Here is a 288,358-nt window from a genome sequence, read left to right on the forward strand (position 1 = left end):
TAATTATGACTTTCAAATAAATAGATAAATCTTTAAAAAAAACAGTGCCTTAAGGGCTGATTATGAGGCCAGAGTGCTGTTAGGACATTTGCCATTCTATGGGTCTGCTGTGTATCTCACTTCCCATGTTGGATCGTTCTCTCCCTTTTTTATTCTATCAGCTAGTATTTGCAGACACTATTCTTGTTTATGTGATCCCTTTGGTTCTTAGTCCGATCATTACGATCAATTGTGAACATAAATTGATCACTGGGACTAGTGAGATGGCATTAGTACATGCCACCTCGATGGGATTGAATTGGAATCCCCTGGTATGTTTCTAACTCTACCGTTTGAGGTAAGTCTGCTTGAGCATGTCCCGAATTGCACATCTCTTCCCTCTCTTATTCCCACTCTTACATTTAACAGTGATCACTTTTCAGTTAAGTTTCAGCAATTAAGAAGAATTGTGTATTAATTACAGTATTCAACCACAAGTATTAAGTAGAACAAACAAAAAAAATACTAAGAGGGATAACATATTAAGCGGATCCGGCTGAAATGCCCATGAGAGTATTTCAGGCATGGAAAGCCAAGACACTCTGGGGGGGGGAACCTAAATGAAAGATCTCCACGAGTGAGATCCCAGTGGAAAGAATGGGTCATCAAAGAAGGAGGTACCTTTCTCTGAAGGGAGGAGAGAACTTCCACTTTGACCATGGCCTTGTCTAAATATGATCAGAGTCAGTGAACTCAGGGGGCTTCCATAGCCTTGGCAGCTCATGACAAGAGCCTAGGGTGATTACTGATGCCATAAACAAGAGTGTCAATTTGTTAAGTCAACAACAGGAGTCACTGTGCACTTACTCCTCATGTAGGATCTTTGTCTTTAGTGTGCTGTACATTGAGATTTAATGCTATAACTAGTACTCAAACAGTATTTTTCACTTTATGTTTCTGTGTGGGAGCAAACTGTTGAAATCTTTACTTAATGTATGCTAAACTGATCTTCTGTATATAAAGAGAATCAAAAATGAATCTTGATGTGAATGGAAGGGGAGAGGGAGTGGGAAAGGGGAGGGTTGCAGGTGGGAGGGACGTTATCGGGGAAGCCATTGTAATCCATAAGCTGTACTTTGGAAATTTATATTCATTAAATAAAAGTTAAAAAAAAAACATAGTGGTCCAAGATAGTGGGGGTGATGGCATGAGGTCTATCTGAACCCTAGATGGCATAATTACTGGGTTAATCTCCAGCATGTTTATAGGTTAGATGAATAAACATATCCTTTCATTGAACTTTTACAAACTAGAAATTTGACTGAAAATACCACATTCCAGTCTTCCTTGGCAATCCCAATGACCACTTTTGCCAGAGGAGAATATGAAGGGAAGCCTGACATTGGCATGTGTCGTTGTCGTCGTCGTCTTCTTTTTTTAATTTTATTTATTTATTTGAGAGGCAGAGTGACAGATAGAAGGAGGTAGAGTCAGAGAGAAGGGTCTTTCATCTGCTGGTTCACTCCCCAAATGGATGCAATGGCGTGAAATGGGCTGATCCAAAAATGGAGCCGGGAGCTTTCTCTGGGTCTCCCACATGGGTGCAGGGGCCCAAGCACTTCCGCCGTCTTCCAGCAGAGAGCTGGATCAGAAGAGGAGAAGCCGGGACATACACCAGTGTTCTCATGGGATGCAGTTGCCACAGGCAGAGCCTTAGCCCACTACACACAGCATTGGCCTCGTGCGTCTTCCTTAACAGCATCACATTTGGTTATCTTTGTTGAGTTTGGATTAAACAAAACCATGTGATGCATGAAGCTTCCTCTGATGATGAGGGCATGATGAGGAGTGAAGCAGTGTACAAGACAACCCCACTGAACAGCCCAAGTTAAATCACAGTAGAGCAGTGTGAGGGACTCGCAGGCCTGAGCTTCCTCGGGCTTCTTTAGTATGGCTTGTGCTACAGGAATCAGCTTACAGAAACACTTTTTGACTTACCGTAATACTGAGATCTTCATACTGAAAATCAATGTGTATTTTGTTTCATTACAGAGAATCCCCACAACCATAGCTTTAAACACACTTTAACATGCTCGTTATGCGGCTCAGAGTGAGCACCCCCACCCCAACAGATCTCAGATTTCCTATAATTCAGTAGAGGACGTTCTGGAGCCATCCTGGCCCAAGTCACCAGGGAAACATTGGTAAGATCTTTAGGTTCAAGTGATGTTTTTATTTCAAATTTTATTGCTGGGCTTCCCAGCTTTTCCCAGTCTTCTTTGTGAAACTGAACTCATTTGCAAGTGTAGTTTGCATGCCACCTTGAACTATTTGGTTTCCTTTTCTTGTCTAACTTTGCTTAATGCTCAATATATTTATTGGCTTCTTTTGCCTGGGGCTTTGGTTTACTAGCGATTTCAAAGCCCTCACACAATTGTTCTCTGACGGGATAGAATCCCAAGGAAGAGAACTCTCCCCAGTCTGAAAACCTGCGTCATAGGCCCCACATGGTTACTTTCTGTTTGTGGGCTTGGTTTTCAACTCTAAGTAGGGAAAACCAATAAATAGGGAAAAAATCATGCTAACAAGGTTGAAATGGATTCTCTAGTCCACCATTAAAAAATCAAAAACCAATGAGGCTATTACAGAAGCCAGCAAATTCTTAGACAGCCAGGGTTATTTACTAATATTTTAATCACTCAATTTAGCATAAAGATGAACTGGAGACAATGCTGACCACGTAGTCCCCCACATGATGTTTTATTGGCTTGGCTGATTTATGAATCATCTATCCGTGCGATAATTGGCAACTCACTCCTTCATACGGTGTATTATGCAATCAGTGTGGGCAAAAGATTCACTGAAGCTCATCTGAATAGAAATCTTTACTTTCGACCTATAAGATAAAACGTAAAGAATACAAAAGTGTAATCAAATGTCAATGTTTTGTAAAGCAACATATAAATGTGAATCCATAGTGTCAGTATTATCAATATTGATCTATTATCTATCTATCTCTATCTCTATCTATCTATCTATCCATGTCTAGCTAACATTCCAAATCTGAGGACTGTGGTAATTGTTAAAATAATCATGGGGCCTCTGCTGTAGCACATTAGGCTAAGCTTCCATCTGTGGTGCCAGCATCTCATATGGGTGCTGGGTCAAGTCTCAGCTGCTCCATTTCCAATCCAGCTCTCTGCTATGGCCTGGGAAAGCAGTAGAAGATGGCCCAAGTCCTTGGGCCCCTGCACCCCAGTGGGAGACCCAGAAGAAGTTCCTGGCTCCTGGCTTCAGATCTGCCCAGCTCTAGTCATTGCAGCCATTTAGGGAGTGAACCAGCAGAAGGAAGACCTTTCTCTCTGTCTCTCCTTCTCACTGTCTGTAACTCTACCTCTCAAATAAATAAATAAATAAAATCTTTTTAAAAATCAGCGATATGACCCCCCTCCCCACACACACTTTTTTTTTCCTCCAAATAACCTTTAGAACTTCATAATGGAGTTTAACTTCAGTTTGAAAGACTGTGATTTGGGTTTTTTCAATGAGTAATGTTCTCACCCATCCTTTATGTTGATGCTGGATCTTATAGATAAGTGACTACTGTTAATCAATTGGAAGAGTAAATAAAGTTAACTTCGCAAATACATCAAAGATTAATTTTGCTGGCTGGAAAGAACTGTAAAAGGTGATGTGTGTGTGTGTGTGTGTGTACATGTGCTATGTCATAAATTGCTCTGCATGATGATATAGCTGTTGTTATTTGCAGAAAATTTTATATTTTTGTTAGGTCAAGAAGCCTGTAATTCTTCAGGTGATCCCTGAAACCTTATTTAATGCAGCAAACCACAGAAGGAGCTGGGTTGAACTTTGGTGTCTGTAAGTTGGAAAGTAATAACTTTCCCCATCTCTTCTGTAAGTGACTTGTGCCATGTGATGAATGCAGCCCTTCCCTCACAAGGTTTCCTGATATTATACACTTGTAGCAAATAAGGTTAGCACCTTTAAAATATAGCATTTAGTAATGTGCTGGAAATAGCTTCTTCTCGATTCCTTTAAAGGTCATCGCATTTGCTTTCCAGGCGTCATGTTAGCTCAAGCCTCTACCGAATGGAACTGAGAACATGCTTGCCTTTGTGCCTTCTATTTTTCTGAGCTTGAGAGTAAAATGGCAGGGTCTTTCACATAAAGTAAGCAGTGTGTGTGTGTGTGTGTGTGTGTGTGTATGCCTTCTTGTGAGTTTAGATGCATAAATTCATTGTCAACATAATCTTGATATTGATTACATTTATGCATACTGCTTTTTCAATTGGACGTAAGGCTCAACTTAAAGTATCATTAGTCAAGAAGCCAAGTTTATGGTGCAACAGCAACTAAAAGAAAATTGGTGCAACAGCAGCTCACAAGTTCTAGAGAGCATTTGATTATTTGTGCTTTGTTTTCACACTCCATGGACTACCCTTCACCAAGCCAAAGGATATTAAAAAGTCTCTAGTCAGATGAAATTAACAGCAGATCACAGCTTTGCTGCTGTCTCACTGAATAAATTAATTCATTAAGTCATTGACATAAAGCAAGAAAAAACACTCAACCACAGCATTCTTATCAAAATTAGCATTGGAATGATTAGACTAAAACAAAAGAATATTTCATTCCAAGTGATACAAATCAAGGCCAGGCTGGTAATAAAAACAGTAACTTATTTTTCAAAGCATATTCCATTGTTGCTAGCATTGTCACTGTAGTTTGTCAACCCACCAATATCCCCCTTCCTCACATCACCATCGTTAGCACCATTGTTGACATCATCTTGATCATATTTATAGACTCTGGTTGTGTGTATCTTTTTGGAAGCACACTGCAGTGAACTGAGTGTTTATGTTCTGCAAAATGTATATGTTGAAATTCTCACCCCTGAGGTGATTGTAATAGGAGGTGGGACTTTGGGGAGGTAATTGGATCACAAGGGTGGAGCTCTCATGAATGAGCCTTTGGAAAAAGACCACAGAGAGCTTGTTGGCCCCTTCTGCCCTGTGAGAACATAGCAAAAATGACATCTTCAAGACAGAAAGAGACCCTCACCAGACTCGGAATCTGTCAGTGCTTCTCCGAAACCAGAACCATGAAAAGTAAATTTCTGTTGTATATAAGCCACCTAGTTTAAGGTATTTTTGTGGTAGCAGCCCAGATTGACTAAGACATCTACTAAACATTAAACTTGGTCCACATTTGCTAACTGTGTGCATTCTATGCTCATATCCTGGCTAATTGTGATCTTAGCTAATTCTGATCCCCTCTCCAATCATTAAAACTATTGGCCGGCGCTGCGGCTCACTAGGCTAATCCTCCGCCTTGCGGCGCCAGCACACCGGGTTATAGTCCCAGTCAGGGTGCCAGATTCTGTCCCGGTTGCCCCTCTTCCAGGCCAGCTCTCTGCTGTGGCCCGGGAGTGCAGTGGAGGATGGCCCAAGTGCTTGGGCCCTACCTCCATGGGAGACCAGGAGAAGTACCTGGCTCCTGCCATCGGATCAGCGTGGTGCACCGGCTGCAGCGCGCCGGCTGCGGCGGCCATTGGAGGGTGAACCAACGGAAAAGGAAGACCTTTCTCTCTGTCTCTCTCTCTCACTGTCCACTCTGCCTGTCAAAAAGAAAAAAGAAAAGAAAAGAAAAGAAAAGAAAAGAAAAGAAAAGAAAAGAAAAGAAAAGAAAAGAAAAGAAAAGAAAAGAAAAGACAAAACAAAACTCTATCTAGGCCGGCGCTGCGGCTCAATAGGCTAATCCTCCGCCTGCAGTGCTAGCACCCCGGGTTTTAGTCGGATTCTGTCCCAGTTGCTCCTCTTCCAGTCCAGCTCTCGGCTGTGGCCCGGGAGTGCAGTGGAGGATGGCCCAAGTGCTTGGGCCCTGCACCTGCATGGGAGACCAGGAGGAAGCACCTGGCTCCTGGCTTCGGATCAGTGCAGTGTGCCAGCCGCAGCGTGCTGGCTGCAGCAGCCATTGTGGGGTGAACCAACGGAAAAGGAAGACCTTTCTCTCTGTCTCTCTCTCTCACTGTCCACTCTGCCTGTCCAAAAAAGAAAAACCCTCTATCTAGAACTCTCACACTAAGGGCTAAATTCTTTTCCTCTGTCCATGACTTCCCTTCTTCTGAATTTCCTGTAGTAGCTACTGCTGGACTATTAAAAACTTTTTATTTGCGATTGTTTTTTGTTGCTTTCCATCTTCCCAAATGTGTGTATTTTGTATATTATATGTTTAAACAAACATATAATGGTCTTAAGTACTATATAATTTAGAGTATTGTCATATATATGGTATTATGTAGCATTTCAGATTTCAACAAATATTTATCAGTAGATTTGCAGCTTTCCAGGAAAGCCGAGGACTTTTTTTCACAGTAAAAATGTTCCTATAAGTGGTGTTAATTTAGCCCGATAATCTATGTGGAGATCACACTGCATGTACTTGTGACAGGTACCATGGTAAGTACTTGGTAGAGGGCAGGAGGGCAGTCGAGAAAGCTGAAGCTTGTGGAGCAGTGGAATAGATTTTTCAGAACAAAAGAGGGCTTGGTCTAGTTTGCAACATGTTCTGTGCATGCGACATGTAGGTTAAGCAAAGTCTGGTAAGAAGGTTGGAGCAAATACTGTAAAAGGATGTAAAAGTGAAATCAGTAACACAGAGTGAGTGAGATTTGTGTGGGAGAGATGACTGGGTGAATGATGAGCACTGTGAAGTGAGGTCAGGAGTTTGCAGTTGGATGGACAGGTGACAGTTGTCCTTAGAAGATGTGGAATCACGGACGTGTGCCCCCCACGTAAGCACATGTAAAGAATCGTCCTAGTGGTTGTAAGAAGTGATCAAGATCAAGGAGAGGAAGTTACCGTAAGTCATATATAGAAAAATCTAGATCTGAGCCAGGGCTTGAATGAAGAAAGGAGAGAAACAAATGGTGTGCAATAGGAACTGCTTAGATCAGAAACTGTAGGAAAGGCAAGGAATAAGAGCGTGATGACCTTGTCACTTATATTGGAGCCTCATGGGGAAAGAAAGTTGTTGCATTTGCCCCATTTCAAGTTCAGAAGACAGAGCAGTAATCCTAGTAGCAATGGGAGTATTGAATATGGAATACCATCTGCTGCCCAATTCCAGAAACATCTTTACTTAGGCTCCAAGTTACAGATGACAGTAGGAAGAATTAAAGTTATATAGATTTGAGGATGGTCAGTTGGGATATCTTAAACCTTTCAGTAGAGAGATGTGCAGAAAGCTACTGATTAGAAATCAGAAATACTGGGTTTTAGAATTGATCATGGCTTTTTAATGGAAAATTACTAAGCCTTCTGAACTTCTGAAAAATGAGAGGAACTTATTAAATGCTTTCTCAGCAAGTTTTCATTTTCTGATTTCTCCTCTGGATTGTTGGCACATTGTTGCCTGAGGTTTGTCAGCATAGCATTGTTATAACTCCCATGGATTCAGCCCAGATACAGAAACAGAACTCTGACAGAGGCCAGTTTTTTTCTATATCTGTATTTGGTAATATATATTGTTTGGATCAACTTTTGTTCAACAAATGTTTCTTCCAAGATGGTTTGTAGTTGAGTTTGCTTCAAGGGAGCTATGCTGCTCATGAAAAGGTGAGAATATTAGAAGGCAGGGAATGAAGAAAACAGAGAGCTTTGAAGAAGAACCACATTTTAGCCTGCTTCATTCATGTGGACCTTCTGGAGTGTAGGATACACATGGTGACCAATGAAATATCCAGAAATGTGATTACAGTCATTACAAATAAGAGAACAGTGTCTGTACTTGTTTAGAACCACCTCCTGCTGTTTATTTTCTATGACTTGGAAATGTGAACTTGTGTGAATTTCAGAATAACACTGTGCCATGTGAACTCACTTTATCTGAGTTATTTATTTGTTGTAAATGAAATGGTACTTCATTGAGCTTGGAATTTTGCAGGCACTTATGGTCATATATATCTAAGATGTGGGAACATACATAATACATTTCCTTAAGTAATGGTTTAAAATGTCATTCATACCTGAATCTGGTGAAGTTTGTCGATTCAGCCACCAATGTATAGAAGAGAAAGGAGGAAGATGTTAAACTGCACAATGGGGAATATAATCAGCAGCATCTAGACCGTGAGGAAGTCTACAAAGCATATTACTAGGCTTCTTCAAGAAAAACCTTATAAAAAACAAAAAAAAAGAGAGATAAGATGGAAACTATAGATCCAAAAGACTTCAAGAATTATAAATAAATTGCAACATGTAGATGTCATTTGTATTCTAATTTGTTTTTTTTTAACTTTTATTTAATGAATATAAATTTCCAAAGTACAGCTTATGGATTACAATGGCTTCCCCCCCATAACGTCCCTCCCACCTGCAGCCCTCCCCTTTCCTACTCCCTCTCCCCTTCCATTCACATCAAGATTCATTTTCGATTCTCTTTATATACAGAAGATCGGTTTAGCATACATTTTGTATTCTAATTTGAACAAAAAACAAATTTGAAGATTATGAATTTTATGAGATAACTATAAATGTGAATCCTGATAGATACTTGATTATTTATGAAGTAGTATTAATTTTTAAGTTATGATAATCATATTGTGTTTTTTGACATTCATTATCCTTTTTTTAAAGATTTATTTAGGTATTTGAAAGTCAGAGTTACACACAGAGAGAAGGAGGGGTAGAGAGAGAGGTCTTCCATCTGCTGGTTCACTCCCCAAATGGCTGCAATGGCCAGAGCAGCACTGATCCAAAGCTAGGAGCCAAGAGCTTCCTTCGGGTCTCCCATGTGGGTGCAGGGACCCAAGGACCCGGACCATCTTTTACTGCTTTCCCAGGTCATAGAAGAGAGCTGGATTGGAAGTGGAGCCACCAGGACCTGAACTGGCACTCACATGTGACGCCAACACTATAGGGGCCAGCTCTACCAGCTGTGCCACAGCGCTAGCCCCTCATTATCCTTTTGATACATGAGATACCCACTGAAATATTTACAGATGAAATTTTATGATATGTGATTTGCTTTAAAATAATCTGGTATTATTGAAAAAAAAATTGCCCAGCAGTTAAGAGGCCAGCGTCCCTTATTAAATTGCCTGGGTTCAATTCTGGGTGCTGGTTCCTAACTCCAGATACCTGCTAAACCAGACTTTGAAAGGTAGCATGATGTAATTGAGTAAGCAGTAATTGAGTTCCTGCTACCCTTGTGAAAGACCTGGATTGAGTGCCTGGCTCCCACTTCAATTCCAACCCAGTCCTGGCCATTGTAGGCATTTGGTAGTGAACTGGCAGATGGCAGCTCTTTTGTCTCTTAAAATAAAGAAATAAAATTAAAATAATAAAATAAAATAATATTGGAGGAAGGAGTTGCTGAAACCAGAATTGGTTGTGAGTTGATTGTTTAATCTGGGTGATGGGTATGGCAGTGTATTGTACATTCTGTGCTTAATTCTTCACAACAAGAAAACATTTTAAAAATATCATCAGTTTGCATTGAGCAGTTTTTTTGTCATCTGAGCTTTATAAGAAGTTACTGGAGTGACAAGTTAGAGTACACCTAAAAGAATGAAATATAGTCATTATTGCTCTTTCAGCAGAACATGTTACTAATACTAAAATATGGGAACAATTGCTAAAAAATGAAGCAGTGTAATTTTTATTATGTTAATAAACAATCCAACAATTGCTCCCCCCCTAGGTTTTCAAATTGGAATCAGCAGAAAAAAATAATTTTCCTGACATAATTGTTTCTATCAGACAATCCTTTTGGCCTTTTTATCTAGGAAAGTTCCTAGCTGGACTCCTGTGCACTGATAAGTCACAGCATTTAGATTAAAATTTAATTCTTCTGGATGTAATTTGATTTCCAAGGAATACGTATGCTTTAGTCAGCCTTAGGGTCTTAGGGATACAAACCCTACAGATATACCTATGGCTTCTCTACCTTCCAATTTCTGAGTGCATGGAAAATTTGAGTGAGCTGTGCTCTTCAGCATTCACAACCCTCCATTAGCAGTATTTGTAGTGGACATTTGTGAGCCTTAGGGTGGCCTGACTTTTATTGTTGGATTCTTTTCTCTTTTTCTCCATTCTGCCAATTGACTTTAGAGTAAGCTGACCCCACTCCTAACTCTAGGGGTGTCAACTCATCAGTATATTCCGTTGGTTAAGGGGAGGAAATATGTCCCAGATCAGTCCAGTCAATATTTGAGGTTGCTTCAAAGGGTTCAAGAAAAAAATGGAATTAAAGGATAAGTTTATTTGTGTGCAAGAAAATTTTGGAATCCACTCACAGTTTTTCCATAATACATATTTTCCCATGAACTTTTGGAAGACTCCTTGTATATCTCAGTACTGTTGTAATACAATTGATCTTTAAAACATTTGGGAGAAAAATTGCATTATCTTTTAATTCCATTTTCCACAAACTTTTTAAAGTATCCTGTACTGGAGCAAAAGGAATCTCTCCTACTGGACTTGAAAGGTTATTTCTATCCCTGATTTTGTCAGTTATCCTACTACCATTATGAAAGCAAGCATTAGGATAGAGTTCATATTGAGGGTTACTGAGCAGAAAAATGTAAAAATCTGGGGTCATAGATCAGTCAACCATGAAGCTGCCTTTCCTTGAGACCATTCAGTTCTGAGGGTCAATAAATCTACATTTTTGTTAAAACTAAATGACTGTCTTTTATTTCATTTCTAACTAAAAGCACCTTAGCACAAGTAGAACATTCTTAGCTATCAACATAGAAGGGTTGAAAGATATAATCTTCCAATGAAGAGTCCAAGGATGAAAATTCTTGCATCTTGAGATCACTTTGCAACTTGAATTAGTCAACACCCCATATCAGGTGTGTTAGGGCAAGATTGAGAAGACCTAGCTGGAAACACCAGATAAATAGACACTGTAGGTGATTAGATAAACCTAAAGGCCTGCTTTTTAGTCTGTCTGCTGGACTTAGCAAATTCTGAATGTTAAGAAGTATAAGAGCTTGGGAATGATCAAGGTCTACAGAGTAACTTTGTGATGTTACTAGACATTGACAGAGTTAGTTGGAGAACTAGGAACAGAAGGAAAACTGGAAGTAGCATCATTTGTTTTTGTTCAGTTTTGGAACCATTCATGTCGGCAGTATAGGTCAGCATGTATGCTCCCAAATGGCATTAAATTGCCCCATGAGGATGGAGCACATTTGCCTTATTGCCTTTTTATTTATTAATTATATTGATTGAATGCCATCTATATGTCAAGCAACATTTTAGGCACTGAGAAGTAGTCTATTAAGGGGATTACACAGAGAGGAAATAGACAAACACATATGATGTCTCTATAGCGAAAGTAGAGTAAAACAGGTTAGCAATGTTACAGAGGTAGGATCTACTATATGATGACCTAGAAAATGACATGTGAACAGATATCTGAAAGTCATGAAAGAGAGAGTAAAAAAAGCATCTGAGGGAAGAACATTCCATGAAGAGGAACCAGTCAAAGCTGCAAAGGGACTGTGGTAGGAGCAAGCTTAGCATTTTGGAAGAATGTCAAGGTGGACCATGTAGCTAGAAATTTGTAGATGGGGGGTGGGGTGGGAAAGAGCCATGGGGGATAAGGACATAGAGGTAATGAGGGTCCAGAATATGGAAGGGATTGGAGACCAATCTAAGGACTTCGAATTATTAATTATATGGCATGCTAGCAGAACAAGTTACATTTGGGTTTCAATCAAATGTTACATACTTTTTAATTTGAAAAGGTAATTCCATGCAAATTGTACCTTTTAAAAAAATAAGCCAAATTACACAGACATGGACAAAGGAGAAGCCAACAATCTCATCGCTTTCATGCCTATTTTCCATTCACTCTACCCAGTACCAACCACCCTACTCCTTGAAACAGATGTCAACAATTTGTTGGGTGGTCAATTATACCTTTTTTTTTTTTTTCCCAAAAGCTTATCCAAACTTATATCACCACAAGCAAACATATAAAATAAGCATGTATGTTCATAATACTACTTCTTATAAAAACTTCTTTTATTAAGTTCTGCAACTTGTTTTATTTGTGTGGCAATATTTCTTGTACCATGTCAGTACATAGACAGCTAATACAATTTTATCTATCTTATCATTTTGCTATTCCTTATATTCTTCAATTTGTCCTGCTGGATGATGAATAAGACCTAAGATCTAAGTGACTACTACCAAAGTTCTATAATATAATATTCCAGATAATAGAAATCAGTGGAAATAATTAAAAAGTTATTTCCCACAAGGATAGAAGAGCTTACAGTTTGTGCTGATTTAGAACAATATGTGTATCTACCTATCATCTATCTATCATTGATCTATCTATAAGTGCACAAATTCCATACCATTTTTCCTTGATATTTGGGGCAAAAGTTACAAAAAGTTGAGTAATAGAGGGTACAATGGAATTTTAGAATTGAAAGGTACTTCAGATACCACCTAATCCAACTCTTGTGTTATTAATTCAGTAAACATAGACTGAGCGCCTAGGATCAGTAGACACCATGGCAGATGTGGCTTGAGAAAAAGTTGTCTCAGACACAACTGCAGGCTTTATCTTAATAGAAGGGTGAATGGAATCCCAGAGAGATTAAGAGGTTTTTTGGAGACACAATAGGGAAGTGACAGCTGGGATTTGAATGCAGACCACCTGACTCTGAACATGGGGCCCTTTTCATTGTGTCTCCTGGTCTATGGCAGTTCTAACAGTAAGTAACTAAAAAGGCCAGGCCTGAGTGCTTTCATTTGCAAAAAGTTTGGCTGTTAGAGGTCCATGCAGTGAGTGAAATACTAGTTAAGACAGTTCTCATCTACTGGGAGCTGGTAATTTGCTCTGAAATATCTTAGTGTAAAAATCTAATTTCAACCCATTTTCTCAGAGGGTAAATTTTATTCCATTTCCTTTTCTCAGGGCTCTGTCATTAGCATATTAGACTCATGAGTGAATCAATTATTTAAAACTGGCAATATTTTTTATTATGTCTAATTAAGTGTTTAATCAGGACATTCTGGTCTTTAATCCTTTGAAAAAACAGCATTTACCAGAGGATGAATGAAATAGCTGGGTGGAACTTTACTAACAACCTCTTGTACTCAGAGGACTAGGGAGGAAGCTGGAGCCCTACAGGGAAAGGTGGATGAGAACATGTCATAGAAGAGATAAAAACTGGTAAGCCTAACCAGTACCAAGAAAATATGATGACTATGTGTTTCTGGATAGACTCTTGGCCACGAGGAAGGGTAAGAATCACCCCAGCTTGGAGACAGGGTTCCTGGAATCTGTTGCACAATGAAATTGAGATTTAGGGCAATCAAACACTCCTTGATTTTCTCCAGTCACTTATAATATATTTGATCAAATCATCTAAGTGTTAGTTAACCAATTGACTCAATATTCAGAAAATAATTCAAAGACCATCTGAAAATTATTTCTCCAATGACTTACTACAAATCAGGGCAAGTTGTTGATTTCAAAAGTAAATATTAATTAAGCATGTGTTTACTTACATAATAGTTACTAAATTTATTATATTTCCTACTATGCCATCATATCACCTGAAAACCAAATTATCCTAAAACTAATAGTCAATCTTTTAAATACAACCCCAGAAAATATCCAGGAATCAAACAAAGGAAGGTAAGGCAGAAGAAAGATAAGGCAGGTTTAAGAAAGAATTTAACTATTGTATGCATTCAATAACTCAATGAATATTTGTTCAATACTTCTTAGGTATCAGAAATCACTTTGTTGATTCATGGGAGATACAATGAATACCAAGGCACTCTTGATTCTTTCTCCCTCCAAACTTACAACATGCTATGGAAATAGACGATGTAGAAACTGCAGTGCCATGTAGTAGATACTAAGATGAGGGTATGAGCTGAATGCTATGGAACAAGCAGGAAAGGGTAGTCAGGGAAGTTTTGGAGAGGAAATTGTTTATAAACCAATACCAGCAGAACCGGTAGAAGGGAACTACCATTTCCAGCAAAAAAGTGGATAAAATATCTAATGGACCCAGTTGACAATGGAAACAAAAATGTTGAATAGGCTATTTAAAAATGTCCAAGTGTTTTTACATGTGTCAGTGAGCAAACAGGAATTTAACCCCAAGTAGGTGAAAACAGGGACTCAAGTAAGTAGAGCATTAAAGCTGGTGTTTGCCTTATGTGTATTTGTCCAAAAGGGAGAACTTAAGTTTCCATTTGAATGGACCCACAGTGTACAGGGAACAGATGACATTCCAGTGTAGATTTCTGTAAGTTAGAGAGCTCTATATTTCAATCACAAAGCATGGCTCCCAAAGATCTATACCCACCTTGTGAAGGTGAACTGAAAATAAACGTAACTCACCTCTTGTGTCTTTCTTCTGGGAGATGGCAGCTAAAGTTGCTGTTTTGAATTTTGACTCTAAGAGGAAAAAAAAAACCCTTTGATCAATAACAATCTCAGTCCATCCTTCAAAATCTTACAATCCTGAATTCTCACATCTTAGATGATTTTAAGCAAAACAAAACAAAACCTAAATCTGAAATGTTAGCTTAAAGTGGTTTCAAGTTGATAGTGCTCTCAGATTCCCAGCAGGAGCAAACACACATTCACTCTGGAGGAATTCACCACTAAATCACAATATAAAATTAACGATAAACGAGGAAAACAAGATACCATGAATGAAAGCCAGCAAAAACAAAAGGTAGTTAATCAGACCCCCAACACTTCATGTATTGGAATTGTTTAAAACAACAATGAACACTAGCTTCCAAAAAGAAGAACAAGACTGAAAATATGTTTTGTATATAGAAACTATAAAAAGTGACCCTAGATATTTGAACAGGTACCAAATGATATTTATAGCAAATGCAAATAGAGCAATTAAAATTCTTTAACAGCAGATTAGACTCAGCTGAAGACAGAATTAATGAAATAGAGGATACATCTTAGGAAAACATTAGAAAATAGCCAGAGAAAGAGATAATATCACGGGGAATAAGAGCTACCAACAAAAATGGAGGAAAGTGAAATGATAGCGCATATCATTTCATACATGCAGTGTATGCAGAAGAGAAAGACAATGATGTGTCAGAAGCTGCCAACCAATCAATGAAATCCAGACTCTATTAACTGGGCACTTATACTATATTTCCCAGCCATACTTGCTATTAGGGTGACCATGTGTCTGGATTACAGCCAATGGACACAAAAATTGCATTTGCCTCTGTAGGCCCAGTTCTGAAACATAAGTGTTCCTCCATATTTATGTCTCTTTATGAATGACTAGATGGTGATGCCTTTGGAAAGCCACGTGTTGAAAAGGCAGAGTTCCATCAGCTATTTCCTGAGTGACTGTATGTATGAAATTAGCTCTGCCATACTAAGCATGTACTCATGGCTGTTATAGAAGAAAATAATAAAATTCTTACTGAGGCATTACATGTTTGGGTACATTTCTTTTTTTTTTTTTTTTTTTTTTTTTTTTTTTTTTTTTTTTGACAGGCAGAGTGGACAGTGAGAGAGAGAGACAGGGAGAAAAGTCTTACTTTGCCGTTGGTTCACCCTCCAATGGCCGCCGTGGCTGGTGCGCTGTGGCCGGCGCACCGCGCTGATCCGATGGCAGGAGCCAGGAGCCAGGTGCTTTTCCTGGTCTCCCGTGGGGTGCAGGGCCCAAGCACCTGGGCCATCCTCCACTGCACTCCCTGGCCACAGCAGAGAGCTGGCCTGGAAGAGGGGCAACCAGGACAGAATCCGGTGGCCCAACCGGGACTAGAACCCGGTGTGCTGGCGCCGCTAGGCGGAGGATTAGCCTAGTGAGCCGCAGCACCGGCCTGGGTACATTTCTTATCTACTCACAAGACATATGAAAAACAACATTTTAGGGGCCACTTGGTTAATCCTCCACCTGTGGTGCCGGCATCCCATATGGGCACCGGGTACTAGTCCCTGTTGCTCCTCTTCCAATCCAGCTCTGCTGTGGCCTGGGAGGGCAGTGGAGGATGGCCCAGGTGCTTGGGCCTCTGCACCCACATGGGAGACCAGGAGGAAGCACCTGGATTCTGGCTTCAGATTGGCATAGTTCCAGCTGTAGCAGCCATTTGGGGGGTGAACCAATGGAAGGAAGATCTTTCTCTCTTTCTGTCTCTCTCACTGTCTAACTCTATCCATCAAATAAAAAATTTTTTTTAAATAAAATTTAATATAATTTTCTAGAATGAATGAGGATATTCTAGAATTCTTTTTAAAACTTCTAATGGCAAGTGTTGAAAAAGAAATCTTCAAGAGGCATCATAGAGAAAATGTAGAATACTAAAGACAAGAAGACTTTAAAAGTAACTAAAGAAAAATGGCAGTTTATCTTCTAAGGAGTGATAGCTCAGTTGCATGCTTCTCAACATTAACAAACCCCAAAAGATAGTGAAATAATATCTTAGATAATTAAAGAAACAGTTAATATCATCTTATAATTATATGCCTATAAATCCATTTGAAGAATAAGGTCAATATAAAATCTTTTTTATGTACTTGTTTGTTTATTTAAAAACACCATTTGGATTTTTAAAAATTATTTATTTATTTATTTATATGATTATTTATTTGAAAACAAAGATTTCTCATCTACTTGTCACTCCCAGAATGTCTGAAACAGCCTTGGCTGGGCCAGGAACTCAACCCAGTTGGCCCATGTGAGTGGCAGGGACTCAACTACATGAGCCATCACCTACTTCTTCCCATGGTGTGCACTAGAAGGAAGTTGGAAGGGATAGCAGAACCAGGATTTGAACACAAACACTCCCATATGGAATTAGGCATCCTAAGCAGTGATTTAAATAATTGTACCAAATGATGCCCAATAAAAACATTTTAGATAACTGTAAAGCATTTATCACCAAAAGAATCTCTCAAAGGACATACTACTAGATATCCATACTTGAAGCAGAGGGTATATAATCCCAGTTGGAAGATCTGAGAAAGAGTTCTGAGGACAAAAATCTAAATAAGGCAAACTTTAATAAAATAGCTCAGAAACAGACTTACAAAAATAGGACCAACTGACCTTTTACAAATGTGTAAAGGTAACATAATGAAGCCAGGACAGTTTTCAACAAATGATGCTGAAACAATTGGACATACACATGCAAAAAAATGGATCTTTAGATCTACTTTACCCTATTCACAAAAATTAGCTCACAATGATCACGGACATCAATGTAAAATGTAAGGCTATAAAATTCCTAGAACATAACATAGGAGAAAATCAAGATGAAGTTGAGTTTTTAGATAGAGCAAAAAGGCCTGATCCATGATAAGCTGGACTTCATTAAAATTTAAAGTTTTTATTTTTTGAAAGACACTGACAAGAGGATGGAAAGACAAGATACAACTTAGAAGAAAATATTTTCAAAAGACATTAGGTAAAAAACTTTTATCCCAAATAAAGAACTCCTCAAACTCAACAAGAAACCAAACAACATGATTAAAAATTAGGCCAAAGACCTCAATAGACACCCCACTGAAAAAGAAATACAAATGGTAAATAAGCCTATTAAAAGGTGATCCACATCATGGTTCATCATAGATTTCAAATAAAAATGATGAAATACCACTATATACATAATTGAATGGCCAAAACCTAGAACACTGACACAAAGTGCTGGTGAGGGCAACATCAAGTTCCGGCAATGGAAATTCTCATTCATTGCTGGTGGGAATGCAAAATGAGATAGCTACTTAGAAAAGCAGTTGGTAGTTTCTTAAAAAGCCTAACATACTCTTACCAATTAATGTGCTTCTTGGTTTTTACCCAGAGGAGTTAAAAACATATGTCCATACAAAAACAGCACACAGATGTTCATAGCAGCTTTTTCATAATTATCAAAACTTGGAATCAACCAAGGTGTCCTTTAGTACGTGGACACATTACAAACTATGGTACACAGAGACAATGAAATGTTATTCAGTGCTAACAAGAAATGAACTATTAAACCATGGAAAGACATGGTGGAAATCTAAGAGTGAAGGAAGTCATCCTGAAAAAGCTACATAATGTATGATTACAACAATGTGATGTTAGGGAAAGGGCCGAACTATGTAGACAATAGAAAAACCAGTAGTTGCCATGGGGGTAGGGAGGAAGGAAATAATAGGGGGAGCACTGAAAATTTTTAGGGCGGTGAACTTACCTTGTATGGTTGAACAATGGTGGCTAATGGTGGCTATGTTTTATGCATTGATCCAAACCCACTGAATAAATAGCATCACGTGTAAATCCTAATGTAGACTTTCAATTCTTCAAGGTGTCAATGTAGGTTCATCATTTATAGCAAACTACAAATAGATTAATTGAACAAGATGGAGATCTCAGCTTGTGGGGGTTACTGGTAATGGGGAAGGCATGAGAATGAAGAACCTCATTTGAAGATTCAACTACATTAAAATGAAGAAAGAAGCAATGCAGTCACCATCTAGAACTCTCTTGTGAAAGCAAAAGGGTGTGTACGTGGAGCTTTGTGATCTTTTGAACTTAGAAACAAATGGAGTATGAACTTTCCTGAACGTATCTGCTTGTAAGTACAAGTTACTGCCTACATGTATTTCAGTTCAGTGGTAGTCTATAACCTGACTACAGAAAATAGTATCTCACAGGCTAAACACAGGCAGCAAGACAAAATTTCTAGTTAACACCCACGTGGCATTTATCCAGGACTGATTGGTTCTTCTATTACGTACAGCTGACTCGGCTGATTCATTCTTAACAACAGGACGGTCCTTTACAATACTCTGATGGACCATTTATAAAGGGGTACATTTTGTTAAACTAATGTGTCCTGAACCACGATGGCCTCTGTCTAATGAGCTCACAGGTATGGGCTGGCTTGGTAATTTCAGACTCAACTTTTATCGCTTTGAGCTGATATGTATTGCTAATAATATTGCTACTAGCATATCCATCACCAGAACATATTTGACTGTCATAATGTTTTTAGAAAAGAACATGCATGTCCCAATGAGAAGACAGTCTTCACGTGCTTCTGTCAAAACTCTTTGGCTTTCCAGAACTGAGGCTCTGTGGAAAACACTGCACTTACGTGAATACGCCAGTTGGCATGCTGGCTTGAAATGTAATTGAAGACACATTTCTCCATGGATTGAAGGGTTTTGTTTAGAAATTCATTTCCCATTATATTTCTTGCACATTTTTTTCCAGAAATCACTTCTTTCATGGTTTCTTTCTTTTTTTAAAAAAATATTTAATAGTGTGAGACACGGTCTGTTGTGGTTTAGTGTGGCTAAACCAGTTGTGGCTCTTCAAATATTCATGTACCGGAATAATCAGATCCTCTTTTACTGGAAACGATTCAGTTTTTCTCACAAAAACTCACGAAAGTTTGCTTCTTCCATTTTCCCTAAATCTGGGTCAACTGGGAGTATAAATCTCCATCAGAGTCTTGGCTTCCACTCACTGGGAACAAAATGGCTTCAGATTTTTGAAGAGTCTCACTCCAGGAGTCCAGCATTTTGTGAACTGGGGCTCCTGTGCTACCTCCTCTTCTCATCCCCTTCTTCCAGGACAGCCACTAAAATGGTAGGGAAAGGCAAGGATGGAATGTGTCCTGGAGGAGAGCAGCTCTGTCAGGGAGTGCCTCATTCCATTGTTCAGCCCTACTCTGGTCAACAGGGCTTTGTGTTGCTGGTGGAAATTCAAGCGTAAAGCCAATTTTTATGCTCTAGATGGCAAAAAAATGCAGCTAATTCTGAAAGGTTTCTTCTTCTTCCCCTGGCAGCTGGTGTGTTTACATAGTGGGGATGAAAGGCTTGACATCTGTGTTTACATTTCTACGTTGCAAGGTCCCCCAAACCCACAGTTAGGACTCATTTATATCCAAGCACCTCTGCCCCAGAATTACAACAGCAAAGTCTTTCAACTTCTCTCTGGCAAGGGGCTTTGATCTCTCTGTGCAGAATGCTCTCTGATGAGTTGTGATTGGAAAAGGAGGGCTGGGAAGGGTTCCTATGTTGACAGCTTCCTCTTCTCTCTCCACCCCAACCATATAGAAACTTACCCAGAAAGACATGTAAAGTACTGATGCCTCTTACTATAGATTTCACTGAGTCAACAAAATAAAGTTAAAATAGACTGTGGCATGATCAAAACAGTGGGCCTCAAAAAAATTTGATTTTTAATAAGTATATTAGTTTTATTTCTGATTCCAGGATTAGAATTATTTTGACTGGTTATTAGATGTGAAAATTACAGACTCCTATGAAAATGCACTGAATATGAATCACTAGATATAGGTAGAAGAATTTATATGTTTTTCACATCTTGAGATGTGCTTGACATTGTTTTGTAAAAATCTTCATTTACTTGAAAGTGAGAGAGAGATCTTCTATCTGTTAGTTCACCCCCCAGATGGCCACCACTGCCAGAGCTGGCTGATTTTTTAAAAAATATTTTATTTATTTATTTGAGAGGTAGAGCTACAGGCAGTGAGAGGCAGAGACAGAGAGAGAGGTCTTCCATCTGCTGGTTCACTCCCCAAATGGCTGCAATGACCAGAGCTGGGCCAATTAGAAGCCAGGAGCCAGGAGCTTCATCTGGGTCTCCCATGTTGGTGCAGGGGCCCAAGCACTCGGGCCATTTTAAGCTGCTTTCTCAGGCCATTAACAGGGAGCTGGATCAGAAGTGGAGCAGCTGGGCGGTGCTGTGGTGTAGCAGGTAAAGCTGCCACCTGCAGTGCCAGCGTCCCATATGGGTGCCGGTTTGAGATCTTGATGCTCCACTTCTGATCCAGCTCTCTGCTGTGGCCTGGGAAAGCAGTGGAGGATGGTCCAAGTCCTTGGGCCCCCACACCCACATGGGCGACCCAGAAGAGGCTCCTGGCTCCTGGCTCCTGGCTTCGGATCAGTCCAGCTCTGGCCATTGCGGCCAACTGGGGAGTGAACCAGTAGATGGAAGACCTCTCTCTCTGCTTCTCTCTCTGTGTAACTCTGATTTCAAATAAATAAATAAATCTTTAAAAAAAAAAAAAAAGGTGGAGCAGCTACATAACCATTCTCCTTTGGAAGGGGATAAAAGGGCTGGAACACAGTGGGCCCCTCCCTCTGTTGCCCTTGTTGCCCTGCACCTTCCAGGCTCGTGGCCTTCAGGCCACCTGCTCTTTGATCTCCTGCCTGCATGCTTGTTCCATGTGGCACCTGGCCTGCTTTCTGCTTGGTACGGACCCAACTTAGCTTCTAGACTTCGCTTTCTTCCCTAAATAAAGCCCTCATTCTCCTGCATAATTCTCTCACTGAGTAAAATCCTTAAAACTTTAAAAAAAAAATTGGAGCAGCTGAGACTCAAATTTGTGCCCACATGGGATGCCAGTGTCAGAGCTGACCCTGAATAACACTGTTTAAGAACTGTTAGATTGGCCAGTGCCGCGGCTCAATAGGCTAATCCTCTGCCTGCGGCGCCGGCACCCCGGGTTCTAGTCCTGATCAGAGCGCCGGATTCTGTCCCGGTCGCTCCTCTGTCCAGCTCTCTGCTATGGCCCGGGAGTGCAGTGGAGGGTGGCCCAAGTGCTTGGGCCCTGCACCCCCATGGGAGACCAGGAGAAGCACCTGGCTCCTGGCTTCGGATCAGCTGCGGTACACTGGCTGCAGCAGCCATTGGGGCGTGAACCAATGGAAAAGGAAGACCTTTCTCTTTCTCTCTGTCTCTCTCACTGTCCACTCTGGCTGTAAAAAAGAAAAAAAAAAAGAACTGTTAGGCTGGGCACAGGTGAGGGGCTTTTTTTTTTTTTTTTTTTGAGAGTCAGGGTGTATAGTATTTGTTGCAAAAACACTGTCTCATTTTCTCACTCTTTCAATGAAATGGAATGGTTTCCCCAAGTTAGACTCTATACACATTGATGAAAGAAACTTGTGTTCCTTGAGTGTTTGAATTGTAAAAATTCTCCTGATATATTTTACTACTTTCTATTTTAAATTTTTTGACTTGAATGTTGAGGCAAAGTAGCTTAAAGACTAAGAACTATTTGTGGAACAAAACCTTCTAGGGCCCAGTGCTGTGGCATAGTGGGTTAAGCCTCTGCCTGCAGTGCTGGCATCCTGTATGGGGACTGATTTGGTTCCTGGCTGCTGTGCTTCTGATAGGTCCCTGCTAATGCACCCGGGAAAGCAGCAGAAGATGGCCCAAGTGCTTGGACCCCTGCACACACATGGGAGATCCAGGTGAAACTCCTGGTTCCTGACTTCGGCCTAGTCCAGCCCTGGCCATTTCTGCCATTTGGGGAGTGAACCAGCAGATGGAGGATCTCTGTCTCTGTCTCTCTCTCTCTCTCTCTCTCTATCTCTCTCATCCTCTTACTCTGCATTTCAAATAATATAAGGTAAATCTTTAAAAAAAAAAAGGAAAAAAAACCTTTGGAAACTTGATCTTGGTCCTCACCTAAGTTTTTTTGCTTAGTTGATGCTATACCTTTTCATACGCAATGGAACCCAGAAGCCTTTTTATGAAAATTTTTATTGAGATAATTATAGATTCACAGCAGTAGTAATTTGTATCCTTTCTTCTACTTAAAAGGCCGAGCCACAAGAAACAGAGATGCTTTGTACCCTTTATCCAGTTTCCATTAGGGGTAACAAATTCACAACCAGTATACTAACACTGATACAGTCCACATTATCTTTGTCAGATTTTCCAGTTTTACTTGTACTCCAGTGTGGATTTGCACATATTGAATTCCATACCCACCATCACAGTTAAAATATTAGCCAGTTCCATCACGGCAAAGATCCTTGGGTTGCCATTGTCTAACCATACCATCTCTCTCCTGCACTTCTCCATACCCATCTTCTCCTGCCCCTCTCCAAACACCTGCAACCACTAATATGACAGCTTTTTCTAAATTTTTGTCATTTCAAGAATGTTAATATAAATGGAATCATGCAGTATGACTGGGAGATTCATTCATGTTGATGCATGTACCAATAGTTCCTTTATTTTTATTTTTAAATAGTATTTCATTGTGTGAACACACAACACGTTAATCATTCACTCGTTGAAGAACTTCTAAGCCATTTGCAGTTTTTAGAAAATATGAATAAAGCTTCAACAATCATTCATGTATAGGTTTTTGTAAACTATAACCACCTGCTTTTTGATGGGCTTCCTCAATTGTAAATTTTGAAGGGGCCATACAAAAACTTTATCATATCCATAAAGTGTTCCTGGTGAACTTCAGTTACCTCAAACTATCCTTCTTTTGGGTGCCAAACACTTGATTGCATCAAGCATTTTAGAATTTGCCTATATCCAAATTGCTTCTTGTTGTTTTGCTTGCCATCTCAGTGAGATTGGGAGCTGTTTGAAGGCAGAGATTATAGGCTGCAGTGCCTACTACAAGTTTAGATGAGATATCAAATGGACCAACCAAATAAGCAATATTTTTTACTTTATTTTTTTGAATTATTTAAAACCTTTATTAACTGGTGCTTGCAGTTTGTTGGCTTTTTGAAAAAAATCAAGTTATAAACTTGTATTACAGATTAAAAATGAAGTTCTTAAACATCACAACTTGATCAAATATGAAACAATTTAAAAACCTTTAAAGGTGTGTTGAGAAAATCCAGGCTTTTTTAAAAAAACAACTTTATCGGCTGGCGCCGTGGCTTAATAGGCTAATCCTCCGCCTTGCGGCACCGGCACACCGGGTTCTAATCCCGGTCGGGGTACCAGATTCTGTCCAGGTTGCCCCTCTTCCAGGCCAGATCTCTGCTGTGGCCAGGGAGTGCAGTGGAGGATGGCCCAAGTGCTTGGGCCCTGCACCCGCATGGGAGACCAGGAGAAGCACCTGGCTCCTGCCTTCGGATCAGCGCAGTGTGCCGGCCGCGGCAGCCATTGGAGGGTGAACCAACGGCAAAGGAAGACCTTTCTCTCTCTCTCTCTCACTGTCCACTCAGCCTGTCAAAAAAAAAAAAAAAATACAAGTTTATCATTACCAAAAGGAGACATCTTTAGGTAAAAATAATAAAAACCCTAAGCTGCATAGGTAATGCAGACAGTTCTGGTAATCTGGTCAAAGGTGTGGTGGGGCTGCTCAGGGTTCTCTGGGGTCCACTCTCCGCTCCCACTACTGCTCGAACTTATTTTTTACCTTACTTTGATTGATTGCCTTGCCTCTGTGACCAGAGGCTGAATATCGGATGGATTCAAGACTGCAGAAAGAACCAAGGGACCGCTCTTCAATGGATCTACAGTTCAGTGTAAAGCCAAGACTAATGGACATGTTTAGAGAACAATAGACCAGACGGAAAGAGAATAGAGAGATCTGTGTGGACTTGTGAAATTGACCAAGTCTTCACAGGGAGGTAGATTTTAAGACAATTCTGTAAAAAGAAGAGGAATTACATAAAAAATACATGGAAAAGGAAAAGATTCTAAACACAAAGCACCTCCAAAGTAGTGGCACGGGAATGCTGTGTGGTGAATCACTGAAGGAAGGAGCTTGCAGTGAGTACATGTAGAGGAGATGTGGTGGCCAGAATATAACTGATTATTATGGACTGGATGTATGTGTTTGCCTAGAATTCACATGTTGAAATCTTCAACACCACGGTGGGTATTTGGCCTAGTGGTTGAGATGTCTGCATCCCTGGGGCCAGTTATGTGGCTCAGTACCTTTCGAAAAAAAAATAAATCTCAAAAAAAAAAAGAAATCTGCATTCCATATTGGAGTACCTGGCTTTAATTTCTGGCCCTGGCTTCAGACTCCAGCTTCCTGTTAATGAAGACCCCAGGAGCAGTGTTTATGGCTCAAGTTATTGGGTTCCTGCCACCCACATGGGAGACTTGGATTGTGATCCCAGCTCCCAGCTTTGACCTGGCTCAGTCCTGGCCATTATAGGCATTTGTAGAGTAAATAGTAGATCTCTCTTTCTTTCTTACTCTCTCTCCCCTTCTCTCTCTCCCTCTCTCCCTCTGCCTTTCAAGTCAAAACAAAGAAGGAAATCTTCACCAACAATATGTTGGAATTAGGAGGTGAAGCCTTTGTGGGGGTAATTAGGTCATGACTCGTGGCAGGAAACCTCATAAATGAAATTAGTGTGCTTATAAAGGAAACCCCAGAGAGCTCTCTCACCCTTGCTCTACCGTGTGAGTATATAAAGAGGAACTAGCAGTCTGTGAGAGAAGTCACAACATCTCCACAATTCTTCTGTAAGGAACTTGTGCAAAAGCCAATCACCAGAAGAGAGTCCTTACCAGAACTTGCCTATGCCTGTATTCCTCTCTCAGACTTCTAGCCCCCCAATCTGAGAAATAAATTTGTTGCTTAAAGCTGTCCCCTCTATAATACTTTGTTGTAGAGGCCCAAACTTACTAAAACATATGTCTTGAGAAGTAAAAATTACATATGTGTGCTGGCTGCATCTTCTGGAATGTGGATTTGGTAACATAATCAACCAGAACCAAACCTGTTGAGGTGGGTCAATGTGACTGTAAGAATGAATTGCAGCTCCATCCCAACTCCAACGCAAACCCCAGTTCCAACCCCAACCCAACCGCAAGCCTAATTCTAAGTTTAAATTTAAGTCTAAGTCTAAGTCTAAGCCTAAGTCTAACTCTACCTCTACCTCTAGCTCTACCTCTACCCTCTAACATCTACCTCTACCTCTAAACCTAACCCTAGCCCTAGCCCTAGCCCTAACCCTAACCCTAACCCTGCTTACTTCCAGATATTCTGGGAGTTTCTGAATTTTTGAGAATTTCTTCAGAGCACTGAGGTTTTTGCACTGACTGATTCCTTGACTTGCATGGGGCCAGTAGTACCTGTTAGAAAGTTTTTGAATTGGGTCTACAAATTTCTCTGATGCTCTCACAGTAGCTAAAAGGATCTGGCTAGGAGATAAAGCCTTAGAGCATTCGTTCCACCAAAGGAAAGCACAGGGTGCTGAAAGAGTCAATGGCATTAGCATAAACTGGTGAAAGAGGGAACAAGGTTCTAGACTTAGGGTGGAGCTCTACCTCACCAGTCTCTACCATCTCCTTCCCTTATGCCCTCCTCACAACAGCTCCACAATTCTTCTGTAAGAAACTTGTGCAAAAGAAAATCACAAGAGCCAAAGGAGTTTTCTATATGGGTAGAGGGGAAGACATTCCCCAGAGGTCAGAGGTCCAAGCTTCCCATCCCTGGTCCACAAAAAGGTCACAAGAGCAGCGAGAATCAGAACAAAGCTGCAGCCATCACTACTACACCGTATCAGGAACCACAAAATAAATCATTGGAAGAAGACCCTCCCTGGGGCTCAGAGAAACACGTTGTATAAGGGTGTCTGCTGGATGGTGAGGCCTAGGAGAGCATGTGCTCTGATATTCTGAAGAAGACTGAAGAGTGAATGTCAATGCCAACCACACTCTAGGAACCAGTTGTGCTAATTTGAAACCAGCTGCAGAAGAGACTTATATGTAACAACAGCAAAGAGACATTAACACACACAGGGTTTTGTTGAAGATTCTGTTTCATTTCCATTTTCAACTGTGAAGATGAGGCATTTGTTAATATACCTAAAGAGGTCTGGTTGTAATTTTGCATGTCTACAATAGGGAAATACTTATAGCCTGAGGGTCTTAAAATATAGAGCAAACTGAGTGTAATTCCTAAATTCATATGGAATTTCAGCCACAAGTTCACTTAGAGTATTAATGATTTAATGAAAGGCATTCTACCCTAAAATCAACAAGTCGCTAGACTTGGAGTAAAAGTATAAGCAACGCCCTAATTAATATACTTGTGGATTATTTTCCTTGATAAAGACATTGGCTTCTAAGGGTTCCTCAAAGATGAACTAAACAGCAAAAAAGGCATCCCGCAAGTGACTTAAGATCATTTAATGAAAAAAAGTATGTTCTTCATACTTTCTCCCATCAGAATAACATCAATTATTATTATTTATTTTTGTGTTGTCATTTGATCTAGTTTTGTTTACCTGAATGAAACCAAATTTTCCAGGGTGTAGACATAGCCTTAATGTACTCTAAAATAAACTGCATGAAGTGAAAGGTCACATATTAGAAATGTAATTTCTGGTTTCAGTTGTGCCTGAATAAACCTCTTTGGGTTGAATTTCTTCTCTCCTCAGGACCTTCTTTCTTTACTGTTTCTAGAGCATGGAGGAGAGGGTGGCTGCCTTGCTTTTGCTGTGAAGGGAGTTGGGCTCTACTACAACTGCTTTATGAATGAGGTGTTTATACAAGTTAGGTAGGATCTCAGAGCCAGCAAATGGTGGAAACTAAGTACAAAGGTTCAAAAAGTTCATGGGAAATGGAATTAAAAGATAGGTTTGTTTTGGTGTGAAAACTTCTGAAATCTACACAAAGTTTTTTTATGGAATGCCTTTCCCATGAAAATTTTGGAGACCCCTCAAAAATGCATGCATTTCAAAATGTTTTGCTCCAAAATATACTTATATTTTAATTACATTTTTGAGAAACTTTAGAAGTACCCTTATATGTATGACTCCAAAAATTCCCATTATTTTTCCTGTGCCATGCCCATGACAGATAATCCGAATATGAGTCATTAGCCTTAGCCCTCTCCACCAAGCATTTTCTGTATTATGAGAGTGACTCTTTCCCTTGAGAAATAAATAGTAAGTAAGTAGGCAAATTCCTTGAGGAACACAAAATACTTAATTGCTATTCATCACTTCTCTTACTCAGGATGAGATTAATTAACTCTGATCTTTTCATTTGCACGGGCCTAATGTGGATAGCCCAATAATTGCTCTTAAAAATGAATCTCTTCTGAGAATATACCATATGAATAAATCTGAACTCTCTTTACTCTTTTCTGCTGCCTGAACTTGTTTTGGACAAAAGAAGCCTATGATTTAAAAAATACACACAAACATTTTAAATTTGATGGTGAAACCCTTTTCATCATGCTCAGATACCATCAAAGTCTAAGAAATACTGCGGTCTATTAAGATGTATATGTTCAAGCTTGACGTAAATGACAGAGTCTCAGACTAGAGTGTGACTCCAGGCCAAATCTAGAGACAGTTCTCAAATTACTTGACATCACACCCAGGAAGAAGCACTACACACACGGTGTTGATTTGTCAAAAACTTAATTCTCCATGACAACTTCCATTGAAGACCTAAAAAAGTCAATAATCTGGAGTTTATATCATCTTGGACAGCAGCTAGAAGATGTTACATTAGAAAAAAAAACCATAGCCATGATAAGGAGTGATTTACCAATTAGATGAGCAAAACAAAGAATTGTTAAAATGACAGAACTATCAGTCAGGAAGGGTTGGCTTAATTAAATAATAGCCCAGTGCAAGCCAGATGTTTATGATCTACCAGTTGCACAATGCAGGTTTCTCAAAATAATAGAAACTGACATATGCCGTACATACAGCCTCTCTTTAGCTGCTTCTTACTGCATTTATTTAGAGGTCACCTAGGGAAATATGCCTCTAAGCTGAACTAGTCTCTGTATTCTTTCTGGTACAACCCAGTCCCAGAGGAGCAGTTATGACCTTGTCCTGCCTGCTGGACAGAGTGGTGACTTTAGTATGACTGTGGGCTGCCTTTGTGTATTTTGCTTGGCCCATTCATGTTCTCCATCAGTATTGTATTGTGAATATTTGTGGCAAAACATCCAGAGCAGTAGGCCTCCAAGTGTTGTTTTTCAAGGCCCTTTGAAAGGATGTGAATTGGGTGAGGTCTCTGCATGTCATATGGACCTATGACCGTAAGATCCTTCACCACGTCACTTGATGCACTGTTAGAGAACAGCAGTTTCATGCTATGGTATACTTTCCTTTTATAACAGCCTCTGTGCTCAACTTCTTCTGCCTCCCTAGTCCTGTAACTCTCCAAACCCTGAGGCCACATGGAGTTCAGTGCATTGAGACTGCTAGCAATACAACCTGAATATCCACCATTTGAAGACCTCATTGTATTTTTAACCCCAATTTATTATTATCTTGATTGGTTAAAAATAATTTTCATGCCAGTTTCATCCTTAGCAGCTGTGCTATCCCTGAAGTTAGTATTTTTTTTTAAGATTTATTTATTAATTTGAGAGGCAGAGTTACAGATAGAGGGAGACACAGAGAGGGAGGTCTTCCATCCGCTAGTTTACTCTCCAAATGGCCACAATGGCCGAAGTTGGGCCAATCCAAAGCCAGCAGCCAGGAGCTTCTTCCTGTCTTCCATGGGGGTGTGGGGGCCCAAGCACTTGGGCCTTCTTCCACTGCTTTCCCAGGTCATTAGCAGAGCGTTGCTTTGGAAGAGGAGCAGCTAGAACACGAACTGGCACCCTTATGGGATACCAGAGCCACAAGTATAGGCTTAACCTACTATGCCACCAGCACCAGTCCCAGACATCAGTGCTTTTATCCATCTTTCTCACCAACCAGCTTCCTTCCAACCTATGTTCTCCTTGATCTCACAAATGTGAAGCAGTGGTTCATTTAAATCATTCAAGCTGTTGGCATGCCTTTGGGAAGACTGCTGCCTCTGGGTGTTCAGCTTAATGACCTGAAATATGATTGTGGTACTGAATTCAAGCCCCATCTGAAAATTCACACCCCACTAACACAGATCGTGTTCTTCCCTTGGCTGTTGCTTCAAGACCTGTATGAGGTGTGGGACCAAACAGTATCTCTTGTGTTGTATGTTCTATTGCAAGTTTTGTAGAATATGTTGTCCACTGGGATTAAGTTTCCATTTACACCATGGCATTGTTTTCTCATTAGGTGAAAGACATCCAATTTTCCATTTTTCCTTCTTTGATTATGTCTGTGCATGTAAGTGATTAGATTGATTTAATTGGTCATGAAAACCCAGATAGTAAATGATTAAGGTAAATGCAGCCAGTTGGTTTAGACATAGCCTTAATAACTGCTTTCCAGAGACTTCTTTTAAATGCCACTTTGTTCATTTGAGTTGTGAGATTGAGCTCCTTCTCTCAATCTTTAACTCCCCTTTCTTGTCCTGACCTTATTGGGGTTTATATTGATTCCTTTTTTTAATTACAAAAAACACAAAGTGTCAAAATTTTAGTACAGAAAAAAAGATTCACTAGAATAATTTATTAAACATGTCTATTTATACACCAGACATCATACTAGGCACGTGATATATTGTGGTAAACAAAGCACCCTTCTCTCTTAGTGTGTAAAATCTACTGAGTAAGATATGTGGGTTCCATTTACTATGGAACCCAAGACTCAATAACTAAAAACTATTAGTCTTGTAGGGGATTATTATTGCATAATAATTACATAATATTATTATGTGTTATGCCATTAATTATATAATCATTTTACAAGATAATGGGTGTTCTAGTTTTCTGCTGCTTTCCCAGGCACATTGGTAGGGAGCTGGATCAGAAGCAGAGCAGCTAGAACACGAACCATTGCTCGGATGGCATGTCAGCCTCGTGGGCAGTGGCTTAACCCTCTGTACCACAAAACCAACCACTGTAGCTCTCTTTACTCTAGCCAAGTGGTCTAAAAATATAAACTCTAAAAGTACAAGCATCATCCTTTTATAATAAGATACCAGCTATTCAACTGTAATATATTTACATTTTTTAAAGCATGTTTTTTCAGTTTAGATCCCTGTGTGAGGTAGCTAAGTAAGTGGTGCTGCCCCCATTCTGCTGGGAATTGGGATGGAGGAATTTTCACTTGTTTCACATTCCAGCTATACAGCAAACCTAAGAAAGTTTGCTTCCTCTGAGTCCCCAAGTGCTTTCCTTAATTTTGTCCAGCTTGTGACTGGGCTTCGACCAGTTATGTACACTGGTCTGTGGCATAGCTTAATGGGCAGAGCAGCACAATGGCACCCAAGTTTTATGATATCCAGCTGTGGAATGTATCACAGTGCCTCTGAGGCCTCGCTTAGTGAAATCATTGTTCAGTTTTGATGTGCCATCTGTTGTCCGGATCTTCCTAAGTAGTTTTCTGGGCTGGCTTCCTTTTCACTGGGAGTGGAAGAAGTTGTCAAAAGCTCAGTGCATTCTTTGCTGCACTGTAAAACCATCAGGACTTAATTAGGGGAAAATTCTTCAGCAACAATTGATTTGTTGAACTATCATTCATTTTCAAGTACTTTCTTTTTATTAAAAATTACTTGAAAGTTGTTGGATGCCCAGCTTTGGGTTTTTTGAGCATGTGCCCTATCTATTTACATCCTGTTCTTAGAGTTTTGTATAATTAGATTGTAGTTTATAAACTACTCTGGCTGGAACTTGTTAGAAACTCTCATTTATATCTGTAGATTTACTAACTAAGCTAGAAAATAGAGAAGTAGAGCTTATTAAACATGACATCTTTGAGTTTTCAGAAAGTGTTTTAGACCATTATCTAGGCCTTTGGAAAATCTTCATGTTTGTCTCTGGCTCTACCCCTGAAATTTTAGGCCCTTTTGGATTTTCAGAGAAGTTGCAACTATATGCTTCAGATTCATTTGTAATTACCTTATTTAAAATTAGCTCAGGAAGCTATTGTTTTGTAAGAACATGGTCTTTGAGGTTAATGTGATCCATTTTATGTCCTTTTTCATCTTTAAGCAGGGAAAAATTCTTTGTGAAATTTCACCTGATGCCAGCGCCGCGGCTCAATAGGCTAATCCTCCGCCTTGCGGCGCCAGCACACCGGGTTCTAGTCCCAGTCGGGGCGCCGGATTCTGTCCCGGTTGCCCCTCTTCCAGGCCAGCTCTCTGCTGTGGCCCGGGAGTGCAGTAGAGGATGGCCCAAGTATTTGGGCCTTGCACCCGCATGGGAGACCAGGATAAGTACCTGGCTCCTGCCATCGGATCAGCACGGTGCGCCAGCCGCAGCAGCCATTGGAGGGTGAACCAACAGAAAAGGAAGATCTTTCTCTCCGTCTCTCTCTCTCTCACTGTCCACTCTGCCTGTCAACAAAAAAATTTCACCTGAAAATCAAAAATTGGCTTATTTTGTAATGCTGGAGTTGCTGACAGTACTAATGCAACTCAGTGGGTTGCACCACATTCCATGTTGGTTTTAGAAGCAGAATAGATACAGATTTATGAATGTGCCATTGGGTCACTGGGCAGCACTTGGCCAGTTTGCAGTTGAGGTTTTTCTCGGAACTAAGGAAGATTCACCTCCATTGTTATGTATAGGTAATGATTGGGTCTATTCTCTGGGTAATTCATAGTAGGCTTTTAAGAGGTTTGGGAATACAGTATAAATTAGGGTTGAATCTCTCATTATTGAAAATGTTTAGAAATGGAGAGAAAAGCTCTGCACAGAAAGCCAACCACCTTTATTAACCCAAAAATGAAACAGCAGTTATGGACCGAAAATTCAGGTCAAAATATAAAGGAAATGAAAAAAGAAACATGGCTAAATGAAACTACTTGAAGAAATCCATAGAGAAATGGGAAGGGTGAAGAGATGAATTGCTATTATAATAGTGACACTAACCAGTCATGTGAATGGGAACTTGCTTCACAAACACAGATTCCTTGGCCTTGGAATGAGTTAGTATGGGCATCTGTGTTTTTAAAAGCTCCTCAAATAATTCTGATGATCAACCTAGATTTGGAACCACATAGTTATGGGAAATAAATTGTGGACTCTTCACACACGCACACACACACACACACACATACACACGTGAATGTACTCTTATCAAGAGGAAATTGAAGTCCAATCTGGACCATAACATTCTGTCTTCAGCCCCTGAAATTTGACCCTGCCCTTTTTCAAACTTCGGGAAAAAATTCAAGTAAATCAGCAATTGTCTTTCCACATTGTTCTCCACAGTTCAGAGTACTTCCTCCACCAGCTCTCAAACCAGGGCCTGAAGCAGATGAGGAGAACAAAGCAAAATATTAACATCTATAATTGTGGAGAAGTACTTACTTGGCATTTCTTTAGTCCCTTCCTTCCAGCCCACAACTTTACTATATACTTCATGATGAAAATACAGTGTCATCACTGGTGTAATGACAGATGCTTATATCCTTCAAACCACTATTATATTACAGATTTTATTGCTCTTTGGAAACTTGTCAATATCTTCAATGGAATTTCTCAATTGCCCAAATGGAGTTGAGTAGACAGGTTGTTGAGCACAACAAGCCTTGTTGAGTTAGGCAGAGCCCTAAGATGGTAAATTTATAACAGATTGCCCATCCAGCAAGGGCAGTGCCTTTCCCACATCTGACTTGAGAAACACCCAGTACCAGGATTGATTGTTTGCTTAAAGACAATGTTTGGGAATATGTCCCACTTGATTTCAACAATTAAGTGCAACAGGTGAAAGCTCTTCTTATTTTATTGGACTAGCATTTTCAACAGCTATTAATGAGCCAAACACTGTGCAACTTCATAAATGAGGGGATTTAGCTATCATCATGTATAAATCCTCCCCCAATTTACCTGCTCTACTCTGAAGGCAGGATCTGAAAAAGGAAACAATAATGTTTTGGAAAATGATGACATTCTGTAAATAAAATCTGGCAGCAAAAGTTCTTGGCAGAAATAACACTCGAGTCAACATGTCTCAATTTATTGCTATGTGAATCAGAAATTAATTCTTCTTCCATCATTTCTGTACTTCTGAAACATGACATCATTAACAGAACCTGAAGACTCTATGAGTACCTAGACTCTTAATGTAATAAGCCAAGTAAATAAATAGTTGAAAAGTAAATTTGTTATCTTGAAGTTTTCTGGGGGAATTGAGTTTACAGTGACTGTAATATATGGAGCTGCCAAAAAGTGTACAGAGGATGGGAGCTGTGGAATTATTATGACTTGGGTGTCCTTTGGGGCATTTGTATCCTCTGGGTGATAAGAAAACCCAAATACTCAATGTCTATATTGATTAGAGAAATTCTTGCTGGAATTATTTTTAATTCAGCATCTTTGAGTACTTTCTTCATCTGCAAGGAATGACATAAGCTCTGAATCTGCTTTTGGAGTCCTTCCTAGTCTGTTCCTCCTCTTGCCTTCTAATTTTCCATCCAAGTATCATGGTGGTATGAAAATATCTGGGTGTAGTGCTTAGGAAAATTTAATTGCTCTTGATATTGCTTGGTAAAACACTTTGACAGAGTATTTTGGCTGTGAAAAGTTCAGCCCCAAGTCAAGATCTAGAGGGATGAGGTCAAATGGGGGTACTTGATTGCCTTCATATGCGAAGAGTAGAAAACTTTTATGTAGAAACTTTATATGTGAGCAAACAGAGATAGAGAAGATCCAGGAAACCTGGAAACATGGAGCTCCAAGAAGATCAAGGGACAATGAATGGCATGGCAACATGGTGCCTGATGTGGATGGTGGAAGCATGAGCAAGGGACATTTTATAATAGCAATGCTTAATATTAGGTTTTAAATAGTGTGCTGCACTGTTCTGGGCTGGAAAATAAACCTTCTGAGACACAGGTAGAGTCCGTCCTGGGTGCCTTCTTGTGTTGATGATCACTCTGCAGAGGAATTAAACAGATACGGAACTGCATTCCACAATGGGGTCAGGCTAAGGTGGTGCGAATATTGTCACAGACAGAGACACTGGGAGAGTCAGAATTCAGGCAAAGCAGCCGGTGGGAGCAGGAGGACATTAAGAGACAAATAAGAGCCTGAAACTTCACCCTTGTCTGAGTTGCCATCACATCTCATAGGCACAACTGTGATCGCATCTCACTGGTCTTTCTTTCTCTCTCTTGCCTGTAGCCCATTCTCTACAACAGCAACCAAGGTGAACTTTTAAAAATAGAAGTCTTATCATCCCTTTTGGAATAAAACCTATGTTCTTTGCCTTGATCAACAATGCAGGTCCTGGCTGCCACTCTGCCCTTTTCTCCACATGCACCTCACTTCCCTGGTTTCTCCACACTGGTCTCCTTACCATTTCTCCTGCAGACCAGGATCCTGGTCACAGAGTTTTGTACTTTGTGTCACTTCTTCCAGTGTGCGCTTTGCCCAGATTCTGGCATAGCTGGCTCCCAGACATCATTCAGATCCTAACTTAAAAGTCACCTTGCGGATCCAGCGCCGTGGCTCACTTGGTTAATCCTCTGTCTGTGGTGCCGGCATCCGACATGGGCGCTGCATTCTAGTCCTGGTTGCTCCTCTTCCAGTCCAGCTCTCTGCTGTGGCCCGGGAGTGCAGTGAAGGAGGGCCCAAGTGCTTGGGCCCCTGCACTTGCATCGGAGACCAGGAGGAAGTATGTGGCTCCTGGCTTCGGATCAGCATAGCTCCGGCCATGGAGGCCATTTGGGGGGTGAACCAATGGAAGGAAGACCTTTCTCTCTGTCTCTCACTGTCTAACTCTATCTGTCAAAAAAAAAAAAGTCACCTTTGCAAAGAAACCTTCCCAGACAATTCTGTTTATAACACTGTCCCTCAATTTATGTTTTATTCTTCATCTCACTTCATTTTTCTTTGGAGTACTTACCATTATCTTTGACTTTTCTTTTTTTTTTCTTTTTCTTTTTATTTATTTGACGGAGCTATAGACAGTGACGGAGATACAGAGACAGAGAGAAAGGTCTTCCTTCCATTGGTTCACTCCCCAAATGGCCGCCACGGCTGGCGTTGCACCAATCCGAAGCCAGGAGCCAGGTGCTTCTCCCTGGTCTCCCATGCAGGTGCAGGGCCCAAGCACTTGGACCATCCTCCATTGCCCTCCCGGGCCACAGCAGAGAGCTGGACTGGAAGAAGAGCAACTGAGACTAGAACTCAGTGCCCATATGGGATGCTGGCACCGCAGGCGGAGGATTAACCAAGTGAGCCAGGCTCCGGCCCCCATTATCTTTGACTTTTACTTAGCTGTGTATTTCCTGTCTGTTTCTCTGTGGCAGGCTCTAGAATGGCCCCTGATCATCCTTGTCTTCTGGTATTTATGTTCTTGTGCTAACCCTTTTCACCTACAGTGTGGGTTGGGCCCTGTAACTTCTTTCTTTTGAATAGTATTCAGTTACAGGACAAGTGTGACTTGGTTCTTGTCCTCTTTATCTCTGTCACCCTCTCCCTGGGAGTCCTTGCTCTGGGAGCAGCAAGCTGCCATGTGGTGAATACTTTCAGAGAGGTCCATGTGGCGAGAAACTCGCATCTCTGGCTAACGAGGACCCAGGCCTGTATCAGCCCTTTGATTTTGGAAGCATATGTTCTCTTAGATGGGCTTTGAGATGACCACAGCCCTAGCTGACACTTTATACCCTTATGATCCTGAGTCAGAGGTCCCAACTACCCAACATCCAGATTCCTCACTCACAGAAAATATCAGGCAAGAAAAGTTCCTTGTTATAAGTTGATAAGCTGTGGGATAATTTGTTTTGCAGCAATAGATAGCAAACATGCTCCTCCACTGAGCATAAGCTCTACTAGACTGTCTCTGACTTGTTTCATGCTGTTTCCCAAGAAGATAGACTAATGCTTGGCACCCACAAGGCACTCAATAAATACTGAGTTTAAATGAGTGAATGAGTATTAGGGTGGGGTGGAAGACAGTGGGTCTCTTAAAATTTGTGGGATGACATTGATATTTAAAGCTAAGACTGTTCTTAAAATTCAAAGAGGCTCCAGAAGTCTTGAGAGTCCTCACCCAACAGACGTTCAGGCTCATGATCCTAATCTCTTGATCTTGATAATTGACGCTGGTCTTTGTTGCTCAGCACACCTTCACTGACAAGTCCAAGCTCAAGGTGGGGTAAATGCTCCACTGTCACTGTGTGCATCTGGAGAAATGAGTCAGACCTCCCATCCTTTCCGCACCTGTAAAGACCTCACAGGACTGTTGGAAATACATGGAATAGAATACGTAATGGGCTGCGGTTTGTTCTCAATGCATGGTGGTCTCCTCCACTTCTGGGAGCTTATTATCTAATGAGGAGACAAAGTGTGTACCTATGAAAGGTAATTCACAACTCTCCACATGGGGCGTGATGCTATGTTCAGCACCAGATGTTTTTGAGGCAGGAATTATAATGGAATAATTAATTATTTTTTAGTTCTTCCTTTCTGCAGGAGAGGATGTTAGATACACATTTTTTTTTCACCTGGAAGTACTACTGGTGAACCTCATAATTTTTCCTCAACAAATGTTGAAAATGATAAAGTAATCCAAGCTCCAACTGTGAAAATCTGGAAATACAGTAGGGAAACATGACAAGAGTATACGACGTTTACTCTGACACACGTGGCAGGCGGCATGCAGGCAACATCGGCAGCCCCTAAATGGGGAAAGTAGGCAATGCAGGACCAGGGAAGCACACAGAAAGGCAGGCTCTGCAGGGGACGGAGGCAAATCCAAGGGTGGAGGCAAGATGAATGAGGAGACCTCCAGAGACTCTGAGAGCAGGAGCCCAGCTCCCAGGAGAACAGAGGAAGAGGAGCCAGAGGAGACCGCCAGGAGAAGCTGTGCATGACCTAATTACTTTGAGCAGCTCAGGCAGCAAGAGGAGGAGAAGGCCAATGCCCATGCCTTTGAGGAGGAGCAGGTGGTAGGGCACCTGAAGAACGATGTGCTTGAGCAGAGGGGCAGGCTGTGGAAATCGTTGGCAAAGGAGGTTCAGGCCCCAGCCCCATTAACATTTAAGGTTTTACAGGGGCTATCAGCTTTCCATCACATGCTTGGCCATCACCCTTGGGTGCCTTGGTCATCGTCCCCACTGCCAAAGACTGCACCATTGTTAAGTGGAGCATGGGGAGTGGTTGGGAGTTGCATGTGATTCCTCACGCCAAGAAGGGCGGAGAGGAGAAGCTCCCTGGCCACAGCAGCCAAACCCCTTGCATAGCCATCTCATCCCAATGGCAATTACCTGGTCTCAGGCAACAGAAGCAAGCTCATTCTTTTCTGAAAGACCCAGAGCTGACGACACCTATACAACTGCATGGGACATTGGGACATCATGTCGGGGCTGCCACGCCACAGAGGCACCCACCAGCTCCACTGCACCTCCTAAGATTGCTCTATGAAGATGCAGAATGTGGTGGGGAACTACAACGTGGAGACCTGGACGACCTGCTAGGAGTGCTGTGTGATGGCTGGGGGCCAGGACAGGACTGTGTGTGTGTGTGTGTGTGTGTGTGTGTGTCTGAGTGTAGAAGACTCCCAAGGAGTCCCAGCTTGACTTCTCCAGCCACCAGAGCTCCAATGACTGCATCCACCTCATCAATGAGGAGCCCATGGTTTTGGGGGCAGACCATGGCTCCATGGCTCTGTGGGGCCTCCCCAAGAAGCAGCCCTTTGTTGTGCAGCATGATGCAATAGGCTATGCAGACAATGGAGCCTGGAGCAGCCCTTCTGGGAGTCATCCATGGCAGCCCTGATCTGGTTGCCACAGGCTCCTTTGGCTCCTGTGTGAGGCTTTGGCAGTGTGGGGAGGGCTTCCGGCAGCTGAGTCTTTGATCACCCGCCTGGTGGGTTTCATCAGCACCCTCGAGTTCTTCATCATGAGGAACTTTCTGGTGGCCAGGATGGGGCAGGAGCACATGCTTGGTGGATGGTGGCAGATCAAAGAGGCTGGCAACTCCCTGTGCATCATCCTGCTCCAAAGGGTCTGGGGGTCCACAGCTTCAGGCTCCAGATTCTCTCATTCTCCTCGTTTAAGTCCTTCCCAGGCCATGCCCCGATCCCTGCCCTTCTGTGCATTAAATCCTCCTCTTTTGGAAAAAAAAAGAGAAATGACATTTGTTCCCACCCCTGATTTTGTCACAGTGAATGTTTCATGCAGTTTAAGGAGAATTCACTCTTGCTAAAGCCCGAGCATCCGTTTCTAGGAGAGTTGACAGAGTCTCTCAATGCATACACTAGAAGAAAATATCATTCTGGAAAGAATTATTCCCCCATGGCTTACTGTAAATTATATGAAGAATTTCTTGGGATTCTAAAGAAAAAATAATATTTTTTTTCTTTTGTCATACGCTAATATTCAGATTCTGGGCACTTATAAGGAGAATGAATGGATGTGAAATATTTCAGAAATTTCCAGCTTTCTGAAAGAAATTTTACCTTTGAAGGAAAATAATGGCCTAATATAAACCACATTGGAATCGGCACATCTAATCCTATGGAGAAAAAGTGACCATGGCTGTCTACACATATAGGCAGGTCATTCAAGCTGGTTCAAAAATCCCACTTTCATCGGTGGTCTGTATGTGTCCACGTAGTGACAAATTGCCCCAGCAGGGCTCTTGAGGTGTTGGCGCCATCAGTGAGTGCCAGATGGAAAGTGGTGAAAGTTCTGATTTGTACCTTTCAGACCAGAGGCACTTGCCAAAATGGATGGGTCCTTCTGGCCACCTTTTCCAAGTACAGCCACAGGTATTCGGTTGAAGCCTGTGGGTGAGAAAGACATAAACAGGTGCTATAAATTAGTCAGACCAGAAATCCACAGGCCATTTAGTAACTGGTAAACTCAATGGCCCAAAAGAACAAAGGAGGTCTCTTTTCATCAGAATGATTAGGTTCATTCAACGAATATTTATTGGGCACACACTTTCTGAAGTCAGAAGAGCCACTGACAAGGTCTCTTATTTAAAGAGTGCCTAAAGTGAGGAGCAAAACCCCAAACCACCTGGGACGGTCTGGATCTAACTACGGATGGCAGCCCAATGGAAAGAAAGAGCCACTGTCTCAAGGGCAGAAGGGACAACCTGGATGTTGTGACACCCATCCTGTCCACACTTTTCATGGCGTGAATTTTCTGCCTTGGCTTTCCCAGGCCGAGACTTCACATTTTGGAAGAAGTACAGTTTTGCTATAGTATTTCCCAAACCAGTCAATTAACTAGTGAGAGTGAAAGAGCATTGTTTCTCAACCAAATTTTAAATCTCATCTCCCAGAGTTTGCATCTTTGGGTAGCAACTGTTGAATCCTAAAGCTAAAAGGGAAAAAGTTGAAAAAAGAGTTTTCTCCATGGTCCTGGCTTCTACTATTCTTGAAGGATGGAAAATGGCCATTGCATCTTCTGGTAATGTTTTATCATATTTATAGTTCATTATTTTTATCATATCTAACTTAAGTTGCTCAAGCAGCATTTTTTTGTGTCTTATAATATTTTGCTTCTGGATAGTTGAGGAGTAACTGATCACAAGCCTCTTATGACAATGGTTATCAAATTCTTACCTGAGTGTTTTTCAGATCCAATTCCTGCTAATTCTTTCTGGGCAACGCACAAAAAGCCTGCTAAATGGGATACCAAATACAATGACATTGAGTTTTTCCTATTTTCTGGACATTGAACCAAGTGTTTTATCCAGATTATCTCAATCATTCCCCACAACAAGCCTACTGAAGTTGGGTCAATCATTTCCTTTCTTTTAGGAGTGGGAAAACTGAAGTTTAAAGAAAGATGGAAACATTATAATCAATCCCAGATGAGAAGTTGTGGAGCTGGGATGTGCGTGACAGTGCCCAAGTATACAACTATAGAAACAAGATTGTCTTGTCTTTTGTGCTAACAGAGCCAAATATTGAATTGAGTGACTATTTTTTAATATTTATTTTATGAAAGGCAGAGTTAAAGAGAGAAGGTGTGATAGAGATTTTCAATCTGCTGCTTCACTCCCCAAATAGCTACAAAAGCTGGGGCTGGGTCAGTAGCTAGGAGCTTCATCTAGGTCTTCCATATGGGTACAGGGGCCCAAGGATTTGGTCCATCATTTAATGCTTTCCCTGGCAAATTATCCAGGATCTGGATTGTAAGTGGAGCAGCCAGGACTCGAACCGGCACCATACGGGATATTGGTGTTTCAGGTGGCAGCTTAGCTCATCAAACCACAATCCCAGCCCCTGAGTGACCATTAACTAATCAACATACCACTTTTTAAAAGTGTGTTCATGTTCTTGTTGATGGCTGTTTGTCACTCAAGTGTTTACAAAATCAAGGGATAATTTTTTTTCTAGACTCTAACCTTCTGTCCAAGCACACTCTTAAGCCTTTGTTTAATCTTCAAATCTAAAAACATGCTAGTTGGTGATATATATAATACCTTTGGCTATTCTCTTTGGGGATATGAGTCTTCTTGTTTATCTCTTTAAACCAATAGCTCTCAACTGTGACTGTTAGAATCACAAACAGAAGCTTTTAAAGCTCCTGATGTCCAGTCACACCCATGATCAATTAAATTAGAATCTCTGGATGATACCCGGTGATTACAATGAGTATCCAAGGTTGAAACTACTGCTTTAAGTAATTCTTCCTTGGACTTTATCCTTCTTTGTTTAAGACTTATTTTATTTATTTGAAAGTCAGAGTTATAGGGAGAGGGAGAGGGAGGGAAAGAAAGAGTAAGAGAGAGACACACACAAAGAGAGAGAGACAGAGACAGAGACAGAGAAATATCTTCCATCTGCTTGTTCACTATCCAAATGTCCACAACAACTAGGGCAAGGTCAGGCTGAAGTCAGGAGCCTACAATATCACCCAGGTCACCAACGTGGGTGGTAGGGGCCCAAGTAGTTAGACCATATTCTCCTGCTTTCCCAGGAGTATTACCAAGGAGCTAAATGGGAAGTGGAGCAGCCAGGACCCAAACCGGCACTCATAAGGGATGCTGACATCCCAGGCCACAGCCTAGCCTGCTGTGCCACAATGCCAGCCCTTGGACTTTATCCTTCTCCATCTATTTTACCTTGTCTGCTTTGGCTTTGGCTCTGGCTCATCTTGCCAACGCTATGATTTGGTCAATTCAATGTCCACTCTCAAATGCTATGTAATTACCTGCCTCTATTCCGGAGGCTGAAGAAACTAAATATTCCCTCTCTCGACTTCCTTGGAGCTGGAGGTGCACACAATACAGTAATGTCCAAAGACAAGAAAATGAATGCCTGCTAAGGGCCCCTGAAATGTCTACACATCCAGGTGTTTCCAATAATATGTTAGTCAGCTCAGGATTTTTCACTTTTCATCTGAATGTTTACATTTGTCTGGATGTTTCCATAGACGTAGACTGAGCATGTGACTCAAGTCACAGGTAATTTGAGTAAAAATTCAAGGGAGGATTTTATCACTTTTTATTGAAGATTTATTCTCTTTCCGTTTTCTCAGAGACTACAGAGTCCATGTCAAAAGTGTCCTACAGAGAAAATAAAGGCTAAAGAACTTGAGAACCCTAAGATCTTTGGAATTCTGTTGGGATTATTGTGAAATGATCACCTATGAAGTGCTTGTTGGACATAATTTCCATTATCATACATGTGATACATGTAGGGGGAAATCTGAGGGATTAGAGCTGATATAGTACAGAGTTAGAAGACAGAAAACACTGATTCTGAGCCCATATATGTATAATGTGTGTGTGATTGGTTTGCCAATTTTTTAACTTTTTATGAAAGTATAATGTAGAAAAAAGTGTGCTTTCATAAAATAGAACTCAAAGAATTTCTAACAATTCATCTTTGTACCCCGTATGCAGGTCAAGAAACAGAACATTACCAAGAGCCTAAAAACCCTTGCTGTCATGTTCAGTGACTACTTTCTTAACCACGGATAACCACATCGCTGCTGTTCTCTACTTTCTATAAAACAAACCAATGAGTAGAAGAGCAAGGTCACCTCTTGTCTTGTTTTACGTGCTGTCTATTGAGATGGAGAAGTCAAACCTGTACCATGGCACATTTAATTATGGGAAAATGAAAAGAAAGAAATAAAATCCAAACCAACAAAGCAAAGATTTAAGTTGGCATCACTTTGAATATAATTGTGATGCTGGCAGACACTCAATAAACATATCAGCATTGTTAAAATGATTTATCAGCCAAATAGTTGAATGTAAAATATTATCAATACAGGTGTCATCATTGATCTTTCTTGGGTCTCACTGCTGAAGAATGGGGCTGTAAGATGATTTCAACAAACAATCCTTGACAGGAAACCAAAGGCAACAAGACACAGGGACAGACAGCTGACAAATGCAGTATGGGGCCATTAAAGCATGTGATGAATTTGCTAGGAAAGTATATATTTGTGCAAGAGGTGAGCTCATATCTCCCATAAATTTGTCAGCCGTGACACAGTGTTCTCCAGCTTGGCATGAGTAATGCCTTGCTATTTGCTGCCTTTGTCTGGCAAAAGCTCTATCAGTCACTCCAGGGTTATTTACAAAGAAACGTGTCTATCTGTTACAAGGACATGACTTTGCTGCTAAAAGATAACAAAAGAGGAAATCAGGCAGTGGCCTCTCAGCGAGGGATGCGTCTTTTCCAGACAAGCTCTGGACTGGAATGAATCAGATGGACGGCAATTGGCCGGGCTGGCCCAGTGCCTGGCATGACCAGCCTTAGTGCATTTATCCACACTGATTAGATTAGAAATTATTAATAGGGGGCTACGGAGTAGAGCAAAAGGTCATTTAGAGTTTAATTCTGTTCTCAGATAACTTCATTTCGGCTGATGGGATTGTTATTGTAGGGGTTTTATATGTTTATAGGAAACAATATACTCAATAATGAAGTCCTGCCTCCTTCTGCAAGGTCAGGAAAGCTATTGTGTAGCTAGATTGAAGTCTTCACAATTGTGTTAATTAAGTAACAGTGATTGGACTTGGTCTCCTCTTGAAATGCATTTAAGAGTCTAAAAGCTGCTGAGAATGTATTCTTTCAATATAAATATATACTAAAGCAAGTGAGACCAGAAAGCAGCCTATGATTGAGTAAACAGAAGAGCTGACACAAAGCTTTTACTTAAGGAAGACAAGAGCCTGGTTGGCAGATGTAACTTCTTGCCACATAAATACAAACGTCTTGTAAGCTCAGGATTGAATGTAACAGGTCCTGTTTTCTTTACTCAATTCTTGATGAATTTAAATGATGAAGTTATAGAATCTGATGTTGATGGGACATTATGTCTCATCAGGTCCTTTATTCCCACCCAGGCCTTCCTGTTTGAGGTAGATGATCAATGTACTACAGCAAGATGCATTTCCTTCTTAGATAAATGGTAATTTTCTCGGTTTTGCCTGATGGGTCAGGGCTTTAGAGACAGGGAGCTTAGCTCTATCTCTAGTAAGGCCTCTTTTTGGGAGAGTTTATAACTCAGGCAATTAAATGTGCCAAAGATGGTGATAATTTTGCTTGTTTCAAAATATAAGATCCCTTAAACAGCTCAACAAGCTTTGAGAACTTTGAACAAAAAGTGGGCTCATGGAAAGCAGTCTCTTGTCATATGACCCTCAAAGACTATAGAAAACTTCTATTTAAAGTGCTCTATTTAAATAAATCCCCTTCCATATAGCACTGATGCAGTGATATTCCATTAAGAGGTGCTTGGAGATAAAACTTGCTAACTGGTAATTGAGTTTTAGCTTTTCAACTTTCCCTCAACTTTTCCCACAAAAATGAATTACCATCCAGAGACAGAATGTGATTTTCCTGATAGGAGGAGAATTGGATATAAACGATTTCTTCCTGAATATAGATTTTTCAAAAATAACCTCCACACCAGTGTTGCAGTGCAGTGGGTTAAGCCTTGACTTGCCACAACAGCATCGCATGTGGAATGCCCGTTCGAGTCCCAGATGCTCCACTTGCAATTCAGCTTCCTGCTAATGTGCCTGGGAAGGCAGCAGATGATGGCCCAAATCCTTGGGTCTTTTTTTTTTTTTTTTTTTGACAGGCAGAGTGGACAGTGAGAGAGACAGAGAGAAAGGTCTTCCTTTTGTCATTGGTTCACCCTCCAATGGCCGCCTCAGCTGGCGTGCTGTGGCCGGTGCACCGCGCTGATCCAATGGCAGGAGCCAGGAGCCAGGTGCTTTTCCTGGTCTCCCATGGGGTGCAGGGCCCAAGCACTTGGGCCATCCTCCACTGCACTCCCTGGCCACAGCAGAGAGCTGGCCTGGAAGAAGGGCAACCGGGACAGAATCCAGCACCCCGACCGGGACTAGAACCTGGTGTGCCGGTGCCGGTCCTTGGGTCTTTTTCCACACATGTGGGAGACCTGGATGGAATTCTGGTCTCCTGACTTCAGCCTGGGCCAAACCCCAACTGTTGTAGCCATTTGGGGAGTGAATGAGTAGATGGAAGCCTTGTCTCTCTCTCTCTTCTCCTTTATCCCTCTCTTTGTTGCTCTGCCTTTCAAATAAATAAATAAATATATCTTTTAAAAATTAAAATAATATTTAAGGCAATAATTTTTGTTCCCCAATGGATATTTGGCATTGCCTGGAGATACTGGTTATATCACCTGTTGGTGGGTGCTGCTAGCATCAAGCGGGTAGAGGCCAGGTATGCTGCTGAACAACGTACAGTGCACAAGATGGCTCCCACAGCAAAGATTCATGCAGTTCAAAAGGCAATAGTGTGAAAGTTGAGGAAGCATACTCTAAGAAACCTTTGTGACCAATGAAGAATGTGGAGTTCAGATAAATTACTCTGTGTAGCAACTGAAGACTTGGAACACTGTGTGTGTGTGTTTATAATGACATTATGAATAATTATGTTAGAATTTAAAAAATATATTTTTTATAAAGCCACTCATTTCAATGAAAACTTGTAGATAGAAAACATTTGTTTTTTTTTTTTCCTATTAGAAGATGAACTGCATGATTTTAGAGCTATTGTGGTATGGCAAAATGTCAAGACTCAAAAGTGTTGTAAGAAATATGCATGAGGTAGTACAATGTGCTGGACAAAAGGCTGGGCTGAGATCCCAAATATCTAAATGCAACTTTCTCATTAACTAAACATGAGCTTGATCAAGTCCTTTAATCCATCAGAGCCTTGGTTGCTGCTTCTGGCCAAACACTAAGATGGAGAAGCTTGACTCACATTATTCCATGGCTATTCCTACTCCTCAGCCACAGTAATAGCCAAGACAAGGATTTCACCTTATTGAGGGTCACAGTCATCCTTTCCTTTACATTTCCACTGGCTTGACTCTAGTTTGGATCCTTGTGACCTCATATCTGTGCAGTCTCCTAGCTGATGTGTTACTCTTGGGCATACACTATACAATGCTGCCATCTTGTTTGTTTAAGCCATTACTTTGTTCATGTCTTTCCTCTCAAATTCTTCAATGACTTCCTTTTGCCTCTAAATGTCACCCTTGGTGTTACAACCCAGCCACTCTTTGATCCACTCAAAAATCCTTTTCTGTACTTGGCCAGCGCTTTCCCTGCTTGGCTGTTTGCTGTCTCCATGTATTACTGTATTCCTATCTTCTTCACAATGGTACACTCTAGACTGACAGTCTTGCTGCTAAACTTTGGTTCAGAAGAAGCTTCTCTCTTCGTTGTTATTTCTCTGCCATCGTTCATATATGAATTCTCAGAAAGTTTACTAAAGTTTCCAGTGATATCTTTGACTGCTAAGGTTATATGAGTATGCATATATGATCTGCGAAATGTATATAGTATTTACAATTTTTGCCCTTGTCTATATATAAAATTTTCTTCTTCCTTCAGTGCCATCATTCACCCCCTCTCAACCATCTAAGGAAAAAAAGATGCGTAGCGTCACACTGAGCAGGCTTTACATGGACTAATAGGCAGTTTGACGGAAGAGGTAAAGAAATACTTTGAGCCATTCTGTGTCTCCCATACTATTCAAAATGGGTTAAAACTAAGACATTCTGGGAGAAAAGGATAAAAAAATTTTCAAACATATTAATAAAAATATACTCATAAGTCACATGTTCTGATCTCTTATGTCTGAGCTTTGGCAAAGAAGATATTAAAAGAAGTTGATTTTGTTTTGAACATGTTTTTCTTGTTAAAATTTCCAGGGTAATAAAAATAGTGTCCAGGATTGGGAGACTTTCTTGTTAATCTACAGAAAGTATTTTTATTGTTAAAAACTTTTCTTAACAATATCCTTTTACTAAAAAAAAATCTCTATGTAAATGTATATATTGTAGTCCCAAAACTAGTTTTTTTGAGTATCAGTTGACTCTTTTAACATAGTCTAAGGACAATAGATTTCTCTAGACTTCTAAGTATAAATGAAATTATTAAATTTTGACGTGGATTTGGAGAAAAATATCAATGCTGCTTAGTGTCGTTGTGCATGTTTATGTATGTGTGTTTGGTAGGCAGGCTGGGACACAGATATAGGGTGTGGTTTTTAAGGCCATACACAAATCAGCATATTCTTTTCATTGTTTTCCTTTTGACTTAAGCATAGTGAGAGTTAATGTGTGCCAGCACTTTTAATGTTATAGCCATTTGCCTTGCCTCTGTTGTAAAAATTTTTTGCTCTCACTTTGTTTTTAAGTCTTGCAAATTTTATCCTTTTGAGGGTGGGGAACCTTTTTTCTGTCATTTGGATATTCATAGCATCACTCACAGACCATACAAAATTGTCAACTTAAAAATTGAACTGCTATAGATTGATTGAATTTTGAGTCCTCCCTGTGGTTGCCTTGGCAGGGCCAGGCCAAATGGTTTTACAGGCCTTATACGGCTGGAGAGGACTGGACATTCCCCACCATTGCAAAGGATGCATCTCTGCTGTACACTGCAATATTCACTCCAGCATTGCATAGTCTGGGCTGTGACTTCTTTTTCAGCTTAGTCACCAACATGATTGCTGCAGTTACATTCAATTTTTCATTATTAGACTTTGTTTCTTTATTCTGTGCATTTGCAGATGTTATTCCCTTTAACTAGAAAACTCACTTGTTAAAAGGGCAATGTATCTTAATGTACTGTTTCTCAGAATGTGGTCCCTGGACTATGAGCATCCATATCACATGACTACTTGTTAGAGAGGAAATTTCCTGAGTCTCACATCCTGAATCAGGAGCTCTGAAGCTGAACAAGCAGTTTGGGTTTGACCAGCCTTCCAGAGGATTCTGTTGTAAGAATGAGTGTGAAAACCACTGAATTTATTAACACTGTGGCCTCTGAGGCAGACTGCCTGAATTCAAATATTTAACCTTCATATCATTTAGCCTTCCTGTGCCTCAATTTCCATCTATGAACAGGATTATAATAGCATCATCCATCTAGATTTAGAGTGAAATTAAATTGAGAAAATGCATGAAAAACATTTGGCAAAAACCAGAGCCTCATAAGTACTTCAAAGTTTCAGCTACTAGTATCCAAATTTTGCCCATTCTCGAGGTTTAGAACCTTTTCCTCTTGGTCACCTTTCCAGTGCTTCCTAGTTTGGCTCCCCACTCAAATTCCCTCTTTTGAACATCCCTTCCACCTCTCTTCACCTTTTCCAGTGTTGCCAAATTAGAGGGAAGGGGGCCAGCGCCGTGGCTCAATAGGCTAACCCTCACCTGCAGCACCAGCACACCGGGTTCTAGTCCTGGTTGGGGTGCCGGATTCTGTCCTGGTTGCTCCTCTTCCAGTCCAGCTCTCTACTGTGGCCTGGGAGTGCAGTGGAGGATGGCCCAAGTGCTTGGGCCCTGCACCCCATGGGAGACCAGGGAGAAGCACCTGGCTCCTGGCTTTGGATCAGCACAGTGCACCAGCTGCAGTACGCCTGCCGCAGTGGCCATTGCAGGGTGAACCAACGGAAAAAGGAAGACCTTTCTCTCTTTCTCTCTCACTGTCCACTCTGCCTGTCCAAAAAAAAAAAAAATTGGAGGGAAGGATGCATATTTTTTTGGTAGTCAAATACTAAGTTTTCACCTCACAAACTTATTTTGTTCTTGGAAAAGGAAACCTAATGATGAGCAAATATAGAGGCACACAGACACATATTAATTTTTTCCCTAGATCTGGTTTCTATTTTAATGATAATTAATTTGTTTAAAGCCCATATGATTTTTGTCTGGACCGTGAGAATGTGAGCCCGTGTGCATCTTCCTGGTTTGGGTAACTGATGTGAGGATGGATGCTGGTGTGTTTTCCCTGTCTGCAGTGATGCATCACTCTTGTTTGTTCTAGATGCTTCTGGACTTGTGATCCTGTGTCATTTCTAACTGGTGCCAGTTTTTGATAAATGATAGTCGCAAGGCGTGGTTTACTACCTTAGGTTCCCATTTTCCCTGAGTGTTTGAATGTAATGATTTTAGAGACAGCCAAATGGCTAATGAGTCTTGCCCTCAGGAGCTCAGCACAAAGGGAGCCCTCACCAGCCTATCGGATGCCTCCTTGGAAAATGGTGGAAGTGTGAGAGCACAAGATGAATGGACATTTGTGTATCATATTCTTTGAGAATTGAATAGAGGATTTATGGTGTTCCCTGACTTGACACACTTCACACTTGTCATGTTGGCACATTACATTATACTCTGCTGCCCATGGGGCTTCTGATGATGTTTCAGAAACAGGTAATAGATGTCTCTGTGCCGTATCCATATGTTTGCAGAGAAAGACCCAATATTAAAAAACAAAGGCACAATAGAAACCATCTCTATCTACCAAACACAAAAGCCAGCCCCCTGCTCTCTGTTGTCCCATTAGTCCCAGTTCCTTAGGTAGCTGTGTGTAGCACTTCTTTCACTAGAGATGCTCCACCTGAAATCACAATGGATTAAAAAATCAGCAAAGCATCTATATGCTCATTTTAACATTTGGACTTGTAACAACTGAAGACCACTATTCTGGCAACCACAGTCAGTAGAAAGAACAGTGCATTAAGTACTCCAAACCCTTCATCTTAACCATGGCTTGGTTGTGGACCTGCTGCATGTGAGCTCAGATGACTCTCTTTAGCAGCATCCTAATTGCCTTATCTTTCACACGGGCACAAGACCATTTGTGTCTCTTGTCCATTCCCCTCCCAGGAGGAATACAAGAGGACTGGTCTTGAAAAACTGTACTTTCTGTAGTTTTTCAATTTGGAAAGTGAGAGAAAACCACCTAGTTGACTATTCATGAGGCAGTTGGAATGCAAATATATTTACCCTCAGCTTTATAGAAAGAGAAACAGGGTGTCTACAAAGGTGAGTGAGTGTTTCCAAGGAATACTAGAGGTGATGGACAGAGAAGGTCTGGACTCCTGCCTTCTGCTCCTTAGTGGAGGTGCCCTGAGACTCTCATGTCTGTCTTATCCCAGCATTCCATGCCCGGAGGACCCCTGCTGCCTGGGCAGCAACATTTGCACTGCACTCAAGGTTAGAGGTCTTTGTCCATCTTTTGGGTGTGATTCTGCAACAGTCCTTCAGAAAGGTCCTAATAATGGCTCTTACCAAATTTTTCAGTAGCCAGGCAAAAAGAGGCTGTCGCTCCCCGTCTTCATGGAGGAACGACACAGGACCCTGCGCTGTTCTTTTGTCTGCTCGGCCCTCCCCGGGTTTGCTGCTGGTTCTTCCCGGGTTGGCTACTGTCCCTTCCACCTCCGTGGAAGGGCGGTTCCCCCTGCCACTTTCCCCACTTCCGCGGGGGAGCGGCACACCGCCGGCCGGCTTTCTCAGGGGCTGCTCAGGTGTTCCTTCAGATAGATGTTCCCTGGTGCACGTTGTCTCTCTCCTCCTTTATAGTCCTCTTCCACCAATCCCAACTCTGCTACCCACACGCCGAGTACGCTGCTCTCCTCCAATCAGGAGCAGGTCCTACAGTTTATTGGTTGAACTGGAGGCAGCTGTGTAGAAGCTGTTTCCTCCTCTCCCAGTGCCATATTGTGGGAGAGCAGATGCATAAAACAAGTCTTAATTCGAGTAACAGTCTAGTCCCAGTTGCTCCCCACAAGAGGCCACAGAGGAGTTTGTAATAAGGAAAAGTTTTAAATGGGAGTTTTTGGTACAACTGAGTTTACATACTGAAAGTCTTCCCAGTTGCAGGTGAAATTAAGACTGTCTGGTATTTTTAGCTCTTGTTCATATATATTTGCTGTCTTTACAAACAGAAAGACACTTAATGCAGAAACTTTGATTGTTTTACTTCTTTATCATCTTCCCAGATCCCCTGGATTAGTGTCCATTAAATATAGACTTGTCAACTTAGAGTGAAGACAGGTTGAAACCATTTGGAATAAGAAGAGAAAATCTCTGAGCAACAGTGCCTCATTTCACTTCCCAAATAAGTAAAGATCCCTTAAAAATGTTGTCAAAATATTCCCTAGATTCATTATTCCTGCTCCTATTTAAGGAATTTGAGGGGCTACTTAAAGTTCCTGTGGACCCTGTTTAATCCCATGGTGTTGGAGTTGCTGAAAACTCTTTGTGTGATAAGGTGTAGGCAAACAGTCTAGCAACTTATCTTGCCTATTCATGCACAGCAGTAATACTAACTTCCTCTGTGTCTTGCTCAGAGGATCTTGAATCAAGGTGAAAAGTCTCAGAAACATACAAGGGTCCATCCCAGGGAGTGGTAGCAGTGAAGAGACAACAGTGAATGTCTAAAAAATACCAGTATATCTCAAGCATGTATGCCCCCTACTTGAATTAATGCTATTGAGTTCATGAGAAGGGTAATGTTAAGTATAACAGCACAACATTGGTCTATGTACCTAAATCATGATTATTTGATTTTTGCATACACTGACATTAGCCTTCGTATTATTTACCTATTGCTGTGCAACAAATAACACCAAAATTAGCAGCTTAAAATGATGCACATTTATTATCTCAGTTTCTGTGGTTCAGGGGTTGAGGCACCCCTTAGCTGAGTCTTTTGTTTCATACTTTCCCACGTGGTACAATCAAGGTTTTGGTGTAGGGGCTGCATTCTCATCTGATGCCTGAGTTTAGGAAGATCTGCTTCCAAAGCCACTCACACAATTTGTGGTAGGACCTCGTTCCTCTTAATCCTCTTAGAGCATTTTCTGAAGGCTTCAGTTCCCTGCTAGCCATTGGCTGAAGGCCATGCTCAGAATTTTACCATTTGGGCCTAACATGGTAGATCATCCAAACAAGCAAACCCAGGAGGCTGCTAAAGACTGTTTACATCTTCCCAGAATTCATAAGTTTTTTTTTTGACAGGCAGAGTTAGACAGTGAGAGAGAGACAGAGAGAAAGGTCTTCCTTTTGTTGGTTCACTCCCCTAATGGCCGCTACGGCTGGCGTGCTGTGCCGATCCGAAGCCAGGAGCCAGGTGCTTCCTCCTGGTCTCCCATGCAGGTGCAGGGCCCAAGCACTTGGGCCATCTTCCACTGCCTTCCTGGGCCACAGCAGAGGGCTGGACTGGAAGAGGAACAACCGGGACAGAATCCGGCGCCCTGATTGGGACTAGAACCCGGGGTGTCAGCACCACAGGTGGAGGATTAGCCTAGTGAGCCGCAGTGCCAGCCCAGAATTCATATGTTTTAAACCCAATCCCTGATGTGATGGTAATGGGAGGTGACTAGATAATGAAGGCAGAGCCTCACGAATGGGAATGGTGTCCTTTTATAAGGGGCCTCCGAGAGCTGCCTCTTTCCTTTTGCCATGTGAAGACACAGGGAAAAGATGGTTGTCCATGGGCCATGAAGTGTTTATCACCAGGCTCCGAATGTGTAGCCTCCTAGGCTTCCTCTTAGGCTCGGAGTTCCCAGAAGTGTGAGAAATAAATTCCTGTTGTTTATAAGCTACCCATTCTCAGGTATTCTGTACTAGCTGCCAGAATTGACTACAGAAAGGAAATCAAGAGAATCTGCCAGCAAGGTGGAAGTCACAATTTTTGTTACCGAATCACAGAATAGATATCCTATAACTTTTGCCGTATTCTGTTTATTAGAAGCAAGTGAGTAGGTCCAACCTATCTCCAGGGGAAGGGGGGGGGGGGATTCCACAAAGTCATGAACACCAGAACAATCGAAGAAGAGGGAATCCTCCCAAATTCTTTCTATGAAGCCAGCATCACCTTAGTTCCTAAGCCGGAAAAAGATGCAGCACTGAAAGAGAATTACAGACCAATATCCCTGATGAACATAGATGCAAAAATCCTCAATAAAATTCTCGCCAATAGAATGCAACAACACATCAGAAAGATCATCCACCCAGACCAAGTGGGATTTATCCCTGGTATGCAGGGATGGTTTAATGTGCGCAAGACAATCAATGTGATACACCACATTAACAGACTGCAGAAGAAAAACCGTATGATTATCTCAATAGATGCCGAGAAAGCATTTGATAAAATACAACACCTGTTCATGAGGAAAACTCTAAGCAAACTGGGTTTGGAAGGAACATTCCTCAATACAATCAAAGCAATCTATGAAAAACCCACAGCCAACATCCTATTGAATGGGGAAAAGTTGGAAGCATTTCCACTGAGATCTGGTACCAGACAGGGATGTCCACTCTCACCACTGCTATTCAATATAGTTCTGGAGGTTCTAGCCAGAGCTATTAGGTAAGAAAAAGAAATTAAAGGGATACAAATTGGGAAGGAAGAACTCAAACTATCCCTCTTTGCAGATGACATGATTCTGTATTTAGGGGACCCAAAGAACTCTACTAAGAGACTATTGGAACTCATAGAAGAGTTTGGCAAAGTAGCAGGGTATAAAATCAATGCACAAAAATCAACAGCCTTTGTATACACAGACAATGCCATGGCTGAGGAAGAACTTCTAAGATCAATCCCATTCACAATAGCTACAAAAACAATCAAATACCTTGGAATAAACTTAACCAAGGACGTTAAAGATCTCTACGATGAAAATTACAAAACCTTAAAGAAAGAAATAGAAGAGGATACCAAGAAATGGAAAAATCTTCCATGCTCATGGATTGGAAGAATCAATATCATCAAAATGTCCATTCTCCCAAAAGGAATTTATAGATTCAATGCAATACCAATCAAGATACCGAAGACCTTCTTCTCAGATCTGGAAAAAATGGTGCTGAAATTCATATGGAGGCACAAGAGACCTCGAATAGCTAAAGCAATCTTGTACAACAAAAACAAAGCCGGAGGCATCACAATACCAGATTTCAGGACATACTACAGGGCAGTTGTAATCAAAACAGCATGGTACTGGTACAGAAACAGATGGATAGACCAATGGAACAGAATTGAAACACCAGAAATCAACCCAAACATCTTTAGCCAACTTATATTTGATCAAGGATCTAAAATTAATTCCTGGAGCAAGGACAGTCTATTCAATAAATGGTGCTGGGAAAATTGGATTTCCACGTGCAGAAGCATAAAGCAAGACCCCTACCTTACACCTTACACAAAAATCCACTCAACATGGATTAAAGACCTAAATCTATGACCTGACACCATCAAGTTACTAGAGAACATTGGAGAAACCCTTCAAGATATTGGCACAGGCAAAGAATTTCTGGAAAAGACCCAGGAGGCACAGGCAGTCAAAGCCAAAATCAACTATTGGGATTGCATCAAATTGAGAAGTTTCTGTACTGCAAAAGAAACAGTCAGGAGAGTGAAGAGACAACCGACAGAATGGGAAAAAATATTTGCAAACTATGCTACAGATAAAGGGTTAATAACCAGAATCTACAAAGAGATCAAGAAACTCCACAAAAACAAAATCAACAACCCAATTAAGAGATGAGCCAAGGACCTCAATAGACATTTTTCAAAAGAGGAAATCCAAATGGCCAACAGGCACATGAAAAAATGTTCAAGGTCATTAGCAATCAGGGAAATGCAAATCAAAAGCACAATGAGGTTTCACCTCACCCCGGTTAGAATGGCTCACATACAGAAATCTACCAACAACAGATGCTGGCAAGGATGTGGGGAAAAAGGGACACTAACCCACTGTTGGTGGGAATGCAAACTGGTCAAGCCACTATGGAAGTCAGTCTGGAGATTCCTCAGAAACCTGAAGATAACCCTACCATTCGACCCAGCCATCCCACTCCTTGGAATTTACCCAAAGGAATTTAAATTGGCAAACAAAAAAGCAGTCTGCAGCCTAATGTTTATTGCAGCTCAATTCACAATAGCTAAGACCTGGAACCAACCTAAATGCCCATCAACGATAGACTGGATAAAGAAATTATGGGATATGTACTCTTTAGAATACTATACCGCAGTAAGAAACAACGAAATCCAGTCATTTGCAACAAAATGGAGGAATCTGGAACACATCATGCTGAGTGAAATAAGCCAGTCCCAAAGGGACAAATACCATATGTTCTCCCTGATCGGTGACAACTGACTGAACACCAAAAAGGAAACCTGTTGAAGTGAAATGGACACTATGGGAAACGGTGACTTGATCAGCATAGCCCTGACTGTTAATGAACAACTTAATACATTATCCCTCTTAGTAGTTTTTTTATCTGTTCTACTTAATATGACTGGTTTAATTCTGTAATTAACACACAGTTATTCTTAAGTGTTGAAAATTAACTGAAATGTGATCCCTGTTAAACATAAGAGTGGGAATAAGAGAGGGAAGAGATGTATAATTTGGGACATGCTCAAGCTGACTTGCCCCAAATGGTAGAGTTAGAAATATACCAGGGGATTCCAATTCAATCCCACCAAGGTGGCATGTACCAATGCCATCCCACTATTCCAAGTGATCAATTTCAGTTCACAATTGATCATAATGAAAGGACTAAGAGTCAAAGGGAGCACATAAACAAGTATAATACCTGCTAACACTAACCGATAGAATAAATAAAGGGGAGAGTGATCCAACATGGGAAGTGAGATACTCAGCAGACTCATAGAATGGCAGATGTCCTAAATAGCACTCTGGCCTCAGAATCAGCCCTAAAGGCATTCGGATGCGGCTGAAAAGCCCATGAGAGTATTTCAGGCATGGAAAGCCAAGACACTCTGGCAAAAGATCTCTGTGAGTGAGATCCCAGTGGAAAGAACAGGTCTTCAAAGAAGGAGGTACCTTTCTCTGAAGGGAGGAGAGAACCTCCACTTTGACTATGACCATGTCTAAACAAGATAAGAGTCGGAGAACTCAGAGGGCTTCCATAGCCTTGGAAACTCATGACTGGAGCATAGGGAGATTACTGATGCCATAGACAGGAGTGTCAATTGGTAAAGTCAACAACAGGAGTCACTGTGCACTTACTCCTCATGTAGGATCTCTGTCCTTAATGTGCTGTGCATTGAGATTTAATGCTATAACGAGTACTCAAACAATATATTTCACTTTGTGTTTCTATGGGGGTGCAAACTGTTGAAATCTTTACTTAATGCATACTAAACTCATCTTCTGTAAAAAAAAAAGAAATTATCAATTCCCAACTTGACTCTCACTGGGATTAAACATGACAATAGGTCTGATCTGATTTCATCATCATTTAAAAAAATCACCTATTATTTTTCACTTTATGTTTCTGTGTGGGAGCAAACTGTTGAAATCCTTACTTAATGTATACTAAGCTGATCTTCTGTATATTAAGATAATCGAAAATGAAGCCTCATGTGAATGGAAGGGGAGAGGGAGTGGGAAAGGGGAGGGTTGTGGGTGGGAGGGACGGTATGGGGGGGAAGCCATTGTAATCCATAAGTCGTACTTTGGAAATTTATATTCATTAAATAAAAGTTAAAAAAAAAAGTCATGAACACCAGGAGATGGAAATTGCTGGGGACCATCTGGGAAGACTGCCTACCCAAACCTTCCATGTCCACCTCTGACAAAAGGAATCCATCATAGTTATTGCAGGTGCTGTGAGCGCTGGGTGTGGATGGCCTTAGGAAGCATCAAGGTAATTGTCCAGAGAACCTTTAAGCTGCAGAGTCTGCCTTGTGTCTAATTTCCTTTCTTCCTTCCGAAAAATATTTATTTGAAATGTTTCTAACTTAATAATACTTTGTTTTACCACAAGGTCTCTAAAGGATTTATAAGTGTCAGAACAACAACAAAATAACAGAATCTTCTATTTTCCAAGAACTCATGGAACACTGATTTACTTTTCCTATACAGGTGAAGGTTTCCCATTTACTGTGCTGGTTGGGACCATCAAATGGTCGAACATTAGGATACCCAGAATCAGCATTTCCTAAGGTTACTTCTCTATGTACATTGTCTCTTCCCTTTACAAACTATAAGCTGAAATACCTTTTCTCAGGTGGCCACAATGAAATTTAGGGATAAAGGGATTGTGGTTGAAAGTGCATGGAGGCCGCTGCCGTGGCTCAATAGGCTAATCCTCCGCCTTGCAGCGCTGGCACACCAGGTTGTAGTCCCAGTTGCCCCTCTTCCAGGCCAGCTCTCTGCTGTGGCCTGGGAGTGCAGTGGAGGATGGCCCAAGTACTTGGGCCCTGCACCCCATGGGAGACCAGGAAGAAGCACCTGGCTCCTGCCTTCAGATCAGCGCGGTGCACCGGCCATAGCGTGGCGGCCGCAGCGGCCACTGGAGGGTGAACCAACAGCAAAGGAAGACCTTTCTCTCTGTCTCTCTCTCTCACTGTCTACTCTGCCTGTCAAAAAAAAAAAAAAAAGTGCATGGAGCTCTTTAGAAGAAATGCACTAAATACAAATTATAGGGTTATTGTTTGATTAAATTAGCTAGCCTTACAGTCTTCATTTTCCCCACAATATTGTCACTGCCATATATATACCTGTCTGTATTACTTTTTTTTTTTAAAGAATTATTTTATTTATTTGAAAGACAGAGTTACAGAGAGAGGTAGAGACAGAGAGAGAGGTCTTCCATCCGCTGGTTCACTCTCCAGATGGCTGCAACGGCCGGAGCTGTGCCAATCCAAAGCCAGGGGTCAGGAGCTTCTTCCCGGTCTCCCACATGGGTACAGGAGCCCAAGGACCTGGGCCATCTTCTACTGCTTTCCCAGGCCATAGCAGACAGCTGGATCTGAAGAGGAGCAGCCGGGACTAGAACTGGAACCCATATGGGATGCCGACGCTTCAGGCCAGGGCTTTAACCCGCTGTGCCACAGTGCCGGCCCCACCATCTTACTTTTCTAGTTATGATTCTACAATAACACGCACAATGCAGGGCTACATTAATTGCTTTAGTATTTTTCATTCCTTACATCAATAAAGAATATTTCCTAAAGGACATTCCATAAAGTTTTATCAGTGATTTCCATGGCTTAGAGAAGGAGTGGAGAGAGACTTTCTTTTTAATTGAAAATCTTTAGTACTCTTGAATTCTGCATCTTTTGACTATATGACTTAATTCTAAAAACAAAACGAAATTTTCCATTGGCCCCTGAACACCTTTAGAAACAGTGCAGGGGCCGGCGCCATGGCTCACTTGGTTAATCTTCCACCTGTGGCATCGGCATCCCATATGGGCATCGGGTTCTAGTTGCTCCTCTTCCAGTCCAGCTCTCTGCTGTGGCCCGGGAGGGCAGTGGAGGATGGCCCAAGTGCTTGGGCCTTGTACCTGCATGGGAGACCCGGAGGAAGCACCTGGCTCCTGGCTTCGGATCGGCTTAGTTTGGCCGTAGTGGCCATTTGGGGGGGGGGAGGTGAAGCAGCGGAAGGAAGACCTTTCTCTCTGTCTCTCTCTCTCTCACTATCTAACTCTATCTGTCAAATAAATGAAGAGAAGAGAAGAGAAGAGAAGAGAAGAGAAGAGAAGAGAAGAGAAGAGAAGAGAAGAGAAGAGAAGAGGAGAGAAGAGAAGAGAAGAGAAGAGTGCAAATGCGTAACTTCAAAGACCCTTATGATTGGTCCTTTTGCCCAAGCTGCATCATCTTCTGTATATTCCTCTTATGATTCAAGTACCATCACCCTGTAAAGTATGCTTTTCTGCTTCCATAGACAACTCTGCAGCAGACCTACTAAGATTAGTGTAGACTCCTACACTTGGTGACTTCTGCATGTCTCTGCACTCCTCTCTTTACTGTCCTTTCTCTTTGGCATGACTTCCAAGCACTCTCCACCCAGACAACTTGCTCATGCTCCAGGAGACGTTTGTGATTTCCCCACAGAGGATCAGGTGCCACTTCATGGTGCACATGGTTGTAGTATTTACTGCATGATATTTGTAGCAGCTACCAAAAACTTGGGATGCAAGAATTATACAGTTTCTTTATCTGTAACTAAGCTTAATTTCTAGGACTGACTTATGTCAGTTTCTCCAGAAGTAGAACCTGAGGCCAGGATTTGTGTGCAAGCATTTTGTTAAGGAAGTGCTCCCAGGAGAAAGCAAGGAGGGGGAGGGGAGTCAAGAGAGAAAGGCAAAGACATTAAACAAGGCTGCATTTTCAGGGAAAGTCCAGGGAGGCCGATTTCAGCCTGATCATATAGAGAAACATACTATACAATCAATTCACAAGTCTGGCTCAGTATTCATTGTCTGCATCCCCTAACAATATATAAGCTCTAAGGGGACACGAAACAGTTTTCTCATTCATGAATATATTCCAAGCAATTATAACTATGCCTGCAAATACTAGTCACTCACTATATCTTTGTTGAATATGTTAACTTCAATTTTTCCATTAAACAAATTATGGGCACTTATTTTGTCCCAGGCACTATTCTAGGCCCTAGGAATAAAATAGTGAACAAAGTAGTTAATACCCATTCTGACAGAGTTTTTCATTGGAAATCTGAGGGACATTTGACTTCTCCCTATAATACTCTTGGTGCTAAGAAAATCTGCTAGGATATCCAGGTGGCATCATCATAGACATTTCTTTTCCTCCTCTACAGAATCCATCCTAACATGGGTGTGAAGGAGGTCTACCATCTCCTCTGGTGTTTCCTTGGTGATTTCCTCCAGCCTCATGCTTTTAACACTGGCTACATGCTATTGATGCCAAATTCATCTTTCCTACTTAGAATTCTCTCACAAAGGACAACTGTCCAAGAAAGAGGTGCAGAATCTTTGGCTCTTGTATCTTTCCAAAACACCTGTCACAGGTACCCATCTCAGGAGCTCACACCAGCCTCCAGCTCTTTGGGTTCTCTCATTTTCCCCTCTGCCAATGTTCATCTCATTGAGGAGTTGTGGTTGGGGTGGGTGGGAGGAAGACTGAGCTGGATGTGACATCATCCTGAATTCTTCCACATCTACTGCTTATGACCTACCTTTTATAACTTGGGTCCTATAAACACTGGGTCTTTCTCTCCAGAAAGCATTTCTTCTACTCTTCTGTTTTAACTATCTTGATATTTCATTTGGTTCAGAGAAGGGCTACTGAGAAAAAAGGAATTACAGAGAATAAAAAGGAAATAAGCTAACATATCTAAACATTATCCCACATTACACTGAAATTAGCTGTTGAAGGATCTTTCCACTTACCATGGTTGGAGCACCTTGGGACTGGGAACTATGCTTTTTTCATCATTCTAACATCAGCACATAGGACAATACCTGCTCCACAACAGATGCACTGGTTGAACTGAAGTGACAATGCTTGAAAACTGCACACCTTTGTGTCTTTTTATTTCTAGCAACCACAGACAGCATAGGATAGTAGTTAAGAACATGGACTCTAAATGCTGTCTGGGTTAAGAATCTGGGTATGCCCCTCATTAGCATTTTGAATTTGATGAAATTGCTTTTCTCCTACCCTACTTTCCTTGTCTGTAAAATAGGGATGTAGATTATATTACTTCTCCAATGTAATAATTTTATTGTGTGTGTGTGTGAATTTTCAAAGCCCATGCTTTTTTTAGAAAGCTTTTATTTAATGAATATAAATTTCATAGGTACAGCTTTTAGATTATAGCAGTTCTTCCTCCCAAACCTGCCCAACTCCTATCTCACCTCCTACTTCCTCCCCCATCCTATTCTTCATTAAGATTCATTTTTAATTATCTTTATATACAGAATATCAACTCTATACTAAAGTCAAAATTTCAACAGTTTGCACCCACACAGACACACAAAGTATAAAGCACTGTTTGAAGACAAGCTTTGCCGTTAATTCTCATAGTACAACTAATTAAGGACAGAGGTCCTACATGGGGAGCAAGTGCATAGTGACTCCTGTTGTTGATTTAAAAATTGATACTCTTATTTATGACAACAGTGAAAATGTGAAAATTTTAAAGCTAATGAATTAAGATTAGTGTTGTACTCAGAGCAATTCTTGGTACAAACTGTATATAAAGGTTAGCTATAATTACTGCCTGTCAACTTGGTTAACTCAGCATTCCTATATGTTTCAAGTCTCCTTTAGAAAGAATTGTTATGCTCTGTCCCCCGAAAGAATCCCTTTTTCAAGGTTGAGTTAGGCATTGCTCCTTTATGCTCCCTCTCAACTGCATGTTCATCTGCCTTTGTAATGTTTGTCCCACTGTTCAGAAATGGGATGATTCTACACTCCCTTCACACTGACCTATACCCCTGTCACTTATCATTCTGCTGGCACATTGATATCAAACAAATTCTGTAAAAGATCCAATGAAGATGCATCTGATCTTATTACTGCTCTCAAAATGAGTGTGGAGACAAAGCCTTGCTTCTGCCCAATGACTTCATTTTCCGTACCTGATATCAGTCTTGCCCACCATAAATGGGATTGTTGTTTCCTTCAATAAACTCAAAGGCTGCGGCTCACCGAGGGCAGAGTGCTTCTGAAGGAGATACCTGTTCCAGTCCCATCTTTGAACTGTGTTATTGGATGATTCATCTTCCATGAACCACATAACCTCAAATCAGAGCTCTCTTCCACCCTCATCTTTCATTCCTTCTTCCATTGCCCATTTTTTTCTCCCCTTTTCCAGTTTCATCCATCTCACCTCCTGCCACATCTGTGCAGGTACAAGGACACACACACACACACACACCTTTGATCCCAATGACAGCAATGGCACTAAGGAAAGAAGTTCAATACGTCCACTGGTGTCAAAATAGAGTCATAACACTCCTTCAAAATGACAATCATGGGCAGCCTTGGGGTATACAGGGCACTTCTGCTTTGTGCTTTGTATAGTCGTTAGTGCTTTTCTTTGGTGTTTAAAAGCACAGGTAATTGTAGCTTGTTCTACCTGAGAGATGATAGTAAGCAGGCATTCAATACACAGACGGTTATGGCACTCCTGTGGTGAGGAACAGGCGGAGTAGGGGCTTGTTTTGTGCCCTGTCTCGCGGATTTCAGCAGAGCACGCTCTCCCATTTGCAAGCAGTTACTCAGCTGCATTCGTGTTTGTTATTGTATCGACAAGGAAAAAGGTGCCATTTCTGGCAGCATCTCTTAGCTTCCTGAGCTGCCTCCAGCACCTAGATAATGCAGAGGCACATACTGGCATGGTTTCCACGTGACACCTCTTCTGTTTACCTGAGCCCACAGTACCCACCAGGAGTCCACAAGCAGTATCCTAACTAGGCAGCTGTTCATTGGAACTCCCTGTATCGTGTTGAAGCTTCTGCCGTTCCCTTTCTGCCAAGCATAACCTCACGTCCAGGGGCAAAGAAAACAAATGTCCTTCCGACTCCCTGGGCAAGTTGTGTCCACCTTCCCTAATGCAGAATCAAGGCAGGTACTGTCGATGTTGGGGTCCCACCCTCCCCACCCCCCCACCCCCCGCCCAGACTTTTCTCTTCTTTTCTGTCAGCAGAAGCAATGAAAGTTTGGAACCTGAAAATCAAACTCCACCTTGAGCTGCAGTCGGCTGGAATGTCCTAACTTTGATTCAAAATCTAATGTGTTAATGGCAGTCAAAATGTAGCTCTCTGTTGAGAAAATGTGGTTAACAGAATCACAAAGCAGCTTATGGGGCTGATGCTGTGGTGAAGCCTGCAGTGCCAGCATCCCACATGGGTGCCGGTTCTAATCCTGCCTGCTCCAGCTCTCAGCTGTGGCCTGGGAAAGCAGTAGAAGATGGCCCAAGTCCTTGGGCCCCTGCACCCATGTGGGAGACCCGGAAGAAGCTCCTGGCTCCTGGCTCCTGGCTTCAGATCAGCACAGCTCCATCTGTTGTGGCCATCTGGGGAGTAAGCCAGTGGATTGAAGACCTCGCTCTCTCTCTCTCTCTCTCTGCCTCCTTTTCTCTCTCTGTGTAACTCTGCCTTTCAAATAAATAAATAAATCTTAAAAAAAAGTATATATTTCTTGGTGATCTACCAGCTCTGCTAAGTCAACATTTAATGATTTATAAATGAACGAAACACATACAGATTAGCTTTTCTTCTGAATACATACTGGATGAACAACATTTACAAAATAATCTTGATGTAGTGCTGCCTAAGGCACTTGAAACACAGATTACCAGATCTGAATATGGGGAGATATGTTGCCATGTAGCCTGGTGTAATTGTGTTGAATGACATTTTGATGGGTTGTGGGAGTGATGCGACTTTCTACATTTTTAAATCACATTTCCCAATATGAGCCTTTGACCATTTTCTGTTCTAGTAGCCAGAGAGAGAGAAAAAAGTGAGAAACATGAACTTAGAGGCTGTAAAAGTCAGTCCCTCAAGGTCACAGTAAGGGACCTATGCTTTTTGGCCACAACCGTTTCTTGGGACCATCGAAAGGAAGCCGCTGAGTTTGAATATGCAAGGAAGTTAAGCAACTCTCAAGCAAATGGGGAGAAGATCAGTGAGAAGCTGCCCAGGTTCTGTCTGTGCAGGCCCAATTCTGAACTGAGCTGTGCTCAGTGCTGCCGAGGGCGCCCAGCAGAACTGTATGGACCTCAGTTGCCTACAGTGGTCACTTCTCTTCTCTAGTCTCTACCTCACCCCCAAACTTTGGGGATCACCTCTGAATTGTACTTCCTGTCCTCAAGTCCTTCTTTTGGTCACTGCTTTTGGAGAAATCCCAAGTATGACATCCAGTAAGGTCTCATTTGTGTGCAGTTCATAAATAGGCAAAATTAAAGTTTGCACTGGGAAATCTACATGTGAGATAAAACTATGAAGGAAAGCACGAAAAACAGTTACTTTAAGATTTATATAGAATGTTCATTCTGGGGAGAAGGGAGATAGCTATACAGAGTGGTTTCCAAGAGGCTAGTCTTGTTTTATTCTTTACAGCTCTGTTACAGACATAGCACCCATTTTATTATCATTACAATGATCAGTTCTCAATGTATTAGTCTCAAGACCCCCGCACACTTTTCAAAATTATTTGAGTCTAAGCTCCTATTTAGAGTAGTTAAATCGAATGATATTAAATCAAGATTTAAACTGTATGACTTTTTAAATATTTGTATTTATGTGAAAATTACAGTAATAAACTAATTGCATAATATAATTTCTCATTAGGAAAACATCTGTCTTCAAAAACAAAATGAAACAAAGTAAAACAAAGTTGAACGAGAAGAGTTACATAATTTTTCAAATCTTTCTGATGTCTGCATAATAAAAGACAGCTAGATTCTTGTACCTGCTCTACGCTTGTATTCAGCCTGTAGTCATTGTGCCATTTGATTGAAGAATGGAAAGGAAATTATCTTTAGACAGCCATGAAATTGGAAAATTGGGGATTATTTTACTTTATTTTTAAAGTTGATTGTATACAACTTTATTTCAAATCTTTTTTTCAGTTTTACCTAAATTTGTACAGTATAAAATCATGAAGAAATGACACTTAGATACTTTTAGTCAGGAAAAATAAAAATAGATGATAAAATAACAGCTAATATTTATTCTATACTAGACAATATTAAAAGCTCTCTTTGTGAATATTCTTTGATACTACACTTAAAGTTGACGAGTGCTAATTTCTTAAAGGCTAGTTGCAACGTGGCACCAAAACTATCCTAATGAACTTTCAATACTCTGTTCCTTTAAAGTCCTTTAATCTTGCATTTTGAATGGCTGTTTTACCATGCATGATATCGTGACATTGGAAAATAGTGGCTCACTGAGTTAGGCAGATCTGCCAATGCTGACAGATTTCATACTACAACATCAAAAATTCACATTAGTAAATATGCCCACTGATGTAATCACAAAATCTTTAAATCCTGTGAACTGTCAGCCTCATGGTGGTAAATACACATTTTCCAAAATCTTACTTATTTGCTTGAAAGCACAACTTGCACAATGAGCAGCAAATGTTGTCGGTTGTTTTTCTTACAGTGTCAAACTCACTTCAGTTTTGGAACAATATCTGCCAGATGCCTGAATCTGAATAATGTTAATTTGTCCGTGGTCATTCTTCCATGTACATATCATGTTCCATGGACAAAGAAGCTAGCTGAGCGCTGAGCCTAAGCAATGTGCGTGTCACCCTGAGGATATCATTGAACTTCTGTGTACAGCTTTACACATTTGTCCCATTGTACTTTATGTAATTGAGTCAAGATTTAATAAGATCAGTAATTTCTACAGCTTCATCGAGAATACTTGGAAGCGAGCTGGCACTCTTATCTGCAAGTACGTAGGGATGAGGAATACATTGACTGTCAGCACAGTTTGGTGCCATTGCCTTGGTTAGCACTCTAACATTTTTACCCAACATTGGTTTTGGTGCAAATGTCAATGTGGTGAAAAAAAGCACATGTTTTAAGGTTGCTATGAAAATAGTTTTGGCCTTGTAGAACCTCTACAAGAGTGTCTCAGGGAACTACATATCATTCTCTGAGAATTTTAAGTTGTATATACATTATATGCATCTTTAAAATTTTTTTTAAATTTATTTTAATTATTTGAAAGGCAGATAGTCAGAGAGAAAGGGATTTCTCAGTTGCTGGTTCACTCCCCAAGCACATCCAACAGCCAGGGCTGGGCCAGTCTGAAGCCAAGAGTTGGGAACTCAATGTGAGTCTCCTAGGTGAGAGGCAGGAACCCAACCGCGTGAGCCATCACATGCCGCCTCCCAGGATGTGCACTACCAGGAAGCTGGCTTGGAGAGTTGAGCCAGGACTTGATCCAAGGTACTCTGATGTGGGATGTGTGCATTCCGAGTGCAGTTTAGCTGCTATACCAAATGCCTATATATTTATAAAAAGAGTGATTTATTTACTTGAATGCCAGATTTAGAGTGAGAGAGAGCAAGAGAGCACGTGAGCGCATACTCTTCCGTCTGCTGGCTCACAAGTACCTGTGCCATCTTTTACTGCTTTTGCCAGAGCAGAGGGCTGGATCAGAAGTAGAGCATGAAGCAGCACCCATATAGGATGCCACCATCGCAGGCAGTGCTGGCCCCTCTATATCTTTTAAATATATATTTTCCAATAATTGAAAAGGAAAAATTTCTGCTAAATGGAGATTTTCATAAGTCTTTTCATTTGCTTTGTGAATAAAAGAAACAAACTGCTTGTTGAATGGAATTACTCTCTTATTTTGGCTACACTATCTTCATCTCCCAATCATGCAAACTTGAACGTTTTTAAATTTAATTTTTAAAGGAAGTTTCTTAGGTTTACAGCAATAGTGAATGGGAGATACAGAAAACTCTCTTATACCCTCTTTCCCATCCTATGTATAGCTTCCCTCATTATCAGCATTCCCCACTACAGCAGTACATTTGCTGCAATCAGTGAACTTATGTTGAGATGTCATTGTCACCAAAAGCCCATAGCTTATATTAGGGTTCACTCTTGATGTTGAACATTCTGCTGGCTTTGGACAAATGTGTAATGACAGGAAGTCACCTTTGAAGCATCCCACAGTTTCACTGCCCTAACAATCCTCTATGTGCCACCCATTTATCTTTCTCTTCCCCTTAATCCCTGGCAATCCTTGATCCTTTTACTTTCTCTAGTTTTGCCTCTTGCAGAATGTCACATAGCTGGAATCATACACTGTATAGCTTTTTCAACTTAGTTTTTCTAAGTAATATGCACTCAGATTTCCTCCCTGTCTTTTCATGGCTTGATAGCCAATATTTGTATTGAATAATAAGCTATTGTCTGTGTATACCATAGTTTGTTTATCCATTCACCTACTAACTGACATCTCAATTACTTCCATATTTAAGCAATTATAAATAAAGTTCCTATACACATGTGTGTCAAAGTTTTTGTTTAAACATAAATTTTCAGTTCATTTGAGTAACTACTAAGGAGTTTGATTAATGGATTGTATAGTAAGAGTAGGTTGGATTTCATAGGGAATTGCCACATTGTCTTCTAAAGATGGCTATGCCACCTTGTATTCTCATTAGCAAGAAGGAGAGTTCTTGTTGTCAGAATTTAGTGCTGTATTTGCCAGTATAATTGGCATTTTCAAAGTTCTGGATTATGGCCTTTCTAATGGGTGTGTAGTGGTATGTTATTGTTTTAATTACAATTCCCTTATATGATGTTGACCCATCTTTTCATGTGTTTACTTACCATCTGTGTATCCTTGGTGAGGTAACCATGTCTTTTGCCCATTTTAAAAATATGTTGTTCATTTTCTTATTGTTGAGCTACAAGAGTTCTTTGTACTTTTGGATAACAGCCCTTTATCAAATCAGTCTTTTGCAAATATTTCCTCCCAGTCTGTGATTTGTTTCTCATTTTCTTGACAGTATCTCTCACAGAGCACAGGTTTTTAATTTTAATGCAGACCAAGCTTGTCAGTTATTCCTTTTATGGTTGTGGGTTGTATCTTCTGTGTTGCAACTAGAAGGTCATTGCCATAGCCAAAGTCAGTTAGGTTTCCTCCTGTGTTATCTTCAAGGAGCATTATAGTTTATGAATTTTATATATTATGACTGTTTTATATTTATGACTGCATTTTGAAATAATTTTTGTAAATCATATGAGGTCTGTGTCCAGACTGATTTTCTTTTGCATGTGGATGTCCAGTTGTTAGAGCATCATTTTTTTAAGTTTTTATTTAATGAATACAAATTTCATATGTACAGCTTTTAGGGATATAGTGTTTCTTCCCCTATTCCCGGCCTCCTACCCCTACTCCCATCCCACCATCCCATCCTACTCTTTCTCCCATTCCATTTTCCAATAAGATTCATATTTAACTGACTTTATATAGAGAAGGCCAACTCTGTACTAACTAGAGATTTCAACTATTTGCACCCACACAAAGTTTAAAGTACAGTTTGAAGGCAAAATTTACTGTTAATGCTGATAGTACACCTCATTAAAGACAGAGGTCCAATATGGGGAGCAAGTAAACAGTGACTCCTGTTGTTGATTTAACAACTGACATTCTTATTTATGATGTCAGTGATGACCCGAGGCTCTTGACATGAGCTGCCAAGGCTATGGGAGCCATCAGAGTCCACAAACTCTGTTGGTTTTTATACAAGGCCATATGCAAAGAGGAAGTTCTCTCCTCCTTTCAAAGAAGAGCACATCTACAGCATCATTTGTTAAAAAAGAATATCTTTGCTCCATTGTATTGTCTTTTCTCTTCAGTTAAAGATCAGTTGATTCTATCTGTATTTGTCTTTTTCTAGCATTTCTATTCTGCCCCATTTATTTATTTGTCTATTGTTTCACCAAAATCACCTTACCTTTATTACTTAAGTTTTTTACTTGCATAAGTTTTGAAGCTAAGTAGTGTCACTCCTCCAATTTTTATCTTCTCTTTCAATATTGTGATGGCTAGTCTCAGTCTTTTGCTTCTCCATATACATTTTAGAATCAAGGGTGGGCATTTAGCATAGCAGTTCAAACACCACTTAGGACACTGACATCCTGTCAGAGTGCCCAGGTTCAAGTTCTGACTCTAAGTATGATTTCATCTTTATGCTTGTGTATACCCTCGGAGGCAGTAAGTGATGCGTCATTCTCATGGGAGATCAGGATTGAGCTCCCAGCTCCTGATTTCAGAATGGCTCAGTTCCCACTGCTGCAGGCCTTCGGGGGAGTGAACCAACAGATGGGAAATCTCTATCTGTTTCCCTGACTTCCAAATAAATAAATTTCAGAATCAATAACAATAATTTTTTATTTTGATTCAAATTGCATTGAATTTATAGACCAGGTTGAGAAGAAGTGATATCACTTCAGGAGTGTGCAATATCATCATTCCATTTATATACTTCTATGATATCTTTCATCAGAGTTTTGTAGTTTTCTTCACATATAGATCTTTTGCGAATTTTTAAGGTAGCATTTGGCTTTCACACTCCTAAAATGTTTATAATATTTTGACACTGAAATTTTGTTTTGGAAACACTTAAAATCCAGATATTTAAACTTTAGAGTTTCAGATTACTACACAAAGGTTTTAGCAGCTACCTTTATATGTTTACCAAGAAACTATCAAAAACTATGGAGAGCTGTCCTAGAGATGGACTAAGGAATAAGATGACAATCTGAGATGTCTATTGAGGACATAATTATTTTAGCTTAACCAGTAAAATGTGTTGGCAGCTACATGGTCCATGTCAAAAGAACTACGTCAAGATATCCTATTTGGGTAATTATTGCTATGAAAATGCAAGTTGGCAGCTGGTATCTTGTCTGAGGGAAAAGCCAGTGTAGCTCAAGTGTTCCAGTTGGTAAACCCCAAAGCATATAAATATGATTCTTGGATTCCCTGACTATGAGGACTTCATTTCATTTTACGCCATAAGCCAGATGCTGTAGTTATTTCTACCCTTGCTGCTTTTCTCTCTGGTGTTGCCTGACTCTCAAATATTTGTGGCACTATTTATGCTCTTCCAGTTCATGCATTTCATATCTCCCATTTGTTTCTAGAGTGAATATTTCATGTGGGTTTCCAGTATCATTTTTAGTGATTCATAATCACATTCTACAAGCCAGCATCCTTCATGCTTGGTTTCAGGCCCCAGTGTAATATTTTTGGAGTGCTTATTCGATTGGTTTTGGCTTTTCATGAAGCTAAAACATAATCCAACAACCCACAAACAAAATACAATAATAAATTGGTGGGTAGATGCTATGATTTAACCATGTGTTTTGTTCTCACTGAGAAAATCTCCTGGGTAATTTTGGAAAACAAATTAAAAAGTAATGAATTTCTAAATGATTAAGGATTGCATTTATATATGCAACTATTCTTTTTACCATAATATTTACAGCATATTTAGACATTTGGTCTTAATTTTTAAAATCCAAATCTCCCAGCATTATTTGTAATAGGAATTTATACATATAAATCTCTTTCTATGACCACAGTATTTTAAACACATGGGGTTAGATTTTTAGCTCAAAATATTTGTTGCAGAAAATTGGGCATGACTGGCCTTTAGTGTTGCAGGTTTTAAGTTGCAGAGCTGTGGGTTAATACATCTATTTTCTTTATTATTGTTTTTGTTTAGAGGTTGTACTGATCTTTTGTGGCACCTCCTTCCATTTTTACAGTTACCTCTCACTATTGGAGAAAATATTCTTGCAAACCTAAAAAGAAATTCCCTATTAATGGTTATTCACTACTCATGACTTGTTTCCATGGGTTCTGCAATGATGCTGTGGTTTAACACTGACTGGCAAATAGCCCTCAGAATATTCTGATTCTACAGGAATCCTGCAAAGTGATCAAGGCTCCTTTTCTATGATGTTTTGACACTTGCCAAAGAATACACAAGCATTTTTTCCAGAGAAATATTTTACCTCTCCAATTGTAGTTTTGCTGAATTAGAATTCTTGAACAATAATCATTTCACATTATCAAACTTTATGACAATAACTAAAGCCTAAAGATGAGTAAATTTTGTGTTTCTCATAATGCTTTTTTTAAAACCAAGAGTTTTACAACATTGAAACGTAACAAAGTCTACTGGTAGGGACCTTGGTTTTAAACCAGAAACTCTAACTCTGAATTCCATTTCTGCAACATAACAGCTCTCTGACCATGAGCAAGTTATCTAACCTAAGTTTCTGTTTCTATTAAGTGGGGTTCCTTGACTTACATGGCTTTTGTAAAGATCAAACATGAGTTTATGAGTGCGAATGGGTCTGGCCCTAATCTTGGAACAATAGTGGCTCTCTGAAAGTTTCCCAAGAGCAGACAGAACACATCTTCTGGTGCTCCAGGTGTAAGATAAAACGCTTCCTGAATTTAACTGAGGCAAATTCCTGAAGAGAAAGGCCTCCAGGAGGAGACACTGTGAGTTATGGCTTCTTGTGACTGTGCAGCCACCAATTTTGAATGTGCTAACGTATTGCTCAAGATCTCTTACTCACTGCCCCTGAAAGAACATTGAGTCAGTTGGTGAGCAGTCCTGACTATTTCTTACACTGAAACCCCTGGAAGCTGAAAGAGCTTCCTTTGGAAATCTCCAGCGAGGCTGCTTCCTTGCTGTGGAAGTGGAAAGAGCTGTTTCAAAGGAAGTGCATCAGTGAACCTTCTAGATTTTTACTTCTGGCAGGAAATATCAGTGTCCAGATGTGACGGTTCTCCAGTTTTGTTTACAATCGCTGAAGTCTGCCCCTCCTTGCCAAATTAAAGAAATGACCTGGCTGTTCTCCTTCCACTTCAGCTGTAGCCTCCTTGCGGCCAGGGACGGAGCTCACCTCTGACCCTGTGTGACTTCCCTTATTAGTTCTCAGGAAAGTGATTGAATTACAAATCAAATCCTCTTTTCTGTTAAACTCAGACTCTTACTTGATCTTGCTTGTTGCAAGTTTACATTGGGAAGATGGCAAACATTCAATACCAAGTTCTTTATCCTTTGTGTTGAAATTCTGGCTACTGCTTATTTATTTCAGTCTGATCATACTCAGCATGTTCATGTTTTAATCATTTATTTTTTGAATAAAGATTGATTTATTTATTTGAAAATTAGAGTTACAGAGAGAGAAGAGACAGAGACAGAGAGAGAGAGAATCTTCCATTCACTGTTTCACTCCCCAGATGGATGAACAGCCAGAACCTGGACAGGCCAAAGCCAGCAACCACAAGTTTCTTTCCATGTGGGTGCAGGGGCCCAGGAACTTGGGCCATCCTCCACTGCTTTCCCCAGGCCATTAGCAGGGAGCTCACAGGGACACACACTGGCGCAATATGGAACACCAGGGTCACGGGCAGCAGCTTTACCTGCTATACCACAATGCTGGCTCCTGTGACTTCTCCTTTTAAAAACTACCCACGCATCCCTTTCTGCCAAGTTTCTGAATAGGGTATACACATAAAGGAGAACAGAAACAACGTGAGAAGTGTCCACACCAACTGGATTTCAACCTCTCATATTTCTCTACCTCTCTACCCATACCTTAGACTCTGGACATATACCAGGGTTACTTCTTCCTTCAGAGAAACTTAATAAGATGTTCAAATATAAGATTGAAGACCAGTTACCCCAGACGTAGCTGGTTGATGACTGACCCCTCCAGCTCAGCATTCATTAATACATGCTAACTGGGTAGTGACAGTGTCCCAGACGCTATGAGAAGCATCTCCCTCCTCTTTTCAGTGTCCTGGACTTACTTCACTGTATCACAAGCTCCTCCTCTTTCTCCCAGGTTCCCACTAAAGTAACATCTTAGGTTGTGCTGTTTATGTTCAGAATTAACCTTTTTGATTCTGGAGTAGACACAAGAAGGGCTGTCACACTTGCAAGTTTTCTAAGAGAAAAGCAGTTAATGTTATAAATGGGTAGTGGGGGCTTAGCCTTGACACTTGGCTGCCTGCAAAGGAGTGGGTTGGAATGGCATGGTCTGGCTGCAGTGGCTGACGTGGTTAGAGAATGTCCAGGAGTCATGACTTCGGTTCTCCAACCCGATAAACCAAGACGTCCCCACTCTCTTACTCGGAGCTTCCCCGTTGTAAGCCCAGTGTCCACAGCAGTGGGAAAGCAGTGTGCTTTCCGGGTCCCTGCAGGGACCTGGCTTTGCGTGCGTCTTGATCCCTGTTCATTCTCTGCAAACAGGGTGTCAGCACCGGATCAAGCAAGCTCTGATTTCTTGCTTATCCACCTCTTCACACATCTTTTTTTCTTATTCCTGTTCTACTGGATCGGTTTTTGCTGTAATTTTGGCTGCCACTCTCCTATTGGTTCTGATCATTGCTGGAATCTAGAAAACTTGGTTCAAGAAAAAATTGTATAAATTGGGGGAAATCAATAGACTTTTATGGTAATAAGAATTTACTTCCTTCATAACGCCAACACATACTATCAGAGTCTACAGAGGTGCTCCCAAACATTTCTGACAATCAGGAATAAGATACCCTCTTACATACCAAAAATCTCTGGTGAAAAAACAGGCCATCTCTAAAGCTCTAATCAGCTAACACAGCAAGAGTGCAACCTCCGGTTCTCTCCAGAGGGATTTTATGCTAAGTAGCCCCTGCCCACAAGCCTTTGTTTCCCCCTAGATGAAAAGGCTCCTCCATCCTGGGCAGCACATGGCAGAGGGGAGGCAGCCACTGACCTCGGAGTGGAAGCTGCATGGCAACCTGACAGCAGACCTGCTGGACTCTCCAGGCTGCCACCAAAGATGTCATGGACGCTTCTGAGGCTCAAGAATCTAATTTTCTTTACATAAAATAAAGGGAATGCACTCTGGTTCTTTCATTATTTCTTGTTTAGCATGAACTTTATTTTCCTGAGCAAGTCTTATAGGGCCTAATAGGATAAAGGACCTGTGTGGAGGAGGAGGGATGATGAAGATGGGTTAGAGCATTATCCTACCCAAAAAAAGGCCCCCAGTTAGTTCTCTGGAGTTTAGTTGGATAAATGTTGGGCTATGTAATCCCTAAGGTACTACAATTTCAAACTCTATGGAGTCAGGGACAATGCCTGGATCATTCCTGAGTCCCCAGGCATACTTCTGGTACATAAACAGCATTAAAAACACCACCTAACCAAAAAACACATACAGGGTACATTTGAGGAATGGATGAGGAAGAGGTTCCTCAGTCATCATGAGAGTGTCTTCTCTATTTAAGATTATAGCTTCAGGGACCAGTCGAGTTGAGTTTTAGGCGTTAACATCCTCTTCCAGCCACCTACCCTGCCACTTCCCCCAGCTCTTCTCTACACACATATAAAAGCTCAGCCTCCTCTTCTCTGGGATTGCATCTAAAACACGAAATGTAAATGTCTCCCAGATGAGAAGACAGCTTGTTTACACAGGAATAATTGCTTCAGCACAGGGTCTTCTTTTACAGGGAAATGGGAAGAAAATGCTGAGTCGGCAGATCCCTCCCTCTTTGCATTAGGAAGGAATTTGAAGCCTATTTCAGTCCTTTCTTTGGCCTTGTGTAAAAGTAAAACTTTTCTCTCCAAACTTAGAGCTGAGTAATAACAAAGAAAAATCAAAGTTTGACTCACATGTTCTCTGACCTCCCAAAATAAGACCAGGTGATTTTGAATTGTGTTCCATCCTCACCACCCCTGCCACTTCCTTAGCAGGTCAGAGGTGAGTGAGTATGAATGTGCCAGCTTGATCCTGCAGTGCAAGGTGGAAACAAAGCCTCCTCATTGTTGTCCCTCTTCGCTCTGTCCCCCAGAGAGGGTCTGAGGCTCCGTGTGGATCCTGCAACCAAAGGAAGGCTGGAAGCTTCGCCCACATCCCAGGGCCAGCCATCAGGTGGAGGATCCATCAAGGAGCCCCCCAGCTATTCAACGTCATTACTGTTTATCTTTATGTCTACCTTAAAAAACATTCTTTAATCACCTAATGCGGTTGTTATTAGCCTGTCAGAATGTGGGGGGAAAAGGAGGGGAATTCTCTTCATGTCTTGTGGTGCATTTTTTTGGTAAAATATTAGGACAAGTCTATACCTTCCTCCTTTGAAAAATAAGATACAAAACCAATTAAAGTTAAGTGATTACTGAAATGCATCTAATTAGTATTAACTCACTCTCATCAAACCGTGATGGCAGCTTCCACAGCAAAAACCCTGTTTGGTGTTGATACAGAAGATAATTGACATCACAGGGGCCTTCGCTTCTCAGGCAATTGCTTAAGAAAGCACCTTCACAGCTCAGAGCCTTCTCTCCCTTTGGGTTGGGGTACACTTTTGTCAATCTGACAAGATCTGTCACATATTATCAGACAATTGATCACCGGCTCCTTGCAAGTCTTAATCCACTGTTTGATCACACATCGAGAAAAATGGCTTTTTATGTCTTACATCTCAGCCATGAGAAAGGGGGAGAAAAAGAGGAGTTGGGCTTCCGGCTCCAGCTCATTACTTTTTTGCAAATGATAGATGGGTTCACTAGGCAATTTAACTTTAAAATGATCTTTTCCCCCTTCCCAGATAAGCAAATACGAGGAGCTCTGTAGCACAAGCTCAGTGGAAAGGGAGTTTGCCGGCTGTTCCTTTTGTATCTTCATAATAGGTGCCCTGTGTGGATAGAGGCATGTAGGGTTAGTAAATATGTATTTACTTAGTATTACTGCATCTGCTTCTAAATAATAGGATTTAAAGTGGACACACACAGAGAGACTAACTTGTACTCTCCAGGACGTAGCTATAATCATTGTACACATTTCTTTTAGAGCACTTAGGTTATAAATAAAATAATTTGAAATGACATCTGGTATATAAAAAAATCCACAAGAACAAGTCCATGAGTATTACATAATGACAGAATAAACCAAATTTAAAAAAAGATTACATCTCTTACCATGAATCCAATTATGTTGTTCTCAAATTTCTAACCTTACGTATATAACAATGTGAATTCTAGCTTTTTCAGAATAGTATAAAATCTAACAATGGAAAAATAGTACTATTTTAATAGTTGAATGCTACTTACTATTAAAAAAACAAAAAGTGGAGTTGGCACTGTGGCATAATGGGCTAGGCCTCTGCCTGTGGTGCCAGCATCTCATATGGGTACCAGCTTGTGTCCTGGCTGCTCCTCTTTTGATCTAGCTCTCTGCTATGGCCTATGAAAACAGAAGATGGCCCAAGTGCTTGGGCACTACACCCACGTGGGAGACCCAGAACAAGCTCCTGACTCATGGCTTTGGTTGGTTCAGGTCTGGCCAGGTTGGCCATTGGGGAGTGAACCAGCTGATGAAGATCTCTCCCTCTCCCTCTCCCTCTCCCTCTCCCTCTCCCTCTCCCTCTCCCTCTCCCTCTCCCTCTCCCTCTCCCTCCCTCTCTCTCTCTCTGTTTCTCCCTCTCTCTGTAACTCTGTCTCTCAAATAAATAAATAAAATCTTTAAAATTAAATAAATAAAAGCATTTGTAATTATCAATACAAGAATAGGTAAAAGCTCAAAGTTTTTGAGGGATTCATTTAAGTTGTTCAAATACATGTAAACACAAAACTCTGATGCTCTCTAAATAGTATTCCCAAAGCAAAAGTTTTTCAGAAATTCTGATTTCAGGTGCAGGCATTTGTCACAGTGGTTAAGATGCTGCTTGGGACACCGGCATCCCACAGCACAGTGCCTGAACTTGCGTCCTCACTCCACTTATGATCCAGCCTTCTGCTGGTACACACCCTGGGAGGCATGGGAGGCAGAAAATTATGGCTCAAATACTTGAGTCATACCACCCATGTGAGAGATCAAAATGGAGTTCCAGGCTCCTGAATTGGGCCTGGCCCAGCTCCAGCTATGGCAGAGATTTGGGGAGTGAACCAGTGGATGTAAAATCTCTCTCTTTGTTTCTCTCTGTTGCTTTGCCCTTCAAATAAGCAAAACTTTTAAAAATTCTACTGTCATTCCCTAAGGCTAGGAAGAAGTCTATCCAACTCCCCTCCAGTAAAAACACTGTTGTACATCATTTGTAATTTGAAGACACAAAGAACAGAGGCTTAGTCTTTGTGTACTTAAGTAAAATGAAGTAATTAATGCTTTTCATGTGTTGTGGTAACCGGATGAGATAACAGTATTTCCAAATATTAGCTGCAAAATTCCATAGTCAAGCAGTGTGTAGCTGGCCAGCAAATGTTGTCAGTAAACTTAAAAAAAAATGTGAGGGCAAACACTGTGCCCCAGTCCCTACCACAGTGTATGTCAGGCACGAAAAGAGTGCTCCAAAAATATTTATTCTGCTGAGATGCAAACAAGATGTGTGGCTTAGCAAAAAGTATTGTACCAAGCCAATTTCCAGGTTTGGATCATGGTAAGGCATTATCTTAGGCATCACTTAGTAAGACATCGCCATTGAAGAAAGGTGAGAAAAGAATCCTGTCGCTCCCCCTCTTCGTGGAGGAACGACACAGGACCCTGCGCTGTTCTTTTGTCTGCTCGGCCCTCCCCGGGTTCGCTGCTGGTTCTTCCCGGGTTGGCTACTATCCCTTCCACCTCCGTGGAAGGGCAGTTCCCCCCGGCCACATTCCCCACTTCCGCAGGGGAGCGGCACACCGCCGGCCGGCTTTCTCGGGGGCTGCACAGGTGTTCCTTCAGCTAGATGTTCCCCTTAGATGTTACTGGTGCATGCCGTCTCTCTCCTCCTTTATAGTCCTCCTCCGCCAATCCCAACTCGGCTGCCCACACGCCGAGTACGCTGCTCTCCTCCAATCAGTAGCAAGTCCCACAGTTCATTGGTTGAACTGGAGGCAGCTGTGCGGAAGCTGTTTACTTCTCTCCCAGCGCCATATTGTGGGAGAGCAGATGCATAGAATAAGTCTTAATTCCAGTAACTCAGTCCAGTCCGAGCTGCTCCCCACAGAATCCATGGGAACTTTTTCTTTTCTTCTCTTTTTGTAACTTGTAAGTGAGTTTAAAATCATTCTAAAATTCAAATTTTTAAATTGCCCTTGAAGAGGATGACTTGCTAATCCTTTGAGCCTACTGACATCTCAGGGCTGCTCTAGGCAATCTCTCGGGCACTCTGTTTCTTGCACTAACTGTACTCCTTCCCCTTAGAGCCCTTTATCCTACTCCCAGACGCCAGTTCTGCCTCTGGTCTTTGGGATGTGCTCCTTGTATTTGATCTGGACTGAAGTTGAGCCTTTAGGTGTCCATGAGGAACTCAGGCTCAGACTTTCCGCCTGGATTTACCTCTTCACCCTCTCTTTCTCATTGGCCTTCTCAGCACATAGTTCCTCTTTATCCCAGTCTTTGTATATGTGTGTTAGGGACAGTGGTATGCAGGGTGGAAGTGATGGGGGGTGAGATTGAGATTTAGTCCATAAGTAAATTGCATCATTTAAGTATTTTTTGAAAGAGTACTTTTATAAAAACAAACAGACAAACAAATGGGGGAGAGATTCTATCTAGTTCATCGGATCCACCAAATTAAACTCTTCCACTTCACTATATATTTATTAAAGTTATTATTAAAGTCTTTGAAGATTAAATTATTTTGTATTTATCCTCACTGCTGAATAGAGTCAACTTACTTGGGCTACACCTGAGGGCCAAATAGTATAGTCTGTGTATGTGTCTTAGAAGTAACTTGGAATCATTTGGGACCCTCAGTGCCTTCGCCACCACCCTGCTATTATAAAAGGCAATAAAGCAATGGTTAACACACTGGTATGGGGCCATATTGTTTTGAATCCAGATGTGCAAACCAGCAGTGTGACTAAACAAATCCTTAATTTCTCTGTACCTTAGCTTTGCTATTTGTAAAACAGGGATAATAATTGGGCTTAACTCATAAATATCTATCAGAAATATGAGGTTTAGTACTTTGAGAAGTACCAAGGGTAGCCCACAGCTGGTGCTCAGTGAATGTAACCAACACTTTTTCTACCTCCTTTCTCACTTCTTTTCCCTAGATTTCCCTCCACTGCCTGCTAAAACTTTAGTGTGGTGGCTTATACTTAAAATTTTGATTTTTTATAAAGTTGATTTTGAACGTTTCCCTAAATTTATGGAAGTAATAGAAAACAATCTATAATTGCATCTCAAAACTGAAGCTGAAAATTAATCACACCAATGAAGAAACACCAGGGGTGGGCTTTGTGGTACAAAGAATTAAGCTGCTGCTTGGGATGCCTGTGTTCCTGTTCAGAGTTCCCGGTTCCAGTGATGCCAGCTATTCCATGCTTCCAATCTATCTTCCTGCTAAGGCCTAGGGGAGGCTGCACTGCGTCCCTGCCACTCCCTCCTGGCTTCAGCCGGCCTCAACCCTGGCTGTCGTGGCCATTTGGGGGGGGGGGTGAATCCATGGATGGAAAATCTCCCTTTCTCTGTGTCTCTCTCTCTTCCTTTCTCTCTCTCTGCCTTTCAAGTAAATAAATAAATCTTTAAAAAAATAAATAAAAAGTAGAATCACCATACAGTCACTAAAGTTTCTGCATCTACGGAACCTATCACTGTTTGTGTGAAGGCTGGGATTAAATGCTGGTGAGCAACATTCTCAAAGAGACACAGCCACAGGCTGGGAACTTCATGGGCAAGTCTTTCCTTGTAACTTACAGGGCACTGAGGCGGGCGACATTGGAATGGATTTGGAGTCTAGCTGGGTGTCACCCTTTCGGGAAGGACAGGCATAGAAACAGGACTGAACATTTCCTTTTTCTTTTTAAGTAACAAAAAGAAGCTAAACGGTGTCACTTGGCTGACTCTACCTCCTGAGTACTAAATGTGGTGTTTACAGCCATGAAACACTTGATGAAGGCACATTGATAAAGTAGAGTTATGTTTTCAAAAGTCCCTCAGTGTTTTCTCAGTCTTTTGGGGGATAAGCATTATATACTGAACTAATGGCATCCCAATTTCAGTCAAATGGTGTTCAATCTACCCTACCCTTTCCAATCAGAAATACATAGTGTGAAAACTTTTTACCTGGGTACTCTCTCATTATCTCCAGAGATGCAGATTTAAAAAATCATCCTTTGGTAGCATTTAATAAGTTTGTATGATCTGCCACCCAAAAAATGCTGAGAGTAAACAATGAGTTACAGCTAAAGCCAATGTGAGTGAGCAACAGATTCAAATTAGGAAAGATAAAATTAAATTTTCATGTATCATAAATGAGATATCCATTAGGTCATCCCTCAGGTGACCTTCCGGTTCAGCAAATTCTGCCTTAAAACTTCCAACCTGAAAGAGATGGGTGCAGGGACTAGTGACATGCATTTCAGAGACTGTGGTGGAAAAGGCCCAGCCAGCCATAGTAAACAAATATAACTAGTTTTGGAGAAATGCTATTGACAGTAAAATTCTAATTTTACTCCAGCTCCCAGAACAGATGTACCTCTGAGTCCATAGACTGCAATACTTAACTGCAGCTACTCAGCTGTGACCTTCAGCCCCAGGCTCACTGCAATAAAATTTTCATGCAACCATATGGAAGAATATTTTAATAGAGATTTACTGTCAGTAACTGTCCCAAAGGAGCAAATAAGGAAGCTGTAACATATTGCGTACAGTAAATCAAGGGGACTTCAATGGAAAAACGAAACCTCCCGGAGGCAAGCATCTTTAAAATTACAGGCAACACTTTGTACAAATATGTGTACAAAGGACTAGATTTGCACTCAGTTAAGTAGCTCAAAATGGTTTCGATTTGCAGATATATTTATTTAGAATTTATTTATTGGATTTTATAAGTGGCAAGCACTTACCTGTCAGGGCTGAATGCGTGTGTATCTCCTTTCCCTGGGGCGAAACAGAAGTGAGGGAGGATGACTTGAACTGAAAATCTTGCCCAACCACGGAATGTGGCAGGCAACATAAATTGCACCTTCTCCATAGCCAGGTTTACTTCAATTTAGGGTAAGTCTTAACACCAAAGACAAAAATACTGCCCTAGTCAGTACATAAGCAGCATTGGATGAGTCATTTGAATGGTTAAAAATTCAGCTTAAACAATAATTGGGGAGACATGTTGATTAAAATTCCCAGTGGGATAGGATATATTCACACTCCTTACATGCATCCTTGGTTATATTTTACCCAACATTTTTGCACGTAAAAATATCTCCTTAGATGGTGAAGCTATAAAGTGGCAATTGTTGTCTAAATGGGTCTTGGGCTGGTTGGACTCAGTAAATCAGATCTCATTCTCGTCTTCTCCTGACCCTGTGTTTATTTGGAGACAGGAGTCCATGCCACAGGGCCACGAGTGAGCTAAACAGCAACAATGGTGCCTGAGCTTGTCACCTACTACACGGCTCCGCACTTGATTTCACTTAGTTACTGTCCCTGCACCTCTCCTTGCTCAACTTCAGCTCTGTTTGTTAAGAACATTTCAGCTTCAGATATTTGTTTCCTCAGGGCAAACAAACAGCTATCTCTGCCCCTCTGTTCCACTGATGGAAACTCTAATGTGAGGGGCAGTAATTCAGAGATAAATAGACCGAACACAGCCCATGACAGTTCATATTTTACAGGAGAGAGAAGGTCTCAAACCTAAGAAAACTCATGTGTAGGAGACAGAGCACAAATGACTCATCCATGGAACGTAATGAAGGAAGACGTCTTGGCATCAAAGCAAAAATCAGGATACCCAAGTTACCGTGAATAAAGGAACTGGTTGATAAATCTTTATGTTTTGCTAAATGCCTGTGGGTTGTGACATTCAACAAAGAGTGACTACAATAGAAGAATGGTCGTTTCTGATAAATGTCCTTTAGGTTTCCATTCTTCTGTGGAAGTGGTCCTGGTTTTGGCGAAACAGTAAAACAGGTACCATACGTGCATGTACAGGTTCAAAGCAGGTTAGGTTACACACTGAAAGGCGATTATCTTGACTCATCAGAACTTGGCTAGTAATTGTAATGCAATAGGAAAAAGGCTTGAGATGTTAGTTCATGTTACCAGATTAATAGATAAAGAATGTTACAAGGCCAGCAACTAGCTAGTGACCCACCAAGTTTCCCAGTGTTTGATTAGTGTACTTTTTTCATAGTTGGGTATCTGTATTTCGTGAACCCTTTAAGTGAATTGAAAGTAGAAATGCCTCTTGAAAAATATTTGTGCGGACACACAAGTATCTCTATGACTAGTTTGTTCCTTTGAAAGAAATGCTGGTGGCATAAGTCTCCAGAATCCTTGCATTATTTGGCTGTTACTACTTTTAGGATCGTTATTTTTGTCTCTATAATGAATAGAATGGGTATGTAAAGACAGTTTTCATCTGTATTTAATTTTGTGAATTTACCAAAAGGGGTGAGTCATGTCTTACTTTATTGATCCCATCTCTAAAACGAGTGAGGTCAGAATGCTTCCTCATTAAAGGCTCAAGTTTTCCCTCCAGTTCCTGGTAGACTCAAAGAGTTTGACAAGCTCTTCACCCAGAGTGTTCAGTGATTCAGGCAGCCCCGCTTGTCCCTCGCTCCTCAATCCGTTCTCCACTCTGGGCAGGTTGGTTCCTGTTACGATCCTCCAGAGGTTTTAGATTCAACATCTGCAAACCCTTGGGTCCCATGATTCCAGAGTAGGATTGTTTTCTTCTTTCATACCTCCTCCAAACTTACGCGTCTTTAAAACTCAGTTCAGAATACCCCATTACCCAAACAATTCTGTATGACCGTCCTATGCTCATGACTGAGTGCCAATACCAAGTTGTTTCATTACTGAGTAGCTAGTACACTCCAGGAACATCGTTTAATAAACACCCATTGACAATTGACTGGTTGATCTTTCGATCTCTTCTCTTCCTTTTCACCACCTTGCCTTATACTTCAGACTCGGACTTCCCTCTGAGAACAGTGAAGAATGAGTTCCAACACAAGTTTCGTTCATATTCCTCTCACCAGAAACATGCTAGAAGGTAATAATTACTTTGTGAGATTTTTCCTACTGTGGGAAAAATTTTACAGGCTACAAATAATATGAGCAAAATGTAAGCACCCAATCAACAAAAAACATCACCCCCAATTAAAAGAAACATACAACTGAAAAGAATACAATAATTTGTTAATTAAAGTACTATTCAAGATAGATAGTAAGCTCCTCCCAGATGGGTGTTATCAAACAGAGATTAACCCTAGAATTTAAGAAAAAGGATTTCTACAAAAAATGCGAGACTCAGTTCAGAAATTCTAGGGTCTCTTCCAAATTTTGGTTTCTATTTTAATAGTTTCAATTTAACCAATTAATGATTATTTTAGTAGTACCAGTTGGAGTGCCAGAATTGGGAGATTAATTCAGAAGAAATCTGAAAATAACTGATCATTAGTTGATGGTTGAATTAAAGTTAAACTGATCTGTTTTTTAACGGGTTTGACTGTATGGATACAGCCACAGAGCACTTTGAAAATCAATCTTGTTCTTAGAACATGTGTCCACAATTTAATTAACCTGTGTACCTAGATAGAATGGCTCCTGTGCACATTTTAATAAACAAGTATTTATATGCCCATGAGTCTTGTCAGTTTTCCTGTCTGATTTGTTAACCTTTGGTCCATAAAGAGAAGCAGTGGAATCTATTGCCCTCTAGGGAATCCCAGGGAGCTGTACCCTTCGTGTTCCCTGACAAGGACAGAAACGAGGTTTTATCTTCACAGGGTCATACTTTTGGACAATCACTGATTTTTAATTAGTAGGTACCAGTACAGATATTAACAACAACCTGGCTGGCATCTGTTCTCATTGTTTGTTACCTGGACTTTACTGATTGCTAAATATCTTGAGTGATACCACTGGAGACACTCCAGAGTTTTTGAACACTAGATTATTGGGTTAAATGAAACAAAGTAAAAAAAAAAATTGGTTTTTATTTTGATGTAATCTTTTAATATGTATCCAGAGAAACTATGAAATTTTGTCTTTTCATTAGTTGGAGCTTCAGCATAGTGAGTGTAAGAAGAAGGTTTTGAGATGTAGGTAGAAAATGTACTCAGCTGAAAACTGTACAGATGTGCACACATTCCATGTAGAACATATATGTATATAATACTTGGTAAAACCTCGGTAATGTGTAACAATTTTAGGAAAGTTTTATAGAATTCTTTTTTTTAAATATTTATTTATTTGAAAATCAGAATTATACAGAGAGAAGGAGAGGCAGAGAGAGAGAGAAAAAAAAGAGAGAGAGAGAGAGAAAGGTCTTCCATCTGTTGTTTCACTCCCTGATTGGCCACAACTGCTGGAACTGCGCCGATCTGAAGCCAGGAGCCAGGAGCTTCTTCCAGGTCTCCCACGCGGGTGCAGGGGCCCAAACACCTGGGCCATCTTCCACTGCTTTCCCAGGCCATAGCAGAGAGCTGGATCGGAAGTGAAGCATCCGGATCTTTAACCGGCACCCACATGGAATGCCAGCACTGCAAGCAGAGGCTTTACCTGCTACACTATAGCGCTAGTCCCAGCATTCTTAAAATTAAATGCATTTCCACTTTCTGCTTCTTTCAAGTGAACAGAGTAAGGTGTTTCTAGGTCATGAATGTTTTCCAAGCAAGCATGTTTGTTGCGTATAAGTAAATGAGTGTTTTGAAAGTGCTTGAGGGGCAGGCCGTGGCTCACTAGGTTAATCCTCCACCTTGCAGCGCCGGCATCCCATATGGGCGCCGGGTTCTAGTCCCGGTTGCCCCTCTTCCAGTCCAGCTCTCTGCTGTGGCCCAGGAAGGCAGTGAAGGATGGCCCAAGTGCTTGGGCCCTGCACCCATGTGGGAGACCAGATAGAAGCACCTGGCTCCTGGCTTCCAATTGGCACAGCACCGGCCGTAGCGGCCATTTGGGGGGTGAACCAACGGAAGGAAGACCATTCTCTCTCTCTCTCTCTCTCACTGTCTAACTCTGCCTGTCAAAAAAAAAAAAAAAAAAAAAAAAGAAAGAAAGAAAGTGCTTGAGAGAACTTTATTCACTTTTGCTAAATGTTGCTTTTAGAATTATTTTGAAAAAAATAAAAAGAATTATTTTGGCTCTTCTAATTGGGAAGCTTTTTTTCCTATATGGAATAAAATGGAAACTTCTACATTACCTAAAAAATATGTATAATTTTAAAGTTATCAATATCAGAAACAACACTTTGGTAATATTAGGAAATGTCTGCAGTACATATAATGTAAAGTTAGAAACCCAGAAATAAATTGTGATTAAATTGAATATGTTTATTTAAAAAAGTCTGATTCATTCATGACTCACAATTCAGTGAGATTTTTACGACTGTGTTGGATGTTTTTGCCCCGTCTTCTTTTAGATAGGATTATACCTAAATGCCTCAAGATGCATTGGATATCAAAGAACTGGATGGTAGGCAAGAGGTAGGGATGAGACCACATTTGAATTTCTGTTAGGCCCCTTAAAAAGCAGTAACATCTGGGCCAATGTTGTGGGTTCAGTGGGTTAAGCCACTGCCTGCAATGCTGGCATCCCTTATGAGTGCTGGTTTGCATCTGGGCTGCTCTGCCTCTGATCTAGCTCCCTGCTGATGTACCTGGGAGAGCACTGGGGAATGCTTTCTACTCGCTGGGGCCCCTCCACTCACATTGGAGACCCAGATGGGTTCCGGATCCCTGGCTTCATGCTGGATGTTGTGGCCACTTAGGGAGTTAACTAGAGAACAGAGGATCTCTTCCTGTGTCTCTCCTCTCTGCAACTCTTCCTTTCAAATTAAAAAAAAAGGAAGAAGAAAAAGCAGTAACATCAAGAGTTGCACCTGCCTACTTACACTGGTCCTTGGTAATGGTGACTCTAATCTTGTCCATGAAAACACTGTGACCTGTTTGAGGTAAGATATTGGGTCACTGTATAACAATAATGGTATTGTCATTAATATTCTCCTTAAAGTTATTGTGACTTTTTAGACAATTATATGAACGAAAATCACTCGTGCACAACCTCTTTGTGTGGGGAAAGTAGTTAAAAGCATAAAATGGGGGCAAGCATTTAGCCTAACGGTTAAGACACCAGCATCCAACATCAGAGTGTTTGGGATTGATATACATCTCTTGCTGCTGACTGCGAATGTAGACCCTGGGAGACAGTGCTGATGGCTCAAGTGACTGAGTTCCTGCCACCCACGTGGGAGACCTGGATTGCATTCCAGGCTTCCAACTTTTGCTGGTCTATTGCAGGCATTTGAGAAGGGAACCAACAGTTGAGTGTTGAGCTCTCTATTTCCTTCTCTCTCCTGTCTTTCCTTCTCTCTCTCTCTCTCTCTCTCTCTCCCCCCCTCCCTCTCCCTCTCTTTCTCTCTCCACCTCTTAAATAAATACTAACCATGCATGCACATGTTTGATCTGTAGCATGGTTTTAGTTTCTCTCCTTATCCTCTCAGAGTAGCTGGCCTGAATCTTGATCAGTATCAGCAAATTATTCTAGAGACTGGGAGGAAGCACAGAGAGAAACTGACTAGGTCAAGATGAAGTATGAGATATCCTATCAGATTTCAGAGTAAAATTGATCTTCAATGAGACCTCCCCTACACACCCCACCTCCACTATTTTACAACTTGTATTCCCAGAACTTGAGTATCAAGATTTCATTTGCCTTGGAGCCCTTCCAGAAATTAACAGCATTAAGAAGAACTATTCTATTAAGTCAGGATGGTGTCCAATAAAAGCAATGAATGATTGGAAAATGGACTGTTTTAATGCTATTCAGTAAAACCATCATGAATGCTCTTAATTATGCAATTCCATCCTTCCTGTGTAATTGGCTCATTTAATTTCTCTCTTTCATGGTATAGAACAATCTGAATTGGGGGTCAAAGTCTTCTAATATTCTTACATTTGACTAATATTTGAAGATGATAAGGCAAAATATGTAAGAGCATAGGATGATTTGGACTCCCTTAGACAACCAAAGAGCCTAAGAGCTCACAGGACCAACAATAATGGAGAAATAATTGTACCCTGCAGGGGCATCTGAACCCTGTTCTCAAGAATAGAGCACTATGTTTTTAAAAACTTTAATCCTCTGGTCTTGAATAGTTTCCACAGTCACATTTTCAAAATACAATCAAAATTTAAGAGGTGCAAAAGGGTGTAAGTAAAAAATACTCCCTCTTTTCTGGCACCCAAATCAACCAATATTATCATGTATTTCCTTGTTCTCAGAGGTATTTTATGCATATTCCAGAAAATACACACAAAACTTCACTTGTTTCTCTTATTTGTGTGAATAGCAGCATTTTCTTCTAGGATTCCATATTTGAGTGGTTCATCCAGTTACTGGGAGTGCAATGGTGAATAAAACCAAATGCTATTCAAGACACTTCTGTATTGGGGAGCAAACAAGAGACAATGAACAAGATGGCTTAATATAATGAGTGTTTGATACTGACTAGCGGAGAAGGAGGGTGCTCGTTCAGGGAGTGATCATGAAGGCTCAAAAATTTAAGGGGATGTGCTTCAGCCTATTAACATTCATCTGGTTAACATCCAGTAAAACTCAACAACTGACTTCTACGCAGACCACAAAACACTTACCAAGAGACATGGGAGTTGAAGCATACTTCACAATCAGGTGGATACTTCATTTTAACTTGGTGGCCAAAAATTTCAAATGTAGGCTCACCATGGCCTGACAATGTATGAAACCAACCTGCTGTACCCCCTGTAGATAGAAGTCCAAAGATTTCCCTCCCAATTGTGATATTTTATGAAATGTCTACTCAAATGTTGAGACTGTGTGATTGGCAGCTGTTTTACATCTTTTCTGATGATTTAACTTAGTCATTTTACAAAATAAACAATTTGATAGAGAGGATTAGATGATTCTCTTCATATGGTCTGTATGCCAAGAAAATTAGAATGGCAAGGAAAGGACGGATTATGTTAAACTAATGATTCTAAGGGACATTATCATGACAGTAAGATCGGTAGAAAGTCAGTCAATCAATCAAACAGTATCTGAATTAAAAAGTAAAAAATCTTGTGCACTTTTGGACATTTTCTTTTTAAAAAAAAATTATTTTATTTACTTGAAAGACAGAGAGAGGTAGAGACAGAGAGAGAGGTCTTCCATCTGCTGGTTCACTCCACAGATGGCCACAATGGCTAGAGCTGTGCCCATTCGAAGGCAGGAACCACGAGCTTCTTCCTGGTCTCCCATGTGGGTGCGGGGACCCAAGCACTTGGGCCATCTTCTACTGCTTTCCCAGGCCAGAGCAGAGGGCCAGATTGGAAGTGGAACAGCTGGGAACAGAACCGGCGCCCATATGGGATGCTGGCGATTCAGGCCAGGGCTTTAACTCGCTGCACCACAGCGCCAGCCCCCTAGACATTTTCAAAACTCCTAACTTTCGTCAAATATCTTGGATACCAACTGTAACTGGCTATTGTATTATCTTTCCCAATTTTCTTCTAGAAGTGTGGTAAGATGTAGTTACTTGTTATATTTTCCAACAGAAATATTAAAACGTTAATTTCTACTTTTTTTTTTGAAAGAATACTAGTGTCTTTTGATTAGATATGCTGGTCACTTCTAAAAATGACCAAGGAAATACCAGTTGAACTTCGTATTTATGCCAGATGCTGAGAGTCTCCTGAAAGTAATTTATTATTTGATGGCACAAGAAATCACTTTATATTTTTATAACAGTTATGTCCTCACTGTGGTCTTCAAACATCATAGGTTCCAAAATAGAGGCAAAATAAGAATATTATTGGGCTAATTTTGAAGTGGTTCCACCTTCTTCTCTCCCACCATATGACATGCTCAGCAAGTTGCCTTTTTATGGTTCCTCACAGCAACTTTATATTCAATGTTTTTCAAAATAGAGGAATGGAGGAAAGAGGCTCATCCCTCCCCCAACCCTGAAAACCAATTATTCCTGTTTCTAGTTGTTTAGACTTCAGAGACACATTTCCCACTTTTGGTTCACTTCCTCTGGAATAATGCTGATGTTACTTGCACTGATTCCAAATGTCATTGCTGTCAGACCTTTCTCACTCGACCACCTCAGCCAGGAGCCCTTCCAGGTAAAAAGCAAGAGGACTTTTATTTCATATCACCATTGCATCTATTATTAGATCCCACCCTCAGAGACCACAATGGAGGGCGTCTGCCCCATGACATAGAATAACAGAAACACAGATGCAGTGGATATTCAGGCAGAGGTTGCCCAGAGTTGGAGAAATGAAACTGCCCTGGGTTCCCCGACACATAAGAGTCTTCCTTACACAGTATCAGATGTTCTTCTAGGAGCTGGGCCAAGAAAGTGAGCTCTTAGAGAACTCAGAGTCCCTAAAGATGTTATTCAATGTCTGCAGATTCCATCCAGTGTCAGAGGAATTCTAATTCTTTGTCAAAGAGGCAAAGAACACAGGAAACTTTGAGGATTACTCACTTCCCTCTTCTGATGACAACTACTTTTCATGTGAATGGAATCACCTCTCTTGCAGTCTTCTTCCTCTGTCAGGGCCTGGGATTGTGGGTGGAAGGTCACCCAGGGAGTACTGGAGTTGACTTAGTATTTATGTGGCTGCTCAGGGTGATGTGGATTATTGGCCTCTGAGGACAAATTCGGCTTCCCCAGGGCAACAATAGGTTCTTCTCCTCACCCCCACTCCATTGAGCTGGCCCACAACCAAATCCTAAATTAAACATTTGTTTGCAAAGCATGCACAGCTGTAATAGGCCTGCTGCTAGTTTGCTGTATAACGTGCCACCTGCTAGCTCCCTTTCCAAAGAAGAAGGGGGGAGGAGGAGCTGAGAACAGAGTTCAGGGAACAACTCACCATCTCTCCCTGTGTTTTTTTTTTTTTCTCCCTTCTTCCAAACGCTCTGGTTGATCCTCAATAAGCATTGAAAAATTGCATATGGCTTGAAGAGCATATTGCTTTTTGTCCTGCAAAAGGCAGAAAGCAAAGGATTAGTTTTCTATCCAACGTTAAATTTCCTTGACTGGGGGAGGGAGTCATGTACATGGGAATGGGTCAAATCATGCCTGTTATGGCAGGTATCTAAATGAGGGAGGGACAGACCTACCCTCATTCAAGATCACAGATACTAGGTAAGAAATTAGCCATCTCATCATTTGCTGTCTAGAGGTGGAAAGAAGGAAGGTGAACACACAAATCTAGAGAATTTTGGAAAATTTTGTTACAGCTTTTCCCGGTACTTTTCACTCTCCTGAGGTCATTTCCTGCTATCTTATAATTCATTGTTTTTCAAGAGACATTTCATAATAGAAAGTCTTTTTTAATAGCCTGATGGAACTGTATGTGATGAAAGCAATAAAAATTCTCATTTGAGAGTGATTCTTTTGCTGCTTCTAGGACAGCTTGGGGCATAAAAACAACACGGTGTGCAGCAGCTCATTGATTGTCAAGGCCAAGTGAAGTTTGAGGATCCAAGACTTCAGAGGCATCACACTGGGTTCTAAGCCCAGAAGACTTGATCCAGAGGTGTTCTTTCTGTATCTCTGTCTCTACTTGCAGAGAGACAGCCATCATAATGCTCACATTTTCTAAGAACTTGCAGCATCCATTCTACTTTCCTCTTCTGTCTTCAGGTTCTGCCTCTACACTGTTCTTCACAGCTGCAAAGTTGTCCATGTATGCATTGTGTGGATGACTGGTTTTGGTGGGGAAAACTGGAAAAAGTCAAGAGGAAGACAGAGATTAACATCTGGGCAGAAATATGGGTTTTTCTAAAGCAACCTTAATTTTTTTTGACATAAAAGAAAAACAAAGACTATTCCAAGAATCCTCAAATATCAGGTTTTGAAGTGACTCCTCCCAGGCGGAGAGTAGGCATCATTTCCATATGGAAAACTGAATGAATTAGTAGGAATCTGGCAATCTTGTGCAGTTCCCTGGTCTGTCTTTCTGCAAAGCCAGTCCTTTATGCTTTAGAGAATCTCTTCATAAATTCACGGCCATTGTTAGCCAACTGATTAAGAGAAGAGGAGAAATCTCTGGCTTCCTGGAGTCAGCTGGATGTTCTGTAGCAGGCTAATCAAGCAAGGTTTTCTTCCAGAATGCCTACCGTGTAAGTAGGACTTTTTCTCTTTGATCCAGGTGTCCTGCTCAGGACCCTCCCTTTATAGAACTCTGATTCTTAATTCCTTTGTTGGGTCTCATGGGTCCTTTGTGGACTCTAACTTACCTTCACAGGCTTGTTAATGACCAGAAATGCCAGATACTCCCCATTTGCAAGGAATGACTTGTCGTTTCCCAAAATACATCCTGGGTTCTCTTGCTCCACAGTTTTGCCCGTTACTTCCCTTCTGCTGAGAATGCTGTTCTCCAACCACTCTAGTCAAATTCTGATCCACTGTCCACTGGAAATGCCATGATCATCTTGTAAAACAGTCTACCATCCTTCCAGAATAACATAACCTCTTGTGTACTGGTGTTACCAGGGCTTTTATGCATTTATGCTATCCCAGCTTGCTAGGCCGCAGCTAAGATGTGCATGGTTATCTCTTCTTGTGAGGCAGGTGGCTTCCTAATAGTGGCTTCCACATAGCTATACTCACCCATGTATCTTCGACTCTTCCTGGCACAGGCCCTTGGATTCTGCACAGCCTCCATAAATGGGATATGGTAATATTGCTAATGATCACACAGGAATATAAAAAGGACATAATACAGAAACTTACTAAAAGGAAAAAGAGAAAGAGGAAAAATAGCAAGATTCTTTTAAGACTCAAGAGCTGTGGCAAGTAACCCTGTCAAAAGAAGGAAAAAGCTGGAGAAAATGATGAGATGAGCTTTTGAAAAAGTCATCCGTGTTTCTAGCTTTCTAATGGACTTAGAAGTGGTTTTTTGACAAGGAGTCATGGGCTGGACTATCTAGGTGAGACTTACCCCGTTTTCTGTGATAACTGGATTGCCCTGTAGACAGCAGAAGGTGTCAGCTGGTAGTGGTCAGCAGCCCATAATAGTAAGAATCCAAGGGACAAGCTTCAGCAGGTTTCTCATTGAAGAGCTCCAGTGCACAAGTTGAAGCATGCAGAAGTGCAAGTATATTTATGTAGATTATTTTACTGACTGAGGTAAGCCAGGAATCTTCTGGAATTAGTCATACCCTATACCTGTTTATAGAACCACAAAAGGCACAGGGGTAGAAACTGTCGAAAAGACATATATTGCCTAACCATTGCCACCCCCTCCACTCCACTACCACCCTTTTCCCCATCACTGCCCCATGAAAAACTGCTGGCTATCCTTTCCAAGTAGTGTTTCCTTTTCTTCATGTTTCTCATTGTAAGTCTGTGATAAGAAGACTATGTTTCAGACATTTCCAGAAGTGTCAGGATAGAAAAGATAGCACCAATCAGTGGCTGATAAGATTAACCACCTGGGGAAATTAATGAAACTGTGCTTGAATGGAGGTGTTACATGTGCGGGGGGCGGGGGGAACCGATGAATTCAGCTCCATTCTTTGACAATCAGTTCTATATTTTTATATCTTTCTGAGAGCTGTTGGGTGTGAGGTGAATGAGTTCCACTGCCAAGGCTAAGTGGCTTCCAAACTCTGACAGAGACGCCGCTGGTGGTGTGCCACTCAGTAGCCGTGAGGTCTGTATCTTGAGCTGGGTGAGTAAGATCTGCTGCTGTCCATCTGTTTACCTCACAGAGAGTTATTCCTTCACCTAGCAGAGGCCTAACCCGGTATCCGACATAGAGTTGTGCTCAGTAAATATTGGGTGTATATGACTAAGAGACATTCATTTAATTAAGAAAACAGAAAGATGACATTTAGGGGTGGGCAGTTAGTGCAGTGGTTGGTTAAGATGTCGCTTGGGACACCTGAATCCCGTATCAGAGTGCCTGGATTCCAGTACTAACTCTCCTAATGCACCTTTGGAGGCAGCAGATAATGGCTCAAGTGCCTGAGTCTCTGCCACTCTAGTAGGAGATCCAGGTCCTGACACCTGGCTTTAGCCTGGCCCAGGCCAAATGTTACAGGCATTTGGGGAATGAGCCAGTGGATGGAAGACCTCTCTTTGTCTCCCTCTCGCTTGTTCTGCCTTTCAAATAAAATGAAATATTTTTAAAAGGATATGGGAAAATGGAATTAAAATATGTCCATTTTCTTAAAAAAGAAACATGACACAATACTTGGCAATAGTTACAAGCTATATAGCTGCAAGAGAGAAATCTAACACTACGTGTAAAACTAAACACTACGGGTAAAGAGAAACCAGAGGAAGTAGAGGAAAGACTTGTTTCAATGTGCATTTATGGATATAATGAGGAATAAAATGGAAAATGCACAAGAAAGTAAAACTCAATATTTCAGGGAAATTTCACCTGCCTGTAGACCTAGAACTGTCTGTATTCAGAGTGCTTCTAAGGACAGTGTTCTGGAAATTCATGAGAGATGTCTCCTAAGGAAAAATCTCCCTTTCCACAGATGACCTGAAATCTTCGGAACTTTCTAAAGTTTTCATCTCTAGTCCCTCTCACTTCAGCCCAGTAATTGCACATTGAAAGAAGGACACATTTCAAATCGCAACCTTACCAATCCAAATCATTCTGGTAGAACTGTGCTTTCTCATGCATGATCAAAGCAAATACGCTGGGGCTGGTGCCATAGTGCAGGTTAATCCTCCACCCTGCGGCACTGGCATCCCGTATGGGTGCCGGTTCTAGTCCCAGTTGCTCCTCTTCCAGTCCAGCTCTCTGTTATGGGCCCCTGCACCCACATGGGAGACTGGGAAGAAGTACCTGGCTCCTGGCTTTGTATCAGTGCAGCTCCAGCCATTGCAGCCATTTGGGGAGTGAACCAACAGAAGGAAGACCTTTCTCTCTGTCTTTCCCTCTCACTGTCTGTAATTCTATATCTCAAATAAATAAATAAAATCTTTAAAAAAAAGTAAATACCCAGTTGCCCTTTCCTATGTGGCTGAAGACACCAACTCTTCCCAGGGTTTTTGAAGCCTGATGGTGGTAGCAAGGGCAGGGGGCAGAGGGGGAATGCTCCTGTGAGGGGAGCTCGGAGTGATGGGAGCATCGCATCAGTGGGGACATCAGGATGCAAGGTGTGTGACTTTGCATCTGGCTCCTTTCATCATCCACCGTCACAGGCCCATGGGGAGGATGCTTTGTCTTACCAAAGCATACTCACTGCTTTTAGCTAGGTGATGCATTTCATAAAGAAGTACCAGTGGTTCGTTCTCTCTCTCTCTCTCTCTCCTCCTTCCCCTCTTCCTTTCCCTTTACCTCTCTCTCCTTGTCTCTGTAACGCTGCTATCAACTAACTAAATAAATCTGAAAGCAAGAATAGACTATGGAAAGGAAAGACCAATTTCTTTCTGTCTAGCAAACATTTCCTGGATTTTATCTTTGCAATCTTTAAAGAGCCATCAGGAGCCTCCAAGCTTTTCTCTTTTACATCCCATTTGACAACATAGTTAATTTAACACATAGTTTTCCGTTTCTAAAGTGTATGCTGCACCAGGCACAATAGATGCAAAGATAACTAAAACAACCTCTACCTACTGGCAACTTCTAACTTAATAAGGAATATAGCTATATTGTCAGACAGTTGGAATGGTTTCTTTAGTTTGTGGCTGTAAGCATCTGCCTAAGGGATATGTTAACAGAGCTCTCACACATCTTACTTATTTTTATGAGAGCGAGCGTACTTGTGCTCCTGTCTACTGGTTCACTCCCCAGATCTTTGCAATCGCTGGAGCTGAGACAAGGTGAATCAAGGAACTGGGAACTTGATCCTAGTTCCATGGCAGGAACCCAATCACTTAATCCATCATCTAATGCTCCCCAGGGTCTGCATTCACAAGAAACTGGATTCGGGAACTGATCCAAGAACTAAACCCAGTTACTCTGATGCAGGATATAGGTGTCATAACCTGCATCCTAACCACCAGGCAAAATGCCCATCCCTCTCATATAATTTTTCTTTTCTCCCCAGTTGTTTTCAAATTCCTTGAAGGTGGTGTCTGGGTTTGTGCTCCCCTATGTCTCTCCTAGATGATGTCCTCAATAGCTGATAATTGAAATGTGTCTAGTTACATAGTTTACAATGAATTCACTTAATTATTGTTTTTTAAATATATGTTTTATAGTTTAAACCTGAAATCACTAGAAGAAAGGAAAGGGGATCGCAAATTCAGACTGAATGGCAAATTCATTACCTGGCATGAACATTGCATCTTCTGTGAAAGACCAAAAATACTTAATTGCTTCAGTAAAAAGACCTCCATGTTGTCCTAATTTGGAAATACAACTGACTATTCATTACAACAATGTTGTCGAGTGGCCAAAAATGTGTGTGGCATTTATTGTGATCTTACACATTACCATCTATGGTAAATCAGAAAAGGGGCACAAGTGCTGCCATCAATGTTTAATGATGTATGAAATAGCTGCCACTAAAATGTACCATTAAGAAAAGCTGAAACCGGTGCCCAACAAAGACCTGATGAAATATCGAGATCTTTGTGGTCAAGGCAATGTCTCCCAGTTTGGAAACGGATGAGCATCAAGTACCCTTACAGCATAAAGAAACTAAGATAAATTCATGGAGGTGGAGAAATGGCGGGAATGCCGCTTTTGGAAAAGGAAGTGATTGGTGGAACAATTAAGGCTTGCATCTGTGTGAGTTCATGAAGCCTCTTGCTACCTAGTACAGTCATGGCTTGTTTTTAAATCTTCAGTTTCGTTAATCCATTGAAACAAAACCTAAAATTTAGATAACAATCAAAAATCCTCATCATCCAAAGTCATCTTTATTAGTTGGAATTGCAATAAGCAAATCTTGGATCCTTGAAAGAAACGCCAACAGCAAAACTCCTATTACTATTATTTCTCTGCTTTTATAAACACAAGCTGGGAACCACAATGATATCTTTGGTTTAAAATGCTTAGTGCTATGGCATCAAACTTCTCAGGATCATTCTAATGAGTTCCTTATAGTAAACTATTTAGAAACTACAAAGGATTTTATATCCTCCCAGGAAGATTATATTGTTCTTAAAAAGAAAAAACGATGTGAAAGGATTATAAAAGTCTGTTTATGCTTGCTTAGTAAAAGGAGAGTTTTAAGGTCTATTTCTTCATAGTTTTCACCAAATTGATCACACATCTTGTCTTGGTGTATTATGGTCCTGTGGACTGCCACTTCTGTTACATGATATGGTTGGAGTAAAAGTCTAAGATAAAGTGTCTAGGTAATATAAGAATATCTCTTAATCTTGTTCTGTTGCTTTGTGTGGATGCTGTTAATCAGCAAGGGACACAGTCCCTTTCCCTGAGCTTTTAAAGAAGTTTGGTGAGATGGGGAGATGGGGCACAACCACACAAGTTCAGAGAGGCAGATCCAGAAAGGAAATACCTCGTTCTCTTTTCCTTTTCCAAATGACTTACACATATCAAAAGTACCCTAGTGTGGAAGAAAGGAGGACTATATGTTGAGTCATTCAGGAAAGGTAGTGGATGTGAAATTGATAGTAGCTCTGAAGGAGCCAGCTTTTGCAACCAGAGAAGGAAGCAGAAGGACGTGAGAATGGAGAGAATTCTGAGCCAAGGGGCAGGGGGCTGTGTCTGACATGGGCTCAGTTTCAGATGGAAAGGGGAACAGTACAGCAATCTAACGTTCTGGAGCGGGTGATGGTGGAGCATGGGGTGGGATTGTTTACAACACAAGCATAAATTAGGATAGATAGAGATCACCTTTCTTGTCAGGCTAAGGATTTAGCATTTTATCCAAAGTCCAAGGTATTATCTTTTGCTAAGGTATTTCAAGATTCCATTGGTCAATAGCAAAAGAATGTTTAAAACTGTTTATCCCAGAGGTTAAAATGTTGGCTGCTATTTCAAATATTTCTCCACCAGACAAATGGAACATTTGAATCTGTAAAGGAGGTACTTTCAAAAAGTTTATGGAAAATGGAATTAAAAGATAAGTCTATTTTGCTGTAAAAATTCTTTGAAATTCAAGCATATGAGGGGCCTTCTCAAAAGTTCCTGGAAAATGTGTGTTATGAAGAAACTATGCATGGATTTCAAACTTTTTACACCAAAATAAACTGATCTTTTAATTCCACTTCCCCATGAACTTTTTGAAGTACCTTTGTTCTTTTTTGTCACTGTTTATATCAAGTGCACTCTAATTTATTTATTATTTCATTTGGTTGATTTTTAAGTAGGGCTGGTGTATATTAACTCTAGTCAAATTGGTTGGTGAGATGGAAAAGATGTCTGAATGTTTTTGTGACAAAAAATATATTTGGAGACTTGGGTAGATATCCCAAGTGGAAAGCACACAGGGTATTACTGGTTTTTATTTTCTATTTAGGTTCTCTATCACAATTAAGTACCCATTAAAGAGTGAACCACTAAAAGGAAAGCTCTGATTGTAAATTATTTTATGGGAGAGTCAGTTTTCATGTTCTGGCCCAGGTGAAAGTACCAGAAAATACAGTGTCCTTTGCTTGTGACTAACAAATGCTATAAACCCCCTCTTCTCTTTATTCTACTCTTCAGTTTTCCCTGTGAGGAAGTTCACTTTAAAGAAATATTTATTTTACTAGGAGTATCTGAATTGAGCCAAATTGTTAAGGCAAAGTATGTTAGAAAGTAATTGATGGACATCAAAGGATATATATTATCAGGTTATCAAAGGGCTTGAATGATTTCATGGTTAGCACTAACTGGAAGTTTTTCATTTTTGCCCCATACAAAGGGAATCCAGGTGTTCACAGCTGCATGTAGGTAAGTGCTCAAGGGCTATAAATCTGGCCAGTATTAGACAGAGTTAGCCTTGCAGGTTTTGCTGGTGGTTGCCACCCAGCTCAGCGTCTTTTTTTTTTTTTTAAGATGTATTTATTTATTTGAAAGTCAGAGTTACACAGAGAGGGAGAGGCACAGAGAGAGAGGTCTTCCATCTGCTGGTTCACTCCCTGGCTGGCCGCAACAACCGGAGCTGCATGGCTCCAAAGCCAGGAGCTTCCTCCCAGGTCTTCCCACATGGGTGCAGGGGCCCAAGAACTTGGGCCATCTTCCACTGCTTTCCCAGGCCACAGCAGAGAGCTGGATCAGAAGAGGAGCAGCCATGAAAAGCCCATGAGAGTATTTCAGGCATGGAAAGCCAAGACACTCTGGCAAAAAGATCTCTGTGAGTGAGATCCCAGTGGAAAGAACAGGTCTTCAAAGAGGGAGGTGCCTTTCTCTGAAGGGAGGAGAGAACCTCCACTTTGACTATGACCTTGTCTAAACAAGATAAGAGCCGGAGAACTCAAGGGGCTTCCATAGCCTTGGAAACTCATGACTGGTGCATAGGGAGATTACTGATGCCATAAACAGGAGTGTCAATTTGTAAAGTCAACAACAGGAGTCACTGTGCACTTACTCCTCATGTAGGATCTCTGTCCTTAATGTGCTGTACACTGAGGCTTAATGCTATAACGAGTACTCAAACAGTATATTTCACTTTGTGTTTCTATGGGGGTGCAAACTGTTGAAATCTTTACTTAATGTACACTAAACTGATCTTCTGTTAAAAAAAAAAAAAAGAAAAGAAAAGAAACTATCAATTCCCAACTTGACTCTCACTGGGATTAAACATGACAATAGGTCTGATCTGATTTCATCATCATTTAAAAAAAAATCATCTATTATTTTTCACTTTATGTTTCTGTGTGGGAACAAACTGTTGAAATCCTTACTTAAGGTATACTAAGCTGATCTTCTGTATACTAAGATAATCGAAAATGAATCTTGATGTGAATGGAAGGGGAGAGGGAGTGGGAAAGGGGAGGGTGGTGGGTGGGAGGGACGGTATGGGGGGGAAAGCCATTGTAACCCATGAGACGTACTTTGGAAATTTATATTCATTAAATAAAAGATAAAAAAAAAAAAAAAAAAAAAAAAAAAAAAAAAAGGAGCAGCCATGATTCAAACCGGCACCCATATGGGATGCCAGCACCACAGGCAGCGGCCCCAGGTCAGCATCTTTTATCTACACAGATCTAAAGTATCTGATATTTGTTCCCTGTGCAATAGTTAATTCAGAATTAAGGCTATTTCTGTGTTTTCTTCAGAATTCAATTAAAGTTAAAAACAGAGGCAAGTTTGTACGCTTTAAAGTTCAGATCTATGAACCCGACATCCATGTTCTTCCTATTCTACATTCCTTGCTTGATTCATTTCTCTCACCCCTCTCCTCCAGTTTTCTCCCTCTCTTTTATTTTTAAATTTTTCATCATTAATTACATTTATTTGAAAGACAGAGAGACAGCATGCTCCTATCCACAGCTTACTCTTCAAATGCCCCCAACAGCCGAGATTGAGCCAGTCTGAAGCCAAGAGCCAGGAACTCTATCCAGGTCTCCCATAAGGATAGCAGGAATGCGCAGCTTGAGTTAACGTTAATTAACTTGAGTTAATGCGCTCCTGCCTCCCAGGGTGCACAGTAGCAGAAATTTGGAACTGGAAATGGAGTAGGGACTGGAAATCAGGATTCCAGTCATCTTATCTGGTGTTCCTAAGCCCACCCCTCACCGCTTTTCATTCTACTGGTTTTCCACTCTTCCTTATCCTAACCTCTTGATGTAGCCACCTGAGAGAAGAGAGAAAATAAGCCTAAACTTTTCTTCTTAAATTTTGGGAGTCAGTTGTTAGCAGTCTGGTATAGAATCACCAAAAGGGAAGACTGCAACTTTTTCTCCACCCATAGAATTCCTCGTATCTGACAATTTTCACATTGCTAAAGTTGCCATTTAATGCTTTCTTGCCTCCTGACTCTATCTAAATCTGTGGAGCTCATAAGCCAACATATTACTTTGAACAAAAGAGCTTTATTACCTTCCATAAAATCCTTAACTCCCTAAATTCCTAAACTATATCTGGATTCAGCCAACATGTCCATAAACTCCTGAAGTTTTACTGAGCTGTAGTTCAGTGTTTTCACATCTTCTGCCAATCTTTAGCAATCTTTAGCCAATTTTTTGTAGCCTCCAGGTCAGCATACATATTCCAATATTTTCTGCTTTACCAACTGGCACAAACTCAAGGAGGGTGAGGTAGCATTCAATAGCTACCTCTACTAGTTACGTTTCTTTTCACTTAGTGGTGCCAAATGTTTTAAAAATCAGACTTTAAAATGCTGATAAGGGGAACCTATGGTCCTTAGATGATCTCCAAACACGAAATCCTTACACTTGGAGCTCTCTGCCTGTTACTCCCATGTCATTTCTTGTGGATGTTGCAGAGAGCACACAGCAGGGAAATTGAGAGAGTGCTTGCCAAGGTTCGCCCATGCCTGAGACCTCAGCTGCTGACCAAGTGTTCAGGTACCCCGGGGATATGGGTACATGCCTTTGGGGATCATTTGGTATTTCCTATCCATATTTGGTATAGTCTGCTCTCCAGAAATCCCTTTAATATGTGTAATTAAATGTATATGAGTGTTTTCTTCCTCTTCAGTTGAATTCTTTTTATTTAAGATTTATTTATTTATTTATTTGAAAGGCAGAGTTACAGAGAGAGAAGCAGAGAGAGAGAGAGAGGCAGAGAGAGAGCGAGCTTCCATCTGCTGTTTCACTCCCCAGATAGCCACAACATCAAGGGCTGGGCCAGGTTGAAACCAGGAGTCAGGGGCTTTATCCAGGCCTCCCACGTGTGTGCTTTGGCCATCCCCTGCTGCTTTCCCAGGTGCATCAGTAGAATTTCACTCCTGAAGTTTTGTTACACAGATGAGTAAATTATAAAAGAAACCCATGTCCATGTAATCTCTTTAATGGACAATATACCTTTTCACTCTTAAATCTTAATCTCTGAACTACATGCTCTTCTCCTTTTCTTTAATTTTTTTCTCTACTTCCTCAGCCTCCCACAAGCATAGAAAGAACTTAGCATCAGAGATGGGGACAGGAAGGTTGGTCAGTAAGCTTGATTCCCCTCTGTGTTCTCACCCAAGAATGGGGGAACAAGGCCATGCCCAGGCCTTTAAGAAAATGAGAAGCACTTTGGGAAAGAGCTCCCTACCCAGAACTAAAAGACAACATTAAAGTTCATGGGCATAGACGCCAGCTTTCTCTTCTAATCCACAAACACAGACCATCAGGGCGAGGACTGAAGTCCTGACACCCTGAGAGGAGTTGTGCAGAACCTGGCACCACACACCATGGCCCCTCTCCCTACCTCTCTGAATCCTTCAAGGAGGATCACCTCATTCCATTTTCTGAAGAATGGTCAGAAAGGTGCTCCAGTTTCCACCAATTCATGCATAAAGAAACCTGGTTTTAACAAACAGGTAATCTGTTCAGGACTCCCCTAGTAACCAGAGTAGAGATGATGGAATTAGGGAACCCAACTGTGAGACATTGACGTCCTAGGATACAGCACAATCCTGGCACACTGGTCGTCTTAGGACGGACACTGGTTCTGCTTGACACCAACCTCTTTGCTTAACCTTCATGTGGTACTGGCCCAACTGTTAGCTCAAAGTTGTGATAGTATTTGACTTGTCAGCATAAGGACAGGCACATCATAGTTCCAGAAAGGCTCTTGCTGTGGTGGGTCTGTGAGTCCTTGCTCCTCTGTTTTGCAACTCTTTCCCTTCCTGCTGTGCTCATAATCTGTTATTCCATGAGTAGCCAGCAGCTGAAGGCAGGTTGATTCTCTTTCTTGGGCTGCTGTGAGTGTTGGATGCCTTAGGGCCTTGTGGGGTGTTCTGCATGAGGAGAAGAAGCCAGGTTGCATTAGGAGTCAGGTCTCTATCTTATTTCTGGTAATTAGCTTAGGAAGAAAAGGATTCAAATCTCTAAACCTACCATCACATCTTATGATTTCTTTTTCATGCTAAATATATATCCTATTCCTTAACTGAATTTATATCCATAATTTCACATGCTTTTCATAAAAAGGGACTGCAAAGTGGTATAAGCTTCATGCTCAACAAGCCCACATCTGCCTCTGTGAGTCCCTTTCTTGCTACCCACGTTTCTTTCTCCCTGCCCTGGATGGGGCTTCCATTTATCTCTCTCTCTATATATATATATACATATACTCTCAGTAATAAGTTTTGAGCAATCCCTTAACACTTGTATATTTGTTTATAAGTATAAGCATAAAGAAGTTACATGCAGAACATAATAAATGAAAATTCAAAATACAGTACTAATAACCAATGGTAGAAGTTTTAATGGTCTTTTTTTTCTTCAATAGACAATCATAGGAACAGTCATTGGTCCGCACTACTAGTAAGGCAGATTTGGTCTAAGTGGTTTCTTGATCTGCCATTTCTCTTTTTTTTTTTTTTAATTTATTTGAAAGGCCGAGTTACAAAGAGGGGGCTGAGAGAGAGAGAGAGAGAGAGAAATCCTCCATCTGCTAGTTCACTCCCCAAATACCTGAAACAGTCAGGGTTGGGCCTGGCCAAAGCCAGGAGCCAGAAACTGCATTCGGATCTCCCAGATGGGTGTCAGGGACCCACATACTTGAGTCATCACCTGCTAGCTCCCAAGGTACACATTAGCAGGAAGCTGAATCAGAAACAAAACTGAGACTCAAACTCAGGCACTTCAATAAGGAATGGAGCATCCCAAGTGACAGTTTAACTCATTGTACCACAATGCCTATTTACCCTCATCTCTTTTTTTTTTTCCAAAGATTTATTTATTTGAAAGAGTTACACAGAGAGAGGAGAGGCAGAGAGAGAGAGAGAGAGAGCTTCCCATCTGATTGTTCACTCCCCAAGAGCCAGGAGCTTCTTCTGGGTCTCCCAAGCGGGTGCAGGGGCCCAAGGAGTTGGGCCATCTTCTACTGCTTTCCCAGGCCATAGCAGAGAGCTGGATCAGAAGTGGAACAGCTGGGACACGAACTGGCATCCATATGGGATGCCAGCGCTTCAGGCCAAGGCTTTAACCTGCTGTGCCACACACAGCTCTGGTCCCACCCTCATCTTTTTAAAAAGTTTATTTTAGACCAGGCTTTTCTAGAACTAGATATACAGTGATACTGCAGGGATTATTCAGAAATCTATTGAATGTTATACCTTCTTAAAATTGTAGCTCTTCTTCCCAGCCCCCAATTAAAATTTCCTTGCAGCAACCTCATTGATCTAATTGATGAAATTTGTAATAAATTAATATTACTAAGGTAGAATTTCAGAATATATTTTTGAAAGTAGACTATTATTAAAATATTTAAAATTTGCTTCTATATTTATTACACTTATTACCTATTAGAAACCACTACAAAAATAGCTGATGGGCTCAGCTATTCTAAGGGGCTAAGAGCCAATAATTACCTAACACGTTATCCCTCCAGAGGCATATGAATCTTAGCCAACATTTCTTGAGAACTTTCAGGAATACTGTAGAAATCACTAGGGTGGTAGGATCAAACAAGGTATACTGGTAGGATCAAATAAGGGTATGGAAGGAGAGAGCTTTTGAAGACAGTACCAAGACTCCATTTCCATGTGCTTCTGGAGCATGCTACTCTTTAAGGGTCCTCTCTTTCAGATACAGTGGGATGAACTCAAACTTTCACTTAAGACAAGCAGGAGATGCGACTGTTGAAGTAGAAAGATGGCTACTATACAACATTACGAACTCAGGTCTCATCCCAGTTCTGCCACTTACAATGTGTGCTTTGGCAAGTCACTGTCAGGACCTCAGTCCCTACAGTAGGAATCTCAGATCTCTTTGAAACACAGTGGGGCAATGTAGCCTTGAGCTCCATTTCAGCTCTGTGGGCTGTTCTTTTGGTGGTACAGTGTTTCTACAGGATGCTAGAGAGGTCTGTGGACAGGGTTAGTGCCTGAGTTATAACTCACTTTGTCTACGCCCATGTGGGGTTTAGGCCAAATGATTCCACCTTCAATTTGTGTTTAATCTCACAGACAATTTCCTTGTTATTTAATGACTCTGATGCACATGTGTCTCTACATGGGAATTTTTAAAGCCTTTCACATGGGCAAGTTCTAGTCTGCCTGCCTAGCCCTGAATTAAATTAATAATTAGCCATACATAATGATCTAGGTATTAATCCCTGAATCATAAGATTGAAAAACTCCTTGAGAGGATTTCTATTGTCTCTGTGTACTCTTGTTTTCCCCTGCTCATATTAAGATGCTCATTATTGAGTGTGTGCTCTCTAGCTTCACCTGTAAACACCCTCCCCATCTTCCACAGCAACTTAAGTGAGGTGTTCGCCACACAATCTCCTTGCATTTACCTGATCACACCCAACTTTGCTGTGCATTGCACCTCTCACAGGCTGCCCAGCTCCTCCCTTGTGGTCTCATGATTCTTGGACATCACTGTCCCTACGTTGATACCAAATGCCTTTACTCTTAAGAATGCTTTCCTTTTCTGCCTTTCACTTCTTTCTACTTCTCCCATGTAAAAGGGCATCTAGGATCTTTCTAGTCTTAGAATCACTGCACCTTCTTAGAATCATTTTTTAGTGACACAGTTAATGTATTATTTTTGAGATGCATCAAGTTCTCCTTATAAATTGATAATGCATGCCACTAAAGGCTTCTTCAGTGTTCTGCCTCTAAGAAAACGACCTATTGTGCCAAAACATTCTTGCCTGACCTCTGAATCACTGAACACCAAACCACAACCCATTCTTTCTCCTAAACCAGGGTATCCAAGTACCTTTCCTGTATAAAGGTATGTTGACATGATGTGAGGTTGGAGTTTAACTTCCACTAGTAAATATTCTGAAGATGAATAATAAAATGGATTATTGAGATAATTGCAGCTGCATGGGACTGTGTAGAAAGGCCCCAAAGGAAAGTCAGAAGGCTGCCAGCTACCTATGATGGTAATTAACTTACAAAGTGCTGGTGATGGGAGGGCCTGCCCATGGCTCTTCCTCTCCTGTGCTTAGAGAAAGGGAAGCTAGAGGAATGGGTCAGGAGTCTGGGACAGGTATAATTCTCCTTCCCTAGAACAGCCACAGAAGATGAAGCCACTGCATAGTTGAGATCCCTGCTTCTTTGAATCTACCCAGCACATGCACTGGGCAGTCAGCAGTGGGAGCTTGAGCCTGGTTATTAATTTTAGTAGAAGCAGGTATTTATCGTTTTAAATGATATCTATGGAAAAGCAACAGAGGGATAATCATTTGTTTCTAATCATCGTCCTTAATTTGTTTTAACCACTAGAACAGGCCCAAGTAAAACTGAGGCAGAGATTTCAGGACCCAGTGGGAAGCCACCTTGGTGTCAGCTACTATTTATTGAGTACCTACTATGTACCAGTACTCCAATATTTAATCAGTCCTCAGCAAAGTGCAGGTTCCAATACTTGCCCTCAAAGAGTTGTTCTGAGTGCTTCAATGATGTGACATATCACACAATATTGGACACTTGATCTGCCCTCAAAATTGGCAGTAATTACTTTGTTCTTATTTCATCATCACAAAAAAGCCAGTGAGGTAACAGGCATCCAACCTACAATGTCATTTGGCTCCTCTGCCTAATACCTTCAAGGTCTCATGCACAGAAAATAATAATAATGCTACTGAATTTGCAACAGGCTACAATTTACATAATGCATTTACATATGTTATCTTCTTTAATATTCAAACGCTACTTTTGAAGTAAGAATTAGTTTCTACATTTCAGAAATGAATATTTGAGTTGGAGAGCACTCAAATGACTTGTTCAAGGTCACACAATTAACACAGGCCTCAAACCTATCAGAATTCACTGGTGAAAAGACTATGTTCTCAAAGTTATGACTGTGATGGCATTAAGTTTGCCTTCCATTCCTAATCCAAAATATTTCTCCCTCATTTAAATAGTCCTAGAATCTTCCCACTAAGAGCACACATTTGATATCTTGGACTTCCAAAAGGTTCTTGTATACATGATAATATTCCCCGAGGGATAGGTGACATAATAAGCCATACTTCAAACTTTTCTAAATAATGCATTCACATATTTGTGATTGTATTAGGTTCCTGTGGCTATTGTAAAAGACTACTACAAACTTCGTGTCTTAGAATCAACAAATTCATTATCTCACAATTCCAGAGGCCAGAAATCCCAAATCAGTATGACTATATTAGGGGTGGGGATGTCAGGGATCCAGATTCTTATCTCTGAACACAAAAGAATTGGAGGATAAGACATGGTTAGCAGAAAAATAAGATTTATTAGCAAATCAAAAGAACATAGTTAAGAGGAAGTATGGGCACACTTTAAAGTGAGTTGCAATCCATGATGTTCAGGGTCATCCCTTTATGTGATCTGTGTCTGGGCAGAGTTTTCCAGGAAAGGATAGATACTTCAAGGAATTTGGTGACAGCCCTATTTCTGGCTTTTTTAGGAACTGTTGGAAGTATCATGACATCAGGTGCATGACTGGAGTGGGAATAACAGCCATAGTAACTTATTATAGTGGTATTATAATTGGCTATAGGTCATCAAGGGGACACAGTCAGCAGCCATGTTGGAAATTTTCAGCAGGTACTGGCTGTGGGAGGAGCTTTGCTGCAGTTAGGTTTTCAGGCTGCCAGCCATTGGAGGAATTTTAGAGTTGGCCCGGGTGGTGAGGGTATGCTGACGTCTTTCCTCCAGCTCTCTGTCTGCTCTCTTTCTATAACCTTACCTAGACAACTGAACCAAAATCAGGGCCTGGCCCTCTGAGATTGTCAGGAGGAAACTGCTCTTCCCTCTTTCAGCTTCTGATGGCTGCTACAATTCGTAGGCTTGTAGTCCTGTAGGGTTAGGGAGAAATGAGAAGTGCTTGCTCATGGATATGTTTTTTGGGAGAGGGGGCTGCAGTGATGAAAATGGTTTAAAATCGACAGGTGTGATGACTATACAACTCTGCATATTAAAAAAAAACCCCGTATTGAATCGCACACTTTAAATGGGTAGATTGTATGCTGTGTAAATTTTATCTTAATAAAGCTATTTAAAGTGAATATGATAGAGCTATATGAACCAATAAAGATAGCTGTTTTTGTCTTTTTAAATAAAAGTTATAGAATGAACAGTTTAAATAAATATATGATACATTTCAGTGTTTAGAATACAAGGCATATAAAGATGTGCACATCTAATAACATATATACACGTGTGTGTGTGTGTGTGTGTGTGTGTAGAGGAAGAGGCAGAGTGAGAGAAAGAGAAATGGGAGGTGAACATGCCATCCTGGATAGTCAACTCTTGACAGTTGGATTGGTGGAAGGGTGGAAAGGGGATTTCACTTATTATTCCCAATCATTAGGAAGATGCAAGTACTGAAAAACTAAAGGAAAAAAGAGAGAGATTACTTTGTCTGCACATAACAAGATGTCTTTGGCGTTCCCTTACGGCTGCTGCAAACGTGATGGAGCAGCTGGGACTCGAACCCATGCCCACATGGGATGCCGGCACCACAGGCAGTAGCTACCCCAGTGTACTATGCAGTGACAGCCTTTGCATGTCTTCAAGAAGTACTTCTAGGGCCGGCTCTGTGGTGTAGCGGGTAAAGCCACCACCTGTGGTGCCAGCATCCCATATGGGCATGGGTTCGAGTCCCAGCTGCTCCATTTCTGATCCATCTCTCTGCTATGGCCTAGGAAGGCAACAGAAGATGGCCTAAATCCGTGGGTCTCTGCACCCATGTGGGAGGCCTGGAAGAATCTCCTGGCTTCCGGCTTCGGATTGGCCCAGCTCCGCCTAGTGCAGCCATTTGGGGAGTGAACCAGCAAATGGAAGATAGCTCTCTCTCTCTGCTTCTGCCTCTCTGTAACTCCACCTTTTAAATAAATAAATACATTTTTTAAAAAAGAAAAACACTTATTCATTTAGTGGCTAAATAATAACAATAATAAATTAAACCCTATCGCCCAAAGATAGGCATTGTTCCCATTTTGGTGTCTAATACCTCTTTAATTTTTTTCCTCTTTCTCTATCTCTCTCTCTACACACACACACACACACACATATGTAAGAGTATATATGCAGAGGTGTATATGTAGTATGTATCAATAGGATGATATTGTATTTCTTTTCTTCTAACCTGCTCTCTCAAAATCATGGAGATGCAGTGTCAATGGATATGGATAAAATCTTTCTTTTAATGGCTACATTGCTATTTCATTCTTTTTATTGAACCAGTTCCCTGTTTACAGACACTCATGTTTTCCCCTATTGTAAACAGTGCTGCAGTGACCCTTGCTCTCCCTGTGTTCTGACACCATGGTAAGAGAGCATCCATCTCTGTGAGATAAAGTGACATTGCCAGTCAAGCAAAAAGATCCACCAATGCTATGAGACATTTACAATTATCATAAATAAAAATCAGAATTGCTCTTGCTTTTTTCTCCATGAATATTTTTTCTCTTTCTCAAAAAAGTAACATTTTTTAAATGTTTAAATTTATTTTTTAAAATGTTTTTTAAATGTTTTAAACATGTTTTAAAATGTTTAAATTTTTAAAGGAAAAAAAATTTCAAAAGGAATCCTTTCAGGTAAGGGAAAAACTGAAACCATGAATTCAAAAGACATATTAAAGGGGAAAAAAACCTCTCCTTCCTGATATTAATTTCCTGCATTTAAAAATAAAAGTCCATTTCTTCAGTTGTTTTAAAAGGGAGACTACCATGTTATTTATCCTGAAAAGAACAGATTACATTAAGGCCTGACACAAATTGACAAAAGCCAGAGGATTCAAACTGAGCACTGTCCCTGTATCCCTAACTCAAGCATTTTAAAGAAAAAAAAAAGTTTTAAGGAAAAGATTGTGCTCCAATCAAAGCATGCCTTTAAAGAATATAGTAGTAACTCAGTAGGAAAGTTAAAACTGTATCTAGCCTTTCATGCTTTCATTGTGAGAACTGAAAACATTTCTTTATGAACACACTAAAAAAGCATAATGGGAGAGACCTCGCTGAATTAGTGGCTGGGGAGAGTAAGAATCCAGCCAGCCTGACACACAGAACAACCCTGCATCTGCAAAGGCAGAGAGGAAGACATAAACTACCTTGTAATTAACCTGCACGGAAGTGACTGCCTATATCCCAGGAGTGGAAGAGAGCTAGGAGGGAATACACTGTAGGGAATCTGTGCATGTCCTTATCCTAATGACCATTAAATATAACAGAAGCCATTTATTCTCCAAGCCAGTCTTTCTGAATGATCATTTGTACTTGAACTTGCCGTTACCCAATGCTGTCTTCTGCCAGTTGTCTAATCTTTGCCAATTGCCTTCTAACACATCATTTGTAAAGGGCCCACTCAGATTTACCATACTTTCCTTCTTTCAATCTTCACCACCTTCTTGTGCTTCCCACCCCCTCTCAGCTTCCCACCCACACCCACAGCTGAAACTGCTAGGTCCCCTGGGAATCCTGTCAACACAGCAGATTGTAAAGAGTGGTGGAAGAGCCCTCTTATCACACATGATAAGACCACTTGTTAATCAGTTAATCCAAAGTTACTTCAAGTGGGGACTGATTTAAAATGAGGCTATACTTAAACATTTATTTTAATGCATATCCACTTGGCATCTGTTGATGAAGGGATGAGGGTGCTTCCTGCTGTCTGGACCCTCTGGAGTTTCATGGCATCTTGTATAAACCATATCCACATTGCATTTCTACAATTTCCAGCCAGGGGTTTCTTTGAGAAAACTTAATGATATTTGCAAAGCAATTTCACTGCCAAAAAGCTGTCCACATTCTTTACAGCTTTTTCTAAAAGATTTTATGGTTGTCTTACCCACCCCTATTTCTACTGCCTACTTTCTAAAAACTTTACCCCTTAGGGCCTGCATTATGATGCAGCAGGTTAAGTCACTGAGATACCAGTTCTTGTCCCAGCTGCTCCACTTCCGATCCAACTCCTTGCTAATGGCCTCTGAAAGCAGTGGATGAGGGCCCAAGTATAAGAGCCTCAGCCACCCACGTTTGAGACTGGAACAAGCTCTTGGCTCCTGGCTTTGGCCCAGCCCAGAGCTGACCATCACAGCCATCTAGGGAAGCGAACCAGCAGATGGAAAATCTCTCTCTCTTTCTCTAACTCTGACTTTCAAAATAAATAACTAAATCTCAAAAAAAAAAAAAAAAAAACAAACAAAAAAAAATAAAGTTCATCCCATCAAGTCTTTCCAAAGCACTTAGCTTTGCCTTTCATAGATTCATAAAAAAGACATTCATATTTTGACTGATAAATGGCATCACTCTATTTAAAAGGGCAATGACAAACAGGTTTGGAAACAAACTAAAAATACCACTGGTTCTTGGTGTGTACTACGTTCACCTGGTAGGGAGCCACTAGCAATCATCTTATAGTGGGTTTTATGGAGAGAGCAGTTGCTAATCAGTTTGGTGGGTCTGATTTGGCAAAGCAACTAAATGGATACTAATTAAAAACACTTCTCCAGCGGGACAGGCATTCAGCATAGCAGTTAAGAAGCCTCAGGCATGCCCATATCCGATATTGAATGCCTGGTTTAAGTCCTTGCTCCTCTTCTCATTCTAGCTTCCTGCTACTGGACACCCTAGGAAAAAGAAGATGATGGGTCAAATTGTTGGGTCCCTGCCACCCATGTGGGAGACCCAATTTGAGTTCTGGGCTCCTGACTTCAGTTTGGCCCAGCCCTGGCTGTTATGAGCATTTAGTTAGTGAACAAGTAGATGGAAAAATCTCTCTCTCTCTGCCTTTCAAATTAAAAAAAGAAAATGTATCTTTTAATTGAGAAAGAATATGGTAAAAGTTACAATATCTTTTTAAAAATAACCTTCTACAGATCCCCCAAGCTATATATTTTGGCATCTGAGCAATTTATGATAACCGCTAAAGAAACCCGTGACATAGTTGATTACCATAAACTTACTTTGTGACCAAAGTAAGGGTACTATTTAAAGGCACCAAGATAGCTTGGATGCTGTCCAATTAAAACACCTACTAGTCATTAAGCACCTGGAAGATGTGCTGTGTCCTCAATGACTGCTAGTTCTGACCATTGAGAGCTCATGTTCTGGACCTTACTCACAAGTGATTAAGCAATGTTCTGCTGTTTCTTCCAACTTGGAAAGTTTTTATGAAGCCATACATGTGCCTAGAACTTCCTCTCATGGGGTCCATGAGAGATTCAAGTGTTTGTGCTTTCCCTCGATAGGAGTCATCACAGAATTATCATTGAGACACAGACTCTCATGGGCAATAGCAAGAAGACAACAGTAAGGGAGGCCGGCATGATAAGCTATACATTAAGTATGAATATATGGCATATAGTATACATTTTTATATGCTACATTAAAAAACAGGTTTACTACACATAACTTTCAACCACATATATTCTCTTGTCTTTTTCTCCAAGCGTCCTGCATGTTTTAATTTTTAAACCTGAGGATGATGCTTACTTTTATGCTTTGCTTAGTTTATATAAACCAGAGCATGCTTTTCACATGCAGCTTCTTGTTTGCAAATAAACCCAGCTGTTGGAGGGCACCGCATATCATCTAATTACAGAAAATAATCGTGAATATCTTTTAGTATCCTCCTGTCCTACCCTGGTTTCCAACCACTTGGTAAGGGCCTCTTTCATTTCAGGAAACATTTATTCTGGTATTACTTTCTTTCTTTCTTTTTTTCTTTCCAACTCATTCTAAAAGAGTGTGCCATTGGCAGCTGGAGAGCCCTTTTCAGTTCTCCTCTGACAGACCACAGGGAGGCCACAGCTGAAGGAAGGGAAGCCGTGGCCATCTGAACAGATGAGCGCAGACTTTTATTTTGAACTCCCTCTAAAGGGAGACAGGACCCAACAGATTCAAACACTTGCTTGGAAAAAAGAAAAAAGAAAGCTCCAAACTACTTTACAGTGTTAGCCCAAGCTCCCGAATGCCAAGTCCCAACCCATAATAAATTTTATTGCAATGTTATAAACTCCTGAAAAGAGGAACTTGGAATAAAGTGCTGACACAAGCCGTGAGATCCGTGCCACTTCATTCTTGTGGGCTCTGTCCTGACATCAGCACACGTCTAGGGTAAAACCCCAAAAACTAAAAAATTGTTTTGCCCATCAGACAGATTCTTTGATTTTTCTCTTAAGCTAATTTTAATAAAAAGAACTGGGGTGGGGGAGGCCTCATCAAAGACGAATCAGGACTCTTGCAAACAATATATGACTGGGTGTGGATGCTCATGGTTTGGACCTCAAAGACTTATTTAGCCAAAGTTAAATTCATCTTGCAAATAAAGCAGACCTATGGGGGGAGGGTTGTGGGAGGTGATTATTCATTTAAATGACAGTTTTATGTACTATAATTATAGTCATTAATGTAGGCACAATTACTTTATCATACATTACCCGGATCAAAGAAGACTTCTCAAGAATCAGTTGTCAGCATATAGAGTCAATACAGAAATTAAACTAAATAGCAACTGGAAAATTTTGCTTAAATGATGCCCTAGAGGTTAAAGCAACAATAAGTGGAAGTTGCAGAGTGAGAAAATTAAAAAGACACACTAGAGGTCACTGTTGCTGCTTGAGCAGAAGTTGTATCCATATATACATGTGTTCATATGTAATAACACTTTATATATGTGTAAAAGAATATACTTATGTTATGTACTCTGTGTGAATGTTGGCAAAACACTAAAAAGGTTGGTTCCTTCATTAAGCTAAAAAAGTATGTCATGGTATTTTTTCTGGAAGGTATGTAAACAAATATTTACAGATAGAATATAAAAACAAGTCTTAATTTTCATATCATATCAAATACTTCATTTCTGGTGAAAAAAGTCTTGTAACTAGTTTGTACATTTTTAAAACACCTTTCATCTCTATATTCACTTAGATCCAAAAGCAGAAGTAATTGAGAAATCCCGGTTGCCATGCTGTTTCTTATTAGGGGAAATGATCCCACCTCTTAGCACTGTACAAAACTGTGAGATTGTTAAATAGGGATAATATATTTAGTCCCACCTTTGAAGCTGTATGGGGAAAGAGTTTTTTAGGTACAGTAAGTCTGAAAAATGTTGGGACAGGCATGGGAATTGTTAGTAAAAGATTTCAACTCTACATACATAAAAGGAAATTATTTTAGGAAAATAACTGTTCTCCCTGGTGGGCCATTGTAAATGTAATGAATCTAACAGAAAGAATTCCCTTCTTTGTAGCTCCCGCAGGAGACTCAAGATCTGTCTGCCTCCCACCAAGACTTCAGGTGCTCAAAGGTGCTCAATGATGCATTTTGTTCATAGAGAAGCAGCAGATCCTTCCCAAAAACTCACAACTAGGCCTGAGTGAATTAACAGAAAAAATTAAATGCTGAAAGGTGTACCCCAAGAAGAGCATCATCTATTCGCAAAGAAGGAAATCCATAAGTGCATTAATGCCCATCAGTGTTCTTGTTAAAGTGTTAGGGTATAGGAATTGGTACGACAAACATCAGCCCAGAGTCTGAGGTTCCAGCGTAGGTCTTGACATGATGTTTGCAGAACTTCCTTGCCTTCTGTCCCTTGCACAGAAAACATGCACTTGTTTGATCGCGCCAAGCCTACCAAAAATGAAAAACGGAGTGAGGGGCAGGAAACTGCTCTGTACTTTTCTTTGCTGAATTTGTACAGGACTCTCCATTGTGTTTTTGGCTTTGTCCACATAGATGATCACAGTCCTGGGAATGATTAAAGTTCAAAGAGTTGGGTAATAACTTCAGTAACTGGGTGCTTTCTACAAGTTCCCCAGGCATGGGCAAAATAGATTTTGAATTTAATTTGGGTATTTCAATGGAGAACTCCATATTTCTAAGAGTAGTTTCCAAGTATCCTTTGTTAAATTAGTGGTTGCAGTGACAGAAGGCCATTAGGCGGCTCACAGCCCTAACAGGCATCAGAAGTGCGTGCTGTGCCAGTGCGACACTTGGTGTGGAGAACAGTGTATGTGATGGACTGGGTGCCTTTACTGTCCAGCGTGGGTGAAATGGGAAAGGTCTTGAGTGTTCCAAGGCTGATTTTCTCCTTGTTAAAAGGATATAAGAATTTCTGCCTCTCCAGGAAAGATGATATAAGTTATTGGTTGTAAGTGGTTGGCAACCAGGCTGAGCATGGGAAAAGCTTTAAGTAAATGTCAATGGTCATTGTTGTCACAGAGGAAGTCCATGGAACTCCTGTTGGCCTCTCAAAGAGGGACCAGTGCTGTGTTTACATTTACAAGCAGTTTTGCAACAACAACAGCAACATAAGAAAACAGCAGTTGAAGACAGCAGCTTGTTGTTTGAGGCAGGGCAGGAGCAGAGGCAGAGAGGCTGAAACAGGTCTTAATTAACAGTTGTGTTTCTGTTTTCCAGTTTTGCGTATACAAAGTTAAACTTGGACTTTAGGGAAAATAGGACACTTTACTATTATAACATAAAACTATTACCATACATTCTTTAGTTAAGAAAATTGAATACATTTTGTTAACCAAAAAAAAAAAAAAAAAAAGGACGCTAAATATGTTTGAGTTTTGCGCCTTGTAACAATTTTTTGAAAATGCCCTATTATCCACAGCCTGGTTGGAGGATTGGGTGTTCATTGAAGTCAGCCACATTTAAAAGCAGCCGCACAGCTCTTACAAGGTTGAAAACCACTGCCCTCACTGGCTCTGGTTGCAATTATAATATGCAATACATTTTGTTTTAAATGGAAGCTTTTATAATGAAATTTGGAAGCCAGCGTCATTTCCCTTCCTTTGCTTACTACAAAAAAGAGGATTTGAGGGTAGACAATAAAGAAAATAGCAAGGAACTATTATGTGACCTTGGGCAAATCTCTACAGTGGCTGAGCCTTGTACGCACACACACACACACACACACACATACACACGCGCATTCTTAGTTTTTAAATTCTTTTGCAAAACTATGTAAGCAAAAAGTAGAATGGAGAGTTGGCAGTTCCTTGATTATTTTGAATAATGGTTATATTGACCAAATTGAATAATTGTTACCAAATTTTCTCATTAGCCAAATTGCTAAGTCTTCAATGGAATCTTACTTAAGAAGTACTGCCTAGAGTGGGAGAAATGAAGAATTTCTTTCCCACGTGGGTATACAAAAGAGCTATGAGCAGTTCAACCAGGAAAGGATTCTGGGGTAGAGAATGCCATAGTTTCATGTTCTCCTCTTACTGCAATGGAAGCACTGGAATTGCCTTTTAGACTAGATTAAAACATTTTTAAAGCCCTTGTTCTCAGCCACACCCTGGAACACTGCTTCTGAGTTGCTTTTATTTTATTAACATTCTGGGTCAACAAAACAAGGGGTTGGGCAGAAATACAGTAAATGTCTACCACTTAACAAAAAAAAAAAAAAAAAAAAAAAAAAAAAAAAAGAGGTTTCCCCAAATGGATTTTTTAAAAAGTTCCCTCAGTCAGTAATTCTGCTATGCTGTCCATAGGCAGTTGTTTGACTCTGGAGTGTTCATTAGGTGCTGGTTGTGGAGGCAAATTGGTTACGCTTCCATAACATGGAAGGTAAATGTTGTGCAAGTATAGCTGAGGAGATAACCAGGGTCCCGCCTGTTGTGTTGGGTATGCTATGAATGACTTCCGTCCGATACTTGTTTTTTCCCTTTGTTGACAACAATGTTGCCACATTAGGGACTTTCATGGCACAATTAGACTTTAATAATAAATGCAATGTTGCAGCTCTCCAGGCAGCTCTGCAGAAGAGAGACACTGAGTGACAAAGAGGTAGTGAGGAGGAGAGGTCAGTGCAGGAACTCCTTCATAAGGGCTCGGGGATAAAGAAACACTGGCAGTCTCAGAGTGAAGAGAGAGCAACAGAAAGGACTAGAGAGCTGACATCCGCTGTTAGGTTTTTTGCCTAATTTATTAATTTAGTGTTTTCCTTTGCGTGGAGAATTCACTGCCAAAACACTTCCCACCAGAGGGAGATGTCTGTGGCTTTGTATAGAGGAAGGGATTCCTTCAATGCCTCTGCCCCTTTCTTTCTTTTTTTTTCAGATAGTATTTAATTGATAAATTGAATAATATTTTATGCTTTTTATTCTACTATGGTAACTTCTTTTTTGTTTTTATTTTTACAATTTTTTATTTATATAAGGTGAACAAATTTCATTTATTTCATATATATATGTATACACACACACACACACACACACACTTAAGAGCATAGTGACGTTTCCCACTCTACCCTCCCTTCCTGCCCACACTCCCACCCTCCTTTCTTCTTCCTTTCTTATCTTTTCTTTTAATTTTTACAATGACATACTTTCAGTTTATTTTATAATCATAAGATTAACCCTCCACTAAGTAAAGGATTCAACAAATAGAAGAAGAAAAAAAAAAAACACTGTTCCTCCACAGTAGAAACAAGAGCTATAAACAATAATGAACTCTCAAAATGTCAGTTTTGCTAATCTACACTACATTATTTGTACTCTATTAGTTACCACAGGTCAGGAAAAACAGTATTTGTCTTTTTTGGACTTTCTTATTTCACTAATTATAATAGTTTCCAGTTGCATCCATTTTGTTGCAAAAGACCATTTCATTTTTTTTTGTAATGGCTGAATCATGTTCCATAGTGTATAAAACTACATATTCTTTATCCAGTCATTGGTTGATAGGCATCTAGGTTGATTCCATATCTCAGCTATTGTGAATTTAGCTGGTATAAATGTACTCTTCCTTTGGGCAGATTTCATTTCCTTTGGGTAGATTCCCAGGAGTGGAATGGCTGGGTCTGTGGTGGATCTGTTTTCAGATTTCTGAGCAGTCTCCACACTGTCTTCCACAATGGCTGTTCCAGTTTACATTCCCAGCAACAGTGGATTAGGGTACCTTTTCCCCCACATCCTCATCAGCATTTATTGCTTTTTGATTTCTATATGAGAGTTATTCTAACTGGGGTGAGGTGAAATCTCATTGTGGTTTTGAATTGCATTTCCCTGATGGCTATTGATCCTGAGCATTTTTTATCATGTGTCTGTTGGCCATTTGTATTTCATCCTTTGAAAAATGCCTACTCAATGCTCCTTTGCCCATTTCTTAGCTGCACTGTTTGTTTTGTTAATGTCCAGTTTCTTTATGAGATTCTGGATATTAATCCTTTATCAGTTGCTTAGATTGCAAATATTTTCTCCTTTTCTGTCAGTTGACTCGAACTGGCACCCATATGAATGCTGGCACTGCAGGCTGAGACTTTACCCACTATACTGCAGTGCCAGCCCCTCTTGTGTTTCCATATTAATTTTAGCATCGTTTTTTCTCGACTCAATCCCTTTCTATTTCATGATTTCAAACAAGTCACTTCTCTCCAGACATTAGAAGTTTATAGTGCAATAAGGAAAATGTATTGGAATGTCCTTGAGAGTCTTGTGCTGAAAGAGAAATGGGGTCTCTGGACTCAAGCAGTGATGTAATTGCAGGACTACTTTCACCAAAGTGCAACCTCTTTCACCAGAGGTTGAAGGAAAGCTGTCTTCTCCAGCGCTTCTCAAAACTTTGGCCACTGGCACAATGTTGTCATCAGAACCACTGGGAAGCCTATTTGGAAAGTTGCACTGCCCGGGGTCCTACCCAAGACCTGCTGAATTGTCATCTCGGGCTTGGAACCTTGGAATCTGATTTCAATCAACTCCCTGGTTAGTTTTTATTTTTCTGGTACAATATCTTTGTGAGAAACATTGCCAGTTCACTACCAGCACTTAGTTTTAACAAGAGCTCAGTTCTTGGCTTAGTGTGGACTTTCTTGGTGTATGGATAGAGCAGATCTAGGTCCCACTCTTGTTAAAGGACATTGAGAGAGAGCAGGTATTTTATGGTTTACTCCACAAACCTCATTTTGAGACAATGGAGTAAGAGTATCCGCGATGATCTAGGAAGTTTTAATTAATTGGGCAAAATATAGGGAGACATCCATTGACCACATCTGCCATAGCAGTCAGCAATTAGAGGTACAATCCTAACAGTCAGTGAAATAAAATTATAAGGTAGATTGTTATCAGCTTGTTGATTTTCTTCCGGTTATCTGTACACTCTGAATAATTATTTGAAAGCATTATTTTCAAGTCCTAAGTTTTAGCTGTTTTTACTGCCATTGTAGTTCTCATTGCAAGAGACACAGAACTTTCCACTCTCTTAAGATTGTTAAAAATCCTCATATAGCACCCGGCATCATGGCATACCAGGTTAAGCCACTGCCTGTGGTGCTAGCTTCCCATATGGGTGCCAGTTCATGTTCCAACTACTCCACTTTTGATTCAGCTCCCTGCTAATGGCCTGGACAAGCATTGGAGGATGGTCCAAATGATTGTGCCTCTGCAAACACAAGGGAGAACTGGAACAAGTTCCTGTCTTTTGGCTTGGGCTTGGCCCAGCCCCAGCCATTGTGGACATTTGGGGAGTTACAACAAGATCTCTCTCTCTCTCTCTCTCTCTCTCTCTGTGTGTGTGTGTGTGTGTGTGTCTATAACTCTGCCTTTTGAATAAATTTTTAAAAAATCTTGACATAGGAAGCACTAGGATACTATATTTATGTGTGCCAAAGGGCACAAAGTAGAATGCATCAAAAATCAAATATTAAGTTGCTCACTTCATACTCTATACCCTGTCAGATAAATGTGTAAGAAGACTAAATTTTTTTCAACTTTTATTTAATAAATATAAATTCCAAAGTACAACTTTTGAATTATAGCAGCTTTTCCTCCCAAAACCTCCCTCCCACCCACAACCATCCCATCTCCCACTTCCTCTCCCATCCCACTCTTCATCAAGATTCATTTTCAATTATCTTTAAATACAGAAGATCAACTTAGTATATACTAAGTAAAGATTTCAATAGACTGCACCCACAAAGACACACAAAGTATAGAGTACTGTTGGGGTAGTAGTTTTACTATTAATTCGCATAGTACAACACATTAAGGACAGAGGTCCTACATGGGAAGCAGGTGCACAGTGACTCCCATTGTTGATTTAACAATTGACACTTTTGGGGCTGATACTGTGGCTCACTTGGTTAATCCTCCGCCTGTGGCGCTGGCATCCCATATGGGCACTGAGTTCTAGTCCCAGTTCTCCTCTTCCAGTCCAGCTTTCTGCTGTGGCCTGGGAGGGCAGTGGAGGATGGCTCAAGGTCTTGGGCCTCTGCACCTGCATGGGAGACCAGGAGGAAGGATCCGGCTCTTGGCTTCAGATCGGTGCAGTGCCAGCCATGGCGGCCATTGGGGGGGTGAACCAATGGAAGGAAGACCTTTCTCTCTGTCTCTCTCTCTCTCTCATTGTCTATAACTCTACCTGTCAAATAAATTTTAAAAATTGACCCTCTTATTTATGACGTCAGTAATCACCTGAGGCTCTTGTCATGAGCTGCCAAGGCTATGGAAGCCTCTTGAGTTCACCAACTCTGATCTTATTTAGACAAGGCCATATTCAAAGTGGAAGGCATTTGGATCTGGCTGAAGAGCCCACGAGAGTATTTTAGACATGGAAAGCCAAGACACTCTGGCAAAAAAAACAACAACAACAACAACAAAAAACAACAACAACGACAACAACAACAACTAAATGAAAGATCTCTGTGAGTGAGATCCCAGTGGAAAGAACAGGCCATCAAAGAAGGAGGTACCTTTCTCTGAAGGGAGGAGAGAACTTCCACTTTGACAATGAGCTCAAAGAGGGCTTTCATGGCCTTGGCAACTCATGACTTGAGCCTGGGGAGATTGCTGACGCCTTAAACAAGAGTGTCAATTTGTTAAGTCAACAACAGGAGTCACTGTGCACTTACTCCCCATGTAGAATCTCTGTCCTTAATGTGTAGTTCAATGTGAATTAATGATATGACTAGTGCTCAAACAGTATTTGGCACTTTGTGCTCTGTGTGGGGGCAAACTGATGAAATCTTTACTTAATATATACTAAATCAATCTTCTGTATATAAAGATAATTGAAAATGAATCTTGATGTGAATGGAATGGGAGAGGGAGCGGGTGGGAGGGAGGTTATGGGGGGGGGGACCATTGTAATCCATAAACTGTACTTTGGAAATTTTTATCTACTAAATAAAAGTTAAAAAAAAAAAAAACAAAGTGGAAGTTCTCTCCTCCCTTAAGAAAAAGGTACCCCCTTCTTTGATGGCCTGTTCTTTCTGCTGGGATCTCACTCACAGAGATCTTTCATTTAGGTCATTTTTTTTTTTGCCACAATGTCTTGGCTTTCCATGTCTGAGAAATTCTCATGGGCTTTTTAGCCAGATCCGAATGCCTTAAGGGCTAATTGTGAGGCCAGAGTGCTGTTTAGGGCATTTGCCATTCTATGAGTCTGCTGTGTATCCTGCTTCCCATGTTGGATCATTCTCTCCTTTTTAATTCTATCAATTATTATTTGCAGACACTGGTGTTATTTATGTAATCCCTTTGACACTTAATCCTATCTTTTTGATCAATTATGAACTTAAACTGATCACTTTACCAAGTTAAGATGGCATTGGTACCTGCCACCTTGATGGGATTGAATTGGAATCCCCTGGCACGTTTCTAGCTCTACCATTAGGGGTATGTCTAAGTGAGCATGTGCCGAACTGTACATCTCTTCCTTTTTTATTCTCAGTCTTATATTTATGTGTGCCAAAGGGCACAAAGGAAGATGCATCAAAATTCAAGTATTAAGTTGCTCACTTCATACTCTATACCCTTTCTGTCACATAAATGTGTAAGAAGACTAAAAATTTTAAATAAATATATATCTAGGTTAAGGAAAAAGCATACTGCACAAAAATTTCATTTTTGTAATGCTCAATGAGATAGGAGAGAGGGATATTTATAGTTCTGCAGATGACTTAATAATCACTGCAAAAGGAACTCATCCATCCTTCCAACTGGCTTGAAAGGAGTTTGAAACCAATAAAATATATTTGTGTCCAAGCCTAGAGTGGAGTGCAGGCCCCATATAACAGACCTGAGACATACTGGCCCAAGGAGCTTAACTGATGTCAAATGTAAACCACTTTTCAAAAGCATGTTATCAGGTCCACATCAGACTATCCATTTTGATAATCTCATCCCATTTTTCAATTTATTGCTGAAAGGAGAAATAGATTAATGAGAATCCAAATCCCCTTAGAAAGAAAACCTTCCTTATAAGGCATGCCTGAAGAGAGACTTGGAAAACTGACTTACTCTGCCTTTGTTTTGCCAAATAACATTTAGATCATTTATACTTGAAAAATTCTTAACCCAGGTCAGTGTGGCCTACTAGATTAAATATGGATGGGAAAAAAGAAACAAGATGATGATGATGATAAGGATGATGATAATAACGCATTTTAGGTAAGCTACAAATCTCCAAACCCTGATTTACTTGTGTGTATGATGGACATTGGGGCAAACTCCTCTGATCCAGCTCAGATACAACAATAACAAAATGGCTTCACGTTGCATTTGCAAATGGCGTACCACATAAAAGAAGCTTTTGTTGAAGGAGCATTTAAAATGTTCAGCTCCTAACTATACAAGATACATTCTTACAAGTACCCCAGAAAAATAAGAGAAAGCATTCACATAGAATGATCACTGAAATAATTGAGTGGTTTGTGTCAGCACAGGAGGAGACATAATATTGATGACATCATTTTACAGAAGAAGAAATGAGAGCCTAAAAGAAGTATTCTTTGTAATTTCAAAATAAGCTGCCTCCATTAGTTCTTCAGCACAGATATGACACTGCAACATCTTCAGGATGAAACTCTTTAGATGTCCAAAGTTGAAATAAGGACACAGCTCTCCAGATAATCAGGCCAAAAGACTTCATTTTAAAGAATGGGAAATTCTGCTTTGAAAAATTCTATTTTTATAATCAATTGGGTTCTCAGTTGAGGTGGAGTGAAATGTTGTTGTTTCTTTCCAAATGTTACTGCCCTCTGGGAAAAGGTAAACTGTACTTCTTTCTAAGCAAGTTTATTACCCAAAGGTTAACTTAATCTACCCCAGGCACCAAAGTCATTTTCAGAGACTGTCACTGCCACCGAAAGCCCAAGTTTTCAACAAGAAGCCCAATTTGGATGATTCCAGGGTTGCAACACCAGCTCATCCCTGTCACATTCCACCTCCAGGTCATCACAGTGCCAGGCTCCTCTCTATCCAGTGAGGAACCACTTAGGTCATCAATATCGCAGGAGTTCCTAAAAGACTTCATTGCCTTCAGTGGAGAGATTGGATATAACTTCATTGTTTACCATAAATAATTGGGGCAAAAGATGCATGGTTCAAGAGCTGCACAAATTTGCTGGATTATGCTCTATGGATGTTATTAGCAATGCTGTTTTTGGGCATTCTGATGTCTGCAGCTAGAACCATAGAATAGATGTCTTTCAGCGACATTTCCATAGTACATGGGGAGACAGGTCATCAGGCATACAGAAGATGGTCCATAGGCTTTCACACTTTGTCCCCATCTTGGATTGCTTTAAGCACATACCAAAAAGCAGTCTTGGCCAAGCAGACTCCTTCAAACAAGTTATGAATCCTCTTCTGTACCCTAAAGAATGGGTTGTGAGGCTGAACTCTGGCTCACCTGGAGGGCAGGGGCTTGAACGCTCTGGCAGGAGGGGTCATGTGTGCTCTTTGCAGGGTGAGCTCTTTGCCCTGTAGTTTGGTAAGTCAAGGTGTTGTGCAGGTAAAGCCCTCCTCACTAAGCTGCTTCACAGCAAATTCAAAACCACTACGACACAGTCACCAGGGCAGAAGGAAATTAATTAAGACTTTGCACTGACATTTCCCTTGGAGCTCACACCACCCTCTAGGAAGGGCCACACATCACTCTGTGAGAGCAGACACAGCTGTGGGAGCTGTCTAGACCTGCTGTGATTAAAAAGCACTCAGCTGCCTTAGCGTTAGTTGAGTGTGTTTTCTTATGTCAGTATTGTCTCCTAATTTTAACATGACTGACTTGTCAAAGTTTTTTTTTTCCTGTCCTGCTTATGAAATCATATATCTTCTTTTTCTGGTTTCCTATTATATTCCATTGTATGGCCATGCACAGAATCAATTTTCTTTATTAGGTTTGTATGTTTTCTTTCTCATACCATGCAATAGCTATAATGCATAAACATATGTTTAGGCACTCTGAAAAAATATTTTTAAAATTAAAATGCCTTAAGTCCATCAGAGGCATGCAGTGCTGAGATGTGCCTGAAGCTCCACATGGGGGTTATGTATTATGTGGAAGACATCCCTGTGGTTATTATCCACGCTCCATACTTACTTTTGAGAGTGAAGTATATTTGCCACTAAAATAGCATTTTAATTTTGTCAAGACACTACAAGCTATTAGTGACCAGAGTCACAGATCACTTGCCAATTTTGAAATTTTAAATTAAAGTTATTTTGTAATTACTATTCATGTGCTTCCCAAATGACCAAAGTTACTCTATTGGAATATCTACTTAATGCCTCAAAGAAATATTTGCTCTCAGGATGAAAAATATTATATTGCAGAGCAATATGTTATAGCTGAATGATGGTCCCCTTGATATAATTAATAATGCTTAATGAAAATTGTGGGGTCTCTTCAGCTCTCTGGATTTTAGGGAGTTGGGTGTGCAGGACATGGAGTCCCACGGCAACAATAAGAACAACACAAGCCTTGCAGATATTCCTGGCTTGAGAGGGGATGACAAGTACTTGTTATCCAGTCCTCAAAGCTCCTTCCTTAATTAATTTAGATATTCTCCCCTTAGTAATTGGTTTGGATGTTTTATTCCTTTCTAAAATAACAAGAAAAGTCACTTGCACACAAAATAAACAATATTACAAAAGGATAGAACTACAGTAACATGCCAACATTAAGCACCAAGCCACTTAAGGCTGCAAAACTCAAGGGGTCTTCCTCTCTCTCTCTCTCTCTCTCTCTTTTTTTTTTTGACAGGCAGAGTTAGACAGTGAGAGAGAGAGAGAGAAAGGTCTTCCTTCTATTGGTTCATGCCCCAGATGGCCGCCACGGCTGGTGCGCTGCACTGATCGGAAGCCAGGAGCCAGGTGCTTCCTCCTGGTCTCCCATGCGGGTGCAGGGCCCAAAGACCTGGGCCATCCTCCACTGCACTCCCATGCCATAGCAGAGAGCTGGACTGGCAGAGGAGCAACTGGGACAGAACCGGCACCCCAACAGGGACTAGAACCCGGAGTGCCGGCGCCGCAGGCAGAGGATTAGCCAAGTGAGCCGCGGCACTGGCTGGGGTCTTCCTCTCTTAAAGCTCCCTCCTGGCTGCTGTGGCAAAAGGTTTCTGACTTAAATAAGCTTTGTTTCACTCAAAAACAAGACTGCAATACTCTGAGTATATAATTCTTTTAAAATTTTTATTAATAAAAGAGAACAGATTTCATGTGTTTTATATAGTTCTAAGAAGATAACCAAAATACCTTCCTTCTCGTCCTCTTTTTCTAACTCCCTCCATCCCCCTCTTTATTTCTTCCTATTTTTTCCTTTAATTTTTGCAAATACATAATTTCAGTCCACTCTATAATCACAGGCTTAATGCACCACTAATCATAATATTCAACAAGTAAAAAGTATAAAGAGCATAGTTCCACAGGAGTCTAAACAAGGACTGAAAACAACAATCAAATCACAAGATGTTTGTTTTGTTCCTATATATTTTGGTATTCTATTAGTTGCCACAAATTAAGGCAAACATAAGGTATTTGTCTTTGAGATTGGCTTATTTCACTAAGTATGATCGTTTCCAGTTGCATCCATTATGGTTTTTTTTTTTTTTTTTTTTTTTTGGACAGGCAGAGTGGACAGTGATAGAGAGAGACAGAGAGAAAGGTCTTCCTTTTCTGTTGGTTCACCCCTAAATGGCCACTGCGGCTGGTGCACCGCACTGATCCGAAGCCAGGAGCCAGGTGCTTCTCCTGGTCTCCCATGTGAGTGCAGGGCCCAAGGACCTGGGCCATCCTCCACTGCACTCCCAGGCCATAGCAGAGAGCTGGACTGGAAGAGGAGCAACCGGGACAGAATCTGGCGCCCCGACTGGGACTAGAACCCAGTGTGCCAGTGCCACAGGTGGAGGATTAGCCTATTGAGCCACAGCACCAGCCTCCATTTTGCTCTAAAAGACACGATCTCATTCTTTTTTATGGCTGATTAGTACTCCTATATATATATATATATATACACATATATATAGGAGTGTATGCATATATATATATACACACACTATATAGTAGTGTATATGTACTATATAGTATATATAGTACATATATATAGTAGTACTATATAGTATATATAGTATATATATAGTATATATAGTATATATATAGTATATATAGTAGTACTCCATTATATATGTTATTATATATTATATTATAAGTATATTAATGGAGTACAACTCTGCATATACATATATATGTATATGTATATATATATATATATATACACCACAATTTTTTATGTAGTCATCAGTTGATATACATCTGGATTGATTCCATATCTTAACTATTGTGAATTGAGCTGGTATAAATATGAAGGCACAAATAACTCTTTCATATACTGATTTCATTTCTTTTGGGTAGATTCCCAGGAGTGGAATGGCTGGGTCTGTGGTGGCTCTGTTTTCAGATTTCTGAGCAGTCTCCACACCGTCTTCCACAATAGCTGTTCCAGTTTACATTCCCAGCAACAGTGGATTAGGGTACCTTTTCCCCCACATCCTTAACATCATTTATTGCTTTTTGATTTCTATATGAGAGTTATTCTAACTGGGGTGAGGTGAAATCTCATTGTGGTTTTGAATTGCATTTCCCTGATGGCTATTGATCCTGAGCATTTTTTATCATGTGTCTGTTGGCCATTTGTATTTCATCCTTTGAAAAATGCATTTTCAAGTCATTTTCCCATTTATTAACTGCATTATTTGTTTTGTTGTTGAGTTTCTTGAGTTCTTTATGAGATTCTGGATATTAATTCTTTATCAGTTGCTTAGATTGCAAATATTTTCTCCCATTCTGTCAGTTGCCTCTTCACTTTGTTGAGTGTTTCCTTTACTGTGCAGAAGATTTCTTAGCTTGATGTAACCCTATTTGTCCATTTTTGCTTTTATTGCATGTGCCTGTGAGATCTTGTCCAATAAGTCTTTGCCTTTGCCAATGTCTTGCAGAGTTTACCCAATGTTCTCTTCCAGTAATTTGGTGATACTGGTTGGAAATTTCAATCTTTCATCCACTGTATTTGATTTTTGCATAAAGTGTAAGGTACAATTCTTGTTTCATACTTGTGCATGCATAGATTCAATTCTCCCAACACTATTTGTTGAAGAGATTGTCATTTCTCCGGGTATTTATTTTAGCTCATTTGTCTAAGATTAGTTTTTGTGGCTTTGTGGATTAATTTCTGGGGTTTCTATTCTGTTCCATTGGTCTCCATGTCTGTTTCTGTGCCAGTACCAGGCTGTTTTGATTATTACTTCCCTGTAATATGTCTTGAAATCTTGTGATTTGTGATGCCTCTGGCTTTGTTTTTGTTGTTTAAGATTGATTTAGCTATTCAGGAGCTCTTGTTTTTCCATATTAATTGTAGCATTGTTTTTTCTAGATCTGAGAAGAGTATCCTCACTATTTTTATTGGGATTGCATGGAATCTGTAAATTGCTTTGGGTAGTATGAACATTTTAATGATATTAATTCTTCCAATACATGAACATGGATGATTCATTTTTGTTTATGTGTTTGTGTATGTGTGTGTGTGTGTGTGTGTGTCTTAAACTCTTTCGTTAATGTTTTGTAATTTTCATTGTAGAGTTCCTTCACTTCCTTGGTTAAATTTATTCCAAGGTATTTAAATTTTTGTCACTATTGTGACTAGTACTGATCTTACAAGTTCTTTCTCAGTCATAGCATTGTTTGTGTATATAAAGGCTACTGATTTTTGAGTGTTGATATTGTACTCTGTGACTCTACAAAACTTTCAGTAGTCTCTTAGTAGAGTCTTTTGGTTCCTCTATATATAAAATCATGTCATCTGCAAAAAGGGATAATTTGACTTTTCCCTTTTCATTTTCTATCCTTTTGATTTAATTTTCTTGTGTAATAGCTCTGGCTAAAAACTTTCAGAGCTATATTGAATAACAATTGTGGAAGTTGGTATCCTTGTCCAGTTTTGGATCTTAGTGGAAATGCTTTCAACTTCCCATTCAGTATGATTCTGGCTGTGCATTTGTCATATATTGCCTTGATCATGTTGAGGAATGTTCCTTCTAAACACAATTTGTGTAACATTTTTACAAGGAAAGAATGTAGTATTTTAATAAATGCTTTCTCTGCATCTATTGAGTAAATCATACAGTTTTCATTCTTCAGTTTGTTAATATGATGTATCACATTTATTGATTTGTGTACGTTGAACAATCCCTGCATACCAGAGATAAATCCCACTTGGTCGAGCTGAATGATTTTTCTGATGTGTTGTTGGATTCAGTTAGGTAGGGATTTTTGCAACTATGTTCATCAGGGATACTTGTCTATAGTTCTCTTTCTTTTTTGTATATTTTTCTGGGTTTGGAATTAAGCTGATTCTGAATTCATAGAAAGGGTTTGGGAGGATTCCCTCCCTTTCAATTGTTTTGAATAGCTTGAGAAGAATTGGAATTAGTTCTTCTTTAAAGATTTGGTATAATTCAGCAGTGAATTCTGTTCCTGTGCTGTTTCTTTGTTGGGAGGGTTTTTATTACTGATTCAAGCTCCATCTTGGTTATTGGTCTATTTAGTTTTCTGTGTTTTCATGACTCAATTTTGGTAGATTGTATGTGTCTAGAAATCTCTCCCTTTCTTCTAGGTTTTCCAGTTTGTTAGCATATAGCTGTTTATTATAATTCCTGATGATGCTTTTTATTTCTGTGGTATCTACTGTTACATCTCCTTATCTCTCATTTTATTAATTTTTGTCTTCTCCCTTTTTTGTTATTTATGCCAATGTAGTATCAATTTTTTTTTTATTTTTCCAAAAAGCTAGCTCTTCATTTACTGATTGTTTTTAAGATTTAATTTTTAAAATTTACTTGAAAGGTAGTTAGAGAGGAGGAGAGACAGATAGAGAGAAAATCTCCTATGTGGTGGTTCACTCCCCAAATGGCTACAACAAATGGGGCTGGGCCAGGCTGAAGCTAGGAGCCCCAAGCTTCTTCCTGGTTATCCCAAATAGGTGTAGAGTCCCAAACACTTGTGCTATCTTCCACTGCTTTCCCAAGTGCATTATCAGGGAACTGGATTGTAAGCTGAGCAGCCAGGTCTGGAACTAGTACCCTTATTGGATGCTAGTGTTGTAGTTGGAGGCTTAACCTACTATGACACACCAGCCCCCATTTAATTTTTTTTGTGTGTTTCAATTTTGTTTATTTCTTCTCTAATTTTAATTATTTGATTCCTCCTACTAATTTTGGGTTTGTTCTTGTTTTCCTTGGTCCTTGAAATGCATTGTTAGATCCTTATTTGATGCTTATGAAATTTCTTGATGAAGGCATTAATTGCTATAAAGTTTCCTCTTAATACTGCTTTTGCAGTATTAAGTTTTGATGTTGTCATCTTCATTCAAATTTAAGAATTTTTTGATTTCCCTTCTGATTTCTTTCTTTGTTTTCCCCAAAGAAACCATTTATTTAGTGAGTACAAATTTCAAAAGCACAACTTTAGGGAGCTCTGATTTCTTTTTTGACACACTGTTCATTCAGGAGCATGTTCTTCATTCTCCATGTGTATGCATATTTTCTAGAGTTTCTTAAGTTGTTAACTTCCAGCATCCTGCCATTGAGGTCAGAAAAGATGCATGGTATGACTCCAATTTTGTTTAATTTGTTGGAAGGTCTTAATTTCACCTTCTTTTAGAATTGAAATCTGTGATGAGTACAATGTTCTGGGTTGACAGGTTTTATTTTTCTTCTTTTAGGACTTGGACTATGTTTCCCCATTCTCTCCTAGCCTGTAGAGATTCTGATGAGAAAACAGCTGTCAGTCTGTTGGAGATCCTCTGAAGGTAATCTGCTGTTTCTCTCATGCACATTTTAGAATCTTTTCTTTATTAAGTCTTAATGCTGAAGCTTCACTATAATGTGTTGTAGTGAAGATCTTTTCTGGTTATGTCTAATAGTAGTTCTATGTGCTTCTTGTACTTGGATGTTCTTATCTTTCTCCAAATTAGATAAGTTTTCTTCTATCATTTCCCTGAATAGGCCTTTTAAAAAATATTTATTTATTTGAAAGGTAGAGAGTTACAGAGAGGCAGAGGCAGAGAGAGAGAGAGAGGGAGAGAGAGAGAGATCTTCCATTCACTGGTTCACTCTGCAGATGGCTGCAATGCTGGAGCTGAGCCAATCTGAACCCAGGAGACAGAAGCTTCTTCCAGGTCTCCCACGTGCGTACAGGGGCCCAAGGACTTGGGCCATCTTCTACTGCTTTCCATTCTACAGCAGAGAGCTGGATCAGAAGTGGAGCACGCTGGCACTGTGGTGTAATGGGTAAAGCTGCCACCTGCAGTGCCAGCATCCCATATGGGCGCCAGTTTGAATCCTGGTTGCTCCACTTCCAATCCAGCTCTCTGCTATGGCCTAGGAAAGCAGAAGATGGCCCAAGTGCTTGGGCCCCTGCACCTGTGTGGGAGACACAGAAGAAGCTCCTGGCTCCTGGCTTCAAATTGGTGCAGCTCCAATAGATGTGGCCAGTTGGGGAGTGAACCAGTGGATGGAAGACCTCTCTCTCTCTCGTCTCTCCTCTCTCTGTGTAATTCTGACTTTCAAATTAATAAATAAATATTTAAAAAAAAGTGGAGCAGCTTGGACTTGAACCAGAGCCTATTTGGGATGCTGGCACTGCATGCGGTGGCTTTACCCACTACACCTCAGTGCCACCCCCACTGAATAGGTCTTTTAATCAATTTTCTCTCCCATATCTTCAGGAACTCCAAAGACATATTTGTTCTTTTGATCATATACTAAAAATCTCAATCACTATTTTCAAGTTGTCTAATTTTTCTTCTTTTTTGTCCAATTGAGATATTTCTAGAGATTTGTCTTCCAGCTTGGATATTCTTTCTTCTGTCTCATCAAGTCTGTTGTTAAGGCTTTCCACTGTATTTGCTACTTGCCATTTTGAATTCTTCACTCTAATATTTCAGTTTGATTTCTCTTCATATCTCTATCTTCCAGCATAATTTTTCACCCATGTCATGTATGGATTTCTTTATCTCACTGAATAGGCCATCTAATCCATTTTCTCTTCCCACATCCTCAAGAACTAAAAAGACACATTTATTTGTTCATTTGATAGTGTACCATAAATGGTATGACCAGCTGCCTAACCGATAGGAGTTGGTCAGTGCTCTACCTTGGAAAGTTGACTCTGGACACCATGATAGAGAGAGGGGAAGGAAAGAGCTTCATAGACCTGAGTGTGTGCCCTGCCCTCCTTCAACTCTCCAGGCCATACTTAGAGTCAATGGGGACCATGGATTTATCCCTCCAATAAACTCCCCCAAGTTGTGCATGGGTTGCAGCAGCCTATACCTGCCTTACCAAGATGATGTTTCCTTTCTGCTGGTGCCAGCTGCATTGCTCCAAGATGATGTTCCTCTAGCTACTAGCTACATGAGGCACTGGTGGTTTCCTACTCACTGCTGTGTGATTGTAATGGCCTTGCTGCTCCACACAGCATCTCTTGTCTTTATTTAGTATTTCCACCGTAAATTTCTCTCCAACTGTCCTCTGGAAATGCAATTCCTCTCCCTTTCTTCTGTTATCTCCCTGAGGTCAGAATTACAACTTCCCTTTTTTTTTTAAATTTTTTTTTTGACAGGCAGAGTGGACAGTGAAAAAGAGAGAGACAGAGAGAAAGGTCTTCCTTTTGCTGCTGGTTCACCCTCCAATGGCCACCGCGGCCGGTGTGTTGTGGTCAGCGCATCGCACTGATCTGAAGCCAGGAGCCAGGTGCTTCTCCTGGTCTCCCATGCGGGTGGAGGGCCCAAGCACTTGGGCCACCCTCCACTGCCCTCCCAGGCCATAGCAGAGAGCTGGCCTGGAAGATGGTCAACCGGGACAGAATCTGGTGTCCCAACCAGGACTAGAACCCGGTGTGCCGGCGCCGCAAGGCAGAGGATTGGCCTATTGAGCTGCAGCGCCGGCGCACTTCCCTTTTTTTTAAACATTATTATTCTGCCGTCTTGAATCTGCAACATTATTTTTCAAGTTTTCAAGTGTGAGCAGTAATTAAACAACAAAGACTTATTTAATTAGCTTTATGACTTACAGAACTTGTTCAAATGATAAGCAAATATTGCTTGGGTTATACTGTCAAAGGCATTAGATGAAGATTTATCTCAATTTAAGGCATGTTTCTCAATAAGTGCTTCATTTGCCCCAACTAGAGCATTTAATTCCCTTATGTTTGTTGATTATATATAGTTGTTTAGATGAATCCTTGGTAACTACAAAATCATTAAGAATTTTTTTTCATAATACAGATTGGATATCTATCTTGTATCCAAAGGCCATGAAAATGGTTGGGGCATGAAGAACAACAAAATGGTCTTGCTTTCAAAGACTTACTGTCTATTAATGGAAATAGATGTAAAAATAATTGTAGAGGAAATACCATATATGGGCTGGCCTTATGACATAATGGATTAAGCAGCTGCCTGCAGTGCCTAGTATGCCATATAGGCACAGGTTGCTCCACTTCTGATCCAGCTCCCTGCCAACGTGCCTGGGAAAGCAGTGGAAGATGGACCGATTCCTTGGGCCTGTGCACCCACGTGGGAGACTCCTAGCTTCTGGCTTTGGCCTGGCCCAGCTCTGGTAGTTGCAGTTATTTGAGGAGTGAACCAGTGGACGGAAAATATAGATAGATAGATTGAATGATTTAAGGCATGTATCTATCTATTTACCTATATAGATAGATAGATTTAAGAGATGTTTATATATATATATATTTATATATATAATCTAACTTTGCCTTTCAACTAAAAAAACTAATTTTTAAAAAACACCATACTGTGTGTTGTAATATATATGTCTCACATGCAACTGTATAAAAATAGCCTATATGAAATAATGAATGATTTCTTTTTTTGAGAGAGTTCAAGGAAGAAGGAAACTTAAGTAGGAACTCAAAATATGGATAGAAGCATGCTAGGGTCACAAGAGGAAGATGATGTGCATATATGGAATAACAGAGGACTGTGGAAGAGTGAAACCAGAAAGAGAAAAAGGAAGTGGGGGAAACCCCACACACACACATTGCGGGGAGAGAAAGACCCCCCCACACACACACCTACACACAGGGAGGGGGGGCGAGAGAGAGAGAGAGAGAGAGAAAGAGACTTCCAGCTTTTTCAGTGTTACCAGAACACAGGCAGGAGGATGAGGCTGTCTGTGCTGTCAAAGGGTAAATCATGAAAAATCTTTTATGCAATACTAAGAAATGTGCCTTTTATTCTATAGGCAGTGGAGAACCATGAAAGAGGTTTAGGCTTCAAGAAAGATTATTGCTGTGGTATTCTGGAAGCAGGATTATGGATTTGAAGGGAGAGAGACTAGGATCAGAAAGACTATTTGGGAGGTCTTATCGAGTCCAAACAGAAAATAATGTAGCCCTTAACTAGGAAAACGGAGACAGAGGAGAAAAAAGATATGAAAAGCAGACTTGATAGACTGATTTTGGAGAACCAGGATGACTTAGCAAAGAATCTCAATGCAAGATTTAAGGGAAGGCAGCATACAAAAAGCAAGGAGCAGAGATAGTTTTCCAATTTTTTTTTTAAATTACTCATCACCAGAAATAGCAAGTTTTTTCAACTAATACTCAGATAATGATTTCATGTTCTGCTTTATTCTAAAGATAGGGAAGTGACATGCTCCATCATGCATCACTGCACTAGGCAGTTTCCTGGGGGAAAAGTCTGTATTCTCTGCTGGATGCCCCATAATGGCAGTCAGAAATTACAGTTGATAGAGTTGGGTCACAACTGGCCCAGCCAAAACAATGGGCTACAAAGAGGAATATTCAGTAATCATTCGGTCTATGTGATACTGTCCCTATACTCTCTAAGCCTACAAGAAAGTCATACACACACATACACACACATAAATATACAAAGAGATATGCACAAACACATCAGAGCAATTCAAGGAGTAACTTCATAGATATGATTGGTCATTTCATCTGTAAATGTCATGTCCATAGGAACTAAGATGTCTCAACACTGGGAAACCGTTCACCTCCAGCACATATTTTGTTACAGATATGTTCTTTTAAGACAAAATTTGTTAGGGGAAAATTTTCTCCTAGATATATCTCTAATGTCTGTCTTTCCTGCTAATGCTGTTCCAAAAGTCTTAAACTTTTGCAATGCAAATATTCCCTGAAAATAAGAGCATATATAAATGTATATTATATATAGCTATAACTAGATATTATAATGTATTTTACATAATTTACCTCATTTAATCTTCACAGTCATCTACAGGCATATACTGCTATCACTCTCAATTTTCAGCTAAAGAAACAAACACAGAGAGGTTAAATAACTTACCCAAGGACACATAGCTAGTCCTGACATGGTTAAAATCCTGGGAGTCTGGCTGTTTACCCAAATGACCCTAATACTTTCTTGTTTGGTTCATTTGGATTTACCTACGGCCTTTTACACAAAATCACAACTCATTTAACTGTAATTGCCAACTCTGTCACTGGTTCAAATCTACAATTGAGTGATTCTATGCAAATATAGAAAAGCCTAAAACAATGAGATTGTGCATTCCCTGTCTGATGACTTTACACCAGATCTAGCTAAACTGCATGAATTATCATGGCTACAATCATCCTTCTTCTGTGGATGCTGAAATATAATTAATTGCTCTTTCTGGAAGAGATTTTAAACTGAAAACAATTAAACAAAAAGGAGACAGAAGATTTTCTAGCAGAAAATAAAAACTACTCGGAAAACCAATAAGATAGATACATATTCCCATGGAACAAACTCAGAGGTAAAGCGCACCATCCTTGCTTTGTAATAATCTCCTGAGTCAAATGGTCATGAGCATAGCCTTGTGCATATGCTTGGGACTCCACCCGTGTTCACTGGTGCTCATAAAATGTTTGGGTTTGAATTAGGACATTTACAGGACAGCCATGGGTTTCTGTTGTGGAGGACCACATTAAACACGTGATGTGTGCCAACCAGTCCTGTGGAAATATCCCTTACATGCCATGGTGAGTCTTGGGTTCTTGTAGAGGCTCCTGCGCTAGCTAAAGTTGTGTGATGGGACCAGCTGCTTGGTTTCTCTTGGTCCAGTTTCTCTCTCTCTTTTTTTAAAAGATTTATTTATTATTTATTTGAAAGTCAGAATTACACACAGAGAAAAGGAGAGACAGAGAGAGGTCTTCCATCCGCTAGATCACTCCACAGTTGACTGCAACAGCTGGAGCTGCCCTGATCTGAAGCCGGGAGTTTCTTCCAGGTCTCCCACGCGGGTGCAAGGGCCCAAGGATTTGGGCCATCTTTTACTGCTTTCCTAGGCCAAAGTAGAGAGCTGGATGGAAAGTGAAGCTGGTGCCCATATGGAATGCTGGCACTGCAGGTGGTAGCTTTACCTGCCAAGCCATAGAGCTGGCCCTGGTCCAATTTCTGTAACCATGAAATGACAACACTGATGTTGATACCTGCTCTATTTTCCCAGAAGAATATGGCGAGACTTAGAGCTAAAAACAAATGGTTTTTTAATTCAGATATGGTTAATATAATGCCTATAATACAATCATTTATAGAAATAAGTTAATAAGTGGTTGCAGGAATAATGATCCCAGAGTAAGACTTTATAGGAAGACCTCATTTCTTAGCACAATGACCCATTGTGATATCGACCTGGGTTCTTTGCCTCACTTGCAAATAGAAATTGACAAGAAGCCAATGTTGAACCCAGACAAGGTTTACTGGGGATCTTACAGAAGGAAAACAGCACAGCAGGAAGAGCTCCCATGGTTGGCTCCCTAGTGGGAGCCAAATAGATGTTTTTAATGGATTGGGAAGGTGTGGCCATGTCTTCGTTTTCTCTGGCTCGTCCCCTCCAGCAAATGGAACTTAATTTTGAACCTAACTTGATGTTTTGAGCAGTCAAGATTGCTTCACACGATGTGCTGGAAATGGTGGTGGTTCACCACCACCACCCCAGGAAGGTCATGTATCAGTCACAAGGGGCTATTCTGGGCCAGTGTGAGGGTTGGGGACATCCCTATCAGGGCAATGGTTGGGGTGGGAGGGAGAGGGGAGTCTTTTGTGATTAGGGTGTGGAAGTACCTTGCCCTAATTGGTTTGGAGTTGGAGATGGACACATGTTCAGGTGGGAAATAGATACACATGGGTTGGGAGGGTCTTTATTCAGTGAGTTTTGTTTCTATTCTGTCTCAATTGCTTCCCTAGATTGGATATAAGAACTGCCACTGTCCAAAAGGTGGACACACACTAAAAACCCATGATGCAGTCACAGGCCATGAAAATGTTTGTAAGCACATCAGAGAAGATCAAAACTTAATTGCAGAAAAAAATAGTCAACACAGATTTGTACTGAAAAACACTGCAGCGGGGGACAGGGACTTTGGAGAGAAGAAACAAGAAGAAATTTTAAACTAAGCATTAGCTTCATACTAGAACACACCAATCCAGAGACACTGTGAGCCACTTTATTGAACAGTGTTTATTTTGAAAGGTTTGTGATGCCAATGCTCTTTCCAGTGCACCCCATTTCTGATGTGCTTTTATGTACCTGACACCCACTATGGGCTGACAAACATCCAGATATGGAAATGGACATTAGCCATTTGTATGCACTGTAGATTTATTTCTTGGCAACTTTTTTTGCTCCCTTAATTGAAAATAAACTTAACTGGGGTTGGTGTTGTGTTGTAACTGGTCAAGCTGCTGGCTGAAACACCAGCATCCCATATGGGCACCAGTTCAAGTCCTAGATGATCCACTTCCAGTCCAGCTCCTTGCTAATGAACCTGGGAAAACAGTGGAAGATGGTCCAAGGTCCAAGTGTTTGGGCACCTGCAGCCTTGTGGGAGACTTGGATGAAGCGCCTGTCCCCCGGCTTTGGCCTGGCCCAGCTCTAGCTGTTGCAGCCATTTGGGGGTGAACCAGGATGGAAGATCTCTCTCTCTCTATCTCTTCTTCTCTCTCTCTGTAACTCTGCCTTTCAGATAAATAAAATAGATCTTTATTTCTTTAAAAAAAAGCAAGCTTTACTTTTTCAAAGCTTAAGTAGTCCCCTAGACATCAGAGTGTTATTAATAACTACAAATATAGCTCCTTTAGTATACCTCTTCCTTACATCACAGCTTTCAAATGTAACATGTATTTGAACTAAGATTCGGAGAAATGTAAGAACATGAAAACAAACATACTCACAAAAGAACATAACAAGCAGGAAAAAGGAAAGAGAATTTTGAAATCTTCCTAGGGTATACTGAATCCCCCATGCTCTATTTTCGCAGGTTAACAAAAACCTGGTCTCTTGTAGGTGTTCTGATCTAGATGACTGACTTGCCATCAGTAGCAGACCCGCTCCTGGATGTCATGCCCATTAATGAAATCTGGGCGTGCACTCTTAAACAGACCTGGTCCCTTGCGTGATGGGCAATCATCAATCATCCATTGTCAGTTATTTCTGTCCCAGTGAGTAAGCCTTTATTTAAAGCATAAAGTAAGAATGTTGCCAGACCACAGGAACAAGCCCTGAGCTGTTTGCAGGTGCTGCTAGTCACAGCTGCCAATTAAGCCCCTGACATTTCCATATTGGCCATGAGGCACAGAATGTGCTCTTAACATACCAATTCTGTAAAAAGAAAATCATAAATCTGAGATTATCAATATATGTGTCTTTTCCTTTCCCCCATAGTTGCAAAATTAAGCTCTAAAAAAAGGGTTGCTTTAGACATGGAAGAAAAAGAACCAGAAAAATTCTAGTGAACGGAATTATTAAGATGCACACATTGTTTTTTGTAACTGGGAAAGTGGCTGGCATTTCAGATGTGGAAGTCTTCCCTGATGCCTAAATCTACATGGCACACTCCTTTCAGGATTTTGTCTTTTAAAAATCATTTTCCTACCTTTCATGCTTACAGTTTTTTTCTTACTATGTGACTCTGAAATTCTACTTCTTTTCTCATGTAATGTAGTATTAAAACTAGCTATTACCATCACATTGTGTTCCTTTCACTGATTGGGATTCAAAATGATTCCAGTTCACAAGTGTGTCTTGTGTTTGAAGAATTTCATGAAATCTTCCAGAGACTTTTTATTTAGTCTCAAATGTAAAAACATGAAAGAGTGTCTTCCAAGGCAGAGGTCGTATTGTACTTTTTGCATTCCCACATTTCCACGTTAGAGGATAAAAGTATTGAACCACTCTCAGAGGATTACAGATATGGTGGCTGTGTCCACATACTAGACATAAGCAGGAGAAAAACAAGAAAAAGCTGCATGTAACTCCAGAAATGTTTCATCATTTTTAATTGATTTTCCAGTTCCTCTAGATACAGGTAGCTCTTGATAAGAAATGAAATGTGGGAGCAGATGTTGTGGTGTTAACAGGTTAAGTTGCTGCTTGGGATGCCTGCATCCCACATTGAATGCCAGTTGGAGTCCCAGATACTCAGCTTTGGTCCAACTGCCAGCTAATGCATTCTGGCAGGCAGCATAGGATGCCTCAAGTGCTTGGTTCCTGCCACTCATATGGGAGAACTGGTTGGCGTTTCTGGGCTCCTGACTTCAGCCTGGTCCAGCCCTGGTTGTTATGGGCACTTAGGGAATGAACAAGTGGATGGAAGACCTCTTTCTCTCTGTCTTTCAAGTGCATGAAATCCAATAAGTAAATATTTTAAAAGAAAATAATGAAGTGTGACAATCACAGAAATCTTGGCTAAATTACTCTTTCTCATCAGACTTTAGAAAAGGAAAAACATGTTCTATATAGTTTTTAGGTTGTTTTGACAAGAATTAGATCAAAATCATCTATGATTATGAGTCTTTGTTTAACAGGTCGAGCAACACACTTTGATATGAGACTCTAGGTCTTCTTTTTTGTCCTCTGTCCATCTGGCTAATGAAACAGAGTTACTTCCATGTTCTTTGGAATCCCACATTCCCACTAATTTCAGAGACATCTGCTGAGGAAGGCAAAGTTGACAAAGCCAAGGTATCTTTCAAATAAACTTAGCTGATGACTCTGGCAGTGACCTTCTCCACACCCCCCCACCCCAGGCATGGTGATAATTTTACATTATTTTCATGCTTCTGAGAAGAGAGAAACATTGCCATTGTTTTTGAGAGAAGTTCAGTAGATTTCCATTTTTTAAAAGGAGAGAAAATGTGTTCCTTCCATCTACCTAATGAAAAACTACAAGAGTTCTTTTAATAAAAATATACTTTTCCTCTATAAATTAGATTTTTTTAAAATTTACTTTATTTATTTGAAAGGCAGAGTACAGAGAGAGAGGGAGAGAAAGATAGAGATCTTTCATTTGTTGGTTCACTGCTCAATGGCTGCAATGGCCAGTGCTGGGCCCAACTGAAGCCAGGAAACAGGAGCTTCTTCTGGGTCTTCTACACGAGTGCAAGGGACCTAAGCACTTGGGCCACCTTCCACTGCTTTTCCCAGGTCATTAGCATGGAGCTGGATCAGAAGTAGAACAGCCTGGTCTCGAACGGGCATCCACTGGGATGCTGGCATTGCAGGCAGCAGCTTTACACTCTAGGCCACAATGGCATCCTAGTACATTACGTTTATAGTAAAAGCCACCCTATCAACATACTGAATGGTCAGGATCTCAAAAAAAGTGAAAAATTTTAACATTAATTAAGAACACATGTGTTTGAAATGAGGACAAGATGATATGATGGCACAGAGTGGCCCCGAGCCCTTGGGCTACATGAACATTTATCATTTAATAGAGCTGAGTATGCAGTGCTGTGGCACTGGCCTTGGACTGCTCATTTGGTTCCGCGTCTGTCCACAGGCTTCAGGATAAAAGGGTGAGAAGGAAGGGCTGGCCTCACCTCAGTAATGCTCTGTCTCAATCCCCACTTGGCCCCTAGTCTTCCCTGTGCTCTGAGTGTAGTCACAGTGGCAGTAATCGTGATGAGGACAGTTGCAATGATAGCAATGGCAATCACCATTATGTAGGCAGACTTTGATAATTGTTGAGGACAATAGATTCTGCAGCCAGTCTGACTAGGTTTTAATCCTGGCTCTGGCACTTGCTAGCTATGTGATCCTGGTCAAGTCACTGAATACTTTTGTGCTTCTGTAAAATGGGGATAGTAATTAACAGCAGATACCTCACAAGTACTTCAAATGCTAAAAAAAAAAAAAAAAAAAAAAAAAAAAAAAAAAAAAAAAAAAAACTGGGGCCAGCGCCATGGCTCACTTGGTTAATCCTCCGATGCAGCGCTGGCATCCCATATGGACACTGGGTTCTAGTCCCGGTTGCTCCTCTTCCAGTCCAGCTCTCTGCCGTGGCCCAGGAAGGCAGTGGAGAATGGCCCAAGTGCTTGGGCCCCTGCACCCACATGGGAGACCAGGAAGAAGCACCTGGCTCCTGGCTTTGGATCGGCGCAGTGCTGGCCATAGTGGCCATTTGGGGGGATGAACCAACAGAAGGAATACTTTTCTCTCTGTCTCTCTTTCTCACTATCTAACTCTACCTGTCAAATTAAAAAAAAAAAAAACACAAGTATTCATAGTACATGCTATGTACACAGACAATCTTATTTAATTCTAATAACATTTTGTTGCATATAAACTATTGTTGGTTTTATTTGGGTAAGTAAACAGGCTGTGCATGGTTAAGTTAACCTTCCCAGAGCTTCCAGCCAGCAATTTTGCCAAATGGTGATTTTTTTTAACCCAGGTTTATATGACTTCAAAACCTTTTTTTTTTTCATCTTTTCCCCAGGCTTCCTATCCTAGGTAGTCATTTCACAAATACATTCCATGGATCAAAAGAAAAGGCAAAGGGATGAAGTTAATAGAGAGAACATCAGACATGTCACACAATGCAAGAATTCCAGAGTGTAAAGGCCTCAAGAAATCGTATAAGGACAGGGCGAGATAAACATTTCCCAAAGTCACTGGGCCAGTTAAGTCATCACACATTAGCTCTTGAAATGATTAGCCACTCATTTATTTAATAGATGTGTACATCTCTCATATCTCTGCACAAGGGTAAGCAGCATCCTGGGTAGCCACTTAATAACAGGCTAGTTTTGGGGCTGGCACCATGGTGTAGCGGGTTAACACCCTGGCCTGAAGCGCTGGCATTCCATATATGCGCTGGATCGAGACCCCACTGCTCCACTTCCAATCCAGCTCTCTGCTGTGACCTGGGAAAGCAGTAGAAGATGGCCCAAGTCCTTGGGCCCCTGCACCCACATGGGAGACCCGGAAGAAGCTCCTGGCTCCTGGCTTTGGATCAGCCCAGCTCCAGCCATTGCTGCCAATTGGGGAGTGAACCAGCGGGTGGAAGATCTCTCTCTGCCTCTCCTCTCTGTATAACTCTCATTTTCAAATAAATAAAATAAATCTTAAAAAAATAAGAGGCTAGTTTTACATAAATTTTGTCAAAAAAAAGAGGTACATGACAGCATTGGGAAAACATCAGTGAGAAGAAGGCCAGTGTTTTCATGGTGGTTAAAAGTTTTGTGGTAAATTCTGGTGCTTCTTTCTCTCACTTGCCTAGATCTCTCAAACCAGAGATAGTTGGTCATGGAACAAGGCAAGGGCTGATTGTCCCAGGCTGGGTCTCATCAGAATAACTGTGTCTCTTGTGGTTGTTTTATCCAGGATATCTGGCATTGCTGGTGCTGTTAAAATTATGATGTTACGTTTCAAATGTTTCTAAAGCCGAACCACACAAGGCCTTTCATTTCCTTTCTGCCTACTAAGATTATTTTGGCTCCAAACATGCAAAGCAAGGCATTATGCAAGAAATTAATCATTTCAGAGCAAAGTAGCTACTGAAAAATTGCCAAACACCATAAACATTGGTCAAAATGGAATCAACCATTTGCACTGAGAATAATTGAAGCTATGGATTCACTTGGGGTAACTAAGCAACTTTTCATTATGAATTATAAAGCTTTTCCAACATAAAATTATATCTGAGAGCAGTGCATTACCTAAAAGGTTTCGATAAGCAATGAAGGGAGCTTTAAAATATGCAGTAGGGATCAATCACCCAGCTGTATAGCGTTACGTATACTTTGTGGCATCACCTACATTCCTTGATAAACAATGTCCCATAACCTCTGAGCATTCCCATTATTTTCGTCAGCATCCAGACATAAGAAGTGACAAAAATGTCAGATGATGTTTTATTTACAATATAAAACAAGTTCTTGTGGAAGTAGACATTCTACAACAATGGAGGTTTATGAAGCACATTTCCCAGCACCAAAAATGATTCACATGTTCCAAGGAAGATATAAAGCTTGCTGTTCATGATGAATTTTAATTGGAACGGGCATGAATTTCTTTCATTTGGAAAATGACATGGCCTGCTTCTATGGCTGAAGGACAGTTGACTCTCCCTGACAAAATAGAGAAAAGTGTGTAGTTGAAACAGACCTTTTTGACACCCAAAAGATGCTTTCTAGTTATCTTGGTGTCATCTGCCAGAACAAGTACTCTGATGTTTTTACTGTCATCATTTTGTGGGAGACATTTTCATCAGGTTCATGAGAAATGAAACCCTGGATTTAGACTCAGATGCAGGACGGTTCTGCCTTCCTATATTCTGTCACTGAAAAACATTTTAAACTTTTTTTGAAAAAGGAAATGAGAATAGCAATTGGGAAAATAACCCGATGATAGGGAAGAATTCTCTACCTTGAATTAGCTTCAGACTTCTATTCAAGATGCTGCAGGATAGGCAGAAAGCAGCAAAAAAGTTCACTGACAATTACAGATTCTCTCCTCTTTGACAGAAGAGAGCCTGAAATGGGGTCCATCAATGCTGATGAATGTTAGGTAGAAGGGAAAGGGAACTAAAAATAGAAAAGTTAGAAAAGAGCAGTTAAAGGCAGCAAAGTACATGGAGACTGGAAAGGTTAAAAAAAAGAGAGAGAAAGCTGGATATATGAAAATGGAGTTTCAGGACTTCATGTCATTTGCAAAAGAAAACCACTTACCAACCTTAAGGTGATTCTAGAAATAGTTTGCTTTAGTAAGGTTTAACCTAGAACAATGGACATCCATCCTGTGCCTATGGAGTAAATTACCTCTCTCAGCTAGGAGAAATAGAGTGGCTGTAGCAAGCCACTTTGGAACTTGATATGAAAACATCAATTTGCATCATAGAATGTTGGCCAGTCTACCTTGTAGGGGTGGATGCTTTATAGATATACAAATTGATTACCTCAATTACCAAAATCAATTTTCCAGAATAGAGTGAAATATGGAAATATATCTCAAAAGGTCATTTAAAATTAGCCTAAATGACTCAGTCAGTCCTGCATTCAGATAGCACCTATATAACTCCCTCTCCTGTATCTGCTTATAGCAGATCTGTGGCTCAAAGCACCCAACTGGAACTTGGTAAAACAACAATAAAATTGCATTGCTCCCTGTGCTCTCATGAATCTCTTAATAAGCTCACCTGGTACAGTTCTTAGTACAGAACCAAGGTATGATCTGGCAAGTAAAAGGCTGGAAAATTCATGTTTGCTTATTTTTTTTTTTGAATTGAATAGGTGTTAATTGTGGCTGCCCCTTTTTTGACTGGCTTGCCAGGTACGTTTTTGCATATGTTGTGTGTGTCATATAAACATATAAACTATTCTCCAGAGATGATATCCATTTACACACGACACAATTATGTGTGTGTGTGTGTGTGTGTATCACCAAACACAAAAAATATACACAGACTTTTTGCTGTCTTAAAATCCTTTCAGATTCCTTAGATAATTTTCTTTACATGTTTCCATCTTACCTGATGGCAAACCTCACTTCATTCTACACCAGTCTAATTAATTTGACAGGACTGGAAACTTGTTCTTCCTGTTTACACTTATTATTCATCTCTTCAGAATGCCCTGTAGGGAGGACAAAGCACGATAAAGCAGTATTTACCAAATGCCTCAATGCTGAATGCCCTTTTAGGCTGATGTAGCATAATGCCAGCAGTGAGAAGATCTGACTTGAGGGCAGCCTAAGAAAAATGACATGGTCTAGAACATCATCAATTGATACAGGTCTTGAAAAAGTGAACAATGTCCATTTTCTCCTGCAATATTGCAGTTGGCTCTGGGGACTCCAATTTATCCCTACTAAATCTGAAATCTTTGCTAAAGGAATGGCAGAGATACCGTATTTTGCAAGAAAAGCCCTCAGTCTACAAAGGCAAATGTGGAGATAATCTCAGGATTTTGAAGCACTGCAGATATAACCTAAAACACATAAGAAGGGATGAGTTGAAATGCAGAATGGATCCATGCAAAAGGAAGAGCTTTTCTTTTAGGGTTAACTTTGAAAATTTCCTTAGAGAGCAAACTTTTGATAGGGGCAAAGATTCTTACAAGATTGGTACAGGTGGGTAATTAAAAAAATGAGTGAATTTATCTGCATACATTATTTAAATACCTAAAGCATTTCTCTGCTTTAATGATAAATTACGATCAGTAAAATCTGTTGGCTGCCTTCAAGCTAACTAATGGATCGCTAATCAGCAACAGTCGAATCATCCTAGCTGAGGTGGAATAAATATCTCCAAGGATGCTGCGGCTCTTTTTTATGGTTTAAACCATAAAGATGCCTGTACATATATTTGCATTCCTCCACTACATGAATGTATGTGGATATATGCACACATGTGCAAATGCATGTGTTAAAAACCCTAGTCTTAGACACCTTCTTGTCTGACCAGGATGGCTCTATTCCCTTTGCCTCTTGTATAAGAAAGATTGTTTCTGGAACTAATTAATCCTTAAAGAGATCAGCTGATACATCTCATTGTTAGTGATACATTTTTAATTGTTCATTTTACTCAAGCACCATTTGAACACAAGTCAATTTGCAATTTCATTAGAGAACCAAAAAGGCCTGGGGTCTATTCTTGGGTTTTTAAAAAAGATATAAAAAGCAGGCAAAATTTCGCAAAGGATGTTAATGCTCTAATTAATTTTATATATCAAGCAAGAATTAATGCATCCTGCTATTTGAGCAGAAGTCTTCTTGCCAAGAAATGCATTTTGTCATAGCTTCCCCTGCAAAGCTTTACAAGCTTTGCAGCCAAATACTCTGGCAACTAATGACGAGCTTTGAAGCAACATTCACAGACCATTTGCTTTGATGACATTTGGAGGCCTTTCTCCCCTCGTTCCAATTCTATTGTAAGTAGAGTACACATGCCAACAGCCTTTGAAAACTAATCAATATGGTAAGATTTGTCAGGTTGCAGCTGACTAGTATCACATCTTTTAACTCTTTTCTTAGCTGACTTATAGGCATTTTTAAGTTAAACCTTATGAAGGGAGTTGGGTAGATTATCCTTACCACATTCACAGGCGTGCTAGTGTGACATGGCTCTTTCTTCCATATTTTAACATCAAAAGCTCATAATCTGTGTAAGTTAACCTTCCATAAAACTAAAATTATATGGTCATCATCCATAATCTGATGATTGATTACAGCTGTCATAAAGTCACAAATTGTGAATGTTTACTACAGTTGTACCATGAAAATTATTGCACAGTTTTTAAAAATCCATCTAGAGAAACAGACAGTTTACATGCATAGGTTGCAGAACTGAAGCATACATGTTTTCTTTGTGACTTTTAGCTCTCTTAAAATCAATGTTAAAACCCTTAGGTCTGATTTTTCATTTTAGTGTCTTTGTGTAATATGCCTCAACCATACCTCATCTAATTTAATAAGATGCAAGCTGAGGAAGTACTTAAGTTACTTATCAAGGGTTTCAGATGACACATTATTATTGTATTCAAAAGTCAATATTTGCTAATCATGTTAGTACAGGAACTGTTCCAGGCCTACAATTCTTAAATTGCAGAGATATTTAAGATTAATTAAACCTATCTCCCCTGGTCCTCTCTTTGTACCTCCAAGGAATGAGTAAATCAATGACATCCTTAACAAGCACAAAGAGTCAAAGCTTCCAGTATAGAAACCACTAACATATTTTAAGCCTCTGGTCGCATCCGTATACAATGGTTGAGACTTGCCATTTCTCCACAGTTTAAGGAATATTTACATGTTTTGAGAGCAAAGTTCATGGATTCGCTAATGTAATTAGAGAAGAACAACCAGTTCTGAGCATAGAGCATGGAATGTTTTATTTTTTAAAGCCAGGAGATGCTGAAATAACATATGGCCTAGTTTCTTTTTTCTTGTTATATTACAACTTGGGAGTAAATTTGTGGCAGCCAAAGTTGAAAGGCCACTCTCCCCTTATCAAGCTGGCATGATGAGAACAGGTGAGTAGGCCCACACCCCTAAACAGGTTATATTCTTGGAAGCTTTTCCAGTGATCTCCTGGTCCCTTTTTTTTTTAATCCTGGAGCTGAGAGAACCAACGTTCAAAGGCCAGGATTCCCTTTTCTTTTAGACAGTAAATCCATTCGTTATACAAGAGCTATTTCTAACCTAATGTAATGTACGGAGCCCAGGACTTAAAGTTTGAAGTCTCATTAACATATATTGACTAGGAGAAAACTGAAAAATATAGAACTTCCATAATGACTTATAGCAGCTGCTAATTCAGTCCCTCAGGCAGAAAGACTAGTGCATTAACCCAATATGCCACCTACGATATATTTACAGGTAGTTAGTGAAAACAATAATGCTATGCAAACTGAATATCTGGAACATGAATCAATATAGACCAACTAATTAGATTATAAATGCATCGATTTTATTTTGAATATGTCCTCAAATAGAGTCTGCAAGTAAGCATACTGAAATGGGGCTCTTAAAACTGAGAGAAGTGACAATTAGATTATTTTCTGCCACTCTCCAATCAATCCAGAAGAGTTAGGTAAGATACTCTGATGCATATTCTATATAATCAGGATGACACATCCAATTAATATTCCAATTACTGTTGAACTATTAGCAATGCCCAACTCTGGTGTCTTGCAGCCTCCTAACAGCGATCCAAGAACCTTGTGTCATCTTTTGTATTCACTCAATTTAAAATGGGACAATTTTCCCTTTAAAACATTTTTATTAAAGATTGTTTTATGCATGGATTTAACATCCTAATTGATTTAAGTGGACTCTCAGAATGAGTTGCTAATTCCTTCTGTTCTTTTCTTCACTGAAAGAGGTCAGCAGTTCTGATATTACTTATAAATTTAAACGCCAATTTTTAGCATGGTGAGTTATTATTAAAATAATAGATATTCATCTTCATTAAAAACTCTATTCACACTGTAAAATCCAGGAATCTAATAATTTAATAAACTAGAGTACAAATGAACCGGAGTTGTCAACCTCATCTTAGAAAACATAAAAATCATGCAATCATAGAAATGAAAGTGACTTTGAAGGAAAACAACACTGAGATGTTCCCATGCTTCTGAATATTTTCTCAACTAAAATTTGCTTTTCGTTTTGGAACTCACCAAACATAGGTATAATAGTTAGATAATTCAAGTTTAAATGTGAAAAGTGTTCCTTTTCTCATTCTCTAAACTATGCCAAACTGAGGTAATTGTTTGTTGAGGATTTCTTAGGTGTTCTTTTGTTTCTTCTTTAAATTAAACTTCCAGTTTGAAAAGCTAAGCAACTGGATTGAAAATGAGTATAATATAAGAATAAAGAGGCCTCCCGAGGGACAACTAGTCAGACTCCTGCCTTAGGGCCTTAGCAATTTCTGTTCTTTCTGCCTGGCACCCTTTACCCTCAGAAGCCACCTGGCTTGCTCCTAAAGGTTCTTCTGGTGTCTGTGTAAATGGCAGCCATTCAGTAGTACTTTATTGGCCACCTTATTTAAAACAGTAACCCCATCACTATCTATCCTCCACTTCTTCTGCTCTACTCTCTCCAAAGAATTTATCGCCATGTATATACATTTACTTATTTACTTATTTCTATCTCTCCTCACTAGAATGTAAGCCCTACAAGGGCCAGAATTTTATTTTTTCCCACTGTTGTGACCATAAAATCCAGGAAAATGCTTGATGTATGCATAATATGATACAATATACACTTAAAATATTTACATAATATTTACAATATTTACAAATTGACATAATATGTGCTTAAAAATATTTCTAAATAAATGAGAGAATGAACCAACAAAGAAAATAAAAGTCAACGAAGTAGGAGAGAACCCTAGAGGTATCTCAGAAGCTAAAAGAAAAATGTGTTTGAAAATGGAGAATGATCAATTATGTCAATTGTTACTAAGAGTTCAATTAAATGATAAGGCAAATTGAGCATCATGTTTGGTATCATGAGAGTCCTTGCTGAATTTGAAAAGAATAGATCCAGTGTAGTGGTGAAAGCAGGGGTCAGGATGATCAGGGTTGAAGAAAGAACAGGTAAGGAGGTGGAACCATTTAATAGATAATGGATTTGAGGGATTTTATTCTGAAGAAAAGTAGAGATATAAGGCATTAGCTGAAAGGGACTGTAAGATGTTTGGCTCATTTTTGCTTTGGATTTTTAAAATGGTATACTAGTTATCTTCCGCTCTAATAATGCTGCTTAACAGGCATCCACAAAATCTCAATGGCATTTGAAAACACACATTTATTGTTTCTTTGTCTGGAGCAGTGAGGTTGGTGGCTCTACTCCATGTCTAGATCTAGGCTCCCTCAGCTGGAGTGACCAGGATAAGTCAAGTATATTCCACCTTTCATCCTCCAGCAGACTAGTCTAGTCATGTTCTCACCTACAGACTAGGGTACAACACATAAATGGAAATAAGCAAGTCCTCTTGAGCCTGAGATTCAGCATATTGTCACTTTCTCCTCATTCTATTGACCAAAGCAATTGAGGAAGCCAACCTAGATTCAAAAGGAGGTGTTCTAGGTACTATTATTATGCAACAAACTACCCCAAAATTTAGCAACATGAAATACTCATTTCATTATGCTTATATCTTTGGGGTCAGGAATTCAGACAGGGTATAGTGGGATTGACTTGCTCCTCCTTCTGGACGTCTGAAGCCTCAGTTGGAAACATGTGAAGACTAGCAGCTGGGATCGTCTGGAGACATTCTTACTCATGTATGATAGTCATGGTCAGTCATACTTTCCTGAGTGTTGCTTGTCCCTGTTTACGCACCTGAAAGCAGGCGACAAAAACTAGCAAGCTTTTTACCCTATAAGAAAAGAAAATATATATTTCACATTAGACTGGAGCCTCCAGGATAAAGAAATCAAACTGACTCTGTCTAGTTAATTTTGAAAAAAACCACTGAAAATGCCTTTGTATATAAAAGTCCTATTACAAAGAATGTATGTGGAAATCCCTATAAGCACAGTGCTATTAGGGGTGGTACAAAATGTTTGAACCGTGATAATCAATGGTTTCTTTTGGGACATTTCTTGGGTAGCTTGGTGTCTAAAACCTTCATGTAGCACTACTTCATAGATGATATTTAACTTTAATTTTAAAAGCCTGTGTTGGGTCTTTGTGGTCATTTGATCATTCAGTTTAACTTCAGCCAGGATATTTGAATGTTATTTTACAATTTCATTTACTTATTTACAACTTATGTCATTATTTTAATAAATCACATTTTGGGTATGGAAAACTTAAGCAGCTGGAGAACAAATGAAACTTTTAAAAAGAGATTTTTCCTTTTCTTATGGATTTTCTGGCTAGACCATAGGAAATAAGGCCACTAAACACAAATTAATATCTGTTGTAAATTTATATTATATATTTATAATCTCTACAACCATATATAATAAATATATACAATAAATTTTATACAATTTAAATTGTTATGCATTTTTTAAAAGTGGGATTTCTAAAAAATACTTATTTTATTTATTTGAAATACTGAGTTACACAGAGACAGAGGGAGAGAGAGAAAAAGAGAGAGGAAGATCTTTAAACCACTGGTTCACTCCCCCAAATAGTTGCAAAGACTAGGGCTGGGCCAGATCAAAGCCAGGAGCTAGGAGCTTCATCCAGATCGTCTATGTGGGTACAGGGACCCAAGGAGCTGGGGCCTCTTCCACTGCTTTTTCCCAGCACATTAGCAGGGAGCTGCATTGGAAGAGAAGCATTTGTAATTTGACCAGCACCCATATGGAATATTGGCATTACAGGCAGCAGCATAACCTGCTATGCCATAATACCAGCCTCTCAGTTTAGTTTTTAAAGATAAACCTTCAACTATTTTGTGTTACTTATTAGGTGCAAATGAAAAAAGAAATGCTAAATTCTTGAGAAAATACACTTGAAGAAGATGAATTTTCTTCATGAGTAGGGAAGATGGGGTATTTATATAAATCCCATTAAACATAATAAATATCAATAAAGTATTTTGTGATTTTTGAAAAGTTTTTTTTAACAATTTTATGCATAGGTATGCATTATATGTAAGGCAGAATAATTGTTTTATGTAATTTTTAAAAAAGATTTATTTATCTTGAAAGAGAAATAGGCATTCTTCTCAGATCTAGAAAAATGATGCTAAAATTCATACGAAAACACAAGAGAAGCCAAATAGTTAAAGCAATCTTACACTGCAAAAACAAAGCTGGAGGCATCACAATACCAGATTTAAAGACATACTACAAGGCAGTTATAATCAAAACAGACATGTAGACCAATGGAAAAGAATAGAAATTCCAGAAATCAATCCATGCATCTATAACCAACTTATTTTTGACAAAGGAGCTAAAATCAATTCCTGGAGCAAGGACAGTCTCTTTAACAAACAGTGCTGGGAAAACTGGATCTCCTCATGCTGAAATATAAAATAAGACCCTTGCTTTATACCTTACACAAAATTCCACTCAAAATGGATCAAAGACCCAAATCTACAACTGGATACCATCAAATTACTAGAGAACATTGGGGAAATTCTGCAAGACATGGGCATAAGACTTTTTGAAAAAGACTCCAGAAGCACTGGCAATCAAAGCCAAAATTGACAAATGGGATTACATCAAATTGAGAAGCCTCTGCACTGCAAAAGAAACACTCAACAAAATGAAGAGGTAACCAACAGAATGGGAGAAAATATTTGCAAACTACACAACTGATAAAAGGTTCATATCCAGAATTTATAATAAGCTTAAGAAATTCAACAACAAAATAAACAATCCTGTTAAGAAATGAGCAGAGGATGGGGCCAGTGCTGTGGCTCACTTGGTTAATCCTCCGCCTGTGGTGCCAGCATCCCATATGGGTGCTGGGTTCTAGTCCTGGTTACTCCTCTTCCAGTCCAGCTCTCTGCTGGGGCCTGGAAAGGCAGTGGAGGATGGCCCAAGTGCTTGGGCCCTACACCCACTTGGGAGACCAGGAGGAAGCACCTGACTCCTGGCTTTGGATCGGCGCAGCGCGGCAGCTGTGGTGGCCATTTTGGGGGGTGAACCAATGGAAAGAGGACATTTCTCTCTGTCTCTCTCTCTCTCTCACTGTCTAACTCTGCCTGTCAAGAAAAAAAAAAGAAAGAAAAGAAATGGGCAGAGGAGTGAACAGGCATTTTTCAAGAGAGGAACTTCAAATGGCCATAGACACTTGAAAAATGCTCAGGATCACTAACCATCAGGAAAATGCAATCAAAACCATAATGAAGTTTCACCTCACCCCAGATAGAATGGCTCTCAAACAGAAATCAATAAACAACAAATGCTTACAAGGATGTGGGAAAAAAGGTACCCTAATCCACTGTTGGTGGGAGTGTAAACCAGTACAGCCACTGTGGAAGACAATATGGAAAAACCTTGGAAATCTGAATATAGACTTACCATATGACCCAGCCATCCCACTGAATTTATCCAAACCAAAAGAAATCAGCATATGAGTGATATGTACCCCCATATTCTTTGCAGCTCAATTCACAATAGCTAAGATATGGAGTCAACCCAGTTTCATCAACTGAAGACTACATAAAGAAATTATAACTTACATATATTATGGCATACTATTCAGCTATAAAAAAACATAAAATCCTGTCTTTTGTAACAAAATGGATGGAACTGGAAATCATTATACTTAGTGAAATAAACCAGTCCCAAAAAGATATCAAATGCTTTCCCTGATCAGGGTTAACTAATAGAGTACCTAAAATGTAATATACTGGAATTAAATGGACATTTTGAGAATCAATGATCGTTTACAGCCCTTGACTCTTCTGTTGAGGAACAGTGTTTTTTTTTCTCCATACTACTTGTTGAGCTCTTATTTAGTGTAGTGTTCATCTTATGATCATTAAGTAAACTGAAAGTAGATTTCTGTAACAAGAGTGGGAATGGGAGAGGGAGGAGGAAGAAGAGTTGGAGCGTGGATGGGAGGAAGGCAAGTATCATTATATTGCTAAAGATGTATATATGAACTACATGAAACTTGTATAACTTAAATTTTTAAAAAACAGAGAGAAACACAGAGAGAGGAAAAAACAGAGAGAGAGGGATCTTCCATCCGCTGGTTCACTCTTAAAGTGGCTTCAGTGGCCAGCACTGGACCAGGTCAAAGATAGGAGCCAGGGTTTCACATGGGTCTCCCAGGTGGGGGACAGAAGCCCAAGCACGTGGACTACTTGCTGGCACTTTTCCCATGCCATTAGCAGGAGCCAGATTAGAAGTGGAGCACCTGGGACATTGAACAGTGTCCATGCAGCCAACAACTTTACCCACCATGCCACAATGCTGGTCCCTATTTTATATAAATTTTATAGATGTGGAGACTGAGGATCAGAACATTTAAATGATTTAATTTCACAAAGTAAGAAGATGGCAGAGACGGAATTTAATCCAGTTTTTATTGTACCCAATTAAACAGATTATATGTTTCTCAAAATATGCCAAAAATTATACATGTTTATATATAGGAATGCGACCATACAGGTCAATCTTATGTAATCTATAATCACATATCTAATTATCTGTATGTTTACAAAAATGAATAGTAATTATATAGATTTTAAGCAAAGTGCTCACTTTTTTAAAGATTTATTTATTTGTTTTAAAGAGTTACACAGAGAGAGAAGGTGAGGCAGAGGCAGAAAGAGAGTCTTCCAGCTGCTGGTTCACTCCTCAATTGGCTGCAATGGCTGGAGCTGCGTGATCTGAAGCCAGGAGCCAGGGGCTTCTTCCGGGTCTTCCACATGGGTGCAGAAGCCCAAGGGCTTGGGCTATCTTCTACTGCTTTCCCAGGCCATAGCAGAGAGCTGTGGATTGGAAGTGGAGCAGACAAGTCTCAAACTGGCACCCAAATGAGATGTTGGTACTGATGGTGGCCGCTTAATCTGCTGCTCCACAGTGCCAACCCCACACATATTTTAAGATATAAACATATGCCTATTTTCCAGCTACCCATAAAATTTCCATTTGTATTTGAAAATATATTTGCATTTGGTACATATTTTTATTTAAATTTTTTTTTATTTCACAGGTAGAATCATAGACAGTGAGAGAGAGAGAGACAGAGAGAAAGGTCTTCCTTCCATTGGTTCACTCCCCAAATGGCCACTACAGCCAGCACTGCGCCGATCCAAAGCCAGGAGCCAGGTGCTTCTTCCTGGTCTCCCATGTGGGTGCAGAGGTCCAACCACCTGGGCCATTCTCCACTGCCCTCCTGGGTCACAGCAGAGAGCTGGACTGGAAGAGGAGCAACTGGGACTAGAACCCGGTGCCCATATGGGATGCCGGCGCTGCAGGCAGAGGATTAAACAAGTGAGCCATGGCACTGGCCCTAAAATTTTTTAAGAATATAGATAATAAACATGCCTTTATATTTTTTGAAGTTGAACAAACATAGAACCTTAGTATTCAAATCTGGCATTTTACCCACTCTGTTTTTGAAGATAATGGAATTCTTCAGTTAAAGTTCCATGAAAATTTATAGGAGGAACCAAGACAGAGAAAATGGTGTTTATTTATAATATACCCTTGACTTCAAAATTTTGTTTTACACAGTGCTATGTATAAGACTCAGCCATAGAATCAGGAGCAAAGAAATTAAGAATAAAGTCAGCTAAAGTTAGAATGTGCTTGAGTGGAAAGGAGATGATAAATATATGTAAAAGCAGGGAGGGTCTCTAGGATTAATTTATTTCTAATCATCATCACATGATAACTATGTACAGGCGATGGCAAAGCAATACAAAGCAAACTATAGAAACTCAGGCCTACACTCATAAAAGACAAAAATACTTTTTTATTTCCAAAAAGTAACTTTCATGTCTATAATGTAAAACTTAAAAAATTGTTTCATAGTAATTTGTTAGTGTCTTAAAGCCAAGTGCTTTTGAACTCTATAATTTTAAGATACCATTCTTTGAATTGTTGTAAGATGAAGGAACCACTTAGAAAGTTTTGGGAAGAAACTACTACATTATAGATGTGTAATGATTCTAGGACATACTCTGATTACAGAAATGAAAAAATGGGTGTGTGTGTTTTGCAGGAGTAGTGAGTTTCAAAATCAAGGGGAAAAAGTAAATATTTTACCTGAACCACTTAGATTAAGAGAAAGATGTATTTGGTGCATAGCACTCACATGATAATAAGATTTAACAGAGAGTGGAACTCTCAGTGAGTTACAATTAAACAAGCAGTTAATAATCTCATGTACAAGTGGTTAACAAGCAAACAATCACAGACTGCCTCCATCACCACTCAGTGCACAGAGCATGAGTCAGAAGACATTATTTCAGCACCACTGAAGGGGAAAGCCATATTGTGCTTAATTCTGGTTGACTTATTGCAAATAAGGATAGTAGAGAAAATGAGAAGTTTAAGGCAGAAGGTAGATAAAGTTATTCAGTGACTCTAGGAAATTAATTACGGAGGAAAAACTTAGAAACTAGGTGTGCTTGTGATGACCTCATTGAGGTAAACAAAGATGACAGCCATTGCAAAGGTGGACACCCTGAAGGGATCTGTATTTATAACAACTAAAAATGGAAGCATAAAAGTCCTCAAGAGGAGCACACATGAGCAAAATTTAATTGATATCTCTCATGTATACCCTGATGTTAGTTAATATTGGAAAGAACAGTCTGAGAAGCAATTAAAGTGAATGCTAACAGTCCAAATGTAGACTTGATTAAAAAAATCAGTGAGATAAAATAAACTCATGATGAAGGCTCATTTCTTAACATGTTTTTTCATTTGGATTTGTGTTCACCCTGAATGGACACTTTTTACTACAATATAAAAGAAACATGTTCATATTATCTGGTACTGGTATGTGATTTCAGGCTCCAAATTGACTTTATTACCAACTAAGTTTTAATACAGGTAAGTTTTTGTCTTTGTGTAGACTTAGGCTTAAAATATTACATGGACTGCAATACCTAAGTAGTCAGTAACAACTGCAGTTCAGACCCCACATTTCAGCTTTACACTTTACAACTTTACACCACACTTTACAACTTTCAAACTCACGAGCCCCAGAACAACCTTTGACATGAGACCTCTGAAACATTCCTCAGGTGTCTGTCTGCATGCTCTCTCTTTAAAACTATTTACATCGGGGCCAGCACCATGGCTCACTTGGTTAATCCTCCGCCTGCGGCGCCAGCATCCCATATGGGCACCGGGTTCTAGTCCCAGTTGCTCCTCTTCCAGTCCAGCTCTCTGCTGTGGCCTGGGAGTGCAGTGGAGGATGGCCCAGGTGGTTGGGACTCTGCACCCACATGGGAGACCAGGAAGATGCACCTGGCTCCTGGCTTTGGATCGGCGCAGTGCTGGCTGTAGTGGCCATTTGGGGAGTGAACCAATGGAAGGAAGACCTTTTTCTCTGTCTCTCTCTCTCTCACTGTCTGTAACTCCACCTGTCAAATAAAAAAAAAAAACACCATTTACATCTGGATCTAATTGATTTCACCTTTGGGTGAAACAGAACAGAAGTGGAGGGAGAAGAGAAGTAGAGAAGTGCTCAGGCTTTAAACTCAGAATAAATATGAACAGTAGCTACAGAAAACATTAATTTATGTAAGATGTTGATCATGAGAGCTCTTCAGAATATTTCTATGCTTGTCAGCACAAATGGCTGGCTCAAATCCTAACACTTGAGAGGCAAATTTGGATGATATTTCAGAGAATCATATAGCTGAGAATTTAACTGGAAAATAACCAAATGGAGCCCAAATGCTCTTAAATTTCACCATTCCATGATTCCAAGTAAGGTCAGCAATTCCACTACAGGCTCTAACTAACTAATTGGGCAAGTACACAAAGATTGTTTGTACACATATGCATTTATAATAATGAAATGTTGCAGAAAGATTGGAAATGGTCTCAATGTTCAGCAGTTAAGTTGTGTTAAATAAAGTATAGTAGTACCATAAAATGGAATTCTGTAAAGACTTCAAAAGGATATCATGATTATTATGTAGAATTTTTTCTTTAATGCCAGGAAGGGTCAACACTAGGAAACTGAAAAACACAAGGGGTCTTCAAAAAGTTCATCGAAAACACATACTCTGATGAAACTATGAATAGATTTCAACGTCTTGGGTACCAAAATAAACACCTTTAATTCTACTTTATCATGAACTTTTTGGAGTTCTCTTGTATAATTTCTTCTGTTCTCTTTGCAATAATATGCAAATATAAAAATATTTTTGATAGACTAAGTAATGCCCCCCAAAATAAATACAGGCAAAATGACCATGGAGGCAAAGCTTAGAATGATCTATGCAAAAACCAAGTAACCAGAGGACAGAAGAGGCAAAGAATGGATTCTCTTCTAGACACGGCAGAGGAGTACAATCCAACAGGCCCTTGATTTCAGCGCAATGAAACTGCTTTGGGATGTCTGGCCTCCAGAACTGTGGGAGAATAAATTTTTGTTGTTTTGTGTCGCCAAGTTTCTGGTAATTTATTGCAGCAGGCACAGGAAACTAATACAGATTTTGGTAATAAAGATGGGATATTGCTGAAACAAATACATAAACACGTGGAAGTGGTTTTAGAATTGAATAATGGGTACAGGTTGAAAGAATTTTAAGATGCATGATAGAAAAAGCCTAGATTGTCTTAAACAGACCATTGGTAGAAAAATGCATGTTGAAGGCACTGCTGGTGAAGGCTAAAAATGAATTGAGAATCATAATAGAGAATCATAATAGAGAAAGCATTTATTATTTTGGAATATACATAGTCATAAATAGGATGCTGATGGAAATATGAATGTTAAAGCTGCTACTGGTGTGGGCTTAAAAGGGTATGAGAAACATGATTTTGAAAACTTGGGGAAAGGGAGTTCTTGTTAATAGAGGCAGAAAGTCTAGCTGAACTATGTTCTACAGTTGTATGGAAAGAACTTGTAAGTAATGATCCTGAATAATTAGCTGAGAATATTTCCAGGCAAATATTGTTGCAGGCTGGCTTCTTTTTTGCTCCTTATAGTAAAATATGCAATGAAAGTGGTACATTGTGGGAAGAATTGTTAAATATAAGGAAATAAAGACTTGATGGTTTCAGAAATTCTTAGCTTATCAGACTGTAAAAGTCACCAAAATTAGGATATTTCCTGTATGTTCTGGAGAAAACCCTTTGCTGAAGAGATTAGGTATATTACTCGTGGAAGCCTTTAGTCATCTTGGCATAAGCAAAAAAACAGAGGTGAGTGATGCAAAAAAAATTGGGGACGGGGCGGAGCCAAGATGGCAGAATAGTGAGGGCGCGCACCGATAGTTCGGGAAAATTTAGTTTAATAAAAGTGGAGTTACAGTAGCCTCAGAAAAAGTATCAGGAAAAAATTGCAGAGGAAACTCTTCCGGATCTAGTGGCTGTGACTTGGAGGACCTATGGGGAGAGCAAGGTCACCCACCGCGCGGAAGCCGAGCCGCGGGAGCCGCAGGGTCTGCATGCCAGTGCGGGAAGGGTAGTGGATGTGACACAGACGACCAGTGGAGAGAGCAGGGACACCCAGGGCTCTGAGTCCAAACATCAGCGCTGGAAGGGGAGGTGAGCTCAGTAACCCGAGACATTGGCGGAGAAATGGCGGTCAGAATCTAGAGGGAAGCAGGCTTGAGGCGGGAAAGTTCACCAGACTGACTACAGGAGAGAAGGAAAAAAAAAAGTTTCTCTCTCCGCCAACGTTGCAAAGGCAAGCAAGAGACAAAGAGGAGGCCCCACTCTGGATATACATAACAAAAGGGTAGAGCTAAGGAACTAAGGCGCTACAATTCAGTAGCCTAGGCAACCCAGTGTGAGTCCGCAGGAGAAACTGAGCCTACACAGACTCTTTGGGTAGAAGCCAGAGATCGGAAGCTAAATACCATCAATTCTGCTCAGCCATGCGGTATAACTTACCTCCTGAATAAAAAAATAAAATAAAGAAAGAAAGAAATTAAAAGAGAGATTTACCATGCATAACCTGAGGGTGTCACCTTTGCACACCCGTAACCCGTAAACCTGAAGAACGAAGCAGAGCTCTCAGGCCACACCCATCTCAAGCCTCCAAGGCTCCTCCAACAGCAGACAGTCCACTTAACACAGACATAGTATAAAAAAAAAAAAAACACTCACAGTGAGGGAAGAAGAATTAACAATGCCAAGCAACAAACACAAAAATCGAGGGAACAAGATCAACGATGACACTACGACGCCTCCAAATAAACAAAACACCCCAAGCCGAGATTATGAAGATGATGAGATAGAAGAAATGCAAGATACGGATTTCAAAAAATTTATGATAAGAACATTTAGAAGTTTTCAAAAGCAAATCCTTGAACTACAGAAATCCTTATTGGACAGGATTGAAAATCTCTCTCATGAAAATGAAATTTTAAGGAAGAATCAAAATGAAACGCAGAAACTAGTAGAACAGGAAAGTGTGATAGTGAAGAGAAATCAAAATGAAATGAAGAGCTCAATAGATCAAATGACAAACACATTAGAAAGTCTAAAAAACAGAGTCAGTGAAACAGAAGAGAGAATATCAGACTTAGAAGACAGAGCACAGGAAAACATACAGTCAAACCAAAGAAAAGAAGAGGAAATTAGAAATCTAAAAAATATTGTTGGGAATCTACAGGATACTATTAAAAAAACCAACATTCGAGTTCTAGGAGTTCCTGAAGGCATGGAGAGAGAGAAAGGATTAGAAGGCCTTTTTAGTGAGATACTAGCAGAGAACTTTCCGGGTTTGGAGAAGGACAGAGACATCCTAGTACAGGAAGCTCATAGAACCCCCAATAAACATGACCAAAAGAGATCCTCACCATGGCACGTGGTAATTAAACTTACCACAGTGAAACATAAAGAAAAGATCCTAAAATGCGCAAGAGAGAAACGTCAGATTGCTCTCAGAGGATCTCCAATCAGACTCACAGCAGACTTCTCATCAGAAACACTATAGTCTAGGAGGGAATGGCGAGACATAGCACAAGTGCTAAGAGAGAAAAATTGCCAGCACAGAATATTGTATCCTGCTAAGCTCTCATTTGTGAATGAAGGTGAAATAAAGACCTTTCATAGCAAACAGAAATTGAAAGACTTTGCCGCCACTCGTCCAGCCCTGCAAAAGATACTTAAAGATGTGCTACACTCAGGAACACAGAAACACAGCCATCAATATGAAAGAAGGTAAAGGAAGAAAACCTACCAGTAAAAGAGCATAAAAGCTCAAAGCATATACTAGAAAATATCTTTGGCAAATGGCAGGGCAAAGTCACTATGTATCAATAGTCACATTAAATGTTGATGGACTTAACTCTTCAGTTAAAAGACACCAATTGGCTGATTGGCTTAAGGAACAAAACCCAACTATTTGTTGCCTACAAGAAACACATCTCTCTAACAAAGATGCATGCAGACTGAAAGTGAAAGGTTGGAAAAAGATATTCCATGCCAACAGAAATCAAAAAAAAAAAACAGGTGTAGCCATATTAATATCAGAAAAAATAAACTTTAATATAAAAACTGTTAAGAGAGACAAAGAGGGGCACTATGTAATGATTAAGGGTTCAATTCAACAGGAAAGTGTAACTATTATAAATGTATATGCACCTAATTACAGGGCACCAGTTTATTTAAAAGATATGTTAAGGGACTTAAAGGGAGACTTAGATTCCAATACAATAGTACTGGGGGACTTCAATACTCCACTCTCAGAAATAGACAGATCATCCGGACAGAAGATCAACAAGGAAATAGCAGATTTAATCGACACTATTGCCCAAATGGATCTAACAGATATCTACAGAATTTTCAATCCTACATCTGAAGACTTTACATTCTTCTCAGCAGTGCATGGAACCTTCTCTAGGATTGATCACATACTAGGCCATAAAGCAAGTCTCAGCAAATTTAAAAGAATTAGAATCATACCATGCAGCTTCTCAGACCACAGCAGAATGAAGCTGGAAATTAGCAACTCAGGAAACCCTAGAGTGTATGCAAACACATGGAGATTGAACAACATGTTCCTGAATGAACACTGGGTCATTCAAGAAATCAAAAGAGAAATCAAAAACTTTCTGGAAGTAAATGAGGATAACAACACAACATATCAAAACTTATGGGATATGGCAAAAGCAGTATTGAGAGGCAAGTTTATAGCAATAGGTGCCTATATCAAGAAATTGGAAAGGCACCAAATAGATGAGCTTTCAGCACATCTCAAGGACCTAGAAAAACTGCAGCAAACCAGACCCAAATCTAGTAGGAGAAGAGAAATAATTAAAATCAGAGAAGAAATCAACAGGATTGAATCCAAAAAACATTACAAAAAATCAGCCAAGCAAAGAGCTGGTTTTTTGAAAAAATAACCAAAATTGACACCCCATTGGCCCAAGTAACTAAAAAAAAAAAAAGAGAAAAGACCCAAATCAATAAAATCAGAGATGAAAAAGGAAACGTAACAACAGACACCACAGAAATAAAAAGAATCATCAGAAATTACTACAAGGACTTTGTGGGGAGCAACTCGGACTAGACTAAGTTACTCGAATTAAGACTTATTCTATGCATCTGCTCTCCAACAATATGGCGCTGGGAGAGGAGTAAACAACTTCTACACAGCTGCCTCTCGCCAACTTGAGTGATGACCTGCAGGAGCTGATCCTGCTCCTGATTGGAGGAGAGCAGCGTACTCGGCGTGTGGGTAGCAGAGTTGGGATTGGTGGAAGAGGACTATAAGGGAGGAGAGAGACAACACGCACCAGAAACATCTAAGGGGAACATCCAGATAACATCTGAGCCGCCCCCGAGAGAGCCGGCCGGCAGTGTGCCACTCCCCCGCGGAAGTGGGGAAAGTGGCAGGGGGAACCGCCCTTCCACGGAGGTGGAAGGATCGGCAGCCAACCCGGGAAGGACCAGCAGCAAACCCGGGGAGGGCTGAGCAGACAAAAGAACAGCGTAGGGTCCTGTGTCATTCCTCCTCGAAGAGGGGGAGTGACAGGACTTGTATGCCAGCAAACAGGAAAATCTATCAGAAATGGATAGATTCCTGGACACATGCAATCTACCTAAATTTTGAAAGGTGGAGTTACACACAGTGAGAGAGCAAGAGCAAGAGCAAGAGCAAGAGAACTCCTTCAGGTTGATTACTACCCAAATGCCCATAACAGCCAGGGATGGGCCTTGCCAAAACCAATGACCAGAATTCCATGTGGGTCTCCCACATGGATCCATGTACTTCAGCCATCATTGCTACATCCCAAAGTATGCATTAGCAGAAAGCTGGATGGAAAATGTATAGGGTACTGTAGTTTCTATACCCATTATTGTCAAATGATTCACGTGCCTAGTTCTGTCCATTGAATTGTTTAAAGAGTGACACATGTCTCTTAATGTGGTAGAACATATAACCTCCCATTCAGAACCCTGGCTAACACACTTTCTCCTCTGGTACAGGGATTAGCAATGTCTAAAATTACTTGCTTTTCCTGCATGGGTTTCACAGAGGCTAGATGAGCAGAAAAGACTCTGCCAATGTGTGCTGAATATGTAGCATGAATAAGAAATATACTTACCTTTCCTCAATTGTGAGATTTTGGGGTTATTTCTCTTGCAAGACAACTGGCCTTTCCTGACAGATATATCTTCTAAGACATTGTGATAAATACATCTGGGGTATATACACAGAAGTGGAATTGCTATGTATATTTCTTTTTTTAAAAGATTTTTTTTTATTTGAAAGACAGAGTTACAGAGAGAGGCAGAGTGAAAGAGAGAGGTCCTCCATCCACTGGTTCACTCCCCAGATGGCTGCAACGGCCGGAGCTGCACCGATCTTAAGCCAGGAGCCAAGAGCTTCTTCCGGGTCTCCCATGTGTGTGCAGGGGCCCAAGGACTTGGGCCATCTTCTACTGCTATCCCAGGCCATAGCAGAGAGATGGATCAGAAGAGGAGCAGCCAGGACCAGAACCAGCACCCATGTGGGATGCCAGCGCTTCAGGCCAGGGCTTTAACCTGCTGCACCACAATGCCAGCCCCAACTATGTATATTTCTATTTTAGTAAGTACTCTTCAGGATGGATGCCCCAGCCTTTACTGCTTATATCTCCCATCCTTATCAACATATCAAGTTTGTAAATTGTACCAGTTTCATTAATATAAATTTATCTCATTGTTTTAAAATCAGAGAGATAGGGGCCGGCACTGTGGTGTAGAGGGTAAAGCCGCCGCCTCTGGTGCCAGCATCCCATATGGGTGTTGGTTCAAGTCCCGGCTGCATCACTTCAGATCCAGCTCTCTGCTATGGCCTGGGAAAGCAGGAGAAGATGGCTCAAGCCCTTGGGCCCCTGCACCCACATGGGAGACCCAGAGGAATCACCTGGCTCCTGGCTTTGGATCAGCACAGCTCCATTGTTGCCAATTGGGAAGTGAACCAGCAGATGGAAGACCTCTCTCTCTCTCTCTCTGCTTCTCCTTCTCTCTCTATGTAACTCTGACTTTCAAATAAATAAATAAATAAATCTTTAAAAAAAAGCAGAGGGATAGATACAGACAGGAAGAGAGAAAGGAAGACAGGGAGTGAGAGTGCCCATCTCTTTGTTTACCTACCAAATGCCCTCAATGGCCTGGCCTGGGCCAAGGTTGGAGCTGGGAGCCAGGAACACAGTTCAGATCTCCCACATAGGAAGCAGGAACCCAATTCTTTGAGCCACCACTGCTGCCTCCCAGCATCTGTACTGTCAGGAAGCTGGAGTCAGGAGCCAGAGCCTGAAATTGAAGATGGTTACTCTGATGTGCACGTGGGCATCTTAACTTCTAGGTTAAATGCTGATTCTTTCATTGTATACTTATTTGCTTTTGTCTGCTGAAATTTAATTTAAGCAATCATTATGCTCACTGCCTTTTTGGTTTTGTTTTCTGAAATTTTTTTTCATTTATATTCCTTGTCTACTTTTCTACTGGTCACTATATTTTTCTTGTTGTTTTGTAGGATTTCCTTTTATTTTATATATAAAAATTCCATCAGATTTAAAAATTACAGCTTCCTTCTCTCATTCTGCCATTCATTTATCTACTTGTCTTTCCACAATGATCTTAACAGAAATCTTCATGTGATGTAATGAAGTGCATCGATTTTACGTCTCATATTTTGTACTTCTGAATTTTGTTCAATTTCCACTGTTAGGCCACAAAGAAGTTTGTATATATCCTATTCTTTTTTTTTTTTTTTTTTTTGACAGGCAGAGTAGACAGTGAGAGAGAGAGAGACAGAGAGAAAGGTCTTCCTTTTTCTGTTGGTTCACCCCGCAATGGCCGCTGCGGCTGGCACGCTGCAGCCAGCGCACTACGCTGATCCAAAGCCAGGAGCCAGGTGCTTCTCCTGGTCTCCCATGTGGGTGCAGGGCCCAAGCACTTGGGCCATCCTTCACTGCACTCCCGGGCCACAGCAGAGAGCTGGACAGGAAGAGGGGCGACCCGGACAGAACTGGTGCCCCGACTGGGACTAGAACCCAGTGTGCCGGCGCCGCAGGCGGAGGATTAGCCTATTGAGCCACGGCACCAGCTGTATATATCCTATTCTAAAAACAAGAATGTTAAAATGCTGAATTATTAAATGCTTGCATGATGTGATTTCTTATAGTATTGTTTTTCCTTTTGATACTTAAACTCACTATTTCCAGGTACCATGAAAGTATTTATTTCATTTAATTCTTACAGGATCGCTTTGGGGAAGATATCACTGGAAACGCAATTTTTCAGAGAACTGAGCCTCAAAAAGCTATGTAAATTTCCTGTTCACAAAGCTAATCAGCAACAAAATCTGGATTCCCAATATGTGGTCTGCCTTTAGAATCCATTGGCTAAGCCATCCCGTTAGATGCATTATTCTTACCTGTCCCTGTCTTCACAGTCACATGTGATTTAGGCCCTTCAGACACCTCATGATCTTCATGTCAGGCATATTCTGCTAAAAATGCATCTCTTTGATGTTTTCAGGTGAGGGGAGTACTTGGGAACATACTTTCCTCCCTTCTTCTTTTGAGAATTTCTTCTCATTCTTCAGTTAAGCTTACCTCAGATGACAGTTCTGCTGAGAACCATTCCTTACCAGTCCCTCCAACACCAGACCAAGTTAGTACTGTTGAATTGGTTCCATTATAGCATTTTATATTGGGTTGTGTTTGCTTCCACTTCTGCAGACTTCCCTATAGACTTTATGTTCCTTGGAATCCTGGAGAGAATATAAAAATTATCTTATTAAAGTCTGTTTCTCCAACATATACTACTAAAACATCTATAAAAACAGGTAACTCTTTGAATAAATTAGATTTAGTTTCCAAACATTAGAAACACAACACTTTAAAATATACTGTCTGACGTCACTTTGGTTTATTTCCTCAAGATTCAAGGACCTGTGTGTAGGTGGTGATACCAAGATTTTAAATGCAACTACTCTGTGGCCGGCGCCGCGGCTCACTAGGCTAATCTTCTGCCTTGCGGCGCCGGCATACTGGGTTCTAGTCCCAGTCGGGGCACCGGATTCTGTCCCGGTTGCCCTCTTCCAGGCCAGCTCTCTGCTGTGGCCCGGGAGTGCAGTGGAGGATGGCCCAAGTGCTTGGGCCCTGCACCCCATGGGAGACCAGGAGAAGCACCTGGCTCCTGCCTTCGGATCAGCCCGGCGCGCTGGCCGCGGCGGCCATTGGAGGGTGAACCAACGGCAAAGGGAGACTTTTCTCTCTGTCTCTCTCTCTCACTGTCCACTCTGCCTGTCAAACAAACAAACAAACAAAATTAAATGCAACTACTCTCATCCCAGAAGCACTCTGGTGAGACAATGAATAATCGTGCTTCAGGAACTTATCATTCCATGTTGAATTGCCAGTGTCCTTATTACTAACTTCTCATCTGTCTTCAAGTTGACCCAAATGATGATCATTTTGCTGCAATTTGTATCTTCACGCAATGCATGGAAGAATAGGAGAGGTATTAACAAGTTAATTTTCTATTTACACTAGAAAATAAGGTAGTCAGGTAGACTGGAATTATAAAGTGAAAGTGCAATTTGAGGATTATGTTTAGATTTTATACATCTGTCTCCAGTTAATATAAATAAAGTATTTAATTATATATACATTTTATCTATATAACTATGAAAGATGTCAGAGATGAGTGTTTTGGGTGCAGTTTATTTTTTTGTCCCCTTACACATGGGATTGTGAACACACTGTTAGCATGAATCACAACATATTATTACATTCAATATTACTCCTACTTATTTAGATTTTCTCCTTTTCTGAGATTCCCAGACCTTCTCCTCCTTGCCATTCATCAATGGTGCATCCTTCACTTATGACCCTCCTGTCTCTGTGCTCATTGCTCATAATCATCTGCTTCTATGCCTTCAATTCTCACTACCCTTTCTACCCTTCATCTCTCTCAGAACTCTGAGCTACATTTCTTGTGTGCCCCAGTTGGGAGGTACAGAATGGGAAGAGGCTACTTCTAGACAGGGAGGAGAGCAAAGTGATGAGAGTTGACAATGATGATGATGATGATGAAAACAACAATGACTATGTCAATTAGTCATAAATGCAGGAAAGCCAAAGCCCTATTCAAGATAGTTAAGGAATGGTTTCTTGTATTATTTATGTAATCCTGTGAGAAGAATCAACATCAGACTATGAACATTAAACTGTTGCTGTCTGTAGACAGTTTACTGTTCTGTGTGCAATTTAATATTTATAATTGAGCACACACTACATAGAGACTATAATCCCTGTATCTAACTCTCTAAGTCCCACTCCTTGTATATTAAAGAGAGCAAAATATAGTCTAACCAGAGATAATCCTGGAAAGGCCAATAGAAGTCACACAGAAATGATTGTGTAGAGGATTTATAGGACAAAAGAGAGAGAGAGAAGTCCTAACCCATTACACACTGTAAAGAAGAGTGCTTAACAAAATAGAGGTTAGATTAATACCTAAAAGGTAAAAATGAATGTAATTTTTACACTGTGTCTAATCCTGCTCTCACTCTCTGAACCATGTCTCTCTTTGAGAATAAAGCAGACAGAGAGAACACAAGGCAAGAATACAGAGGGAATTAAAAACAGGGGAGGAAAAGGAGGTGAAAGACACTGATCAATTAATCTTCCTGCTTTTCAGATCAGAGAAAGCTTTGGCATTCTGTGATGATGAATCAATGCTGCTGACAGATACATCATGTTAGATTCTGAACAATCTAATTCGTCCATCAACAAAGAAAGTAAGTAATTACCAACTTTTTGGAAGGCTTAAAATATACAGGTGGGAATACCACACAAGTACTGGTACTACATTATCTGACTCATCCTGTTTAAAGATTTAGAACTATGTTCTAAGTTGATCAACACTGCTGGAAAGGATTACGATGAGGGTGAGGCAGACCAGTTCCTCTTAGGAGAGAACTGCTTTTTAACTATCAAAAATAGAAAAAAAAACACACACACAAACAAAAATCTTTGAAGCCTTATTGTAGTTCTTAGGATGTGGCTATGAGCTAAGGGTAAATATAGAGAGCACAAAATTACTCTTCACAATAAAATGGGAAGATTTTTTAGTTTACAGGGACTAGAGTGAGAAAGGGATCGAGGAAGTCCAGAGATGAAAGGAGAAGATGGACAATTATATTCAAGGAAAAGTTACAAAGTGAGAAATTCCCAATAGCACAAAAAACTAAGGAAATTGTAAGAACAAGAATGTTTAATGATAATCTTATCTATTGTATAAATATGAAATCAACAGTAAATATCTATTATGGGGAACTACCTTTGACAGCTGTCTTTGGATTATGTTTTGGAAAATTTAAGACAGGGAGAACAATCTAGGTTCAATTAAGGGAACAGAAAGAAGCTGCCACGAAAGGTCAGAGATAGATCAAAATAGAGTAGAAGCCAAAAAATCCAAACTAGATATAGCTATAAAAAAATAAGTCCCAGAAGATCCTTAAAGATATTGGAAGGGCCAGCATTGTGGCCCAACAGGTTAAGCCATCATATTCGATGCTAGCATCCCATATGGGCATCGGTTCAAGTCCTGTTTGCTCCACTTCCAATCCAACTCCCTGCTAATGTGCCTGGACATGCAGTGGAGGACAGCCCAAATTCTTGAGCCCTTGCACCCATGTGGGAGACTTAGAAGAAGCTCCTGCCTCCTCACTTAAGATGGCCCAGCGCTGAAGTGTTGGGGAGTGAACCAGTGGATAGAAGATTGATTTCTGTCTCTCCCTTCCTCTGTAATTCTGATTTTCAAATAAATATTTATTTCTACTATATAAATATTTATATGGGGCTGCAAACTAAATTTTCCACCATAGTGAGAGAGAGGGGACTCAAATTGCAGTATTTAATGTTAAAATTATTTAAGACTACAAGATTAGGGCTCACTACTAATTAATAAATGCATAAATCAAAAATTCATTTGACATTTCTCATTGTTTAAAATAGCTTAGAATGGAAATAAGTTCATTACACAACAACAGAATGATAATTATTAAAAAATGGTAATATATGCTAAGTATTTAAGATGAAATAATAAAACTTTCCTATGTTAAGATGAAAAAAATTGATACAAATTGTGTACACAGTATGACTACAACTCTGTATTTCATAAATTCATCCTAAGAAAGCAGGGATGGTAGATCCTATGAAATTTTTCAGTGTATCCCCACAAGTTAATAAAATCAAAGGAGAAAAAATGCATACATTTCCATAGATACTAAAAATACAACAATCCACTCTTGATTTTTAAAACACATTAACATAATAGATGGATAGTTCCTTAACAAGATTTTCTACCTGAAGCTCAAAGCCAGGATCTTGCCTAATGTTGGAAAACTAGATACATCCTAATTAAAGTCAAGAACAATTTAACATTGTTCAAGCAGTACTAAGTGGCCAACCTAATAGGATAGAGAAATAGCAGAAAATTCATAAATAACCTAGGTACACATCAACAAAGAACTGATTAAATAAGTAACAATAATAATAATAAAGACCCGTATAACTGAATACCAAGAAGCATTTGCAGCTAAGAGGTTTTCTCCATAATGTTTGCAGACTGCTTCTAAAGGAAGAGAAGTCAATCATAGTAAAGGAAAGATGAGTAGGGATCTGGATTTCTGAGATGGGAGGAAATTTTTCATATAAACTCCTTTTTACTGTTTGGATTTACAACTTGTATATGTTATATTGCAACAAAAAAGTAAGAATTAAAATTAAAAAACCTTCAGAGATCAAAAATAGGACAAGAGACTAAATGTTCAATAGAATATAGATTATATAAACAATGGTACTGTACTTTATGGGATTTTATGCCACTATTAAAATTTAATATAAAGTTAAAATAAAAATAAAAGTTAAAGTTAAAATATAACAGATGTTAAATTGTTCAATGGATATTTGTTGAAAGAATAAATTAATGGATCCAAGCAGAGGTAGAAACATGATATAAAACTGTGTATATTAAATAATCAAAATTATACAGCATCACCCAAATATACAGAGGGAGAAAAATGCCAGAAGAAAGGACACAAAAATGCAATAAAGACATATTCTTTTTTTTTTTTTTTTTTTTTTTTTTTGACAGGCAGAGTGGACAGTGAGAGAGAGAGACAGAGAGAAAGGTCTTCCTTTGCCGTTGGTTCACCCTCCAATGGCCGCCGCTGCAGCCGGCGCACCGCGCTGATCCGATGGCAGGAGCCAGGAGCCAGGTGCTTTTCCTGGTCTCCCATGGGGTGCAGGGCCCAAGCACCTGGGCCATCCTCCACTGCACTCCCTGGCCATAGCAGAGAGCTGGACTGGAAGAGGGGCAACCGGGACAGAATCCGGTGCCCTGACCGGGACTAGAACCCGGTGTGCCGGCGCCGCAAGGTGGAGGATTAGCCTATTGAGCCACGGCGCCGGCTAATAAAGACATATTCTAATTGGTGGTATTACAATGTACAGTTAAATACAATAACTTCTATTTTGCTTCTTTTTTGAAATTTATATAATAAATCCTATTACTTTAAGAAGGAAACAATTATTTTAACATAAGAAGAAATATATTCTATTTCCTTTCTGAAGAAATATGGAAAAAAGCAAATAAATCACTAGCAAAAGGCAAATCATGCAGACTCTACAGTATGGACACAATTTCCTTAATGTTCAACCTAGACCCAACTGTTGATGCTGAGTTTTCCTTGCAAAATAAACATCCAGCCAAAAGCAAAACACTGATAAAACTGAGCTAGATCTGATTTATTCTAAAAGCAGAGACTTGCCCAAGGCAAAATTCCTTAAGAAAACATTCTGACAGTTAAAGAAGGCTCTGTGCTTGTTCTTAAACCAGGTGAATTTTCATTCATAAAATTCTTTCCTGCTCCTATTACAATATCATGATAGAATTAAAAACTGCTGCCTTTGTACTTTTAAGTAAGAACTTACATACTTTGTAGGAAGTAAGCACAATTAATGTGTGAAAAATTGTAAATATATTTGAAGTCAATTTGATTAGAAATCAACTCATTAAAATAAAAGGATTTTGCAGCCTCTCTAATACATATTTAGATGTTTGTGCTATTACTAGTCTATGGCATGTAAATTTGTTGTTGGTTTCAGTGTTCACTAGTGATTGATGAATTTCACCTTATATGCCAGATCTCCCATTCTACTTAAGCCCTTTGCTGTATGGTTAGTACGCTTAAATATTTTTCACAATACTGCACATCATTTTTATATAAATCAATGCTCTGATTTTTCTCTTGATAATTTATAAACAATATATACAATATATATACCTTCTGTATTTGAATTATCACATTGTGAGAAAAATGTTTCCAAAATTTTGAGAGAAATGAAACAATTTCCAAACTCCTTATTTCCTTTTTCTTTTTAGTACATTTTTCAAATTCTCAATAATCTATATTTTTCTTACCCCCTTCTCACACACTTCTTAGCCAATATATCTGTATTTCCAGACAGAACAACCTAACACAACATTTAAGTCCCGCTTCACTTCCTTGCTCATTATGCTCTTTCAAATGGCTTGTTTACTACTCTTGGTCTGAATTGTTTGTGCTGAAGGTTTCCATGTGGTGGAAGGTAAGTGATCAGCTGAAGCTGCACACATCTCAAAACTTAACTGAAATTAAAGAATCCACTTACAAGCTCACTACATAATTATTGGCCTTGGCAAGGCCTCCATTCCTCATTGCATTGGGCCTCTCTGTATATTGGCCTAAGTATCCTCCCAACTGGCTTCTTCCAGAGTTATTAAAGAGAGAGAAGGAGAGAGAGAGAGGGAGGGAGGGAGGAGGAGAGGATGTAAAGCACAGGATGTGAATATAGAAGTGAAATTTATTGGGACTCATCTTGGAATTGGCTACCATAGTTATCAAACGTAGAAGCCTAGACTGAGTTCCAGCTTCTCCTGGAATCTTTGTTTAATCATTTCTCCTCCATGATTTCTCTCCTCTTAGAACATCTTTAGGATAAATTCTTTACCATAATTAGCTGTTAATGCTGCCATATTTTGAAAATTTTTGTTTCTTTCTCTTTAAATAATCTTTCCCAGTGCAAGAAAGCTCCTAAGTACAGTAACCAAGACTCATTCCAATTAGGAAATAAACTTATTTCATAAATACTATTTCATTTTTAGCAATATTGGGCTTAGGACAGTAAATATTTTAAATGAGTGTATACACATGGAAAGCTTTGCTTTGAACACTGGATGCCATTAAAATTATCCAGGGAGCTTTTGAAAAAATATTAATGCCCAGGTAAATTTCCAAATGGATATTACTATTCATTTAAATGCTTCCCAAGTGATTCCAGTGGGCCATCAGTCAGTGACTTAGAGTAACTCCTGCCCTGAACATATGATTAAGAGGTTCCTACTTTGAATTATGGCTACTTGTTCATTATGACAAAATCCCACTAAACAAAACATGTGTTTTTTTATATAGTTCCTTTAATTAAAATAATTGGGACACTTATTAAGTATACATAAGCCTATTAGTGAATCTAGTTTTATTCATATAATCTTTTCTTCATACTCTGTCAGAAACAGGAATATGCATAAGTACTTTTCTAAAATATATAATTATCATGTCATCTAATAAAATTAAATCAGTAAATGTAACTAATAAACAATTTCCCGAGAGACATAAAATCAACTAAAATGGCTATGACTGCAATTTTTTTCAATAGAAAAAATTAAAATTTATAGTTCCAAGATTGCTTTCAATCCAGCCACTTAGGATCTGTCTGGAGAGTACTTATCAATTTCACTTCAAGTTCTAAAACCTCTTCCTTTCTTTTACAAGGTCCATAAGGTTGGAAAATTCCCTTCTGTTCCTGCAAAGGTCCACACTTTCCAACCACAATCCACAATCCTGAAAATAATGGAGTAAAAAAGGATCCTTATGATACAATAGAGCTTGTTCAAAGACATTGCTTCTGTGGCTTCAGACATCTTAAGGAAAAGAGATTCTTTACTGCCTGGTTAGAAAAATCAGCTGTTTTCAATTGCCTATTTAATGGTGTTAGTTTTAGTTCTTTCATCACTCTAATTCCCATCCTCTAATTTGAAGAAATAAGTTGTGTGCTCATTTACCTCTCAAGAATAAGATGTTTCTGGGGTAAAAGAAGCTCTTTTGGAAATACCAGCTAATTCAAGTCAGGGCTTAAATTTAAGAGGCAGATTCTCAAACTAGGTCCATATCCTTTACATTTTTTATAAAGCAATTATTTGGAACCTATACCACATCTAATCAACATCTTGTAACAATTGCACCAATTCACACTGAAAGAAAGTAAGACTGCTTTCTTCAGCATGTTATATGCAACTGTATTTCTAGAATCTTTCCCAATGATCACACTATCAAACAAAAAGTATATGATTGTTAAAAGTAAACCAAGAAAATATAAAATTGAAACTCTCAAAGACAAAATAAGAATTCTGCATCATTGCTGTTCCTGATTAACAGAAGAAATACTGCTGAATTAAAGAAGGCTGACAATAGTGTTTAATAGTAGGCCAAAATAGAACTCACACAGAATATTTTCTTCTGCATTAAAAAGGGAATGTAAGGGGCCGGCACTGTGGCGCAGTAGGTTAAAGACCTGGCTTGAGGCGCCAGCATCCCATATGGGCGCTGGTTCTAGTCCCAGCTGCTCCTCTTCAGATCCAGCTCTCTGCTATGGCCTGGGAAAGCAGTAAAAAAAGGCCCAAGTCCTTGGGCCCCTGCACCAACGTGGGAGACCTGGAGGAGGCTCCTGGCTCCTGGCTCCTGGTTTCGCATCGGCGCAGCTCCGGCCGTTGCGGCCGTCTGGGGAATGAACCAGTGGATGGAAGACCTCTCTCTCTCTTTCTCACTCTACCTCTCTCTGTAACTCTTTAAAATAAATGAAATAAATTTAAAAAAAGGAAATGAAAAAGTTCTCCTCTATACTAAGAAGCATAAAAGTCCAGTTTTTGACCCACAGATGAAATGACACCATAAATTTTGATGTTAACCTTACTCCTAAGCCTTAGGTCAAACTGTATCTCAATTTCTTCTCCTAAGTGACCAGATTCTTTTGGGTTCAAGTTTTATAAAATTAAAAGTTTTAAAAGGGACTTTTGTATATTTTCTTTAAAATCAACCCTAAATGTTAATTATTGTTTCCCACTGAAATCTATAAAAATGCAGTAAGTTGTTCTGTTCATGTAACTGTCCCAAAATTGTTGTATAAAATGTTAATTAAGTCAAATAAAACTATTAGTCTGCAGGCAGGTCCAGAAAACAAGTGCTCTAATTGTCCATTCAACTGATGAATGAAAATACTTGAGTCTGGCAACAGAGTCCCAGGACTACTGATGTGTAATATATGAAAGTACAGGTTTTTAATCCATGTGCTAAAGATAGGTTTTCCCCAAACTGTTGAAATATAATTTGTTACAGAGCAACCATGTTACTTAAATTCATGTATTATATATTTTAAGCCTAAACATTTGATTAGTTAAGAAAACTAAGAAAAATAATTGTGACTTAATTAGTGAGAGGTCAGAAACACAACTGAGAGCTTCTTAAACAGGTGAAAGCAAACAGAATTCAAATAGAATTGTTTCAAAATTGAATTTCCTGAAATATGCTTTAATAATCTCTAAATTGGAATAAGCCAACAGGTATAATTTATACAGTGTTGAATATAATGTCACCAAAGAGTTGGCATCAAAAACGAAGGTGATTCTGGAGTCAATATTTCCTCAGTTCATTCCTGGAAATCCCTCACATCACAAAGAAAGAGAGGTAATAACGTTGGGCCTGTGCTTAGCTGTTATGATGGAGGGGTGTGCAGGATTGGAAGCTGGAAGAATACTTGTAGGGCTGCAGGTAGACGAGACATGTTTTACTTAGCCAACACCCCAACAACTCATGTGGGGGCCTGAAATGCCTAAAGAACAACTTCAAAGCTTTGGGAATTCATCCCTCAATTTTACAGCCACGGGTGAGAGTACATATCTTCTTGCTTGTGGCAGCCAACAAGCTACAGAAGAGAGGTCTGCTTGCTCTTGGTGGCCCCTGAGCTACATGCAGCAAAGAGGCTTGCGTCCTGCTCTGTCCTAAGATTCTTATATATGCTTTTCAGACATATATGACTGGCAGGCAGTCAGGGAGTTACACAGCAGAACAGTATCAGTTATTGGGCCTGCTGACAAGTTGAAAATGTGTCATCTTCAGGGCCTGCCTAGTTGCCATCACACCAGTTGCCACAGAGGTACAGGTAAGGGAGCATAACAGCATGGAAGCTTGATATCTTGCATGTCACTGCAAAAGCAGAAAGGGCACGCTCTTGGCTGTAGCAGCCTTTCCTTGCTGTCTCCATAAATAACACAAACTTTTCTGGGGCAAAATAGTACTAAAACCACAAACTTAAAAAATAAAAATATAGGGTTCCTGCAAGAGTGGAGATCAAGGCGGGATGTATGCAAAACAGGGAAACAACACTGTAGCTTTAGATTTCAGAAGCAATCAACAAAATACACTTCTTAGGGAAAAAAGGGGCATTCTCTAAAGTGTAAAATCCAAATGCTTGTTTGAAACAACAAAAATAGGTTGCAGGTACTGGAGGCAAGAACTAAACCTGGACCTAGTTTACTTCTGAGAATTGAGAAGATGTCTGTAGGCAAGGTGTTATGCAGATGAGCTATCTTTACAGAAAGAAGACTTCTGTAGAAATTGAGCACAGAGATATGGCACTGTGCAAAACTTTTATAGTTCATATCCTCACTGATTAGAAAAAAATAAACATTACACAAACTGATATACAAACTTCTGAGTCTTCAGGATAATTCTAGACAACATGGAAAATAGCTCTGAAGTCTTCCATATGCAAAAGTTCTGAAAATAACTGATCTTGAAGAAAATCACCCACTTTTAAGGTGAGTAATTAAAAAAAAAAGGAAGTGTCACTAGAGTCACACAAATATACTACGAGGAAAATGGGAAAAAATAAGAGAAATAGCTTCCAAATAAACAATATTATAAAGAAAAGTGTTCTACAGGTCATCAAAGAAGGAGGTACCTTTCTCTGAAGGGAGGAGAGAACTTCCACTTTGACTACGACCCTGTCTAAATATGATCAGAGTTGGTGAACTCAAAAGGCTTCCATAGCCTTGGCGACTCATGACAAGAGCCTAGGGTGATTACTGATGCCATAAACAAGAGTGTCAATTTGTTAAGTCAACAACAGGAGTCACTGTGCACTTACTCCTCATGTAGGATCTCTGTCCTTAATGTGCTGTACATTGTGATTTAATGCTATAACTAGTATTCAAACAGTATTTTTCACTTTGTGTTTCTATGTGGGTGCAAACTGTTGAAATCTTTACTTAATATATGCTAAACTGATCTTCTGTATATAAAGAGAATTGAAAATGAATCTTGATGTGAATGGAAGGGGGGAGGGAGAGGGAAAGGGGAGGGTTGTGGGTGGGAGGGAAGTTATGGGGGGGAGAAGCCATTGTAATCCATAAGCTGTACTTTGGACATTTATATTCATTAAATAAAAGTTAAAAAAAAAAAAGAAAAGTGTTCTAAAGGAGCAGAAAAATTGGAACCAAATTTTTCAACAGAAATATAAAAATGTTTAATCAAGCAGTACCCTCTAAGGATAGAGAAGAAATCACAAGATGACAAGAGACTGAATATAAGTTCACCTGCAAAGTGAAAACAAAAAACAAAACCATCATAAAAATTAAGGTAAAAGATTATGGAAAATATAAAATTTGTAGAAAACAAGAGTAAAGTAAAGGAAATTACATTGAAATAATGTGGTGGCTGGCACCGCGGCTCACTTGGCTAATCCTCCACCTGCGGCGCTGGCACCCTGGGTTCTAGTCCCAGTTGGGGCGCTGGATTCTGTCCCGGTTGCTCCTCTTGCAGTCCAGCTCTCTGCTGTGGCCTGGGAAGGCAGTGGAGGATGGCCCAAGTGCTTGGGCCCTGCACCCCATGGGAGACCAGGAGAAGCACCTGGCTCCTGGCTTTGGATCAGCGTGACGCACCAGCTGCAGCGCGCCAGCTGTGGTGGCCATTGGAGCCATTGGAGCCATTGGAGGGTGAACCAATGGCAAAGGAAGACCTTTCTCTCTGTCTCTCTCTGACTATCCACTCTGTCAAAAAAAAAAAAAAAAAAAAGAAGTTGTAGGGAATCCTACAACTTTTTAGATCCTTAAAGGAAATAAACATCATTAAGGAAATAAAGCAGGTAGGGAAAGGGCCTAAGAATTCTACACCTACTTAAACATGATTTTTTTTTTTTGACAGACAGAGTGGACAGTGAGAGAGAGACAGAGAGAAAGGTCTTCCTTTTGCCGTTGGTTCACCCTCCAATGGCCACTGCGGCCGGCGCGCTGCAGCCGGCGCACTGCGCTGATCCGATGGCAGGAGCCAGGTGCTTCTCCTTGTCTCCCATGGGGTGCAGGGCCCAAGCACTTGGGCCATCCTCCACTGCACTCCCTGGCCACAGCAGAGAGCTGGCCTGGAAGAGGGGCAACCGGGACAGAATCCGGCGCCCTGACCGGGACTAGAACCCGGTGTGCCAGCACCGCAAGGTGGAGGATTAGCCTAGTGAGCCACGGCGCTGGCCCTAAACATGATTTTTTTAAAAAGCAATATATTATAACCAGTATAAGAACTCAGAAAATATTGTTCCTGTTGGACTTTGTGTAGTGATCTATTTGAATAAGAAAAATTATAGAAAAGATGATTGATGATAACACTGTCTCTATTAATACTGAATACTGAGTAAAAAAATGTAGGGTTCAAGTTAGAAAAGATCATTATTGCTATATGTCCTTGAAGCACAGAAATAGTATAGCAAAAATGGAAAAGGAGAGAGAATGAAGATGAGAAGTAATATAACTTTTCCAATTTATTTATCCTTAATAGTTTCAGGTCAAAGCACATCACTAAAAGCTAACAAATCATTGGCAGAGTTATAATTACATATGTAAAGATTAATAACATGAAAGATAATATATTCAACCCAAAGCAGATGACAGAGGAGAGGAAATGAAGAAGGGCAAAATACCAACTTTGTCATTACTTATGGTAAAAAGTTAGGTATAAGAAATTGGGAAATTCAAGATTAGAGTTTTGATGTTCTGTTACAAAGATACTTAATAGAATAAAAATATAACATTCCTAATTATCAGAATAACTGAGTAAGCATGCATATAGGTGGATAAGAGGCTACATGTAAAATTTCTAAGAGGCCTAAAAGCAAATCATAAAGTGATATGATAACTAAATACATTTATTATAAGCTAAAAGACAAAAATTGTAACAATCTAGTTTTGCACATCTTAGTTGGCTGTATTCTGGAATTTGGCAGAGTCTGGACCACCAGATTGGCAGATTATATTTATAGCCAGAGAAAACGAAGTGAGGTACAGATATAGCTCTACTAGTTACAGTTCACATCTGTATTACTTGAGCATTGTTTGAACAACTGATTACTTAACAGTAGCTGAGAGATTTAACTTTCAGACTGTGTGATCTGTCCATTGCTCAAAGTCGGGTCTTGAAGTCTCCTAGTACTGTTGTACTGGAGTCTATATCTCCCTATAAATCTATTAACATTTTGGCTGGCGCTGCGGCTCAATAGGCTAATCCTCTGCCTGCGGTGCCAGCACACGGGGTTCTAGTCTCAGTTGCTCCTCTTCCATTCCAGCTCTCTGCTATGGCCTGGGAGTGCAGTGGAGGATGGCTCAAGTCCTTGGGCTCTGCACTGCATGGGAGACCAGGAGAAGCACCTGGCTCCTGCCATCAGATCAGCACGGTGCGCCGGCCGCAGCGCGCCGACCTCAGCGCGCCGGCCGCAGCAGCCATTGAGGGCTGAACCAACGGAAAAAGAAAGACCTTTCTGTCTCTCTCTCACTGTCCACTCTGCCTGTCAAAAAAAAAAAAAAAAAAAAAAAAAAAAAAAAAAAAAAAACAACAAAAAAAAAACCTATTAACATTTCTTTTAAATAGCCAGGCACCCTGTAATTGGTTGCATAAACATTTATTTTAGTCATATCTTCCTGTTGAATTGATCCCTTAATCATTATATAGGGCCCTTCTTTGGCTTTTTAACAGTTTTTGTGTTAAAGTCTATTTTGTTTGATATTAAGATGACTACACCAGCTCCTTTTTAATATCTGTTAGCATAGGAATCTATTTTTCCATCCCTTTACTTTCAGTCTGTAGGTATGTTTGTTGGTCACATGTGTTTCTTGTAGGCAGCAATTAGATTGACCTTGTTTTTTAATCTATTGGGCCAGTCTGTATCTTTTAATGAATGAGCTGAGGCCATTTACATTCAAGTTGACTATCGATAAGTAATGAATTGGCCCTGCCATTTTTCCATAAATATTCCTATTGTTTGTTTGAATTTCTTTTGTACTTTTACTGGGGGATTTTCTGCCTTCACATTCTTTTGTAATGATGGCTGTATTTCTGTGTTTCTGTGTGTGGCACATCTTTAAGCATGTTTTATAGGGCTGGACGAATGGTGACAAATTCTTTCAATTTCTGTTTGTCATGTAAGGTATTTATTACACCTTCATTCATAAATGAGAGCTTTGCAGGGTATGGTATTCTGAGTTGACAGTTTTTTCTCTTAAGACTTGGACTATATCTCACCATTCTCTTCTAGCCTGTAGGATTTCTCATGAAAAGTCAGCTGTGAGTCTAATTGGAGATCCAATGAAAGTAATGTGGCATTTCTCTCGTGCACATTTTAGAATCTTTTATGTTTTACTGTGAAAAGTTTGACTACAATGTGTCATGGTGAAGATCTTTTCTGGTCATGTCTGTTAGAAATTCTATGTGCTTCCTGTACTTGGACATCCCTTTCTTTCACCAAATCAGGGAGTTTTCTGTAATTCTTTCACTAAAAAGGTCTTCTAATCCAGTCTCTGTTTCCATGCCTTCAGGAACTCCTAAGACCCATATATTGGGTCATTTGATAGTATCCCATAAATCTTCAATACTGTTTTTAAATTTTCTGAGTTCCTTTTTATGCTCTGTCAGATTTCCAGAGATTCATCTTGTAACTCAGAAATTCTTTCTTCTGCCTACTGAATCTGTTGTTCAGGCTTTCCACTACATTTTTTATTTGATCTATTGAATTCTTCAGTTCTAATATTTCATTTTTATTTCTCTTTAAAATCTTAGTTTAATGGGAACATTTTCATTCATATCATGTATGGATTTCTTTAATCCATGGATTTGCTTCTGATTACTTTTAAGTAATCCTATGATCAATTTTTTGAATTCCTTTTCTGGTATTTCTTCAATCTCTTCATCTTCACATTCTAATATTGAAGTGTTGTTGTGTTCCTTAGGTGGCATTATGTTGTCTTCCTATTCTTGTTTTATTGAACTTCTACGTTTATTTTTGGGCATTTGCAGAAATACTTGTGTTTTTTTTTTTTTTCCTCTGATTGCTTTTATTTTAGACTGTGCCTCTCTGTCTTAGTAGAGTTGCTGCTCTTTCAATGAATACCAAGAGGAATGAGCTGGGTGTGGCCAGGGAGCTCTATTCAGTGCTCCATGGTGAGGTGAATGTTAAAGGTCACACCCAAGTTGGGCATGGTAAATTTTTTTTTAGCAGAGGGGAGGGTTTGACCAGCTCTGTTGGCATATTCTCATGCTTACCTCCTCTCCTCCAAAGAGACCTATGCCTGAGTGCTAGCCCCAGCGGGTGTGATACATAGTCATGCTGCCACAAGAACCACACAAAGGATCTGTGCAGTCCTCAGTGTGAGCAAGGATCCTGCACTAATGACCCTCTCTTGGCAAACAGGGAGCTCTGAACATGTGGAACCACCCACAGTGACTTCCCAGAGACCCAGCCACACCCTGCACCCTTCCACGCAGCTGCAGTGTTTCACAGTACTAGCACACAAGATTTCCACAATCACAAGTGCCCAGCCCCCTGTCAGTTCTCCCAGCCTTACTCAGGCATCTCTCAGCTTGTTGCTGGGTGCACAGACACAAGCTGGCACAGTTGTTACATATGTCCAAAATAGCGTCTGCCCTCTCTCAGCTAGTTACAGGATGCCAGTGCAAGGTAGTCAGGGAGAAAGAAACATGCCCCCTTTTTTCTCTTGTAGGTTGGCAGGTACACTGTCTCTCCACAGGGCTCCAAGCTGGATTCATGCCAGGCTCTCCCAACAGCTTTTTTGCCAGGCTTGGGCTGCTGCAGTCTGGTATCACCTTGCTCTCCAAAGCTGGTGCTGAGGCTGTTGTGTGCTGGGTTCCTGGGTTGTGTATATATGTAAATAAATCTTTTAAAAAATTAAGGAAGAAATCAACAAAATTAAATAAAAAATACAGAAGATCAGCAAAACGAAGAGAGGGTTGTTTGAATTTACAAAATTGATACACCATTGGCTCAACTAACAACAAAAAAAGAAGAACCCAATCGATAAAATTAGAGATGAAAAAGGAAATGTAGCAACAAACACCACAGAAATAAAAAGAATCATCAAAAATTACTACAAAGAGCTGTATGCTAACAAATTGGGAAATCTAGAAGAAATGGATAGATTTCTAGACACATACAACCTACCTAAAATAAGCCATGAAGACACAGAAAACCTAAACGGACAACAACAAAGATGGAAATTGAATCAGTAATAAAGACTCTCCCAACAAAGAAAAGCCCAGGACCAGATGGCTTCACTGCTGAATTCTACCAGACATTTAAAGAACTAACTCCAATTCTTCTCAAATTATTCAAAACAATTGAAAGGGAGGGAATTCTCCCAAATTCTTTCTATGAAGCCAGCATCACTTTAATCCCTAAACCTGAAAAAGATGCAACTGAGAAAGAAAACTACAGACCAATTTCCCTGATGAACACAGATGCAAAAATCCTCAACAAATAATCTAGAAAATCAATTCCAACAACACATCAGAAAGATCATCCACCCAGACCAAGCGGGATTTATCCCTGGTATGCAGGGATCGTTCAACATTAGCAAATCAATCTATGTGATACGTCACAGTAACAAACTGCAGAACAAAAAACATATGATTATCTCAAAAGATGCAGAGAAAGCATTTGATAAAATACAGCACCCTTCATGATGAAAACTCTAAGCAAATTGAGTGTAGAAGGAACATCCCTCAACACAATCAAGGCAATTTATGACAAACCCATGGCCAGCGTCCTGTTGAATGAGGAAGTGTTGGAAGTATTCCCACTGAAATCCAGTACCAAACAAGGAAGCCCATTCTCACCATTGCTATTCAATATAGTCCTGCAAGTTTTAGCCAGAGCCATTAGGCAGGAAAAATAAATCAAAGGGATACAAATTGGGAAGGAGGAAGTCAAACTATTCCTATTTGCAGAGGACATGATTCTATATATAGGAGATCCAAAAGACTATACCAAGAGACTATTGGAACTCATAGCAGAGTTTGGTAAAATAGCAGTATATAAAATGAATACAGCAAAATCAACAGCCTTTGTATACACAGACAAGGCCAAGGCTGAGATTGGGCTACTAAGATCAATCCCATTCACAAAGCTACAAAAAAAATCAAATACCTTGGAATAAATTTAACAAAGGATGTCAAATATCTCCATGATGAGAATTACAAAACATTAAATAAAGAAATAGAAGAATATACAAAAAATGGAAAAATCTTTCATGTTCATAGATTGGAAGAATCAATAGCATCAAAATCTCCTTTCTTCTGAAAGCAATTTACAGATTCAGTGCAATACCAATCAAAATACCTACGATGTTCTTCTCAGATATAGAAAAAATGATACTGAAATTCATTTGGAAACACAGCAGACCTCCCATAGCTAAAGCAATCTAATACAATGAAAAAAAAGCCAGAGTCATCACAATACCAGATTTAAAGACATAATACAAGGCAGTTATAATCAAAACATCCTGGTACTGGTACAAAAACAGATGGATAGACCAACGGAACAAAATAAAAATGCCAGAAATCAATCCAAACATCTACAACCAACATATATTTGACCAAGGAGCTAAAACCAATCCCTAGATCAAGGACAGTCTCTTCAATAAATGGTTCTGGGAAAACTGGATTTCCACATACAGAAGTATGAAGCAAGACCTCTACCTTACACTTTACACAAAATATCCACTCAAAATGGATTAAATATCTAAATCTATGACCTGACACCATCAAGTTATTAGAAAACATAGATTCCTGGACACATGCAACCTGCCTAAATTGAACCAGGAAGACATCAAAAACCTAAACAGCCATTGTAACCCATGAGACGTACTTTGGAAATTTATATTCATTAAATAAAAGATAAAAAAAAAAAAGCTTAATAAAAAAAAAAAAAAAAAAAAAAAAAAAAAACAAAAACCTAAACAGACCCATAACTGAGACAGAAATTGAAACAGTAATAAAGGCCCTCCCAACAAAGAAAAGCCCAGGACCAGATGGATTCACTGCTGAATTCTACCAGACGTTTAAAGAAGAACTAACTCCAATTCTTCTCAAACTATTCAGAACAATCGAAGAAGAGGGAGTCCTCCCAAATTCTTTCTATGAAGCCAGCATCACCTTAATTCCTAAGCCAGAGAAAGATGCAGCACTGAAAGAGAATTACAGACCAATATCCCTGATGAACATAGATGCAAAAATCCTCAATAAAATTCTCGCCAATAGAATGCAACAACACATCAGAAAGATCATCCACCCAGACCAAGTGGGATTTATCCCTGGTATGCAGGGATGGTTTAATGTGCGCAAGACAATCAATGTGATACACCACATTAACAGACTGCAGAAGAAAAACCATATGATTATCTCAATAGATGCCGAGAAAGCATTTGATAAAATACAACACCCTTTCATGATGAAAACTCTAAGCAAACTGGGTTTGGAAGGAACATTCCTCAATACAATCAAAGCAATCTATGAAAAACCCACAGCCAACATCCTATTGAATGGGGAAAAGTTGGAAGCATTTCCACTGAGATCTGGTACCAGACAGGGATGCCCACTCTCACCACTGCTATTCAATATAGTTCTGGAGGTTCTAGCCAGAGCTATTAGGCAAGAAAAAGAAATTAAAGGGATACAAATTGGGAAGGAAGAACTCAAACTATCCCTCTTTGCAGATGACATGATTCTGTATTTAGGGGACCCAAAGAACTCTACTAAGAGACTATTGGAACTCATAGAAGAGTTTGGCAAAGTAGCAGGGTATAAAATCAATGCACAAAAATCAACAGCCTTTGTATACACAGGCAATGCCATGGCTGAGGAAGAACTTCTAAGATCAATCCCATTCACAATAGCTACAAAAACAATCAAATACCTTGGAATAAACTTAACCAAAGACGTTAAAGATCTCTACGATGAAAATTACAAAACCTTAAAGAAAGAAATAGAAGAGGATACCAAGAAATGGAAAAATCTTCCATGCTCATGGATTGGAAGAATCAATATCATCAAAATGTTCATTCTCCCAAAAGCAATTTACAGATTCAATGCAATACCAATCAAGATACCAAAGACATTCTTCTCAGATCTGGAAAAAATGGTGCTGAAATTTATATGGAGGCACAAGAGACCTCGAATAGCTAAAGCAATCTTGTACAACAAAAACAAAGCCGGAGGCATCACAATACCAGATTTCAGGACATACTACAGGGCAGTTGTAATCAAAACAGCATGGTATTGGTACAGAAACAGATGGATAGACCAATGGAACAGAATTGAAACACCAGAAATCAACCCAAACATCTACAGCCAACTTATATTTGATCAAGGATCTAAAACTAATTCCTGGAGCAAGGACAGTCTATTCAATAAATGGTGCTGGGAAAATTGGATTTCCACGTGCAGAATCATGAAGCAAGACCCCTACCTTACACCTTACACAAAAATCCACTCAACATGGATTAAAGACCTAAATCTACGACCTGACACCATCAAGTTACTAGAGAACATTGGAGAAACCCTTCAAGATATTGGCACAGGCAAAGAATTTCTGGAAAAGACCCGGGAGGCACAGGCAGTCAAAGCCAAAATCAACTATTGGGATTGCATCAAATTGAGAAGTTTCTGTACTGCAAAAGAAACAGTCAGGAGAGTGAAGAGACAACCGACAGAATGGGAAAAAATATTTGCAAACTATGCAACAGATAAAGGGTTAATAACCAGAATCTACAAAGAGATCAAGAAACTCCACAAAACAAAACCAACAACCCACTTAAGAGATGGGCCAAGGACCTCAATAGACATTTTTCAAAAGAGGAAATCCAAATGGCCAACAGGCACATGAAAAAATGTTCAAGGTCATTAGCAATCAGGGAAATGCAAATCAAAACCACAATGAGGTTTCACCTCACCCTGGTTAGAATGGCTCACATGCAGAAATCTACCAGCAACAGATGCTGGTGAGGATGTGGGGAAAAAGGGACACTAACCCACTGTTGGTGGGAATGCAAACTGGTCAAGCCACTATGGAAGTCAGTCTGGAGATTCCTCAGAAACCTGAAGATAACCCTACCGTTCGACCCAGCCATCCCACTCCTTGGAATTTACCCAAAGGAATTTAAATTGGCAAACAAAAAAGAGGTCTGCACCCTAATGTTTATTGCAGCTCAATTCACAATAGCTAAGACCTGGAACCAACCTAAATGCCCATCAACGATAGACTGGATAAAGAAATTATGGGATATGTACTCTTTAGAATACTATACCGCAGTAAGAAACAACGAAATCCAGTCATTTGCAACAAAATGGAGGGATCTGGAACACATCATGCTGAGTGAAATAAGCCAGTCCCAAAGGGACAAATACCATATGTTCTCCCTGATCGGTGACAACTGACTGAACACCAAGAGGGAAACCTGTTGGAGTGAGGTGGACACTATGGGAAACGGTGGCTTGATCAGCATAGCCCTGACTGTTAATGAACAACTTAATACATTATCCCTCTTAGTAGTTTTTTTATCTGTTCTACTTAATATGACTGGTTTAGTTCTGTAATTGATGCACAGTTATTCTTAAGTGTTGAAAATTAACTGAAATGTGATCCCTGTTGAACATGGGAGTGGGAATGGGAGAGGGAAGAGATGTATAATTTGGGACATGCTCAGGCTGACTTGCCCCAAGTGGTGGAGTTGGAAGCATACCAGGGGATTCCAATTCAATCCCATCGAGGTGGCATGTACCAATGCCATCTCACTGTTCCAGGTGATCAGTTTCAGTTCACAGTTGGTCATGGTGGAGGGACTGGGAGTCAAAGGGAGCACATAGACAAGTCTAGTACCTGCTAACGCTAACCAATGGAGTAAATAAAGGGGAGAGTGATCCAACATGGGAAGTGAGATACTCAGCAGACTCATAGAATGGCAGATGTCCTAAATAGCACTCTGGCCTCAGAATCAGCCCTAAAGGCATTCGGAGCTGGCTGAAAAGCTCATGAGAGTATTTCAGGCATGGAAAGCCAAGACACTCTGGAAAAAGATCTCTGCGAGTGAGATCCCAGTGGAAAGAACAGGTCATCAAAGAAGGAGGTGCCTTTCTCTGAAGGGAGGAGAGAACCTCCACTTTGACTATGACCTTGTCTAAACAAGATAAGAGTCGGAGAACTCAGAGGGCTTCCATAGCCTTGGAAACTCATGACTGGAGCATAGGGAGATTACTGATGCCATAGACAGGAGTGTCAATTGGTAAAGTCAACAACAGGAGTCACTGTGCACTTACTCCTCGTGTAGGATCTCTATCCTTAATGTGCTGTACATTCAGATTTAATGCTATAACGAATACTCAAACAATATATTTCACTTTGTGTTTCTATGGGGGTGCAAACTGTTGAAATCCTTACTTAATGCATACTAAACTGATCCTCTGTAAAAAAAAAAAAAAAATTATCAATTCCCAACTTGACTCTCACTGGGATTAAACATGACAATAGGTCTGCTCTGATTTCATCATCATTTAAAAAAGAATCATCTATTATTTTTCACTTTATGTTTCTGTGTGGGAGCAAACTGTTGAAATCCATACTTGATGTATACTAAGCTGATCTTCTGTATATTAAGATAATCGAAAATGAATCTTGATGTGAATGGAAGGGGAGAGGGAGTGGGAAAGGGGAGGGTTGTGGGTGGGAAGGACGGTATGGGGGGGAAGCCATTGTAATCCATAAGTCGTACTTTGGAAATTTATATTCATTAAATAAAAGTTTAAAAAAATAAAAAAAAACCCACAATGAGGTTTCACATCACCCCAGTTAGATGGCTTTCATACAGAAATCAACAAACAACAAATGCTGTGAGGATGTGGTGGAAAAGGTAAGCTAGTTCTCAGTTTTCTTTTGTGTTTGTGTGTGTGCAAGTTGTTGAAATCTTTACTTAGCATAGAGTTGGTCTACTGTGTACAAAATTAATTGAAAATGAATTTTAATGCAGAATGGGACTGGGAAGGGGAGAGGAAGGAGGAGGATGGGTGGGAGTATAGGTGGGAGGGTGAGTACAGTGAGAAAAATAAATATATTCCTAAAGTTGTACTAATGAAATTTGTATTCCTGAAAAAATTATTAATAAAAAATGAAAGTGCATAGTTTCACAGCTTCATATCATTCATTAGAAACATCTAGATGTTCACTTTCTCTTAATCATGAAGTTTGGAGACAGTATTTCCTGTTTTTCATCCACCACCATTCAGTAGAGTTTGCTGTAAATATGAACTATGGTATCTAATAAGGAAAGATATTCTAGGATTTTTCCATTATGTGACAAAGAATAGCCATTCAAAGTAAGCCAGCACTAGAAATAACTCTGCTCAGAAGGGAAATTTGAGTGGACACTATAAAGCAATAGATCCCGAGACTGTACTCAGAAAGACTGAACTGGCCAAATATCTCTCACATTTCAAAATAGTAACAGCAAACAGCTAAATAAAAGTAAATTATATTCCACTATTATCACCACTCTAGAGAAGCATATAGGTTAAGTGTGAAGTTGGGAATTTTGTTTGGACTGACATCCCCATGGCTTATTTTCCACTTGTTCATGTCTTATTTCTTAATTTTCCTTTACCTTTTCCCCCCTTGTTCTCACATATTCATTTATATAGCTATATTCTCATCAGTCCTTAGGAACAACTACAACTATTTCAGTAGTCCTTAGATAGCACTGCAAAAATCTGTAATTGGCCTGATAGAGTAAGAATATAAAAACTGACCCAGCAATTCCTCTTTACTGAGAAGAAACAATGTTCCTCAGTGTCAGTAGCAATCATTCTAATTTTTGATAAGGATTTTCTAAAATGTATTCGTTGCAATATCTTTAACTTTTCCATATTGTATCCTATTATAGATCTCCTTATAACCATCCTTAATTCATACTGTTCAATGTAGGAATTCTGGTCTGATGCTTCTAATTGTTGAACAGTATATTCTTTAGCAACGGTTCTCAAATTGTAGTCTTCAGACCCCCTAGAAGTTTCCAAGAAACTTTTTTAGAGAAACTGCAAGGTCAAAACTATTTGTATATGTATAATACCACTATAATATTATTTGCCCTTTTCACTGTGTTAACATTTACACTAGTGGTTCAAAACCAATAGTAGGTAAAACTACTAGTGGGCTGGCGCTGCGGCTCACTAGGCTAATCCTCCGCCTTGCAGCGCCGGCACACCGGGTTCTAGTCCCAGTCGGGGTGCCGGATTCTGTCCCGGTTGCCCCTCTTCCAGGCCAGCTCTCCGCTGTAGCCCAGGAGTGCAGTGGAGGATGGCCCAAGTGCTTGGGCCCTGCACCCCATGGGAGACCAGGATAAGTACCTGGCTCCTGCCATTGGATCAGCATGGTGCGCGGACTGCATCGCACCGGCCGCGGTGGCCATTGGAGGGTGAACCAACGGCAAAGGAAGACCTTTCCCTCTATCTCTCTCTCTCACTGTCCACTCTGCCTGTAAAAAAAAAAAAAAAAAAAAAAAAAAAAAAAAACAAACAAAAACCTACTAGTGGTTCAAAAGTCATAGAAAGTACAATTACTGACATTGCATACAAATCAAAACTAGCAACAAAATGGACAGGTATTCATTATATTCTTCACTGTCATTCACTTGCACTTAAAACAAAGATGTACAAAAACTTTCTTTGAGAGGGAGACACACCACTCTCATCTGCAGGTTTATGTCCCAAATGCCCATAATGACTACAGTTGAGCCACACTGAAGCCAGGAGCTGGCAATACAATCCGTCTCCCACATAGGCGGCAGGAACCCAATTACTTGAGCCATCACTACTGCCTCCCAAGGTCTGCATTAGCAGGAAGCTGGAGTCAGGAATCCAACCATGAGTTGAACTCAGGCACTCTGATGTGAGATGTGTACATCTTAACAGAGTCTTAACCACTAAGCAAAACAGCCATTCCTTAAAATTTCAACTCTTCAGAATATGTCCTTTGGATATTGTGTGAAACCAAATGGTAAGTACACACAAAGCCCTTCTGCTGCATATCAAAGTGAAATGGTTGTCTCTTGGAGCAGTACTTGGTATAACCTGAATTAGTTTGATATGTTTTTACATGGGATAACAGTTTTACCTAAAACATGGATGACAAAGTAGAGTTATTCAGAGTTGGGTGTTTGGCAGGAGTTTTCTGAAAAATGAGCAAAGTTAACCACATGAAAACAACGGGCATTATTTTTGCCAGGCATAAAATGCAGTTTAATGCAAAGATTACAATTTTATAAAATATGTACAAGCCACAGTGAATTTGAAAGTTATCAGCACATTAAAGATTTTTGAAATTGATAATGATAGTGTAGAAAGGTGATTATATAATAAAATATTTCAATCAACATGAGGAAGATCTGAAAACTCAGTATTTTTCAAATGATCATGATGCTACTTTTCATGCATAAAAGATCAAATTATAGCATATTCCAGTTGGTTTTAGTGTACCATAATATAAGAAGCTCCCTGATTTGGCTTCAGATTCTACATTGCAAGTAATTTTTTCCTAAAAAAATTTTTTTAACTGACACATAAAAATAGTGTATATTTATGGCACATACCACATGATATTTTGGTATTATGTAAATCTTGTAGAATGTTCAAATTAAGGTAAGTATAAATGTCTCCTCAAATACTTACTATTTCCTCATGGTGAAAATATTAGAAATCCATTCTAGATGTTATTTTTAAATTTTAATTAGTTTTTAACGGATTCAATGTGCTTTGTAGACACAATTCTAAGAACGTAATGATATTCCCTTCCTCCTTCCCTCATTCCACCTCTCCCCCACTCCCCGCCACCAAAATTTAGAAACAACCAAGATGTCCATCATCAGATGAATTGATAAAGAAAATGTAGTATATATACACAATGGAATATTATTCAGCTATAAATAAAAGAATGAAATTCTACCATTTACAACAAAATGGGTGCAACTTGAGTACATCATGTGGAGTGAATAAGCCAGACCCAGAAACTTAAATACTTCATATTCTCCCTTACATGTGGGAGCTGAAATTAAAAAGAAAAGAAAAATGAGAGAATTGTCTATGTGTATCACTATTGCTGCAAATATAATTTTGTAAAACTTTGTTTTATATCTTTGTGAAACCAGTGGTTAAGAATGTTATATTTCTATAGTGTTAATTATCTGTGATTACTTTAAAATGGACTGTATATGGGTGAAAGGGTCATTTTTTTCATTCAATTATTGTTTATCACCATTGTCTATATTTCCACTAAACTAGGGTCTTTTTGCTTTTTATTTGTTAAACTTCTTATTTGTCAAAGCATTAAGCCTTTTTTAACTGTACTGTAAATTTAAAATATGTTATCTCAAAAACTACAAAAAAGGAAATAGATAAGGAAGGAGAGTGGTAGGGTGCATCAGTTCCTGGCTTATTTTATTTAACACGGCAGCTTCCATTTCCATTGATGTTGTCACAAATTTCAAAATTTCATCCTTTTTATGGTTGAGTAGTGTTCCATCATTATCCATTCATCAGTTTATGGACATTTAAGATTATGTCCATTTCTTTGCTATTGTGAATAGTATATGAGAATGCAAATATTTCTTTCACATGTTTTTGTTTCCTCTGGACACATGACCAGAAGAGGGACCACTGGATCATACAATAGTTCTAATTTTAATTGTTTGAGGCATCTCAGCACTGTTTCCATTGATGTCTGTACTAGTTTACATTACCATCAACAGTGTGCAAAGCTTCCCTTTTCTCCACATCCTCACCAGAACTTATTTTGTTGTCCTTTGGATAAATAACCATTTTGACTTTTCTGAGGTAATGTCATTGTGATTTTGATTTGCATTTACCTGATGTTAGTGATGTTGAACATTTAATCATATATCTGTTGGCCGTATGTATGTCTTCTTTTGAGAAATGTCCAATAGAATTATTGCCAATTTTAAAATCAGATAACTATAGCCAATGTTGTTGCAAAGTAGGATAAGCTACAGCTTGCTACACCGGCATCCCATATCCATACTTGAGTGTGGTTTGAGTCCTGATAATGTGCCAGGGAAATCAGTGGAGTATGGCCCAACTGTTTGGGTCTTTGCCTCTCATATGTCAAAGAGATGGAAGTTCCAGGATCCTGGCTTCAGCCTGACACAGCCCTGGTCATTGTAGTAATTTGGGGAGTGACCACCAGATGGGATATCTCTGTCTCTCTGCCTTTTAAATAAATCTTTTTTTTTTGGACAGGCAGAGTTAGTGGGAGAGAGAGACAAACAGAAAGGTCTTCCCTTGCCGTTGGTTCACCCAAATGGCTGCTACGGCCGGCGCACTTCGCCGATCTGAAGCCAGGAGCCAGGTGCCTCCCCCCGGTCTCCCATGCAGGTGCAGGTTCCCAAGAACCTGGGCCATCCTGCAATGCCCTCCCGGGCCACAGCAGAGAGCTGGACTGGAAGAGAAGCAACCAGGACAGAACCGGCACCCCAACCGGGACTAGAACCCAGAGTACCAGAGCCGCAGGTAGAGGATTAGCCTAGTGAGCCGTGGCGCCGACCTTAAATAAATCTTTTTTAAAAGCATATTATGGGCCGGCACCACAGCTCACTAGGCTAATCCTTTGCCTGCGGCGCCGGCACACCGGGTTCTAGTCCCAGTCGGGGCACCAGATTCTGTCCCGGTTGCTCCTCTCCCAGTCCAGCTCTCTGCTGTGGCCCGGGAGTGCTGTGGAGGATGGCCCAAGTGCTTGGGCCCTGCACCTGCATGGGAGACCAGGAGGAAGCACCTGGCTCCTGGCTTCGGATCGGCGAAGCATGCCGGCTGTAGCGGCCATTTGTGGGATGAGCCAACGGAAGGAAGACCTTTCTCTCTCTCTCTGTCTAACTCTGCCTGTCAAAAATAAAAACAACAACAAAAAAGCATATTATTATTTTGCTACTGAGTAGTTTCCTTTTATGTTCTGGATACATAGCCTTTGTGAGATATACAGTTTTCAAATACTTTCTCCTATTCTTAGTTGTCTCTCTGTTGATTGTTTTCTTTGCCATGCAAAATATTTTTGTTTTCATAGAATCTTATTTGTCTATTTTTGCTTTTGTTTATTTGTGGGGTCTTATGAAAAAAAAATCCTTGTCTATTGTAATCTCTTGAAGCATTTTCTCCATGCTTTCTTCTAAGAGTTTCAGTTTCAGAATTTGTATTTAAGTCTTTAAATCCATTTTGTGTTTGTTTTTTTAATATGGTGAAAGACAGAGGTCAGTGTCATTCTTTTGCAAGTGATTATCCAATTTTCTCAGCACCATTTATTGAACATATTGTCCTTTCTCCAATTCATGTTCTTAGCACCTTTGTGAGATATATAGTTGGCTGTTGGTGCAATGTATAGTTCACTTCTAGGTCTCTGTTCTGTTCTACCTGTCTATACATCTGATTTTATGTTAGTACCATAGTGTTTTAATTACTGTAACTTTACAGTATATTCATATTTTGAAGTCAGGTAGCATAATGCCTTATAATCTGTTCTTTTTTGCCCTAGATGATTCTGCAGGTGGGCATTGTGATACAGCAGGTTAAACCAAGCTTGGGATGCTCACATCCAATATTGGAGTGTCTATGATTAAATCCCATCTCTGTTTCTGAGCCAGATTCCTGATATTGTGCCTGGGAGACAGCAAATAATGGTCCAGGAACTTGGATTCCTGCCACCCTTATAAAGAGCCAGTTTGGGGCTTCAGCTGGTCTATTGCAGGCATTTGGGGGAGTGAACCACTGGATGGATGATCTCACTTTTCTCTGACTCTCCCTTTCTGTTACTCTGCCTTTCAAATAAATAAATAAAACTGTAATTTAAAAAAAGGATTGCTTAGCTTTTGTGGTTCCCTAAGAAGTTTAAGACTGCTTTTTCTAGTTCTCTGAACAATTTTATTGGTATTTGGTAGAATATATAAATCATTTGGGGGCAGTATAGACATATTAGCAATATTGACTCATCCAATTTATGATATCCTCCAAATTTTTGTGTCCTCTTTTAGTTTCTTTCTTCTGTTTTACAGTATTCATTGCACAGACCCTTCACAACTTTGATTAAATTTATTCACAGGTATTTTACTTATCTATTGGTAGCTACTGTAAATGGGATTGCTTTCTTGATTTCCCTTTCAGGTAATTCACCATCAACTACAAAAATATCAAGTTTTGTGTGCTTTTTATTCCACAATTTTGCTGTACTTGTCAATTCTATTATTCTTGGAAGAATCTCTAGATTTTTTTTTTTTAAGATTTATTTTATCTATTTGAAAGACAGTGTTACAAAGAGAGGTAGAGACAGAGAGAAGGTCTTCCATCCACTGGTTCACTCCCCAGATGGCCGCAAGGCTGGAGCTGTGCTGATATGAAGCCAGGAGCCAGGAGTTTCTTCCGGGTCTCCCACGTGGGTGCAGAGGCCCAAGCACTTGGGCCATCTTCTACTGCTCTCCCAGGCCATAGCAGAGAGGTGGATTGGAAGAAGAGCAGCTAGGACCAGAATCAGTGCCCATATGGGATGCTGGCACCTCAGGCCAGGGCATTAACCTGCTGTACCACAGCGCTGGCCTTATCTCTAGGCCTTTTTTTTTTTTTTTTTTTTTTTTTTTTTTTTTTTTTTTACAGGCAGAGTGGACAGTGAGAGAGACAGAGAGAAAGGTCTTCCTTTGCCGTTGGTTCACCCTCCAATGGCTGCCACGGCTGGCGCACTGCGCTGGTCCAAAGCCAGGAGCCAGGTGCTTCTCCTGGTCTCTCATGGGGTGCAGGGCCCAAGCACTTGGGCCATCCTCCACTGCACTCCTGGGCCATAGCAGAGAGCTGGCCTGGAAGAGGGGCAACCGGGACAGAATGTAGTGCCCCAACGGGGACTAGAACCTGGTGTGCCGGCGCCGCTAGGCGGAGGATTAGCCTATTGAGCCGCAGCGCTGGCTCTAGGCTTTTCTATATAAGATCATATCATCTGTAAACAGTGCTGATTTGATTTCCTCCTTCCCTTCCCAATTCAGTTGCCTTTTCTTTCTCATCTGATGGCTCTGGCTATGACTTATACTACTATGTTAAGTAAAAGTGGGCATCCTGGTCTTGTTCTCTCACAGAGAAAGCCTCCAACTTTTCCCCATTTACTGTGATGTAAATTATTAAAGTTTGTAATATACAGCCTTTATTATGTTGAGGCATGTTTCCTCTCTACTTAGTTTGTTCAGAATTTCTACCATGAGGGGGTTTTGGATCTTGAACCCCAATAACAGAATATTTGCTTTTAATATTGCTTCAAAGTTCCCATAAGCCTTAATTCTTTTCCCTTTCTATCTCCTGTTTTTCAAATATTATTTGAGTTCAGATATATTTTTCTGTTTGATCTACTCTGTTAATGATCACTTTCATCACACCTTTAACTTCAATTATTGTACTTTTCAACTTTAGGATTTTTTATTTTTAAAATGACTTCAAACTATCAAGTTTCTCTGATAGAGTACTGACTGGCTTCCCTTTGTTTTCCTGAAGCTCACTGAATATTCTGTAAAGTTATTCTGAATTCTCTGTCCAAGAGTTTGCACATATCAGTTGCTCTACAGTCAGTTTCTTATACCTTATTTTGTCCATTACATGAGGTTACTGTTCTCAAGTCCTTGATGATCATTTCCATATGACAACTGCAATAAAGGATTAGATATTCATTCCTATTAAATTCCATTAATCTGGCTTTGTTTTGTGCTGTTCCTATTAATTCTAAGCATACTATTTTCTCTGAGTCTATGTTGAGTATTTCAGCACTAGATGGCACCCTAAGTCTAGGTTTGCCACAAGTCTGTGGTTAGTGTGTTGTCATTGTCAGAGTCCCCATACCAAGTTTATCCCAAATGTGCAGTTTGTGTGCTATTTAGAAGGAACTGGTAGAGTGACTAAAAAGTATAGTCCATCCAAACAAGTCTCAACCTGAAGCCAGGGTGAGCCCAGATTCTCATCATTAGTCACCAGTGTATGGTCAGACATTGCAGGATCCTGCTTGTGTCTGGGCCTTCTGGGGGAAGAATTGGTCCCTGCCTCCCATGCAATGACTTGGTACCTACCTCCTTCTTCCCTAAGTGGACAATGACTCTACACTGGGGTCCTGGGATAGGGGGAAGAAGTGGTGTGAAATCCATGACCAATGTCACAGTACCAAGTCACATCCAAGAGTCCACAGTCTGCTAAGAATAGTGTACCATGTAGGGAAGAGCAAGGTCTATGCTACCATCACAGGCCTGATGCTATAGTGCACTTGCAGTCCAAGGCTATTGTTAACTAGCCATCATTTAGGCTTAGGTCACAGGTCTCAAGATTGCATCCTATGGCCCCAGGCCTAGAGACAGGGCCTGTTGGGATTCTCCCAGTATTGGTTCTGTTCTGGAACTGAGTTTCCAGGCAAAGTTGTGTGTTTCCTTTTCTCACCCCCAGTGGACAGAGTGTTTCTCTAAGAATTGGATGCTGGGGGAAAGGTAATGAAGGAGCCCTTGGGTTCCAAGGCTGATGCCAAGTCACACCTGCAAGGACCGGTACAGAATCAGGGTATACCCCAGGCCCACACAGCAAGGCTGCTAGTGATGCTAGGCAAGACACAAATATGTCCCATCAGGATGCAGATCTACAGACTCCATCTGTGAGTGCTGGCCTAGTGTGAGGGCTGCTGGATTTTGTCTTGTGCTGGGTTTGACCATGGTGGGCTTGACACTGAGTTCCTAGGCAAGGTCCTGTGCTTACTTTCCTGTTCTACTCCTCAGGAATTGAAGTATATTCTACTGTCTCTCAAGAATTAGCTAGTCCCATGAGAAATCTCTTTTGGAGGTAATTCCTAATTACCCTCAATGACCTAATTACCTCCCTCAAGGCCCCACTTCTGAAGATCCACACCATCTATGAATACTATTGCCCTGAAGGACCACGCCTCCAAGTATACAGACTCTTGGGTCACCTAAACCAGAAACAGACCACATAAGGCCTGAAGATTTATTCTAAGTTTTTAAAAAAGAGTTTGAAGTTTTAGCTCTTGAATTCACTTTTTTAAAAAAAATTCCTGTTTTTAAATAATTTATTTGAGAATTATTTGAGAGGGAGAGACAGACAGAAAGATCTTCCATCTGCTGGTTCACTCCCCAAAATGGCCACAACAGCTGGAGCTGAGCCAATCTGAAGCCAGGCGCCAGGAACTTCTTTTGGGTCTCCCACATGGGTGCAGGAACCCAAGCACTTGGCCCATTTTCTACTGCCTTCTCAGGCCATAACCAGAGAGCTGGATTGGAAAAGGAGCAGCCAGGACACAAACAGGTGCCTATATGGGATGCCAGCGCCGCAAGCGGAGGCTTAGGCTACTATGTCACAGCTTGAGCTCCATGAATTTAGTTCTATGATGCATTTTAATCTTTTGTATATGGTGTGATGTGGGGGTACAACTTAATTCTTTTGCCTGTGCATAACTAGTTGTCCCAGTACCATTTGTAGATTTCTTTCCCTCATTGACTGAATTTTGGATCCTTTTTTTAGATCTTAAAAATATGTTTTGAAGACCAGTCATCTTAATTTTGATAAAAGTCTTGTTCATCAATTTGTTGTTTTATGGATTTCTTTTGGTGTTGTACCTTAAAATTTTTAAAAATTGTGAATTCAAGGTCACAACAGTTTTGTTTTCTCATAGATTAATCACTTCAAATTTTGTTAGCCCTTTTTGGCTCTTGTAAGATATTAACGTTTCTGGTTTATCCCATACAGATGTCAATTTTTACAGCACATTTTTTTTTTCCCCTGAAGATCCTCTATTGAATTACAAAGGCACAACTTTGAAAAGTAAGGAGTGTACACATTTGTGTTTATTTATAAATCTGTTTTGGGGCCAGCGCTGTGGAGCAGCAGGTTAATGCCCTGGCCTGAAATGCTGGCATCCCATATGGGCGCCAGTTCTAGTCCCGGCTGCTTCTCTTCCAATCCAGCTCTCTGCTATGGCCTGGCAAAGCAGTAGAAGATGGCCCAAGTCCTTGGGCCCCTGAACCCACATGAGAGACCCGGAAGAAGCTCCTGGTTCCTGATCAGTGCAGCTCCGGCCATTGCAGCCATTGCAGGAGTGAACCATGGGACAGAAGACCTCTCTCTGCCTCTCCTCTCTCTGTGTAACTCTGACTTTCAAATAAATAAATGAATCTTTAAAAAAAACATCTGTTTCACTCATCTATTTATGCCACTGTCTTAATTTCTACACTTTTATAACAAGTCTTACAATCAGATATTGTTTGCCTTCAAATTTATTAATTTTCTGGTTGTTTTGGAAATTCTAGGTCCTTTCCATTTCCATGTGAATTTTAAAATGCTTTGGTCATTTTCTATTTTTAAAATAGCTGGTATGATTTGGATTGTATTGGATCTTAGAGTAACTTAGGGAAAACATCTTAACAATATTGAGACTTCTGAATCTCTTCATTTATTTGGGTTTTTAAAATTTTCTCTTGGGGCCGGCGCCGTGGCTCACTTGGTTAATCCTCTGCCTGTGGCGCCGGCATCCTATATGGGCGCCAGGTTCTAGTTCTGGTTGCTCCTCTTCCAGTCCAGCTCTCTGCTGTGGCCTGAGAAGGCAGTGGAGGATGGCCCAAGTGCTTGGGCCCTGCACCCACATGGGAGACCAGGAGGAAGCACCTGGCTCCCGGCTTTGGATCGGCACAGTGCCGGCCATAGCAGCCATTTGGGGGGTGAACCAACAGAAGGAAGACCTTTCTCACTGTCTCTCTCTCTTTCTCTCACTGTCTATAACTCTACCTGTCAGATAATAATAATAAAAAAATTCTCTCAGCAATGTTCTATAGTTTTCAGTGTACTGCTTTTTTCCAGCTTTTTTTTTTTTATTTACCCCTTAGCACTTCATGTTTTGGAAGGTATTATAAACAGCACTTTTTCCTTAAAATCTCACTTTTATCTACACAGTCATTTATGAAGTCTAAGAGAAGGAAAAGGCCAACCCTGCTGTTCTGGTTTTGAATTCTGCAAGTGAACATACAGGGTAATAATTGAACAGCATGATCAGATTATAAATTATTGCCTACACCAATCAGTGCTGGACAAATTTAAATTGTTCCTAAAAAGATTTTCTAACCTTCAATAAAGCTAAGATATTTGAAACCAAACAGCCTCAGGTGGGGGCAACACAGCATCCCTGCCACCAGAATCTTTCTAAATTTGTTCAACATTTAGTAGGTAGCCAATGAATATTTCTAAGTCAGGTAGACAGAGATAAGTAAAATATCTCTGCTCCAATTTAAAAGTTGGTTTTAACAGGGTAGTGTATAATGATATAAGGTAGTATTTCCCATGATGTGTTACATATTTACATATATACAACTGATTTTGTAGTAAGTAACCCAATTATTCCTGAAATCATAGTAGCCTGTTGACATTAGGAAAAAAGTAAGGAGAGATAGGCTTTACTCTGCAATAGTCTCTTTGCTGAAATAATGGCATTACTGTGATCAGTCTTTCTCAGATGTATAAACAGCAGCAGAACTTGAGCTGGAAGAGAGCTGTCAGGCCTACCAGTTGCCCCATTTCCCTGTGGAGATAGATTCCCTATAGACTTCTGGAAAGAGCCAAGCTAGCAAAACTATGCAGGCCATCCTCTGCCTGCTCAGTCATAGGCTACTCAACATCTACTATTTCCAACACTGGCTAAAGTAAGATGAATTAGAATAGGAGAGGAAAGTGATGAACAGGAGCTATCTTGGAAAGACAATCATGATCAGCTTCACATGAGCTGGGCTACTCTATCCCCCACCATCCAAGAGCTATAAAACTTCCTTTTAAAGAGAAATGAGTCACTTAGAGAAAAATATGTAAGTAACACTACAAGCTATATGAGAATATGGCAGACTTAAGAAAACAGCACAAAACTATAAGCTGTAAAATACTATATAAGACATATATAACTGAATGTTACATAAGGCATTTAAAGAATGGCCCATGAAAGATCTAAGAAATAAGTACCATCATGACCAGAGAGAAATCAGTTACAGTGATGATGGTCAAGTATGACTTTCAAAGAAACAAAGTCATAAGGCCAATTCCAAATGAACAGACAGATAGGCTAAAAGCACTCTAAAGAAAACAAGTGGTAAGCAGAGAAGAGCTTAAGCAAAGATAGACATCCAAAGTGGAATTAGAAGATAGTGAAGGCACTTCAGAAAAAGATAACTCAGCTCTTCATTTTCTTATATAAACTTACTTGTATTTACTTGCGTTATAATGTATTCTTGCACAATACAGGTTACCCAAAATGTGAATGTATGAAAATACCATTCACAAAATCATATAGACCACATAAACAATAACCACTATATTATCATAGCTCTAAGACACTGAATAGTGGTTAACACCATACAACAGTGTTTCATATCTATAAATTTTCTTAAGTTTCCTAAAGCCATTTAGGTGGAATAAAGCATCCTTACTTCCTTATGTCCTCTGGTTAGACTTCTATTACAGGATCAGCAAATTCCAAACAGGTAACAAGGGAAAAATAATAGAGAAGAAAACATTAGTAAAGTGAGTATATTTGTCAGCCTTTCATTGCTTTATCTAACATATCTGAGAGGAACTACTTAGGTAGGCAGGTTTACTTAAGGTTTATACTTTTGAAGGTTCACAACTCCAGATTACTGGCTCCACTGATCTAGCCTCTGGTGAGGGTGGTAGCTGACTGAATACAAGTAAAGGAAAGATCAAATGGCAAGTCATGAAGCAGAGAGACAAGGTGAGCACAGTTTTCCTTCATGCCATTGTTTCAATCCTTACTATGCCACAATGATTTGATTATAGGGCCTCTACAATAAAACCTAATCTTATCACAAACTTTATAAGAGACTACCATTGAAACCATAGTTCAATTAAGTTCCATTCTTAATCCATTAACATAATAGTTTTGAGATTAAGACTTTACACATGGGCCTTTAGGGGAGAACTCAAATTATTTTGCAAATCAATACAGTAAATAAATTAACAGAGGAGGAAACTGAATAATGACAGGAAAATCAGAAAGAAAAGTCTTATTTTTGTATCCTGGGAAGATTTTTTTAAAAAAAGGAAAAATGAGCATTATTATTATATAGTACTTAATGTGCTTTTAATTTTTAATTTTTTGTTTTATTCTACAAAATAATTAATGCTCCCTCAAACAAGTTATTTAGCATACTAATAATCTGAAGCAAATAGCAGATTGTCGGCCGGCGCCGCGGCTCACTTGGCTAATCCTCCACCTGCGGCGCTGGCACCCTGGGTTCTAGTCCCAGTTGGGGCGCCGGATTCTGTCCCGGTTGCTCCTCTTGCAGTCCAGCTCTCTGCTGTGGACAATCTCTCTCTTCTCCTTTGCTCTCATCTCTCTCTGCCTTTCAAATAATACGAAAATATATGAAAGTATTTTTTAAAAGACAGCTACTGGCCGGTGCCACATCTCACTAGGCTAATCCTCCGCCTTGCGGCGCCGGCACACCGGGTTCTAGTCCCGGTCAGGGCGCCGGATTCTGTCCCGGTTGCCCCTCTTCCAGGCCAGCTCTCTGCTGTGGCCAGGGAGTGCAGTGGAGGATGGCCCAAGTACTTGGGCCCTGCACCCCATGGGAGACCAGGAGAAGCACCTGGCTCCTGGCTTTGGATCAGCGCGGTGCGCCGGCCACAGCGGCCATTGGAGGGTGAACCAACGGCAAAGGAAGACCTTTCTCCCTGTCTCTCTCTCACTATCCACTCTGCCTGTCCAAAAAAAAAAAAAAAAAAAAAAAAAGTAGACTGTCTAGATGTCCAAAGAAATCATTTTGATGCAGAGCAGCTTTTTATAACTTTGAAAATAACAGTACTATTTCACCTGTATAATAAAACAATTGCACCAAATGATATCTAGTTTCTGCCAGTTCTAAATTGATTCATATTACTTACATATCTAACCCATATCTCCCATTTTTAGTATTTTTCCTAAAAATGGTCTAGTTATTAAAATATGTCACATTTTAGAAATAATAAAATTCAAATCCAATTCAGACTAGGGATTAAAAAATAATAATTTCCTTAAAAATGAATTAAATTCTTTTCTGCCAATTGTCTTCTCAGGAATATGGAAATACTACCTAGAATTTGGAAATGAATAAATAAAAGCCTTAAGCAAAAGTTATTAAACTAAAAATAGTCTATACTAACTTAGTAAATTAGAACTTTGTAATAGGAGGACATTACAAAAGAAAATTAAGTAAATTATTTTTAATGATCCTTTTTATTCATAATATGTAAAAATGTAACTGTTTTCCTCTGTATTCTAATACATAATTGTTAACTTTCCTGAATTTCCAAAACTTCTATGTAATTACTCTCACATACATCTCAAAAAAAAGTTTTCAATTTCTACTTAAACACTTATTTATTAAATAAAATGTCCATGCTTTATAAGTTAGCATTTAATTTCTCACAGAGAAATAAAGAAAAAATTATTTCCTATCACAGATAGTTTTCAGAGTCTTTATAAAGTCTTCCAAGTAATACTTCATTAAAGAAATGAAGTGGGAGTTGTATTTACAGATGATGCCTGTGCTTTGGTCATTCTTCGAACCAGTGCTTCTTGTCTTTTTTTCTGAATTTCTTCAGGAGAATACTTTCTGTTTTTCTCATTTTCCTCTAAAAGTAATCAAAATGTCCATGTTAGTTTTATAGGCCATTAAGTCATTCTGCATATGAACTTTAATTGTTGCTTTATTACTCAGATTTGCTACATTGTTTGGTTATTTAATCACACTAAACTACCAATACAAGATTCCAATACATAGACATAAAGCTCTTGGTCACAAAAAAACCAATCTACCCCTATTTGTTGCACTCTTTTCAGAATGAGGAAATTAAATATGATTAAAAACTATGTTGATTTTGATGCCCATCAAATAATTATCATTGACAATGAAATTAATTCATATAACCTATGAATAAATATATCTTGAAAGTAAACACACTGGGACTTTAAATATTATATAAATAAAAAAAGACTATAATCAATTAATTGGCTTAATATAAAAATGGGTATTAATACCTCAACGTGTACTGTTACTGTAATATAAGCTAATTAATATTCATACCTATTTTTTTCCCTGGGGAGCTTCAATGTTTTCATTTCAGCTGTCTCAGAAAAATAATTTAGACTGATAGAATGAATCTCTGATGTGAAACTGCTCATTTGTGTCTCACTCTTAAAGAGATTATATTTTTATTTGAAGGATATGTTTTATAGAAACTTTATATTTCCTCACTTAAATGATATTTTAAGTTTAAGACCAACACTAATATATATTTAAGTGAACTTTTATTGGTAAAACATTCATGTAAAATGTGCTTTCCAGAGAAGGATCTGCAGCAGTGCCAGAAGAAAAATATTTACTGATCTAGAATAAGATACAGAATTTGCTATAAGACATTTTTCTTGGTAACTAAGACAGATGTTTCTCCAAATATATCATGTGCCTTACTTTCCTTTGTTGGTATAATTAAAAATGGGACTGGAGATATTCAAAGTAAGAAATAAATTTTTCAAATAAGTCCTCAGATAATTCTGTTATCTTATTTTCCAAGCTAGTAATCTAACACACAGCTATTTTTTCTGTACAGAATCTTGAATATATTAGTCTGACTAATTAGCCAATATATTTTTTTTTTCTTTTTGACAGGCAGGGTGGACAGTGAGAGAGACAGAGAGAAAGGTCTTCCTTTGCTGTTGGTTCACCCTCCAACGGCCGCTGTGGCTGGTGCACTTCGGCCGGCGCACCGCGCTGATCTGAAGCCAGGAGCCAGGTGCTTCTCCTGATCTCCCATATGGGTGCAGGGTCCAAGCACTTGGGCCATCCTCCACTGCACTCCCGGGCCATAGCAGAGAGTTGGACTGGAAGAGGGGCAACTGGGACAGAATCCGGCACCCCGGCCAGGACTAGAACCCGGTGTGCCGGCGCTGCAGGCGGAGGATTAGCCTATTGAGCCAAGGCGCCGGACTTTTTTTTTTTTTTAAAGATTTATTTATTTATTTGAAATGCAGTTACACACAGAGAGAAGGAGAGGCAGAGAGGCAGAGAGGCAGAGAGAGAGAGAGAGGTCTTCCATCTGATGGTTCACTCTCCAATTGGCTGCAATAGCCGCAGCTGCGCCGATCTGAAGCCAGGAGCCAGGAGCTTCTTCCGGGTCTCCCACATGGGTGCTGGGTCCCAAGGACTTGGGCCATCCTCTACTGCTTTCTCAGGCCATAGCAGAGAGCTGAATGGGAAGTGGAGCAGCCCAGGCTCTAACTGGTGCCCATATGGGATGCCTGCACTGCAGGCAGTGGCTTTACCGGCTACACCACAGCACTGGCCACGCAACTGCCCTTCATTTAACTCAATGTATACCAACAATACACAGAAAAGCCTCAAATTGTTGCAAGTTACTAAGCATATGAGGCCCTTCTTAATCGTTAAAGTGTTGGGTTCATTTTTTTTTTCTGTAAAGGGTCAGAAAATATATTAACTGTAAAAGGTCAAAGGTCCTGCTATCCTAACTGATCAACTCCACCACTATAGCAAGAAAATAGTCATGGACAATGCATCAACATGATAAGCTATTTGAAATAAAATTTTATTAATGGAAAATAAAATAAGAATTTCAGGTAATAATATTTTTTGATTTTTTTCCCACCACTTTAAAGCATACAAAACCTTTTTAGTGTGTTGACTATACAAACACAGGCTACAGTCTGGATTTGGACATGCCATGGTTTGCCAACTCCTGTCTTAAATCAATGAAAGTTAAAAGGACTTTTTTAGGTATTTCCTAGAAAGCAGCTTGCTAAATATCAAAATAAAATAAAGTACACAAAACAGAAAATATTGACGAGGGTAATACTAAGAGATTAAATACTATCAATAAACTTAAAAGCAAAATTGATAAAGCAAGTTAAAAAGTAAAGCATCCACTAAAAATTTCAGAGAATGGGATCCAGCGCTGTGGCACAGTGCCTAAAGCTACTGCCTGCAGTGCTCGCATCCCATATGGGTGCCTATTTTGAGTCTTGGTTACTCCACTTCGATCCAGCTCTCTGCTGTGGCCTGGGAAAGCAGTGGAAGATGGCTCAAGTCTTTGGGCCCCTACACCCTGCCTGACTCCTGGCTTTGGAATGGCCCAGTTCTATTAAAAAAAAATAGCAATTTCTCCTGATAGAATGGTTATACAAAAGATAACATTTTATTTCAAATTATTCTATACTGTTTTCATTCTTTCCAAGCAACTAGTATATTACCTCAGTAAGTTTAAAAAAGGGGGAAAAGAATCACTTAAACAAGAAAGTTGTAGCAGTAATGCCAACAAAAGCAACACTCAGAATCTAAATGACAGAAAATAATAATGCTAAATGAAACTAAAAACTCCCTCACCATATTAGCATTGATCTACATAATAGATAAGAATCCTAAAATTAACTTCAAATGAGAGAGACTGATTAAGAAAATCCGTAATTACAAGCCAGCATAATAAATGCTGCAACGGAAGTTAGCACCCCAGAGAAAATGAATTTAAATCATTCTAGGTAGGTAGAAACACATTGTATTTTAAAGGACAAATGGAAATTGGTCAGGTAAATTTGGTGAATGCATATGCAAGTGCTATGTCTCTGGTGAAAGAAATAGGAAGTACAAAGACATGAAGCTGTGGGAAAGCACAAGCATTAAGAATCACAAGTAGTTACATATTCCTTTGCAAAAAATATACTAGTATCAGTGAACAACAGATTTTTCACATTATATTACATGATGTTCAGTTAAATATTTATTCAACATCTTCGAAGTGCCAGATGCTGTGTGAAAGGCCAAAGGATTCACTGATAAGGGACAACAGTTTCTAAATATTTAATTGCAACCTGTGAAAAAAGGAATTAAGAAATTATGGAAAATAAACATGAAGACTCACAGACCCTCCAGAAGCAAGTATATTGAAATGTAAGAGTAAAAAAGCACCAACAAAATAGTGAAAGTTGAGAAATGAAATGTTGGAAGTAGTTTTAGTCAAAAGGAATAATAGCATACTGTTAAGATTTAAGATTCTAAATTAAGAAAGAATCTAAGAGATGGAAAGATTGCTGGTATAGCTGAAGCTAAGCAGGTGAGCAGGAAAAAAAGGGAAGGTTAAAGAGAGATAATCCAGGACTCTGTAGATCACAAAGTGTAGATTTTATTTGAAATATTATATGAAGCCACTGAAAGTGTTCTAATAAGAATACCATGTTTGCCTTTCTGGTTCTAAAATATTATTCTGCAATTAGAGACTAAAAAAGAGAACACAAAAAATAACTGCAGTATTCAAGTCAAAAAATGTTGGCTTGAGTAAGCATGGAAGCAGTAGAGAGAAAAAACTCTTGAAATATAATTTTTGAGATTAGAAATAATGGAACTTGGGATGGAGAATTGGGGGAAAGAGGAATAAAAAATAAGAAATGACAGACCATATCAAATGAAAACTCAAAATTCTAACCATTACAAGTAGCACTGAGTTTTGCTTTGTTTTGAAGATGTATTTCTTTATTTGAAAGGCAGAGTGAGAAGAAAAGACAGAAAGGAGCTCCTTCTACTCACTGGTTCACTTTCTAGATGCCCACAACAACAGGGGCTAGGCAAGGCCAAAGCCAGGAGCCAACAACGCCAACAACTCTGAGTCTCCCATGTAGGTGATGGAAGCTGAGAGACTTGGGTTGTCATCTATTGCTTCTTAAGTGTATTATTAGGAAGCTGGATCAAAGGCCCAGAGTAGCTAGATTCAAACCAAATGCTCCAAAATGGGACACAATCATCCTAAGTAGGGGCTTAACCTATTGCACCTCAACACCAATCCTCATTGAGTTTTATATCAGATATTATACTAGTAAGGTTTTTAATCAGAATGTTCTGTAGTACAAATTAGAGAGGAACATCAGGCCTGCAAGCCATGTAAGGGCAGCAAAATCATTTGGTCTGGCCCTGCCAAGGCAACTACAGGTGGGACCTGAAATTCAGTAAATCTAAAGCAGGCTAATTTTAAGTTGATAATTTTATATGGCCCTTGGCAGAAAAAAGGTTACCCACCCGTACTCTAAACTATTGTTCATCTCATTGTTTTGCTAAAAGTTGGAGTAAGATTATTCAAGTTTCAAAATAATGAAATATTTAGTAAATAGAATCTTAAATCTTACACTGTAATGCATATATCTAAAACTATGATTTTCATGGAAATAATCCATAAATCATTCAATATTTACTAAGTTTCTACTTTATGCTAGTCATAATAAGTGCTAAGAAAGAATCTGATGTAACAATTTGAAAAATGATCTACTTGCCCTTAGTATACTATATTTTAATTATTTGCTTAAGAATTCTAGTTAAATACTAGTTTTTAACCTTATATGTTATAATCAAAACTAATTTTACTACTTGTCAAAATATTTTTGGAAAATTATTACATACATACCTTTTGAAGATTGTCTCAAAGATTCAGAATATTTCACCAAAGATTGTTGTTGATCTGGTTCCCCCAATAATGGACTGACAGCTTTCTTTTTCTCTGATCCTTGTGTAATTTTGGTATCAGACACACTTCCTGCCATACAACTTCTGTTAAACTGAGAAAGAATCTGAGAATTTTTCATCCTTGTAAATGTGTATTTTGAAAATCTAACGGTCTCATTAAAGTTGTTCTGGGGCTCATCCATAATGGTCATAGTAGACAGTTGTTGAGCATTTTTCTTATAAGTAGAAACTTCTGTAGTCACAGGATTTGAAATCACATTCAGTGTTGAACTTCTGGGTAAAACTGATTTGAAACTATTCATTGGTATTGGTACAGCAGTGTTACTCCCAGAGACACGCAAATTACTGGTCTGAAGATTTGAGTTCATTGTCAAATTTGTTGTGATGTTTAAAAAACTTGGAGAATTTCTATACATTTCCCCTCTGTCCACCTTTATTGATTTATTTATCTGTGAGCTACTTGTCAAGGAAGATGTTTGCAATGAAATGCTGCCCAGATTTAAATGCTTTGATTGTACCACCTGATTTCCTTTAGATGTACTAAAGCAGTTTCTGGTTCCATGTTTAGAACTGTTATTGATCTCAAGTATACTTTCTGTTGTCTTGCTATTCTTCCTAATATCTTGCTGCTGAGTTAGTCTTTCAATATCATCACATGCTTGGTATAACATATCATCATCTACATCATCTGATTCCCAGGTATTCTCCAATTGATGACATGTCTTAATAATTTCATTGGCAAATGATGGATCATTCCAGTCATCAAAGAAAGAAACAATCTTTGATGCATTAGCTTGATGTGTGTTAGTAATGCTGGTTTCTTGTTCATTAGAGTATCTTCTATTTAAAGCAAATTTCTTTTCAGAGGGATTGACATTAGAAGTAAATTTAGTATCACTATCTTCCTTTACTTTTGTCAGATTACATGTAACTGTACAATCTTGAAATTTGTCTTCAACAACAGTTTCATTGAAAGAGTTTTCAAATTTCATTTTATTTCCAGTGGATGGCAATTTGCTTGATTTAACATTTAGATCTGGTGAAACTCTATGTTTTCCAGAATCTATTAATTCTCCACTATGTGTCTTAGAAGGAAGGTTTTGCAATATTTTTGAATCTCTTAACAGATCATGTATACCTGTATTGGTTCTTGACTTACTTTTACTATTTTTACTAATAAAGACACAAACTTCCTTTTGATTAGTAACCTGGGCACTTTTTAGAACAGGGAATTCAGGCCTTTCAAGATTTTGCATAACAAAAGGTTCATTATCTAGTAAGCTTCCCCAATCATCTTCAAAATCACTGGTAGTAAATGCATCAATGTGCTCACTAGAAGTTTCTGGCTCCATGAAACAGGTAGTCACACATGATTTTGTTGTTATGGGAGTATCTAGTTCAGAAAGTGATCCTGTGCTTTTATTTGGCAGCTTTTCATTGACCAGAGTTTCAATAGTAATGACTTTCTCCGCTTTCAAAGCACTTTTCTTTCCAACCATAGTATTACTTGTATTCAAACTGGCATCTGACAAGTCTTGGCTTAACCGTCCACTACATTTCTGGGTAGAACCGTCAAAAATGGCATTAAAGTCTGCTTCAGCATTTTCGTCAACTGACTTCTGACTGCTGTTTTGATTTTCTACCACAGATATCCTGGTGTTTACTTTCAGTGGCTTCTTTATTATAGCATTATTGATTTCAGGAATTATATCACATAATAACTGCATCTGTTCATTATCTTTATAATTATTTAAAGTCTCTGTTCCTGAAATTGTCTGCATAAAATCATGATTCCTTTTGTTTTGTTCTTGAATTACATCTAATTCTTCCATATTTTTATCAAATTGTTTAGCCAATTTCATAAGCTCTTTTTCTCGATTTTGTGTTTTGAGCCTATTAAACAATATTAAAAAGTCATAACTAAGAAATATGCTGTCATTATACTTTTCATTTAACATACATTGATATGTTAAAACTTCAAAATCTTAACATTTATAATTATTTTAACTCCAAAATTTTGTTATGTCAAAACTAAGGGAATATTATTAATCAATTAGATATATTCACAAAACTATGAGCATTATTAAAAATATTTGCTTCATTGTATCTCATAAAATCTGAAAAGTTTAAACTCACTTTGTACAGCTGAATTTTACTCTTGATTTTCCTTTTGCTACACTGGGAGTACAAGGAATAGCACTTGCACCAATCCACACGCCCAGCATGGAGTTTGCTGTTGGTTTTTCATCCTATGACACGGGTAGGGGGAAAAAACATGTAAAAGTACCAAAAAGAAAAAGGAAGAAGATGGACATAAAAATCAAGGTGGGGGTGGAATTAAAACTAAGGATTTTGAATTATTTTCCTAAAATAATACATTCTGGTGCTATGATGGTTACCAAATTCAAAGCTAATGAGAAGTTGGGGGATGGCAATAACAAGTTGTCCTAAGTGTTCCATTTGTTTCAAAGAGTGAAGAGAGTTGGGAGTTCCTGATTTTTAAAAAAATATTGTTTTAAGAATATTTTATCTAATGCATGTTTATAGTAAAAGCATGTTTATATCAAAGAAAATTGACTTATTTCAGTAGTTATAAAAGATTCACAAAAATCAATATTGGAGACAGTATGGCAGAATCAGAATAAAAAATAATCTTCATCTGAGTTGGATAATTCATGTTGACTTGAATTGAGAACACTGATGTAGAATTAAAGTCAAGTCTGACAGATAATTGCAAGGTCAGAACTAATGATAAAAATGAGGCAGGAATAAGAACAAAAATAAGTAGAGAAAGCAAAAAAAAGGTTAGCCAGAATAAAATCTAGAAAACAGGCACTTTAAAACTTCATATTTTTGCTATTCCTTTCAGTTACTTGATCACACAAAAAATTTAGAGAATGAGCTTGATGATTACAAACCAAGAATAAAGTCAATTAACCATTTTTAATTCTATTTTTATAGTAAATACCATGCAAGATAAAAATAACCTTATCACTGGATGAGAGGCAAAGACCCTTCCTTTTTTTCTTTAATGATTCATTTATTTATTTGAAAGGCAAAGTTACAGAGAGAAAGGCACAAACACTAAGAGATCTTCCATCCACTGATTCACTCCCCAAATCGCTACAATGGCCAGAGATAAGTCATGCTGAAGCCACAAGCCTGGAACGCCATCCCAGTCTGTCCTTTGTTCATACGGAACGTGGGCATCACAGAAAGTGACTTAACCTGCTGTATCACAACACTGGCTCAGGACTCTTCTAATGAAAGTTCATCAGAGGGGTCTGTGAAATCACTGGTCTGGCCTTGCAAAGTAATCAGGCAGGACTCAAAATTCAATAAATCTATAGCAGGCTAATTTTTAAGTTGATAGTTTTGTATGGCATGGGAATGATGTTATAAATATCCCCATGGCCCTTGGTGAAAAAAGGTTCCCCACATCTGAAATGCTGGTGTATAAAGATGCTAATTTACATTCATTTACTAAAAGGTTTATTGCAAAGACCCTTACTATTTGCACTTTAAAATCCTCAAGCAATCAAGAAACAGGTTTCTTAGAATCTACTTGAACTTAGTTGAATTTTGGACTGCAAAACACTTAAGAAAATCAACAATTTCATTTTTAGATACAATATGTATTCTCCCTTTTGCTTCAACAAGAATATTGAATTTAAAGAAAATAACGTTTTTTTAGAGAGAAGTATCTTCCATCTGCTGCTGGTTCACTTCTCAAAGGCCTGTAGTAGCTAGATCTAGGCTGCAGCTGAAGTCAGGAGCCAGGAATTCAAACAAAAATTTCCCACATGGCTGAACTCAAATACTTGAGCTATCACTGCTGCATTACGGGGTCTTCATTAGCAGGAAGTGGGAATTACAAGCTGGAGAAGGACCAAACATGGTCCCAGAAAAATACATTCTTAATGATTTAATTATGTACTCTACCCAATTACTAAGTAATTTAAAATTCATTCAATTTCCTGAGAATTAAATTATGGAAACTTTATTTGCCCAATTTTAAATATCATATACATATCCTAAGTATGTTTATATACTATTTACAATTATTATTTTTAAATATTTCTATATTAAAATTTATATAACTTAATGACTCCTAACTACAATCCAGGTTTTGCATAGGCATCTAAAATTACTTCATTTCATTCTAAATAGTATACTATGTATATATGATGGAAAGATATACTTCAACTTCAAATGAAAGATACTGTATTAAAAAGTATTCCTGCAGAAAGTTAAATATCTATCCAGTTGAAATGGAAGTGCATATTATAGAAAATGCCATGTTTTAAAACACTATGGGTAGATTAAATGACATGAAGATAACTTACCTAAAAATAAACAATATGAATATTTGTCCATCTGAAAACATGACAAACATTTAGAGACCTTGATATTAGCAAAGATTTATATAAGGATGCCTTAAATGTGGTCAGTTGAGGGGTCAGTGTTGTGGTGTAATGGGTGAAGCTACTGCCTGTGACACTACCATCCCATATGGGTGCCAGTTCAAGTTCCAGCTGCTCCACTTCTGACCCAGCTGCCCACAAATAGCCTGGGAAAATACAAAAGATGGCTTCTGCCACACATGTGGGAGACCCAAATGAAGCTCTTGATTTCTGGCTTTGGCCTGGTCCAGCCCTGGCCATTATAGTCATCTGGGGGAGTGAGCGAGCTGATGGTAGATCTTTCTCTTTGTAACTCTGACTCCCAAATAATCAAATAAATCTTAAAAAGGGGGGGGGCAGTTGAAGAGGGTAACATTTTTTAAACCAACTAATTTAACATACTTTCTCTTTTATCCATTTTACCATTTGATACTGTTGCCATTTCTTTATGTGAGGTATTATTTCCAGTCCATTTAGGTAGAGTCCAATAATTTACTCAATCATCTTTTATCACTATTTAGGCTAGCCAGCCCAAACACATTTTATTATGTTTCTTTCAAGTGAAATCACAATTTGTGATTTATTGTTAGCTTGTAGAGTAAGTACTGTACAAATACTACCTGACTAATGAACAGTATGTAAAACAAATTTCTATGACATGCCAAAGGCAGAACATAGAGCTAGTAGTAACAGAGTTCTTTTGAATGCACTGGTCATAAGTGTAATATGTTATATCTGCTAGGAAAAACTACTTCCTGTCTGCTCCACCTGGAGGATGGTGATTCCTTGTAACCACATTTTGGGCCAGTGTCATCTTTCTTTTATGGTTATATATAATAACCAACCAAGGGCATGTTAAGGAAAAGTATCACATTTCCTTCAGAAAAGACACTAAGTTAAAACTGGATGATCTCCAGCTGGCACTGTGGTGCAGCAGGTTAAAGCTCTGGTCTGAAGCACCGGCATCCCACATGGGCACCAGTTGGGAGTCCCGGCTGCTCCTCTTCTGATCTAGCTCTCTGCTATGTCCTGGGAAAGCAGCAGAAGATGGCCCAAGTCCTTGGGCCCCTGCTCCCACGTGGGAGACTGGGAAGAAGCTCGTGGCTTCGGATCAGCCCAGCTCCAGCCGTTGCGGCCATCTGATGAGTGAGGCAGCAGATGGAAGACCTCTCTCTCTGTCTCTACTTCTCTCTGTAACTGTCTTTCAAATACATAAAATAAATCTTTAGAAAAAAAAAAGTACTGGATAATCTCTAGATTTAGGAGTTGTTGAATAAGAAAAATAAAGAAAGGAGAAAGTAAAGCAGCTATGAGCAGTTTCACCTGTTGGGTTCATATTTCTTAGTAATAATTAGAGGTCTAAAAGGATAAATGCTATTAGAGTTACTAGATTGCTATGTGTTGAATAACTGATTTAAAAACTTATTTCTATTCCACTTAAGCAGTACGACTGAAATTAAAGTTAAAAAAAACTTGATGATAGTTGTATTACAGCAAATAATTTAGCCATCATAATGAACACTCTTAAAATAACCTTATATTTATATTGCTATACAGTTTATAAATAATCTATTTAATTTAACTTACATGATCCAATGAAGACAATAAGTAATACTTCTGGTTTATGGCTAAACAAACTGAAGATGTGAGAGTTTATGTAACTCATCTATAGTCACACAGCATAAGAAGCTTAAAAAACACTATATCTAAAACCAGTGCTGCTTCAGTGATTTTTTTTTTTTTTTTTTGATAGGCAGAGTGGACAGTGAGAGAGAGACAGAGAGAAAGGTCTTCTTTTTCCGTTGGTTCACCTCCCAATGGCCACTGCGGCCGGTGCCATGTGGCCGGTGCACCGCGCTAATCCGAAGGATCTTACATATCAGTATGTGGTAAGATCAGTTTTAATAAGAAAAGCTGTACTATAGATAGTAAACAAATACCAATCACAAAAGAAGTCGTAAAAGTTTAAATTTGTATTAAATGTCTTATTATTTTAGTAGCTTAAAAATGATACAACATATGAATACATTTATGACCAAAAAAATCAAATTCTAGCCAAAAATCAATAAATTTAAACTTATACTTATAAAAATGGTCAGCCCTCCATGAGTCCAGAGCCACAGATTCAGCCAATCACAGACTGAAAATATCTGAAGGAGAAACAACTGTTTTTTGTACTGAACATGTACAAACATTTTTCTTTACCATTTTCCCCCTAAACAAGACAGTATAACAACTATGTACATAACACTTGCCTTAGTATTAGGTTACAAGAAATGTAGAGATTTAAAAGTACCTAGAGGAATGTACCTAAGTTATATGCACACTCTATGCCATTTTATATAAGGAACTTGAGCATCTTTCGTATTTGGCATCTGTAGGGGTTCTAGAATCTATCCTCAGTTCTTACTGTGATTACTGAGGAAATACTGCTACTATCAACTTATATTATGTTCCTTTACTCAAAACATGCATTTCAGAAACAGAAAAGGTGAAAGTCATCTTTGCCGTACTGTTTTTGGAAAAGAAAATGTAAAAAAAAAAACAACATTTTTCATATAAACAAATTAGAGGATTTGGTGGTACTTTTCACTGTTATAAAATAAACTACAGAATTAGTAATATTTACCTGAGGAGCAATTCGATTAACAATATGTGAAATCTCATCACTATCTGTGGTGTAAATCTGTTTTTTTCTTCCTTTACCTGAAGAAACAAAAACATTTCTATACATTTTAAACAAATAAAAAACACATTTAAAAATAGCTACTACTTTCCAGAAAATGATTTTTATTAGCATAGTTTGTGTGACTATGCTTTCTGACATCACATAAACAGAGATAAAATCATATATCATTCTCAAAACCATCGCAATTCAAAAGTTCCTGACATTACTTGATTGAAAATCTAGTTACCTCCTAATCATTTATCAAATACTGATGCACATAAAAAATGTTAATGACAAATTACCTAACTGTTTTGTCATTGGAGAATTCTGATCCCAAAAGATATCATTCTGTCCATCTGGATCATTAGGAGAACTGAATGTAGAAGACAAGTCCATTTTCAGCATTCTTGTTGGTGTCTCATATCTTTCTATATAAAATATGATTAAAATAACAATTGTTGCATTTTAAAGCACCACTCCTGTACTTCAATATACCCCAAAGTCAAAAAGTTGCTTAGACTCCCTTATGGTATAATGTAAACCTGTCTCCCAGAAACAACTGCATTATTTTAACTACAATTGAAATGTCTCTTTCAAAATCAAATTTGGGGGCCTGTGTTGAGCTACTACCTACAACACCAGCACCTCATTTGGGAGCTGGCTCCAGTCACAGTTGTTTCACTTCTAAGTTAATGCACCTGGGAAAGCAGCTAAGAATGGCCCAAGTGCTTGGGGCCCTGCACCCACAGGGAAAGCCTGGATAAACTCCTGGCTCCTGGCTTCTGTCTGGATTAGCTGCAGCCATTGTGGCCCTTTGAAGAGCGAACCAGTGGATGGAAGATTGATCTCTTGCTCTAACTCTGCCTTTCAAATAAATAAATCTCTCTCTAAAAAAAAAAAAAAAAAGAAAAAGAAAAGAAAAGAAAAGCAAATCTGACTTTGTAAATGGTAAATATCTTTAGATAACCTAGTACCTTTATGAATGAATAATACTGTATAACAAAACCACTCCATTTATTGGCGTGCTCCAAGCATTGTGGAACCACCTGCAATTTGTAGATATTTTAAAATATCAGAAAAATATCTCAACAGAAACTGTGTAGCCTTCTTTCATTAACTCTTCCCAACCTACATTAATCATTTCAAACACTGGAAGTTTCACCTATAATCATTTAAATTTCAACAAAGATTCGTTTTCGTTACTTTAATGGGAGTAAATAAAAGTAATGATACTTCTATTTTAAAAACACACTATAGCAAAAGGCTTTTGTATGAGTTCCAGTTTATAACATTTACTAGAAATCATTTTAGATAGGACACCCCAAAGTAATCAGGTTGAAAGGAGCCCTCCGGGGGTTCCCACTCTGAGGTAATTTTACCCACAGGCACTTCCGGTTTATTCCCAACGAGGAGACGCAGGCCAAGGCTTTGAAGAGACCAGCCCCCTGTGTGACTCCCTCTCTGAAGCGAATTAGGACACACAAGTTTAAGAGAAATAATTCCCCTACGAATAAGCTGAGCGTAACAGCCCTATCGCGTTTCTCCAGCTCCGCCACAGCTGGTAACTGGAAGAGCAGCCTAGTAATTAGCCGTCCGCCCCCGAACAGGTAAACCCCACCACACACTCCCGTGGCGGGGACGAGGGGGTGGCCAGCCCTAACTGGGCGGTGCTCAGCCTCGGGGGGAAAAGCCGTGGAGGAGAGAGACAGGGTTCTTCTGGGGCTCGCAGGGGAGAAGCCCAGAGAACACGCAGTGCCAGAGCCACCCCCACCCCCAGTTTGCCGGTGACAAGCGGGGCTGTGGGACTCAGCGCCGCGGCCCAGGCGAGGCGCACTGCCGACGTCTCACCCTTGGGGGTACTTTTACTGCACCCAGCGGCTGCTGGACGCTGCTCTCGCTGCCGCACTGGTGGGCCAGGGCCCTCTCCAGCCACGCGGGACCGGGAGCCGCGGGCCGACTTCAGCCGCCTCCTCCTGGGTTCGACCACCGAGCCGCAGTCCTCAGCCGCCGCTGTTTTGAGCGGCGTGTTCTTCGGGGCAGGACTGTCCCCATATTTCCTTCGTCGACTCATGACTTGCGACCCCCCTCCACCAGTCACTTCTTTCACATTTTGTCACGGGAAGAGTAAAACAACGGCCCTTACAAACCGGAATCCCCGCCAAAGGCCGCCGCCATTTTGGCCGGTGGGGCGCGCGTAAGAGGCGGCCGCTGATTGGCTGCATCCGGACGAGGGGTGGAGCTTTCTCAGCCAAGCCCGGAGCTTGCTTCGGAGGCGGGGTCTGGGTTCAGACTCCTCCGGGTTGGAAGTGATTGGCTGAGCGGTGGTCCAGCCCGGCTAGCTGAGAGTGAGAGTTTGTATGATGGGAAGAAGGTTTAATTCGCTAACAACTGTTTATTGAATTTACAACTATAATTTCATATGAATTAGATTCAGATTACTGTGGGTTTTAGTATTTCTCAAGAAGAGGAAGTATAAGGTATAGATTAGGAAGAAATTTTATATACTTTACATAACTATTATAAGGTGCATGGGAAAATTAAGAAAAAAACCTAGGAAAATAGTGAAAGATTTATGGATTTGAAAGGCAGAGTGAGAGAGAGATCAGTCTTCCATTTCCTGGTTCATTCCCCCAAATGTCCACAACAGCCAGGGCTGGACCAGGCCTAAGCCAGGAGTCAAGCAGTCAAGAACAATTTCTGGATCTCCCATAGGGATGGCAGGGACCCAAGTACTTGAGCCATCAAGACTGCCTCCCAAAGTGTTTATTTAAAAGGATGATGGATTGGAAGACGTGGGGGGGACTCAATGCCAGGACCTCACACTGGGGATGCAGGCATCCCAAGTGCTGACTTAACCTGCTGCACAGCAACATCTGCTGATGAAAAATTGTTAATAAATAAACAGACTTGCTGGGAACTCAATCAGTATTCAAAGATAACTGTGTTTCAATGGATTAGTAACAAATATGAAACTAATTTTTTAAAGAAACGTGATTTATATTCCAATGTCAATTCTTCCCAACTTGATGTACAGATTCAGTACAAATTTGTTCAAAGTCTCCAGCAAGGACATTTGTGTGTATGTGTCTAATGTGACAGATTTATTCTAAAATGTATATGGAGATGCAAAGGGCCAAAAAATATCTCAGAATCTCTTGAAGGTCTCTTGAAGAATAATGAAGTAAATATCAAGACATTATGTAAAGTTAAGGCAGTGTTATGATAAAACAATATACAAATACATGAAAGAACAGATGGTCCTAAAACATACTTCCACATTAATGGATATTTGCTTTAAGAGAAAGATAACCCTCCTGAGCAATGGCAAAAGGGGTTTTGAAAATAAATAGTGCTTGGGCAAATGATGTGGCACATTGGGTTAAGCCTTCTAAAAGGATGGCTACATGCCATATCAGAGTGCCTGGGATTGAGTTCCACCTCCTCACCTTATCCAGCTTCCTATTATTGTACAATATGGAAGGCAGCAGATGATGGTCTAAGTACTTGGGTCCTTTCTACGCAGTAGAAGACCCAGATGAAGTTTGTGGCTCCTGGCTTTGGATTGCTCGAGTCCTAGAGTCCTAGGTGATGTGGGCACTTGAGGAGTGAACTATCAAATGGAAGATCTCTCTTTTTCTCTCTCTCTGACATATTGATATGCAAACATACAGTCATTCTGCCTTTCAAATAAATAAGTAAATAAGTAAACAAACAAATATACTTACAAAAAGGAACATTCTCATATAAAAAATAAATTATGCTTGGATCATTTGATGTTCACATGGAGAAATAAAGAATTGTAATCCCTACTTCAAACTGTATTCCCAAATCAAGTGCACATTAATTATAAACACTTATAAAAGAAAATATTTTATAAGCTGATGTAAATTATTCTCCTGACAGAAAATGAATTTTAAATATATAAAATTGTCAATAAACAAAAAGGAAATAATTATAAATTTGACTACATTATACTGATAACTTGAGAACTTCTGCCTATCCAAAGACATCATTAAGTAGAGTGATAGCAAAGGCACAGATTGAGAGAAGATATTTATAAGATGTGTAAGGAAGGGCCCTTAGATAGGATTTACAAGTGTAAAGAACTATGTTGTGGCACAGCAGGTTCAGCTGCCACTCAGGATGCCTGCATCCCATATTGGAGAGCATCCTTCAAGTCCTGGTTACCTTGCATTTCCTATCCAGTTTCCTACTAATGTGCCTAAGAGGCAGTAGATAATGGCCTAAGTAGTTAAGTTCCTGTCACCCACTTGGGAGACAGTTGGAGTTCCTGGCTCTTGGCTTCAGGCTGGCCAGGCCTAGGCCTGGCTGTTGTGGCATTTGACACAGTAGGTGGAAGATCTCTGTCAGTTTTTCTCTGACATTCTGTCTTTCAAATAAATAAATATTTAAAATCTGATCAATAAGGAAAAATGGGAAAGACACTTGAGCAGACACTTCAAAAGAGAAAATCTAAATGATCGGCAAAATATAGCAAGGTGTTTAACTCCATTTTTAATCAGGAAAATGAAAATGAAAACCTTTTCAGAATGGCTAAAATCAAAAAGACTTCTAATACAGGTAAGAAGGAAGTAAATTGATGTGGACTGTCATGGATCAAGTATAACTTGGTACTGCCACTTCTGCAAATGATTCTTGTCTAGCAATCCCACTCCTAGGAATATATTCAGTGGGAATGTATGGACTTATTCATCAAAATATTTTACAAAAATGCTATTAGCAATAAAATTTGAAATTGCCCCAAACTATAGGAAAAGCAAGTGTCTGTCCATAGTAGAGTGGCAGGTAAATTGAGTTACATTAACACAACAAAAAGATACATGATAATGAAAAGCTGCAGTTCCCTACAATATTAGAAACCCACAAACATAAAGTTGAACAAAAAGGTTGTACTTCCCCTCATTCCCACCTCCATAGGTCATAAACTGCAGCACCCATTCATTACATCGTATAGGAATGTAAGCTCAAAGGTTAAAATTTTAAAGAAGAGCTTAGGAAATGAGTACTGTAAAAGTTAGGACAGTGGTTTCTTTGGGGAGAGAGGCATGCTGTTATGGAATGTGGGCATCCTAACTAGTATGTTAACTGCTAGTCCAAGCATTCACCCCTTACATGAAATTTTATAATGAAATAAAAATGATTTGAAGTATTTTAGCAATCACTCTTTATTACCAGATTTATTTTCTGAAATTTTCACAATTATGGTAATGAGCATGTTCATCAGCTTCAACAATTTCTTTGTGTCCATTGTAATACTTTTGTTTTTATTATGTAAGTTGATAATAATTTGCTTTTGGTTAAATATCATAAAATTCCTAAAACGTAACAAAAAGCTCTTTGGAGCTTGTAGGATCTGGTTACAGTACACTACTAATTCTGTTACATCTCTTTCTCCTTACTCAAGTTTAAGTAACTTCTGTTTCTTTGACATTTCCTCATCTTATCTCTCAAATTTTTCATCAATTTAAGCCTCTCAACTTAGTAGTTGAACTCAGATCTGGATCTAGAGAGTCCTATAATGTAGGTTATGTTAAAAGAAAAGGAAGCCCAGGGCAGTTTACTAGAGCTGAGAAATTAGAAAGTTGCTGGGAAAGGCAGCTCCACTGTGGAAAGGGAGGACCATTTCTAAGTCACTCCGGAGTTCAGTGAATGTCAGTAGGAAGATAGAAGTGAAGCAGGCTAACCCAGTTCTGGGATAGAGCAGATTTTTGCACACCATGCTTTCTGCAGCACTACTTCATAGTAGCACTTTCAACCCCACTGACTATCTCAGGTACCAACCTCCATCTGGCTCATATCTTCCCTGGAATTAATGACTGTGGATGTCACAGACATAAATGGAAAAGAAACCTTGATCTGCTGCATTCAGTGAAAACTTGAGCAGAAGAAAAAAATAAAAAAAAAAACCTGAACAGCCCCAAATGTCTTATTCAGAGTTAATAACTTCCTTCTCCCTGGCTGTAATGGAATTTAGCCATCATCTATGGGTTTTGACTTTTATGAATACCTGAAAGCTGGCCTGATTTTAAAGCTTGCCCTTGACTTTTCTTTAAGCAGCAGGATCCAGATCATTCTCTCTGTCACCATCATTTTATTTTATTATTTATTTATTTTGAATAATGATTCCTTTTTATTGCTGTGAAGGCTTCCTTTAATGATATACCTATTTTTTTAAAAAAGATTGATTTATTTATTTGAAAGTCAAAGGTACAAAGACAGAGAGAGAAATCTTCTGTCTGTTGGTTTACTCCCGAAATGACCACAATGGCTGGGGTTGGGCCAGTCTGAAGCCAGGAGACAGGAGCTTCATCCTGGGCTCCCAGAGGTTGCAGGGGCCCAAGCACTTGGGTGATCCCTGGCTGCTTTCTCATATGCATTAGCAGAGGGCTAGATCGGAAGTAGTGCAGCCAGGACAGGAACCATTACCCATGTGGGATGCCAGTGCTGCAGGCCATGGCTTAACCTGCTTTGCCCCAGCCCAGGCTCCCCACCACTCACTTTGGTTCATTTTCCAGCAAAGAAAATTTTCCTTTATTTCACATGAATGTAAATGATTCTTCTGGTTTTGCCAGAAGAATATAGGTAACAGTGTCAGGGAGAACTGGGCTAAGGGTTATCATCTCATTGATAAGAAATGCATGGAAAACAAAGAAGCGTGTTGAGAACCATTTTTTAAAGCCTGTTAATCCCGGTTTCTAAGTACATCCACAGGCATCCCTCTTTGCTTGCTCCTCTTCATCTTCTCAAACCTTCGCTGACCTGTATGATGTCCTTGCTATTCATAGTGTGTGGAAAATCAGATGGGCAGCAAGTGACCCTCAGCAGGGGCTTGCCCTAACAGATTTGGCCCATAGTTGAGTGATTAATGCCTCTTTTCCCAACTCTCACTTTTCCTTCAATCTGTTCTATTTAATTTAGCACTGGATTATATAATCTTATGTTGTTCAGCAGTTATCAGAGATATGCAAATCTTGTTTCTAGGCTAATCCGCTGCCTGCGGTGCCGGTACTCTGGGTTTTAGTCCCGGTTAGGGCACTGGTTCTGTCCCAGTTGCTCCTTTTCCAGTCCAGCTCTCTGCTGTGGCCCGGGAAGGCAGTGGAGGATGGCCCAAGTGCTTGGGCCCTGCACCCGCATGGGACACCAGGAGGAAGCACCTGGCTCCTGGCTTCAGATCGGCACAGCGCGCTGGCTGTAGCAGCCATTTGGGGGGTGAACCAACGGAAGGAAGACCTTTCTCTCTGTCTCTATGTCTAACTCTGCCTGTTCCCCCCCCCAAAAAAAAAGATTGTTTTTGTACAGAAATCTTGATATTTATTCCTGGCCAAAATACATACATCAATAGCAAAAACATATAAGGTGATACAGGGCAATAGTTAGTTTTAAAATGTTTATAACCATATCTACTTTCAGAGAGACTTGGCCATAGTGTTACTCTTTAATCTCTGAATACTTGTTAACTTGCAATGTAATATTTTAGCCATCTTCTGTGTTTAAAGGATACACCCATCAGAATTAGTTTCTGTGTATTAATGAATTAAAACAATATTAGCAAGAGAAGAATGAAAAATATTCTATGAAAAAGAGCAAAATAACTCATATATTGTATAGACACCCGCCCAACACACACACACACACACACACACACACAATCACTCACATACATACGCTGACTCACAAGTGTTCTGACCTAGATTACTGCTCCAGGCAATGTTAGAAAGAGAACTGGGTTTTCTATTTAGGCTGATATTTTGTGGATTTTTTTCTTACAGCTTGTAAGAAAACGAGTAATGAACTTACTTTAAGAGCAGAAAAAATAGTTTTCTATTAGGAAAGACCAAAAAGCATTTCTTTTATATATCTTAGAGATTATTTCTTTTGCTGCTATCAGAAGAACCGCCCTATTTTTGAACATCTGAGTTGAATTAAGGCTAAATAACATAATTTAAAGTTGTGAAGATGTTTGTCATTAATGTAAGTAATTTTTCACTAACTCAAGTTATTTTGAGGACTGCTCCTTTTGCAGGCATCTGCTGAGTTTCTTGGGAGTGAAAACTTTACTTTTCAAGTTTAGCATGGAGGTAGTTTCTCAGAAATACATTCTATACTGTCAGAATTATGTCTTCATGCCAGGTCAGGTCTGGGCGAGTCATTCATTGAAGATGATGTTTGAGTATTGAAAATCAGTGAAAGTAATTGGAGAGGTGAAAGAACATGACCCCAAATTCTGGTTACTGAAATTGTCCCCTTTATACATGCACATAAATGCAGAGGGACCCTGGAGATGTTGCTGTGAAAACTGTGGATATGAGCAGAATAGACCCCTGGTTTTGTAATGCTGCCACTGAGACCATGGCAGAAACAGCTCGTCTCAACTCCTACTTACACACAGAACAGCTTCTTCTATATGTAGGGTGCCATGACAACACACAAACTATGACACATTTGATAGTGAAAAGGGATCTTATTATTTCAGCAGAATATAGCAGGATACCAGGGACAGTTGGAAAATGAGGAATGTTAAAGAATGAACTACCTTCCAAGTTCTTAATTAATGGGTTCTCAATGACCCTGGAGGTGGGATAGCAAAACCTCAGCTTTGGAGGTACACAGAAGTTCAAATCCTATTTTATCACTTGTTGAGTGTGTGATATTGGCAAATTTCCCAATTGCTCTGTGTCTCATTTTTCTTGTAGAAATAATAATATGGAATAATTATCCTTACAACCCAGAGTTGTTTTAAAGGTTAAAGAAATGATGTATGTACAGCATTTAACATGGCACATGGCACAGAATAAGCACTTCATAAATGATAATTATCATTTTCAAGTATTGTCCCTACTTGACCAGAATCTAGTCTTAATGTATAAAAACAGTGATTCAGCTACACTCAAAGTAGAGACGAGCCTTTCCGGCTTCTTCTGTTTGTCTGTTGTAACAGGACAGTTCCAAATGATGTCCCATGATCCTTCAGCAAACTCCTACCTTAGATTCCCTTTTGCAGGTATTTAGTCATGAGAGCCAGGGCTCTAGGCTCTGTTAGGGGTCTGCTGCTTGAATCAGGTCTCATGTAGCCAAAATGACCCAAATTTCCAGGTCATTTCCCTGGGCCTCTGTAATATTTTTCTTGTTCTCTAAGGAACATATGAGAAAAATGGCAGATGTTCAGGTTATTCACAGATGCATGTGTGCTACAGTTTTCTTTATCAGTATGTGATAATGTTGAAATCCACCTTTTTAGGGAGTTGGGGTCAGTGGTTGGCTCATGAAAATACCATTTCAAGAATTTTGAAAGCCATTATTACAAGTAACTAAATGAATTGTACTTTAAAAAATTAATATTCAAAACTCACCACTTCATAATAATTACTCCATTTTACTGTTGGCTATACTTTCAGTTTATTTGTGTCTGTTTGGAGAAATAGCCTACTCTTCTACAGTCATTATACATGTTTCTTCTCAGCTCTGCATTCACTGATGTCACCTTGGTAGCCTGAAATAAGGCATGGGAAATTGTTGAATACTACAAATCAAGATTTGGCTTATTATTTGCTCATTGTCTACAACATGATGGGAAAAAATGTAGGCTGAACAAACAAATGTGCCTTGACTATATGTTATCGGTACAGTGTAAATAGCACAAAAAATTAGAAAATATTTTTCCAGTATTCAAAAACAATTCTCTGATGGAGAAAAGAAATCATTCAGATCATTGATGAAATACTGAAGTCCTATGTACATCTTTCTACTTTCTCATTAACGTAAAGGAATATATCAGCCAGCATTCATGTCAGAGCTACACTCTCACTCATCAATTGCAGCCAGAATGGCTGTGCATGCAAGTTTACTGAACACCAGCAAGAGCATTCTGTGAGACTTAATTAAGCTGTATAGAATATTGTATATCTTATTAATTGAAAATTTTGTGCTCGGCATCCTTCTTATTACTGAAAATTTATATTAAATATAGGGGTGTATTGTATATCTACATTTATTATTTTCCTTAGAAGCTGGTTGCTAACCACTTACTAAAATATTACTTGCTGGAACTTGTGATTGTAGTCCTGTCTAGTGTCAAAACTGACCTTGAGGAAAGAACTGAAGTTCAGGTGGGTCTGGATTTGGTGGTTGTAATACTTTTTTTTTTTTTTTTTTTTTTGACAGGCAGAGTGGACAGTGAGAGAGAGAGACAGAGAGAAAGGTCTTCCTTTTGCCGTTGGTTCACCCTCCAATGGCCGCCGCGGCCGGCGCGCTGCGGCCGGCGCACCGCACCGATCCGATGGCAGGAGCCAGGTACTTTTCCTGGTCTCCCATGGGGTGAAGGGCCCAAGCACCTGGGCCATCCTCCACTGCACTCCCGGGCCACAGCAGAGGGCTGGCCTGGAAGAGGGGCAACCGGGACAGAATCCGGCGCCCCGACCGGGACTAGAACCCGGTGTGCCGGCGCCGCTAGGCGGAGGATTAGCCTAGTGAGCCGCGGCGCCGGCCGGTGGTTGTAATACTTTTAGTCCATGCAGTTGTTATTCCTTGTAGTAGGTATTTAGAAAGGTGAAGCTTGAAAATTGAGTGGTAAATGAAACTGGAGGCCCATACTCCAAAAGGAACAGAAAAAATATCAGGATAGTGTCACAAGAAACCACCAGTTGAGGCCCATTTTGACCAGTAGTGAAAGAAATCACACAATAGCAGTCTGAAGGTGAGCAGAGTTGGATGTATTGAACTTTGCTGTAAGAGAGCACCAGGCAGGCAGATGGCTATAAGCTGACTACTGCTGCCATATACTGAGCAGCAGGCAAGCAGGATATCTAGTAACTGCTGGAACATGGGCTACAATCTAATGAGCGTATTGTAACTGCTATACTTTCTTGGTTAGGGTCAGTTTTTCCCTTGATCCAATATGTTTTCCCAGATAGGAAATTTGCATTTCTGGGTGGAGCTGGGAGAAGCTGCACTGCCTTTAGCTTTCAGACTTTCTCAGTGTTCTGGGTCAACCTTCTGCAGATAGGAAGTAAGAGAGCAAGAGAGAATAAGATGAAAGATAGGGATGGCTCCTAAATTCTCTCTTTAAAGGAACCTCATTTCCTGTAAGTTTGCCCGACTGTTGTTCCAGGTACACTTGTAAAGGCACCGTGCCTTTACAATCAGTGTGGTAGCCTGTGAGGTTAGTAGCGTTAGTGGGGTTATGAGATAAGTTTGATTTGGGTAAATTTTCTTCCTTTCTTTTTTTTTTTTTTAAAGATTTATTTATTTATTTGAAGTCAGAGTTACACAGAGAGAGGAGAGGCCGAGAGAGAGAGGTCTTCCATTGATGGTTCACTCCCCAATTGGCCGTGACGGCTGGAGCTGTGCTGATTTGAAGCCAGGAGCCAGGAGCTTCTTCCAGGTCTCCCACGTGGGTTCAGGGGCCCAAGGACTTGGGCCATCCTCTACTGCTTTCCCAGGCCATAGCAGAGAGCTGGATTGGAAGTGGAACAGCCAGGTCTTGAACCTGTGCCCATTTGGGGTACCAGTGCTTCAGGCCAGGGCATTAACCTGCTGCTCCACAGAGCCGGCCCCGATTTGGGTAAATTTTCAACTTGAGAAAATTAGGGCTAAATTCAATCTATTTCAAGGAGTGTATATATTATAGTAGAATAATTACTCAAAACATTGCAAATCAAGACACCAATATCACATATTGGACTGTCTGGCTCTGCTCCTAACTCTAAATTCCTGCTAATGCAGCACTTCAGAGTCAAAGAGATGGCTCAAGTGATTGGGTCTCTGCCACCTACATGGCAGACTTGGAATCAATTCTTGGTGTAGCACTGGCCATTGCAGGCAGTTAGGGAGTAAAGCAGTAGAGATATCTCTGTCTTTGTCTCTCTCTTTCTCCCTCCTTTACTCTCAAATAAATTAAACGGTGTTTACTGCAAATCTTATGTATTTCATTCTGAAATTTTGTGCAAGATTTTCTGGGGGATCTATTAGCAAGTAAAGCCTTTAGTCCTCACATGGTGTCTTTTCTCATCCCTGTTATTTGCAACTATGTGTGGTATAACATGAAACATGTCTGGTGCTTTTTTCCAGTTCCTGTCACAGAACTAAAACTCTTGGAATTTCCTTAGTGCCAGGGGGTATCTTTTGTTATTCATAATGGCCCCTTTCAGAGCTCAACTGTGTTTATGCTAATCAAGTAACAGGCAGGCCATAAGAAAGCCCAGGTATCAACTAACTTCCAGGAAGTAAGTGATGGGGGTTCAGGGAGGGCTGAAAATCAAGGTTATAAAGACTTTTGAATAGTTAAGGTTTGTTAAACATGTGGACATGCTGTGTCCAGAAAGGGCAAGGGAACACCATGCTTGCCCATACCTTGCCCTGGTCATCTCTTCATCTGACTGTTCTTCTATAGTCTTTATAATAAACTGGTAAACATACATAAGCATCATGTTTGTTGTTTTAGCAAAATAACCCAAGAAGAAGATTGTGGATAGTCTGTTTAATACCAGATTAGTCAAAACCGCAAGTATCAGCCTTTGACTTGCAGCTGGCCTCTGAATTGGGGAGCAGTCTTGTGAGTCTGAGTCTTCTCACTGTGTAACCTGACACTAGCTCCAGGTAGACAGTGTCAGAATTGCACTGAATTATGAGACAGCCAGTGATATCTACTGAACAATTGCTGAGTGTGTGGGAAGCAGTTTCTCCCCTCACATTTGGCCATAGAAGTGTTGTCTCTTGAGTGTGAGCCTAGAGAGCAAAAACAGTTTGATGTTTCTTGTAGAAAGGACATGATTTATGCAGTTTTCTTCTGATTTTATTTTTTTAAGATTTGAAAGGCAGAGAGGGAGAGAGAGAGAGAGAGAGAGAGAGAGAGAGAGATCTTACACCTCCTAGTTTATCCCCAAAATGGCCACATAGCCAGATTTGGGTTAGACTGAAACCAGGAGCTAGAAACTCCATCTGCTCTCCCACATGGGTGGCAGAGACTTAAGTACTCGTGTCATCTTCTGTTGCCTTCTCAGGTGTGTTAGCAGCAAGCTGGAGTGGAGGCAGAACAGCTAGGACTTGAATCTATGCTGTGATATGGGTTGCTGGTATCACCAGAGGAGGCTTTTTTCTGATTTTAAAAACAATACATATTCATTCTGGAAAATTTAGAAATCAGAAAAAACAAAGATAAGATATAGTCAAATACCATAATTCTGAGATAAATATTGTTAATATTGGAATATTTCCTTTTGGATATACATATGCAAATGTGTATATATGTATATATACATAATATATGCATATGCAATCAGAGTTCTGTACCCATAGGTTCTGCATCCATGTATTCAACTAACTGCAGATCCAAAATATTTCAGGGGTGGTCATTATGGTGTAGTGGGTAAAGCCAATGTCTTTGATTCTGGCATTCCATATGGGTTCCAGTTTGTGTCCTGGCTGCTCCACTCCTGAACCAGCTCCCTGCTAATGGCCTGGAAAAAGTAGTGGAAGGTGGCCCAAACACCTGAACCCCTGCCATCTGTGGTGGAGATCTAGGTAAGCTCCTGGCTCTTGACTTTGGCCTGATCCAGTTGTGGCTGTTGTGGCGATTTGGAGGGTGAATTAGTGGATGGAAGATCTCTCTAAATGTCCCCCTCTCTCTGTAACTCAGACATTCAAATGAAAAAAAAATATTTTTAAAAAAATTGTGTCTTTACTAAACATGTGTGGAATTTTTCTTGCCATTAACCCCAAAGCAATATTGTATAACATTTATTTACATAGCATTTATATTATATTAGGTGTTACATAAGTTCTCTAGAGATAATTTTAAATATACAGAAGAATGTGTGTAGGCTATGTACAAATACTATAGTGTTTTATGTAAAGGATTTGAGCACCTGCAGATTTTGGTATTCAAGAGGGTCTTAGAACCAATCTCCTTAGATATGGACTGCATATCCCTGGATATACATACATACATATAAATGGATGCATAAACCAGCATGTGTGACTTGCTTTTATCAGACACCTTATTATGTTAAGAGCATTGTCTTTTGTTACTGTCTTCAGCAAAAATCCTGTTGAGTCATTTGAGACAGAATCCTCCCTTGCTCTTAACATTTCCCTTTAGTAAATTTTCACCCACTGATACACACTGTAGTGTTGACTGTTAACTCCCCTTTGTCAACTGTGATTTCAAAACTGAGCCAAGTTCTGTACTGAGATCTTTTCCCTTATTGTAATAGTCCCCAATAAAATCTAATTTTATCATTTTATTTTCCAGCTCTATATTTTCTTTGACAATATTAAGGATATATCTCACGTTTCTTCTTTACTAGTAAGGGGATATCAGAAGTATAATCTTTGAATATAATCATATTTTTTTCTTCTTTGGTATATTAATATAGGTGGACTAATTGTGTTGGCATACGTCATAGTACTAGATCATCATTACATTTACCCTTAATTGTCTATTGAATTTGATTGCATATTCAAGTTAAATATCCCTAAACTTAAAAATTCAAAAACAAAAATCTTCCAAAATCCAAAACTCTTTGAGCTCCACAAATGGAAAGTTCCATACCTGACTTCCTGTGATGGGTCACAGTTCAAATGCAGGTATACTGGCAATATTGTTTAAAATTGCCATCTAGATATGTGTATAAGGTATATGTGAGACAGAAGTGAGTTACATGTTTAGACTAGAGCACCATCACCAAGCTGATTTATTATGTACATCCCCAGATCACTCCTCCCTCCCTCCCCAAGTCAAAAAATCTAACACACTTTTGGTCCCAAGCATTTCAGATAAAGACTACTCAACCTATAGTTTGTTTAGGTTTTTGTATCAGTTATCATTAATTAAATTAGTATATAGTTGACTTCAGAATTCTATTTAACAAGTTTTTATTTCAAGGCTATTTTAACCGAAAAAAATAAAAGCCCTGTTGAATGTGTAATGTATCTATGAAAATCTACTGAGCTGTGGTTTATATTCACTATTTAAGTTTTATGGTACTTTTATGAAGTCTGTGGCTTAACTATTCTCCTTTTATAGATAAGAAAACTGCATTTGAGAGAAATCTTCTAAGATCATGTAGCCAGGAAACTCTGAGTGTTATTCCCTATACTGAGCCTTAATTTATTTGGTACACTAAGAAGCCTTCCATCTTTTGTTATGTTGTAGAATAGTTTATATTTTGTGGGAGTTATTGATTTCTCAGAAGACTGAAATAATTTATCTATAATATAAATCTAGGTATCCATTATCTGATTCTGCAGTCTTTTGGGGAAGTTATTTCATGATAACTTAAAATTTTCTTTATAGTTGAATTAGATTTTCAATTTCTTCCTTGTCATTGAAATTGTCAAATTTATTAGCATAGAATTGAACACAAAATACAAGCATGAATATCACTTCCATATTTGTCACAGTCTCTTTTTATTAGATTTATTAAAGGATTATAATTGCATTATATATTTCTCACAGTACTAAACCATGACTATCATTTTTCTTTTTCTATTTTCTAATCTACTATATTATAAACATAAACATCATAACTTTCTACTTCTTGCTTTCCGTTGAACATCTTTTCTAAGTCTTGATTTTCTGGATAGCTAATGGTTATTTAGAAGAAATTAATTTCCAGGAAGTTGTGAATATTTGTCTGATTTTTGCTATTAATTTCTACAGATTTTATATTTTGGTTTGTTTTGTGTCATTACAATCAGAGATAATGGCCAGTATTTTTTTTTAATTAAGAATTTATTTGAAAATCAAAGCTACAGAGAGAGATGGTTACTCCCCAGATGACCACAACAGCCTTCAAGAAGATTGCAGTCCAGGTGCTGGTGCTGTAGTGTAGGAAGTTAAGTGCCTCTGCCTATGGTGCTGGCATCCCAAATGGGTGCCAAATTGGGTCTCGGCTGCTCCACTTCTGATCCAGCTCCCTGCTAATGCACCTGGACTGGGAAGTGGAAGACTATCCAAGTGTTTGGGCCCCTGCACCCAGGTGGGACACCTGGAAGAATCTCTTGGTACCTGACTTCAGTTTGGTCCAGCCCTGGCCATTGTGGCCATTTGGGGAGTGAACCAGTAGATAGAAGATCTCTTGCTGTCTCCCCTTCACGCTGCAACTCTGCCTCTCAAATAAATAAATAAATAAATAAATAAATCTTAAAAAAGTTTACAGTCCAGAGGATAAAACATATTCTAACCAAAGAACTGCACAAAAACATTATATCCTTCCAAGTTGCAACCAGCTAAGTAGACCCAGTAGATGACATATACTGATTAAGACATTTATTGCAAGGAGTTGACTTTTTCATTGTGAGGGCCGTGTATACAAGCCCAAAATTTGTAGGACAGGCTGTCTGAAAGAGTAGGCTGGAATCTCTAGGCATGGGCTGCAGCTGCTGTTCTCAGAAATGTCTTCTTTTTAAGGAGAACTTTTGCTTGCTTTTAGGAACTTTCACCTGAATGACTCAGTTCTTTCCAGATTATCTAGGATAACCTCCCATACTTAAAGTCAACTGATTTTAGACTCTAATTAATCTGCACAATGCCTTCACATCAATGCCCAGATTAATGCTTGATTACCTAGGGATTGTAGTGTAGCCACGGTGACTTGTCATGGAGACTACTAAAGGGAGTGACATCAGGAAGAAGGCAGAATAGGAAGCCCTAGCCTTTCTTGTCCTACAGAAAGACTTCCTTAACAACCAAAGAGCAAACAAAATATTTTTATGAGAATTCTAGAATCCATTTAAAACATCATAGCTCCCCTAGGGAATATCATCCGATTAGGGACACCATCAAGGAAAGTAATATTCATATTACATAAAAGAAAAAGAGGCAGAGAAAGAGAAAGAAAATTTGTTTAGAGAAATCATGATTGGGGCCAGTGCTGTGGCATAGCCAGTAAGGCTGCCTCCTGCAGTTGCAGCATCCCATATGAGTGCTAATCTGTGTCCTGGCTGCTACATTTCTGATCCAGCTTCCTGCCAATGGCCTGGGAAAAGCAGCAGAAGATGGTCAAAGATGGTCATAGCCCCTGCTACGTGGGAGACCTGGAAGAAGCTCCCAGCTCCTGGCTTTGGCTTGGTCCAGCCCTGGCCATTGTGGCCATCTTGAGAGTGAACCAGTGGATGAACAATGACCCCTTTCTCTGTCTCTCCTTCTCTTTCTAACTATAACTTTCAAATTAAAAAAAAAGAAATAAAGAAATCATGGCTGAAAACTTCCCAAATCTTGGGAGGGAAATGGACATCTAGATTCATGAAGCTCAGGGGATTCCAAAGGATGATCCCCAGACAAGAAAAATAAAATCAGCCTCACTGAAATAGGGAAGAAAATCAATTTGACTTTACCCATATCATTTCCTCTCCCAAGCCAGCACAGCTCTGTGCTAAGCGAGGTCTCAATTCTCCCTCTTGTGTATGTGTGGGAAGAATGTCTGTGGTCTTTGTTCTTCCATTGCACTCCCAGAATTTTCAGGGTGTTCTCTGAAGGCCAGCTTAATGGGACACTTTCTAATCAAATTGTTCAAAGTCAAGGACATGCGGTGGGCATTTGGCCTAGCTGTTCTGACACCAGTTAGGATGCCTGTATCCTATATGGGAGTGCCTAGGTTCAAGTCCCACCTTTACTCCTGATTCCAACTTATTGGTAATGTGCACTGTGGGACAAAATGTGATGGTTCAAGTGGGTATGTCTACAACCCATGTAGTATACCTGGATTGAGTTTACTACTCTGATTCCACCTGGCCCAGCCTTTGTGAGCATCTGGGGAGTGAACCAACAGATGGGATCTCAGTCCCTCTCTCTCTCTCTCTCAAATAATTAAATAGAAAGATAAATAAAAATTTTAAATGTAGGATGAAATGAATTTTGAAAGATAAGCACCTTATTTTATATAAAGGAGTGATCATAATATCACCAAATTTCTCAGAAGAAATATTGAAGAACAGAAAAGAGTGGGATGATATATTCAAAGTTCTGAACAAAAATACCTGCCAACCAAGGAAAAAACTCTCCCTCAAAAAGGAAAGGCAATGAAGACTTTCGCAGGAAAACAAAAGCTAAGGGATTTTATCAAAGCTAAACTTGCCTTCAAAGAAATACTAAAAGGATGTATTAGAATTGGATGATATTCATACATGAAAGTGTAAAACTGATAAAAGTAAATATATAGACCTATGATAAAATACTATAATATTGTGATGGGAGTATAAATATCACTTCTAGTTTAAAAGCTAAAAGACAAAAGCATAAGCATAACCATAAATACAAATATCTGTTAATGGATACAAAATATAAAAAATTTGACAACGGGGCCAGCGCTGTGGCATGGCAGGTAAAGCCGCTACCTGCAGTGCCGGCATCCTATATGGGCACTGGTTTGAATCCTGACTGCTCTACTTCTGATCCAGCTCCTTGCTATGGCCTGGGAAATCAGTAGAAGATGGCCCAAGCCCTTGGGGCTCTGCACCCAGCTGGGAGACCTGGAGAAGGCTCCTGGCTCCTGGCTTCAATTTGGTGCAGCCCTGGCCATTGTGGCCAACTGGGGAGTGAACCACGAGACCTCTCTTTCTCTGCCTCTTCTTCTCTCTCTGTATAACTCTTCCCTTAAATAAATAAATAAATCTTTTGAAAAGATATACAATATAACATTATTAACAGTGTTTGGGGAGGGTAAAGATAGAGAGTTTTTGCATGTAGTTTAGTTTAAATTGTTAACAGCACCAGCTTAAAACAGCATAAAGTGTTAATCCAATGATAAGAACACACATACACACAAAGACTCCTGGTAGGTACACAAAAGAAAGAAAGGAATCAAAGCATTTCACTACAAAAGACTGGTAAATTACAAAGGTAAATAGCAAGATAAAAATAGACAAGAGAACCTCAAATTAGACAAAAAATTAGAACCTCAAATTAGAAAATAACAAAATGAAAATAGTAAGCCCTTACCTATCAATATAAATGTAATCAGCTCTCTAACTGAAAGACACTGAATGGACAAAAACAGGTCAAATTATGTGCTATCTGTAAGCAACTCATTTTAGAGTTTAAAAAGCATACAACTTGAAAGTGAAAGAATGGATAGGATATTCTGTGCTAGTGGTAGCCAAAGGAAGATGAGGATGGCTGTTCTTGTATTAAACAAAGTAGATTTTTAGTTCATAACTGTTATAAGGAGCAAAGAAGGCCACTCTATTCTGACAAAAAGATCAATTCATTAGGACGATACGGTAATTATATATGTGTATGCACCTATCAGAACACTTACATTTTTAAAGCAGACATTGACAGATATGAAAGAGGAAATAGCAATACATTAGTAGTAGGAGACTTCAAAATCCCACTTTCAACAATGGACTGAAAATACAGACAAAAAGTCAATAAGGAAACCACAGACTTGAACTATACTGCAGGCCAAATGGACCTAACTGATATTTACAGAACATCAAATACATGGTGTGGAAATATTAACCTCCATTTAATAAGCTGCCTTTTTATTCTGTTGATTTTTCCCTTTGTTGTATAGAAGCTTTTCAGTTTGATATACTTCTACTTTTCTAGCTTTGTTTCTGTTACCTAAGCTTTGGTGTTGTATACAAGAAGTCATCTTCAAAACTAATGTAAAAAAATCTTTTCACTTTTGTTTTCCTCTAAGAATTTTAAAATTTCAAGTTTTTAATATATTTAGAATTTATTTTGGTATATGGTATAAGATAGGTGTTCAATTTCATTTTGTTTTGTACATGAATATCCAATTTCCCAATTACCATTTGTTGAAGAACTATCTTTTCCCTCTTGTGTTTTTTGCAACCTTTTTGAAGATCATATATGGCTGAGTTTAATTCTAGTCTCTGTTCTGTTCTTTTTGGTCTATATATCTCTCTTTATGCCAATACCATACTGTTTTGATTACTACAGCTTTATAATTTATTTTGAAATCAGGAAGGGTGATACTTCTACTTTTGTTTTTTTTCCAGTGTTGCTTTGACTATTTGCATCTTTTCTGGTTTCATATGAATTTTAGGATATCTTTTCTACTTTCGTAAAAAAATGCCAATGTAGTTTTGATGGAGATAGCATTAAATCTACAGATTTTGTCCGGCGCTGCGGCTCAATAAGCTAATCCTCCATCTGTGGCGCCGGCACACCAGGTTCTAGTCCCAGTCGGGGCGCCGGATTCTGTCCCAGTTGCCCCTCTTCCAGGCCAGCCCTCTGCTGTGGCCAGGGAGTGCAGTGGAGGATGGCCCAAGTGCTTGGGCCCTGCACCCCATGGGAGACGAGGAGAAGCACCTGGCTCCTGGCTTCAGATCAGCACGCTGGCCGAGGCGGCCATTAGAGGGTGAACCAATGGCAAAGGAAGACCTTTCTCTCTGTCTCTCTCACTGTCTACTCTGCCTGTCCAAAAAAAAAAAAAAAAAAAAAAAAAAAAAAATCTACAGATTTCTTGAGACAGGGTTTTTGTTTGGACATTTTTAATAATATTAGGTCTTGGCCGGCGCCGTGGCTCACTAGGCTAATCCTCTGCCTAGCGGCGCTGGCACACCGGGTTCTAGTCCTGGTCGGGGCACCGGATTCTGTCCCGGTTGCCCCTCTTCCAGGCCAGCCCTCTGCTGTGGCCAGGGAGTGCAGTGGAGGATGGCCCAGGTGCTTGGGCCCTGCACCCCATGGGAGACGAGGAGAAGCACCTGGCTCCTGGCTTCAGATCAGCACGCTGGCCGAGGCGGCCATTGGAGGGTGAACCAACGGCAAAGGAAGACCTTTCTCTCTGTCTCTCTCTCTCACTGTCCACTCTGCCTGTCCAAAAAAAAAAAAAATAATAATAATAATATTAGGTCTTTTAATCCATGAACAAAGAATATATTTTCATTTATTTATGTCATCTTTACTTTTTTTTTAACCAATATGTTGTGGTTTTCAGTACACAAGTATTTCATTTCCTTTGTTAAGTTTCTTCCTAAATACTTCATTCTTTTTATGTCTAAGACTTCATAGAAACAACACACTGACTTGTCTTGAAAGAAAATACTTATCTCGTTTATATGAATCAAAATATCTTCCAAGAAAGCTAGCCCAAAAGATAGCTTTCTTTTGAATGGTTCTGAGATTTAAAAATGTAAATATAAGCAAACAAACATTCCACAGTCAGTCAACAACCACAAAAAGTCTAATTAAAAAAAAAGCTTTTTATGACTTGTCTGAAGCCTAATGAGGTTTTGTGCAGTGAGGAGCTTTGTTTTCTCCCTTTAAGTCTTTACAGAACCTCTTGAAAACTTGACAAGTGTATCCCTGGCTTTGCTAAAGTGACTTTCATTGCAGAAGACAATCTCATATAGGATGTCGAGAGCCCCTTGCTGCCAGTGCAGTCCAGTGGAGAGCATAATGAGCCTCAGTACTGTGTGTGTGGCTTCCATCTTCACCATAGAAGGACAATAAACATGCGACTCATCACCTGAGGCACTCCATCTGTACCTTGGCTATCAAGGTGCTTCATTCTCTTCAGTTTTTCCTCGGCAAATAAACATTTTAGCATCTCCAATATCTTAGCAGTAGGTCTGGAATTTTCAATAGGTATTCATAAACTAGGAATTTTTCTTGGATGTCATCAGTGTGTCTAAAACCAAGAGCTTGGCTTCACAGGGAGACGTCAAGATGAAACTGCATCCTGAACATAAAGAGAGTCATTGTTAATGTACCCATATCCTACTTCACATTGTTGGAAGGCAGCAATTCCAGAGTAGATAAAACAGTTTGTCGTACATTTTTCTGTTTCTCCATGATACAGCTAGTCCCATCACTTTAAGGGCACCTGGCCCTGGGGCTGGCGCTGTGGTGCAACAGGTTAACACCCTGGCCTGAAGTGCTGGCATCCCATATGGGCGCTGGTTTGAGACCTGGCTGTTCCACTTGTGATCCAGCTCTCTGCTATGGCCTGGGAGGGCAGTGGAAGATGGCCCAGGTCCTTGGGCCCCTACACCCATGTGGGAGACCTGGAGGAAGCTCCTGGCGTTGGATTGGCACAGCTTTGGTGGTTGTGGCCAATTGGGGCAAATGAGAGGATTTCAATTTTTTACCACTGTATAGTATTCCATAGTGTATATGTACCATAATTTCTTTATCCAGTCTTTAGTTGATGCTACTGGGTTAATTCCATATCTTAGCCATTGTGAATTGAGCTGTAACGAACATGAGGATACAGATCACTTTTGATATGCTGATTTATTTTGGTTCAGGTAAATTCCCAGTAGTGGGATGGCTGGATCATATGGTAGGTCTATATTTATATTTCTGAGGTATTTCCACACTGTCTTCCATAGTGGCTGGACCAGTTTACATTCTTACCAACAGTGGATTAGGGTTCTTTTTTCCCCACATCCTCACCAGCATTTGTTGTTTGTTGATTTCTGTATGAGAGCCATTCTAACTGGGGTGTGGTGAAACATCATTGTGTTTATGATCTGTTTTTCCCTGATGGCTATTGATCCTGAGCATTTTTCCCAAGTGTCTGTTGGCCATTTGAATTTCCTTTCTTGAAAACTGCCTGTTTAAGTCCTTTGCCTATTTCTTAACTGGGTTTTTTGTTTTGTTGTTGGAGAATTTCTTGAGCTTGTTAAAGATTTTGGATGTTAACCCTTTATCAGTTGTGTAGTTTGCAAATATTTCCTCCCATTCTGTGGATTGCCTCTTCATGTTGCTGAATGTTCCTTTTGTAATGCAGAAGTCACTGAAACTGCAGTGAGAGCAGGGGAAACCTCGCCATTGTTTCAGATGCTATTGCCATCCAGTTCTTTGATCAGTTAGCATGATGGTTCTATCTCAGTGGGCTAGTCATAAAACTAGCAGCTTTGAGGTTCTTGGGGCTGATTTGATTTGGAGTGGTGGGCAGAAATTCCATTTCCAGCAGTATTGCTAGTAATAGTAGCTATCTTTGTAGGAAGAGTAATGAAATTCGTAACTCTATAGTACAAACCAGAGGTTATAGTCCCGGTAGGGTTGAGCACCAAAACTGTGAACTAGCAGGAATTTAACAGGTAAGTCCTGCTATAGAGAGTTATAGAAGTGCTACATAAGACCTTCAGCCATCACTGATTGAATAGGAGGCCATGAATATGTACAGCAAAAACTTTAAGTACATAATTTAAATTAAAAACTGGGTCAGATTCTAAATGCCTGAAACTTGAATGTGCTCCTCTTCTACAGATGTATTTGTCAGCAGGGTGATAGTGAAATGTGTTTGAGTACAACACTGGCAATCTTTGGCTGGCCACCAAGCTATATATGCTGTGTTGATCTTCTTTTTAGTCTGATTAAGAAAAAAGAAAAAAGAGGTACAGATATTCAGATGCCTGCATCCCATATGGTTGTGCCAGTTTGAGTCCTGGTTCCTCTGCTTCTGATCCAGCTTCCTGCTAATACACCTGGGAAGCAGCAGGTGTAAGTACTTGATCCAAGTACTTAGGCTTATGCTACCCACATTTGAGACATGGATGGAGTTCCTGTCTCCTGGCTTTGGCCTGTCCTAACCCGTGCTATTGTGGCCATTTAGGGTGTGAGCCAACAGATGGAAGACTATTTCTCTGTCTTTCCCTCTCTTTGTGTCACCTTGGCTTTCAAGTAAAACAAATATTTTTTAAAAAGAAGATACAAATTAGTAAATTTAAGAATAAAATATGGTATATCACTACCAACCCTCAAAAATTAAAATAATCTTAAGGAAATAAATATTATCAATAAATTTATCTCAACATATTTAAAAACTTAGAGAACTTAGATGAACAATACAAATCACTGAAACTGGTTCAAGGATAAATAGAAATTTCAACAGATCAGTACTTAAATTGGTGATTAAAAATTCACCCAGAGGAGCCAAGATCCAGATGTCTTCACTGGTGAAATCTATCAAGTAGTTATGTAAGATAACTCCATGCTCTCGCTCCTCCCTCCTCTTTCCACCATCTTTCTGTGCTGCTGCGATGGTGCACATGAACGTCCTGGCTGATGCTCTCAACAGCATCAACAGTGCCGAGAAGAGAGGCTAACGCTAGATTCTTAACCAGGCCATACTCCAAAGTCATCATCAGGTTTCTGACTGTGATGATGAAGTATGGTTACATTGGTGAATTTGAAATCATTGATGATAACAGAGCTGGGAAGATCGTTGTGAACCATACTGGCAGGTTAAACAAGTGTGGAGTGATCAGCCCCAGATTTGACGTGCAGTTGAAAGATCTAGAAAAATGGCAGAATAGGGGCGGAGCCAAAATGGCGGAATAGTGAGGGCGCGCACTGATAGTCCGGGAAAAGATAGTTTAATAAAAGTGGAGTTACTGTAGCCTCAGGAAAAGGCTCAGGAAAAAATTGCAGAGGAAACTCCTCCGGATCTAGTGGATGTGACATGAAGAACCTACGGGGAGAGCAAGGTCGCCCACCACTTGGAAGCTGAGCCAAGCCGCCGCAGAAGCCGAGCCGCAGAGTCTGCGTGCCAGAGCTGGAAGGGGAGGTGAGACAAAAACCCCGGTAACCCAAGACATTGGCGGGGAAAGGCAGAAAGAGCCTAGAGGGAATGAGGCCTGAAGCCCCACTGGGCAAGTTCACCAGGCTGACTGGAGGAGAGAAAAAAACAAATAGATAAGGGGAACCGGCACGGACATTAGCCTCTCTCTCCACTCACGTTACAAAGCTGAGCAAGACAAAAAGCAGGCGCCATTTTACGTATGTAAAGCAGCGCCTGCCATTAGCCAAGCAGAAAAACCTGACTCTGGTGGGGAGACATAACAAGAGGTTAAGACCTAGTGAAAGTGTGGAGCTAACGAACTGAGACTGTGAAAATCTGAGGGAGGGCGAGAGAACTCACCAAGTACACAAACTCAGTAACCTTGGCAACCTGGTGAGAGACTTCAGAGAAATTTGAGACCACACTGAGGGCTGCATAAACTCTTTGTGTGGTCCCAGGGGTAGAGCAGACGAATACCCACAGGGGCCAGATTTCATACATCAACTACCCTCAATTCCACTCAGCTGTGTGGAATTACTTCCCAACTGAGTAAAAAAACAAAACAAAACAAAACAAAACAAAACAAAAAACCAACCAAACAAACAAAAAGAGCGAGCTAGAGAACAATCTGGGTGAGTCACCTTTGGCACACCCTTAACCCTGAAGAACCAAACAGAGCTCTCTGGCCACACCCATCACAGCCTCTAAGGATCCATCAAAAGCAGACAGTCCACTTAATCTAGAGTCACAGTATAATGAGAAAAAAACACCACACCGAAGAAACCAAAGAATATCTCCAATATGCCAAACAACAAATGCAGAAACCGAGGTAACAAGAACAAGGAAGACACTATGACGCCCACAAATGAAATAGACACCCCAATTCAAGATTAGGAAGATGATGACATAGAAGAAATGCAAGAAGCAGATCTCAAAAAATTGATAAGAACATTAAGAAGTTCTCAAAAACAAATTCTTGAACTACAGAAATCCTTAATGACAAGATAGAAAATCTCTCTCGTGAAAATGAAATATTAAGGAAGAGTCAAAATGAAACGAAACAACTAGTACAACAGGAAACTGTGATAGTGACGAGAAATCATGATGAAATGAAGAATTCAATAGATCAAATGACAAACACATTAGAGAGCCTTAAAAACAGAATGAGTGAAGCAGAAGAGAGAATATCAGACGTAGAAGACAGAGAACAGGAGAAAGTACAGTCAAACCAAAGAAAAGAAGAGGAAATTAGAAATCTAAAAAATATTGCTGGGAATCTTCAGGATACCATTAAAAAACCCAACATTCGGGTTCTAGGAGTTCCTGAAGGCATGGAGAGGGAGAAAGGATTAGAAGGCCTTTTTAGTGAGATACTAGCAGAAAATTTCCCAGGTTTGGAGAAGGACAGAGACATCCTAGTACAGGAAGCTCACAGAACCCCTAATAAACATGACCAAAAGAGATCCTCACCATGACCCTTGTAATTAAATTCACCACAGTGAAACATAAAGAAAACATCCTAAAATGTGCAAGAGAGAAACGTCAGATTACTCTCAGAAGATCTCCAATCAGACTCACAGCTGACTTCTCATCAGAAACCCTACAAGCTAGGAGGGAATGGCGAGATATAGCCCAGGTACTAAGAGAGAACAACTGCCAGCCCAGAATATTATATCCTGCAAAGCTATCATTTGTGAATGAAGGTGAAATAAAGACCTTTCACAGCAAACAGAAATTGAAAGAATTTGTTGCCACTCGTCCAGCCCTGCAAAAGATGCTTAAAGATGTGTTACACACAGAAACACAGAAACACGGTCATCAATATGAAAGAAGGTGAATGAAGGAAACCTCACAGCAAAAGATCACAGGGAATTCAAAGCATATATTAGAACTTATCTTTGGCAAATGGCAGGGCAAAGTTACCACTTATCATTAGTCACATTGAACGTTAATGGCCTGAACTGTCCAGTTAAAAGACACAGATTGGCTGATTGGGTTAAGGAACAAAACCCATCTATTTGCTGCTTACAAGAAACACATCTTTCCAACAAAGATCCATACAGACTGAAAGTGAAAGGCTGGAAAAAGATATACCATGCCAACAGAAATGGAAAAAGAGCAGGCGTAGCCATCTTAATATCGGACAACATAAACTTTACCACAAAAACTGTTAAGAGAGACAAAGAGGGACACTACATAATGATTAAGGGATCAATACAACAAGAAGATATAACAATTATCAATGTATATGCACCTAACTACAGGGCACCGGTTTATCTAAAAGATTTGTTAAGGGACTTAAAGGGAGACTTAGACCCCAATACAATAGTACTGGGGGACTTCAATACTCTACTTTCAGAAATAGACAGATCAACAGGACAGAAGATCAACAAGGAGACAGTAGATTTAAACGACACTATAGCCCAAATGGATCTAACAGATATCTACAGAACTTTTCATCCTACACAGAAAGCATTTACATTCTTCTCAGCAGTACATGGAACCTTCTCTAGGATTGACCACATACAAGGCCATAAAGCAAGTCTCAGCAAATTCAAAAGAATTAGAATCATACCATGCAGCTTCTCAGACCATAAAGGAATGAAGTTGGAAATTAGCAACTCAGGAATCCCTAGAGCATATGCAAACACATGGAGATTGAACAACATGCTCCTGAATGAACAATGGGTCATAGAAGAAATTAAAAGAGAAATAAAAAATTTTCTGGAAGTAAATGAGGATAACAGCACAACATACCAAAACTTATGGGATGCAGCAAAAGCAGTGTTAAGAGGAAAGTTTATATCAATAGGTGCCTACATCAAGAAATTGGAAAGGCACCAAATAGATGAGCTTTCAATGCATCTCAAGGATCTAGAAAATCTGCAGCAAACCAGACCCAAATCTAGTAGGAGAAGAGAAATAATTAAAATCAGAGAAGAAATCAACAGGATTGAATAAAAAAACATTACAAAAAATCAGCCAAGCGAGGAGCTGTTGTTTGAAAAATTAAGCAAAATTGACACCCCATTGGCCCAACTAACTAAAAAAAGAAGAGAAAAGACCCAAATCAATGAAATCAGAGATGAAAAAGGAAACGTAACAACAGACACCACAGAAATAAAAAGAATCATCAGAAATTACTACAAGGACTTGTATGACAGCAAAAAGGGAAACCTATCAGAATTGGATATATTCCTGGACACATGCAACCTACCTAAACTGAACCAGGAAGACATAGAAAAATGGCAGAATAATCTGCTTCCATCCCGCCAGTTTGGTTTCATTGTGCTGACAACCTCAGTTGGCATCATGGACCATGAAGAAGCATGACAAAAATCCTGGGAGGGAAAATCCTGGGATTCTTTTTCTGGGGATGTAACACAGACATACAAATAAAAGCTCAATGGAAAAAAATAGTTATATAAAAAGTAATACCCACCCTTCACTTGTTCTGCCAGAAAACAATAACGGGAGGTACTTCCCAATGCTACAAGCTAGTATCCTTCTGATGCCGAAGTCTCATGAAGATACCCAATGAAAAGAAAATTACAGATCAATGCCTCTTGAATATTGATGCAAAAGCACACACACAAACACACATATATGCAGAAAACCCTAGGAAATAAAATCCAGTGACATAAAAAATGTGTATCATGACCAAGTAGGACTTATCCCTGAAAGGTGAAGTTGTTGTAACATCTGAAAATAAACCAATATAATATATCATGTTGATAGGACAAAGGATTAAAATCACCTGGGCATCTCAGAAAACACATTAAAAACATTTGAAAAATATCTAGCACCCATGAATGGTAAAACTCTTAATAAATTGGCTATATCAGAGAACTTCCTCAAAATGATAAGGGGCATCTACAAAAGCCATCAAATAACACCATACTAATTGTTATAAAGACTTTATGTTTTATCTTTAAGAACAGGAATAGAACAAAAATACCTACTATTATCCATCTGTGCAATTTTGTACTAGAGACCTTAGCCCGTAGAATAAGACAAAAAAATTAAAACTTATAGATTAAATAGGAATAAATAAAATTAACTTCTTTGAAGAAAATATGATCCTGGAACATAGAAGCTCTTAAGGAATCTCAAAACAACAGAAAACCAGATCTAATAAATGAGTTCAAGAAAGTCATAGGATATAAAATGAATACGCAAAAACATGTTTCAAACAATGAAATGTTTGAAAATAAAATTCTGGCGCCAGCATTGTGGCATAGTGGGTAAAACCACCTCTTGTAATGTGGCATACCATATGGATATTGGTTAGCTGCTCCACTTCAGACCCATCTCCCTGCTAATGGCTTGGGAGAAGTAGCAGAAGATGGCTTGGGCCCCTTCCACCCATGTGGGAAATCTGGAAGCAGCTCCTGGCTTCAGCCTGGCCCAGCCTTAGCTGTTGCAGACATCTGGGGGAGTGATCCAGGTAATGGAAGACCTCTCCCTGTTTCTCCTTCTGTCTCTGTAGCTCTTTCAAATAAATATTTTTTTAAAAAAGAAAATTCCATTTCTACTAATATCAAAAAGAATAAAATACTTAGGAATAAATGTAGTGCAAGTCATCTGCACAGTAAACTACAGAGCACAGGTGAAATTAATTAAGATTTAACTACAAGGAGAGGCATTTTATGTTCTGAGCATGAAAAGCTCAATACTGTGAAGGGGACAATATTCTTTAGATTCCACACAATCTGATTTGCAGGCTTTAGTGGTTTTTTTTTTTTTTTTTTTTTTTTTTTTTTTTTTTTTTTTTGGTACAAATTGAAAAACTGCTCCTAAAATTATGTGGAAGCACAAAAAACCTAGGGTAGTCAATACAGTTTTGTAAAAAGAACAAACTTGGAGGACTTGGAATACCCAATTATGAAACAGTATAAAATCCACAGTTAGGAACATAGTGGAGTACTTAGGTATGAATTTACAGAGGAATCAGTGAACCTGAATGGACAGTACAGAAATAAACCTTTGCATTTACGTTCAACTGATTTCTCAGCAAAGGTACCCAGGCAGTAGAATCCAGGGGAGGTGAGAGTGAGGAGAGAAGCAGACTCTTTCCAACAGTTCTATTGCAGATATCTATTCATCTGTGAAAAATGAACTTAGGCTCATCTCACACATTAAAATTGACTAAAAATTGTTGAAACATCTAAATTTAGGAACTAAAACTGTAAGACATCTATAAGAAAGCACTAAAAAAATCCTTTGTGATTTTCAGGCGAAAATTTCTTCAATCTGACTACCAAAGAAAAAAGGCAATAAAGTAAATTTAAAGATGTTTGCTCTTTCTGTTGTTTTCTGTACTGCATAACAGTTTACCACCAGATTGGTTGCTTAAAATGACACATACATATTTCACTATAATTTCTGTGAGTCAGAAATCAGAGCATAGCTCAGTTGGATTCTCTACTTAGGGTTATAGGAGGCTACAAGGAAGATATCAACAGGGCTGAGACCTCATATAAGACTCAACTAGGGATGATCCATTTCGCCAATTGCAGGATTGTTGACAACATTCAGTCATCTGAGAGTTCAGGATTCCAGGTGTCCTGTTTCTTCATGGAAGGAAAGAGAAAGTCCAATAGAAGAGCAAGAGACAGAGAGCACAAGATCATGCTATACTCTTGTAATCATGTAACAACAGAAGAACAAGAGACAGCACAAGATTGCGCTATACTCTTTTGTAATCATGTATCTAGAATCACCTTAGCTTCCCATTGGTCAGAAGCAAATCAGTTTGCAAAACACTCAAGGGGAGGGATTATATTAACATCAATACCAGGAGGCAGGGTTGTGAAAGCCACCTTAAAGTCTGTTCAACACATTCTTTGAAAAACATCAACAAGAAAAGACAAGCTACCAACCTGGAGAAAATATTTGCAACTCGCACACTTCAGGGGCTTGCAGTCTATGGTTTGTAGGCGACAGTTGACCTGCAGCATGTTTTTACAAGGCTCATAAGCTGAGTATTGTCTTTACAGTTTTTGAAGAACCTTAAAAATCAAACCAAGATAGAGTGACTTAAGCTAACACTATTAAAAACAAGAAGTCACCTTTGCCCCAAATAAAATTAAAGTTTAAAAATTATAGCCCTAAACTTTTTCCCCCAAAGCTAACATTAGGTGCAGCTATAAAAATAAGGGACCCTATGCTTAGCTAGCTGCGACACTTGCGCCTGGCTGTGCTAAGACCTAACCCAGTTTGTATGCCTCCTAATACTCAATAACGGTGTGGGAAGCGGGACACTGCTCTCCCTCCAGGGGAACGAAGGGAGCAAGACGTCGTCCCCCTCAGGGTGAACAAGATGATGCTGACAGGGGAAGGAACTGCTGAAGAAGTAAACAACAAAATGGCGACGAGGTGCATGCCTCCCATGTGACCCCGTAGCTGGATAGAAGACGCATGCCTTTCACATGATCAGCTCACGGATTGGACTGCTGTGTGCATGCCTCCCATGTGATCCCGTAGCTGATTGGATAGAGGACGCATGCCTTTCACATGATCAGCTCACGGATTGGACTGCTGTGTGCATGGACACTATAGTGCTTCTGATTGGTTGCTGCAGGTATATAAACCGTGTGGCTCTGTGCTGGGGGGCTCTCTGGACTCCCGAGTTCAGGAGGCCCGTCTGCGCAGACGCTGAATAAATCCTCTTGCTTTTGCATCAGCTGGTCTGGACTCTGAGTCTTTGGGGCGTGCCTCTCGACGTGTTAGCATCCTTACTCAGAGGGTCTAACATTTTAACGGTTTATTTTTTTTTTAAAGAAAATGCCAAAGTTCCTGTGTGATATGCAAAATATAACCTATTTACTATCTGTTCATTGACAGAAAAAGTGTGTAAACCTCCAATAGTTCTGATAAAGGACTTGTATCCAGAATATATGAAGCAGTTTTACAACTCTTTAATAAGAAGACAAACAATACCATTAAAATGGATGTTTTCGGCAGAATTTACTCTCTTCGCCCAAAATTGCATGCTCTAATGCTCAGAATCTGTGAATTTGTATGAGACATGTCATAAGGGATTTTTGTTGGCCTAATTAAAGTTATGGGCTTTAAGATAGTGATATTATCCCAGATTATCTAGGTGGCTCCAATCTAATACCAATAGCCCTTAAAACGAGAGACAGAGGGATGAGCTAGAAAGAAGGGGGCTAGTAGAAAGATAAAAATAATCTTTTCATTAGCTAGGAAAAGTCAGATGCAAGGTGTAAAAAAGGCACAACTCCCTGGGGTTGGAGTCATGTAGAAAACAAGAGAAGGAATTCAGGTAGTCTTTAGGAGCAAAGATTGGTCCATGGCTGTCAACCAACTAGGAAGTGTAGACCTCAGTATTATAAACACAATTCATCCAACAACCTGAGGGATCTTGAAAGAAAATTCTTTACCAAGCCTCCAGTAAGGACAGTGCTGTTAATTCTTTCATTTTAGTTTGGTTCAACCCTAAATGGAAAACCCAGCTGAACCCACATGGGCTTCTGACCTATAGAAACCTTGAAATAATAAACAAATCATTTTATTTATTTTCATCTACTTGAAAGTTATAGAAAGTGAGAGATCTTCTATCAGTTGATTTGCTCCCCAAATGTCTGCAATGCATAGGGCAGGGCCAGGCCTAAGCCAGGAGCCCAGTCTTCCAAGAGGGTAGCAGAAGACCAAGCAGTTGAGCTATCATCCACTGCCTTTCAGGATGCATTAGCAGGAAGCTGGATAGGAGGAAGCAGAGCAGCTGAGACTGGAACCACTCCAGTAAGGGATGTGGGTATATAAGTCCCTAACCAGCTGTGCCACAACTCCTGTCCTGATGATAAATTGGGGTTGTTTTAAGCGGCCAAGTTTGTGGTATTTGTTATGACACCAATAAAAAGCTAACACAGTTGACTAAAAATTTGCAGACATTTCATTGAGATTTTACTAACAGATAATAATCCCATAAAAATATGCTCAAAATAATTAATCATTAGAGAAATCTGAATTAGAAAGTGATACTACTATATACTCACCAAAAAAGGCTTCAAACAAAAGGACTGTCAAATACTATGTGTAGGTAAGAATATGAAATAACTGGGTTGTCAGATATTACTTGTGTGAATGTAAATTGAGACAGCTACTTTCAAAAACAGCTTAATCGTTTCTTAAGAAGTTAAACTTACTATACATCTCAGAAATTCCATGCCTAAATGTCTATCCCGGGGAAATGAAGACATAAGTCCTCACAATGCCTGTACATGTATGTTCACAGCAGCAATATTTATAGTAGGCAAAAAGTGGAAACAGTCCAAATACCCATCAACTGGTAAATGGGTTAACAAAGTATTCTATATCCATAAAATAAAATACTATTAATAAGTAAAAAGGAACAAAATACAGATACATAATATGACATAATGAATCTCAAAATATTATGCTAAGTGAAAGAAGCCAGACACAAAAGACTGCATATTGCATGACTGCATGTATATGAAGACAGAAAACAGATGAGTGGTTGCCTGGGGCTGGGAGTGGAAGCAGGGATTGACTGCAAACAGGTGCAAAGGAGATTTTTCAGGTGATGGAAATGTTCCAAAGTTGGACTACAGTGATACTTGCATAACTCTGTAATTTCACAAAAATTCATTGAATTGTACATTAATGATGAGTGCATATTATGGTGAATGGATTATATCTCAATATAAAAGATGGTAATAATTAACTTTTATGAAAATGGAAGAAAGGAAATATAATCATGATACAATGTTCAGCTGTGAGTAATATTTACATAGACATAACTGAATATTGACTTAATCTCTAAAATGAGTACAACTGCACTGGAATCATGGAGAGGGAAAGCACAGGCCGTGGGATTATAAAAAACACTCAACTACCATAACAGGAAGTAATTAGACAGTGCTTTAGATTGATGTTTCTAAACAGCAAAATACACGTTGTCTAAACATATGAAGTTAGGTAAATGCCAAAAGAAACAGCTGAAATAATTAAAATTATTGTCTCTGAAATCATCAAGCAAGGAAGAGGAAAAATTGGGAGGAATTGATAAGTTACTTTGTAATAAGCCTTTTAGTCTAATTTGGCATTTTAAAATAGGTACACTGATTTTGAAATCAAAATAAAAGGAAACCAACACAGAAGCTTTCTTAATTTTTTTCTCTCATTTTCTATTTTCTATTGTCCTCATTTTTCTGGGATATTTCCTAAATTTTTCCAAGATTTTGCTTTTTAATAAAGCAATTGAGTTAAAAAAGGAAACAATGTTTGCTCTCATATTTTCAATTCCATGAGTTTGTTTTTTGAATGTTCTTCTTTATACTGTATAATTGACTGCTCTTCTGGCCCAAGCGTTTCTTTTTTCCCTGCAGTGTCTTTGTTTCCTTTAAGTGTTTCTTGTTTGTTTGTTTTTCTGTCTCCTGATTTTAGTTATTTGTGTTATAAAGTTTCCTCAACTGTTTGGGAATCTTGGTAGCCCACTTACATTTAAGAATATCAGGTTAAAATAAATCTCCTAAGAAGAAACTATCAGTGTACGGTTTATGGATGGGGGAACACTGGCTCGGATCTATTGAGTAGAGGAGTGCTCTAGTCTCTGTTTCTTAAAGTGTTGTTTACTAATTTTGTTGATATTAGCACCCCACTTCTAGATGTACTTGGTCAGTCTGACACCTGAGCCTCAGGAGGATTTTATGAATATGTTCAGGTTTCCCACATTCAACAAATTAAAATTCACCTTTTTTTCTAGTCTTCTAAGTTAATTACCTCCAATCTATTTGCTTTTCCATTTTCAAAATTTTGTTCAAGTTGTCCTGTTCTGTCCATACGTGGGGATTTAAATCTTTAAAAGCAAAAATCCTTTATTACCAGTTTTATAGAAAAGAGTAAAATTAGAGGCATGTGCTCAATTTACTATCTTTGTCTTAACTGATAAAGATGTGTTGACTGCAGGGTTAGTCTTAATGTTTTATAAAAAAAAAACAAATTTTCAACTTTTAAGGAATATTACTAAGTGATTTTAGAATTGATATCCTTTTTTAAGCTTCATTTTATTTATTTGAAAGGCAGAGATACAGAGAGAGGGAGAGAATTTTCTACCTGCTGGTTCACTCCCCAGATGGCAGCAAGGGTCAGGGCTGGACCAGGATGAAGCTGGGAGCCAGGAACTGTATTCAGGTCTCCTTTGTGGGTGGCAGGGGCCCAAATTCTTGGGCCATCTTCTGCTGCTTTTCCTGGGCACATCAACAAGGAGCTGGATGGATGTAGAGCAGCTCCGTCGTGAACCAGTACTCAGATGGGTTGCCAGTGGATGGTGCTGGCTTAACACAGAGGTATTATAAATTTTTTCATTTTTATGTATTTTTAAGATTTATTTATTTATTTGAAAGTCAGAGTTACACAGAGAGAGGAGAGGCAGAGAGAGAGAGAGAGCTCTTCCATCTTCCAGTTCACTCTCCAATTGGCCACAATGTCTGGAGCTAAGCCGATCTGAAGCCAGGAACCAGGAGCTTCCTCCGGGTCTCCCATTTGGGTACAGGAGCCCAAGGACTTTTGCCATCTTCTTCTTCTACTTTTTTTTTTTTAAGATTTATTTTATTTATTTGAAAGACAGAGTTACAGAGAGAGGTAGAGACAGAGAGAGAGGTCTTCCATCTCCTGGTTCACTCTCCAGTTGGCCACAATGGTCAGAGCTGCGCCGATCTGAAGCCAGGAGCCAGGAGCTTCTTTCAGGCTTCCCATGTGGGTGCAGGGGCCCAAGCACTTGGGCCATCTTCTGCTGCCTTTCCAAGCCATAGCAGAGAGCTGGATTGGAGGAGGAGCAGCAGGGACTAGAACTGGTGCACCTATGGGATGCTGGTGCTTCAGGCTAGGGCTTTAACTCACTGTGCCACAGTGCCTGCCCCTGGGCCATCTTCTACTGCTTTCCCAAGCCATAACGGAGAGCTGGATTGAAAGTGGAGCAGTTGGGTCTCGAACCAGTGGCCATATGGGATGCCCACAGTGCTGGCCCCTATATAAAGTTTTAATTTTGACTAGGTATTTATTATTATTATTTTTTATTTTTTGACAGGCAGAGTTAAACAGTGAGACAGAGAGAGAGAGTTATAGACAGTGAGAGAGAGAGACAGAGAGAAAGGTCTTCCTTCTGTTGGTTCACTCCCCAAATGGCCGCTACGGCCAGCACTGTGGTGACCCGAAGCCAGGAGCCAGGTGCTTCCTCCCGGTCTCCCATGCAGGTGAAGGGACCCAAACACTTGGGCCATCCTCCACTGCCCTCCTGGGCCACAGCAGAGAGCTGGACTGGAAGAGGAGCAACTGGGACTAGTACCCGGCGCCCCATCCGGGACTAGAACCCGGGGTGCCAGCACCGCAGACGGAGGATTAGCCAAGTGAGTCATGGCACCGGCCAACTAGGTATTTATTATAAAACAGCTATAAGGGAAAGGATATTTATGTTATGTGGTCTGTGGTCTTATTCTGACCTCTAGACTATACAGGATATTCTCAAATATGGTTTCCATTGGTTCTTTTAATATTCAATATTATACATATACTTTTAAAATTTTTACTTATTTTAGAGAGAGAGACAGACAGACAGACAGAAAGCTCCTATCCATTGATTCTCTCCCTAAATGTTCTCAGTAACCAGGATGGGACTGGGTGGAGAACTGGAGCCAGGAACTCAATCCTGGTCTCCCATATGGGTGGTAGGAACTCAGTCACTTGTGCCATCATCTGCTGCTTCCCAGGCTGTGCATTCGTAGAAAGCTGGAGTAAGGAACTGAAACCAGGAATTGAATCTAGGCACTCTGATATGGGACATGGGCATCTGAAGTGTGTCTTAACTGCTAAACTCAATGCCCACCCTTTATACGTACTTTTAATTGAATACTTTAAGTTATTGTTTCTTAGTGGTTTGGAACCCCTAAGTAGACACATCCTTAGAAGATAAAATGTTTAAAGTTAAAACATTTAAAAAGTTATAATGTTTAAAAAGAATTAGTGTTCATTATAAAAGTAATATTTACAGTGTGTAAAAAAAGTCATCAAAGTGAAAAAGTAGAAAGTGAAAATATCCCCGACTTGGGATTGTTTTGTCTGCTAAGTATCTTTCTTTCTGAAATAAAATGCTAGTAACAAGGCTGTGATTTTACATTTTGACAGACTACTTTAGTAGTGAAAACAGCCAGACAATAGTCTCCTCAGTCATTTTACTGGGATCGACATGTCTGTATCAGATTGCCCTGTCCTTTTGGTTACTTGTACAGTTACCTGCCAAGAGGAGTGATATCAGGACTCAAACAGGAAAAGAGCAGCCTTGGAAGTAGCACAGGAAAGTAAGGCTGTAGATGGATTAGAAGAGAATTCTTTTGGAAAAGAGAAGTGGATTTCTTGTAAATGGACCAAGACACCCTTGAATTTGATGTGGTAATGTGAGTCAATGGCTTTTCTGCCTTCCAGGTTCCTGTCCTTAATGTTCCGATTCACGTATTAGAGTTTGAACAATTCTTAATTATTGTTTGTGGATATATTAGAAATTCTTCCAAAGTCTATAATGTGTTCCTTTGCCTTTCATTAGAATGGTTGCCAAGTTTTGTCTTTTATGGATTTCATTAGTATTTGAGTTAGAAGCCAGGAAAATGGTGAATAAGGCAGCACTGGTCTTGTTGCTGTTATAACAAAATCTTTAAATGTTTTGTAAATCCTGCCATAAAGGTTAATACAAGAATTTTAATGGAAACTTGTTGGATATTGATATAGATAGGTTATTCAAACATTACTTTTTTCCTTATTTTTGCTCACTTATATTCTATAGCCTTGATACGATAATTTATTCTGGCATAGAAAACTTGGTGCTATGACTTCCCAAGTGAGACTCTATAGAACTGTTTTTCTATTAGAGAGCAGTACATGATTCAAGGGAAAGAATACTGGAATAGAATTCAGAAGACGTGAATTTGAGCCCTAATTTTTCATTTATTCACTGTGTGAAACGAGAGTAAATTCTCTCAGTTTCTGTTTCCTCATCTGCAAAATGACATTAGTATTATTTGCCTGAAAGGGCTGCTGTGAGACTTAAAGAGATATTATTTGGAAAAGTACAGCATCAGCTGTATAATGGTGAACAAAGATAAGTGTGGTCCTTGCTGTCATGGAACTTGCTATTAAGAGGGACAGTCAAAATCAGATAATCAATATCACTAACAAATGTAAAATTGCACCTGTGACATGTGCTATGAATGAGAAACACTTTTTCACACCATACATCTTATATTCCTATTGTCTCTGCCTTCAAAACACATGCAGTCTTTGCTTTATGGATCTGATAGATTTGAGTTTCAGTTATGACGGTTTAGTTAAATAATCTTAGGGCATCCAACAACATTGGCTGAAATATCTGTTACAACAGTATATGAGCTGAGTAATTACATAAAGTACGAATTTCATTATTACCTCTTCAGGCCATCAATCCCTCATAAACAACAAATGCCTGTCATCACCAATAACCAAAGTCAAAGTTGTCTGGTCTCTGCACAGATGGCAAAGTGTGTAGTTGTGTTGCCTCTTTGTCTCTTAATGATAACCTCACATGATATTTTACAAAACAGATAATTGAAAGAAGGAATTAATCCACAAATATAAAAACATAGCAAAAAAGAAAAATGATAATATTGGATATGAGCTTCAAATTGACATAAATGGAGATAGAAAAGAAATAAGCCTATGGAAATGTTGGCGTAATCATACTTCAAGAGACTAGGTATAGCCAGAAGGACTTAGTTTGGGTGGACTTATCAATATGAATAAAGAAAGTGGCTATAACAAAATGGGTGAGATGCTCCAGAGGAAGTGACACTGACATCTAACTTCACATTCAAGAATCCTTCAGAGGTATCTCATAATGCTGAACATGTGAAAGATAAAATGTTAGTAGCCAATTCAAATTCAAGGGTGTAGGGGCCGGCATTGTGGCACCGCAGATTAAGGCCCATATGAATGCTGGAGTCCCAGCTGATCTGATTCTCATCCAGCTCCCTGCTAGTGAATCTGGGACAGCAGCTGAGGATGGCCCAAGTGCCTGGGCCCTGGATGGAGTTCCAGGCTCCTGGCTTCTGCTTGATCAGTCCTGGCTACTCAGCCATTTAGGGAATGAACTAACAGATGGAAGATTCTCTCTCTCTCTCTCTCCTTTTCTCCCTGTAATTCTACCTTTCAAATAAATAAATAAATCATCAAAAAAATTCAGAAGTGTAACCATCTACCAAGGCATAGGGAAGATGCTTGCTCATTATTTTAAGTTACATGGAAAGAAGAAACAGGCAAGCACTGTTCAAATTATTTTTAAAAAACTTTTTGCAGAAAAATTAAGCACAAATTTTCTAATGTCTTAAGTGTTCTAAATTACAGTGTCCTAAATATATAATGATTTTTCTGTTTCTTCATTTACATTTACAACTGACAGAGGTCTTTTAATGTTTTGAGAAAAATTTTAAAGGATTTGGAACAATTATAATTTTTCTGTTGACTACTAATATTTATTAAGTTGCATAGTTTCTCTCTGCACAGTTCTGTGATCTGTTCAAAGACTGCATGAATATATATAAAAAAAAATTCCACCAGCAGATCTCTTGCCAGGATTGTGGCTATAGTCATTTTTCCTGCTTTTATTAGATTCTATCCATGTTCTCCACCTTTTTCTCACACAGAAGCCTGAGTAATTCTGAAAAGCATTTGGCAGAGCATGTCATGCTTCTGTTAACTGCTTGCCATCTCCCTTTGTCAGAAGCCAATATCCTCATTTTATTAGGCCTCATATGATAACATGCCTTGACTACTTTTCTGGCCTTATCTTCCATGACCCTCTTTTGGTTTCCTCTGCTGTAACCCAAGTCCAGTCACTGTTTCTTAGTCCCCCAAGCATGCAGCTATCTCAGGGCCTTTTCTCCTGCTATCTGCATTCCAGATCCAATGGTCTTCTTCCAGATAGTCACATGGCTCATCCCTGTATTGTCTTCAGAGCTTTATTCAAAAGTCACCTTCTCCATGATTATTTTGCTGACCATCTGATTAGTGATTTCACTCCCTCCCTGAATATTTCTGATACATCTTTATACCCTGCCCCCAGCAAGTCTCACTAACACTATATTTGATTTTTCCTTTAAAAATTTTTAAGTATACAAGATTCATGTATTTCATATATACATATTTAGGAACATAGTGAAAATTTAAACCCTATCCTCTCTCCACCCGTGCTCCAAACCTTCTTCCTCCTCCCTCTCCCATTCTCACTCTTATATTTTACAAAAATCTACTTTCAGTTTGCTTAACAATCAAAAAGTTAACCCTACAGTAAGTAAAAGAGTTCAACAAATACTATGAAGAAAAAAACATTGTTCCTCAAAAGAAGAGACAAGGTCTGTAAACAATAACCAAATCTCAAAATATCCATCTTCTATATGTCTTTTAAATGAGACCATTTACATTCAAGAGCTGTTGATAAATAACGACCTGGCCTTGCCATTTTTTTCCATAAATACTCCTATTGTTCACTTTGGATTTCTTTTGTACTTTTACTGGGAGATTTTTCTGCCTTCACATTCTTTCATAATGATGGCTGCCTTTCTGTGTTTCTGTGTGTAGCACATTGTTAAGCATCTTTTGTAAGGCTGGATGAGTGGTGACAAATTCTTTCAATTTCTGTTTGTTGTGGAAGGTCTTTATTTCACCTTCATTCATAAATGAGTTTGCAGGCCTGGTACAGTATTCTGGGTTGACTTTTTTTTTTCTCTTGGACTTTGTCTTGCCATTGTCTCCTAGCCCTGGAGTTTCCAATGAGAAGTCAGCTGTGAGAGTAATTGGAGATCCTCTGAGAGTAATCTGGCAGTTCCCTAGTCCACACTTTAGAATCTTTTCCTTTTGTTTTACTGTTAAAAGTTTCACTACAGTGTGTTGTGGTGAATATCTTTGCTGGTCATGTCTGTTAGGATTTCTATGTGCTTCCTGTACTTGGATGTCCCTTTCTTCAAATTGGGGAAATTTTCTATAATTATTTCATAAATAAGGCCTTGTAGTCCATTCTCTCTTTCCACACCTTCAGAAGCTCTTAAAACTGATGTGCTGGCTTATTTGATAGTATCTCATAAATCTCCGATACTGTGTTTAAGTTTTCTATTTTCTTATTATCTTTTTTTTTTGGTTTGACTGAAAGATTTCTAAAGATTTTTCTTGTAGTTTGGATATTCTTTCTTCTGCCTTACCAAGTCTGTTGTTGAGGCTTTCCACTGCATTTCTTTATTTGATCTATTGAATTTTTCATTTCTAACATTTTACTTGTTTAAAATTTAAATTTCATGGGAAAAATTTTCATTCATATCATGTACTGATTTTTTAATTCATGGATTTGTTTCTGATTGCTTTTGAAAGTATCCTATGATTAACCTTTTGAATTCCATTTCTGACATTTCATCAATCTCTTCATCTTCACATTTTTTTTTTTTTGACAAGCAGAGTGGACAGTGAAAGAGAGAGACAGAGAGAAAGGTCTTCCTTTGCCGTTGGTTCACCCTCCAATGGCCGCTGTGGCCGGCACGCTGCGGCCGGCGCATCGTGCTGATCTGACAGCAGGAGCCAGGTACTTCTCCTGGTCTCCCATGGGGTGCAGGGCCCAAGGACTTGGGCCATCCTCCACTGCACTCCCTGGCCACAGCAGAGAGCTGGCCTGGAAGAGGGGCAACCGGGACAGAATCCGGCGCCCCGACCGGGACTAGAACCCAGGGTGCCGGTGCTGCAAGGCGGAGGATTAGCCTAGTGAGCTGCGGCACCGGCCCATCTTCATATTCTAATATCACGATGTTATTGTGTTCCTTTGAGGGCATCATGTTGTCTTCCTTATTGTTTCTTTTTTATTTATTTATTTGACAGGTAGAGTTACAGACAGTGAGAGAGAGAGACAGATAGGAAGGTCTTCCTTCCGTTGGTTCACTCCCCAAATGGCTGCTACGGCTGGAGCTACGCTGATCAGAAGCCAGGAGCCAGGTGCTTCCTCCTGGTCTCCCATGTGGGTGCAGGGGCCCAAGCACTTGGGCCATCCTCCACTGTCTTCCTGGGGAACAGCAGAGAGCTGGACTAGAATTGGAGCAACCGAGACTAGAATCCAGCACCCATGTGGGATGCCGGTGCCACGGGGAGGATTAACCTAGTGTGCCACTGCACTGGCCCTCTCATTGTTTCTTGAATTTCTGTATTTATTTGTAGACATTTGTCGAATTACTTGTTTTTTTTTCCTCTGATGGCTTTTATGTTTGAACTATGTCTCTGTGGCTTAGTGGAACATCTGCACTTTCAGTGAATACCAACAGGTGTGTGCTGGGTGTGGCCAGGGAGCTCTGGTCATTGTTCCAGGGTGACATCCAAGTTAGGCATGGTAAATCTCTTGTTTATAGAAGGGGAAAAATTGTCACCTCTGTTGTTGTGATCACCCTCTCACCTCCTTTCCTCCAAGCTAAGCAAAGCCCAGATGTTAGCCCCCAGTGGTTTCAACACTCATCCACACAACCATATTAACTGCACAAATGGTCTGCGCAGTCCTCACCTTGAACACAGTTCCTGCTCCAGTGACCTGCTCCAGGCAACCAGAGAGGTCCAAACGTATGGAGCAACATTCAGTGATTGCCTAGAGACACAGCTATACCCTGTACCCTCTTATGTAGCCACCAAGTCCCCATGGTCTCAGCACACAAGGCTCCCATAGTTGCTGGGGGCAGAGGTTCAGCTGTGCTCTGGCCAGCTTGTCTGGTCCACAGAGAGACAGATGTTCCCTGAGCCAGCCCTGCCTAGGTGGCTTGAGCCTTAGAGCCTTTGGTATGTTGGAAGGCTTGGAGCATCTCATAGTCCTAGGTGGTTGCCCATGCACCTGGCAATCCTCCCGTGTAGGCTCAAAGTCATTGGGGACTATGGATTTTTTTCCTGTGCTAGTATCTGTGGATCACATGTGTATACACGATCCACTGGCTGAATGTTGCCCTCTCCTCACCACTGACACCAGTACTGCCAAGATGATAACATCCTGTCTCAGCTAGTTGTTTTGTGTGCACACAAGGCTTCTGCAGCTGCTGCCCAAGCCCAAAATAGCATCTGCCCTTTCTCAGCAGGGCAGCAGATGCCTTTGTGGGGAGGATGGTGTTCGATAAACATGCCCCTTTTACTTCCACTGGGTCTGCTGGTAACCACTAGTAACCTCTAGCCCCTAGGGCACCAGTCTGGACTCACACAATGCTCTCTCCCCTGCTATATCACCACGGGTTGCTGCAGTATGGTCTCACCTCTGTCTCCAAGCTGCTGCCCTCTCCAGCTCTTGCTGCTGCAGTTGTGTGTTGTGTTTATGTTCATGCTGCACATCCACAGCTTCCTCACAGGTCCATGGCATTCCTGTTCCTTTCGTATAATTTCCAGTACAGTTTTCTATTTAATTCTCCCTTGAGAGTTTTGTTGTTTGTTTGTTTCATTATTTATCCCTATTCTAGTGCAGTACATTCCATCTTGGAATCTCCTTCTGTATGTATTCCTAAAACAAGGGTATATTTTTAGACAACCTCCATGCAATTATCAAAATCAGGAAATTCTGCATTTGCTATTTTTAAAGATTTATTTAATTTATTTTAAAGAGTTACACAGAGGGAGCAGAGGCAGAGAGAGAGAGAGAGAGAGAGAAAAAGTGAGAGAGAGAGAGGGAGAGAGGGGTCCTCCATATGTTGGTTCACTCCGCAATTGGCCACAATGGCCGAAGCTGCATTGATCTGAAGCCAGGAGCTTCTTCCAGGTCTCCCATGGAAGTGCAGGGGCCCAAGGGCTTGGGCCATCTTGTACTGCTTTCCCAGGCCACAGCAGAGAGCTGGATCAGAAGTGGAGCTGCTGGGACTCGAACCAGTGCCCATCTGGGATGCTGGCACCGCAGGTTGTGGCCCTGCCCACTATGCCACAATGCCAGCCCCCTGCATTTGCTTTTTTTTTTGACAGGCAGAGTGGACAGTGAGAGAGAGAGACAGAGAGAAAGGTCTTCCTTTTGCCGTTGGTTCACCCTCCAATGGCTTTTAAAGGTGATGTTGCTGAAACTGTACATATTGATAATTGATACCATCATGATTATTACCATGGATATAATTTAATCTGCTTTTAAGGGGATCACTATGTCACTGTTTCCTTTTGCTCCTACTTTACAAATTTTGCTTCAAATGACATCAAAATTATATCCTGACAATGGTTATATCACATTGTTTTCCCTTTGTAGTTTTAAAGCAGTAGATCAAAAGTTATTCTGAGACCTTTAAGAAACAATACATCTGTCTTAGTTTTTAATAATACTGTTTTTTTGCTCTGTTAATGTTAGAGAAAATCTTCGGGATTAAAAAATTTGTGATGTGTGGTTTTGAGAGCTCATGGAGTCATTTATTCCAACAAATTATGATGGACCTTTGACACTGTGACCTCATGGAAGTGACTCACTAAAACATTGTATCACTTCTGCTGTTGTGGAGTGAACACCTGATGGAGTCTTCCTGCTTTCTTTCCTCTTTTGGTTTCCTTCTGCCATCTTTCTGGGTATTGACAAAGTTGCCAGATTCTCTTAGGAAGGTGTCAGTGCATTTGCTTACCATGACCTTGCAAGTCACTTTTGCTAGTCAGTTTTTAATTGTTTTGTTTTCTTTACCCTCCCTTCCCTCTTCTGTAAATAGTTGGGGATAATGATGACCTTTGTTGCCCTTATCCTCATTCCTGTATTCCTGTACATCTCATTCTTACCTCTGTAATCAGTTCCTTCCTAAATAAATCCTCATTGAATTAAAATTATTTTCATGTTCACATGCCATTTGTTTCTTGATGTAGATCTTAGCTTAAACAACATCTTTACTGTTTAAATACCAGTTTTCAGTGGGTTTTGGACTCCCTTAAGCCAAAGGGATCCTAAACTGTATGCAAGTGTGGTAGAGGGAATGTCAAAAGACTTATGGAAAAATGGAATTAAAAAGATAAAAATAAAAATATACCCTGATTTCTCAACACAAAATCCATCAAATTCAAGACATTTTTGCAAGTGATACCCTAAAGAACTGAAGGGTCCTGGACATTATCCATGTCAATACAGTATCTTACATTGTTACCTGAAGATAAATGCACATCTTTCAAAGTTTTTAAGATCAGGGACTAAAAACAAGTCTGAAGGAAACAAATCAGGATTGTAAGGTGGCATCCTAATAATGTCCTTTGAAAGTTTCACAAAAGTGCCCTAGTTTGATAAAAATGAGCAGGAACATTGACATGATGGAGACTCTGATGAAGTTTTCTAAGGTTTTTATGTTTTTAAATTATTATTATTATTATTATTGTATTGTTAATGCTCTGGCTAACTTTTTTTTGAAAAGGAAAAGACTATGTAGATTTTTATTTTTATTTTTAAGTACTTATTTTATTGCTTATTTTAAAGGCAGAGATACAGAAAGAGGAGCAAAGAGAGTGAGAGATAGAGGTCTTCCAACCATTGGTTTACTTCCCAAATGGCTGCAATAGGACCCATGTATTTCAGCCATCTTCCATTGCTTTCCAAAGCGCATTAATTAGCAGGGAGCTGGATCAGAAGTGGAGCATCTAGTACTTGAACTGGTGTCCATATGGGATGCTGGTGCTGCAGATAGAGACTTAATCAGCTATGCCACAGCCTGGCCCCTGGCTTTCTTAAAGAAACATTCTCTTAACAAATAAATGTTGTGATTCTTTGGCTCTCCAGAAAGTCAATAAGAAAACTGCTTTCAGTATTCAAAGAAATAACTGTTACCATGACCTGTGGTCTTCACTGATCTGATTTTATTTTGATTGGACAAGTTCCACCTCTTGGTAGCCATTGCTTTGATTATGCTTTGTTGTCTTCAGAGAACATGTTGTTAACATGGGAAAGCCATGTTTCCCCTCCTTTTATAATTCTTCAAAGTAATGCTTCAGGATCTTCATCCTACTTATTTAAAATTTTCATGGAAAATCTTTGCCCCTTACTGCAGATGATTTGAGCACAATAATTTTGGCACTCATTGAGCAGAACATTTGCTCAGCTTTCATTTTTTAGTTAGAATTGTGTAAGCTGAACCAACTTTGGTGTCCATAATGTTTCGGCTGTTAATCATCAATCCTCTTCAATAATGGATAAAGAAGGTTAATTTTGTGAACAGTTAATTAATGTGAGTAATTTGCTTCTATAGACTTCAGGTTTAACACTGTCTCTTTGTAAAATGAGGTATTCACTCAGAAACTACTGATTTCTTTGGGAACATTGTCCCCATAAACTTTTCTTTAAAAAAAAAACTTTTATTTATTAAATATAAATTTTCAAAGTACAGTTTATGGATTATAATGACTTTCCTCCCCCATAACTTCCCTCCCACCTGCAACCCTCCCATCTCTCGCTCCCTCTCCCATTCCATTCACATCAAGATTCATTTTCAATTATCTTTATATACAGAAGATCAATTTAGTATATATTAAGTAAAGATTTCATCAGTTTGTACCCACACAGAACATAAAGTGTAAAATACTGTTTCAGTACTAGTTATAGTATTAATTCACATTGAACAACACATTAAGGACAGAGATCCTACATGAGGAGTAAGTACACAGTTACTCTTGTTGTTGACTTAACAATTTACTACTCTTGTTTATGGCATCAGTAATCTCCCTAGGCTCTAGTCATGAGCTGCCAAGGCTATGGAAGCCTTCTGAGTTCGCCAACTCCGATGTTATTCAGACAGGGTCATAGTCAAAGTGGAAGTTCTCTCCTCCCTTCAGAGAAAGGTACCTCCTTCTCTCCTTTGATGGCCCATTCTTTCTACTGGGATCTCACTTGCAGAGGTCTTTCGAGATCTTTCATTTAGGTGGTGGTTTTGTTTTTTGTTTTTTTTTTTTTTTTGCCAGAGTGTCTTGGCTTTCCATGCCTAAAATACTCTCATGGGCTCTTCAGCCAGATCTGAATGCCTTAAGGGCTGATTCTGAGGCCAGAGTGCTGTTTAGGACATCTGCCATTCTATGAGTCTGCTGTGTATCCCACTTCCCCTGTTGGATCATTCTCTCCCTTTTTTATTCTATTCATAAAACATGTGTTCCACCCAAGCTTCATCATATATTTGATGTTTGTTCTTGCTTCAATTTTAGCAGTTTATGTTACTCTGATCAGGGCTTTTTTTCTAATATCTTGTCCTTCTTAGTGCCTTAAGCTAGATTCAGTTCAGAAAAAGTTTGAACTTACTTTGCTGCAAAAAGTTTTTGAAATTCACACATAGCTTTTTCATAACATACATTTTCCATGAAATTTTTAAAAACACCTTTTATGTTTGAGCATTTGTGCATACACTCAAATAGATGCCAACCATATTTGTGAAAGTATCTTTTTATCTCTATATTAAATTTTAATATTTTTCAAGATTTATGTATTTACTTGAAAGTCAGAGTCACACACAGAGAGAAGGAGAGACAGAGAGAACGAGAGAGGTCTTCCATCTACTGTTTCACTCCCCAATTGCCTGCAACAGCTGAAGTTGCGCTGATATGAAGACAGAGCAAGGAGCTTCTTTTGGGTCTCGCACATGGGTGCAGGGTCCCAAGCACTTGGGCCATCTTCTACTGCTTTCCCAGGCCATAGCAGAGAGCTGGATTGGAAGTGGAGCACCTGGATATCCAACTGACGCCCATATGGGATGCTGGCACTCCAGGTGGTAGATTTACCTGCTATGCCATGGTGCTGGCCCCTAACTTTTCATATATGTTTCCATCAATAAGTCTTTTATGTAATGTAAAATAGTCTTTGGAGTCCTTGTTTTTAATAAAGTGACAGCATTTCACACAGTGACTTCTGTAACATGATTAAGTTATACATTTGCCTCTGTACAAACATTTATGTTCCCTCAAACTTCCACCTTTGCAAAATAATGTGCAGAACATCTTATGTATAAGGCATTGGTGATAAATCCCCTAAAGTATAAATATTGAGTTAAAACTGTGTATTTATGTTTTATTTTTGTAATTGTGTTTTTATTTTGTATTTATAAATTTCTTATATTTAATATAATATATTACAAAATTTAATATATTACAAAATTGCTTTCTAAAAAGATTAGAATAATCTACTCTGACAAGCAGTGTTTGAAAATATCCTTTTTGCTGTATTTTAGCAAGCATTGGGTATTTGTGTGTTCATTTTTTGCTAACTTAGCAGGAGAAAAAAATCTTGTTTCCATATTTTAATTATTACTAGTGTAGTCTAGTTTCATATAAAGGTTTTGATTTCTTCACACATTTACTTTCTTGCATAGCTCAGAAATTCCTTTAATTCTCTGTTTTATGTCTTACCAAAAATCATGCGACTAAGAAAAATTAAACCAGAATTTAATGAAACCCCTAGATTTTAGAATTTTAATCAACTAGGAAGAATGCCTTCATCCATAGATACTATTTATCAATTATTATCATTTGGAAACTATTTCCTTATATGTTGCTGTAATCCTATGTTAGCATTTTCTTCAACTAACTTACCAGTCAGAGTAGAGTTTCCTATAGCACAAAGAGTTTCTTTCTTCTGGCAAGGTGTGAGTAGTTCTGGTGGGAGTGGTAAAGAGGTGTGTTTGTTTGAGTTGTTGGTTTATGGTATTGAGAGCCACGGTGTTAAACAAGAGATGTCATTCATCAAGGTCCTGGAGGAAATATCTGGTTGCATTTCACCAGCTGATGGAATTGGGAAGGGGATGCTTGTTCAAAAGAGACACAATCAAAAAATTATTTGAAATAATATCCTTAACTCTCCAAAGATTAAAAAGAGAGAGAAATAATATAGCTCAAAAAAATAGCTCTTGATATAGTTTTTTAGTTATATCTTCTATAAAAGTCACACTGTTCTTTCCTTGAGGTTTACGTGATTATTTTTAGTATATCAAAATTAAAGAAAATTCTGCCTCTCCTTTTTAATAATTTTACTCAACATAAGAATCTATTTTTTATATTTTTGTTTCTTAAAAATTTCTTAACTTGAAAGGCAGAGAGAGAGGGCAAGAGTGAGAGCAAGATCAAAAGCGACGGAGAGATCTTCCATCTTCATGTTCACTCCCTAAATGCCCACAATAGCTAGGGCTGCAGCCAGAGTGAAACCAGTTACCCAGAACTCTGAGTTTTCCTGCTGGGTGGCAGGGATCTAAGTACTTGTGCTGTCACCTGCTACCTGTTAGGGTGCACATTAGTAGGAGGTTAGAATTAGGAGTGGAATCAGAACTTGGGATATGGGCATTCACAAGCAGCATCTGTAATCTTTGAATTCAACCCCAGCCCCTGTTTATCACTTCTGTTTCTATCCTTTCCTCTGACATGTTGCCTAACCTTGAAATTGCTTTTTTCCCCCTCAGATTAGCTTTTTCTTTTTGTTCAATTCTCTCTTTACGCAGTCTTTCTGTGAAGCTTTTAAGGAACTTGTAGAAGATTGTTTTGCAGAGGTGAAATACGTGTACAATTGAATTAGAATGAAAGGCAAAGAAAACTATAATACTGGGAGACATATTTTCTGGCTGTGGGATTTGGTTTACTGCCCAAACTTTTATTTATGGAATAAGAAAATGTCATTTGATTTACATCATTCTTAACATCTTCTAGTTACCTGAGACCCATGAGAGCTCTAATGACTTAAGCCTGTGCAAGTCTAACAACCCCGCTTTGTCCTGGGTTCCTCACAGTTTTTGAGACTCAGCTAATTGCCTCAAAGCTCTGTCATGAAGCAACCTCAGCTGTTCCAGACTCCCTGATCAGATGTTCTTTCTTGTCCTCTCTCCCTGTTATCTGCATGTTTTCACTGCCCATTTTTTCTGTTACTACCCTTCCCCCCAACACTTTTTTACCTTGTCCACTGAAGCCCCTGTTCCATATTAAATTGAGCTCTTTTGTGGGTCTTCAACTCTTCAGGAATCTTCCTTAGCTGTGAGACTGAAATAAAATCTCAAGATCTCACGACTCCTAAATGTGCTGTTACTTGCACGAGTGCTCCCCATGATTGTTGGACTGAGGGGAGGAAGGTAGAAGCAATTATAACTTCTCATGCCTACTCATTTTTATCTTATTGTAAAGAATTGTCCACTTTGAGGTTGGTTGTCTTCAGATGACAATCATTGACCTTGCCATCATTGATTTAACTGCTGGTGTATAGATCCACCTTCACCAACAGCATAGGTCTTGATCTCAAGTACTCGCTTCGCCTTAAGTCCACATCCACTCTTGTTCTTGCATGTATTCTTTGAAGGTCTTTTCGACAATCAGGAGATATGGCCATGTTAGGCCATAATTCATTGATGGGTTTCAAAAAATTATTCATTTATTTGAGAGTTGGAGAGACAGACACTGTTTCACACCTCGAGTGTTCAGGAGCTGGGAATTCAGAATAGGTTTCCAACTTGGTGGCAGGTACCCAAATACTTGAGCCATCATTGTTGCCTTAAAGAGTCTGCTTTAGCAGGGACCTAGAATCAGGAGCTGGACCTGGGTATCAAACCGAGGCACTCTAATACGGGACGTTGTGTGTCCTAACTGGCATCTTACCTGCTAGGCCAAATGCCCACCCCTGATTTTTTTTAAATAATTGAAACAAACAGTTTAGAATACTAAGATGATGGCTGGTGCTGCGGCTCACTAGGCTAATCCTCCGCCTACGGCACCAGCGCCCAGATTCTAGTCCCGGTTGCTCCTCTTCCAGTCCAGCTCTCTGCTATGGCCCGGGAAGGCAGTGGAGGATGGCCCAGGTCCTTGGGCCCTGCACCCACATAGGAGACCAGGAGGAAGCACCTGGCTTCTGGCTTCAGATCGGTGCAGCGCGGTGGCTGCAAAGCGCTGGCCATAGCGGCCACTTAGGGGGTGAACCAATGGAAAAGGAAGACCTTTCTCTCTGTCTCTCTCTCTCTCACTAACTCTGCCTATCAAAAAAAAAAAAAAAAAAGAATACTAAGATGATAAGTCTATGTAGTTGTTTACAAATATTCAGGTCCAATAAGAGAGTGAAACCCTCTCTTTCTCTAAATTGAGGAATGGCCAAATGTCTTCCTCTGACCAGTGAAATATGAATGGCCCAATCATATGTTATCTCCACTTAACAGCTGTTAAGTGCTGGTGAGTGGCTCACTATACATTCCCTGTCTATGTACTTGCAGCAATAGGATGTAGATGTGTGATAGAATATTGATTTAAGCTGCTGATATTTTCCTTTTGTTGACTCCTTCAGCACAATTTAGCATGTACTGATAGATATGATAAGAAACAGAGATTACCACCTCCCCATCGAGAATAATTTTCCCTGTAAGGTCCTTCATTTTCTTTGCAAGAAAACCTGTGCTAGTGAGTGTATGTGTCTCTCTGTGTGTATGGCCATGCCCAACTAAACTAGAATCTTGATTTTTTTTTTTTGACAGAGTGGACAGTGAGAGAGAGAGACAGAGAGAAAGGTCTTCCTATACCATTGGTTCACCCTCCAATGGCGGCGCTGATCCAAAGGCAGGAGCCAGGTGCTTATCCTGGTCTCCCATGGGGTGCAGGGCCCAAGCACTTGGGCCATCCTCCACTGCACTCCCAGGCCACAGCAGAGAGGTGGCCTGGAAGAGGGGCAACTGGGACAGAATCTGGTGCCCCGACCGGGACTAGAACCCAGAGTGCCAGCGCCGCTAGGCGGAGGATTAGCCTATTGAGCCGAGGTGCCGGCTCTAGAATCTTGATTTTTTAAAAGATTATTTATTTACTTGAAAGGCAAGAGTTACAGAGAGAGGGGATCCACCATCTGCTGGTTCACTACCCAAGTAGCCGCAACAGCCAAGGCTGGGCTAGGCTAAAGCCAGGAGTGAGGAGCTTTTTGGGTCTTCCAAATGGGTGGGCAGGAGCCCAAGCACTTGAGTCATTTTTAACTGCTTTCCCCGGTGCGTTAGCAAGGAGCTGGATGGAAGTGGAGCAACTGGGACTTAGCTAGCATCTATTCGAATACTGGCATCGTAAGCGTGGCTTAATCTACTGTGCCACAACACCAGCCCCTTTGATGTTCCTAGAGATCACCATGGGGCCCCCAAGTTTCTGTTTGGATGATCTGTTCATTGATGACAGTAAGATGTGTAAGTCTTCCACTATTATTGTATTATAATCTATTTTTCCCTTTATAGCTAATAGTATTTGCTGTATATATCTGGGTAGTCTCCCTGAAGTTTCTGAATACTGTCACAACGTATCCTAAAATACAGTGAACTATGGTGAAATCGATAAATAGCACAAATCCCTAATGAGGATCACTGCAAGAAACACAATCACTGGTGCACTCACTGGCAAGGAAAAGTCCTCAAGCCCCACAGCCCTTCCGATAGAGTCATACTTGCAACATTACTGACTATTAAGTCTTCTTGGTTGCATGGAAGAGCCCAAGTTGTGAAGGTTGAGTGCCAAGAGCCTCTGAATGCCAGAGACTCTAAATTAACATTTCTGAGAAAGATTGTTAGATTTTCTGTCATATCATGCTTTGTACATGAGGCCTTGTCCAGAAAATTCTGTCTACTCTTACCTGTGTTCTTTAACAGGGCAGGTCTTACCTCTGGGATTTGTGGGTCAAAATACATGAACATTAAAACATTTTGATGTATATTCCTGAACTATCTTCAGAAATATCTATCAATTAAAACTCACCAGCAGTATGCGAGCTGTCCTGCCAATAGAGGATGTATTTTTTTTAAAGATTTATTTTACTTATTTGAAAGACAGAGTTACAGAGAGAGACAGAGAGAGAGGTCTTCCATCTGGTGGCTCACTCCCCAGATGGCTGCAAAGGCCCGAGGTGCGCCCATCCAAAGCCAGGAGCCAGGAGCTTCCTCTGGGTCTCCCACGTGGGTGCAGGGGGCCAAGGACTTGGGCCACCCTCCACTGCCATCCCAGGCTACAGCAGAGAGCTGGATCGGAAGAGGAACAGCCAGGTCCCAAACCGGCGCCCAAATGGGATTCTGGCACTTCAAGCCAGGGCTTTAACCCGCTATGTCACAGCGCCGGTCCCTAGAGGATGTATTTTTAATACATGTCTTAAAATAATATTAATTGTTTTAGGAGGATATTTTAAACCATATCATTGCATACACGTTCAAACGCAGTGTTTTATTCTGTGAATGCTTGATGCGCTATAATTACTATACTAATAAATCCCATAATTCTTTACCTTGGTTTATTCCATTTCAGCACTTTGGGGAAAATAATTCTGGAATTATTATAAAATTTGTTTTATGAGCCATGAGTGGCACCTGAAACTGTAGGTATTTAAGTGACTGCTTCTTGGGAGGTGTTCATCTGAGTGCAAATGAGTTTGGCTTTGAACAGCTTTTAGCAGGCATTTGACAGCTTGGATGACTGGCACATTGTCATCTTCATAACACACCTAAAGTACAGAGTGCCAAAAATCACAGACAGGTTGGGTGTAGTCAAAGATATGAGACCTTGTCCAACTTAGTTAATCTTTTAAATCATGGCAGCAGAAATATGCCAACTTTAATTAAAATTGTAGTCTATAATTTAAAACATGATCATTTGCAGATATGTATTTTTATTTCAATATTCCACATACCTTAAAATGTGTCTTTGTAAGGCTCATATGTGGTGTGAAATTGACAGCTGATGGTACTGGAAAGCTCTTGGGCACTGACAATAATTTTGGTATACTAATCAGCATTTTCTTTCTCTGACCATTTGATTTCTTGCACTAGGGTTGTATAACATGGGCTATTTTTATTATATTTTGAAGATAAACATCATCAATAAAGGACAGTGACTGGACTCAGAGTCTGTGGTTCACATAATGTAAAACACTTTCCTGGTAGGCGCTGGGATTTAATTAGAGGAATTTTTGTATCTTAGGGTTTATGTGTGTATATGTGTGTGTGTGTGTGTGTGTGTGTGTGTGTGTGTTTTAGTTAATATTTCCAGTTAGTGACATAAAAGAAAGATAGAACAAAGTCTTAACAGTATATAGGTTCAACCTTTTTTAAAAAATCTGGTTTTCAGAAATGTTTATGTTGCAATATTTTCACTAGCAGCTTTTATTCCTGGCAGGAATATATACATTGAGTTAGGTTTTTTTCTTTTTTGCTTTTCCCAAAGAAGGACTGTGGAAATCTGGATCAGAGAACTGAGAGAGCAGGTCATGGCATAGACAAGGAAAAAACAGCTCAGTAGGTGAAGGTGACAAGGAGATTCTGTCCTGAGAGTCAGGTTAGGGAGGGTCAGTATGCCCTAAGCAGGGAGTGTCCAGAAGAATGGAGTGGAAGAGGATCATGCTGCATCTCATTAGTAAGGAAGTTACTGATGCTTTTGACAATTAGTACCTCTCAGAAGGTACTTATTATAAAAACATGAACTTAAGAGTTGTAAGAAATCATAGTCAATTTTTAATTCTCTCATTCATTTTTTACGTACAAGAGAACTGAGATTCAGAGACTTGTCCAAGATCTCACAATGAGCTGAGGTTAAAGTTAGAAGGCAGAGTTTCATATTTTTGCTTCTGTGATCTCTCTTTGATGATACAGAATTTATGCTCCTTTGGTGGTCAGAATTTTTTGAAATATGAAACATTTATGACTGCATTCTTAAAACAATCATGCTAAATTTCCACATTCTAGTGCATTGTATTCTTAATAGAACTAATTTAAGAAATTCTAAATTTATTTCCCAAACTCCATATTAATCCCCAAATCCCAGTTAATTTCATTTCCTCATATGCTAAACTGATCTTCTGTATATAAAGAGAATTGAAAATGAATCTTGATGTGAATGGAAGAGGGGAGGGAGAGGGAAAGTGGAGGGTTGCGGATGGGAGGGAAGTTATGGGGGGGGGAGCCATTGTAATACATAAGTTGTACTTTGGAAATTTATATTCATTAAATAAAAGTTAAAAAAAGGAAGATTAAGAAATTAGCTTAAGGCCAACCAATATATTTTCTCCATTAAGATGAAAAGAATATGGACTTTGCAGGTTGTTGTAGGCCATAAAAATGTATAGTAGCACTAACAGGTATTCAAAAAATAGTGGCTAGTGATTAAAACAAAACATGGTTAAGCTTTATTGACTTATACTCCTGTTAATTCTTTACATGAAATATATCATTTCATCATTTAAACTATCTTTATAAAGATTATCATTTAAAAAGTATTAACTCTGAGAGGAAGTGGGTAATGGCTCAAAAATTTGGGTCCCTACTACCCATGTGGGAGACCTGGATTGAATTTCCATTTCCTCAGGCATTTGGGAAATGAACCAGATGTCTGTCCATCTGTCTCTGTGTCTCTACCCCTCAAATAAATGTACAGGGGCAGCATTGTGTGTACTGTGTTGGTCCACAGTCCATGATGAGCACTGCTTTGAGTCTCAGCTGCTCCACTTCCAGTGCAGTTCCCTGCTAATGCGTCTGGGAAAGCAGTAGAAGGTGGCCCACGTGGAAGACCCACATGGAATTCCTGGCTCCTGTCTTCAGCTTGGCTCAGCTCTAGTCATTGCAGCCATTTGGGGAGTGAACCAGCAGTTGGAAGATATCTCTCTCAGTCTCTCCCTTTCTTTCTGTAACTCCACCTTTCAAATTAATAAGTAAATATTAAAAAAGCCAAAAAAGTACATATGAATATGTATTACTCAAAATATGTTCCAGCTTGTTCTTTGGAATGTTTTCATTTAAGTAATTAGAAAAATAAGAAGTTGCTGAGTGCCTGCCATGTGACTCTCATCCTATAGGCACAGCTGGACCACCATAGCCAGCTCCTCTAATCATGACAATTTGTATGTGTTACATGGAAGTGTATTAGATTCCTGTGGCTCTTGTAACAAATTGCCACAAACTTAGTGATTACAACAGCACATATTTATGTTAATCTGACATTTCTGGAGGTCAGGAGAGTGCAACATGGATCTCACTGGGCTAAAACTAAGGGGGCAGCAGGACTGCATTCCCCCTGGTGACTTTAGGAGAGGATATGATTCCCTTCTTTTTCAGCATCTAGGAGCTTCCTGCATTCCTTGGCTTATGGCATCTTTCTTCCCTCTTCAAAATCGACAACGTTAGGCCAAACCAGACTCACACGGCTATTTCTGTTTCTGCTCCTGCTGCTATCTTTTCCACTTGTAAGGATCCTTGAGATTACACTGGGTCCAGCCAGATATTGCAGGATAGTCTCCTTATGTTAATGTCCAGAGATTAGCAACATTAATTTGATCTGCAGTTTTAATTTTTCCCTACTTGTACTGTATTATATTTACAGGTTCTGAGGATTGGAATATAGATCTCTTTCAGAGAACCCATTATTCTGCTTACCTCAGGAGAGCATAAAAAGAAGTAGACATTCCTAGTAAGGAGCTGAATAACCTTACTTTGCTGTGTCTGTATTCTCTTCTAGAAGAATCTGATAATACTGACATATCCTTTACCAGCCTGCTGTGTCATTAGCACTGCCCTATAGAGGTGAGGTTTCTTTTTGCCAGTAAAAGAGTTTATTTTGTTTATAAATTGTGTGCAGCAACTTCATTAAGGTATCTTAGTGTTATTATCCCTAATATTTTCCAAAAACTTGTTCTTGGAGAGAGTGTAGTGGGAGAAAGGTGTTCTCGTGATGGTGGTAATGGCAGGGGGTTATGGAAGAACCAGAAGGAACCAAGTATAGAGTATGCCTTTGCAATATGTACTCTGATCTCCACTGCAATGGCTAGGAGCACAGGTGGATGAACCTGGCTTTGAATCTCACTGTTCTTATTAGCCAAGTAACTTTGGACAGGTTATTTAAAATTTTTTTATTGTCTGCAATCTGCTCACATACAAAGTTAAAATGTTAGTGATTATTTTATAGGGTTATTGATATTAAATGAGATATTGTATTCAAAGTATTTAACATAGTACCTGACTCATAGTAAGGACTTCTTTAACATGTCTGACTGTTGCTCTTTTCATCTCTCTGAACTTCAGTTTTCTTATTTGTAGGAAAGGGTTGGACCAAATGCTTTCTAAGATTCATTCAGTACTAATAGTTCATGGTTCTAGATATTATTAAAAAAGTTTTATTTTTTATTTATTTTTAAAAGATTTATTTATCGGAAAGGCAGAGCAACAGAGAGAGTGGGATCAAGGCTAAAAGAAACCAAGAGAGGGCCAGTGCCGCGGCTCACTAGATTGGTCCTCTGCCTGCGGCACCAGCACCCCAGGTTCTAGTCCCGGTTGGGGCGCCGGATTCTGTCCCGGTTGCTCCTCTTCCAGTCCAGTTCTCTGCTGTAGCCCGGGAGTGCAGTGGAGGATGGCCCAGGTCCTTGGGCCCTGCACCTGCATGGGAGACCAGGAGGAAGCACCTGGCTCCTGGCTTCAGATCGGCACAGTGCACCGGCTGTAAAGCGCTGGCTGTAGTGGCCACTTGCGGGGTGAACCAACGGAAAAAGTAAGACCTTTCTCTCTGTCTCTCTCTCTCTCTCACTGTCTAACTCTGCCTGACAAAAAAAAAAAAAAAAAAAAAAAAAAAAAAAAAAAAAAAAGAAACCAAGAGAGATATATGGAGATTGAGATCTTCCATCCAAAATGGCTGCCACAACCTGGTCTGGGCTTGGCTGAAGCCAGGAGCCAATAATTCCATTATGGTTTCCCACATGGATAGTGGGGATCCAAGTACTTGGGCCAACTTTTACATTCCCAGGGGCATTGGCAGGAAGCTGGGTTGGAAGCAGAGTAGAAGGGACTCAAACCAGCACTCTGATATGGGATGCTGGTGCCAAATGCTGGCCTTTGTTTTATTTTTGATTAGTGAAGAGTGTTGATTTTAATTAGGAATTAAATATCTGGGCTGTACATACTATATTTCCATTCAGTTTTAATTTGTTTATTTTTAAGATAGATCAGATAAATTGCGTGTTTTTAAGAGATTATACTTTTTATCTTAGGTTTCAAACTTCACTCCAGAAGTTTGGTCATAGTCTTCTCTTCTGTTTTCAAAAAACAGAAAAAAAAGTTTTTATTTCTGTAACTTTGTCATTTTTTCCCACTTTTAATATTATTTATTTGTCTTTTTGTTTTCTTTATTGTTTTGGCTAGTGGTTTGTCCAATTGGTTTTTGTTTTTAAATGAGATTTTGTTTTAATTGATTCTATTTATTTTTGTAGTTGCTTTAAACATTTCATTAATTTATGTTTTCATTTTTACTTATAATACAAAGTTAATTCTTCAGTTGGGTAGTTGTTATTTAATTTTATTCTTTTTCTTAAAAAGTATATGCAGTTGAATATAAATTTTCTTCTAAGTATTGCTTCAGTTTTATCCCACAGTTTTGATGTGCAGAATGTTCATTGTTGTCTAACTAAATATTTTAAAACTGCCATTGTACCTAAAAATCTATGAATTATTTAGATGTACATTTTATTATTTCCAAATTTGTCTTTGATTTCTACTTACTGCCTTTGTTCAAATATTGTGATCTGAGTGATAGAAATTATTTGATTGGTATGTGTTAAGATTGCTTTGTGTTCCAGTAGATGATCAACTTTTATTGAGTGTGAGAAAAATATTTGTTCTTTAATTGGTGGATGTAGTTTTATATCAAGATATGGTACAACACAGTGATATTTTTCCTTGATTTATTAATTAGTAAGATTACTATTATCATTATTACTAATTATTATTAATTAGTAAGTTACTGAAATTTTTTACTATAATTACAGCATTATTAACTCATGCATGCATTTTAATTATTGTCAAAATATTTCTTGAGGCTATGTTGTTAGTTATATATAAGTAACAAGTTTATATTTTCTTGGTGGATTGTTGATGCTTTGGACATATAATGACCTTTATTTCAAAATATTTTTGGCCCTAAATTTCATTTTGTATGCTATTATTATAGTGACAAAAGCCTTTATATCCCTTTGTTTTCAATCTTTTTTGTGCCTATATTTTAGATGTCTCTCTTTCAAATATAAACAGATGAATTTTTTGTTAGTTCAATCAAAGTTTATTTCCAATTTATTTTCATATTCCCTGCAAGTCTTTCTAACTGCAGTTTTCAGCTATTTTTTATTTGTCTTTATCAATGGCATTTGGTGTGGGGAGCAATCCGGACTAGACTGAGTTGCTCGAATTAGGACTTATTCTATGCATCTGCTCTCCCACAATATGGCGCTGGGAGAGAAGTAAACAGCTTCCGCACAGCTGCCTCCAGCTCAACCAATTAACTGTAGGACTTGCTCCTGATTGGAGAGCAGCGTACTCAGCCGAGTTGGGATTGGCGGAGGAGGATTATAAAGGAGGAGAGAGACGGCATGCACCAGGAACATCTATGGGGAACATCTAAGGGAACCCGTGCAGCCCCCCAGAAAGCCGGCCGGCGGTGTGCCGCTCCCCTGCGGAAGTGGGGAATGCGGCCAGGGGGAACTGCCCTTCCACGGAGGTGGAAGGGATAGTAGCCAACCCGGGAAGAACCAGCAGCAAACCCGGGGAGGGCCGAGCAGACAGAAAGAACAGCGCAGGGTCCTGTGTTGCTCCTCCACGAAGACGGGGAGCGACATAATGGTGCCGTGACTCGGATATGAAGCCTAGGCAGGACTTAGTGTCGTTCCTCCATGAAGAGGGGGAGCGACATAATGGTGCCGTGACTCGGATAGTAAACCTAGGACGGATATGAAACTTAGGAGGGAAGAAACGGGAAGAATTGGGAAAATATCGGAGAGACTAGCAAACAGCCTAGGGAAAAGCCGGACGAAAAAGGAGCCGGAAGAAGCTATTGAAAGCCTAGGCATAGACTCGGATACGGACTACGGGGGGAAGCTGGGAGAAATCTCTAAGGTCGAAAGCGAAAGTGAAAGCTAGAACAAACAGACTCGGACGCGGACTGTGGGGAGAGGCCAGGAGAAATGAGGGAGGAATATTGTTGGAGGAAAGCTTGGGGAAACATACCGGGTAGAGAAAAATGTTAGGGAAATTGAAGCCGCGGGGGGCAGGCCAAGGCGGAAACGAAAGCCACTTTGGGATTCTCAAGTTAGCCCGGGAATAGGGGGCGAAAAGTTAAAACCAGAAGCTGAGACGCAAGCCAGATTGGGATCCGTCTGATTAGCCCGGGGAGCAAAGGACGGGAAGCCAAATCGTGGGGCGGAGACGTACGCTGGGTTGAATTCGCCAGGCTAGCCCGGGGAACTTAGATTGAATCCTAGTGGCGGAGACGCAAGCTACGCTGTGTTACTCGCGGAAGCCGCCGCGTGCAGAGAGAGCACGGGGCGTGAATAGATAGGGAACGCTGGCGTAGGCCGTGGTTCAGACGCGAAAGGGTTAAGCGTGGAGACCGCGGAGCCGCGCAAAGCCGGGAAGCTGCGCAGATGAGAGAGGCGCGCGGGCTGAAGCGGCGCAGAGCCGGGAACCCGCCGGCGGGGCGAGGTGCCGGAAAGCTGCGGGGATAAGAGAAACAGAAGTTTAGAAGTAAAAGAGAAATAGGAATGTTGGCAGACAGAAGTAAAATGGGAGAAATAGAAATGCCCGGAGATAGAGAAATAGAGAAAAATAAGGCCTCCCCTCAACATGCCAATTAGGAGGTTTGGATTCGGTCTGCCTGATTTAAGGCGGTAAGCGCCAGCAAAGCTCGACCAGAGTATGAGCCGCAGGTCACCGAAGACAGGCACGAATTAACATCAGTAAGGCCTCCCCACAAAAAGGCAATGAGAAGGCTTGGATTCGGTTTGCCTGATAGGTTTTGTAAACACCTGCAGGCAGTTCTAGCAGAGCAGAGCATGCGCTGCAGGGCACCGAACACAGGCACGCATCAGCGCCTAAAAACCTCCTCACAATGGCGAAGAGAGGACCCGGATTCGGTTTTCCTGATTGATAGGACTTGTAAGAGCCTGTGGCAACTCTAGCAAGTACAGCAGAGTGTGTGCTGCGGGACACCGAAGACAGGCGCGTATCAACGCCAAAAAATAAAAAGAAAGGGGGATCTGTGGGGAGCAATCCGGACTAGACTGAGTTGCTCGAATTAGGACTTATTCTATGCATCTGCTCTCCCACAATATGGCGCTGGGAGAGAAGTAAACAGCTTCCGCACAGCTGCCTCCAGCTCAACCAATTAACTGTAGGACTTGCTCCTGATTGGAGAGCAGCGTACTCAGCCGAGTTGGGATTGGCGGAGGAGGATTATAAAGGAGGAGAGAGACGGCATGCACCAGGAACATCTATGGGGAACATCTAAGGGAACCCGTGCAGCCCCCCAGAAAGCCGGCCGGCGGTGTGCCGCTCCCCTGCGGAAGTGGGGAATGCGGCCAGGGGGAACTGCCCTTCCACGGAGGTGGAAGGGATAGTAGCCAACCCGGGAAGAACCAGCAGCAAACCCGGGGAGGGCCGAGCAGACAGAAAGAACAGCGCAGGGTCCTGTGTTGCTCCTCCACGAAGACGGGGAGCGACATAATGGTGCCGTGACTCGGATATGAAGCCTAGGCAGGACTTAGTGTCGTTCCTCCATGAAGAGGGGGAGCGACAATTTGGGAATTTTTTTCTACTATATTTTCTTTATTGCCTGCTTACCTCTTTAGTAGTTAGCTTAGTGTATACATATAGAAATTACATATATATGTATATGTATAATTATATATAATTATGTATAATAATATGTATAATTATATGTATATATGTATAATTACATATGTATGTGTATGTGTGTGTGTATATATATATATATATATATATGAGTGCACATGCCAGGAGTGAGTAGACTGCCAAGAATGAGAATAAAAGAATGAGGAGAGAGAATAGAAGTTGGAGGAACATTTAATAAGCCAGTAGCAAAAGATCCAATAAAGAGACTAGTAAATTCTGCACAGAGATAAGAGGTTCTGGAAAGGGTGGTGTCTTAATAGTCTAGCAACTGAAAGAGTTTTGGTAGGAGTGTGTGGTTAATGCTAGATGCTGCTGATTCTATGAACAGCAATTAAATTTGTTGGTGAGAAGATTGCTGGAGACTTTTGAGATAATTGTTTCAATAGAGTAGTAGAAGTAGAAATGTTATGGGCAAAGAAAAGGCACAATATAGACTATAATCTTCAATCGAAACATTTATAATCATAAAGGAGCATGAGAGTAAGTGCCTGTCAAGACATAGGAGCAATTATGCACCAGAACAGGGGTAACTGATGAACCAATGTCTTCAAGATAATAAGAATCTCCACACTTTCTTGTGATGTAGATTTCTTATGAGAGTCCATGTAGAGGCTGTACAGATTACATGCCTAATTGCAAGCTGGAAGAAATACAATATAAATGACAAGGATGTCTCCTTAGGCAGCACTGATGAATCCATTAATTTGGGTATCGTTGATCAAGAACTGTGAAGTTAATCCTGCAGTGTGGGTTAGATCAGAGCATACATTAATAAACGCACTTGCACTTGACCTATAAAACGAATGATCAACATGTCCCATTGGGCCATGAAGCTGGTGAGCTCTCTGAAGAATCATCACTATCACTAAGCCATTTTAAAGGCCTGCTTTTAGATTTTCATTAGGAGAAATATCTTTGAATGCCTTTGCTAATGAAAACCAAGTGCCTAATTTCTGCTAAAACAGACTTCAGGCAATTATTAAAGTTGTTGCTCTTAAAGTGAAAATAAAGTGATTTTACTTTACTTATACCTTGTGTCTCCTTTCCTTTGGGAAATTACTGAATTTTCCTAAGTATTTGGTATGTGTTGGATGACACTAAGAGTATGATATTTAACCTAAATGACACTAGCTTATCAAATAACATAAAAGGAGCTATTTATACTTGATTTAGGAAAGGATTGTTTTAATGAGGATGGCATTCCTCTAGGCATCATAAGGAAGGCGCTGTTTCAGGGTAAGTGTCTCCACGCTGCCAGGAGCTTTGGCTGCTTAGACAAGGCTCTGTTCAGCTCCTAGAACTCTACAGTTGGGCAGTGAGAAAAGCAATGTTAAAAGGCAGCAGCCACTGAAATGACTACATTGGAAAAGAGGGTTTTTCTTTTTTGTAAGGAAAATCTCTTTTTAGGTGCACTGATTATGAAAAGAGAGTGACCTTCTCAGACTCATCTGGATATTAGGAAGGGTGCTTTTATTTGCTTCCCATCATAAATAAGAATTTAGTTCTTACCTCCTGGAATCTCAAGAAAGAGTTGTTTTATGAATTGAGAAATATTCAGAAAAGAGGAGAGGAGTAAAGTAAAAGGACTTTAAAAGGTAGATAACATAGCCAAGAGTTAAACCCTAAGGAAGAAAGAAGATTGGTACGAGGTTCCTTGTAGCAAAATGGCTTTTCATAGCTATGATGTGAAATATTCCACTTGAAGTTCAGTGTTCATTTGTATCACAATCTGATTTCCTTCCATAACCTTAAATAAAAGTCAGTTTTACCCAGTAGCCCTTATCTTATCTTATGGTGCTTTGGGTGATGCAGGAAGAGGAGCTCTTCCATTACTTGGGATAAAGTAGGATCAAGAAAATCTCTCCAAGATGTGCGATGGGAAGGAGGGTAATTTCAGAAGGAATAGAAGTGGGCAGAGGAAGTCTGTTGGGGACCTGTGGAAGAGTGAACATTTTCACAAAATATCAAATGACTGTACAGCAATTTTATTTATAAAAATATGATTCTTGATTCTGAATGCTAGAGAACTTGGGGTTAGCTGGGCTTACATTTGAAATGTGAATAGCATAGCAATGCCAATTGGTCATGAGACTTACTCACCCTAGGCAGCCCAGAAAACAACAGCAAAACAAACCTTGAAACATCCAAGATTTGAATTGGAAATCATAGGTGTTTCAAAGAGGGATGAAGATTTCCTAATTCTCTTACCTGTTGGTTCTCTGTATAACCCACTTAGCCTTCCCAAGCCTTAGTTTATCCCTTCCCAAGCCTTAGTTTATCTGTGAAAAAGGAAAAAAGAGGATTAAGTAAATTGCATATTAAGAGCACCTGCCACACTGTAAGGGTTGAATAAATGATAGCTTCTATAAGATGGTTACTCTTGATGCTATAGAAAGAAGTCATTTTATTCATTTATCATCTTTTGTATATACATAATGTGCTGGAGTCTGTTAGGGTACAGAGATAGAAGAAGAGAAAGCGCTGCCTCCATCATCATGGAGCTCACAGGCTTTAGCATTTTGGGGGGGCCTAGGGCTGAGTTCCATCCTTCTCTTCTCTGACTAATCAGAAATGGCCAGGACAGGATGAATTGAAATCCAGACTTCAGACTTGGGAATGCAATACTACCATAGTGTGGGACCCCTGGCAAAGAGAGATGGGGAAATTGGCGATTCTCAAGTCCATCTGTATTCTTTTGCAGACTGAGCAGTAGAGGAAACCATTCCTTCCACCTGGGGAGGGTGCCCCTGTCATGGTGTGCTTGCTTTGTGCGGACAGGGAGTGGATGAAGAAACATAACCTTTTGGAACAAGCAGGCCCAAATGGGAGAGGAAGGGGACAATTTTCAAGTTAGAAGCAGTGTCACTTTACCCACTTATAGGTGAAACTTGGCCCAGTGGGACTTGGCCTAATTTCACCATCACATAAAGGATTCCTCTTTTAGTCTAACAAGCATGCATGTGTGTGCAGTTTTAAACCTTCAAGAGGATGGATTTTGTATTAAAGACATCTTCATTCATGTTTATTAATGGAGAGGTTGTAGAAAAAGGACTGATATTTGTTACATTTATTTAACTCTCGTGACAAAATGGCTCTGGGCTTGGCTGGTACGGGGACATTACTTTATTGATTAAATAATGTGATGAAAGGGAACGGTGCTTATGTGTTGAGAGATTATTGCTGGAGACGCTTGGCCAACAAAGTGCTGAAAGGAGAGCAGTGTGACACTTTCACTGTGAGTATGTAATTAGCAGCCAGTTGGAACTGAAATGCAGTGTCCTGGGGAAAGTTCCCGTAAATGCTCCAGGTCTGCATTGTTGAAAGCATGTGGAATCATACATCTTGTTTTCCCGCTGAGCTCGTTTTTTGACTCTGAAATAAGGAATAAACATCTGAAACTGAAGTGACATAAAACAATATAGTTGGAACCACATGAAAGAAAACTATCCAATTTTATGGAAAAGGGACACAATTCTAATTTCAGATATCATATATAAAACACTAAAAATTTCAAACAATACATTTATTACATTACTTTATTGCAGTTCTAAAAAAATACAACTCTCAGAAATGCTATAGGGTCTATATGAAAGAGATGTGTTTGTTCACGCTTTTGTGGGAGGAGAAAAAAGAGGTCTGGACTACTCAGGAGGTGACCTGACATTTGTCCTTCAGCCTGTGGAATGACAGGAAGGTAGGTATTTTTCCCAGATACCTGGAAGAATCAAGAACTTTTATGGATCTATTGTGAGGGATGGCATCACGATTTACTTTTTTATCTGATGCAGAAAGTCTAGCCCTACTGAAGGGAGTGCATGGGGGCTTTGCAGTTCCTTTTGATGACTTGGTCTCCATCTCACTCATTCTGTACTATCAGAGTGTTGCTCCTAACTCTCTGTTCTTCATTACTTATCCTTTCACTTGCCTGCCTCCATTCACTTTTTTCTCTCTTCTTTTCTCCCTTAGTGGAGCAACTTGGTAAAATAAGGACTCTGGAGGGTGATTCCTAGATCTAAATCCTGGTTCTAAGAGATCTCTGTGTGACCCTGAGAAAACCTCTTGACTTTTCTCTGCCTCACTTTCCTCATTTGTGGAATGTCTAAAATAATAATGGCTCCTTCTTTGGGTTGTTACAAGGATAAAATGATTTAAAATAATTAAAATGCTTAAGCCTTTTTGACACATAATTCTTGCTATCACACTTTGTATATATTTAAAAACTAATAAATATACTGGTTGGATTCTTATCAGCTCAAAAATATTTACTGGCTCCCTGGGACCAACTAAGCGATGTCACACTTACTAGCAGGGGATATAAGATGGTCCATCATTGGGTTAACATCTTTTTTTTTTATATATATAATTGGTTCCATCACACCCCATATTTCAGTCATGTGGGTCTATTAATCACAGCCTGGATTTTTCATGTATTTTACTAAATTTCCAAACTACACATTCAGGTTTAGTTTCTGGTTTTTTTGTTTGTTTGTTTTTGTTTTTTTTTTTCTGCTCAGAACCTGAAGACGTATGTTTTTATCACTTAAGCAATTGAACATTGTCAGTGTACTAAAGGGTCCCTGTATAGACTCTTCTCATTCCATATTGCTGTGGGAGGCTGAATGATGGCCCTCATTCCCCATAGGCTACTCCTTGATGTTCAGTGTTACATTATTCGACAAAGACGTTGCAGGTTAGATTAAGTTAAAGACTTTGAGATGGAGAGATATCTTTCATGGACAAAAATACCATCACAAGTATCATTATAAAAGCAATGAAAAGGGATATTTCACATAGGAAAAAGAGGAGAAGGCAATATGACCATGGTGGCAGAGATTGGAGTTACATTGCCATAAGCCAAGACATACCAGCTGCTATCAAAAGTGGAAAGCCAAGGCAAGGAACAAAGTCTCCCATAGACCTTCCAGAGGAAGTATGACCCTGCCTGCACTTCTCCGGGAGGGCCCTGTGCCATGTTTACAGGTGGCTAATTTCTCCACGTATCCTCATGTGGCACAGAAAGGAAAAAGATTTCTTTTTCTTTTTTTTTTAACTTTTATTTAATGAATATAAATTTCCAAAGTACGACTTATGGATTACAATGGCTTCCCCCCCATACCGTCCCTCCCACCTGCAACCCTCCCCTTTTCCACTCCCTCTCCCCTTCCATTCACATCAAGATTCATTTTCAATTATCTTAATATACAGAAGATCAGCTTAGTATACATTAAGTAAGGATTTCAACAGTTTGCTCCCACACAGAAACATAAAGTGAAAAATAATAGATGATTTTTTAAATGATGATGAAATCAGATCAGACCTATTGTCATGTTTAATCCCAGTGAGAGTCAAGTTGGGAATTGATGATTTCTTTTTTTTCTTTCTTTCTTTCTTTTTTTTTTTTTTTACAGAAGATCGGTTTAGTATGCATTAAGTAAAGATTTCAACAGTTTGCACCCCCATAGAAACACAAAGTGAAATATACTGTTTGAGTACTCGTTATAGCATTAAATCTCAATGTACAGCACATTAAGGACAGAGATCCTACATGAGGAGTAAGTGCACAGTGACTCTTGTTGTTGACTTTACAAATTGACACTCCTGTCTATGGCATCAGTAATCTCCCTATGCTCCAGTTATGAGTTTCCACGGCTATGGAAGCCCTCTGAGTTCTCCGACTCTTATCTTGTTTAGACAAGGTCATAGTCAAAGTGGAGGTTCTCTCCTCCCTTCAGAGAAAGGTACCTCCTTCTTTGAAGACCTGTTCTAGGAAAGATTTCTATGTCTATTTCTATAACGGGCTCTGAGTCCATTCTTGAGGACTCCATCCTCATGACTTAATTACTTCCCACAGGCCTACCTCCAAATATCATTCCACGTGGGTTAGGATTTCAATGTATGAATTTTAGAGGGATATAAACATTCAACCGGTAATACTTCCTATTTCACATACTTTAAATATAGAGGTATTGAGTTTTTCTATGAGGAGCCAAACTCAAACATTACTTTTACATAGAATAGTTATGTTAAAGTGTGTCATTAGGTAATGCTAGTTTTTTGAAATTGGATAACATGAGCAATATAACAATAATTCAGTTTCTAATTACTATTATTCTATTATTTAGCCATGATGCAGCTATAAAATAATCTACCTGGCAGATTTTCTTCCTCTTCATTAAGATCTTCTTGACTTTAAACTCGAATTTTACTTAAAAGCTGACCCAGATCACAATGTTTTGGTGTCTTATTTTTCTTCTGAAGTATTGGCAGTTCCATCACTTTGGTACCCACTTATAGCTCTGATTGAAATCATTAGTTTGAGTTCATCTTTTCTACTTTAGTACTACCCACCTCTTTAGAATGCACATTTCAATAACTCCCTGGATATTCCAACTAAATTGCCATTTTAAGAGGCTCTCCATTTCAATTTCTAAACTCTCTACCAATAATCCTGTCCTAATCCTTGCAAAGGACTTTCCCTACAAAAGATCTTTAAGCCATCATCATTTTTCAGGAGAAAATTATTCTCTAATCTTCCCCTCAATTTCTTCTTGTAAACATTGAGTCTTTGACACTCTTCCTAGAGTGTTTCTAGCTTTTTGTCTTTCTTCCATATGAATGGACTTTTGCAGTCAGACTTGAGTATAATCTTGAGCTGAACTCAAGTTGAACATATGATTTCTGCTCTGCCATGTATCCCAACTCTGTAATGAGGAAAAAGAAAGATCTATAATCTATTTTCACTACTAAGAACAGGGTAATGGTTGGTTTTTACTCATTTTACTTCAGGAGCACTTCCCTATTTTTTAAAATTTTTTATTTTATTATTATTATTTTTTTGACAGGCAGAGTTAGACAGTGAGAGAGAGAGAGAGTCAGAGAGAAAGGTCTTCCTTTTTCCTTTGGTTCACCCCCCAAGTGGCCGGCCGGCCAAGTGGCAAGGACCTGGGCCATCCTCCAGTGCACTCCTGGGCCACAGCAGAAAGCCGGATTGGAAAGGGAGCAACTGGGACAGAATCCGGTGCCCCAACTGGGACTAGAACCTGGGGTGCCGACACCTCAGGCAGAGGACCAGTTTAGTGAGCCACGGTGCCGGCCACTTCCCTATTTTTTAATTAAACTTTTTATTAACAATTTTCACAGAGAAAATTTACACATATTTACTGGCTACCATGTGATGTTTTGATACATGTATACATTGTACAATATTCAATCAGAGTATATGTATCTATCCTCAAACATTTAACAATCTTTTATGGTGGAAACATCCACAATCCTATCTTCTTGTGTTTTTTTTTTCTTTGTATAGAGAAATACACAGTACACTAACATTGTTTGCAATCATCTTATTGTGCAATAGAACCCCAGACCTTTTTACTCCTACCTAGCTATAACTCAGTGCCTATTAATGAACCTTTCCCCATCACTGGTCAGCCTCTGGTAGCACCATTAGCACATGGTTTCATCTGTGGTGTCTAAAAAAAAAAAAAGAAATTAAAAGCTAATTTCACAGATGCTCTATTTTTAAGATCAGTATAAAAAATGAACTCAGCAAATGATTGATGGTTGGAGAAAGTGTTTTGTAGGCCCAACTACAGATTTAGATGCCCTTGCTTGGCCTATTTGGGAATATTCTCTTCTGAGCTATAATTTCTTCCTTCTCTTTCATAAGGTGAGAAAGAGGAAGGGGGTTTAGAAGTTTGGCTGTAATACAGTGACCAATAATTTTGTTGCTGGGTAGCTTCTCTTCATGTGATAGAATACAATGGTTGGAAAACATCTAGAAATATTTCATTAGAGACTTCCAGAAAGAGAGATATGGTATAAAACACACTCACTTATGCCTTTTTGAAACCATTTATTCTTTAATGAAATATCTACTACTTGCTATATGTGTGCAATCTGACATATTAAAAAATTGAAATAATTGATGTGCCCTGTGAAAGGAAATGAGCTTCTTAGACTTGGTGGACTTTTAAATATGTAAATTTTTATAAAATAATTCAAATTTCAATAAAGATAAGAGTATTAATCTGAATGCCTTTTTTCCTTATACTCATAAACTGGATTCTGCCCTTTGGTTCAGAAATAATGGACCTTTAACCAATTACAAACATCTCTATTCTAATTATTTATGTTATAGTACTTTTAATGATTACATTTAAGTGTATAGTTATTGAAAGGAATGCTTTTCTAAGTTTTTTTCTGTAATGTACTTAATTTTTTTATAAACTCAGAAATATTTCAAGTATTTTGGGACTCTCTTGCAGCTATATATTGGCAAAAGATGAGTTGCTTAGTAACAAACAAATGGACTCCATGGTTCTCTAGTCTGCTTTCATATTTTGGGGTGCATGTCAGGATTTCTAAGAAAAGAGTGAAGACATACTCATGCCAGTTATTTCTGCTAGAGAAAGGCTGTCAAGGCAGCACAAATCCCACCCAAACATCCATACAAATTCATTTGTTTTGGAATGATGTTTGCACTCTTAATTAATGTTACACTATTGCCTGATACTCCAAGAAATTTGCCAAGGAAAGACTGCAGTACTGTTTCTGAATAAAGAAAAGTAAAAAGAAATGATAATACAAGACATGATCCATGAAAACTTATTTTTGAAGGTTTTTATTTATTGAATACACATTTTCATATGTACAGCTTTTACGGATATAGTGTGTCTTGCCCCCATTCCCGCCCTCCTACCCTCACTCCTATCCCACCTCCCACTCCCTATCCCATTCCATTTTCCATTAGGATTCATTTTTAATTCACTTTGTATACAGAAGACCAACTCTTTATTAAAGAGAGATTTCAACTCTTTGCACCCACACAGACACACAAAGTATAAAGTACAGTTTGAAGACAAGTATTACCATTAATTCTCACAGTCAACTCATTAAGGACAGAGGTCCTACGTGGGGAGTAAGTACACAGTGACTCCTAATGTTGATTTAACAATTAACTCTATTATTTATGATGTCAATGATCACCTGAGGCTCTTGACATGAACTGCCAAGGCTATAGAAGCCTTTTGAGTCCACAAATTCTGTCAGTTTTTAGACAGGGCCATATGCAAAGTGGAAGTTCTCTCCTCCCTTCAGAAAAAAGCACATCCTTCTTTGATGGCCCCTTCTTTCCACTGGGGTCTCACTCACAGAGATCCTTCATGCAGAACCGTTTTTGCCACTACATCTTGGCTTTCCATGCCCGAAATGCTCTCATGGTGTTTTCAGTCAGACCTTAAGGGCTGATTCTGAGGTCAAAGTGCTGTTTAGGTGTTTGTCATTCTATGAGTCTGCTGTGTGGACTGCTTCCCGTGTTGGAACTTTCTCTCCTTAGTAATTCTATCTGTTGTTATTACCAGGCAGTTGGTCTTATTTATGTGATCCCTTTGACTAATGGTCCTATATATATGATCAATTCCATACTTAATATGATCACTTTATCACATAAGATGAGATTTGTGCCACCCAGCTAAATGAGATTTGGAGTCCCATGGCAAGTTTTTCGCTTCACTCTTAGGGGTAAGTCTGTGGGAATGTGTGCTGATCTGTACAGCTCCTCCCTCTCTCATTCCCACTCTTACTTTTAACTGGGATCCATTTTCAATTAACTTAATACATCTATGATTAATTCTGTGTTAAGTAAGGAGTTCAGCCAATGGTATTGAGAAGAAAAAAAAGGAATAAAAAAATAAATAAGGTGAGATAATAAACTGTTCCTTGACAGTCAAGATAAGGGCTGTTCAAGTAATTGCTTCTCATAGTGTCTGTTTCACTTCTACAGGTTTCCTTTTAGGTACACTGTTAGTTGTCACAGATCAGGGAGAACATATGATATTTGTCCCTTTGGGACTGGCTTATTTCACTAAGTATGCTATTTTCCAGATTCATCCATTTAGCTGTAAATGACCGGATTTTTTTTTAAACTGCTTTATAGTATTCCAACGAGTACATATCCCATAGTTTCTTTATCCAGTCTTCCGTTGATGGGCATTTAGGTTGATTCCATGTCTTGGCTATTGTGAATTGCTCTGCAGTAGACACAGATGTGCAGATGACTCTTTTATTTGCTGATTTCATTTTCTTTGGAGAAATTTCGAGGAGTGGGATGGCTGGGTCGTATTCTATGACTATATTCAAATTTCTGAGGTATCTCCAAACTGTCTTCCATCATGGCTTTTCCAGTTTGCATTCTCACCAACAGTAGATTATGGTACCTTTTTTCCCACATCCTTTACAGCATTTGTTATTTGTTGGTTTCTGTATGAAAGCTATTCTAACTGGGGTGAGGTGAAACATCATTGTGGTTTTGATTTGCATTTCCCTGATGGGTGGCGATCCTGAGCATTTTCTAATGTGTCTGTAGACCGTTTGGATTTCCTTTTTTGAGAAATGTCTATTTAAGTCCTTTGTCCACTTCTTGACTGGGTTGCTTGCTTTGCTATTGTTGAGGTTTTTTTTTTTTTATTGCTTTATATATTCTGGTATTAATCCTTTATCAGTTGCATGGTTTGTAAATAATTTCTCCCATTCTGTTGATTGCCTCTTTACTTTTCTTATTGTTTCTTTTGCTGTACAGAGTTTCTCAATTTGATGTAATCCCATTTGTTAATCTTTATTTTTATTGCCTGTGCCTCTGGGGTCTTTTCCAGGAACTCTGTGCCTAGGCCGATGTTTTGCAGGGTTTCCCCAATGCTCTCTGGTAATTTGATGGTATTGGGTTGTAGATTTAGGTCTTTAATCCATTTTGAATGGATTTTTGTGTAAGGTGTAAGGTAGGGGTCTTGCTTCAAATGTGGAAATCCAGCACCATTTGTTTGAGATAATTTCCTTGCTCCAGGGAATGGTTTTAGCTCTTTGGTCGAATATAAGATGGTTGTAGATGGTTGAATTGATTTCTGGCATTTCTATTCTGTTCCATTGGTCTATCCATCTGTTTTTGTACTAGTACCAGGCTGTTTTGATTATAACTGCCTGGTAGTAGGTCTTGAAATCTGGTATTGTTATGCCTCCAGCTTTATTTTGTTGTCCATGATTGCTTAAGCTATCCTAGGCCTCTTATGTTTCCAAATGAATTTCAGTATCATTTTTTTTCTAGATCTGAGAAGAATGTCTTTGGTATCTTGATTGGGATTGCATTGAATCTATAAATTGCTTTTGGGAGAATGGACATTTTGATGATGTTGATTCTTCCAATCCATGAGCATGGAAGATTTTTCCATTTTTTGGTATCCTCTTCTATTTCTTTCTTTAAGATTTTGTAATTCTCATCATAGAGATCTTTAACGTCCTTGGTTAAGTTTATTCCAAGGTATTTGATTGTTTTTGTAGCTATTGTGAATGGGATTGATCTTAGAAGGAAAACTTTTTTAAGTATCATAATTTTTTTCTTTTTAAAAATTTTTTATTATGATAAAGAGAACAGATTTCATGAAAACATTATTGAAAGACTTAGTAAAATCTGAATGAAGCCTTTAAAGTACATCAAACTATTGTATCATGTTAATTTTCTGATTTTGATATCCATATACAGCTTTTAAAGAGAATTTCTTCTGTATCAGGCATACACACTGAAGCATTTAGAACTAAAGGAGTGTCATGTCTGTAAGTTATTCTCAAATGATCCAAAAAACCTCAGGCTGTATTAAAAATATCTGCATATACATACATGTATATGTAAGGAATGTGTCTGTATGCATATACACAAAAAGGATAAATCAAATGTGGTAAAATATTAACATTTGCAGAATATAAATAAAGGCTATGTGAGAATTATGTGAGCCATTCTTGTACCCCGTTTCTGTGGTTTTGAATTTATATCAAAACAAAAAAAGCACAAAAAAGAAAAACTCAGTTTGCATGATTCTGAGAGAGGAATAAGTGTCTGAAAGCAATCAGCAAGAAAAACCCAAGCTAAGTATTTGAAACTGAAAGGTCTATCGAAAATAAGTAAACATTATCAGCTTATATATTTTATATAGATATTTTTCAAAATTGCACCTACATTTCACTTAGGAAAATATGCTAAATGAATTAGAAGAAATCTACCCATGAAGTAGGAAGTATGAATTTCTGTAGCATTTCACCCATAGTTGTTAGCAGATACCAATCTGTTCTCATTATACAGAACATGATATTCATTTATTTTCATGGGTGTTGATATTTTTCAGATGTTTGTTTTACTAACCTAATTTTCTTCTTTCTGTAATGTAAGCATGGAGTCCTGTTAAATTCAGAGCATATAGCTCATGCTTAGTGGATTCGTATAAATATTTCCTTATTGTTAAATTTACTAATTAAAATTATTTGTTATTTATCCAAAAAGGCAGACACACACACACATGCACACAGAGAGATCTACTATCCTTTGATTCACTCCCCAAATGCATGCAACAGCTGGAGCCAGGACTAGGTCAGACAGATGCCAGGAGCCTGGAAATCATTCCAGGTCTCCCTCTCCTACAGGCATGGCAGGAACCCAAGTACTTGAGCTATCACCTACTGCCTCTAAGGGTGCACATTAGCAGGAAGCTGAGTCAGAAGCAGAACCTAGACTAGAACTCAGACACTCAAATGTGGGATATGAGTTTCCCAAGCAGCCTCTTCACTGCTGGGCTAACAATCCCCCTATACATTAGATACTTTATCAAACACCGAGCAGATGAAACAAGGGGAAGTAGTTTCATTTTCTATTTTACCAAATACACCCTTAAAAACAAACATTGTCCCTTTGTATCAGACATTGCTAACTCAGTCTACATAGATTATAGATTCCCCACTCATCCCCTCCTCTTCCTTGTCCAAAGGGCCATGTGCTTCAGGGCAGTCACCGTCATCCCTAGCTCGGGGAGTCCAAGATTTTCTCTTCTAATCACAGTTATTTTGTTTCTTTTACTGGTGACTGGTTTAGCACTTACATGCAACTCATTTTTACCAAAGAAAAATCTGCTGATCAGGATTTTATGGGTTTTAATTTCAACTACTCCTGGGCAGAAGGCCTTTATTCTCTTCACTGTAGTGTATGGAGTGCCATCTGGATCTGTAGAGAGGACAAAGCTGACAAGGGCTGGGAGAGAGAAAAAGTGGAATGAATTTGGGTCCTTGATGTCACTGATGAGCCACTGAATCAACTTATCACAGGACCATGGTTACCTTTGAACTTTCAGATATTATGGACTATTATGACTGGGAATTTGTGTTATCTGAAGGCACATACATGCTAATTTATCATTGAATATCCTAGAAGTTTTCTACAAAAATTTGTTTTAAGTCCTATAATGTATTTTTTAAAAAGATTTATTTATTTATTTAAAAGTCAGAGTTACACAGAGAGAGAAGGAGAGGCAGAGAGAGAGAGGGAGTGGTCTTCCATCCGCTGGTTCACTCTCCAATTGGCCGCAACTGCCAGAGCTGTGCCGATTCTAAGCCAGGAGCCAGGAGCTTCTTCCGGGTCTCCCAAGCAGGTACAGGGTCATCTTCTACTGCTTTCCCAGGCCATAGCAGAGAAATGGATCGGAAGTGGAGCAGCTAGGACTCGATCTGGTGCCCACATGGGATGCTGGCACTGCAGGCAGTAGCTTTATCCGCTACACCACAGCACTGGTCCATATAATGTATTTTTAAAAAGCCAATCAGATTCATCAAACCAATCAGATAATAGAAGCTTTTATATTTCATTTAAGCAAACAAGAGAAATGCAAATTTCTTGAGTCCTAGTCACAACACCATTCATCTTTTGAGATATATAATAACCTTGTAAAATGGGAGACTAGTGATAAAGAAGATGATGGAATTCTGGCTGGCAGGTGGAAGTAATACTATTTACCTTCTTCAAAGAGTGATACAATTAAATGAGTTATATTTAAAGCCCAGAATAGTGGCTGTCAGGTTATGAGTTCAACAAAGATCATGAACAATAGCAATGATAATTGTTATTCTTTTTAAATGATTTTTATTGCTAAAAAGCTTGTTATCTCAATATTGTTTCTGTCTTAAGTAACAGACTCTTAGAAACAAATGAGTACTGCCAATGAATTCAATCTGAGAGTTTTAGAAAGTGAATATTGTAACTCTTAGTTCTTAGAAGAAAACCCTGAATCATGTTAATGGATTTCCTAGGTATACCAGCAAGTATAGTTCTGATTCCCATGGTGGTACCAAGTCCACTATAAAAATAATTTTAAAATCTGAAGGATAGCTTAGTATGGCACACTGTTTATTGAACTGCGTTCATGTTATAATAACAATTATTAGAATAAACTTTTTTTAAGATTTATTTTATTTATTTGAAAGACAGAGTTACAGAGAGGCAGAAACAGAGAGAGAGGTCTTCCATCTGCTGGTTCACTCCTCAGATGGCTGCAATGGCTGGAGCTGTGCTGATCTGAAGCCAGGAGCCAGGAGCTTCTTCCGGGTCTCCTACGTGGGTGCAGGGGCCCAAGGACTTGGGCCATCTTCTACTGCTTTCCCAGGCCATAGCAGAGAACTGGATCAGAAGAGGAGCAGCTGGGACTAGAACCGGCTCCCATGTGGGATGCTGGCGCTTCAGGTCAGGGCTTTAACCTGCTGCACCACAGCCCCGACCCCAGATTAAAAATTTAGTGGAGTTGCAGCCTGTGAATTTTGGTCACTAGTAAGGTGGAAAAACAGGGGCTGGGCAGCCAGAAACACTTGGTTTCAAGTAGATCACTTACTGGCCCCTTGCATGGGAGGCAGGGTGGCACTGTGACTACAAAACAATAGACTCTGCCTTCCTGACTCCACTGTCCCCATGGTGGACTTGAGCTGATGGAACCATAAAGCAAAGCAGCACTGACTTCAGCCAACAAAGCATCCTTAAACAGAAGTAACTGTTATGTATCTTTATTTTTATTTTTATTTTTTTGACAGGCAAAGCCAGACAGTGAGAGAGACAGAGAAAGGTCCTCCCTTTTCCATTGGTTCACCCCCAAAGTGGCTGCCATGGCCGCTGCACTGTGGCCAGTGCAACACACTGATCTGAAGCCAGGAGCCAGGTGCCTCCTCCTGGTCTCCCATGTGGGTGCAGGGCCCAAGGACCTGGGCCATCCTCCACTGCCCTCCCGGGCCACAGCAGAGAGCTGGACTGAAAGAGGAGCAACCGGGACAGAACCGGCACCCCAACCGGGACTAGAACCTGGGGTGCTGGCGCCGCAGGTGGATGAGCAGCCTAGTGAGCCACGGCGCTGGCCTTATGCATTCATTCAGGCTTGAAGCATCAGGGGTGCAGTGAGCCATCTGGGTTCTGAAGCAAAGAAAATCAATTTTATTTAAAGTACAACAAATAGCATCTCCCCAGCTCCTTGTAGCCAAGAAACCACTCTGGCCCTACTGTTATAATAACAGGCATTTGGGTAGAGCCATTGATCACTTAAAGTTCTATTACCTCAACAGAAGGACTCTATCCGTCTAAAGTCAGGGAGTGTGGGCAGCTGGTGGGCACTGGGTGGGCATTGGGTGGGTGCTGGGTGGAGGTGCAATGCAGAGGCCACCGCACAGGCTGACATGAGACCCAGAGGATGCATGGATAGCCCGTGGTGCCCGTGGCTTGTGCCACAGAGAACCCCCATTACCGCAGGAAGTGAGCATTTGGTTTTTTTCTCCAAGTCCACTGTCGCTACTCACCTTAATTCCTTATTTTCTGTGTGGATACTGCACTGTATCCCAGGGAGGAGAAACAAAGCATGTTCTCTGATTTCAGGGGCGCACTGTTTTCCTCTCTTTAACCCCCGCCCCTATCCTACTTTCTCTTCCTCCTCCTCCCTTTTCTTCTTCAGTGAAACATTCATTTATGAGCCAGAACTTAGTGAAACTGCTGAGGTGGCCAAGGCAGTAA

At 39.7% G+C, this 288,358-nt stretch overlaps 2 protein-coding genes, 1 long non-coding RNA gene and 1 pseudogene across 12 annotated transcripts; 2 read left to right on the plus strand and 2 right to left on the minus strand.

Moving 5' to 3' along the window:
* Positions 1 to 29,518: 29,518 nt before the first annotated feature.
* LOC100344299 (U3 small nucleolar RNA-interacting protein 2 pseudogene) lies at positions 29,519 to 38,768 on the plus strand (annotated as a pseudogene).
* Positions 38,769 to 64,372: 25,604 nt separating this feature from the next.
* LOC138848600 (uncharacterized) lies at positions 64,373 to 85,331 on the minus strand. The gene is made up of 3 exons (XR_011386611.1): positions 84,932 to 85,331; positions 79,944 to 82,086; positions 64,373 to 74,809 (listed from the first exon to the last, which is right to left on the minus strand). It is a non-coding gene; the product is annotated as an uncharacterized lncRNA (long non-coding RNA).
* Positions 85,332 to 89,671: 4,340 nt separating this feature from the next.
* Positions 89,672 to 213,545, minus strand: ETAA1 (ETAA1 activator of ATR kinase). 10 transcript variants are annotated; one of them, XR_011386605.1, is made up of 11 exons: positions 213,180 to 213,545; positions 211,634 to 211,759; positions 211,293 to 211,369; positions 206,397 to 206,509; positions 204,202 to 206,153; positions 199,277 to 199,374; positions 197,172 to 197,196; positions 161,292 to 162,915; positions 100,584 to 100,857; positions 91,023 to 91,249; positions 89,672 to 89,803 (listed from the first exon to the last, which is right to left on the minus strand). XR_011386605.1 is itself a non-coding variant. In XM_070069032.1 (8 exons), the coding sequence occupies exons 1-7, from the start codon at positions 213,400 to 213,402 to the stop codon at positions 197,176 to 197,178; spliced, it is 2,610 nt and encodes an 869-aa protein (XP_069925133.1). In that variant the 5' UTR covers positions 213,403 to 213,545; the 3' UTR covers positions 155,645 to 162,915; positions 197,172 to 197,175. The 10 variants fall into 10 exon arrangements, 3 of the variants coding, with proteins under 3 accessions (XP_069925133.1, XP_051693681.2, XP_051693710.2); XR_011386607.1 differs by lacking the exons at positions 89,672 to 89,803; positions 91,023 to 91,249; positions 100,584 to 100,857 and adding an exon at positions 140,484 to 151,495 and having other exon boundaries at positions 161,292 to 161,450; positions 162,758 to 162,915; XR_011386606.1 differs by lacking the exons at positions 89,672 to 89,803; positions 91,023 to 91,249; positions 100,584 to 100,857 and adding an exon at positions 140,484 to 151,495 and having other exon boundaries at positions 161,292 to 161,450; positions 162,577 to 162,915.
* Positions 213,546 to 235,326: 21,781 nt separating this feature from the next.
* LOC127488419 (small ribosomal subunit protein uS8-like) lies at positions 235,327 to 238,053 on the plus strand. The gene has a single exon (XM_051837765.2). It carries the CDS (start codon positions 235,336 to 235,338, stop codon positions 235,609 to 235,611), a length of 276 nt encoding a protein of 91 aa, XP_051693725.1. The 5' UTR covers positions 235,327 to 235,335; the 3' UTR covers positions 235,612 to 238,053.
* Positions 238,054 to 288,358: the final 50,305 nt, after the last annotated feature.

This window comes from Oryctolagus cuniculus, chromosome 2 (genome assembly GCF_964237555.1).
Source record: "Oryctolagus cuniculus chromosome 2, mOryCun1.1, whole genome shotgun sequence".
Taxonomy (NCBI): domain Eukaryota; kingdom Metazoa; phylum Chordata; class Mammalia; order Lagomorpha; family Leporidae; genus Oryctolagus; species Oryctolagus cuniculus.

Bases quoted from the DNA above. Each gene is read 5' to 3' on its own strand.
- ETAA1 (XM_051837721.2), bottom strand. From the start codon at position 213,402: ATGAGTCGACGAAGGAAATATGGGGACAGTCCTGCCCCGAAGAACACG. The intron at 206,154-206,396 runs GTGAGTTTAAAC...ATTGTTTAATAG, and splicing joins GTAAAATTCAGCTGTACAAA to GCTCAAAACACAAAATCGAG. The intron at 199,375-204,201 runs GTATGTATGTAA...GATTACTTTTAG, and splicing joins TTTGAGACAATCTTCAAAAG to AGGAAAATGAGAAAAACAGA.
- LOC127488419 (XM_051837765.2), top strand. From the start codon at position 235,336: ATGCTCTCAACAGCATCAACAGTGCCGAGAAGAGAGGCTAACGCTAGA.